This window comes from Lithobates pipiens, unplaced genomic scaffold, assembly GCF_037356315.1.
Source record: "Lithobates pipiens isolate NorthernLeopardFrog02 unplaced genomic scaffold, aLitPip1_a1.2 Scaffold_27, whole genome shotgun sequence".
In the NCBI taxonomy this organism is placed as follows: Eukaryota; Metazoa; Chordata; class Amphibia; order Anura; family Ranidae; genus Lithobates; species Lithobates pipiens.
The window spans coordinates 177,544,642-177,804,085 of record NW_027507788.1 but is presented as its reverse complement, the minus strand read 5'-3'; the positions used below and the strand labels follow the sequence as shown (position 1 = coordinate 177,804,085).

At 44.1% G+C, this 259,444-nt stretch overlaps 5 protein-coding genes and 1 pseudogene across 11 annotated transcripts in view; all 6 read left to right on the top strand.

Annotated features, from left to right (window-relative positions):
* The first annotated feature begins 40,050 nt into the window (after window positions 1-40,050).
* LOC143934379 (uncharacterized) lies at window positions 40,051-114,545 on the top strand. Of its 5 annotated transcripts, XM_077457946.1 has the most exons (12): window positions 40,051-40,198; window positions 53,594-53,713; window positions 61,223-61,349; window positions 68,295-68,402; window positions 70,207-70,308; window positions 73,273-73,383; window positions 79,925-80,002; window positions 82,007-82,090; window positions 98,911-98,948; window positions 103,680-103,760; window positions 109,168-109,520; window positions 114,247-114,545. In XM_077457946.1, the coding sequence occupies exons 2-12, from the start codon at window positions 53,702-53,704 to the stop codon at window positions 114,440-114,442; spliced, it is 1,290 nt and encodes a 429-aa protein (XP_077314072.1). In that variant the 5' UTR covers window positions 40,051-40,198; window positions 53,594-53,701; the 3' UTR covers window positions 114,443-114,545. The 5 variants fall into 5 exon arrangements, with proteins under 5 accessions (XP_077314072.1, XP_077314073.1, XP_077314074.1 ...); XM_077457947.1 differs by lacking the exon at window positions 79,925-80,002; XM_077457948.1 differs by lacking the exons at window positions 79,925-80,002; window positions 82,007-82,090.
* Window positions 114,546-127,688: 13,143 nt separating this feature from the next.
* Window positions 127,689-173,985, top strand: HACL2 (2-hydroxyacyl-CoA lyase 2). Of its 2 annotated transcripts, none has more exons than XM_077457943.1 (16): window positions 127,689-127,825; window positions 133,638-133,774; window positions 138,488-138,689; window positions 142,296-142,423; window positions 143,492-143,630; window positions 145,667-145,778; window positions 146,659-146,758; window positions 151,204-151,301; window positions 151,405-151,541; window positions 156,488-156,622; window positions 159,929-160,043; window positions 162,508-162,677; window positions 164,719-164,789; window positions 168,316-168,387; window positions 172,091-172,196; window positions 173,741-173,985. In XM_077457943.1, exons 2-16 carry the CDS (start codon window positions 133,658-133,660, stop codon window positions 173,917-173,919), a joined length of 1,881 nt encoding a protein of 626 aa, XP_077314069.1. In that variant the 5' UTR covers window positions 127,689-127,825; window positions 133,638-133,657; the 3' UTR covers window positions 173,920-173,985. The 2 variants fall into 2 exon arrangements, with proteins under 2 accessions (XP_077314069.1, XP_077314068.1); XM_077457942.1 differs by lacking the exon at window positions 127,689-127,825 and adding an exon at window positions 127,903-128,066.
* Window positions 173,986-204,697: 30,712 nt separating this feature from the next.
* Window positions 204,698-211,341, top strand: LOC143933273 (olfactory receptor 6N2-like). 2 transcript variants are annotated; one of them, XM_077456159.1, is made up of 2 exons: window positions 204,698-204,780; window positions 210,167-211,341. In XM_077456159.1, the coding sequence occupies exon 2, from the start codon at window positions 210,191-210,193 to the stop codon at window positions 210,959-210,961; it is 771 nt and encodes a 256-aa protein (XP_077312285.1). In that variant the 5' UTR covers window positions 204,698-204,780; window positions 210,167-210,190; the 3' UTR covers window positions 210,962-211,341. The 2 variants fall into 2 exon arrangements, with proteins under 2 accessions (XP_077312285.1, XP_077312284.1); XM_077456158.1 differs by having other exon boundaries at window positions 204,699-204,780; window positions 210,009-211,341.
* A 16,112-nt stretch (window positions 211,342-227,453) lies between these two features.
* LOC143934377 (olfactory receptor 6N2-like) lies at window positions 227,454-234,712 on the top strand. The gene has a single exon (XM_077457941.1). It carries the CDS (start codon window positions 229,768-229,770, stop codon window positions 230,692-230,694), a length of 927 nt encoding a protein of 308 aa, XP_077314067.1. The 5' UTR covers window positions 227,454-229,767; the 3' UTR covers window positions 230,695-234,712.
* Window positions 234,713-246,532: 11,820 nt separating this feature from the next.
* On the top strand, window positions 246,533-247,537 carry LOC143933002 (olfactory receptor 6N2-like; annotated as a pseudogene).
* A 10,565-nt stretch (window positions 247,538-258,102) lies between these two features.
* LOC143934376 (olfactory receptor 6N1-like) overlaps window positions 258,103-259,444 on the top strand; it is a 2,603-nt gene continuing 1,261 nt past the window's right edge. The window contains exon 1 of the mRNA XM_077457939.1: window positions 258,103-259,444. This exon is cut by the window's right edge and continues 1,261 nt beyond it. Coding sequence (XP_077314065.1) covers window positions 258,442-259,407 — 966 coding nt within the window. The 5' untranslated portion in view covers window positions 258,103-258,441 and the 3' untranslated portion in view covers window positions 259,408-259,444.

Here is a 259,444-nt window from a genome sequence, read left to right as displayed (position 1 = left end):
CGGCCATTCTATTCAAAAGCCGCGCCTCCGGCTCCGCCTTCGCCTGTGATAGGCGGAACACTGAATTTCCCAGCAGCCTGTGTTCCGCCTATCACGGACGTCGTATCATCCTCGTACTACGGACGAGGATGATACGACGTCTGTGATAGGCGGAACACAGGCTGCTGGGAAATTCAGTGTTCCGCCTATCACAGGCGAAGGCGGCGGCGCAGCTTTTGAACTTTACAATGGCCGCCGACGAAGAGGGCACGGGACGGCACGGCACGGGACGGGACGGGACGGGGGCAAGGCAAGGCACGACACGGGACGGATGCAAGGAGGCAAGGCACGGCACGGGACGGAGGCAAGGAGGCAAGGCACGGGACGGAGGCTCGGGACAAAGGTAGGCTGGACACACACACACACACACACACACACACACACACACACACACACACACACACACACACACACACATGGATGGAGACACACACAGGGATGGATGGATGGATGGATGGAGACACACACACACAGGGATGGATGGATGGATGGATGGATGGAGACACACACACACAGGGATGGATGGATGGATGGATGGAGACACACACACACAGGGATGGATGGATGGATGGACACACACACACACAGGGATGGATGGACGGACACACAGGGATGGACGGACACACAGGGATGGACGGACACACAGGGATGGACGGACACACAGGGATGGACGGACACACACACAGGGATGGACAGGCATGTCTCACCCTCGGCTTATACACGAGTCAATAAGTTTGCCAGTTTTTTTGGGGGTAAATTGGGGGCCTCGGCTTATATTCGGGTCGGCCTATACTCGAGTATATACGGTACATCATCGCTTCACTTGTTACTGTCACAGTGCCCGATATGCGCAGACTTCTCCCACCGCTCACTGCAGCTTGTCACGGCTGACTGCAACCAGTGGGAGACCCGTCCACTTATCTGGGAACACTGTCATTGTTCAGCTCGTCGTGTGGCTCCACCCTGGCGCGTTCCGTCATTCCAACATCATCTGAGGGTCAAGAGGTCTCAGATGATGTCGGAATGACGACATTGTTTGCTATGCTAGTGGCATGCACAGGCATTTGGAAGATCCCAGAGTTGGCCTCCATATATAGGCAGGGCCTGGTGTGGACCCCTCTACAGTTATGGAGACAGGTGCATGGTCAGACCACGTGATGTCATGTATGGTGGAGGTGGACACTGCCTGTAAAAGAAGTTTATCAACAAGTATTAAGTCAATTCTAGAATACAAATTATGCCTAGAGGAGTGGAAAGTTTGTTTGCATGTTGGCACCTCCATACATCATATACATCTTCTGTGTTTAGGAAGGGTTGTAGAATGGGTGGTGGGCATTTAGCCTTGGATGTAGTATCAATCGAGTAGTCTGGCGACAGATTGTGATCACCACATATCACCAGAGACCCCCACTGAATGGAAGTGATTATGCGGTTAAAAAAAAAAAAATAGTTGGATACGTGCAAATTTCTCTGGGAGATGCTGCTTACATAGTGTGTTGTGTTGGCTAAGAGAGAGAGATAGACAGAGAGACAGTGTCTGAATTTCCTTTGAAGCTGTTGCAATTACAGTCGGTGTATTGTGCCACCTGCACAGTGTACACCTAAAGCTACCCCAATTGCTGGTGTTCTTCTGATCCTATACCACAGGCAGCTGCTGCATCAATTACAGTCGGTGTATTGTGCCACCTGCACAGTGTACACCTAAAGCTACCCCAATTGCTGGTGTTCTTTTGATCCTATACCACAGGCAGCTGCTGCAGCAATTGCAGTCAGTGTATTGTGCCACCTGCACAGTGTACACCTAAAGCTACCCCAATTGCTGGTGTTCTTCTGGTCCTATACCACAAGCAGCTGCTGCAGCAATTACAGTCGGTGCATTGTGCCACCTGTGCAGTGTACACCTAAAGCTACCCCAATTTCTGGTGTTCTGGTCCTATACCACAGGCAGCTGTAGCAAATACAGTTGGTGTATTGTGTCATCTGCACAGTGTGCACCTAAAGCCATCCCAATTTCTGGTGTTCTTCAGATCCTATACCACAGGCAGGCAGCAGTAATTACAGTCGGTGTATTGTGTCATCTGCACAGTGTGCACCTAAAGCTACCCCAATTGCTGGTGTTCTTCTGGTCCTATACCACAAGCAGCTGCTGCAGCAATTACAGTCGGTGTATTGTGCCACGTGCACAGTGTACACCTAAAGTTACCCCAATTGCTGGTGTTCTGCTGTTCCTATACCTCAGGCAGCTGCAGCAATTAGACTGGGTGTACTGTGTCATCTGCACAGTTTGCACCTAAAACGACCCCAATTGCTGGTGTTCTGCTGATCCTATACTGCAGGCAGCTCCAGTAATTACAGTTGGTGTATTGTGTCATCTGTACAGTGTGCATCTAAAGCTACCCCAATTGCTGGTGTTCTTCAGATTCTATACCACAGGCAGGCAGCTGCAGTAATTACAGTCGGTGTATTGTGTCATCTGCACAGTGTGCACCTAAAGCTACCACAATTGCTGGTGTTCTGCTGATCCTATACCGCAGGCAGCTCCAGTAATTCCAGTTGGTGTATTGTGTCATCTGCACAGTGTGCACCTAAATCTACCCCAATTGCTAGTGTTCTTCAGATCCTAAACCACAGGCAGGCAGTTGCAGTAATTACAGTTGGTGTATTGTGTCATCTGCACAGTGTGCACCTAAAGCTACCCCAATTGCTGGTGTTCTGCTGATTCTATCCACAGGCAGCTGTAGCAATTACAGTCGGTGTACTGTGTCATCTGCACAGTTTGCACCTAAAGCTATCCCAATTGCTGGTGTTCTGCCTATCCTATACCGCAGGCAGCTCCAGTAATTCCAGTTGGTGTATTGTGTCATCTGCAGTGTGCACCTAAAGCTACCCCAATTGCTGGTGTTCTTCAGATCCTTTACCACATGCAGGCAGCTGCAGTAATTACAGTCGGTGTATTGTGTCATATGCAGTGGTCACCTAAAGCTACCCCAATTGCTGGTGTTCTTCAGATCCTATACCACAAGCAGGCAGCTGCAGTAATTAGAGTCAGTGTATTGTGTCATCTGCACAGTGTACTCCTAAAGCTACCCCAATTGCTGGTGTTCTGCTGGTCCTATACCACAGGCAGGCAGCTGCAGTAATTACAGTCGGTGTACTGTGTCATCTGCACAGTGTGCACTTAAGCTACCCCAATTTCTGGTGTTTTGCTGATCCTATACTGCAGGCAGCTGCAGTAATTACAGTTGGTGTATTGTGTCATCTGAACAGTGTGCACTTAAAGCTACCCCAATTTCTGTTGTTCTCATAGTAATAATACTGCAGGCAGGCAGTTGATTCTGCTAGCTGCAGTATAATCAGTATATAAGTCAAAGATTTCTGCCGCTACATCTCCATGCAGGCCATTATTATGTCTGGAAGGTCAACAAGGAGAGGCAGACAGTCAAGAGCCAATAAAAGAGGGCAAGCAGGCTCTGTGTCTAGAGGCAACAGTGCTGGTTGTGGACACGGTGCATCCTCATCAGCACGTGGCCATGGGACGCGCTTGTCCTTTTTTTGGCAGCTGGTCGTATTAAGCCGCAACATGCCAAAGACTTGGTAGAGTGGATGACAAAGCCATTCTCATCCTCCTCATCCTCTTTCACCCAGGTTCAGGGTACTGGCAAAGCAGCTGCCAACGAGGCCTCTTCCCTTGTCTCAATGGCATCAGTCACTCCTTCCCTAGCCCCACCATGTCCTCCTGAGGATTCCCCCCGAACTGTTTGAGCACAGTGTTGGGTACATGTTCCAGGAGGATGCCCAGCGTTTTAAAGGCTCTGATGATGATACCCAGCTAGAGGAAGGCAAGTAACGTGAGCCCAGAGAGAGGGGATGCCCGAGAAGGACAGCAATCTGGCAGTCATGTTCCCCCAGCTGCAGCATACTGCCAGATTTACTCCAGTGATGAGGAGGGAGGGGATGATGAGGTCACTGACTCCACGTGGGTGCCTGATAGGAGAGAGAAGGAGGAGGAGGCACATCTCCAATGAGGTAGGATGCCCTCCAGGGGCCAGCTTAAGGGCAGCACACCGACTGAAACACACCGCAGAGCTCCGCCTGTGCAGGGCGCTGCCTCTGCACGTTATTCCAAAAGTTCTTTGGTGTGGGCTTTTTTTGAGACTAATGCATCAGATCGCACCGCTGCTATTTGCAACATATGTCTCAAGCGTATCTCACATGGCCAAAACATCAGTCTCTTGGGCACCACATGCTTGACCAGACATAAGTCAACCTGCCATGCAGTTCGTTGGCATGCGTGCCTAAAAGACCCACACCAAAGAACAAAGCAGACCTCTCCTTGCTCCTCATCAGCTGGGATCTCCAATCCCACTATACCTTCAATCGCCTCTGAAACCTGCACTGAGAGGAATGAAGGTGTAGAATTAGGTGTGTCACAGCCAAGTACTTGCGGGCAATGTGCTAGTGGTATACAGGCATCCAATTGTACCAGGCAAATTTCCCTGCCCCAACTGCTGCACCGTCAAAAGAAGTTCACTCCCAGCCATCCACATGCCCAGCAGTTGAATGCTAGCTTGGCTAAATTGCTAGCACTTCAACTTCTGCCTTTTCAGTTGGTTCCTCAGTGGCAGGTTCCCAAACGCCACTTTTTCTCACGAAAGGCAATTCCGGCTCTCTACCGGAATGTGGAAGGCAGTGTCCATGCCTCGCTGAACAGGGCGGTCAGCAGTAAGGTGCATATTACCGCTGACTCATGGTCCAGCAAGCATAGACAGGGAAGTTACCTATCTTTCATGGCACATTGGGTGACTCTTCTAGCAGCTGGGAAGGATGCAGGACAAGGTGCAGTAGTGCTGGAGGTTGTCCCGCCACCACATCTCCAAAATCCTGCTACTGATGATTGTGACACACCTCTCTCCTCCACCCCCTCCTAATCTTCTTCCTCCATGGCCTCTTCCTCAAGGGGCTACGCAAATACGCAGGCACAAAGATGCCATGCCGTGCTTGTGCTGGTGAGCTTGGGGGACAGGAGCCACACTGGGGCAGAGATTCTGTCAACTCTGCAGGAGCAAGGCTGAGAGGTGGTTGACACCATGCCAGCTTAAGCCAGGAATGGTGGTTTACGACAATGGCACCAACCTCCTCTCCGCCCCTTCAACAGGGACAACTGACCCATGTGCCCTGTCTGGCTCACATCCTTAACTTGGTGGTGCAGTGGTTCTTGGGCAGGTACCCAGGCTTACAGGATGTCCTGAGGCAGGCCAGGAAAGTCTGTGTGCATTTCCACTGGTCATATAATGCCAGTGCTCGGCTGGCTGACCTCCAAAAGGAATTGAACCTGCCCAAGAACCACCTAATCTGTGACATGCCCACCAGGTGGAACTCAACATTGGCCATGCTGCAGCAGCTACACATGCAGCAGAGGGCCATCAATAAGTACCTGTGCAACTACAGCACCAGGACAGGGTCAGGGGAGCTCGGTTTGATCAGGAATGCATGCACTGTCCTGTCATCATTTGAGGAGGCCAAAAGAATAGTGAGCAGTGACAGTGCATGCATCAGTGACACTGTCCCTGTTGTCCATCTGTTGGAGCACACGCTGCCTGGAATAATGAACAGGGCACTTGAGGCAGAACAGGGGCAGGAAGAGGAGGACTTTCTTGCCTCTCAAGGCCCCCCTTTATCTAGACAGTATTCCTGCTGGCCCGCCGATCACACCGGAAGAGGACGAGGAGGAGGAGGATTGTGTCAGCATGGAGGTGGAGCCTGGCACCCAGCATCAGCAGCAGTCTTTTAGGGATCATTTACAGTACCAAGAAACCCGTGGACTTGTACGTGGCTGGGAGGAGGTGGCTGCAGATCATGTCGTCCTTAGTGACCCAGAGGACTCCAGACTGAAGCTAACCTACGATGCATGGCATCCCTGATCCTGCAAAGCCTGCGGAAGGATCCTCTTATTCATTGGATCAATGAGAGGGATCATTATTGGCTGGCAACTCTCCACGGTACAAGGGTAAGGTTGCGGACCTTATCTTGCCGTCGCAGAGGGAGCAGAGGATGAGACATCTTCGGGGTGCCTTGCAGAAAGGTCTGTGCAACGCATTCCCTGAACAACGTGTTTCTGAGGCTACAGTCAGTCACAGAAGGAGCGGTGGAGAAGGTGGCCGTCTGATCGAAGCGTTCAGACAATTTTTTAGTCCGCAGCCCCAAGGTATGGTCAGTTCCAGCAACCATCGCCAACATCTGATTTACATGCAGGAATACCGAGGGGCAAGATCAGACTTGGACACCTCTCCCACCAAAAATCCTCTGGGTTACTGGGTCTTGAGAATGGATCACTGACCAGAGCTTGCACAATATGCAGTTGAGCTACTGGCCTGTCCTGCATCCAGCGTTCTTTCGGAACTCACATTCAGTGCTGCTGGAGGATTTGTAACCGATCACGGGGTGCGCCTGTCCACTGACTCGGTTGATCCACTGACCTTCATAAAAATGAATTTTTTTTCTGAAATGTCAGATCCCTTCAAGACTGCCTATGCTGATGCTGAGTGACTATCCTGTATGCTGACTGACTGTTCTCTTCCTCCTCAATGATCCTGCTGATAGCTTGGAAGAACATTTTTGGTTCTAGCTGCCGCCAGCAGTGCCTAAACCCCAATTTTTCAGCCCCTGTTTAACAGGGTGTGTAATTAAAATTTTTGATGCAATACTTTGCAGCAGGGCTCATTCCTGCGCACCAACTAGAGATCTGATGCAGGTCTTTGGGGTCTTGTATGGGCTGCTCGGGGCGGGATATATATATATATTTTTAAGGATAGTGGGCAGGGTAAGGGTAGGGAATAGGGGGATCGTTATAATTTTTGGGGATATATATTTTTTTGTAATATGATTTTTTGAACATATCACTTTCAATAGTATGATATATCGCTATTATAGCACCATTCATATTTATATATAATTCCTCATGGAACATATAACTTTTTATATACATTTTTTTTGAGATATTAATAATTTATGAATTAATTCACATCACATGATTTTATTATTAATTTACATGTATTTTGATTTTCGATTTTTTATTTTTTATTCGTTTATTTTTTATTTGTTATTATTATTTTTCTTAATTCATTTATAAGAAATAATAATATAAAAGAGGCATAATAGTTCATGGTTTATTTGCCAATATGAAGAGCACAATTTTTGTTCACGGAGAATTTTATATTATGAATTATAAATAGGGAACAGTAAGGCCGCGTACACACGGGCGGACTGTTCGCCCAACTTTGTCCGCTGAACAGTGTTTCAGCGGACAGTCCGCTCGTGTGTGGGCTTCAGCGGACAGTTTCAGCGGACAGTCTGACGAACAAAGTTTTTCGGAATTCCCGTAAGACAGTCCGCTGAAACTTGGTTTGAGTGGACAGTCCGCTCGTGTGTAGGCTTGTTCGACAAACTAAGTTTCGCGCATGCTCAGAAAGGATTTACACGGCGAAGGTTGCATTGCAGTGTATTGGACGTCGTATTTTTCGTCCCGTCATACGTGCCGTTCACGTCATCGCGCACGCTTTCAGCGGACTGTTCGTTCATCGTGTGTGGTCAAGTCCGTTCATGCAAATTTTGAGTGGACTGTTTGTTGGATTGTTTGACGAACAAAGTTGGGCGAACAGTCCGCCCGTGTGTACGCGCCTAAGGTTTTTTTAGTCAATATATATGCATCGGCATAGATTGATATATGGCTAATGATGTAAGGGGTTAATGTATATTATATTGATAGAAATAGGTTTTTCAGCCTCTAGGTCCCTTTAATGTTTTAATTTTTTATTTACACTTTAGAAAATGTTTACCAGTAAAAGATTGATTTAGTCCATTATAAGACGCTTTTCTTTGCCCTTAGAGTATGCTATACAAAATAGGGATTCTGCCCATATCTAATGGCGCGTACACACGAGCGGACTGTATGGCATACTTAGTTCGTCATACAATCCGACGGACAGTCCGTCGTACTTTCCACTGAACGGACTTGACCACACACGGATGCACAAACAGTCCGTCGAAAGCTTGCGAGATGACGTGTACAGCACGTACGACGGGACTAGAAATAGGAAGTCCAAGACACAGCAAAGCACCCTTCCGCCGTGTAAATCTTGTCTGGGCATGCGCCATTCTTAGTCCGTCGTACTGTCCGCTGAAACCAAAGTACGGCGGACAGAATTTCGAAAAAACCGAAATACTTAGTACGCCGGACTGCACGCTGAAAAAGTCCGCTGAAGCCCACACACGAGCGGATTGTCCGCTGAAATGTGTTTCGACGGACTAAGTACGCCATACAGTCCGCTCGTGTGTACGCGGCATAAGATGGCGGTTTTGGCCGGACCTCTATGTCTCAGAACGAGGTCTGGCTCTATATATTGATGGTGCGCTGCACTGTGACGTCACCATGCTGAATGAGAGGAGGACAGGCTCCCGAGTTTGCCGGCCGGCTTGTATCTATACAATTGAATATTTATTTTCTATGTAAGTGTAATTAAAGAATTATTAATGGTTTTACACTATGGGAATCTTCTCTATTTTTCCTGAACATAGTATTGTGTGAGAATGGGAGTGTGGAACACCGTAGTGGTCCTCAGCACATGAAAGGTCGCCCCTGGGATAGCAAGACACCTGGTACTGGCGAGGGGTTGCAATTGGCTTATACCATAACGCTCCTTGCACTTTTAGCATCTGGTAAGTGCATTCTGTCGGTGGCTGGGCACATTATCGATAAGTGTGTGGAATCACTGTGGTGCAACCTTCCCTATGAATCTTTTATATTATGGACTGTTATTAATTTAATTTAATTGGTTCAATTGTGAATGTAGTGCTGTTCTTTTCTCATAAGGGTAACAGCTATTTTTATGTATTGGTGCAGCTTTTTTCCTTTTTTGTAGAGTATCTGTGAGAGGTTGCAGTGTCGTGGCACCATCACCAGTGCCTAAGGCCCAATTTTTCAGCCCCTGCTTAACAGGGACATGTAATTACAATTTTCAATCCAATACTTTGCAACAGGGCTCATTCCTGCTCTCCAACTAGAGTTTCTGTGAGGTGTTGCAGTGTTGTGGCACCAGTGCCTAAAGCCCAATTTTTCTGCCCCTGTTCAACAGGTGCATGTGATTACAATTCTTGATATAATATTTCACAGCAGGGCCCGTTCCAGCTCCCACCGAGAGTAACTGTGAGGACTTACAGTGTTATGGCACCAGCACCACCACCACCAAAGGCCCAATTTTTCTACCACTGTTCAACAATGGCATGTAATCACAATTCTTGATATAATAGTTTACAGCAGGGCATTTCAGCGCCCACCAAGAGGGCTTACAGTGTTGTGGCAACACCAACACCTTAGGCCCAAATTTCTGTAGAGCATATAAGGCAGGCCCCTACTTTCAAACATCCAACTTACAAACGTCTCCTACTTGCAAACGGAAGGAGACAACAGGAAGAGAGAGGCACGGAATTAAGCCAGAGGCTGGGTGGAGGGCCGGACATGACAAAGGCTGAGGGAAGAGCGTAGGGGGTTAATGTGAGGAGGAGAGGTAAGGAGGTGGAGTGTAGAGGGAAAAGAATGAACGGGGCTGAGCATAATAAAAAGGAAGGGGAGGAGCGTAGAGGGCAGCGTGACTCAGTGTGGAAAAGAGTTGACAGCGTGAGGACCTGCTCCGTGTGATCATTGTGCAGGGCGGTAGGCGCGGCAGGGGCGGCGGGGGTTTTCCACGTGGCAGGACTGTCCGGGATTCGGTGTGGGGGATCCGGAGCGGCGGGTGGGTTTTGCACAGTCTCAGCGAGGGTATTCATCATGGCGGGCCTGGACGCTCTGTTTGACCGGCTGCGGGCCGCGACGGCGTCACGAGGGACAGACTGGCTGCAGAGTCATGTGGCGGCCATTACGGATGCGGCGGAGGGGGGGCCGGTAGCGGGGGGGAGCCTACTCCACGCGCTCGGCGGTCCTGGCCGCCGGAACGTTTTTCCCCTGGCCCCTCCACCAGAGCCCAGCGCCACCCTAGGAGCCCAGTGACGGACCCGCTGGCCCCCCCGGCGAAACGTTTGGGCGCCACAGTGCCAGGGGGGTCCGGGCGGAATCCTCTTCATTGGCGGGGCTCGGGGAGTGGGGCTGGAGGTTCGGAAGTGGCCAGCTCCCTGCCGGCGAGGGAAGTGCAGGAGGGGACGGCGGTCACCCGTGGAAGCGTGGCGTCTTCGCTGCAGGGGGGACTCGGCATAGGAGGAGCAGTGTCACGCCTGTGCGCCAGCAACCAGACGCTGCGGGCAGGTCCGGACGGTCGGATGGGAGAAGATTGGCGGCAGAAGAGAGAGGGAGAGCTGGGGGGCCGGTGAGGAGACAGATGGCGGCGGTCACGCGGAGCGGAGCCGGGGGGCGAGACGACGGCGTGCGGGCTACTACGAGCAGTTGTCGATCTACGGCCGCTGGGGTGGAGCCGCCCGGTGGGCTGAACGCGCCTCTGCTACCTACGGCAGGTGAGCGGTCGGAAGGTGAGCTGTCGGGCTCGGAGGAGGAGATCCGGGACGGCGTCGCGGCGGCTGGAGCATCCGGGGAGGCGGCTGACGGGAGCAGACTCAGGCAGCCAGGTAAGGCTTTCAATCTCTCGCCTATTGATGTTAATGCTGCTTTGTGTGGGATTGCTGGGGGGGATGTGCGGGCTGCTGGGAGTGGTGTTGGGCCTGCAACAGTGGGCCCGTTGGAGGCGGGCTGTCGGCCCGCCGCCGGCGGGTCACAGGATCTGTTACAATCCTTATTGGGGGGACTACAGGTGCTGATTCACCGGTTTGCGGCCGGGGCCGTGGGGGTCCACCCGGGGGCGGCTCCTTGGGTTGGGGGCCCGGGGGGGGCACCTGGGGCTGGGGTCACAGGCGCCGGGGGGCGGTTTTGGGAGTCCCGTGCAGAGTGGGGTGCTGGGGACCCAGCAGGTCTTGGAGGCACCGGTGGGGGCGAGTGCGCGGCAGGAGGTGCCGCAGGCGGCGGGCACTCCGCTGGAGGAGGGCTTTACGCCTGTAGCAACGGCTCCGCCGGTGGTGGTGCCGATGGCGGGTTCGACGACGGGGGACGCTGCTGTAAGTACTTCGGGGGTGGAAAAGAAGGGGGAGGCGGCTGCGGCGCCCAGAGTTGATGTGGTCAGGATAGCGGACGCTGCGAAGTGCGAGGTATATGTGTGCTATGAGGGGCCACTGGGCACACATCTGAAGCAGGAAGTGCGGGATAAGATCGCCAAGGGTGAGTATGTGGAGATATTTTCCTTGCTGCCCCTGGAAAAATTTAATCTGGATAGGGTCAAGCCGGATGACTCCAAGAAGGACGACGAGGAGAAGAGGCGGTATAGGCTTATACCTTGGACGTTCGCGAACTGGCTGCAGGCGTTCGCCATCATGGCCAGCGTGATAGGTGAGAAATCTCCGGAACACTGCTCAGCTCTCTTTTGCTATATGGACGCCATTGGGGAGGCGCATAGGGTCTATGGGGGCTCGGCGTGGCTGCGGTACGACGAGCAATTTAGGCAGAGGAGGGCGGTTCGGCCGGATATCAGGTGGGATCACAAGGATATCAGCCTTTGGATGCGGTTGATGTCGTCGGCGCGGGCTCCATCGCAGTTTTTTCAGGGGGGGGGGGCAGGGGAACCCCCGCCTCGGGACTGCAAGCCGGTAAGAAATTGGGGGTGTGCTGGCAATTTAACGAAGGGTCTTGCAAATTTGGAGGGTCCTGTCGTTTCCGGCATGAGTGTTCCGGATGTGGGGGGAGCCACGCCCTGTCCCGTTGCTTCAAAAGGGGTAAGCGCGGCGCTGACACTGCGTTTAAGAGGGACAACGCCGGTGAGGGTGGAAAGGATGCGACCTTTCCTAAATAGGTACCCGAATAGGGAGGCGGCGAGAGTTTTGGGGGAGGGTTTTGCAGTGGGTTTCAAGATTCCGTGTTCCATGGCTGGGGTTCCGCCGATGGCTCGGAACTTGCGATCCGCGCTGTTACATCCGGGGGTGGTTTCTGAGAAATTGGCCAAAGAGGTTGCACTGGGGAGGATGAGTGGCCCTTTCTCGGATCGACCATTGCCGGATCTGGTGGTGTCCCCGTTGGGGGTGGTGCCTAAGAAGGAACCCAACAAGTTTCGGCTTATTCACCACCTTTCGTTTCCAAGAGGGGGTTCCGTGAATGACGCGATTGACCCAGAGGCCTGCACGGTGTCTTATACTTCTTTTGATGTGGCGGTGGGTTGTGTGCGTCATTTTGGGAGGGGAGCACTCATGGCCAAATCGGACATTGAGTCGGCATTTCGGTTGCTGCCGGTACGCCCGGAAAGTTTCCGTTTGCTGGGGTGCTGTTGGCAGGATCGTTTTTATGTGGATAGATGCTTGCCCATGGGCTGCTCCATCTCCTGTGCCCTGGTTGAGCTCTTTAGCTCTTTCCTGGAATGGGTAGTGCGCGATTTGTCCGGCTGGGGTTCAGTTATCCATTATTTGGATGACTTCCTGGTGGTGGGCCTCCCGGCTTCCAATGTGTGTGCGATCCTTTTGGCCACGTTGCAGCATATTGCGGAGAAGTTCGGGGTCCCTCTAGCGCCGGACAAAACGGAAGGGCAGGTGGAGGTGTTGAGTTGTTTGGGCATCGAGCTGGACACGGTCGCCATGGAGTGCTGGCTACCGAGAGACAAGGTGGAGGGACTCCGGAAGGAGATTAGAGAGATGCTGGGGATGCGGAAGGTGCAGCTCAGGAAGCTGCAGTCGGTTTTGGGTAAGCTCAACTTTGCTTGCCGCATCATCCCCATGGGGAGGGTGTTTTGCCGACGGCTGTCGGCGGCCACGGCGGGAGTCTCAGTTCCGACTCATTTCGTGCGATTGACGGGGGAACATAGGGAAGATTTGCGGGTTTGTCACACGTTTTTGGAGGACTACAATGGACGTTCCGTGTGGATGGATGGGCCGGTGAGTAACTTCGACCTGGAGCTGGTGACGGATGCGGCAGGGTCGACAGGCTACGGGGTGTATTTTCAGGGTCAGTGGAGTGCGGAGGCCTGGCCACAGACTTGGGTTGAGGAAGGGTTGACTAAGAACCTGGTGCTGCTGGAACTGTTTCCGGTGGTAGTGGCGTTGGAATTGTGGGGTGCGTCAGGTCGGGACCTTAAGATTAGGTTGAATTGCGATAATATGGGAGTCGTGCAGGTGGTTAACCGGATGTCGGGTTCTTCCCCTCCGGTGATCAGGCTGCTGCGCCATCTGTTGCTGCGGTGCCTGCAGATGAACATATTTTTGTATGCCGTACACATTCCAGGGGTGGAGAATAACCTGGCCGATGCCTTGTCTCGCTTTCAGTGGCAGAGGTTTCGGGACTTAGCGCCAGGAGCGGCGAGAGAGGGGATCCCCTGCCCGGAGCGGCTTTGGACCATTGCTTTGGGATCGCCGCAGGATGGATCAAGAGGTCGGTGAGCGAATCGACTTGGTCGGCATATAGTCGAATTTGGGGGGAGTGGCTGGAATTTTTACGGCTGGCGGATGCCGAGCTGGGGGACAAGAGGGCGGACAGTGGTTTGTTGGTTTTGTACTTTGTGGTTAGACAGATGGAAGGGTTGGGGTCAGTTTCTGGGATCGAACGGAAGCTGGCGGCACTGGCTTTCTGGTTTAAGTTGCGGGGCGAACTGGATACGACGAAAGGTTTTTGGGTGCGTCAAGCGCTGAAGGGGTACCGGAAGGGTAATCAGAAGAAGGACGGGAGGCGGCCGGTGACTTTTGCGATTTTAGGGGTGATTTGCCGGCAGTTGGGGGGTCTGTGTGCGTCAGGTTATGAAGCGCACCTGTTTCGCACAGCCTTTTCCTTGCCTTTTTTTGGGGCCTTCCGGGTGGGTGAGTTAGTCAGTCCGGCAAAGAACGTTGGGGGGGGGGTTTGTTGGGGCAGGATGTTACCTTGGGGGAGGGTTACGTGTGTTTGAAACTGCACAGGTCTAAAACAGACCAGACGGGGAAGGGTGTGGACGTCTGGTTATATGCATTGCCGGGTTTGGAGATCTGTCCAGTGATGGCGGTGACGGAGTTCGTGAGGCTGCGACCACGAGGGGAGGGCCCTCTGCTGATGCATCGGGATGGGAGTTTCCTGTCCAAATTCCAATTTATAGCAGTGTTTCGAAAATGTTTGAAGGCGGGGGGGTTCGACGGGGCGCAGTTTGCTTCGCACTCCTTCCGCATCGGGGCAGCCACAGAGGCTGCCAGATGCGGGTTGGACGAGGCTGCGGTAAATTGGATAGGGCGATGGGAGTCCAGGCGTTTCAGGTCCTATGTTCGGCCGCACTTGGTGTAGACTGTTTTTTCTGGGTCGGGGGGTGCTTCGGGCTGGTGTGATGGGTGTTGATTTTTGTCTGTGTCATTTCAGATGGAGGTTTACCACGCCTCGTCTGGATTCTCGGACACTCCTATGTTTTTTGGGGTGCCAGGCGCACAGATGTCAGACCGGAAGGAAGGCAGCTGGGGATCCCACGTAGAGAGGCTTGCATCAGGTGGTTGGGTATCCCGGGGATGAAGTGGGTTAGGGTCATTCCTGAAGTTCATCGGTACGCCAGACTGGATAGGCCCCCTGATGTCCTGGTTCTCCATGTTGGGGGGAATGACCTGGGGCTTAGGTCTACTCGGGATATAATTGCGGATGTGAAATGCGATTTTCTGATGCTTCGGAGGGACTTCCCGGATATAGTCATAGTCTGGTCGGACATTGTAGCACGTACGGCATGGCGGATGGCACGGTCTGTAGTCAGACTCAATAAAGCCAGAATTAAGGATAACAAGGTTTTGGGGAGGTTTGTAAAACGGAATGGAGGTTTAGTGGCGCGCCACATGGAGTTGGAGGTTAATGTTGGTATGTACCTTCGAGGGGATGGGGTCCATCTGACGGCAGTGGGCATTGACCTTTGGGCATTGGGATTGCAAGATGGGATTGAACGGGCCCTGCGGGTGTGGAGGGGCCCTTAAGGATAAGGGGGGTCATCCTTGCGGGCTGTGGCGCTGTCTTTTGGTCTTTGATGGGGCAAAAGGAAACAGATGATGGAAATGTGGGGGGGAGCTCATATGCATATGGGCCCTCCCCTTTTGGTGTATCCCAGCGGAAGGGTAGGCTGGAATACGGGATTTGGTGGCATTGCGGGAAGGTGGTTGTCTCCAGGCTTATAAACGGCCGGAGGCCTGGTATGGTAAAAGGTGGTCCCGCAGTGTAATGGTGAAAAAGGTTATGTTTAAAAAGGTGGAACGTGGTACCGTCAAAGACCAACTGACTGGGAGTTCTTTAAAATTGGCGTTACCAAAAAGTTGTTATATAGATATATATATATATATATATATATATATATATATATATATTTAATAAAGTTATTTAAGTTATTGGTTTGAAGAGTGTTAATAAAAGGCTGCTATGGCCATTTATACTCCAAACTCCTGTGTGGCATGTTTATTGGGTTGGAGGGTTAAATGTATAGAGTAACGGTATTAGGATTATATAAAAGTAAAAGGAGGGTAATTACCAGGGTTAGAAAGTACGGAGAGGTATGTCCCTAATGCATTGGTCATGACAGGGCCAGATTAACGTAGGGGCTATTGGAGCTGCAGCTCCAGGCCCCTACCTTGATATAGGCCCAGCAGGGACGGACTGACTATTTGGATACTGCACTGCATGAGACGCTCCTTGCACCTCCTGCAGCAAGAGGAATCTGAAAGTCGGGGGTGATCGGTGCGGCGGGCAATCACAAGCACCATCACCACGACACCATCACCACTCCCTCTATGACTCTCCACGAAGCAGCTGAAAGCCACTCCACCTCCTCTAGAGGGAGATCGGTGCTTGTAATTGAGCCCCCCCGTACTGATCACCCATGACTGTCCATTAGATTCCCCCTGCTCTGGGCCCCACCGTGTGCAGTACTGACACCTTCCACTGCTCCATTCTCCCAAAAAAGTATTGTGAAAAAAATTAAAAAAATATAAAAAAAACTCCAACAAATAATAATAAATGAAGAAAATAATTCAAAAATTTAATGAATAACTAAAATAATTAAGGGCTCATTCACATGGGTTCTCTTGCGCATACAGCGTGAATTTTTCATTTTATTTATTTCCATAAAAAGGCACATCAAAATCCTCAGCACCAGGCCCATGATACTCTTAATCTGGCCCTGGGTCATGAGATGAAATCTACACCTAGGAAGGGAAATTCTCTCCTGTAAGAGTTGATATGGGAAAAATGTGTCTCCCCCCCCCACTGATGCTTTATCCCAATCCTTGTTTTACTAAAAAACCCACATTTTCAAAAAACATTGGTCATTGGGACAGAAAGTGAGGTGAAATCTTCTGAAGAGGTGCACAGACAGCAAAAAAAATGTTACAGGGGTGATAAGCCTTCCCTATGTTTTCCAAAAAGCTTAAAAATTGATTTTTTGACTGGAGCCAGAGGCGTTCTAAGTAGGGGGCGGGGGGTGCAGGCCACCCTGGGTACTACACACTGGGGGGGTCAGGCCGGCACCCCCCTTCGCGATTGAAGCGGTGGCAGCGATGCGGGATTAGGCAGCAGCACAGTGACAGGCACAGGTGCTGCGGGATTAGGCAGCAGCGCAGTGACAGGCACAGGCAGGGAGAGGAGAGGCGAGCTATCGTTGTAATGAAAGGGGGGGGGGGTACGCAGGGGGTTCAGGGTGACACCGATGCACCTTCCATCCCCTCCTCTCGCGGCCGCGGACTGTCTGTCTGTGCGATCACGGATGTCACGCAAGCACAGCCGAGTGGCTGCCTTCCCCTAGACTGAAGAGGGGGGCTAGACTGAAGAGGGAGGATACACTGAAGAGGGGGGCTACACTGAAGAGGGGGGCTAGACTGAAGAGGGGGACTGCACTGAACGGGGGGGCTACACTGAAGGGGAGCTGCACTGAAGGGGAGCTGCACTGAAGAGGGGGGCTGCACTGAAGGGAGTCTGCACTGAACGGGTGCTACACTAAAGAGGGAGTCTGCACTGAATGGGGGCTACACTGAATGGGGGGGTCTGCACTGAAGGGGGGGTCTGTGTAACATGCTGGGGGTTCAGAGCTGCAGGGTGTTGTGTAATGTAAAGGGGTCCAGAGGATCAGGGTGTTGTGTAATGTAAAGGGGCCCAGAGGCACAGGGGGCTGTGTAATGTAAAGGGGTCCAGAGGCGCAGGGTGTTGTGTAAAGTAAAGGGGTCCAGAGGTGCAGGGTGCTGTGTAATGTAAAGGGGCCAAGAGGCGCAGGGGGCTATGTAATGTAAAGGGGCCCAGAAGTGCAGGGGGCTGTGTAACGTAAAGGGGACCAGAGATGCAAGGTGTTGTGTAATGTAAAGTGGTCCAGATGTGTAGGGTCTTGTGTAATGTAAAGGGGTCCAGAGGTGCAGGGTGTTGTTTAATGTAAAGGGGTGCAGGGTGCTGTGTAATGTAAAGGGGTCAGAGCTGCAGGGTGCTGTGTAATGTAAAGGGGTCCAGGGTTGAAGGGTGTTGTGTAATGTAAAGGGGTGCAGGGTGCTGTGTAATGTAAAGGGGTCCAGAGGTGCAGGGTGCTTTGTAATGTAAAGGAGTCCAGAGGTGCGGGGTGTTATGTAATGTAAAGGGGTCCAGAGGTGCAGGGTGCTGTGTAATGCAAAGGGGTCCAGAGGTGTAGGGGGCTGTGTAATGTAAAGGGGTCCAGAGGTTCAGGGGGCTATGTAATGTAAAGGGGTCCAGAGGTGCAGGGTGCTGTGTAATGTAAAGGGGTCCAGAGGTGCAGGGTGTTGTGTAATGTAAAGGGGTCCAGGGGTGCATGGTGCTGTGTAATGTAAAGGGGTCCAGAGCTGAAGGATGATGTGTAATGTAAAGGGGCCCAGAAGTGCAGGGTGCTGTGTAATGTAAAGGGGTCCAGAGGTGCAGGGTGTTGTGTAATGTAAAGGGGTGCAGAGGTGCAGGGTGTTGTGTAATGTAAAGGGGTCCAGAGGTACAGGGTGTTGTGTAATGTAAAGGGGCCCAGAGGTGCCGGTGTTGTGTAATGTAAAGGGGCCCAGAGATTCAGGGTGCTGTGTAATGTAAAGGGGTGCAGGGTGCTGTGTAATGTAAAGGGGTCCAGAGGTGTAGGGGGCTGTGTAATGTAAAGGGGCCCAGAGATGCAGGGTGCTGTGTAATGTAAAGGGGTGCAGGGTGCTGTGTAATGCAAAGGGGTCCAGAGGTTCAGGGGGCTATGTAATGTAAAGGGGCCCAGAGGTGCAGGGTGTGTGTAATGTAAAGGGGCCCAGAGGTGCAGGAGGATGTGTAATGTAAAGGGGCCCAGAGATGCAGGGTGCTGTGTAATGTAAAGGGGTCCAGAGGTGCAGTTGTGGAGAGGGGATACACAGTAGTGACAAAGATATAAAAATGCACTGATTACTGTAGAAATGTCACTGGCAGGGAAGGGCTTAACACTAGGGGCTATCAAAGGGTTAACTGTATTCCCTGTGTGTGTTTCTAACTGTAGGGGGAGGGAACTAACTAGAGGAAATGACAAATCATGGTTCCTAGCTATTAGGAATACACAATCTGTCATTTCTCACAAAACAGGGATGTGTGTGTTTACATACACACATCCCTGTTCTGTCTCTCGTGCCCACGATCGCTCGTGGCCGGTGGTCATCGCGACCTTCTGCCATGAGCATCGGCACTCCTGCAGTGCAGCGGGCACGCACGCGTGTGCCTACTATCCTGATCCCACAAGCCGACGTATAGCTATGAAGGCTCACAGGATTGTGCTGACTTGCAGCAGTAAAATGACGGCGGCTGGTCGGCAAGTGGTTAATAGCTACAGTTTTATAAAGAAGGACAATAGTAGGTTCTTCATTTACTAAAGAACATAAGATAGATAAAGTGAGGGTAGCTCCATTAGCTTCAGGCACAAACTGCATAGCAGCTGATTACAACATTTTCTGAGCAGGATATTTGAAGTCACATGAATGGAGCCATGTAAAGTAAATCATAATACTTCAAAAAAAAAAAAAACTTTTCGATGTTTTCTTCGCAAAGTAGAATTTACAGGGTTATGTTAGAGAATAAAAAATCACACCACATGGTCTGAACTAGATGGTTTTGTGTATTTTTTTCGACATTATAAACTGTAATACATAATTACATATGTAACTAGGAACACAAATTAAGGTGAATACAAGGTGCAATAGGCCAGGCCTGGACATATCTGTAACTATTTGCCAATGCTGTGTCTTAGGCCAATGGAATTGTAAAAACGAATTATCATAGTATTCTCTATCTCAGCCATTCTCAACTAGGGTTCCTTCAAAGTTAGCTAGCCTTGAGCTGTGGCTGATTTACCTCCTGTTTGATGGTGCCTACATAGTTTTGAGCCAATGCCACTTGAAGGAGCCAGTGGTATGACACCAATGATCTTTGTAGCTCTCTGTAAGGGGCCATTCTTACCAGCATTGTAAAAAAGGGCATTCTTCTCACTAAACACCAAAGTAAGGGGCATTGTTATCACTGACACCCAATGAATGGGTTTTATCAGGGGTTCCCCGAGACCTGAAAATTATTTTAAGGGTTCCCTTGGGGTAAAAAGGTTGAGAAAGGCTGCTCTATCTCATGGAGTTGGTCATGTCTGAGGTACTGCACTCAGCAGCATCTTAAAAGACAGCACTGAAATTAAAAGCTACAGTCTTCGTTTTCTATAACCTATGGCGATGCACAGGAGGATAAAAAGGCCAGCTAGGAAATGCAACACAAATCCAACAGTGTGGCCAAAGGAGCCTTGAGGAAAGAAGCTGATCCTGTTGTAGCCTTTTCATATATTGTGAACTAGCTCACAGCGACCTACCCACCCCTTGTCCCTGCTGCACTTATGGGTTGTGGGAACCTTCTCCCGCAGCCCACAGCAGGTGGTGTAACAGCCCAACAACAAAAAATGTCTGCACACAGCCTCAGAGGCTGTGTACCATTACAATTCATACAATGGAGAGACATCATTGGTCAAAACCTTTCCTACCCTGGTGGGAGGGTCACCTGGATGAAAAAAAGATGATGGAAACACCCTCTCTGTTTCTTGGCCCTACTACAGATAAGAAGAACAAATCAGTAGGGATGAGCCCGATGTTCGAGTTGACGAGTTCGAGTCAACATCCGGTGTCGCCTGTTCGCCAAACAGCAAATATTATGCAGTGTTTGCGGCAAATTCAAAACCCTGTTAAAGTTTATGGGACACGAACATGAAAAAACAAAAATTTGAAAGACTTATATGCACGTTATTGCCATTAAAAAAAGTGTTTGGGGACCCGGGTCCTGCCCCAGGGGGCATGTATCAGTGCAAAAAAAGTTGTAAACACGTCCGTTTTTTCTGGAGCAGTGATTTTAATAATGCTTAAAGTGAAACAATAAAAATAAATATTCCTTTAAATATCGTACCTGGGGGGTCTCCTTGGTATGCCTGTAAAGTGGCGCATTTTTCCCATGTTTACCACAGCAAAATTACATTTCTAAAGGAAAAAAGTAATTAAAACTGATTGCGGCTGTATTGAATTGTCAGATCCCAGCAATATAAATAAAACTCATTGAAAAAAAACGGCATGCCCCCCCCCCCCAGTCCATTACTAGGCCCTATGGGTCTGGTATGAATATTAAGGGGAACCCCACACCAACATTAAAAAATAAATGCATGGGGGTCCCCCCAAAATCCATATCAGGCCATTCAGGTATAGAATGGAGTGCCCGGTGGTTGTGGAGGTCTGCAGGCGTTGGTTTATTGGAAACACCCTTTAACAAGGGGCCCCCAGATCCCCCCCCATGTGAATGGGTATCGGGTACATTGTACCCCTACCAAGTCAACAAAAATTTGTCAAAAAATAGGAAAATGACAGGAGACACTTTGGGACAAGTCCTTATTTAAAAAATAAAAATGTCCCACGTTGTAAATCCATCTTCAATGACAGCACCCAACGGACCGAAAAAAGAAAAAAAAAGAAGCCTGCACACTGCATCTGACCCATGTTAAGGGCATGTGGCATGGTATGGTTCAGGAGGGGGGGCTCTCTCTCGCCCCCCCTCTTTACCTGCAGCCTGCCAGGTTGCGTGCTCGGATAAGGGTATGGTATGGTATGGATTTTGAGGGGGACCCATACGCCATTTTTTTTCAATTTTGTCACAGGGTTCCCCTTCAAATCAGGTCTGGGATGGATTTTGGGGGGGACCCATATGTCATTTTATGTTAATTTTGGCACAGGGTTCCCCTTAAAATCCCTACCAGACCCAAAGGGCCTGGCAATGGACTGGGAGATGGGGACCCATGCTGTTTTTTTCAATGAGTTTTATGTATATTGCCAAAATCCGACAATTCATTACAGCCATCAGTTTTAAATTACTTTTTTTCCTTTTCGAAATGTAATTTTGCTGTGGTATTGTTCTAAACACGGGGGAAATGCGTTACTTTACAGGCAGACTAAGGGGACCCCCAGGCATGATATTTAAAAGAATATTTAATTCTTATTGTTTCACTTTAAGCATTATTAAAATCACTGCTCCCGAAAAAATTACCATTTTTAGTGTTGAAAATATTTTTATTAAGACATGTCAAGTAAAAACAATAAACAGTAACCGTCATGAGGCATATACAGACAGGAACAGTAACAGAGATACAATTACAGGAGATCGGCTAACGACAATCAGCCACAGCCGGTCTCTGACAGGAAGCTTGGAGGGTAGAAAAGACGGCCTGTGCTCTGGTCCCTAAGGTCACAGTAGGGAGAAGCACCCATGGGTTACTACATGACGCAGTTTTTAGAAAAGAACATAAAAAAGAAAAGATAGAAAGGAAGAGAGAAGAGAAAAGAGCAAAGTAAAGAGGAGCAAGGCAGTATAGGGGAAAGCTAAATAGCAAGAGGAGAGGAAGGGAAAGAGGGAGGAAGGGGGAAGGAATTGGATAGGGGGGGTAGGGTAAGGGAGAGCCCACAGCGGCCTCATGCGTTTAAGATTTGGTTCATTAAAGTGTCAGAAGAAGAGAAGCGGAGCCAGATCGACCACTGAGAAACAAATTTGTCATTGTCCAGTGCCAACATCTCCTCCATTCTCACGGTGTCATTCATAATCGATACCCACCGTGACAATGGGGGGGTGGTCGTCGTCTTCCAATAATCAGGTATCAGTTGCTTAGCGGAGGACATAAAAAAGCGGAGCAACCTTTGTTTCTGCGATTTAATAGACCCTGGCAGAATAGAGAGTAATTCAATTTTTGGAGAGATAGGAACCGGGGTATCAGCCAAGAGATTATAGCATTCAAAAACCTGTGTCCAGAAGGGGCGGATCCTCTTACAGTCCCACCAGACATGCATGTAAGTTCCGACTGAAGCTTCACAGCGCCAGCAGGTGGCCGGGGTAGACGGGAAAATCCTGTGTAAAGTAGCAGGGTCCCTGTACCACCTGGACAATAGCTTGTAGTTCTTTTCTTGGGAGTAGCAGGAGATTGTTGACTTATGTGTGAAATGAAAAGAGGTATTCCATTCCGGCACAGAGATGTCCTCACCCAAATCCGCAGACCACAGCCTGGTGTAATGTGGGAGTTGAGCATGTGCTAAAGTCTGTAGCAGGTTATATAAGGAGGATAGTAAGTGTTTGGGAGTTTCTGGAAGCGAACACAGTTCCTCGAAATTGGTAAGCTTGCGATGTATCTGAGAGGAGGAGTGTAGTCGTTTGGCAAATGCAGACACATGTAGGGCCGTGAGCCAATCTCCAGAGTCTGTCACGGAGACCGGGGTCCCCTGAGAGGGGTGCACAAAGGTACGGGCCTGCGGCCAATCTGTGCGTTTAAAAGGTCCTAGGAAGGTTGCCCCTGCAAATCAAAGAGGGACGTCAAGGGGCCCGGGTCCGAGGAGAGAGTGGAGTTTAGTCCCGTCCTGTACCACATCATCAGGGAAGCCAAAGTCAGAGGGGACAAGGAGGTCATACGAGAGTAGGCCAGGTTATAACCCCATGGAAGGGCTCGGAGATCTACGGGAGAAAGGTCCTGTTCAACAGACACCGAGGCCTTGCAGGAAGGGCGAGAGAACCACTCAATGATGCGAGTCAAATGAGCGGCCTTATGGTAAGTCTCAAAGTCAGGGAGGCCTGTGCCTCCCAGAGTCTTCGGGATCGTTAGTAGTTTAAATTTAACCCTGGGGAGGCCCCGGTTCCACAAGAATCTGATTGCCAGCGAGCGTAGGGAGACAAAAAACGATTTGGGGACGTGGATGGGTATTGTTTGAGATAAATATAGGAACTTGGGTAGAGTGTCCATCTTCAGAATATTAATCCGTCCGAACCAGGGCAAGGAAAATCCCCCCCACTCCTCGAGGTCCTTCCGTATACGGTTAAGCAAAGGGATATAATTCAGAGAAAACAAATCAGCTAGGTTGGAGGGGATAATAATCCCCAGGTACGAGATCCCCTTAGCCTGCCATTTAAATGAAAAGTTGGATTGCAGAAGGGACAGCGTGGAGGGGGCAAGGGATATGTTAAGGGCTTCCGTCTTAGAGATGTTGAGCTTAAAGTTACTGTAGATACCAAAGCGTTGAAATTCACTAAGTAGGGATGGTATGGAAATGTGTGGATTCTGAATATACACTAGGAGGTCATCAGCATACAAGGAAAGTTTGTGATGGGCAGACGGAGTTTGAATACCAAGAATGGAGGGGTTTTGTCGTATGGCACAAGCCAAATGCTCAATGATGATGACAAAGAGGAGGGGGGACAGGGGGCAGCCCTGCCGAGTACCGTTGGCAATATCAAAGGGAGCCGACGTTGTACCGTTAACCAGGACCGCAGCTGAAGGTCGGGAGTATAGGGACATTACTTTTGATATGAAGGAAGCTCCGAGGCCAAGTTGTTCCAGAGAGAGCTGTAGAAACCTCCAGCTGACCCTATCGAAGGCCTTTTCGGCGTCGAAGGATAAGAGGCAAGCTCTCAGACCTTTACGTTGGATCAGGGATATAAGATGTATCGTCTTGGTGGTGTTGTCCCTTGCCTCCCTGCCAGGGACAAAAATTACCATTTTTAAAACTTTTATTTTGTATTGATACATGTCCCCTGGGCCAGGACCCCAGTCCCCTTACACTTGCAATAACTTGCATATAAGCAAAAATGAGCACTTTTGATTTTTAATTTTCGTGTCCCATAGACTTTAACGATGTTCGCACGTTCGTACAAATCTTTTTCCTGTTCGCAAGTTCTGGTGCGAACCAAACCGGGGGGGGGGGGTGTTGGACTCATCCCTACAAATCAGACACACATATTTAGCATCGCTGCTATCGCTAGGAGAAGGAGAATATATTTAGGTAGGTCATGGAAATAGCATAAAAATATGAAGCTACATTTTAAAAAAAATATGTCAAGCTCTCTCGTCTCCTCCTCCCATGCTCGTCTCCAGGATTTCTCCAGAGCCTCTCCCATCCTCTGGGACTCGCTACCTCCACTGGTCCAGCTATCCCCTACTCTTGCTACCTTTAGGCGATCCCTGAAAACTCATCTCTTCAGGAGAGCCTATCACATCTCCAACTAATCTTCTACCACTTCCATCAGCTCATTCTCCACAGTTACAACCTTTTGTACCACCTGCCCCTCCCTATTAGATTGTAAGCTCTTCTAAGCAGTGCTCTCTTAAACCTGTTATATTTTATTGTATTATAACTGTATTGTCTCCTTTTTATGTTGTAAAGCACTGCTTAAACTGTTGGCGCTATATAAATCCTGTTTAATAATAATGTCTTTACTCTTTTGGGACAGTTTTCCTTTCATAATAAAAAAAATCAGCAAATATCCATTAACACTTCACACCAAATCCCAAGCTGTCCTGAAAAAAAACTAAGTTTAGTCCACCAAGATATACGTAGTTATGATTACAGTTTTACTAACACATGTCAAACTTGCAAAAATTAGGTTTGGGCATTAAAGTTTATTTTGACCCTGGTCATGAAGGGGTTACACAAAGAAAACGCATCAGTATCACATGCTTACCAACAAACTCAGAAAACGTTGAAGAGATGGCAGTGTACAAATATCAAGTTGACATAATAGGCTTCAGTATAGTCACATGCGCATGCCCTGGGCAAAACAAATGATACCTTTAAATATGTAATGCGGATAGATATTTACCTGCATCTTACTTGTGTTTTTGAATGTTATTACTGAAACATAATGTATAAACGCAACATGGGCAACATAAGACCAGAGAGAGCATTTTCAAAAAAACAGAACAGGTCAAGGATGTCAGACCCCAGTAAAAAAATTCAAGCAATTTTCATAAAGGGCACAAAGAGGAACTTTTTTTGGCTAATAGAAATTACAGCAGGCATTCTGTGGGGTCTGCTTTTTAGATAGGACTTTTAGAGCAAAAGTTGTATCACAAGATTGTATTATGCCTAGAGCTGGCCATACACCTATAGATTATCTGCAGATTTTCTATGGTTAGATGGAAAAAGTGGGAGATTCCTCCAGCCACACAGTTTAACGAACATGGAGAAATCTGTTGCACTTTTTCCATCCAACCATAGAAAATCTGCAGATAATCTATAGCTGTATGGCCAGCTTAGGTTCACATATATGCGGCACGGGAAACGCAGCGATCCCTGTGGGTTTTTCAGCACCACATTGCAACCGTACGGTGTTTGTTATCCGCTACTGGTATCAATACAAAGTTAACCACTTTAGGACCGAGCCTCTTTTTGAGATTTGGTATTTACAAGTTAAAAAAATGTTTTTTTCGGGGGTTATTTTGCTAGAAAATTACATTTTTTTTCTAACACCTTAGAGAATAAAATGGCAGTCGTTACAATACTTTCTTTCGTACATTTGCAGTCTTACAAGCGTACTTTTTTGGGAAAAAATACACTTTTTTGAATTAAAAAATAAGACAACAGTAAAGTTAGCCCAATATTTTTTTATATTATAAAAGATAATGTTACGCCGAGTAAATTGATACCCAACATGTCACGCTTCAAAATTGCGCCCGCTCATGGAATGAACAAACTTTTACCCTTAAAAATCTCCATAGGCGACGTCCCCCCACAGTTAGCAATACGCCCCTAGGACACACTTAACCCCTACACTGCCACCTAGTGGTTAACCCCTTCACTGCCAGTGTAATTTACGCAGGAATCAGTGAATTTGTATAGCACTGATTGCTGTATAAATGATAATGGTCCCAAAAATTTGTCAAAAATGTCCGATGTGTCCGCCATAATGTCACAGTCACAATAAAAAAAAATCGCTGATTGCCAGCCATTTAAAAAATATATATATTAATAAAAATGGCATAAAACTATCCCCTATTTTGTAAACGCTATAACTTTTGCACAAACCAATCAATAATCGCGTATTGCAATTTTTTTACCAAAAATAATTAGAAGAATACGTATCAGCCTAAACTGAGGAATCAAATAATGCCTTTTTTTCAAAATTGTCACTCTTTTTTTGTTTATAGCACAAAAAATAAAAACCGCAGGGGTGATCAAATACCACCAAAAGAAAGCTCTATTTGTGGGAAAAAAAGGATGTAAAATTTGTTTGGGTACAGCATTGCACGCCTGCGCAATTGTCAGCTAAAGCGACTCAGTGCCGAATCGCAAAAAGTGCTCTGGTCAGGAAGGGGGTAAATTCTTCCAGGGATGAAGTGGTTAAAAAAAATTGTGTCACTTTTATTCCTATTACAAGGAGTGTAAACAACATCCCTTGTAATAGAAAAAAGCATGACAGGACCTCTTAAATATGAGATCTGGGGTCAAAAAGACCTCAGATCTCATATTTACCCTAAAATGCAATAAAAAAAAAAAATTAAAAAAAATGGCCCTTTAAGAGCTATGGGCGAAAGTGACATTTTGACAACGCTTCCAGCTTGCAATGATATGGAGACAGGTGGGGGCTATCTTCTCTTCACTCGTCTCCATGTCACACAAGGACACTGGAGAGCGGCGGTAGGGGTTTGCCCTCTCCCGCCGCCAGAAAAAAATTATCTTGCGCGTAGAGACCACTATCATCGGAAACCGGACCGCCGGCCAAAGAAGAGGATACCGGGATTATGGTAGCTAGCTGCTGCCATAACAACGATATTCCTCTTCGAAGTTAGGACATATATCGGCGTACGGCGGTCCAGAAGTGGTTAAAGAAACCAAAAATGGATAGCAAACTCAGTACGGTTTGCCTGCACTGGATTGCATGGTACAAAACGAGCTGTCGCCTTCCAAAAAGGTGCGATGAGTTGCAATTTGAGCCCATTCAAAATTCCCCCGAACTCGTGCCTATTTTCACATTAATTGTCATTTATATGGGCTTTTGAGGCCTTTTACGTTTTGATTATGTGTTTTTTTTAACAATAAGAAAATCAGATATAAATAAAATGCTGATGTAACGCCGGCACCTGAACTGCAGTTTGGTTTGGGTACAATTGTTTAAATTTCAACCTCAGAATCAGTGTGACTATGAGATGTTCAGCCTGGCCATAGGAGGCACGGTCTCTTCTGACAGGCATGGAACTACAGTCTGGTTGGATGCTTTAAGATTACTCTCTCTTGGAGCCCGCCCACTGGGAGTGGCGCTTTTGCTGTGCTTTCTGGGAGAGGGTACTTAAGATGTGGATGTCACATGGTTCGGGGGTTCCGGTCCAGAAGGATGTACTGACTTGATAGTCCCCCAGGAAGGCTATGGCCTGAGGTGCGGATCCACCCGAATTGATGTCTCTGGGCTGGCTAGCCCAAAGGCAAGGAAACTAAAGGAGGATTCTGAGGTGTTTGGGTGCCGTTTCTGGTTTGGGAGAGACCCATTAACTTCAAGCTATCCGGAGGTGGACTCGTCAGAAGAAGGCCACGTACGGGTTGGTTTCTTAGCAAGAGCATGGAGGAGCTGAAGTGCCTAAGAGATCGAGAGCACTGACACCAGCACCAAGATGGAGAGCACTGACAGCAGCACTGATACCAGCAACTTGCTGCTGGGCACCAAAAATATGACACCGCTCAACCTTTTAAAACAGGAGGGTACGGGCATATAGTATGGAGTGCTTTTTTTGTACAAGGAAGTGAGCCAAAGGTAGAAAAAAGGTCTGTGTGCTAGATTAAATAAATCGTTTATAGAGATATACATGGTCTACTGGTCACATGTGTTGAATTCCTCCGAGATCCATGCCTCATTCATTATTAGAAATGTGAGGTAGTCAACACTGTCGTGAGCTAGGCAAGCTTATCGATTACGATCCTCCCTGCTGCGCTGAACGTCCTTTCGGACAGGACACTGGATGGAGGGGCAAGCCAACAGTTCCATTGCAAATTGGGCAAGCTCTGGCCAGAGGTCAAGCCTGCCCACCCAGTAGTCCAGGGGTTCATCACTTCTCAGAGCGTCCACATCGGCCGTTAACCTGATGTAGTCAAACACCTGTCGGTCTAGGCGTTGCCTGATGCTGGATCCGGATGACACCTGTCGATGGGTCGGCTGAAAGAATGACCTCATATCATAAGTCACCAACACATCTTCAAACCACCCTCTTCTTGCAGGCGCTGTTGGATTGGTACCCACAACTCTTTCTCTGGGAGTGGGAATTGCTCCTCTGCCAGCGCACGCAAAAGCAGAATGCAGCATTTCTCGAAGCAAGGCCTGGAAGTGCTCTATTCTGACAGCCCTCTGGTGACGGTGGTAACATTTCCGCCATTTTGTGTTTGTACCAGGGGTCTAAGTACGTTGCCACCCAGTACTGGTCCTTAACCCTTATGCTTTTTATACGGGGACCCCTGTTAAAACACTGGAGCATGAAGGCCCCTATTTGCACTAAATTGGCCTGGCTCCTGCTCATCATTTAGGATAATGTCGTCCTCCTCATTCTCCTCTCCCCATCCACGCACAACAACAGGGATCCCAGAAAGGTTTAAAGCATGCTCTTCTTGCTCCTCCTCATTCGCCCCGGCACCATCCTCCTCTGACTCCTCATCAGACTCCTGTTGTTGACTTGTATCAGATAGAGAAGCCCTCCCCTGGGAATTCATCCAGCATTGCGACTTCCTCATCTTCCCACTCCTGTTCCTCCACGGCTTGATCAATGACACAACGCAATGCACGCTCCATAAAGAAGACATAAGGTAAGATGTCACTGATGGTGCCATGGCTGCGACTGACCAGTTTGGTGATCTCCTCAAATGGCCGCAGAAGTCTGCATGCTTCGCGCATGAGCAGCCACTGGCACAGTGAAAAAAAAAAACAAGCTTCCAGAACCTGTTCTGCCGCAGAGTTCGTACAGGTAGACGTTAACTGCACGTTTCTGCTGGAGCAGCCTATCAAGCATATAGAAGGAGTTCCATCGCGTCGGGCAATCGCAAATAAGATGTATGACCGGCAGATTTTGTCACCGATGAATGTCAGCAAGGCGAGCCATAGCCGTGTAAGATCTTCTGAAATGGACCGAGATTTTTCTTGCCTGCCGCAAGATTTCCTGGACCCCAGGGTATTTGACAATGAATCGCTGCACGACCAAGTTTAAGACGTGTGCCATGCATGGCACGTGCGTAATTTTGCCCTGTTTCAATGCACTAAGCAGATTGCCACCATTGTCACACACCACTTTACCAACTACCAAATTGAGCGGTGTTAGCCACTGATCTGCCTGTGAACGCAAAGCTGAAAGGAGTGCAGGGCCAGTGTGGCTCTTGGCTTCCAGGCACAACAGACTCAGCACAGCATGGCAACGTCTCACCTAGCATGTGGAATAGGTTCTGGGGAACTTGGGCGGTGCAGCGGAAGAGAGGCTAGCAGCGGAAGAGACGCTAGCAGCGGAAAAGGAGAAGTCAGCCGAGGAGGAGAGGGAGGAGGATGGAGTAGGAGAAGGAGAAGAAGAGCCAGGCCTGCATGCAATCTGTGGCGGTAAAACCAAATCTACATGGGTGCCACGGGTTACATGCTTGACGGCTGTCAGAAGGTTCACCCAGTGGGCAGTAAAAGTGATATACCTTCCCTGCCAATGTTTGCTAGACCAAGTGTCTGTGGTCAGATGCATCTTGGCACTGACACTGTGTGCCAGAGATACATTCACTTGCCGTTGAACATGGCCATATAGCTCTGGGATGCCCTTCTGTGAGAAATACTTCCTTCCTGGGACCTTCCATTGTGGTGTTTCAATGGCCACAAATTTTCGAAAGGCCTCCGAGTTCACCAGTTTATATGGCAGTAGTTGGCGGGCTATCAGTTCTGACAAGCCAGCCGTCAACCGCTGGGCAAGAGGGTAATCCGGCATCATCATTTTTTTACGCTCAAACATTTGGCCCACGGAAGCCTGCCTTTTTCCAGAAAAACGTGAGGATGGCAAGATGGAAGGTGGAGTAGAGGACAATTGTGAGGAGAGAGGAGAAGGAGAAGTAGAAGACGAGGCTGGACGGTGAGAGCCTGGAGTGTGGCTTTGTGTGTTCCGTTGCTCCCACTGGGCTCGGTGATGGCAGCTCATGTGCCTTCTTAAGGCGGTCGTCCCTAGGTGAGTGTTGGGCTTACAGCGACTTATGCGTTGACTGCAAAGATTGCAGATGGCAACACTATTGTCAGCAGCCGACATTTAAAAAAAAACACACTGTGAAGCCATGTGCCGGTGTCCTGGGAGCGCCAGATGTGACTGTACATGGTTGATGCCTCGCTCCTGATACATTCGCAGTCTGCTTTGTCCCTCCTGTGCAATGTAAGTTCTTCCTGCTTCTCCTCCCTATCTGCTGGTCCATATCTCCCTCTGAACTCCCCTCGTCTTCCTCTCTTGTGGGCACCCACGTGACATCACTAGACACGTCATCATCAATGTCACCTTCCCCACCGCTATAATTAGAGATCTCAGAGTAGGCAGCAACAGCGGGGACCAACCTCCTCCTTGGGCTGATCTGGGAACTGTCATCAGACTGCTGAGTGGCGGTTGTTGCTACTTCCTGATCCAATGCCAAGAGTGGCTGCGCATCATAAATGTCTTGATATGGATCGGAAAATAATTCCTGTGACTCAAGCGGAAGGTATATGGTGGTGTTGGTGGTAGTGTCTTTGGGGGTGCACATAGCAGAGAGTGAAGAAGAGGGTGCAGATTGAGAGGATGAGGAGGGTGCAGAAGAGTAAGGCTGAGTGAGCTCAAGTCTGGTGCATCCTTTGACGTAATCGCACGCACCTTCTGCAATTTGCCACTTTGGCTCAAGCCTCTTGCTCCTGCCCTACCCCTACCACCCCTGCAGAAGGGCCTGCCTCTTCCTCTGTCTGACATTTTTTAAATGACCCTGTGACAAAAGTCTCTAGAGAAGTGCAGTATGTATGTGGAAGAAGGTATATAACACCCCGTTTCAATCTGTCGTTTTTGGGGGCCACTGGTCTATCACACCAGTTATAATACTTTTTTTTTTATTGCGTTTGTCACTCTTTGTAGTATCGCTGCAGAACCGCTCATCAGTCACAATGCTGCACAGTGGAAATACACTTTACTATACTTTCTACATGTGCAAGTATTTTATACATGTATTACACACCTATATACTGTACACCAAATAGTACACCTATACCAGTCCTTAAAAGGACCTTTGTGGACCTAGTAGCTAGTGATTTGCAGACTGTCCCTCAGTCCCTAAACTGATAAAAGACTGCTACAGAAACAAGCAGTAATCTGCAGCACAGCAGTGCACCACAAACCTATATATTGTACACCTATACCAGTCCTTAAAAGGACCTTTGTGGGCCTAGTAGCTATTGATTTGCAGACTGTCCCTAAGTCCCTACACTGATAAAAGACTGCTGCAGAAATGAACAGTAATCTGCAGAACAGCAGTGCAGTAGCGCCCTATATACTGTACACCTATACCAGTCCTTAAAAAGGACCTTTGTGGTCCTAGTAGTAATAGCTAGCTAGTGATTAAACTGACTGTCCCTGCTCCACATAGCATTCTGTCCCTACACTGACAAAAGACAGCTGCAATCACCAGCACAGCAGTGCACTGAACCCTATATACTGTACTACACCTATACCAGTCCTTAAAATGACTTTTGTGGACCTAATAGCTAGTGATTTGTGTCACTACAGTCTCTCCCTGCTCCACACAGCATCCTGTCCCTACACTGACATAAGACAGAATGTAAAATGGCTGCCAGATCAGGTCTATTTATAAGGTAGGGGGAATGTCCAATTGTCCATGTGCTGAAATGTCTCAATTGGCTGTCCTGTACCCCATGATGGATGTGTCATCATGGGTCAAAGTTCTTTCACACCGTAAACACATATGTCCGCCGGGCGAACAGCGGCAATAGTCCGCCGGTTTGGCGAATCGCCAACACGCAAAATTCACTGCGAAACCGACCGCCGGGGCGAACCACGAGGCCATCCCTATTCAGAAGCTGTGTTTAGAGGCATTTCAAACGCCAAAGGCAGATAAACTTGGCTACACGCGGTAACTCATGTTTAGCCACATTTCGTTTGCAGGTGTTTTTCATTTTTGGCTATTTTGAAAAAAATAAAAGTGTTTTCAAATGCTTCTAGGCACAAACATGACTAAACGTGGCTAAATGGCTATTTTTAGACGCTGGTTTCTAGTTAAATCATTCAGGAGATGTTGAACAATGTCTCGTGTACATGAAGCCTAAAGCTCCATACACACTATCAGATCTGATTTTTGTCTTCAGATTTACCAAAACCATGTAGTGTAAGGGTCTGCCTGATTGCATACAAATTGAAACTCCTAAGGTTTGACCTCATATTATATGGTTTTGGTGAATCTGAAGAAAAAAAATCTGCAGAAAATATAGTGTAGCGCACTACTCCCTTGGGAGCTGCTGATGTAGTTCATTACAGTACTGCTGGTTTAACCCCCGTTTCTTCCACCCCACTTGAGTAACAACAGAAACAGTTCAACAGTTGAACAAGGAACTTTTATTTCTTCTTTTGTGGCACGTTGTATTGGTGATGCAAGAAAGTATGAGCTGCCTCTAATTCTTGTTCCATGTGAGTAGCTAGAACCCTTTCCCTTGGCGAACTGGCCAATGCCCCTCTGAAAGACATTTTGGTAACATTGGAATGCTGGAAGTCCCAGGCCTCACCTGCCTCTCTTGCCTCCTGCGATTCCTCCCCAGACCAGTTCAGGAAAGTCCAGGTGCCCCTGGTCTACTCTGTCCGCTTGGCAGCTACTTCCCAGTCAGCATGCAATGATCCATCCCAGCCGGGATGCCTGGTTGCTTTTCCCAGGGTTTCCGATGTAGATTGTGGGATTGTACCTTCCAGCTCTGAGGTCTCTGAACCCTCAGGCCTTCCGGTTAAGTTCCTGCTCTCCAGCACTGGGGCCTCCGACACCCCAGGCATTTGAGCCTGCTCCTGATGGTCACATTGCAAAAGCCTCTCTCCACCTAGACTCTTCTTCCCATCTCTCCCCAGGAAGCATGTGACCCCAGAATATATGTCTGTCCCGCCCTTGCCCATACAAATTAATGATTGGGCCAGAGCCATATACACTGCTTGCTCTTCAGTCTCTGCCCCGCCTTCTTTCCAGAACATTACCCTGGACAAGCAAGGGAGGTCTTCCAGGTGGTCACACCCCCCTCTATTCTATTGCTCCTCCCAAACCCAGATCAAACCTACCAGGCCTAAACAAGAAACAGTAAGGCACTGTTAATTTATCCTGACTAGGGATGAGCCGAACACCCCCCGGTTCGGTTCGCACCAGAACTTTCGAACGGACTCCGCGTTCGTAACGAACGTTAGAACCCCATTGAAGTCTATGGGACTCGAACGTTCGAAATGGAAAGTGCTAATTTTAACGGCTGATATGCAAGATACTGTCCTAAAAAGGGTTTGGGGACCTGACTCCTGCCTCAGGGGACATGGGTCAATGCAAAAAAAGTTTTAAAAACGGCCGTTTTGGCGGGAGCACTGATTTTAATGACGATTAAAGTGAAAAAAAAAAAAAATAATGAAATATTCCTTTAAATATGGTGCCTGGGGGGTGTCTGTAGTATGCCTGTGAAGTGCCACGTGTTTCCCGTGTTTAGAACAGTCCCTGCACAAAATGACATTAAACGGAAAGAACACCATTTAAAACTGCTTGCGGTTTTAATCTTATATCTGGTTCCTGCAATATGGTTGAAAATCATTCAGAAAAATGGCATGGGTAGCCCTCCCTGCCCATTACCAGCCTATTTGGGTCTTGTACGCATATTAAGGGGAACCCCGTACCCATATTAAAAAAAGGAAATGCGTGTGGCCCCCAGGCCTTATATACTCAGAACAGCAGTATACAGGCGGTGCAAAGAAGACAGGGACTGTGTAGGTTTGTTGTGTTAAGTTGAATCTGTTTGTAATTTTCAACTGGTACATTTTTAAAATGTAGCTCCAGTCAAAAAAACTATTTTTAAGCTTTTTGGAAAACATAGGGAAGGGTTATCACCCCTGTATAATTTGTTTTGTCGTACATCTTTTTTCATCTCACTTGCTGTTGTCTCCTTCCGTTTGCAAGTAGGAGATGTTTGTAAATTGGATGTTTGAAAGTAGGGGCCTGCCCTATATGCTCTGCAGAAATGGCGGAACAAGGTGTTGGTTTTGCCACAACATTGTAAGCCCTGACAGTGACTCTTGGTGGGCGCTGGAGCGCCCTGCTGTGAACGATTATATCAAGAATTGTAATTACATGCCATTGTTGCACAGTGGTAGAAAAATTGACCTTTGGTGGTTGTGGTGCTGGTGCCACAACACTAAGTCCTCACCGTTACTCTGGGTGGGCACAGGAAGGGGCCCTCCTGTGAAATATTATATCAAGAATTGTAATTACATGTCCCTGTTAAACAGGGGCAGAAAAATTGGGCCTTAGGCACTGGTGCCATCACACTGCAACCTCTGCCATATACTCTATTTTTATTGCAGGAATTAGCCCTGCTGCAAAGCATTGCATCAAAAATTGTACTTAAACGCCCCTGTTAAACAGGGGCAGAAAAATTGGGCTGCTGGCATCACCCAGAACCAAAAATGTTCTTCCAACATATCAGCGGAGGAGGAAGAGGATAGACAATCAACATAACAGGACAGTCACTCAGCATCAGTCTTGAAGGGATGTGGTATTTCAAAAAAATTTATTCGGTTACATCAGCTTCAGGTGCTTGGTAGCTGTGGGTGATCCAAGACTCATTCATCTTGATGAAGGTCAGTCGATCAACTGATTCGGTGGACATGCGCACCCTGTGATCGGTAACAAAGCCACCAGCAGCACTGAAGGTGCGTTCCGAAAGAACGCTGGATGCAGGACAGGCCAGTAGCTCAATTGCATACTGTGCAAGCTCTGGCCAGTGATCCATCCTCAAGACCCAGTAAGCCAGAGGATTTTCAGTGGGAAAGGTGTCCAAGTCTGACCTTGCCCCTAAGTATTCCTGCACCATGTAAATTAGACGCTGGCGATGGGTGCTGGAACCAATCATACCTTGGGGCTGCGGACTAAAAAACTGTCTGAAAGCATCAGACGGCCACCTTCTCCACCGCTCCTTCTGACTGATGCCTCAGCAACACGTTGTCCAGGACCAGGAGTTTGTGACCTCCCAGTCTCTGGGAACGCGTTGCAGAGAGCTTTCTGCAAGGCCTCCCGGAGATGTCTCATCCTCTGCTCCCTCTGCGATGGCAAGATAAGGTCGGCAACCTTACCCTTGTACCGTGGATCAAGGAGAGTGGCCAGCCAGTAATGGTCCCTCTCCTTGATCCGAAGAATACGAGGATCCTTCCGCAGGCTTTGAAGGATCAGGGAGGCCATGCAGCGTAGGTTAGCTGAGGCATTCGGTCCGGAGTCCTCTGGGTCACTAAGGACAACATGATCCGCAGCTACCTCCTCCCAGCCACGTACAAGTCCACGTGTTTCTTGGGACTGTAAATCATCCCTATAAGACTGCTGCTGCTGATGCTGATGCTGATGCTGAGTGCCAGCCTCCACCTCCATGCTGACACAATCATCCTCCTCCTCCTCTTCCTCCTCCTCCTCCTCCTCACCCTCTTCCTGTGTGATGGGTGGCACAGCAGGAACACTGTCTGGATAAAGGGGGCCTTGAGAGGCAAGGAAGTCCTCCTCTTCCTGCCTCAAGTGCCCTGTCCATTATTCCACGCAGCGTATGCTCCAAGAGGTGGACAAGAGGTACAGTGTCACTGATGCATGCACTGTCACTGCTCACCATCCTTGTGGCCTCCTCAAACGGTGACAGGACAGTGCATGCATCCCTGATCATGCCCCACTGGCGTGGTGAGAAAAAAAACCAAGCTCCCCTGACCCTGTCCTGGTGCCGTAGTCGCACAGGTACTCATTGATGGCCCTCTGCTGCGTGTGCAGCCGCTGCAGCATGGCCAATGTTGAGTTCCATCTGGTGGGCATGTCACATATAAGGCGGTTCTTGGGCAGGTTCAACTCCTTTTGGAGCTCAGCCAGCCGAGCACAGGCATTAAATGATCGGCGGAAATGCACACAGACTCTCCTGGCCTGCTTCAGGACATCCTGTAAGCCGGGGTACCTGCCCAAGAACCGCTGCACCACCAGGTTAAGGACGTGAGCTACACAGGGCACATGGGTCAGTTGTCCCTGTCGGAGGGCGGAGAGGAGGTTGGTGCCATTGTCGCAAACCACCATTCCTGGCTTAAGCTGGCGTGGCGTCAACCACCTCTCGGCCTGCCCCTGCAGAGCTGACAAAACATCCGCCCCAGTGTGGCTCCTGTCCCCCAAACAAACCAGCGCAAGCACGGCATGGCATCGTTTTGCCTGCGTACTTGCGTAGCCCCTGCAACGCCTACGGAGCACCGCTGGTTCTGAGGACAGAGCACTGGAAGAGGCCATGGAGGAAGAAGAAGAGGAGGGGGTGGAGGAGAGAGGTGTGTCACAACCAATAGTAGCATTTTGGAGGCGTGGTGGCGGAACAACCTCCAACACTATTGCACCTTGTCCTGCATCCTTCCCAGCAGCCAGAAGAGTGACCCAATGGGCCGTGAAAGACAGGTAACATCCCTGTCCATGCCTGCTGGACCATGAGTCAGCGGTAATATGCACCTTACCGCTGACCGCCCTGTCCAGCGAGGCAAGGACATTGCCTTCCACATGCCGGTAGAGAGCCGGAATCGCCTTCCGTGAGAAAAAGTGGCGTTTGGGGACCTGCCACTGAGGAACCGCACATTGTACAAACTCACGGAAGGGGGCCGAGTCTACCAACTGAAAAGGCAGCAGTTGAAGTGCTAGCAATTTAGCCAAGCTAGCATTCAACCGCTGGGCATGTGGATGGCTGGGAGTATATTTCTTCCACCGGTCCAGCAGCTGGGGCAGGGACATTTGCCTGCTATAATCGGATGTGGATGTACCACTAGCAGAGTTCCCGGAAGCACTTGGCTGTGACACACCTAATTCTACACCTTCATTCCTCTCAGAGCAGGTTTCAGAGAGGACTGAAGGTCTAGTGGGGTTGGAGATGCCAGCTGATGAGGAGCAAGGAGAGGTCCGCTTTGTTCTTTGGTGTGGGTCTTTCAGGTACGCTTGCCAACGAGCTGCATGGCAGGTCAACATATGTCTGGTCAAGCATGTGGTGCCCAAGCGGCTGATGTTTTGGCCACGTGAGATACGCTTGAGACATATGTTGCAAATAGCAGCGGTGCGATCTGATGCACTCGTCTCAAAAAAGGCCCACACCAAAGAACTTTTAGAATAACGCGCAGAGGAAGCGCTCTGCACAGGCGGAGCTCTGCGGTGTGATTCCGTCGGTGTGCTGCCCCTAAGCTGGCCCCCGGAGGGCATCCTGCCTCGTTGGACATGTGCCTCCTCCTCCTCCTCCTCCCTCCTTCCAGGCACCCACGTGGAGTCAGTGCCCTCATCATCCCCTCCCTCTTCATCGCTGTAGCAAACCTGGCAGTATGCTGCAGCTTGTGGAACATGACTGCCAGATTGCTGTGCTTCTTGAGCATCCTCTCTCTCTGCGCTCACGCTACTGCCTTCCTCTAGCTGAGTGTCATCAGAGCCCACCAAACACTGGGCATCCTCCTGGAGCATGTACCCAACACTGTGCTCAAAGAGTTCAGGAGACTCCTCAGGAGGACGTGGTGGGTCTAGGGAAGGAGTCACTGATGATGACATTGAGAGGAGGGACGACGATGTGTTGGCAGCTGCTTTGCTACTACCCTGAGACTGGGTGAGAGAGGATGAGGAGGATGAAGAGGGCTTGGTCATCCACTCTACCAAGTCGTTGGCATGTTGCGGTTCAACATGTCCAGCTGCAGAAAAGAAGGACAAGCATGTCCCATGGCCACGTGCTGATGACAATGCACCTCGTCCACGACCAGCACTGTTGTCTCTAGACACAGAGCCTGCTTGCCCTCTTTTATCGGCTCGCGCCTGTCTGCCTCTCCTTGCTGGCCTTCCAGACATGGTAATGGCCTGAAGGGAGTTGGGTAAAACAGTAGTTGGGTAGTTTATATTGTGCTGGAGGCACACAACACCCACTAACTCCTGCAGATGCCTTTTTTATAGAACAGCAGAGTTAAAGGGGTATATACAGGTGTATACTGTACTGTGCTGTGCTGGAAGCACACACACAACTTCCAATAACTCCTGCAGATGACAATTGGGCCCAAATAGAGAACAGCTATGTAGGTGGATTATAGCGGTATGCACTGTGTACAGAACACGCAGACAGCACGCACTATCTCCTGAGTGACACTACTGACTGCAAGCGCTATTGTTAAAGATGGACCACTAGCTATATAGGTGAGGTGAATATCACGGTGTATACTGCGGTCAGGGCACGCAGACAATAACCAGAAACCAGCAGAGTTAAAGGGGTATATACAGGTGTATACTGTACTGTGCTGTGCTGGAAGCACACACAACTTCCAATAACTCCTGCAGATGACAATTGGGCTCAAATAGAGAACAGCTATGTAGGTGGATATAGTGGTATGTACTGGGTACAGAGCACGCAGACAGCACGCACTAACACTACTGACTGCAAGCTCTATTATTAAAGCTAGATCACTAGCTATATAAGTGAGGTGAATATAGTGGTGTATACTGCGGTCAGGGCACAGACAGTAACCACTACACAAGAGCAAGATAGTAAATCAGCCAAAAACGATTGGTGTGTAACTGTGTTGAAGGTACACAGAACACCCACTGCTTCAGACGCCAACACACTACACGAGGCCGCCGCTATGGCGGCCTTATATAGTGTGGGGCGTGCACTACACAGCCTGAGCTATGATTGGCCACAGGCAGGATGCCTGTGGCCAATCATGGCTCTCCTCGCTGCTGGCGCTGCGATTGGCCAAGCATGCGGGGTCACAGTGCATGCTTGGCCAATCGTGAGGCAGCAATGCACTGCGCCACCGCAGTGCATTGTGGTCCGCGCGCGCGCCACTCGAATTTTGGCGCGAACGGCCAAAACGTTCGGAATTCGGCGAACGCACGAACGACCGATGTTCGAGTCGAACTTACGTTCGACTCGAACACGAAGCTCATCCCTAATCCTGACATTAACCTGTTGGCACTCACCTAATGGTGGTGGGCGCTACAATAGTGTGCATGGGGCTTAAGTCTAATAAGTTATTTTGTGCGAGCTAAAACTGAGGCGCAGAACAGGAAAAAGTGTTGTCATGAAACAAATCCCCCACAGGATCAGGATTAGTCACTGGTAAGGTGTACTGCAGGTAGGGAGGCTTGGGTGGGTGTAAAAAAGATGTCCGCTTGGCGACTTCAGACTGTGGGCTTAGTGTGGACGAGTGCAGGGTGTACCAAGTTGGCCATGACAGAAATCTGAAGGGTTGCCTAATTTGATGGAACATGAGGCTTGAATCTCAGAAAGTATATATTTCCAGAGCGAGGCTTGGATATCAGGAAGTGAATATTTCCAGAACGAGGCTTGGCTATCAGGAAGTGAATATTTCCAGAACGAGGCTTGGCTATCAGGAAGTGAATATTTCCAGAACGAGGCTTGGCTATCAGGAAGTGAATATTTCCAGAACAAGGCTTGGATATCAGGAAGTGTATATTTCCAGAACGAGGCTTGGATTTCAGGAAGTGTTTATTTCAGAATGAGGTTTGGATATCAGGAGATATAATTCTCCAGAATGAGGCCTTTGAGTAGGCAATGAGCCCCCCCCATGGAGTGTTTTGCAGTTGCAGTGACTGCAGGAAAGGAACTTGGCGACCTTTGGAGGTACTGTGAATTTTTTTTTATTGATATTACAGAGATCTGACTCCAGAGGCTGTTTGTGTTTTGTGAGGTTAGCACTGGTGAGGTGGAGTGGCATGAGACTGGGGCAGCAATGTAATGACTAATTCACACTGGTGTGATGCGGGAGCCCTGCGAATCCACTGTGGGTTCCCACATTGCACCCGACTCGCAAGGCAGTCCACACTTATGCGAACTGCTGGGAGTGTCAATACAATGTTAATGACACCCCCAATTTTAGCTTGCATATCGCACTGCGAACTGACAGATTGAACATGAGTCGGATTGCATGGATGTGAACACTAATGCGATCCGATTCTGGTGTGGACTAAAAAAAAAAAAAACCCTAGTTAGACTTACCGGTAACGGTATTTCTACGAGTCTTTCAGGACAGCACCTGGAGAGAGAGCGCAGCTCCACCCACTTTCCCAGGAAACACTGCAGATCACTTTAAAGACCGGACACTTCCACCATGGCCTCAGTTGTTCATAGAGTACCTCCGCCATGCTGAAATTAAATAAGCAGAAACATAGCAATAACACCACATTTATCAAACACAATATAGGGTGGGTCATCGGCGCTGTCCTGAAAGACCCGTAGAAATACCGTTACCGGTAAGTCTAACTAGGGTTTTTCTCCCTTCGTCTTTCAGGACAGCACCTGGAGATGATAAGAGAGTACTTACTCTAGGGAGGGACCACCGCCTGCAGAACCTTTCTGCCAAACGCCTGGTCTGAAGCTGAGAGCAGGTCCAACCTGTAGTGGTGGGTGAAGGTGGTGAAGCTTGTCCACATAGCCGCTTTACAGATTCGGTTCGGAGAGGCCCCTGCTCTTTCCGCCCAGGAAGTTGCTACTGCCCGAGTAGAATGGGCGACAACCCCTGCGGGGGGGGGGGGGGTTCAACCCTGGATGCACTATAGGCCTCCCTAATAGCCATTCATAGCCACCTAGCTATAGTATTTTTGGACGCACTATAGCCCTTCCGTGGTCCTGAGAATGCTATGAAAAGGGAGTTTGACTTCCTAAACTCACTTGTGATCTCTAGATAGTGTAATAGACACCTTCTAACATCTAGGGTATGGAAAGATTTCACTTTAGCGTTTGCAGGTGAAGGACAAAAAGATGGGCAGAACTATTTCTTGCGTCCTATGGAAGGCTGTTGAGACCTTTGGAAGGAAGCCCGGGTCAGTTTTAAGAACAACCCTGTCCGGGAATATGCAACAGAAAGGCTCCACTATTGATAAGGCCTGTAATTCACTTACTCTTCTAGCAGATGTAATGGCCACTAAAAGGACTAACTTAAGCGAGTGAGAGTCGCTGCTACTGGGGGTTCAAAAGGTTCCCTTGTCAATGCCTGTAGAACCAAGGACAGGTCCCATTTAGGGAAAAACTTAAATGGTACGGGCCTAGCTCTGGCCAGAGCTTTAAAAAAAATCAAATAAGCGGTTCTTGAGATAATCGTCTCTCAAGGAAAACCGATAAAGCAGCCACCTGTGTCTTTAGGGTACTGGCTGCCAACCCTAGTTCCATGCCCTCATGGAGAAATTCAAGAACTGAAAAAATCTCCTGGGGAGGGAATTCTTTTGATAGGCACCAGGAGTTAAAACGTTTCCACGTTTTAAAATAAATTGCCCTAGTAGTATCTTTTCTACTTCCTAGGAGGGTTGTGACTAGCTTATCAGATAACCCTTTTCTCTTTAAAATTTGCTCCTCAGTAACCACCCGCTCAAATTGAGTTGCCCGATGTTCGGATGCTGAAGAGGTCCCTGGGTTAGGAGATCCCTTCGAAGTGGAAGAACCCAGTGGGGTCCCACCGCCATCCTCTGTATGGTAGCAAACCATGACCTTTTGGGCCAGAAGGGGGCCACTAAGATTAGACTCGTGGATTCCCCCTGCAATTTCTTTAGAACCAGAGGGATCAATTGAAAGGGGGGGGGGGGGAAGCGTAGCACAGGCGGAAATCCCACGGGTGTGCTAGGGCATCGAGTCCGCTTGCCTGATCTTGTCTGTTTAAAGAGAAGAAGGCCCTCACCTTGGTGTTGCTTCGTGACGCAAATAGGTCTGAGGCAGACCCCATCTCACTGTCAGATCTTGAAAAACTTCGTGGTTCAGACTCCATTCTGATTCCCGAACTTTTTCCCTGCTCAGAAAATCCGCTACCACATTCAGGTCCCCTTTGAGGTGTACTGCTGATATGGACCTCAGGTTGCCCTCTGCCCATGACAGAATCTGGCTGGCCAAGGATAGCAGCACCCTGCTCCTTGTGCCCCCCTGCCTTGTTATATAGGATACAGCTGTGGCGTTGTCGGAAAGGATCTGGACATTGAGTCCTTGAACCACTCCCTCGAAGGCCCATAGCCCGAGCAGAATGGCCCTGAGTTCCCTCCAGTTGGAGGATCTCCTGGACTCCCTGACTGTCCAGCTCCCCTGGGCCATCTGCCCTTGCAGGTGGGCACCCCACCCCCAGGAGCTTGCGTCTGTAGTCAGCCTCAGGTCTACCGGAAAACACCAAAGTAGACCCTTGTCCAGATTTGAGTGATCCCTCCACCACCAGAGCTTTCTGTGGACCTGAGGGGGCATCCTGAATTGTTTCTCCAGGGAGTCCCCGTAGGACCAATTCGTCAAAATTGCCTGTTGGAGCTCCCTTGCATGCAAGCGTGCCCACTGTACTGCGGGAATGGATGATGTGAGGAGGCCCAACACAGACATGGCTGCCCTGACAGAGATAGGCAGGTTTGTCTGGGTCCTCTTCACAGCACTCTGGACCTTTTCTATCTTCTCTACTGGTAGAAAAATCCTTTCCTGCCTGGAGTCGATGGTGTACCCCAGGAACTTTATCGACTGGGATGCAACCATGCTTGATTTTTCCCTGTTTATCTGCCATCCGAGGCCCTCTAAGTGTCTTACTGTTCTCCCCAGGTCCTTCTCCAATAGATGTTTTGTATTGGCAAAGATTAGAAGGTCGTCCAAGTATGGAACGATTGATATACCTTCTACCCTGAGGGGGGCTAGGGCCTCTGCTACGATCTTGGTAAATATCCTTGGTGATGAGGATAGACCGAACGGGAGAGCTCTGAACTGGAGATGTATCACAGAGCCTCCCGTCCTGAGTGCAAACCTCAGATACTTCTGTGAAGCTATGGCCATGGGCACATGGAGATATGCATCTCTTAAATCTATGGACGCCATAAAACAGTTTGGCATCAAAAGACTCTTTACTGAGAAGATTGTGTCCATCCTGAATCTTTTGTATTTGATTGACTTGTTTAAAATCTTCAGATTCAGGATCAATCTGAATTTGCCCGATTGTTTTCTTACAAGAAAAATGTGTGAGTAACAGCCCAACCCTATCTCCTCGGGGGGAACGTACATGATCACTTTTTGCTGCATCAGTTCCCCCAGAATAGAGATCATGGCTACAGACTTCTCTGAGTCCTGAGGAGCCTGGGTTACGTAAAACCGTGCGGGAGGGGAGTGATCGAATTCCAGTCTGTAACCCCTTTCTATTATACTGAGGATAAACAGACTGTCCATCACTGACTTCCACTGCGGAAGGAAGGCCTGTAACCTCCCTCCCACAGCTGGAAGACTGTCACTGTTTTTTTTGGGTTCGGGGTAGGGGGGCAGAATAACACTCCCGACTTGCCCCTTCCCCTCTGAGGCTTCCAGGGCCTCCTATATCCTGTCTCTTTGGTCTCAGAGGCTTTTCGAAAAGCACGAAAAAAAATTTGTGCTCTGGGGAATCGCCTTCTTTTTAAGAGGAAAACCTTTCTTCTTGTCAGCCGTTCTATCCAGAATGGCTTCGAGGTCAGGGCCGAACACCAAGTCTCCCTCGAACGGAAGACCACATAACTTGGCTTTTGAGGCAGTATCTCCTGCCCATGTCTTAACCCATAAGGCCCTACGGGCTGAGATTATAAGGGCTGAGGACCTGGCTGACATTTTAATTGACTCCGCCGAGGCATCCGCCATATACCCTACTGCCTTTAAGAGAACAGGCAAAGTATCGAGCAGGTCCTTTCTAGGTGTTCCTGCCTCAATATGATCCTTTAGCTGTTCTAGCCAGTGCTCCAAATTTCTGGCTACTACAGTTGAAGCCATTGCTGGCTTGAGGTTTGCTAATGTTGAGTCCCAGGCCTTCCTTAGCAGGGAATCAGCTCTTTTGTCCATGGGATCCTTGAGGATACCCATGTCCTCGAACGCAAGATCCGTATTCCTTGAGACCTGGGAAAAAGCTGCGTCGAGCTTAGGTTTCTTGTTCCACACCTGTGAGCTATCCTCCTCAAAGGGGAACCTGCGTTTGAGAGACCTAGAAAAGAAAGGAGGCCTCTCAGGGTCTCTCCATTCCTTTTTGACAGTTTCGGATAGAAACTTATGCACAGGGAAAACTCTGCGTTTCACCTCGCCAAAACCCTGAAACATCTTGTCATGTAGTGACAGTTGGGCCTTATCCTCTGTGATATTTAGAGTCGTGTGGATATTTTTCAGTAAGTCATCCACCTCCTCCAAGGATAACTTATACTGGGATGAAGAAGCGGAAGCCTCCTTTGCTTCCTCTGCCTCCACCTCTGAGACAGAGGACGTAGCGTGTTCCTCCTCCTCCGAGTCACTGCCCCCCCTGGATGCAGATGCTGAGGAGTGAGAACGGGGCGCTGAGCTACCGCCCGCAGCTGGGCGTCTGTCTAAATAAGACCGGAAAGATTCAAAGGTGTCTGATAATTCTTTCCTGAAAGAACTTAGTAGCTCTCCCTGCTGAGACGCAGGGGTACTGGAGGCTGCTTCTTCTTTGACCAAGTCGCTTATGCAGGACCTGCATAACACCTTAGTCCAAGAATCTTTTAGAACATTTCTACATGATGGGCACCTTCTCTTGCTAGGAGGGGACACATGTTTGGTCTTTCTTTTCTTTTGCTTTCTGAAATATACCAAGAAAAAGGACGCCAAACCTGAGTTACAAAACACAAAGTAGACACGGGAAGATATGCTGCCAAATAGAACAGATGTTAACAGATTTCACATTCTATTTGCTCTTCAGCCAGTGAATCCCCCCACAGACTCACTAAACAAACATTGAAAGCATTATTCCTACATAACATTTCTAGGAAAACAATGCTGCAGGCTTCCCCAAGTCAGGAAGGGAGAAAAAACAAACAAAGCTCTAACAGTAATGACAGAGACCACTGTCTCTGCTTACCTGAGCCTGGCTGATAATTGTGGCTCCTGCTCCTGCCACAGCCGATTGATCCTCCTCCATCGTCAACAAGGATCGAATGGCGTCTGGGCGCTTTATCTGTTTGAATTCCGCGCCTCCCGGAAGTGATGTCAGCCGAGGAGACCACCCCCTCTCCCTGCGTTCCAGCGGCCGGAACCGGAAGCCGCGTCGAAAGTTCCGCCCCCGGCCGGAAATGACGCACTCGCCATCCGGACCCGGAAGGCATGAGCCTGACGAACGGCGCGAGATATGAATCTCGGCCGCGTACCAGACCCAGCTGCCGGTCTAAAGGAAGGAGGAACCCCCACGGCCTGACCCCCCTGGGTATGAAGGAGAGCGGGCACCAAAGCGACCCCCGCGCGTGAAGGGAGGAAGCTGGGCCAGGTCTGTACAAACCGCGAAACAGTGGCATGCCTCCAACCCTCCCCACCTGGAGAGAGCGCAGCACCCCTTGGTTCCCTGCAGCGCTTCCACCATGGCCGGAGGAAACACTACAACTGAGGCCATGGTGGAAGTGTCCGGTCTTTAAAGTGATCTGCAGTGTTTCTTGGGAAAGTGGGTGGAGCTGCGCTCTCTCTAGGTGCTGTCCTGAAAGACGAAGGGAGAAAAGGGTCCTGTGTGAGTTTGATCCGAATACAGCCATTCTATTTGCATGGCTGACATTGCATTGCTGAGACATCGCATGCGATTTGCACTGCCTAGTGGAATATGGCTGCTTTCTCCCAATCAACGTGTGTGTGTGTGTTTTTTTATTTATTTTTTTGTTTGCTTTGTTCGTTAACCCCTTCTGGACCGCACATAAACTGCACATTGTGCATTAGACGTAGCAGTGAAAAGAGGCAGAACGGGGATTTGCCAATATAAAACAAGAGGGGAGGAGAGAGAAAGATCAGCTGTTCCTAGTGATCAGGAATAGGGATGAGCTCAGGTGTGCTCGCAAGCCGCACGCGCAGAGCCCACCAGGAAGTCGCGCTGCGCTAATCACAGGCAGTGAGACATTTCCCGATCTCTCTACCCGCGCATCGGAGACAATGTCTCACTGCCTGTGATTAGCGCAGCGCGACTTCCTGGCGGGCTCTGCGCGTGCGGCTTGCGAACACGCCTGGGCTTATCCTCAATCGGGAACAGCTCTCGCTGTCCGTCTGTTCCCATAACAGTTAGAAAACCCTCCCTAGGGAAGACAGTTAACCCCTTCTTTGCCAGTGCCATTTATGCAGTGATCAGTGCATTTTTATAGCATTGGTCATTTAAAAAAAAAAAAAAAAAAAAAATGTCACTTGGGTTCAGATTTGTCTACCGCAACGTCGCAGTCCCACTAAAAATCTCAGATCACCGCCATTACCAGTAAAAACAATTTAAAAAAGTAACAGTCCCTAAATCTTTCCCCTGTTTTGTAGATGCTATAACTTTTGTGCAAACCACAAACCAATCAACATACGCTTTGTGAGATGTAGCAGAATACATATTGGCCTAAACGAATTCATTAATTTGAATTACGTTTTTAATTATTATCATATTTTATATATAATTTTTTGTTGTTGTTGGTATCTCAGAAGGTATGTATGTATGTATGTATGTATGTATGCATGTATGCATGTATGCATGTATGTGTAAATATTTAAAATAAGAAAGTTCTTCAGAACTGTGAGCAAATCGTGATCTTTATTCTAAGCAAAAAACTGTAAAAGATTCTCATTTTGATACTGGAAAAGAACACACGGCCACAAAGGGCGCTGCTCACCCCACACGAATGGGGGAAAAAAAAAAAAGGAACAAGTTCCCCCACAATCTGGGTTTTTAGGCAGCAGAAAACAATAATAAATGCATATCAGGGTAACATGAGAAATGTTTTAATATTTATTACCATGAAAAAATAGCAACATGGCACAGAGGTAAAAACATAAGCTCCACCTGAACAGTTAAAAAGGGACTCCTATATAAAGAGTACAATAATAATAACAATGGATGTGCACAAGCAGACACAACTATAAATGACACTGTACAATATAACAACAGTAGAGGTATAGTCCTAACGCGTTTCAGCCCAATCAAGGGGTCTTCTTCAGAGAAATGGTCTGTTATAAAACAAAGATGCAATAAATAAATACATCAAATGTTAATTATACTGGGAATACCTTATATTTTTTAGTATAATTTACCCAATACTGCACATCCAAGGAGATAAAATAAAATGCTTTTAGTGGAGTTCCCCCTCGGGGTGGTGCCTCGATTTCCCTTCACGTATCAAGAGTGTTACCAAATCCAAGAATATCACCAAATGCCAGGAGGGAAAGGTCAAAGGTCCAGAGGCATGGCTCACGGGAGGTCACAGATACCTCACCACCCATGGGTATAGGGAGTGGGTGCGGACGTTGGCAGCCGGACAATATGGTGAGTCACACCTGCGATAGAATCCCAATGTATAAATAAAATGAGGGACATACATTTTTAAACGTATGAACACAAGGTGTATATACGGCATGAAACTATTGTCATACCTATAATCTATGTATATAGAGGATAACCACACCTAGATGTTTAGGTATATCTATATGATAATTTGAGAAGGAAGAAGGAAAACAACGCTCACAGACTGATAATGATAAATAAATGAATCAAAGAAGAAAAGAAAAGAGAAAACGACAAAAACAAAAACAGCAAAAATAGGTGAGAAAAAGGATCGCTGAAAAAGAGTGCCAGTGAGGAAGTGACTAATGTGTGTATGAAGCAACAAAGCTGTATGTATACTAAGGTGAATGAAAGTGCAGAGTATGTAAGTAATGTGAAAGACAAAAAGTGACAAGGTGCCTAAAAGGAACCAGGTGTGTGTTGGTAAACGTGATGCTAACTTATGCATAAAAATTGCATAAGAGAAAGAACGGTGCTGGAGTGGTGAGAAAGTAAAACAAAACCCAAAGGTGAACATGCTAACCTAATTAGGTGAACAAACTCCATAGTAAAAATCAAGGCTATTACCTGAATGAATAAGATTGGTAAAGGGGTTCCCAAATGGGGAAGGGGGGGGGACTGTGACCAGAAACCTAGCCCGGGAAAGGTAACAGACGCAGTCATTGACTCAATTATATGGAGTCGCCCAATCTATAATTTGATAAATAAATAAATCAAAATATTATTCTACAGGAATTTCAAAGTGTTACATAAATATAGTAAATAGATAAATGCAGATCAGGAGGGAAAATAGCCAAGCATACCATGAGGTTCCTGAGTCCTTCCTCATGTGATAATAGACAATGAGTGTTCACTTCCTGTTATGGAGGGATACTTATATTAAACCCTGGGATTCCTCACAGGTGTGGGCCACCTGTCTAATGGTCGGTACTTGCCTCATTCCACATGGTTGCCTAATCAGGCAAGCCGTGTGTGGCTGCCCTGGCGTCCCGGAAGGTCGCAAAGCAGCCCCGAAATGACGTCACTTCCGTCGCAACTGCATGACGTCAGTACGTCGCATACGTCCGCGCGGTACGCGTCCGGAAGTGTCCAAGGGTGGCGCCGGCAAGGTAATAAGTGTCCTCCCCTGACTGGCGGGACATAAACGGTAAGTCAAAGCGTAACACCACATTAACGCACATTTGTTTCACCAATCGTATTGTATACATTTCAAATTGATTCACATGTATATTATGCATTTACTGGCATGCGGATGCATGCATCAGCTAGAGCACGACCACAATGAATCAATAGCAACAAAATAAATAGTATTTGTAGAAAATTAACCATATAAGGTACACTCTCTAAGAATAAGCCATATAGGGTACAATATTTAGGACCTAAATGTGATAACAATAGCTAAGGTGTTTCTGATAATTTAAAGAAACATAGCCAGGAAATATCACTGAGGAATTACTTAAGAAGTAGGAGAGAAGAAGGCTATATCTATTCGATCACTCTTCTCAAACTCTATTTCATAACCTAGCATCAAAGCATCCCAGTCATTGCCCTGAAACATATTCATATTCATTGTGAACATATTACATAAAAGTATACAAGAAAAACACAGTTCCTCAGTAAAACTTTACTAGGCCAAGCTCATGTTTAAACCCTCCTGTGTTCAGAGATGGGGGGAAAAAAAGAGAAAAAAGGGGGGGGGGGGGGGGAGAGGGAGGGGAAAAAAGAGAGGAAAAGGGTGTTTACCCACCCGATATTATTGATACTGGAAAAGAACACACGGCCACAAAGGGCTTGGAGGGCGCTGCTCACCTCACACGAATGAAAAAAATGGAACAAGTTCCCCCACAATCGGGGTTTTTAGGCAGCAGAAAACAATAATAAATGCATATCAGGGTAACATGAGAAATGTTTTAATATTTATTACCATGAAAAAATAGCAACATGGCACAGAGGTAAAAACATAAGCTCCACCTGAACAGTTAAAAGAGACTCCTATATAAAGAGTACAATAATAATAACAATGGATGTGCACAAGCAAACACAACTATAAATGACACTGTACAATATAACAACAGTAGAGGTATAGTCTTCTCCCTTTTCTTCCTTCTCAAATTATCATATAGATATACCTAAACATCTAGGTGTGGTTATCCTCTATATACATAGATTATAGGTATGACAATAGTTTCATGCCATATACCGTATATACTCGAGTATAGGCCGACCCGAGTATAAGCCGAGGCCCCCAATTTACCCCCAAAAAACTGGAAAACTTATTGACTCGTGTATAAGCCGAGGGTGAGACATGGCTGTCCATCCCTGTGTGTCCGTCCATCCCTGTGTGTGTGTCCGTCCATCCATCCCTGTGTGTGTGTCCATCCATCCATCCATCCCTGTGTGTGTATCCATCCATCCATCCATCCCTGTGTGTGTGTGTGTGTGTGTGTATCCATCCATCCATCCATCCATCCCTGTGTGTGTGTGTGTGTGTGTGTATCCATCCATCCATCCATCCATCCCTGTGTGTGTGTGTGTGTGTGTGTGTGTATCCATCCATCCATCCATCCATCCCTGTGTGTGTGTGTGTGTGTGTGTGTGTGTGTGTGTATCCATCCATCCATCCATCCATCCCTGTGTGTGTGTGTGTGTGTGTGTGTGTGTGTGTGTCCGTGCAGCCTTGTGTGTGTGTCCAGCCTACCTGTGTCCCAAGCCTCCGTCCCGAGCCGCCGTCGTCCCGAGCCTCCTTCGTCCCGTGCCGTGCCTCCTCCGTCCCGTGCCGTGCCTCCCCCGTGCCGTGCCTCCTCCGTCCCGTGTCTCCTCCGTCCCGTGCCGTGCCGTGCCTCCTCCGTCCCGTGCCGATGGATCGCCGCTCTTCTCGGCGGCCATTCTACAATTCAAAATTCCGCCTCCGACTGTGATAGGCGGAACACTCAATTTCCCAGCAGCCTGTGTTCCGCCTATCACAGACATCCTCTCATACTCGTCCGTAGTATGAGAATGAGCGGATGTCCGTGATAGGCGGAACACTGACTGCTGGGAAATTCAGTGTTCCGCCTATCACAGGCGGAGGCGGAGAAGGAGGCGCGGCTTTTGAAAATTAATGTCCGCCGTCTGTCTGCTCGATACGCTGATCGAGCAGTCAGACAGCGGCGACTCGAGTATAAGCCGAGGGGGCACTTTCAGCCTCAAAAAAGAGGCTGAAAATCTCGGCTTATACTCGAGTATATACGGTATACACCTTGTGTTCATACGTTTAAAAATGTATGTCCCTCATTTTATTTATACATTGGGATTCTATCGCAGGTGTGACTCACCATATTGTCCGGCTGCCAACGTCCGCACCCACTCCCTATACCCATGGGTGGTGAGGTATCTGTGGTATCTGTGACCTCCCGTGAGCCATGCCTCTGGACCTTTGACCTTTCCCTCCTGGCATTTGGTGATATTCTTGGATTTGGTAACACTCTTGATACGTGAAGGGAAATCGAGGCACCACCCCGAGGGGGAACTCCACTAAAAGCACTTTATTTATTTTATCGTTTATTTATTTATTTTTAGCGTTGTAGCGCCTGCAAAGCGCCCCAGTGTGAAAGGGGTCAAATAATCACATTGTGTAACTGTGTATTGACTATACCTGGCAGATACCCCTGGAAGCTGGAAATCTCTGTAGTAGACATCACTAGGGCTGAAACGATTAATCGACATTATCGATAATAATCGATAATAAAAATCGTTGTCACCGATTTTCATTATCGATTAGTTGGTCCACACCATGCGATCATGCGACCATGGAAAGGCCGCAGCTTCGGCCTAGCTCCGGAGCTGGCGGCCATCTTGGAACACGTGGCGGCGGTGTTGTAAATTTTTCTGCGACCCATGAAAAAAACTAACCCCGTCACTTCATGTGCGGCTCCGTCACTGAAACAGCTGATGGCGGCCCTTTACCGCGCATGCGCCACTTCAATGCTATTAACAGCGCATGCGCAGGATATTTCTTTAGCTGTGGAGAAAAATGATGTACTCAAGTGGGCGAATTGCGGGCGGGCGGAGCTGGACAGATGGTTAGAACATCAGCAGCAGCCCACTAACATGCCCCCGAATCACGCATGCGCAGGATATTTGTTTACTGGTCAAGAAAAATTATGGACGCAAACTGCTATTAACAGCGCATGCGCGGGATATCTGTTTAGCGATCGAGAAAAATGATGGACTCAAGCGGACGGAGACTTGCTGGGAGGGAGAGATAGAGCGGAGCAGTTTGCGTCCATAATTTCTCGACCAGTAAATGAATATCCCGCGCATGCGCGATTCGGGCTCATGTTAGTGGGGTGGGCGGGGCTGCTGCTGATGTTTTAACCATCTGTCCAGCTCCGCCCACCCACAAGTCTCCGCCTGCTTGAGTCCATAATTTTTCTCCACCGCTAAAGAAATATCCTGCGCATGCGCTGTTAATAGCATTGAAGTGGTGCATGCGTGGTAAAGGCCCGCCGTCAGCTGTTTCAGTGACGGAGCCGCACCGGAAGTGACGGGGTTGTTTTTTTTTTTCATGGGTCACAGAAAAATGTACAACACCTGCCCTCATTCAAAACTTCTTTTTAAGTAGATACCACTACATATATTAGCTAATCTAACCTACTACTATCTATTAGTAGTTAGTTATTATCTAATCCTATCTATCTAAGCCTTTCCACTTGTCTGGCACAGCCACATTGTTTATTTAAATAAAAGGTATAACACTATCTCCCCCCAATAAAATGCAGCTTATTACAAGCATATCACTGATGATTTGCGCCAATAGTGTTTGGAGGAACTTTGATCGGTGGTGAGCTTGGCGCAAATCGTCAGTGAAATGCTGACTATGTTTTTATGCTTGTAATAATAAGCTGCATTTTATTGGGGGGGGGGGGGGGGGGGGATAGTGTTACTCCATCATTGGTGTTTTATTCTGCAGTTTGAGTGTAACACTCAGTTTTTTCAATAAATGGGGAAAAATGGCATATTACTTTTTTTTTTTTTTTTTTTTTTTATATGATTTTATCCGATTAATTGAAAAAATAATCGGCCGATTAATCGATTATGAAAATAATCGTTAGTTGCAGCCCTAGACATCACTACTACAATGATCTCCAGTTCCTTCCGGGTCCTGTGCTGGGTGGCTGCATTGTAAACACAGGAGGTCGAACGCTCAGCATGGCTACCATTCAGAGAATGCGTTGCAAATTGTGTCCATTCTCTGATTGGATGAAGTGGAGCAGTGAGCCCTCGTTCACCGCAGTGCGATTTGTCATGCAATTTGACAGTTTCAAATCGCATTACACAAGTCATTGTGGGCAATATAATCCTTCAAATTGCTGCGACTCAGAAAAGGGTTCCTGTGTGTTTTTTTTTCTTTTATATATATTTCACTGCGATTTCCATAGACTTAAACCAAAAGTATTGGGACACCGGCCTTTACACACACACACAAACTTTAATGGCATCTCAGTCTAAGACCCCATACACACTATTAGAGTTTTTCAGCTTGTATGCAATCAGGCAGGCCCTTGTACTACATGGTTTTGATAAATCGGAAGACAATCTTATAGTGCGTATGGGGTCTTAGTCCGTAGGGTCCAATATTGAGTTGGCCCACCCTTTGCAGCCAAGAAGTGCCAAGAACCTGGTAAGAAAAAAAAGTGCTCTGCAATAATTCACATGTAACATAAATAACTTGTCAATTCTTTAATAAAATTTATTTGGAGGTCTGACTTGTCTTGCAGAATTGAAACCCTTGATCCTGGGAAGAGCTCCATGTGGACTTTCATGTGACCTGTAAATCTAGTCCTCCCAGTTCAAGTTTTTACTTACTGAGGACTTTTAAAGAAGAAATGACCAGTCAGGTAAATTCATCATCCCCCTTTCTTTTTTTTTTTTTTTTTTTCTCCCAGTAATGATATTTTAAGTGTCATGGTGGTGATGTACAAAGCAAGACCGGAAAATATCTGTTTTTGGCTGGGTTCACACCGCTGCGGCAGCAAGAACCGGATGTGATTTGCACCGCACTGCAGTGCAAATCACATCCGATCTTTGTGCGATGCGAGTTCAGCCATACAGATAGTATGGCTGAATTCGCATCGCACCCGCCGCAAACTCGCATGGGACCCTTTTTTTGGTCCGCAGCAGAATCGGATCGCATGGGTGTTCACACCATGCGATCCGATTCCTGTCTGAGTTTGCAGATCGCACTGCGATATGCGAACTGATCTGGGGGTGTCATTAACATTTCACTGACACTCCCAGCAGTCCGCATAGGGCAGTGTGAACTGCCGACGGGAGGCATGCGATGCGGGAAAACGCCTCAGATTTGCGGCGTTCCCACATCGCTCCATTGTGAACCCAGCCTTAATGTCTAGTGGTGCTTCGAGATGAAAATTCTGAACCAGAATTTGTTCAGTATGTATATATATACATACATTTACAAAAGTGAGTACACCCCTCACATTTTTGTAAATATTTTATTCTATCTTTTCATGTGACAATATTGAAGAAATGGCACTTTGCTACAATGTAAAGTAGTGAGCGTACAGCTTGTATAACAGTGTCAATTTGCTGTCCTCTCAAAATAACTCAACACACAGCCATTAATGTCTGAACCACTGGCAAAAGTGAGTACACCCTGAAGTATAAAAATGGGCCATCTTTATGTAACCCAACAATTTTTGCCATGTTAACCAGTATGAGAGAGGGAGAGCGATAACAACACCAAATTTAACACACCTGCTCCCTATTCACTCCGGAGACCTTGTAACACTAACGAGTCACATCACACCGGGGATGGAAAATTGGCTAATTTATTTAAATTTTTTTATTATTTTAATTTATTATTATTGAATTTTTTTTCACAAGGTGAACTTTGGCCTTTTAACTTTTACTGAAGTCTTCTTTACCAGATAACTTCATCTTTAGTAAAGCCGTGCTTGTGTAAGCCTCCAGGAGTCCCTCTGCGTACTTATCCATAGCAGGTCTGTCTTAATGCATGAGTACCCTTGGGCACTGCCCATGGCCCCCTGGTCCCATGATAATCTTGCATTACATCATACTTGCCTACTGTCCCCAGATATTCTTGAATAGGCACTTTTTTTTTTTTTGCTAAGCTTTCCTGAGTTGGCCAGCGTCCCAGAACTTGTCCTTTGCCCTCCTGGTCCCAATATCCCCCCCCCCTCATAACTAGCATAATGTGCTAGTGTGAAATAATTGCCTTAGAACAAAGCCCTCCAAGGGTGTGCTGTAGAGCTGCACGATTCTGGCTAAAACGAGAATCGCAATTTTTTTTGCTTAGAAGATAGATCACGATTCTCGTGGCGTAACATCATCTTTCAAATTAAAACAAAAAAAAATTGGGCTAATTTTTGGGCCTCATGCACACGAGATGCTGTTAAACGCGTGTTCAGAGGCAGTTGGACACTTTTTCAACTGCTCCTGAACTCATTCAATGTTCTCCTATGTGTCCATTTACACAGTCTCGTTTTTTGCCGTTTTTATGCAGTTGCGTTTAACCTCGTTTTTCCAGAAGCAAAAAAATGGGTTCAGACGCAAAACGTGGCAAAACGCCGCTACCACGCTTTGCTGCGTTTTCGTTTATAAGCGTTTTTAAAGGTGACCTATTTTTTTTTACATTAAAAATCTCAAAAATTATTGCAAATGATGAAAAACCATTAGAAAAATATTTTAAACAATTGCAATTGCAAGTGGACAATCCACAACTTGTGGCAAGTGACATGGCAGGTGGCAAGTAATGTGGCAAGTGGACAATCCACAACTTGTGGCAAGTGATGTGGCAAGTGGACACTCCACAACTTTTGGCAGGTGACGTGGACAATCCACAACACGTGGCAGGTGACGTGGCAAATGGACAATCCACAACTTGTGGCAGGTGATTTGGCTGGTGACGTGGCAGGTGGCATGGCAGGTGACGTGGAAAGTGGACAATCCACATCTTATGGCAAGTGACGTGGCAGGTGATATGGCAAGTGGACAATCCACAACTTGTGGCAGGTGATGTGGCAGGTGATGTGGCAAGTGACGTGGCAGGTGATGTGGCAAGTGGACAAACCAAAACTTGTGGCAGGTAACGTGGCAAGTGGACAATCCACAACTTGTGGCAGGTGATGTGGCAAGTGACCTGGCAAGTGGACAATTCACTTGTGGCAAGTGACCTGGCAAGTGGACAATCCACAACTTGTGGCAAGTGGACAATCCACAACTTGTGGCAGGTGACGTGGCAAGTGGACAATCCACAACTTGTGGCAGGTGACGTGGCAAGTGGACAATTCACAACTTGTGGCAAGTGGACAATCCAAAACTTGTGGCAGGTGACGTGGCAAGTGGACAATCCACAACTTGTGGCAGGTGATGTGGCAAGTGGACAATCCACAACTTGTGGCAGGTGCCGTGGCAAGTGACACGCTAAATACAAGTACACTGCAGCTCTCACAGCTGCTGCTATTCACTCTGGTCTCACAAAATTGCTGAAATAGTTAATAATACTGTTTTTTGAGCTGGGAAGGGTCTATGACAGGCATCACTAAATGGCGGACCGCGGGCCGAATCCGGACCCAGTAGCAGCCATATCCGGCCCGCAGCCTCACAAATAGTTGCCTGCATGTTTTCTCCCCTCTGCCGGATTGCCACTGCCAGCCTGTCGCTGCCGCTAAAATCCTTGATTTACATGGAGTGGTGTTTACATGGGAGGCGTGGCAAGTCTCTCCCTTTCATCATCGCATCACTCCACCCTTCTCCCCCTCCCCACACTGCCCTACCTTATTCACCCAAGCCTGGAAGCGCTGCAGGTCCGGACAAAGGGCGGGACTTATCACGTTACGAAGTGGGTGATTGATTGCTAGGCAGTGGGGCAGTCCCAGCAACCAATCACCTCCCTTTAACTTGAAAAGTCCCGCCCTTTGTCCGGACCTGCCATGCGTGCTTCCCGGCTTGTGTGAACTGTGAATAAGGTAGGGCAGTGTGGGGAGGGGGAGATAAGGGGGAATGCTGCGATGATGAAAGGGACAGTCTGACTCTGTAATGTTGAGGGAGGACTGTAATGGAGGGAGTCTGTATCGGGGGTCCTGTGATGGAGTGGGGGTCCTGTGATGGAGTGGGGGTCCTGTGATGGAGTGGGGGTCCTGTGATGGAGTGGGGGTCCTGTGATGGAGTGGGGTCTGTATTAGGGGGAGATATGTGATGGAGTGAGGATCTGTGATGGAGGGATCTGTGATGGAGTGGGGTCTGTAATGGGGGGATCTGTGATGGAGTGGGGTCTGTAATGGGGGGATATGTGATGGAGTGAGGATCTGTGATGGAGTGGGGTCGGTAATGGGGGGGATATGTGATGGAGTGAGGATCTGTGCTGGAGGGGGGTCTGTGGTGAAGAGGATCTGTAATGTAAAAGGGAGGGATGTGAAGGGGGACTGAGGGCACTGATGTAAGGGCTTGTTTTTCTGCCCTAGAAAAACCCAGGTATCTACAATGGCAATAGAAAACAATTGTGACGTGCACGGGAGGCTGTAATGTGAAGGATCTGAGTCATGACCAATATGACATTCGGACCTCCGCGCAAATTTTTTTTTACTGACCGGACCCCCGTGAATTTTAATTCAGTACCCCTGGTCTATGATGTTAGCTTAACTAAACGCTTGTAAACGCAAACGCGGTAAAACGCCGCTAAATCTTGGCAAAACGCGCGTTTCTAAACGCCGGTTTCAGCTTTTAAAAACATGTGTCCAGCAGAGTTTGCATCTGCGTCTCGTGTGCATATAGCCTTACTGTTTCCGTTTTTTTTTTTTTTTTTTTTTTTGTTTTTGTTTTTTTTTGTTTTTTTTATTCATTGAAGTGAATTTTTTTCCTTAAAAAAATTGCATTTGAAAGACCGCTGGGCAAATACAGTGTGACATAAAATATTGCAGCAATTGCCATTTTATTCCCTAGGGTCTCTGCTAAAATATATGTATGTATGTGCTTTGCGAAAGTATTCGACCCCCTTGAACTTTTCAACCTTTTGCCACATTTCAGGCTTCAAACATAAAGATATAACATTTTTTTTATTTTTTGTGAAGAATCACCAACATGTGGGACACAATTGTGAAGTGGAATGAAATCTATTGGATATTTTAAACTTTTTTTAGCAAATAAAAAACTGAAAAGTGGTGCGTGCAAAATTTTTCGGCCCCTTTACTTTCAGTGCAGCAAACTCACTCCAGGAGTTCGGCGAGGATCTCTGAATGATCCAATGTTGTCCTAAATGACTGATGGTGATAAATAGAATCCACCTGTGTGTAATCAAGTCTCTGTATAAATGCACCTGCTCTGTGATAGTCTCAGGGTTCTGTTGAAAGCGCAGAGAGCATCATGAAGACCAAGGAACACACCAGGCAGGTTTAATGCCAGATTTGGATACAAAAAGATTTCCCAAGCTTTAAACATCCCAAGGAGCACTGTACAAGCCATAATTTTGAAATGGAAGGAGTATCAGACCACTGCAAATCTACCAAGACCTGGCCGTCCCTCTAAAATTTCAGCTTAGACAAGGATAAGACTGATCAGAGATGCAGCCAAGAGGCCCAGGATCACTCTGGATGAACTGCAGAGAACTACAGGTCTGCAGGCTGAGGTGGGAGAGTCTGTCCATAGGACAACAATCAGTCGTACACTGCACAAATCTGGCCTTTATGGAAGAGTGGCAAGAAGAAAGCCATTTCTCAAAGATATCCATAAAAAGTCTTGTCTAAAGTTTGCCACAAGCCACCTGGGAGACACACCAAACATGTGGAAGAAGGGGCTCTGGTCAGATGAAACCAAAATCGAACTTATTGCCCACAATGCAAAACGATATGTTTGGCGTAAAAGCAACACAGCTCATCACCCTCAACACACCATCCCCACTGTCAAACATGGTGGTGGCAGCATCATGGTTTGGGCCTGCTTTTCTTCAGCAGGGACAGGGAAGATGGTTAAAATTGAGGGGAAGATGGATGCAGCCAAATACAGGACCATTCTGGATGAAAACCTGTTGGAGTCTGCAAAAGACCTGAAACTGGGACGGAGATTTATCTTCCAATAAGACAATGATCCCAAACATATAGCAAAATCTACAAAGGAATGGTTCACAAATAAACGTATCCAAGTGTTAGAATGGCCAAGTCAAAGTCCAGACCTGAATCCAATCGAGAATCTGTGGAAAGAGCTGAAAACTGCTGTTCACAAACGCTCTCCATCCAACCTCACTGAGCTCGAGCTGTTTTGCAAGGAAGAATGGGCAAGAATTTCAGTCTCTCGATGTGCAAAACTGATAGAGACATACCCCAAGCGACTTGCAGCTGTAATCAATCGCAGCAAAAGGTGGCTCTACAAAGTATTAACGCAAGGGAGATGAATAATTTTGCACGCCCCACTTTTCATTTTTTTAATAGTTCAAAAAGTTTCAAAAATCCAATAGATTTCGTTCCACTTCACGATTGTGTCCCACTTGTTGGTGATTCTTCACAAAAAAAAAAAAATTATATCTTTATGTTTGAAGTCTGAAATGTGGCAAAAGGTTGAAAAGTTCAAGGGGGCCGAATACTTTCGCAAGGCACTGTATACTGCTGTTCAGAGTATATAGTGCCTGGGGCCCGGGGGGAACCCCACGCTATTTGCTGAAAAAAATTGGGTACAGGGTTCTGCTTAATATCCATACCAGACCTGAAGTGCCTGGTATGGATTTTGGGGGTGATGTCCACACCATTTTTTTTTTTATCTATATTGCCAAGATCCGACAATACCTTGTTCGTCAGACAGTCCGCTGAAAAAGTCCGCTGAAGCCCACACACGAGCGGATTGTCCGCTGAAACACGGTTCAGCGGACTAAGTTGGACAGACAATCCGCCCGTGTGTACGCGGCCTTAGACATGTGCAAAAGGAAAAAATGTGTTTAGTTTCGTTTCGTTTTAATTCGTTAATTCATTAATTTCATTTAGTTATATTCATTTAACTTCCTTAAATTCGTTTTTGGATTTCGTTTAGTTTTCTACCGAATTCGAAAAATCGGCCACATTTGAAAATATTTCAACCAAATTCAAAAATATTTCTACCAGATTCGAAATGAGTTCAACATGATTCGACATTATTTCAACCACATTCGAAAATATTTTGTGACCCGACTTTAGGGCCATGTATCTCGGGGTCACTTGGTGCTAGAAACTCCAAATTTGGATATGTTGCAGTGCTAGTACTATTGTGTTTGCATACCAAATTTGGGGTTTCTAGCCAAAAGTGACCCCGAGATATGTGGCCCCAAAATCGGGTCGCAAAATGTTATTAGTTATTAGAGCAGAAAATGACATTTTGCGACCCGATTTTGGGGCCACATATCTCGGGGTTACTTATAGCTAGAAACCCCAAATTTGGTATGCAAACACAATAATACTAGCACTTGAAGTGTCTAGCACCAAGTGACCCCGAGATACATGGCCCTAAAGTCGGGTCACAAAATATTTTCGAATGTGGTTGAAATAATTTTGAATGCAGTTGAAATAATTTTGAATACAGTTGAAATCATTTCGAATGCGGTTGAAATAATTTTGAATCATGTCGAGTTCATTCGTTATATTTCTTTCGTATTCGTTGTAATTTGTTATTTTTTTATTCAGACATTCGGATGCATCCGAATGTCCGAAAGATGCAAAATTCGGCCAAATTTCGATTTGTTACGAAACGAATTGCACAAGCCTAATAAGTCTCTCCACTTGTTTATATGAAAGAACCACTGACAGGGCTTCTATGTTCACCCGGTCTTCCTTCCGGGTTCATGTCCAAATGTGTGAGTGGCCGGTAGGGTTGCCATATCATCCCTTTAATCCAGGACACACATTAATTACACAGGTTCTGTGGCTGATTAAGGTGGAAATTAAACTCACTTGGTGCCTTATCTGCATTAAATCAGCCTCAGAACCCGTGTAGTTACTATGTGTCCTGGATTAAAAGGATGATGTGGCAACCCTACTGGCCGGGACTGCAATGACGTCGCTCCTGCTAATATATGCAGGAGCCATTGGCTTCTGCACGGAACACTGAAGCTACAGCTTGGTATGCCGGACCTTCAGAGCATGTGTGTCGGTGACCTCGCCAGCTGAATCCACTGTGAATATCTCCTAAACGGTGCACATTTAGGAGATATTCACTGAACCTACAGGTAAGCCTTTATTTATAGGCTTACAACACAAGTTTACTACTGCTTTAAGGAACCCCGCTGAATTTTGGCTGTTTAGAGTCTTTAATAAGCCTGAATCTGTTGGATCGGCTTTGGATTTTCGTAACGGTTCTTGAGTTACATTGTTTAACATTCTCTCTCCTAAAGTTGTTTTATATGTTTCTAGGGTCCCATCACCTTCCATGATGTTGTTGCCTCCTTTAGTGAGGAGCAGTGGATGTGCCTGGATAACAGTCAGAAAGAGGTTTACAGAAATGTGATGAAAGACATTCATGGAACATTATTGGCACGGGGTGAGTTTGAATCAATCTGAAGCTGAATTCCAGGCAAATGGATAGTGCACAGAGAAGATTTTTCTTTCTTCTGTCACTATAGGGAAAGGTTGCTGTGTGGAGTAGGGAGAGATAAATCGCTAGCTATTTGGTACACAAAAGTTCTTTTCAGGACTGGTATAGGTGTTAGGTGTATATATAGGTTTGCTGTGCTACTTATTCTTGCAGCAGCCTGAGTGTCTTTTGTCAGTTTAGAGAAAGGGAAAGGACGGTGTGTGCTACAGGGAGAGTCAGTTTAGTCGTCATCATCATCATCATCATCATCATCATTAGCTGTTACTATCAGGTCCACAAAAGAGCTATTCCAGTAACCACTAATCGTTCCAGGCTCCTCTTTTTTGCCACTTTGTATAGGGACAGGAAGGAAGCAGTGTGTCAGGCAGTGAGGGTCAGTTTAAAGACTTGCTGTTACTATTAGTTCCACAAAGGTTCTTTTCAGGACTGGTATCAGTGGTACGGTAATAGGCTTGTACACGTATAATATTCTTTCTTCCAAATATAGAAAGAATATTATACTTGACTGCTGCCCTTCTGCTGCAGTCTGCTAATCATTCACAACTCACTTGTTCCACAAAGCTCTTTATCAGGACTGGTAACTTGGTCTGTGTAGGGTGCTACAGTACATAGGGTTGAGTGAGGTACAGTCTGCTGTTCTGTAAGGACCGCTATCGGTCCACAATAGATAGGGTTGAGGTGCACCACTGCTGACCGCTGCCCTATACTGCAGCAGTCCTTCATTGGTATAGGGACTGAAGTACAGTCTGCTAATCACTAACACACAACCTGCTTGGTCCACAAAAGTTCCTATAAGGACTGGTAACTTGGTCTAGGGTGCTACAGTACATAGGGTTGAGTGCGGTACAGTCTGCTATTCTATAAGGACTGTTATCGGTCCACAATACATAGGGTTGAGGTGCACCACTGCTGACCGCTGCCCTATACTGCAGCAGTCCTTCAGCGGTATAGGGACTAAGAGTTTTGTCACGGGGTCATTTAAAAAATGACAGGCAGAGGAAGAGGCAGGCCCTTCCGCAGGGGTGGTAGGGGTAGGGCAGGAGCAACAGCCTTGAGCCAAAGTGGGAAGTTGCAGAAGGTGCGTTCAATTACTTTAAAGGACGCACAAGACTTGGTTGAGTGGCTCACTCAGCCTTACTCTTCTGCACCCTCCTCATCCTCTCGATCTGCACCCTCTTCTTCACTCTCTGCTATGTGCACCCCCAAAGACACTACCACCAACACCACCACCCCCACCACCACCACATACCTTCCGCTTGAGTCACAGGAATTATTTTCCGATCCATATCAAGAGGACATTTCTGATGCGCAGTCACTCTTGGTATTGGATCAGGAAGAGGAGGTAGCAACAACCGCTACTCAGCAGTCTGACGACAGTACCCAGATCAGCCCAAGGAGGAGGTTGGTCCCCAGTGTTGCTGTCTACTCCGAGATCTCTACTTATAGCGGTGGGGAAGGTGACGTTGATGATGACGTGTCTAGTGATGTCACGTGGGTGCCCACAAGAGAGGAAGAGGAGAGGAGTTCAGAGGGAGATATGGACCAGCAGATAGGGAGGAGAAGCAGGACTAACTTACATTGCACAGGAGGGACAAAGCAGACTGCAAATGTATCAGGAGCGAGTCATCGACCATGTACGGTCATATCTGGCGCTCCCAGGACACCGGCACATGGCTCCGCAGTGTGGGCTTTTTTTAACGTGTCCGCTGCTGACAATAGCGTTGCCATCTGCAATCTTTGCAGTCAACGCATTAGTCGCGGTAAGCCCAACACTCACCTAGGGACGACCGCCTTAAGAAGGCACATGAGCAGCCATCACCGAGCCGAGTGGGAGCAACGGAACACTCAAAGCCACACTGCAGGCTCTCACCATCCAGCCTCGTCTTCTACTTCTCCTCTCTCCTCACAATTGTCCTCCACTCCACCTTCCATCACGCCAAGCTCACGTTTTTCTGCAAAAAGGCAGGCTTCCGTGGGCCTAATGTTCGAGCGTAAAAAAATGATGACGCCGGATAACCCTCTTGCCCAACGGTTGACGGCTGGCTTGTCAGAACTGATAGCCCGCCAACTACTGCCATATAAACTGGTAGACTCGGAGGCCTTTCGCAAATTTTGTGGCCATTGGAATACCACAATGGAAGGTCCCAGGAAGGAAGTATTTCTCACAGAAGGGCATCCCAGAGCTATATGGCCATGTTTAGCGGCAAGTGAATGTATCTCTGGCACACAGTGTCGGTGCCAAGATACATCTGACCAGACACGTGGTCTAGCAAACACGGGCAGGGAAGGTATATCAGTTTTACTGCCCACTGGGTGAACCTTCTGACGGCCGTCAAGCATGTAACCCGTGGCACCCGTGTAGATTTGGTTTTACCGCCACGGATTGCATGCAGGCCTGACTCTTCTTCTCCTCCTCCTCCTACTCCATCCTCCTCCCTCTCCTCCTCAGCTGGCTCCTCCTTTTCCGCTGCTAGCGTCTCTTCCGCTGCACCGCACAAGCTCCCCAGAACCTATTCCACATGCCAGGTGAGACGTTGCCATGCCGTGCTGCGTCTGTTGTGCCTGGAAGCCAAGAGCCACACTGGCCCAGCACTCTTTTCAGCTTTGCGTTCACAGGCAGATCAGTGGCTAACACCGCTCAATTTGACAGTTGGTAAAGTGGTGTGTGACAACGGTGCCAATCTGCTTAGCGCATTGAAACAGGGCAAAATCACGCACGTGCCATGCATGGCACACGTCTTAAACTTGGTCGTGCAGCGATTCCTTGTCAAAAACCCTGGGGTCCAGGACATCTTGCGGCAGGCAAGGAAAATCTCGGCCCATTTCAGAAGATCTTACACGGCCATGGCTCGCCTTGCTGACATTCAGCGGCGACACCATCTGCCGGTCAGACGTCTTATTTGCGATTGCCCGACACGATGGAACTCAACCTTCTATATGCTTGATAGGCTGCTCCAGCAGAAACGTGCAGTTAACGTCTACCTGTATGAACTCTGCGAAAGAAACGGTTCTGGGGAGCTGGGGGTTTTTTCACCGCGCTAGTGGCTGCTCATGCGCGACGCATGCAGACTTCTGCGGCCATTTGAGGAGATCACCAAACTGGTCAGTCGCAGCCATGGCACCATCAGTGACATGGTACCTTATGCCTTCTTTATGGAGCGTGCATTACGTCGTGTCATTGATCAAGCTGTGGAGGAGCAGGAGCGGGAAGATGAGGAAGTCGCAATGCTGGATGAATTCCCAGGGGGGGGCTACTCTATCTGAGACAAGTCAACAACAGGAGTCTGAAGAGGAGTCAGAGGAGGATGGTGCCGGGGCGGATGAGGAGGAGCAAGAAGAGCGTGCTTTAAACCTTTCTGGGATCCCTGTTGTGCGTGGATGGTGAGAGGAGAATGAAGAGGACGACATTATCCTGGATGATGAGCAGGAGCCAGGCCACCACACCGCTTCCTCTTTAGTGCAAATGGGGGCCTTCATGCTCCAGTGTTTTACTAGGGACCCCCGTATAAAAAGCATAAGGGTCAAGGACCAGTACTGGGTGGCAACGTACTTAGACCCCCGGTACAAACACAAAATGGCGGAAATGTTACCGCCGTCGCAGAGGGCTGTCGGAATGCAGCACTTCCAGGCCTTGCTTCGAGAAATGCTGCATTCTGCTTTTGCGTGCGCTGGCAGAGGAGCAATTCCCACTCCCAGAGAAGGAGTTGCGAGTACCAATCCAACAGCGCCTGCAAGAAGAGGCCGGTTTGAAGATGTGTTGGTGACTTCGGATATGAGGTCATTCTTTCAGCCGACCCATCGGCAGGTGTCATCCGGATCCAGCATCAGGGAACGCCTAGACCGTCAGGTGTCCGACTACATTGGGTTAACGGCCGATGTGGAAGCTCTGAGGAGTGATGAACCCCTGGACTACTGGGTGGGCAGGCTTGACCTCTGGCCAGAGCTTGCCCAATTTGCAATCGAACTGTTGGCTTGCCCCTCATCCAGTGTCCTGTCCGAAAGGACGTTCAGCGCAGCAGGGGGGATCGAGACCGATAAGCGTACTCGCCTAGCTCACGACAGTGTTAACTACCTCACATTTCTAAAAATGAATGAGGCATGGATCTCGGAGGAATTCAACACATGTGACCAGTAGACCATGTATATGTCTATAAACTATTTTTTTTAATCAAGCACACAGACCTTCTTTCTTCATTTGGCTCACTTCCTTGTCCCAAAAAAGCACACCGTACTATATGCCCCTACCCTCCTCTTTGAAGAGGTTGAGCGGTGTCATATTTCTACTGGGGCTGCTTATGAGGGGATCACACCATCCCTGTGCTGTGCTGACTTCCTCCTGGGGGTTCTTATTATGAGGGGATCACACCATCCCTGTGCTGTGCTGACTTCCTCCTGGGGGTTCTTATTATGAGGGGCTCCCACCATCCCTGTGCTGTGCTGACTTCCTCCTGGGGCTGCTTACGGTGCTGCTGTCAGTGCTGTATATCACGGTGCTGCTGTCAGTGCTGTATATCACGGTGCTGATGTCAGTGCTGTATGTCACGCTTCTGATGTCAGTGCTCTCTATCACGGTGTTGCTGTCAATGCTGTATGTCACGGTACTGGTGTTTAATGCTTTATGTCACGCTGCTGATGTCAGTGCCCTCTATCACGGTGCTGTTGTCAGATGCCTCTATCACGGTGCATGTGTCATTGCTGTATGTCACGCTGCTGGTGATCATCTCCTGCACCCTCTTCTCTGCCTACCCTGGTCCCTGACCTTCCCTCTCCTCCATTGCCTTCATGCGCTCCACAGTCCTGAATTGTCAGAACAATTTTCCATATAAAAAAAGAATGCTTGTAGTTATCAATCCCAAATTCACCCCATACATGTGTTATGTCATTGGCCATGTGGTGGGACTATGTTTGCCCACCTAATAATTATCCTGTGGCAGCAAATTCGACCTAAAGGTTTGAAACGTTCACCTCCCATTGAAGTCAATGGGGCCCGCCGCGAACGTTCGGTTTCGCGAACGGTCGGCCCCGTTCGCGGTCTGCGTTCGCGAAACGTCCCGTCGGAAGTTCGTCCATCACTAGTCCCTACTGGACAACTTAGCCAGATCTAGGATCTTGGCTAAAGCAGGATCTGGACATACCATTAAAGTGGTCGTAAAGGCAGAAGGTTTTTTTTTATCTTAATGTATCCTAATGGATTATGATAAAAAGCCCTTTGTGTGCAGAAGCCTCCCCTGCACCCCCTACTACTTACCTGAGATCCCGCTCTGTCCAGCGATGTCCACAAGTGTCTCAGCCGTCCGAGATTCTCCCTCCTGCTTGGCTGAGACACAGCAATGGTGCCATTGCCTACTGCTGCTGTCAGTCAGCTAGCCAATCAGGGAAGAGAGGGGGCGAAGCCTGGTTGGGGTTCCCTGTCTGAATGAACACACGGAGCTGTGACTCGGCTCGGGTCCCCCGTAGCAAGCTACTTGCTGTGGGGACACTGAACAGGAAGGAGGGGCCAGAATCTCAGAAGAGGGACCTGCGAAGAGGAGGATCCGCTCTGTGCAAATCCACTGCAACAGAGGAGGGAAGTATAACATGTTTGTTATTTTTATAGAAATGAAAATGCATCTTTTACAATCCCTTTTTAAATTGGCTGTGTTACTCTGATCAAGCAAAGCTGTGTTTTTTTTTTTTTTTTTTTTTTGAAGCTCCCTGCACTCTCCTGATCAGTGGTGGCTTGTGGATGTGTGTTTTGTGTTTTTTTTTTCTTCTGGGCGGGGGGGGGGGGGGGAGGGAGCCGAAACTACAAACCATAATCGCCATCCTGAAAGGGGCCGGACGCAATAGAGGGAGGCCACGGCAGCCATGGATAGATTCATGCATACCATGAATCTATCTATAAATCATAGAGGGAGTGGCACCCATGTGCCCTTAATGGATGGGCCGGCCCTGCTCCTGACTCTTCATATATTCCTATCACTGTCACGGTGGTTGAGTATGCGTCTGCAATTTTTATTTTATTTTTATCTTAAAGCTGAACTCCGGCAATTTCTTATTTATTTTTTTTCCTCTATGCTGTGGGGCTGTGCCCGCACTGCGTGGATTAATTGCTAATTTTTGTCGAGTGGTGAGAAGAGCAGAGATACTCGCCTAATCCTCTGATCCTCCCGGCACAAGACCAGTACCTGCCGAACCTGCCCCCCCCCCCCCCGCCTTGTGTAGTGATCTTGTGTGATGGACTGTTCCTGACATCATCACACCCATAGACCCACTCTGGAGGTGAAGCCCCCTGGAACAGGCTGCCGCTGGATCAAGGGGGAGCGCTGTTTGGCAATGGAGTGGAGGATCAGGTGAGTATACAGCTTTCTGGGCACCTCTGGACAAAACGAATAGTTAATCCATGCAGTGCGCACACAGCCTCACTGAATGGGGAAAAGAAAATTGCCCAGATTTCAGCTTTAACTGCATTAATTGGTGTATTTATTATCGGACTGAAAGACAATGGGGGTTATTTACGAAAGGCAAATCCACTTTGCACTGAAAGTGCACTTGGAAGTTCAGTCGCTCTAAATCTAAGGGGTAGATCTGAAATGAGTGGAAGCTCTGCTGCTTTTGTCATCCAATCATGTGCAAGCTAAAATGCTGTGTTTGTTTTTTTTTTTGTTTTTTTTTTTTTTTTTTTCCTTGCATGTCCCCCTTGGATCTACAGCAACTTTACTTTCAAGTGCCCTTGCAGTGCAAAGTGGATTTTCCTTTAGTAAATAAACCCCATTATCTCTGAATGACTAATAAATACGTTATATGTGTGAGTTTTTTTTTTTTTTTTTTTTTTTTTTTTTTTTTTTTTATATTATTTTTTTTTTTCCCCAGTTTTATCTCCCACTATTATTATCTTTTCTATTCTGGTAGGTTATACTATTCTGAACCCAAGCACTGCTTTCCATATAAAAGGACGGAATGAATCCTTTGTCCGTGTAGACAGTCACTGTGCCGAAATGGAAAGTTCTGTAGATGGAGGTAGGTGATATACTGTATACAAGAAATGATGAGCCACATCGGAATGTTGATGGTGGTTGGGTGTTAGCCTACGATCCAGACTTATCACTGACCTGTTCATATTGATGGCACATTCCTATCGTGTGTGTGTATTGGAGATATGTCTCCAGGTGGCTAGTGGCTTAAATATGTTAGACCTGCAATGCCATGATCTGCAAATGCCACGATATTTGTAGCAGGGCCATTTGTTGAAGTCTGTTATACCCCGTAGACCAGCGTAGGCAACCTTGGCAGTCCATCTGTAGCTGGACTACAAATCCCATCATGCCTCTGAAAGTCAGTCTTGCAGTGCCTTAATGGGATTTGTAGTTTCACTATAGCTGGAGTGCTGAGGCTGCCTACCTCTGCCATAGACTGATACCCCATTAATGATTTGATGGTCATGTGATCCTAATGATATTGCAGCTCTTGAGTATTGCTGGGAACATTGAATGGTTCAATGAAGCAGTGATGTAGCTCATAACAAGAATCAGAATTCATGTTTAGGGGCTGATTGTTGTAAAATAAAATGGTTGCTAAAGGTCACTGCGCTTTGATATTCAGTTTTATAGTTTACTCTCTGATTGAATAATTGCTTGTCTTTCCCCTAAAACTTTATTCTGTTATAAATACTTTTTAAACATAACTACCTGGCCTATATTGTGGAATGCAATTGTGCACTTTGTACCATGTTACATGAAATACAAAATGCCTGTGTGTGGTATCCGACTGTGTGTGGTATGCATCGGACTGATTCCGTCGGAATATCCGTCAGAACCAATTTTCCAACTTGTTGGAAATATTTTCTGACAAACTGGTCTGATCGGACATACTCCGATCATGTGTAGACAATTCCGATCGGACAAAGTACCACGCATGCTCAGATCAAATTCCTACACCAAAGCTATTGGCTACTATCCTGAACGTAGTCCATCGTAACGAAATAACGTCATCACGTTCTGAACGATCGGATTTTCGGACAACTTGGTCCGACCGTGTGTATGCAACAGTTTCGGACAAAATCCAACGGATTTGGTTGGCAGAATGTCCGACCGTGTGTACAGGAGCTGAGACATTTCAGTATTCAGTGTACTCAGATTATTGCAAAATCGTGTTCGTGGTGCAGCCATTTGCAAAGTTCCACTTGCCTATTTTTGTATTCAAGTGATTGTAAATGAGGAAGTAAATGATCGCCTTGTAAAACAACCCATTCAGTTTAAGATGGAAGTGAAACGCGAAATATTTGTGTATGATATATAAAAAAAAAAACATTATAAATGTGCTCTGAATCTCAGCTTGTTACCTGAATAGAAGACACCTGGGAGCCAGAAATCTTGCTGATGGGGGATCAAATACTTATTTACCTCATTAAAATGCAAATCAATTTCTAACTTTTTTGAAATTTCTTTTTGTTTTTCTGGCTATTTTTGTAGGTTTTTCTGTCTCATCGTTTAAAAAAATTGGACATTAAAATTACAGGCCGATCATTTTTGTCAGTGGGCAAATTTACAAAACCGTCAGGGGATCAAATACCCCCCTCCTGTGTGTGTGTGTGTGTGTGTGTGTGTGTGTGTTTTTGTTTTTGTTTTGTTTTTTGTTTTTTTTCATGCTTATATTTCTAGATTTAGTACAGTTATAATTGTATTCTTCTGTAGAAATCAATGGGTACAATCTTTACAAGTCAATGCAGTTTCACCCCAACCATAAGGAAAGCTAGTAAATGAGATTCATAAGATTATATTTGAAATGCTCCAGGGTTTTTCTTCTTTTTTTCTCCTCATTGTAGACTTCCCTGATATTTTAATGAAGATAAAGGAAGAACCCATTGTTGGAGAGACTCAAATAAGTCAGGGGGATCATTGTGTCATATACAATCCACCTTCCACATGTAAGTAGAGACCGTACAATATACATTTCAGAGTGTGTGGGGTTATGTTTTTGGTGGTGTGTTTTTATTTATTTATTTATTTTTTTTTGATGCCGCAATCTATCATTTTATTTCTGTATTCTATCAGCAGCTTCTGGTCCAGCTTTTTCCTTAAATATCAAGAAGGAGAAAATGACATATGGACCTGTCAGTTTGAGCACCAAATCTTAGTTTTTCTGTACGTCTCGTATAATGGTTATACATGATTTATATAGTATCAACAGTTTGCACAGCTCTTTTCAAAATAAAGGGAGGCAGTACAGTCAGAATACATCTCGCTACAGGAGGTTTAGCAGAGACCTGCTCTTGAGAGCTTACAATCTAAAGGGAGGGGCAAGGCATTAAGGGTTGATGGAGAAAGTAAAAGGTGTGTGTGTGTGTTTTAGAGCTACAACTAACGATTAGTTTGTCTGTCGACTAATCTATCGATTAATTTTTCGATTAGTCATCGACTATAACGATTATTATCATTTTATTTTTTTTACTTAATCTAGTGTGTTATTTTTTTGTAAAGTTATCCAAAGGATTAATTATCTAATCACAAAAAGAAGTAAAACTTATAATGTAATATTACAACTTTTATTAAATTTTTTCCCAAAATTTTTACAGTATAAAAAAGTGCCAAAAATAAAATGTAAGCAACACTTTAGCATCAGGCACGAATAATGGCATTGCCATTAATTCAGAGCCAGAAGCATTAAAAAATGTCATATAAAAATGCAACAAAAGCACTGCTGCACAACACTGTGTACAAAAACACATGAAAGACCTATACAAAAATAAAGTGCCAAAAAATAAAAGGTAACACTTTAGGGCATGAGGCATGAAAATGCCATATAAATTCTGCCTAACACTTTGCAAAAGATGCATTCAGAAGGCATTATGTAGTAACCTCACTACTCGACCACACATAATGCCTGCAGAATGTATCTTTTGCAAAGTGTTAGGCAGAATTTATATGGCATTATGCCTCTTGACCTAAAGTGTTGTTGTTTACAAAGTAACACCACAAAAAAAGGTGGTCAACATACAATAACACTATGTAATTGTAATCATTACATAGTGTTATTGTAGAGTGTTAATTGAGCAGCATTTTTGTGGTGTGTTACTTGTAATTGTAATGTAAAACAAAACATACCTGTAAGGCAGGGGTGCCCAACCTTTTTAAGAGCGAGGGTCACTTGAGCAACTTGGTAACCAGTCGCGGGCCACAATGAGCGGAGCGGGTGGATGACAGGTCATGGCTACTCTATACGTCCTCTGATCAGTTCCACCCAGATGGAAGGGGATGAATTCCCTTCTATTTTTTTTAATCAGATTTTTAGGATCAGATTGGAGGCAGGCGGGCGTAAACTGACAAGAGTCTGTATACATTTGCCGCTCTGTAGAGGTGAATCGAGGGTCCGGTTGGGTAGGGGGCGATTGTGTGAAAAGAGCCTAAACTGCTTTCACACTGATGTGCTGCGGTTTACCTACACCATGGGTGCAGCGTAGTGCACCTGTGTATATCCTGCGGGTTAACCTAACTGTGCTATAGACTCTGCCTGTGGCAAAAGCCGGCGTTGTACAGGAAGTGGCTCTGCAGCCACTTTCTTCCTCTACCACCAGCTTCATTCACAACACTGATGCTGTGGTATGACGATCTTGCTAACCTGCCATTCCAGAGCAGGAGGTCACGGGCCACATCAGAAGGCTCCGCGGGCCACTGGTTGGCCACCCCTGCTGTAAGGTAACAGTTTTCAAGGAAGGAACCAAGCCCAACAAAAACACTGCTCAAAACTGTGCAAAAATAATGCCCAATACACTGAAGGCAGACATCTCAACATATATACAGCCCAACAAGAAAAGTGCATGAATGCAAAAGGTTGGGGGCCTGTGTTACTTCCTCCATTGCTATATTAGCATATTGACATGCTCCGTTAGTAGTTCTTCTCCTTCTCCTTCTCCTTCTCCTTCTCCTTCTCCTTCTCCTTCTCCTTCTCCTTCTCCTTCTCCTTCTCCTTCTCCTTCATGTGTATCTCATTCCTCACAACTTCACTGTGGGATTCTTGATCTTGGATGTGATCAGTCATGTCATCCTCACCATTACTGTGGTGGTCATCTGAATCTGAAGAACCGAGCAAAGTGTCTAACAGAAAATGTCATGACTGCACTGGCTGACTGTTCCTCACATCGATGTTGCGTGGCTCTTCCTCATATCATCTTTTCACTTCAAGAGCAAGAGGTCACTTATTGTTGCTTTCATATTAACCATTTAGCCACCACCCTACAGTCGTTTTACTGCTATAGGGCCGCAGCTGTGCACAGGGTCCTGTGTGTGTGTGTGTGTGTGTGTGTGTGTGTGTGTGTGTATACACGTGAGCCTTCACTTCCTGGTTCGGGGCGCGAATGCCAGCTCGCTTCCGCTGTGATTACACACAGAAGGAGCTGATCGCCAGGTACCATGGACTCTATGTCTGGCAGCACCCACCAATCATCAGCCAGAGAGACAGAACTGCCAAAGCAGATTGCTGTTTTGACAGGAGGGGAGGAATGGATCCTGTGTTCCTGCTAAACTGGGATTAGGATCCATGTCTTACCCTAGTAAAAGCGCCTCTTACAGTTTAGTGACACGCAGTTGACCCTTTTTAACCCCTTCCCAGCCAGTGTCACAATATCCACCGCAGTATCACAGTCCCACTTTTACAATCGGCACTACTTCTACATAATCTCTTCACAGTCCCACTACAAGTCACTGATCGCTGCCAATACTAGTAAAACAAAGAAACACATCCCATAGTTTGTAGACCCTATAACCAATCGATAGACACTTGGGATTTTTTTTTTCTCATATTGATAGAATACATATTGGCCTAAATTGGTGGGAAAAAAAAAATTTAACTTTTTTTTTTTTTTTTTTCTTTGTGCACATCTTGTATTTTGCAGTTTTACCACCTAAATCATCTAATACAGCTCTTATTAAAGAAGAGGAGGAGGGGTTTTCCATAGATGATTATAACCGTGCTGGAGAAGAAGGTACTTCCAGCAACAGTGCGGGTAAGTGTGTGTGTGTGTGTGTGTGTGTGTGTGTGTGTGTGTGTGTGTGTGTGTGTGGTTGTTTGTTTTTTGTTTTGTTTTTATAAAAAATAAAAAAAAACGTATGTGATGTAGATCTATATTCTATCAGGTAAAATAAAGTATTTGAGCACATCACCATTTTTCTAGGTAAATATATTTCTAAAGGTGCTATTAACATGATATTTTCACCACATGTCGGTAACAACCCATGTAATCCATACATACAAATTAACCAAAACATATAACAGAAATGAAGTTCTGTGTAATAAAGTGGAATGGCACAGGAAAAGTTTTGGACACGTTAACTGAAATATATTTAATACTTGGTAAAAAAAAAAAAAAATTATTTGTTGGTAATGACAGATTCAAGACGCCTCCTGTATGGAGAAACTAGTCACCTGCATTGCTCAGGTGTGATTTTTGGCCCATTCTTCCACACAAACAGTCTTCAAATCTTAAAGGTTTTCATGGGCCTCTTCTACGAACTCTGATATTTTTAGTTCTTTCCATAGATTTTCTATTGGATTCAAGTCGGGTTGAAAGTTTCCTTGGCTTTGTGTTTTGGGATCATTGTCTTGCTGAAATGTCCACCCTCGTTTCATCTTCCTGGTTGACAGTAGCAGATTTTTTTTTTTTATCAAGAATGTCAAGAAAGGTAAATTTTTTTTCCATTCATCCTTCCTTCAATGTAATGAAGTTTGCCAGTACCATACGCTGAAAAACGGCTCCACACCATGATGTTCCCACCTCCAATCTTCACTGTTGGAATAGGGATTTTTTTGGGGTGATGTGCATTTGACCTCCAAACATGGTGTGTATTATAAAATCCAAAGAGTTCAATTTTGGTCTCATCTGACCAGACTATATTCTCCCAGTATTTCACAGGCTTGTCTAAATGTTGTGCAGCAAACTTTTTAAACGAGCTTCAACATACTTTTTCTTCAGCAATGGAATCTTCCGTGGTGAGCATGCATACAGGCCATGACGGTTGAGTGCATTACTTAATGTGGTGGTGGTGGTGGGGTGTGTGTGTTTTGTTTTTTTTTGTTTTTTTTTCCCCCCCCACTGCCGGAGTATGGCCCCAACTGTGCTCACTGGACCATTTGGAAATCCTTCTGTAACCAATGCCATAAGTATGTTTTTCAAAAATAAGGTTGGGAAGCTCTTGAGAGAGCTCTTTGCTTTTACCCATCATGTTTCTTGTGTGACACATTGGTAAAGAGACATCTTTTTATAGACCATCAGTTTATACTGAACCAGCTTATATTAATTTGCACTGACAAGAGGCAAAATTACTTTATAATTCCTGATAGATTTCAGCTGGTTCCTTGACTTTTCATGCTGCCTTTTGCACCTCCCTTTCTTCATGTGTTCAATACCTTTTTTTTTTTTTCCCCTGTTATTCCATTTTATTACACAAAATGTAATTTCTGAACTTCTTTGTTTTTGGTTTCTTTGGATGTAGGGAGTGCATGGGTTGTTACCGACATGGTGAATATTCCATAGAAATGGCACCTTTTTAGAAATCTATATTTACCTAGAAAAATGGTAACATGTTCAATACTTATTGCCAAGAATTTCATGGCCAGGTGTGGGCAGGCAAGCAGGTAAAAGGTCCGAGTTACTTCTAAGTGTGGTTTTGGAATCCTATTGCTGTGAACCTACATCATGCGTTCAAAAGAGCTGTCCATGCAAATGAAACAGGCCATTGTAAGGCTTCAAAAACAAAACGAATCCATCAGATAGCAACAACATTAGGAGTGGCCAAATCAACAGTTTGGTACATTCTGAGGAAAGAAGAACGCACTTGTGAGGTCAACAACATAAAAAGACCTGGACATCCATGGAAGACAACAGTGGTGGATGATCACAGGATCCTCTCTATGGTAAAGAAAAAACCCAATAACTACATCCAGACAAGTGAAGGACACTCTCTCCAGGAAGTGGACGTATCATTGTCAGTCTACAATGAAGAGAAGACTTCATGAGGGCAAATACAGAGGGTTCACCACAAGGTGCAAACTATTCATAAGCCTGAAGAATAGAAAAGCTAGGTTAGATTTTGCCAAAAAAATAAATAAATCCAGACCAGTTCTGGAAAAGTATTCTTTGGATGGTTAAAACCAAAATTAATCTGTACCAGAATGATGGGAAGAAAAAAGTGTGGAGAAGGCTTGGAACAGCTCATGATCTAAATTGCACAACGTCATCTGTAAAACATGGAGGCAGTGTGATGACATGGGCATGCATGGCTTCCAGTGGCACTGGGTCATTGGTGTTTATTAATGATAAGACAGAAGCAGCCGGATGAATTCTGCAGTGCTTAGAGATATACTGTCAGCCCAGATTCAGCCAAATGCAGCAATTTGATTGGATGGTGCTTCACAGTACAGATGGATAATGATCCAAAACACAATGCAAAAGCAACCCAGGAGCTTTTGAAGGAAAAGAAGCAGAATATTCTGCAATGGCTGAGTCAATCACCTTATCTCAACCCAATTGAGCAAGCATTTCACTTGCTAAAAGGCAAAACTAAAGGCAGAAAGACCCACACACGAACAACTGAAGACAGCTGAGGTTAGAGCCTGGCAAAGCATCAGAAAGGAGGAAACACAGTCTTTGGTAATGTCCTTGGGTTCCAAACTTCAGGCAGTCATTACCAGTAAAGGATTTGTAACAAAATATTAAAAATGAACATTTTATTTATGATTTATATTCATTTTTCCAATTACATTTGAGCCCCTGAAAAGGGCTGCAGTTCCATTCAGAACAGCATATTGTCAGTGGGACTTTGATGCTGGTGGTTTACTAGTTCAGGTCAACTAACGGCACTGGCAATTCACTGCCCTCTACCACTGTCCCAGTGCAATTCAAAAGGACACCCACTACTCCTCCAATTCTCATAGATGGATCCCCAGAGCTGTAGGCTCTCCATGGGCCATCTTTGAGAGCCCATTCGTGCTTGGTGTAAGACGTTGGCTCCTTCCATCACACGTATTCAAGGGGATAAGGCACAATGACAGGTTCTGCTCAGAAACCATCCTCTGACTCCTTTCATCTTCCTGCGCTGAATCGTAGAGAGCTCTCCACCACTGTCTCTTGAGGGGTGGATGAAATCCAGGTGTTAACATAGGAACCCAGAAAGTTGCCAAAACCACTGGGATACTGTTTGGGCAGAACCCTTATCGCTAGTTTGTTAGCTGTCCCTGTCCTTGCAGTGTAGCTCACAGACTGAACCGTGAGTATTCGTAGTTCAATATACAGTAGATTCCAAGTGGAGGTAAAGAGATGCAACATTATGTGAGATTAAAGGGATATTAAAGAAAAATAAGTCCTGCTCGATCCCTTCTGACTGACCACTTTTGCAGGTATAGATAAGTAAAACATTACAAATAAGTGTCTATACTGTTACTAAATCCAGTAATACGCTGTCTCGTGCTGCTCTGCAAATGCTCAGTTGCTCTCAATTTTTCAACACTGGCAAGAGACCAATCTGAGGGCCTTAAAGTGGATGTAAACCCACTCTCATCTGTTCTAAACTACTGCCATAGTGGTTATCTATAAGGATATACATGCCTCTGTCTGTTATCGGACCCGAAAAAACTGCAATCTTCTGTGGGTAGGTCTGTTGTCTGGAGCTCAGTGGGTGGAGTTGTGATGTCAGTAGATTCCCCGCCCACCTCTACACCCCCCTTGTCAACATGCATTTTCTCTTGTGTATTTCTTACACTAAACTTCTGCTATGATCACCAAACATCCAGTGAAAACCCAGAAAAGTCACCACATGACTTCAGCATGCCCGATCATGCTGAGGTGTGAAGCAGCCAATCCTGGGAGAACCGGAGAAGAAAGGAGGGGGGATCTGAAGTACACAGAATGTCTCTCAGGCTCCTGCATGAGATATGTAAATCACCTGTCACTCACAGCAAGGGGGAAGAACTGACTACTATTTCTGTCTGTCGGTTTTTATTGCACTAAAATCCTGGGTTTACATCCACTTTAAACAGAATTGAACCGTCCTATACTTTACAGTCAAGGAAGCTGCTCCTGTTTGGTCTGCAACTGCCATGGTGCTGCACATGTGATCATTTATGACACCAGACATTTGATGGTTTGACAGTTTGGTCGAGGACACAACACAAGCAAATGTGACAGTTACATTCCTGGAATGCAGGGATTGCTAACTGTTTTTTTGAAACTGTTAAAATTGTATGGATTTAGCTCTGCTTATGTTTTACTGCTATTCAGTGGCTCTGGGTATCAGCAAAAATGGCAGCCTCTGGCAAAAAGAACCCGGAGCAAAGCTGCAGATACACACTAATGTTGGTAGCATAATTGTTAAAGTTCATTGTTAATGTGAAATGTCCTCCTCCTCTAATTCAGCCCAAAGGTGTTCTATCGGGTTGAGGTCAGGACTCTGGTCAGGCCAGTCAAATTCCTCCACCCCAAACTCTCTCATCCATGTCTTTTATGGACCTTGCTTTGTACACTGGTCCGCAGTCATGTTGAAAAGGGAAGGGGCCATCCCCAAACTGTTTCCACAAAGTTGGGAGCGTGAAATTGTTCAAAATTTCGTGGAATGCTGACGCCTTAAGAGTTCCCTTCACTGGAGCTAAGGGGCCAAGCCCAACCCCTGAAATACAACCCCACACCATAATTTCCCCTTCCACCAAATGATTTGGACCAGTGCACAAAGCAAGGTCCATAAAGACATGGGTGAGGGAGTTTAGGGTGAAGGAACTTGCCTGGCCTGCCCTCAATATGACAGAACATGATTGGAATGAATTTGAGCACTGACAGCTAGGTCTTCTGGTCCAACATCAGTGCTGACCTCACAAATGTGCTTCTGGAAGAATGGTCAAGCATTCCCATAGACACACTCCTAAACCTTGTGGACAGCCTTCCCAGAAGAGTTGAAGCTGTTATAGCTGCAAAGGGTAGGCCAACTCAATATTGAATCCTACGGTCTAAGACTGGGATGCCATTAAAGTTCATGTGTGTGTAAATAACTGAAGGTTGTTTGTTTTTTCTTGACATCCTGCTAGTTTTGCTTATGGCTCCTGATCTCATACGTGGATTGGCAAGCATGCCTAGAGGTATATCAGAGATACCCTTTTGCACACAATCCATTTGCCACATACTGCTCTCCCTCATTCACACCGGAGCACTGTTGCCTGATGCCTAAAGTACATGGACCTCTCTTTGGGGAACGTGGTGCTGTATGACCCTGTAGACTTTATTGGGAGCACCTGGGAAAACACATTTGCGTGAGTTTTTTTAGGCACTCCCATAAAACAAGAAAAAAAAAAGGGGGGAACAAACTGCGCTACGGAGTGCCCAAAATACAGATTTTATCGGAAGCTGCAACTCTAATGTACACCAAAAATACAAAAATCAAGATAAGAAAAAAAAAACTATATAAACAAAGATTGGTGTGAACCCCAAAAAGAGATATAGAGATTATATATATATATATATATATATATATACTGTATATATAATGTACCAATCCAGAAGTGAAAACAACTTTCAGTTTGTCTAAGGGTACAATGGCTACCTGACATCAAGAAGCCTTTATCTTTTATGTGGTATTGCGCTGAGTGGAGAGTGGTGTATGGAGAGACGGCAGAGACTGTGTTAGCTCCATCTTGTGGAAGATTTGTGATCGGACAAGCAGCACATTAATCCTGAATGCCCATTCAATCTATTGTCGCCTGCTGAGACCCTCTGTAACGGGGGGTCATTGTGAGTCGGTAAGGAGCCAACTTATATGTATGGTGGTGGCAAAGAGCAGATTCGCACTTTGGAAAGTTTTGACTGGAATTCAGTCATCCACTGTAAATCTATCACGGGTGGACGGTTAACCACAAGGACATTATGCATTATTAATAATTTTTATTCTAATTATATGGACACTATACAGTGTTAATATTGATTTAACTCGTTTATTTGCTTTTTCATTTGTTCATCACATTATTTGTTTATTTAGTTTTGCACCTTGTTTTGAGCTTCAGTTTATCAATCATGCTTTGCAATTTTTTTTATCTAATTTAATACACAGTGGCTTTTCTCCTTGATGCGAACACTGGAGATACATAGTTGTATCTCATTTGTGTTGGCTAGTGTTGCACATGTATACACATGCACAATTTGTTGAATTGATTTACCCCTCAGGTGTAACAACTTGAGTTTTCAGTTGTTTTCACTTCTGGATTGGTACATATATATATATATATATATATATATATATATATATATATATATATATATATATATAGAGATATATATATATATATATATATATATATCTCTATCTCTTTTTGGACTCCCATAAAACAGTCCTATAGGGCCAAAAATACATGATTGCTCCGTACTACAAGTGATAAAACGCAGGGGGAAAAAAGCCTCTAGAATTGCCTGCCTCATGTGAATGGGGCCTTCTAAGACTTTCCTTCATTTTAGAGGCTCTAGGACACCTCCCCTTTCCTACTATGACATCATTTTTGTGTGCCTGTGGCAGGGGTTCCTGGCATTTTTAAGCAAGAACCTGATGATGGTAAAGCGGGGGAAGCGGAAAATGAGGATCATGAAAATATAAGTAAGTAATGTATATTCCCTTTCTGTCAAATGGTTACAAAGTGTTAAAGTGATTTGTAAAGGGGTGTGTGTGTGTGTGTGTGTGTGTGTGTGTGTGTGTGTGTGTGTGTGTGTGTGTTTTCTTATTTTTATAGGGGGGGAAAAAAACCTACTTGCCTGCACAGCAAGCGGTTTTCTAGGGGGGCATCCGAGCCAAGTCACATTCAGACACGGAGCCCCGGCCCCGCCCCTCTTTCCCCTGATTGGCTAGCTGACTTTGACAGCAGCGGGAGCCAATGTGAAAAAATGCACTTTAATGAAACATACTATATAATACATATTTGTTAAAATATTAAAGATGATGTTATGCCGAGTAAATTGGTTCCAAACATGGCACACTCTAAAATTGCGTCCGCCCATGGAACGGCGGCAAACTAGAAAAGTCTCTATGGGTGATGCTTTAAAAGCCTTTAAGCCCTTGTACACACGGTCAGAGATTCCGACAACCAAATCCGTTGGATTTTGGCCGATGGATTTTGGCCGAAACTGTTGCATACACACGCTCGGACAAAGTTGTCGGAAAATCCGACGTGATGACGTAATTTCGTTACGATGGGACTACGTTCAGGCTAGTAGCTAATAGCTTTGGTGTAGGAATTTGATCTGAGCATGCGTGGCACTTTGTCCGATCGGAATTCTCTATACATGATCGGAGTATGTCCAATCGGAGCATTTTGTCACAAAATTTTACCAACAAGTTGGAAAACTTGGTCCGTCGGATACTCCGACGGAAACAGTCCGATGTAGAACACACAGTCGGAATATCTGACAAAACGCTCCAATCCGACACATTCCATCGGAATCTCCGACCGTGTGTACAAGGGCTAACTGGTTTCCAGTTTGGAGTTTGAGGAGATCTGGCGCTAGAATTCTTTCTCTTGCTCTGACGTTCTTGACAATACCGCGTGTGTGTGTGTGTGACCTACATGTTGTTTGAATCCAACCTAAAGGTTAATTCTGCCTAAAATTGAAAATTTCTGGGAACATTGCTGTGCAAATGGGTGTGCAGATTATTTATTTATTTTATTTATTATTATTATTATTATTATGATGATGATGAACACAAGGCCCGGTTCACACTGATGGTCAAGTCACGCAACTTCGGCCGGACTTCCATGTAAATTTGCGCGAGACTTTAATCAATGGGATCTGATTTTGAGATGAGTGTGACCTTTTGACCAATCAAAACAATTCCTTTTGGTTCTGGTATAGATAAAACCTCACCGCAAATGGGGGGGGGGGGGGCGGGGTTTACACTCTGATGTGCTTAAAGTGATTGTAAAGTCTGTTATTGGAAATAAAACATGTTCTACTTACCTGCTCTGTGCTGCGGATTTGCACAAGGCAGCCCAGGTATTCCTCTTCTTAGGTCCCTGGCTGGAGCTCCTGCCCCCACAGCAAGCAGCTTGCTATGGGGGCACCCTAGCCAAGCTGCAGCACCTTGTATCCATTCAGACACAGAGTTTCCGTATGGCCCCACCCCTTCTCTCTCCTGATTGGCTAACTTAGTTTGACAGCAGCGGGAGCCAATGGTGCCTCTACTGTGATTTAGCCGATCAGGAGGGAGGATCTTGGACGATCAAGGTACTCATGGACATCGCTGGATAGAGCGGGGCCTCAGGTAAGTATTTGGGGAGGGGGCAGATTGATTAAAGCCCCATACACACTATCAGATTTTCTGCTGATTTTTTTTTTTTTGTCTTCAGATTTACCAAAACCATGTAGTAGATGGGCCTGCCTGATTGCATACACATTGAAACTCCTAAGGTTTGATCTCATTATATGGTTTTGGTAAATCTGAAGGAAAAAATCAGCAGAAAATCTGATAGTGTGTATGAGGCTTTAGAAGGCTCACAATGACAAAACTTAGTATTGTCATAATAGAAAATCCACTCTTTGGAGCCCCAATGTCTGGACAATAAATGGAGATTTGGGTCCTAATCATGGTATTGTGTTTATCCCATAGTCCCTGTGATTGTGAAACAAGAAGAGCCTGAGCCAGGTAGAAATTATCACAATGAAGAAACACAACCTGCTCACCTAAGTGCAAGTAATTGTTGCTTTTTAACCTATTAATTAAAATCTATGTGTGAAATGGGTTATCCTTTTTTAGGACGCAAACACATGAGCATAATAAAATGCTGCTGTCTAAACAGGACCTTGCGTAAAATGCACATAATGGTCTGTGAAGTGCTTCAGAAGAGACTTGTAGAAAAGTCCGTAAAACGTTCACATCCGTAAAACTTTTCTTCCATTCCACTAGCTCAGTTTTCAATCCCAGAATGCATTTTTATTTAATTTTTTTTTGCCACTTTTTTTCTTTTTCTTTCCTTTTTATACAGTGTGTAGATTTGGCACTTTTTATTTTCAAGAGCACCCTGCTCCTGACAGGTGTGCACACTGGCTTTATTCTGAGTATCTTGCTTTGGCAGGTTCTGGAGACCCCATTGACAGTCTGATTGATGCTGCTATTTTGCTGGTGGTGTTGAGGAGAAGAAGAAGGTTGAGGGAGTTGGAGGAGAAAAGATCCAGGCGTCGCTATCAGACGCATCCTTTGACATCGCAGCGGCTGACAAATACTTTATTTGCCACGATATACAGAGACCTTCGCAAATATCCAAAGAGGTTTTTTAACTTCACTCAGATGTCTGTCTCCACTTTTGATGCACTGCTTGAGATCCTGCGACCACGACTTTCCCCTTCGAGTACCAACATGTGGAGGAGCGTGTCTGCTGAGGAGCGACTATTGGTCACACTCAGGTATTTTCTGGTCATAGCGTGTATGTAAATGGAACTTGTATGTATCCCTCATGTGTTGATGATGGCATGTAGTGCACTATATGTACAGTATACTGTATTGTGAATTCTATCATAGTGTGTGTGTGTGTGTGTGTGTAAACCAGGAATCTTCAAATTACGGCTCTCCGGCTGTTGTGGAACTACACATCCCATGAGGCATTGTAATACTCTGACATTCACAGACATGACTGGGCATGATGGGAATTGTAGTTCCCGAACAATCGGAGGGCCGTAGTTTGAAGACCCCTGGTGTAAACAGACAGATCGGCCATAATGTTATAACCACCCACCATAACCTGTCAGGGCATGGATGCCACTAGACTTCTGAAGGTATGTTGAGGTATCTGAAACCAAGCCAACAGTAGCAGATCCTTTTTAATAAGGCATGAAAGTTACAAGGTGAGGCTTCCATTGATTTGACTTGGTTTTTCCAGCACATACCACAGATACTTGATTGGATTGAGGTCTGAGGAATTTGGAGGCCAAGTCAACACCAGTAACGTGCTGTGTTCTTCAAACCTTTCTTGAATTCATCAGACAAGGCCAACTTCTTCTATTGCTCTGTGGTCCAGTTTTGATGTTCATGTGCCAATTGGCACATTTTGGCTGTGGGCAACATTCGCATCCAGACCGGTTCACAGCTACACAGCCCCATACACAACAAACTGCGATGCACTATATGTTCTGACACCTTTCTATCAGAACCAGCATGAACTCTCTCACCAATTTGGACTAAAATGGCTCTTCTGTTGGATTAGACTACTCAGGCCAGCCTTAGCTCCCCATGTGCATTAACGGGCCACTCATGACTTTGTTGCCAGTTTTCTTTCCTTGGACCACTTTTGGTTGGTCCTGACTGCTGCAGACCGGGAACATCCCACAAGAGCTTCAGTTTGGGAGATGCTCTGACCCAGTTGTCCAGCCATTACAATTTAGCCCAAGTCGCTCAAATCCTTACACTTGCCTCTTCCTTCCTTCCACACATAAACTTCAACAAGAACATGTTCACTTGCTGCCCAATCTATCCCACCCACTTTCCAGATCACATTGTAATAAGATAATCATCGTTATTTACGTTACCTGTCAGTGGTCGTAATGTTATGGCTGATGTATGTATAAAAGTCAGGTTCTGACTGGTTGTTTGGGCTATAGGCAAATTGAACAGTAATTTTCCTCTCTATACAGTGAGGGGAAAAAAAGTATTTGATCCCCTGCTGATTTTGTACATTTGCCCACTGACAAATTTTAATAAGTGTTTGTTTTTTGTTTTTTTCTTTTAACAGTGAGACACAGAACAACAACAAAAATTTCCAGAAAAACACACTTCAAAAGTTCTAAGTTGATTTGCATTTTAATGAGTGAAATAAGTATTGGATTCCTGCGCAAAACATGACTTAGTACTTGGTGGCAAAACCCTTGATGGCAATCGCAGAGGTAAGACGTTTCTTGTAGCTGGACAAAAGGTTTTCACACCTCAGGAGGGATTTTGTCCCACTCCTCTTCGCAGATCCTCTCCAAGTCATTAGGGTTTTGAGGATGATGTTTGGTAACCGGAACCTCCAGCTCCCTCCACATACTTTCTATGGCCACTCCAGGACCTTAATGTGCTTCTTCTTGATCCACTCCTTTGTTGCCTTTGGCCGTGTGTTTTGGGTCATTTTGTCATGCTGGAATACCCATCCACGACCCATTTTCAATGTCCTGGCTGAGGAAAGGAGGTTCTCAACCAAGTTTTTAAGATCCGTGGCCCCGTCCATTGTCCCTTTTTGATGTGGTGAAGTTGTCCTGTCCCCTTAGCAGAGTTGATGCCAAAGAGCTCCATTTTTGGTCTCCCTTTCACACAGTTCTCCTCTGAATCATAGAAAAATGTTCATTAGCAAACTGCAGATGGGCCTGTACATGTGCTTTCTTGAGCAGGGGGACCTTGCGGGTGCTGCAGGATTTCAGTCCTTCACGGCATAGTGTGTTATCAATTGTTTTTTAGGTGACTATGATCCCAGCTGCCTTGAGTTTATTGACCAGATTCTCCCATGTAGTTTTAGGCTGATTCCTGAATGTTCTCATGATCATTGTAACTCCACGAGGTGAGATTTTACATGGAGCCCCAGACCGCGGAAAATGTTGTGTTTTTTTTTTCCTCCATTTGTAAATATTTGCACCAACTGATGTCGCCCTCTCGCTAAGCTGCTTTTAGCACATTCCAGCCTTGTGTAGGTCTACAATGTCTTGTCCCTGACATCCTTGGACAGCTTTTTGGTCTTGACCATGGTGGAGAGATTAGAATCTGATTGATTCTGTGGACAAGTGTCTTTTAAACAGGTAACAAGCTGAGATTAAAGAGGAAGTAAACCCTTCCAAACAACTTGGACCTATAGGTAAGCCTAGATTAAGGCTTACCTATAGGTCCAAGCAATATCTCCTAAACCTATATGGTTTAGGAGATATTTGCCCGAAAATGGGCACCGCTGTCTACGGCGCATGCGCCGTAGACAGCGGCGCGCATGCGCACTAAATGCGGCAAATCCAAGAATGGATTTGCCAAATTTGTCGACTCCCGTGCGCATGCGCGGGAGTGACGTCATCGCGGCCTCGCCGTATGACAGCGGCGGAGCTGCGAGGCGCGACTCCCGTGCGCATGCACGGGAGTGACGTCATCGCGGCTTCGCCGCTGTCATTGGTCAGAGCTGCGAGACGCCACCAGCAAGATGGACGCGGCGGACTACAGGGATCAGCGGCGACTTCGCTGGCTCCTGTGTCAGGTAAGTGACACATAATGAGCTACTATGCGATGCATAGTAGTCCATTATGCTTTACCTTTGCAGGGAAAAAAAGAGGAAGTAAACCCATCAGGGTTTACTTCCTCTTTAAGAGCACTCCCATTTAAGAGAGTGCTCCTAATCTCAGCTTGTTATCTGTATAGAAGACACCTGGGAGTCAGAAATGTTGCTGATTGATAGGGGTTCAAATACTTATTTCACTCATTAAAATGCAAATCGATTTTATACCTTTTTTTGTTTTGAATTGCGTTTTTCTGGATAGTTAACTAAAACAAAGCAAGATTGTCAAAGGATTAGAGTTGCCCAGAGCAGCTATTCACCTTCTGGATTTCCTTTTCACAAACTTGCTAAATATAGGAAACCACCTCAGAAATGTCCTCCTTTGGGATTCAGCTGGTGTGTAGGTGTATGTGTCTGTATGTATCTATCTATCGCTATTTAAGTCTGGTTTTTGTATTGCATTTGATGTTTCAGATTTCTGGCAACAGGACAGTCGTTTGCGTCGCTCCACCACTATTTTCAGCTGGGTGTGAGCACAGTGGCCAAGGTGACCCATGAAACTTGCCAGGCACTGTGGGAGGAGCTACATCAGGTTGTGATGCCAAAGCCTAAAAAGCAGCTGTGGAAAGACGTGGAAGATGAGTTCTGGATGTTGAAGGATTTTCCTAACTGTATCGGAGCCCTCGGTTGCAGACATGTTAGACTGAAGATGCCCCCAAACGTGGGGTCAAAGCATTCAAAAAATTTACCAATTGTTGTCCTGGGTTTGGTGGATGCCTACTATCGTTTTATTGGCATTGATGTTGGGGCTTATGGGACTGCAGACAATTCCAATCTATTCAGGGAGTCCACAATGGGACGTAGCCTGTATGAAGGACAACTAAAGATCCCACCTAAGAAGCCTCTGCCTTGTACAACAGAGCCAAATCTCCCACATGTAATTGTGGCAGATGAGACCTTTGGACTGACAGAGAACCTGATGTGCCCCTACAGTGGGCATGAACTTGCCCCTAAAGAAAGGACGTTTAACTACCGTCTGAGCCAAGCCCGTCAGGTGGTGGACTGCGCCTTTGAAGTCTGCACCTCTAAATGGCGTATTCTCTGGTCTGAAATGCAGCTGGATGTGGAGAATGCCATGAAAGTAGTGCGAGCTTGCTGTGTGCTGTACAATTTTGTCCTGGAACGGGAGAGAAGATCTTCATACCCTGTGCCAAGAAACACTGCTCAAGATGTGCCGGTCATGGACTTGCAGCCCACTAACTATGCCATAAATGTTAGAAATGCCTTTGCAAATTTTTTTGTGTCCCCAGAGGGGAAAGGTCTCTTTGCAGGATGAATATACTGTATATTGTTTGCATTTCCGCACCTAATAAAAAACCTTCTGTTTAATTCCCCCCCCCCCATTTGTTGTGGTCCCTGCAGTTCTTCAGCATACAGTGGGAACAGACAGTTAAGCCTATCTCTGTTGTGTGCTGAATATCAGATGTGACATATTCCCTGTCACTAACAGACAGAACATTTTAGGAAAACTGTAAAAAAAACAACCTACCATCCTTTTAAAAGGAAAATGATATGCTCACGATAAAAGATAACAGAATTTTTATAAGCCCTCCAACATGTCCACCTATTACTGTATGCATTTTTTTCAGGATCATTACCATCTGCAGCCACTGAGGTCTCCATTGCCATTGAGCATCTGGGCCTTTTCTAAAATATGTGGCAAGGTTGTTTTCCCTAATGTTGGGAGATGGCCACACTTGTTGCCATAAGGCAAGATCTCCTTTTACCCTTCTTGGCTTTAGAAATGGACCCAGAAATTTACTCAGAGAAGAGGTTAATTCCTATGTGATTCAGGGGTCTCCAAACTTTCTAAACAAGGGTCAGTTTACTGTCCTCCAGACTTTAGTGGGGCTGGACTGTGGCCAGTGGGAGTAGATAATGCCTTCAGGCTTGGTAGTCAGTAGGTGCAAAAAAATGACACAGCACCCTTGTGGTTAGCAGTAGGAATAGGTAGAAGGGGGAGGAATAGTGCCCAATGTTGTCAGTGGGCGCAATAGTGCCCCATCTTTGGTGTTAGTGGAAGGAATAGTGCCCCATGAAGGGTGTAAAAGGAAGGATGTGTTTTTTTTTTTTTTTTTTGCTCCATTATTGGGGTCAATGGGAGAAATAATACTCTATAGTTGGTGTCAGATGGAGGAATAGTGTCCCAAAGGCCACATAAAGGCAAGCAAAGGGCTGCATCCATCCTGTGTGCCAACTGGTGTAGCCCTATATGGGACATACAGGGCTCTCTGCCCCTGTGATAATTTTTTTTTTTTTTTCTTAGACTTTTGACACCATACTAGACCTGGGCTTCTTTCCTTGCATCCCCCTTTTTGTTTGCGTTCCCTCCTTTGGGGGTTTTGCAACAATTTGATCCTGTTTGGTGTCAATTGAATTACTTCTGTTTATAGGTTATGATGTTAAATGTTATTAATGTTGATACTTCACTTCACTTCATGTTTGTTTTGCTGAAAATTTTAAATAAAAGATATTTGAACTATACATATCTTTTTATTATGCTTCAAAAAAATAAAAATACATTTTATATTAACAAAGTACTGGTGTCAGGCTGTAATAAATGAATTTGGCCCTGTACCATGCAATCATTGTAACCAATTACAGTGATCACACTTGTAAACAAAGGCTGTACATTGCTATCTCTGCTCCGTTTCCTCTTACAGTGATGGACACTGCAGGAAACACTCAGTGTGTGGGAGAAAAGAGCAGTGCAGTGCATTGTACATTGAAAAAAATCTGCATTTTACAATAGCTTATGGCAGAAAAAAATGTAAATCTTCAAAAGACTCATCATACCTCTTAATACCTCTGGTGTGTCTGCTTTCCAAAATTGTGGGAATGTTTTCAGTGTTTCTATTGTCCTGGTATCCCATGACCTCCAAACACATGATGGGCTTGGTAGTCAGGAAATTTAGATGCCTAATTTATGCCCCTTGAAGGCTTGAAAGGGCTCCTTGAATTTTGGGCCCCTCTATGTATCTAGGCTGAAAAGTGCCCATACTCAAAAGGAGTAGCAAAATGTGTTTTGGGGTGTAATTCGAAGTGGGGTGTGTGTGGGAGAGCAATCTTACTGACAGCTGTATGTACAAAAAAAAAAAAACAATACATTTTTCACTTTTCTGAACACGTACGCAAAAAATTTGATTTTCAAAAGACTCCTCATGCCTCCAATACTTTTAGAGGGTCTACTTTGCAAAAATTGAGTCTTTTTTTGGGTGTTTCTCCTGTCCTGGTACTTCAGGGCCCCAAGAAATCGAATACAAAATTCATACCCCTTGAAAGCCTGAAAGTGATTTTTGGAATTTTCGATGCATCTCAGCAGTGAAAGTCTCACATGTGGTATCCTAATACGTGGGAGACGTAGAAGAATGTGTTCTTGGGTGTAATTGTAAGTATGCTCTTGCTGTGTGTGTGTGTGTAAAATGACAACTTTGTGAAAATACTACAGGTACTTTTTCCATTGAATGTTGGTGCTAAAAAAAAAAAAACTGTGCCTCCTTACTAAATACCTTGGACTGTATACTTTCCAAAAAATTGTCATTTTGGAGGGAATTGTGCTATACTGGCATTTTTAGGGCCCCAAGAAATGAGAGAGGCCGTCCGTATATCATGACTGTTACTGATTTCAAATATATACTCGGACATAGTTTGTAGATTATAACTTTCACACAGGCTAAACATTATACCAGCCTTTCCCAACCTTTTCAACACAGAGGAACCCTTGAAATAGTTCTCTGGTCTTGGGGAACCCCTGCTAGAAATCTACAACTCATGATACATTAGTGTGATGGTCAGTGGGAAGAATGGTCCTTACACTTGTGGTCATTGGGAAGAATTACCTCTTTACAGATAGCTAAAAAGATCAATGGTGTGAGTGGGAACTTATCAGAGAAGCAGAAATTTCCCAACCTCTGGAGGAACCCTGGTTGAGAATCACTGCATTATACCCTAATTTGGGTTCGTTTTATGTAGTTAATCACATTTAGGTCTTGTGTATTTTTAAGTACCACCAAAAAAGTTTTTTTGGTCTCCAAAAAATTATATAAAATTTGGGTACAGCCTTACATGCCTGAGTAATTGTTATGCCGCGTACACACGATCGGACTATCGGGCGGACAAACCACCAGACTTTGCAGCGGAGGTCCGCTGGACTTTCCGAACGAGCGGACCTGCCCACACACGACCGGACTTTTCCAGCAGACAATCCGTCTGACTATGGCAGGAGTCCGTCGGACTTTTGAAATAAACGGACTTGCCCACACCGGAGAAAAGTCTGTTCATTTTGAACGTTGCTCCAGGTAGCAGGGAGTAGCGAAGGAAGTCAATGTTGCTGTCTCCATCGGCGAGATTGACACCTCGCAAGCCCTGTCACCTGGTATGGACTTAAAGGGGAACCCCTACGCTGAAAAAAATGGTGTGGGAGGGTCCCCCCAAAGTCCATAGCAGTCCCTTATCCAAGCACGCAGCCCGACTGGTCAGGAAAGGGGGTGGGGACGAGCGAGTGCCCCCACCTCCTGAGTCGTACCAGGCCGCGTGCCCTCAACATGGGGGGTGCTTTGGGGAAGGGGGGGCCCCTACGGCCCCCCCCACCCCAAAGCACCTTGTCCCCATGTTGATGAGGACAAGGGCCTCTTCCAGACAACCCTGGCCATTGATTGTCATGGTCCGCTGGCGGGGGGCTTACCAGAATTCGGGAGCCCCCTTTTAATAAGGGGGCCCCCAGGTACCGGCCCCCTACCCTATATGATTGAGTATGGGGTACAATGTACCCCTACTCATTTACCTGGTGAAAAAAAGTGTAAATAAAAAAACACAAATTTTTAAAATAATTTATTAGACTGCTTCGGTGGTCTTCTTCCGTCTTGGGGGGATGGGGGATAGCCGGACTCCTCCGCTATCTTCTGCTCTTTTACTAGGGGAGGAGCCCGGCTTTCTTCTTCGCTGTGACCGCCACCATCCGGGGGTCTCCTCCCTCCTCCATATCTTTTCATGTGACAAGACTGAATATATGACACTTGTCTACAATGTAAAGTAGTGAGTGTACAGCTTGTATAACAGTGTAAATTTGCTGTCCCCTCAAAATAGCTCACACACCCATTAACCACTTGCCAATGGCTGGCCATCATATGGCGTCCTGGGCTTTGTGGGGGGGATATCTGAATGATGCCTGAAGCTACAGTGCCCTGCCAAACTCCACTAGTAAGTCACACTTACATCCATTGTATCGTGTCAACATCGCAAGGAAGAAGAAAAGAAGGCGGCGACGGCGACAGAAGACTGGGCCAACGCTAGTAAAAGAGCTATAAGAAGATAGCGGCAGCCCAACAAGAAGAACTGAAGAGGGGGACAAGACCCTGAAGTCGGAAGAAGACCCCCGGATGGCGGCAATGGTGAAGAAGAAAGCCGGGCTCCTCCGATAGCAAAAGAGCACAAGATAGCGCAGGAGTCCGGCGAGAAGACCCCCGGAGCTGTCTAATAAATTATTTTAAAAACTTGTGTTGTGTTTTTTTATTTACACTTTTTTTCACCAGGTGAATGGGTAGGGGTACATCATACGCATTACTCTTGCACATAGGGTGGGGGACTGGTATCTGGGGGCTCCCGGATTCTGATAAGCCCCCCGCCCACAGACCCCGACAACCAACGGCCAGGGTTGTTGGGAAGAGGCCCTTGTCCTCATCAACATAGGAACAAGGTGCTTTGGGGTGGGGGGGCACAGGGCCACCCTTCCCCAAAGCACCCACCCCCCCATGTTGAGGGCACACGGCCTGGGCCTGGTACGGCTCAGGAGGGGGGGTGGTCGCTTGTGCCCACACCCTTTCCTGACCAGCCGGGCTGCGTGCTCGGATAAGGGTCTGCTATGGACTTTGGGGGGAACCCCACGCCGTTTTTTTGGCGTAGGGGTTCCCCTTTAAGTCCATACCAGGTGACAGGGCTAGCGATGTGTCAATCTCACCGTTGGAGGTGGCGTAATTGACTTTCTTCGCAAGTCCCGTCTACCTGGAGTCACGTTCAAAATGAACGAACCTTTCCCCATGTGTGGGCAAGTCCGTTCATTTCAAGAGTCTGGCGGACTAGCACACCGACGGGTGGATTTTGGGACAAAACTTCTTTCTAAGTCCGCCGGACTTTTGGGAACACAGGCGGATTGTCCAATCGTGTGTATGCGGCATAAGTCAAAGTATCACAGTGCTGAAAACTCTGGACAGGAAGGCGGTTTTACATGATGGTCTTGAAGGATATGATGGTGGAACTCTAAGCTCCAGAATGAAAATAGGCTGACAGGCAGGATATTTAAGCTACTTGCCTGCCTGTCTACCCCTATAAAGTAAGCTGCGCAATGCCAAATCTAAAAGAAATCCTGCACATGCATGGGAGTGACGTCCAGTGACACCGGCCCCACAAAGAGGGTCAGCGGGGCATTCCGGGAATGGTGCATTGTTGCATTCAAGGCAAGTATAGGTCTGCTTTAAATTGAGCAGAAATACTGATCGTAGCTACAGATTTTTCAGTTTTGATTTTATGCAGCTGAACACAGCCCAAGATAACTGAGCACAATGCTGCTGTGTGCATGGATCTATAAAATGCAATGCTGCTGAATGCAGAATATTGTTTCTGCCCATATGCATGAGCCCTTATGTGTTGAATGCCACTATATATTTTAAGGGTTACACTTTATTATTTGTTTAATAACAGGTTATTCATCTTAAACTTTTAGATAGCTGACAGTGGTGCAATAATTCAAAAACTAACAAGCAAAAAAAAATTTCATATATAACACTTTGCAAAAGTTTTATGCAGATGTTAAAAAAAGCTGTAAATGAAAAATGCTTCAAAAATATAAAAAAAAATAAAGTGTTAAGACCGCCTACAGCAGTGATGGCGAACCTTGGCACCCCAGATGTTTTGGAACTACATTTCCCATGATGCTCTGACACTCTGTAGTGTACTGGAGCATCATGGCAAATGTAGTTCCAAAACATCTGGGGTGCCAAGGTTCGCCATCACTGGCCTACAGCATAGGAACTGGGTGCGAAAAAAATGGCAGTAGGTGCACTGAACTGATGAGGCCAAATTTAGCTGTAGCAGGCAGCAGTTTGTTGATGAAGGTATGGAGACCAATGCAATAAATGAGTGTCTGCAGGCAACAGTGAAAGATGGTGGAGGTTCCTTGAAAGTTTGGGGCTTAATTTCTGCGAATGGAGATTTGGTTAGGACCAATGGTGTCCTCAATGCTGAGAAATACAGGCAGATATTTACCCATCATATCATACCATCAGGGAGGTGTGTGATTGGCCCCAAATTTATTCTGCAGCGGGACAGTGACCCCAAACATACAGCTAATGTCATTACGTACTATCAGTGTAGGAATAAACCGTACTGGAAGTGATGGTTTGGCTCACACAGAGCCCTGATCTCAAGATCATGGAGTCTGTATAGAATTACATGAGGAGACAAAAGAATTTGAGGCAGCCTGCATCCACAGAAGATCTGTGGTTAGTTCTCCAAGATGTTTGGAACAACCTACCTGTTGATTTCCTTCAAGAACTTTGCGCAAGTGTACCTAGAAGAACTGATGCTGGTTGGAAGGCAAAGGGTGGTCACATCAAATATTGATTTTGATTTCTCTTCTGTTGATTTACTTTACATTTTTTTCCATTCACTAATAAAAAATAAACGATTAACACTTCTATTTCTCGTTCAAAAGTTTTTATTTTATGTTAAAATAAATTACATGTACAGAATATAAGACAAATTATGTGATACCAGGAATAAAAAGTAGACCTATTGAAGTACGAATGATACAAAGCAAAGAAGAATTTCAAGATATTCTCGTGAGAATGACAATAAATGGCCTTATATATTTTAGAATTTGAAAACATTCTGATAGCTGAGTTTTAAACATTTTAATCCCAAGAAAATATAAATATGTCTAAAAGAAAATATATGATTTTGAAGTTTTGACCATAACTTCTAAAGTATGTTTATAGTAAGTATTATATAGTAAGGGAGAACATAAAAGGTATATAGGAGGGGAAGGGGAGGGAATAATTCTCCGGAGGAGGTTTTATATATCAGCTAATGTTGTAATTCTATAAAAAATCTTAATCACCATAACAATAAAACTTGGTTATCAATATTATCTGACGTATAATATTTAATCCAGGGTTTCCATATGATATCAAACTTTGTCATCTGGTTTTTATCTATAGCGTCCATTTTAGCATGGATGAAAGATTGATTCATTCTACGTTTGGTTTCTGCAATATTCACCACATCTGTTTTCCACGCATTGGCTATAGTCTGCTTTGTGGCTATCAGGAGTGTAAGAACTAATTTTAATTGTTTCTGATTCAGAAAGGCTGGTTTTAAATTAAGGAGAGCTATAATTGAGTCTGGAAAAATTGGACGATCAAAAAATGTTGTAATTATCAGAAAGATCTTTTTCCAAAATGATTGTACAACTGAGCAATGCCACCAGGTATGTATATAGGTACCTTTTTCTGGACGGCCACGAAAGCAGAGGCCAGTGTTGTCTGTTGAGAATTTGGCGATTCTCGCAGGAACCAAATACCAGCGTGTGAGAACTTTATATGATGATTCAGACGCCAATATATTTATAGAGGAAGATTTTGTGAAAGACCATATTTTGGACCAAGACCTAGAATCGATCGTACAATCCAAATCTTTTTCCCACTTGGCCACATATTTAGGTATAACAGTATTAGAATTAGATATCAATTGTGTATACAATGATGTAATATGACCTTTAGCATGTGGTTCCTTGAGACAAAATCTTTCAAATTGAGAAATATTATGTAAGTTTACATTTAAATTGAGAAGAGGAGTATAAAAAATTTTGATTTGGAGATATCTGAATATTTCTGATTGTGGAAGCTTATATAATTCACATAGATCTGTAAAAGATTTTATTGATGTAGTTGAAGTTAAATTATATAGACAAGTGATACCGGCCTTAGACCAAGCTTTAAAGGTTTTGGGATATTTCCAGGCTGGGTAAAAAGTCGGATTCTTGTGGAAAGATAATAGCGGATTTTGTGGAGATTGCAGACCATGTGAATTTCTATACCTATCCCATATAGATAGAGAGTGCTTAAAAATTGGGTTATTTATTTATTTATTTACGATCCGCAGGTTGTAACCATAATATATTGTTTATAGGAAGAGGATCACAGTCTACAGCTTCAATGAGGACCCATAAAGGAATCTCTGTAGAAGAGTGATATTTTGTTAATTGAGATTATTGAGCTGCCTTATAATATATGTTAAAGTCTGGGAATCCCAAACCACCCAAAGCTTTGGGGAGAACAAGTGTTTTTTGTGAAGTCTGGGTTTTATTTCCCCCCCCCCCCAGTAAATTTCGTTACTTTTTGTTGAATCAGCCTAAGAAAATATGCAGGAATATGAATCGGGAGAGTTCTGAATAAATATAAAAATTTCGGAAGAACAGACATTTTTATGATATTGATTTTCCCAAACCATGATATCGGCATTGATGACCAATTAGATAACGACCTTGTAATATTTTTTAATAGAGCTGGGTAATTAGCTGCAAATAAATCGGAGGGGTTAGGAGTAAACTGCACACCCAGATATGGGAGGCTATGATCTACCCACTTAAAGGGTAGTGAATTTTGTAAAGATTGTTTATCTTTCTCGACAAGTGAAATGTTTAATACTGAAGATTTTTGAATATTGACCTTAAGGCCCGAAATAAATGAGAATTCTTGTAGTACAACCATAAGATTTGGGGCCGAAACATGTGGAGAAAATAGAAAAAAGGAGAATATCGTCTGCGAATAAATAGAGCTTATTATGAAAGCCACCCATTTCAATACCTGTTATAGTGGGTTCCATCCTAATTCTTTGTGCTAAAGGTTCAATGAGTAAAGCAAATAATAATGGCGAAAGTGGACATCCTTGACGAGTCCCCCTCAGTATATTAAACTCGTCCGATTTGTACCCTGCATATCTGATATAAGCTTTGGAATCTTGATACAAATTAGAGATCCATCGTAAAAAATGAGGGCCGAATGCCCATTTGGAAAGGGTATAGTTCATATATGACCATGATACTGTGTCAAAAGCTTTCATAATATCTAAAGAAAGAAAACAAGTGGGAATACGTCTTTTTTTAGCGGCATGTGACAGGAGTGTTGCACGTCTAATATTATCTCCTGCTGGAATGAAGCCCACTTGATCACGATGTATAAGATTGCCTATAATAGTATTTAATCTGTTAGCTAGAATTTTGGCTAAAATTTTTATGTACAAATTTAGTAACGAAATAGGGCGATAATTAGACCATATTGAATCGTCTGTGTGAGGTTTAGGGAGCATACAGATAATTGCAGTTAGGGTTTCTCTTCTAAAAGAATGACCTTCCAAAATGGAATTAAAAGTGTTTGTCAAGACTGGAGATAGGGTGTCTACAAACACTTTGTAATACAGCGCAGAAAAACCATCAGGACCTGGCCTTTTATTTAGTTTCAGATTTTTGATAACTTCAGATACCTCTATAATTGACACTGGTTCCTCCATCATTTCAATTTGTGTTTTAGATAGTGTCGGTAGAGATATATGAGAGAAAAAATCATTTGCTCTAGAAGGGTCCAACTCATTATTAGAAGAGTATACATTTTTTAATTGTGTTTTGAATTTTTGTAATATTTTTAAAGGATTATTTGTGTATACCCCCCCTAGAGATTTTCAGACGTATCGGTTTCGTTGGGTTCTGGCAGGATTTTAATGCCCTAGCTAATAGTGAACGCTTCTATTTCTCAAAGCGTTCTTTATTTACGTAAAGAGCTGTGCAAACTGGTGCTATACTTTAACAACATTTTTTTTTACACCTGCCTAAGACTTTTGCACAGTACTGTGTGTGTAATACTATAAATACAATAAAAAATGATATATATATAGTAATAATCACTAACCACTTATATAATTTTAATTTTTTTGAGATTTTACACTCTGCATTTTAAAGATCATGCTCCCTCCCTTATCTGCGGTCTACTGGTCCAAGAATAGGATTTTATACTGGCACTGGATTTTAATTAAAGCCATACTCCAGGCAACCTAAAATACACTATATTGTCAAAAGTATTGGGAAGCCCACCTGTACACCAGGGGTAGGCAACCTCTGGCTCTCCAGCTGTTTTGAAACTACAAGACCCTGACAATCACAGACATGACTCCTGGAGGCAGAGGCATGATGGGATTTGTAGTTTCACCACAGCTGGAGGGCTGAGGTTGCCAACCCCTGCTGTACACACATGTGGACGCAGTCATGTTGGAACAGGAAGGGGCCACCCCCAAACTGTTCCCACAAAGTTGGGAGCATGAGATTGTCCAAAATGTTTTAGTATGCTGACTCCTTAAAGCGGATGTAAACCCATTAATTTACCAGTTTCATTTCCGGCACGTGCTGGAAATGTAACACTCCCATTGGTTGTGCTCTCAACCAAGCTCTCAAACCATCCAATGCCTGGTGCCATAACTGATCAAATATGCAGCATGATGGCAGTTGTAGATTAAACAGAGGCAAAGATGGCAGCTTCCTTGGCTGAAAACGATAGGGGGATTTACTTACACTTTAAGAGTTCCCTTCACTGGAACTAAGGGGCCAAGCCCAACCCCTGAAAAACAACTCCACACCATAATCCCCCGTTCACCAAATGATTTGGACCAGTGCACAAAGCAAGGTCCATAAAGACATAGATGAGCAAGTTTGGGGTGGAGGAACTTGACTGGCCTGCACAGAATTCTGACCTCAACCTGACAGAACACCTTTGGGATGAATTTGAGTGAAGACTGCGAGCCAGGTCTTCTCATCCACATCAGTGCCTGACCTCACAAATTTGCTTCTGAAACATTCCCATAGACACACTTCTAAACCTTGTGGACAGCCTTCCCAGAAGAGTTGAAGCTGTTCTTGCTGCAAAGGGTGGGCCAACCCGATATTGAACCCTACGGACTAAGACTGGGATGCCATTAAATTTCATGTGCGTGTAAAGGCAGGTGTCCCCATACTTTTGGTAATGTAGTGTATCTCCCTTGCAGTGGTGCTGCATCTGCACTACTGTCTATCAGCACAGAGGGGTCTTCAGATGCAGGGGATCGGCTAAGTAAAGATGCTTTACCAAATCACCTAGACAGAAACAAGCAATAAAACCTTGTGGATGTACCCTTACCAGGGCCGGCTCAAGCAATAGGCAGCTTATACCTGAGGGCACCAGGAGGGGAGGGTGGTAAAATCCAATCCCCAGGAGCTGAACTTGGTAGCCCAGTGTCAAAACAAGTCCTGGCACTGGGATCCAGTGACTTTCCTGGCAGGGGCTCGCTGGTGTGGGCACCAGTGACATCTGTCTTGTGGCTGGTCCAGGTGTCTCAGTTCCCACATGGCAGCCAGCATCTTCCACCCCCCACTGCCTCACACTAGCACATACAGTAATTACACTGTGCAGAGCAGACTAAAGCCCCCCCCCCCCCCCCTTTCAGCTCTGTTGTTCTTCTATACCATATACACAGACAGGAGGAGGGGGGAGGTAAATGGACACAGCTCTGCATGCCCCACACTGATCTGAGGTCTGTACTCATTGCAATATAGAGGAGACTTGCAGGGGAGGGGGGGGGGCAAGTTTGCAAAGAAAATAATGCTTGCAGTGATTTGGGGGGAATACTGTATGTGCTAGGGGGTACTTTGGGGGGGGGGCGAGGGAGGGGAAAGGATGGGAGGAGGGGGGGCAGATTTTATGTCCAACCCTTCTCTCCCCTCTCCTCCCAAAGTACCCCCTAGCAAATACAGTATGCTCTTACCTCCCCACCAAATAACTGCAAGTGTTCTTTGCAAACTTGCCCCCCCATCTTCAAAGAGATGCTGGCTGCTAAAGAGGGGACAATCATGGTGTCTGGGATACCGGGCACCTCACTACATATTCGGGGGAACCAAAATGCACCTTCTAAGTAGACAAAAAATCCTCGCACCGGCCCTGACCCTCGCTCCATGGTCACATTTTTAGGTTTCCTGGAGTTTTAGCTTTAGTGAAAATATGTTTTTTTTCTCTGACTGCACCATAAGTGTATCTAACTAGTTTTAAGGAAACTAAAATTGGTCTTTAATAGAAAGTCCAGGAGAGATTTTAATCAATCAATCATGATATGACTTCCAAGTTGTGTAGTTTGTCCTATTTAACATAATCTTCTGTTTCAGATGGTGGAGGCAAACATAAAACTGAAAAGACGGGACCAGTAAGTAGCTCTAGTTCTGTACCTGTTTCTTCATTCAGTTATTATTATTATACAGGATTTATATAGCGCCGCCGCCAACTGTTTACGCAGCGCTTTACAATATAAAAGGAGACAATACAGTTACAATACAATAAAATACAAGGGGATTAAGAGGGCCCTGCTCAGAAGAGCTCACAATCTAAAAAGAAATCTCAGCACATTGTTGGATGAATCCCTGTCGTTAGTAGGGGGGTTAAAGTATAATTAAAGGCAAAACGTTTTTAGTTTTGGATAGAGTGGAGAGGAACTGAAACCCCTGTCAGTTTTTATTGCTGTCTGTGGCCCCACCCAACCCCCCCCCGTTAAGGAGATTTACCCTCTCTGTTTGTCCTGTTTGCCGTTCTCATTGAAAGTGTAGTGCCCTGCTCCTGATGAGCTGACGCTATTGTTTTTTTTTTTTTATTTAATTATCTGAAGCTGTAGTTTGGCTCAAAATTATTTCTCTAAAAGTTCTGGTCTCTGTACCAGTCCAGTTGGGTTGCACTGATTCCCACCTGACCGTAGGTGTCACTGTCAGTGGGTGTGGAACAGCAGCAGGCTGGATGCATTGAATATCGTCTCTTGCTCGAGAAATGTTTCAGTGGGTGTGGTTTCCCTGCTGTGCATTCTGGGAGAGGGTATTTAAGGTACCGACTCCATTTTTCTGGGTTAATTTTTCGGGGTCCGGGATCCCAACCCCAGGGCCCTCCTGGCCTGGGTTATGTGTTGCATGGTCTTGCGCCTCTGGGCTGGCTGGCCCGAGGCTTCACAGCTGTGAGTGCAGGCGCAGGAATGTCTTGGGGCCTGCTGATCCAGGGGTGGTCCTGTGCTGTCTCGCCTGTGGGGAGAAGCCAAGGAAAGCTGAAGGATCCAGGGGAGGATTTTTCCAGTGGAGGACCGAGCGCAAGGCTGGTGTCTCTGAAGGAGCCTGGAAAATCAGTTTGAGGACGCAACCCGCATCAATATCTTTACAGTATCGCCGGGTCGGCTGAAAGAATCTGGTACTGTATGGTACTTCTTCCTAAAAACTCTCAAGAATCTCTAAGTTTCATTAACAAGTCTGTAGTAGAGACTTTGGCATTTCATCGGCTGCTAGGTCAAGTGAGAGGGGCCTATCCGGTGACTGCTGGTTCCAGTCTGTGGAGCTGTCTGTCCTCTGGATCTGACTAATACCTCTAACCCGCAATTACCAGGTGCCTGAACTCCCCTTATCCTCTAACCCTCTATTGAAGGACTGTGTCTTGTGTCTTTCTTTGATATTACCCCTAAATAAATCATCAAAAAGGACCATGTGTCTGATATATCTTCATTTGGGCTACTTTCCACGGGACCCCCCTAAGAGGAAGAGGCAAGTAGAAGAGGTAACGTTAAGCCCGAATAAAACCAGCAGCTCCTTCGGGGGTTAGTGCTACAAAAGTAAAAGAAAATACCAAATTTTGGGTTGTTTCCGGAAAAGTGGGGAAATCTGAAATCTTCCAATGGGGACACTAGTTCTGGTGACCCCCGGGGGGTCCCCAAGGAATTGCCCTGATTTGCAGGGATCTCCTCTCACTTCCTGTTTGGGTATTGGACAGGAAGTAAAGGGTAATCTCCTCAATGGGACACAGATGGCAAAATGAAAAAAAAATCTGACAGGGTTTTTAATCCTCCCTTACTCGATACAAAATGAAATAAAAAAAAAAAGGTTTGCTTTATAGTTCATCTTCAAAGTTGTAATGCAGTAAGGCCATCAAAGCCAAAATGCAAGTGGCTTTGTATAATTAAGGTAATATACTGACAATGACATGATTTTAATGTTCAGATAAAAGAAAGGGGTTTGCTGCGCTATGGACTAAATAACAACTGAATTAAATTATCATTAGAATGACAAGCTGCTTCCCCCACCAAGACCAACTGCCAGGGCAGATGTCAATAATAAAAAGAAAAGGGATTAAAGAGTAGTTATGGCACTGTGAATGAGTAAATTATATAGAGCAAAAATAAAAATAGGCATAAATTCACATCAGGTGTGCAAAAATATAATATGTGCATATATACCTTCCAACATCAAGTACATTTCCTAAAAAATTGTGCAAATAAGCAAAAAAAAAAAAAACTGTGCAAATGAATCGGTATGAACTGAACATACCATATAGTAAATTATTACAGTGCTCACAATTCTCATGTATATGTATATATATATATATATATATATATATATATATATATATATATCATACATGAAATTAATAAAGTCCACTGGTGAAAATCCATGAATAAAAAAGTGAAAAAAATAAATAAATAATATTATAAAAATAATAAAATATATATATATATATCTAAAGTCTATGAATCTGATGAGTAAACAGAGTAAACAAAGGTGCTACTGTAAAATCTTCAAATCTGATGCTGCAAATTCCACACAGGCAAGCGGTGTTCGTTTGTCACTCATTCCCCCCCCCCCCCCCCCCCATGTGATTACACTCACCAGCTGGATCTTCCCACTCAAGGGGCAGTGCGCATTCACAAAAGGTATGTGGATCTCCCAGCGGTTGCCTTGGTCACAGCGGTACCATGTAGGGACAATAAGAAGTCTCCATAGCGCAATAACGTAAACTGTTTGATTTAAAATAAATATTTCACTTACAACGGCTAAAAAACATCAAGCATAAAAAACGGAAAGTCCAGAGCTCGCTGCGCTCCACAGACCCAAACGAGATGTGAAGTAATGACGCTCCTAGCTCCGCCTTATGTGTTTCGTCAAGACGTCAGTAGAGTGGCTTCTGATGACGTCTTGATTCCTGTGTGGAATTTGCAGCACCTTTTTTTTTACTCATCAGATTCAAAGACTTTACATAAATATATTTATTTTTAATCTCGTTTTTTATTAACGGATTTTCACCAGTGGACTTTATTAATTTCATGTTTATTTATGTATGTTTTTTTTATATATGAATTGTGAGCACTGTGAAATCATTTACTATATACTATATGGTATGTTCAGTTCATAGCGGTTCATTTGCACTGCACTGCATTTTCTTTTGCTTATTTGCACAATTTGAGGAAATGTACTTGATGCTAGAGGTATATGCACATATTGTATTTTTGCACATCTGATGTCATTTATGCCTATTTTTATTTTTGCTCAATATTATTTATCCATTAGCAGCACCATAACCACATAACCACTCTTTAATCCCATTTCTCTTTATGATTTTAATGTTACTTGAGTTGCCACATTTCCTTAGACTGTTTAATATATATTGTGCTATTCAAGTAAATTTATTTTTCTTTGTATGTTACACCCGGAATCATCAGCCATCCGCTAGTAAAAGTAATCTTCAGTGCTCTCAAAACAAGCAAACAAAAACAGCTTTATTCAGCAAAAGTAAAGGCAAACAGTCCATAATTGTGGTATAATTTAAGACCACATAAAGGCTCACCGCCAGAATACAAGTCCCACACGTGGGTTTAGGGTTCACATCTGTTTCTGGACACCACAAAGCCCGCAGGAGCTCAGCAAATAAGTGTCTCAGTCACCAGACAGTCCACACTTGATCATATCTGGGAATTAATTCACTCAACCTCATCAACAAATGCAAACTCCTTCCTGCTCTTTTACAGGCCTCCCCTGCAGATGAATAACCCCTTTTGGGACCAGGAACGCTGTAGTCAGAATTTGGAAGCTTTTTCCCACCCAAAGTCTCTCTGCGAGTCTCTGAATTCTGGGTCACAAATTAGGACTTGCCAATCCCAGAGACTACTGTAAATCAGTCCTCTGTTCTCTGATCGGACTACCCTGGAACCCCTCACCCTGCATGGGTGAGAACCCCTGAGTACTCAAAATGTGTTCCCATCATCCACATAAAAGTAACACAACCCAAATAGCAGGGATACATATCTCCCGTCAAGGACCCCTCCCTGGTATCCTGTACAATTTAATACTTCTTAGGTGTTCATTTGTGTTTATTTATTTTTATCTGTCTCAGATGCTTTCTAGCTCATGGCTTTTAAATTGTATATCCAGCTAAAAAACATTTTTTTCTGTTTTGTACAGCATTCAGTTAAAGACTTTGTAATTGACCACCTAGTGAGCTGTCAGTTACAGCCAACGGCAGCGAAGCACTGTATTTGTAGGTAGCAGGAGCCCACCAGAGGTTCCCTTTGGCCAATCCGAGCATGCGCACGTGACACATGTCAGTCTTCTGGGTGCCACTGAAATTGATATTGCATGTTCTTCCGCATGCCTTATGCTGCGTACACATGGCCGGAATTTCCGATGGAAACAGTCCGATGGGAGCTTCTCATCAGATTTTCTGACCGTGTGTATGCCCATCGGTCTTTTTCTGTCAACATTTCCGACGGTCTTTAGATTGAGAGCCTGTTCTTAATTTTTCAGACGGAAACGTTTTCTATTGCATTTTAGATCGTGTGCAATTCCGACACGCAAAATTCCGACGCATGCTCGGAAACAATTTGACGCATGCTCGGAAGCATTAAACTTCCCTTTTATAGTGCCGTTGAATGTGTTGTATGTCGCGGTGTTATTGACCATCAGAATTTGGTGTAACCGTGTGTAGGCAAGACAGTTTGAGCGAAATACTGTCAGAATTCCGACGGGAAAACCATCAGCACTTTTTCCGACGAACATTCTGATCGTGTGTGCGCGGCATTAGTTTGCCTATAGGTAGTTTACAGCGATATAAACGTTTGATGTTTTTTTCTGCCTTTTAGCTGTCAGTAGAAGCTAAGAAGAGACGAAGTGGTCCTCAGGTCCATGGGGATATCCTGAGCTTGGAAGAAAGGGAAGCAAGGGTAGGTGCATTTGGAAGGTCACACAAAGTATTAAACCATTTTTACCAACTCTGACTGTGACTGGATTTGACTTACTAAAACTGGAGCGTGCAAAATCTGGTGCAGCTGTGCATGGTCAGCTTCTAACTTCAGCTTGTTCAATTATGTTTTGACAATAAAACCTGCAAGCTGATTGGTTTCTATGCAGAGCTGCACCAGATTTTGCATACTCCAGTTTTAGTAAATCAGCCCCACTGTGTATCCACTATATTACCATAAGTATTGGGACACCTGCCTTTACACGCACATGAACTTTAATGGCATCCCAGTCTTCGTCCGTAGGGTTCAATATTGAGTTGGCCAACCCTTGCTTTGTGCACTGGTCCAAATCATTTGGTGGAGGGGGGGATTATGGTGTGGGGTTGTTTTTCAGGGGTTGGACTTGGCCTCTTAATTCCAGTGAAGGGAACTCTAAGGCTGATTTCACATTATGGCACTTTACAGGTGCTATAGTGCTAAAAATAGCGCCTGTAAAGAGCCTCTCCTCTCACTCCAGTGTGAGTCCGAGTGCTTTCACACTGGGGCGGTGCGCTTGCAGGATGGTTTAAAAAAAAGTCCTGCAAGCAGGGCCTTTGCAGCGCTGTAGGAGTGGTATATACGCCATAAAGTGCCCCTGCCCATTGAAATCAATTGGCAGCGCCACCAAAGTGCCAATGCAGCAGCGCTTTGCAAACGGTTTTAACCCTATTTTGTCCACTTGCGGGGGTTAAAAGCTAGCAGCGAATAGCACCGATAAAATGACGATAAAGCGCAGCTAAAAACCTCACAAATGTGCTTCTGGAAGAATGGTCAAACATCCCCATAGACACACTCCTAAACCTTGGGGACAGACTTCACAGAAGAGCTAAGCCTGTTATAGCTGCAAAGGGTGGGCCAACTTAATATTAAACCCTACGGACTAAGACTGGGATGCCATTAAAGTTCATGTGCGTGTAAACGCAGGCATCCCAATACTTTTGGTAATATAGTGTATGTTTGTTATTAAAGTGAAAATATATAATGCTGCGCACCCTACTAATCCACAATAGCTATATACACATTAAAGCGGAGGTCCACCCTAAAGTGGACCTTCCGCTCATTGGAATCCTCCCCCCCCTCCGGCGCCACAATTGGCACCTTTCAGGGGGGAGGGGGGTGCAGGTACCTGTACAGTACAGGTATCTGCACCCACTTCCTGGATAGCTCTCTGCGGAAAGGGGCGTAGATTACGCCCCTTTCCGAAAGTCCCCCGCTGCCTGCTGGGAAACACACAGATCCCAGAGGCAGTGGGTCCATCCTCATTGCGCAGCGCGACTCCCGCATGCGCAGTAGGGAACCGGGAAATGAAGCCGAAAGGCTCCACTTCCTGATTCCCATACCCAAGATGGCGGCGGCAGCACCCGAGAGACGATCGAGAGATCGGCTTCAGGTGCCGACATCGCGGGCGCGCTGGACAGGTAAGTGTCACTATTTTAAAAGTCAGCAGCTGCAGTATTTGTAGCTGCTGGCTTTAAAAAAAAAAAAAAAAAAAACGCGCACTCCCGGCGGACTCCCGCTTTAAATTGCATAATAGAGGTGATGGTGTGGATTAGTAGGGAGCGCAACAAAGTTTTCAACTTTAGTCGTGGAGGCGTGGGAACATGTCAATTCTAGCAGCAACCCATTCATTTGGTTCATTTATTTTCAGGTTTTGCAAGTTGCTTACTTTTTTGTGGTTGCACGGTAGTTATCAGATTTTGAAGTTTATATGTTCATTATTGCAGAGAGCAGTAAATCACTACACTTATAAATCAGCTTGCAGAAGCTTTGTCTGTATGCCATCTGACTTTATTTTTGATTTTTTTTGCTGTTTTTTTTATTTCAAAATGGAACTTTACAAAAAAACTAAAAATGTGCGAACAGGCAGGCTCTTTATTTCAGAAGAGACTTACTGTGCCTTGTCTGCAATAAAGGATTCGCATCTGCCTGCTTGTTAAATCAGCCCGACACAGCCGGTCCAGGTGGCTGAAGTTTCCGAACTCGGAATATCGGAAAAAGGTGACTGCGCCAACGAGGGAGCTCACAGACATTGCATTCCTGGAGGGAAGATGAGTGTAGTTCCACTTCAACCACTTGCCGCAAGCTGTACTTTGGTACTTTGACATAGAATATCGGAGTTATGGCTGCAGATAGCTGCCGTAACCCTGGTATTTTCTACAACAGCGGGTGGTCCTCTTTAACCACTTCAACTTCCTTGACTTTGTGAGGGAATATCTGAATGATGCCTGCAGCCATTCTTTGCAGCCAGCGAGTCTGTGCACGATAAGAATGATCATAGCGGCAATTCTGCCGCTTGATAGTCCTTATAGGCGACGGGATCCGGTGCTTCTCCGAGCTCTCCCCTGCCATCGGAGGCTGGAGAGAAAAAATCGGCCAGCGCCAGATGATGACGATAGAGATTTCCAGTGGCCAGGTGGTCACCAGTTGTCTCTTTGACCATCGGTGGCCCGGGCATGACGTTATGACGTCATGTGCAGGTTCCCGAAAGTAAACAAAGCCACGGTCGCGGCTGTCAGCATGAGATCAGTGAACTTTTTTTCTCGTTCTCATGCTTTTCAGCCTGGAGGAGAGATGTGGGGTCTTATTGACCCAGCATCTCTCTATAAAGAGGACCTGTCACACTATATTCCTATTACAAGGGATGTTTACATTCCTTGTAATAGGAATAAAAGTGATCAAAAAAAGTGTAAAAAATAAAAAATTAAGTAAAAAAAAAACAAATTAAGTAAAAAAAAAAAAAAGTCAAATGCCCCTGTCCCCGGTAGCTTCAGAAGTGAATGCACATGTAAGTCACCCCACATATGTAAACACCATTTAAACCACACATGTAAGGTATTTGCGTTAGAGCATGTGCAGCAATTCTAGCACTAGACCTCCCCTGTAACTTTAAACTGGTAACCTGTAAAAAATTTCAAAACGTCACCTATGGAGGTTTTTAAGTACCAAAGTTTGGCGCCATTCCATGAGTGCAATTTTAAAGCATGACATGTTAGGTGTCTATTTACTCGGCGTAACATCATCTTTCACATTATACAAAAAAATTGGGCTAACTTTATTGTTTCTTTATTTTTTAATTCATGAAATCATATTTTTTTTCAACAGCCGCCATTTTATTCCCTAGGGCAGTGATGGCGAACCTTGGCACCCCAGATGTTTTGGAACTACATTTCCCATGATGCTCAACTACAATGCAGAGTGCATGAGCATCATGGGAAATGTAGTTCCAAAACATCTGGGGTGCCAAGGTTCGCCATCACTGCCCTAGAGTGTCTGCTAAAAAAACATATATAATGTTTGGGGGTTCTGAGTAATTTTCTAGCAAAAAAAATTATGATTTTTACATGTAGGAGAGAAGTGCCAGAATAGGCCCGGTATTAAAGTGGTTAATGTAAAAGTGGTCACTGCGGTGGATTCGCCGCAAGATCACTTTGCCCCCCTCCCGCCGCGCTCTGGTCGGAGCTGTTGGTAGCAGCGGAGACGATCCGATGCTGTCTCCTCAGTGGTATGGAGCCGAGTGAGGGAAAGATGGCCCCCACTCGGCTCTAAAACATTGGATGACGTCAAACGTCACTTCCGCCCAATGGTCTTAAAGGGGAAATTTTTTTTGTTTAAGACACTTATTTATTTATTTTTTATTGAATTTAAGTGTAAATATCTTATGGGACCTTGAGGAAATCTTGCCCCTCAAATGAGAAGAATCTTTCGAAATCATCCGAAATAAAATCGTTATTACACTATCATCTGCCTATCTTGGCTCATTGGTGGAGCCATCTTTGTAGAGCCTGTGATTGGGAAAGGAGATAGAAGATTGAAAGGATTAAGTTTGGTTTATCGTTTGAGGATCAAGATTTACACATATCCATGCTTGATGGTCACTTGCTGGCCCAATGTTTCTGGTGGGCGCAATAGATTCTCTCACTTTGGGTGGAGCACTGTGTTTCTTTGAATATTGGAGCATCATATTTGACAGACACAACAGTGTTGGAGTTTAACTATTGGACTACTCAACACAGAACTTTAACATTTTAAATTTTTCTATTTTTTTTCATTTTTTTTTTTTATCACAATAACAGAATATTAATCTTTTGGTTTCACTAGATATTTTAATAATTTTTTTTTATTTAATATTTTTTTAATGATAATGTGTTTTATATTTATGGTTTCATAATATTTAGGTATGTCAACAGTTTTGTGATGTTGACAAGGTAGAGCCCTTTTTCTCACATGTTCATAAAAATGTATGTGTCCATGCACTCATAGGCTTTTACAAGAGTTTAGAAGCTGCTGCGGTTAGGGGAGGTTCAACCTCCTTCTCCCAAACGCAGAAGAATCGTATTCACGATAGGAATGTTTTGACTTCCCGCCGCAAAACGCGCTTGCATTTAACACTTGCCGAACATCGCATGACGATGTACGTCAGCACAATGGCACAGCTGGGCAAATGGGCATACATGTACATCCCCTTTAAATCATGGAATTGTGGGCGCGTGCCCGCCACATACTCCGTGACCATGCGATTGTGTCACGGAGTGGCAGAACGGGGAGATGCCTATATAAACAAGGCATTTCCTTGTTTTGTCTAGCAACATGACAGAGATCACTGCTCCCTGCCATCAGGAGCAGTGATCTCTGTCATGTTGTAGTGAGCTCATCCCCCCCATACAGTTAGAATCACTCCCTAGGACACACTTAACCCCTTGATCGCTCCCTAGTGTTTAACCCCTTCCCTGCCAGTGTCATTTCCTTAGTAATCAGTGCATTTTTATAGCACTGATCGCTGTATAAATGCCAATGGTCCCAAAATAGTGTCAAAAGTGTCCGATGTGTCTGCCATAATGACGCAGTCATGATAAAAATCGCAGATCGCCACCATTACTAATAAAAAAAAAATAATAAAAATGCCATAAATCTATCCCCTATTTTGTAGATGCTATAACTTTTGCACAAATCAATTAATATACGCTTATTTTATTTTTTTTTAACCAAAAATATGTAGAAGAATATATATTTTTGGGGGATATTTATTATAGTAAAAAATATTTTTTTCAAAATTGTCGCTCTTTTTTTTGTTCATAGCACAAAAAATAAAAACCGCAGAGATGATCAAATACCACTAAAAGAAAGCTCTATTTGTAGGGAAAAAGGGACAATTTGGGGTACAACGTCGCACGACCGTGCAATTGTCAGTTAAAGAGACACATTGCCGAATCGTAAAAAGTGCTCTGGTCAGGAAGGGGGTAAATCCTTCCAGGGCTGAAGTGGTTAACCGCAGTCAGCGGTCAACGTAGTTTGTGTAAATGAGCCCTATTGCTTCCTCGCAAACTAAAGCGGTTTGTTTTCCTTCTCACAGCGGCTCAGAGTTCTGGAGGGCAACATAAAACCATTCCTACAACAAACCAGTTTTACATTTGAACCTATAAGGACTGCTTCAGATATAAAAGTAGAAAGTGCAGATGTGCCTGGGATAAAGAAAGATATTCAGACCACAGACTGGTGTAAATGTGGTCACTGTTGTCAGATGTCCACAGTGGAAGAGTCTGTGTGCTGCCATGAGATTTCCGGGATGGACTACCCGCTGAACGATGATTGTATCACCCTGCACCCGGACTTCCAGAAATTGTGTCTGGAGAAGGATCGCCTGGACTTCCTGTACCGCTTTCTGGGTCGGGTGAAGAGAAGAAATGACATTCCATGCTATCTCCAGTAAGTATGATATGTATACTGTAGATGGTATCTAGACTTGTTGATTTGAAACATTATAATTGCCTGCCCCCCCCCCCCCCAAAGGGCTGGTGCAGGCATTTTTGATACCCTAGGCAAAACTTGTACCCCCCCCGGCTCCACCCCTGACTCCAACCCCTTTGCCCTGCTCATGTATAACGCACCTTTTTAATGAAGCACCCATCAAATGCAGTCCACCAGTGCCCATCAAATGCAGCCGTACCAGTGCCCATCAAATGCAGCCCACTAGCACCCATCAAATGCAGCCTCACCAACGCTTATCAAATGCAGCCTCACCAATGCTTATCAAATGCAGCCCACCAGCGCCCATCAAATGCAGCCTCACCAGCGCCCATCAAATGCAGCCTCACCAGCACCCATCAAATGCAGCCCACCAGCGCCCATCAGATGCATCCCACTAGCACCCATCAAATGCAGCCTCACCAACGCTTATCAAATGCAGCCTCACCAATGCTTATCAAATGCAGCCCACCAGCGCCCATCAAATGCAGCCTCACCAGCGCCCATCAAATGCAGCCTCACCAGCGCCCATCAGATGCAGCCCACCAGCGCCCATCAAATGCAGCCTCACCAGCGCCCATCAAATGCAGCCTCACCAGCGCCCATCAAATGCAGCACACCAGCGCCCATGAAATGCAGCCCACCATCACTCATCAGATGCAGCCTACCAGCACCCATCAATAAATGTTTGCTTGCTTCCATTCATTCGGGAGTCGGGACACAAACACAGTCCGTCGTCGCCTCTACTCCTCTGACACTATGTACGAACTGAGCAGCAGCTGTCTGCTGATGCTGAGACTTAGTTGTTTGCTGCAGAGAGAAGAGAGTAGAAACACCAGTGGCTGGTCACCCTAGGCAGCAGTGCACCCTAGACAGCTGCCTAGTTTGCCTAGTGGTAGCACCAGCCCTGGTCCCCCCACCGAGAACAAAAAGAGAGAGGGCGCACCAGCCTAGTGCATTATACTTTAGTATATTTATTCAAAAAACATAGTTAAACTACTCACAAAAGTAGAAACAGAATCACGCCTATAGTAATCATATGGCAGTCTGATGATATAGTCCATATGATTACTATAAGCGTGATTCTGTTTCTACTTTTGTGAGTAGTTTTTAACTATGTTTTTTGAATAAATATACTAAAGGCTCATGCACTAGGCTGGTGCGCCTTCTCTCTTTTTGTTCTCTGTTTGACTACTAGGATTTTCCTATCCTGGAGGGCAGCAAGGCCGAAATGTATCGTCCATTCTGAACCTTTGGATCATCTAGTTAACACACCCGTGCGCAAGAGTATTTGTTTTTGTTGTACTGGTCCCCCCACTACATGATGAAGTCTTACCCACGGGCTTTTGCATCACTAGTGTCCTTTACAGCTCTGAAGAGATTAGTGACATAATGGCTAGCTATTGGAACCATAGTGAGAAGGCGCAGTCATCTGAAACACCCAGAAGTGAGTTGAGTTTGAGTGAGAAGTGGTGGAACTGGTATTAATATACTCAGATCAGCGATACCGTTATGACCACCCACCTAATATTGAATAGGATCCCCTTGTTACTAGCAAAACAGCCCTAACCTGTTGGGGCGTGGACTGCACTAGACCTCTGAAGGTATGCTGTGGTATCTGGCTCCAATCCGTCAGTAACAGATCTTTGCCTTCTTCCTATAGTGCATCCTGGTGCCATCTCTTCTCCAGATAAGCGATGCACACACACCCAGCCATCCACATGATGTGAAAGAAAAACATCAGACCAGGCCACAATCTTCCATTGTTCTGAGGTCAACTTTTGATGCTCATTGCCCAGTGTCGTCCTTGGGAGGGGGGGCGGGGGGTGCACCCGGGTGTCACCCCTTGCCGTGGGTGGCGACACCGCCCTACACTGATCTGCGCCTCACTGGTCTCACGGCTGTGTTTCTCAGCGAAGTGGACCAAAGATGCCTCCCCCTCCTCTCTGTTTACATCCCTACAGAAGGAGGAGGAGCCCGAGAGACGCACACCGCTGTGTATATCCGTCTGCGCTGTTCTGAGGTCTGTACACTTTACTCTATGTAGATGGACATGTGCAGGAGTTGGCACTATGGGATGGGAGAGCGGGGTCTGCACTGATGGGAGGGTCAGCACTGAGAGGGGTCTATACTGATGGGGGAATCTCTACTCAGGAAGGGCCTGCACTGAGGGGTAGGTGTCTATACTGATGGGGGGTCTGCACTGAGGGGGCATCTATAATGATGGGGGTCTATATTGAGGGAGGGGGTGTCTATACTGATAGGGGGGGTCTGCACTGAGGGGGGGTGTCTATATTGATAGGGGGTCTGCACTGAGAAGGGTGTTTAGGTTGATAGGGGGTTCTGCACCGAGGGGTGGGTGTCTATACGGAGGGGGGTCTGCACTGAGGGGCATCTATAATAATGGGGGGTCTGTACTGAGGGAGGGGGCATCTACACTGAGGGGGGTCTATATTGATAGGGGGGTCTGCACTGAGGGGGGTGTCTATAATGATAGGGGGGTGACTATAATGATGGGGGCGTCTATAATGATAGGGGTCTGTACTGAGGGAGGGGGGCATCGGCACTGAGGGGACACCTATACTGATAGGGGGTCTGCACTAAGGGGGGGGTGTCTATATTGATAAGGGTGTCTGCACTGAGGGGAGAATCTATACTAATAGGATCTATACTGATGGGTCTATACTGATGGGGGTCTGCACTAAGGGGGGGTCTATACTGTTGGGGGTGGTCTACACTGAGGGGGGGTCTGCACTGTACTGCACTATACTGATGGGGGTGTCTGTATTGAGGGAGGGGGTGTCTGCTTAGTGAAGGGGGATCTGTACTGATGGGGGGGTCTATACTGATGGAGGGGGTCTGTACTTAGTGGTGGAAGGTCTGTACTGAGGAGGGACTATAGTTGGTGGAGGGGGTGAAACTAATTTTCTCCACATTGGGTGACACCAACCCTAGTGACGCCACTGTCAGTGCCCATTGTAGGCACCTTTGGCTGTGGAAATGGATCAGCATGGGCACCTGACCGGTCTACAGCTACACAGCCTCATATACAACAAACTGCCATGCCCTGTGTGTTCTGACACCTTTCTATCGGAACCAGCATGAACTTTTTCAACAATCTGAGCTCCAGTAGCTCTTCTGTTGGATTGGACTACATGGGCCAACCTTTGCCACCCATGTGCACCAATGAGCCTTGGCCACCCATGACCCTGTCGCTTGTTCACTGGCTTTCCTTCCTTGGACCACTTTTGGTTGGCCCTGACCACTGTAGACTGGGAACATCCCACAAGAACTACAGTTTTAGATGACTGAGTCGTCCAGCCATAATATGTTGGCCCTTATCAAAGTGGCTTAAATCCTTACGCTTGCCCATTTTTTTCTGCTTTCAACACATCAGCTTCAGGGTCAACATGTTCACCTGCTGCCTAAGTTATTCCACTGACTTTAAGATGCCATTGTAACAAGATAATTATTCACTTTACCTGTCAGTGGTCATAATGTTATGGCTGTTATGTGCAGACATTGTATGCAGACATTTCTCTGACTATTAATAAATACGGAAAGAGGAGCCAAGTTTCCAGTGCAGCTGATATACTTTTTCGCTGATGGAGAGTGGAGACAGGCTACAGCAGCCATCGTCTGGGTTGTCCATACAGTCCATACATGATAAGTGGAGCAAGTCTTGAAGGACGCTTTCAGTTCAAGTTTGGACACGATTGAACACAAGAGGGAAAAAGAAACCTAATTATAAATAAAGATAATTTTGTAAGGGAAAAAGCAAAATCTCACACAGTGGTGGGGATACACTTTAAATGGTACTCATTAGCCCTTGTACACACGGTCGGACATTCCAACAACAAAATACGTTGGATTTTGTCTGAAACTTGTGTTGCATACACACGGTCGGACAAAGTTGTCGGAAAATCAGATTGTACGTAACATGATGACGTTATTTCGTTACGACGGGACTATGTTCAGGCTAGTAGCCAATAGCTTTGGTCTAGGAATTTGATCTGAGCATGCGTGGCACTTTGTCCAGTCGGAATTCTCTACACACAATCGGACAAAGTCCGATCGGATCATGTTGTCGAAAAGTTTTATAGCCCAGCTCTAAAACTTTGTCCGTCGGATATTCCGATGGAAACAGTCCGATGGAGCCCACACACGGTCGGATTATCTGACAACACAGACCGATTGGACATTTTCCGTCGGAATGTCCGACCGTGTGTACAAGGGCTTAGAAAAGTGGGGTAAAGGGTAAATGACCTACATCTTGTATTATATATATATTATATTATTTTATTATGTTATTATAATATTGTATTGTATTATATTGTATTGTATCTTGTATAGACCCGGTTCACACTGAGGCGGCATGACTTGCAGCGTGACTGCCTTAGGCGACCGGGATCCGACTTTAGCGGCATCTTGCAAAATGACTTCTGTATAGAAGTCAATGCAAGTCGCCCCAAAAGTCGTACAGGAACCTTTTCTAAGTCGGAGCGACTTGAGTCGCTCCGATTAGAACGGGTCCATTGCACAGAGCGGGACTCGACTTGTCAGGCGGCTAAGTCGCCTGACAAGTCGCCCCTGTGTGAACCGCCTCTTATAGTTTTTTTTTTTTACTTTTGTTATTACATTTTATTACTCTTAAGCTGATCTAATGCTTTTACCTTTTTTTTTCCAGCAAGCTACGCCGTATGTCATACAGGGCCTTTGTAGTGTGGGCTCATGGTTTCCTGGACAAGCGTGACTGCAAACCTGTCCCAGCTTGTGTGGTGAAAGTCGTACAAGACCTTCTACCCTATCCGGAGGAGCTAAATGTCGGATATATAAAGATATACGATTACCCAGCAGCCATAATGGCTTTGGATCATATTTGATATGTATTGGTAGTTTTATAAGTGTTATACATACATATATATGTATATATTATGTTTTATTTCATTAAATACCTTGCTTCTGTCTGGTAAAAGACCCTTTAAAGGACATTTGTTTGCTTGAACTTAAATAACATGGGCTTGATTGACTAAAACTGGAGAGTGCAAAATCTAGCGCAAGTCTGCACAGAAACCAACCAGCTTTCATTTTTATTTTTTTTGTGAAAGTTTAACCACTTCAGCCCCGGAAGAATTTACCCCCTTCCTGACCAGAGCACTTTTTGCGATTCGGCACTGCGTCGATTTAACTGACAATTGCCCGGTCGTGCGACGTTGCACCCAAACTTTTTTTCCCACAAATAGAGCTTTCTTTTGGTGGTATTTCATTATCTGTGCGGTTTTTATTTTTTGCGCTACAAACAAAAAAAGAGTGAAATTTAAAAAAAAAAACACAATATTTTGTACTTTTTGCTATAATAAATATCCCCATTTAAAAAAAAAAGCTATTTTTTTTTTTAGTTTAGGCCAATTATGTATTCTTCTACATATTTTTGGTAAAGGAAATCGCAACCAGCATCTATTGATTGGTTTGTGCAAAAGTTATAGCATCTACAAAATAGGGGATAGATTTATAGCATTTTTTTTTAACTAGTAATGGTGGTGATCTGCGATTTTTTTATCGTGACTGCGACATTTCTGGTGGGCACATCGAACAATTTTGACAAATTTTTGGGACCATTGGCATTAATACAGTGATCAGTGCTATAAAAATGCATTGATTACTCTAACAAATTTCACTGGCAGTGAAGGGTTTAACTGTGTTCCCTGGGAGGTGATTCTAACTGAAGGGGGAGGTGACTGACCTAGAGAAAGTGACAGATCGTGGTTCCTAGCTAATAGGAACACACAATCTGTCATTCCTCTCAGAACAGAACAGGGATGTGCGTGTGTTTACACACACACACACACACGTCCCTGTTCTGTCCCTCGTGCTTGCGATCGCTCGTGGCCGGCGGTCATCACGACCGTCGCCCACGAGCATCTGCACCACCCGCTGTGCAGCGCGTGTGCGCCTGATGTCAACGAAATCTTAAAGTGGAACTTTAGTCACAAAATGAAGTCCTGCTAGATCACTTCAGACCCCTTTTGTAGGTATAGCTATGTAAAACATAAAAAAATAATTGCCTATACTGTTTATAATCCAGTAATACACTGTCTCACACTGCTCTGCACATGCTCAGTTGCTCTCTATTTTTAGGCATTGCTGAGTTTGTTGAGGCCGATCTGCTGACAACCTTAAAGTAGAATTGAACCCACCTATCTTTTTACAGCCAAAGAAGCTGCTTCTGTTTGATCTACAACTGCCATGATGCTATACATGTGATCAGTTCTGTCAGCAGCCAGTTGATGGTTTAACAGTTTGAGGACACTCAACTGATGTGACAGTTGGCAATCCCGGCATTCCAGGACTGTGACTGTTTTTTTTTAAACCGTTAAATTGAAGAGTATAGTTCAGCTTTATGATTTACTGCTGCTCATGTGCTCTGGGCTTCAGCAAAATGGCAGCCTCCAGCAAGAAGAAATGGTAGCAATGTTGGAGGCAATTTACAGCACACACTCATTTCTGTAACACGATTATGAATGCGGATTGTATGTTCTTGTAAAGAACATCATTTTTTTATTGTTGTTATGAGTAAAGTTCCTCTTTAATCTAACTGCTTGCAAATGAATCAGATGAGGCAGAATTTTGCTAGTTAAAGAGCTACCGTTTGTTTTAGCTGTTTCACCAGCATAATTCTGCCCCATCTGATTCCTTTTGCAAGCAGTAGGTTTAGGATTTCTCTGGCATCTACTTTTCTGAGTCCATTTAAACCCTTAATATACATACGTATACATACGTACCTGACTTGAGCCCCTTTCACACAGTCGGTCCGATCAGGTCCACCTGTTTATTTTTTCAGGCGGACCTGATTGGACCCTCCATTCACCCCTATGGAGCGGCGGATGTCAGCCGACACATGTCCGCTGACGTTCACCGATATCTGATCTGATCCGATCCTGTCTGCCAAATCCAGACGTATGCTGGTCCTATTTTCCATCCGTCTGGCAGATCGGATCGGATGAGAACAGAGAGGCAGTCCATTTTCATCTGATCTCTCCATAGAGGAGAGCAGGACTCTGATACAGTAGGTGACTGAGATATTGTGTCAATCTCGGCGCTTTTATCGACGAGATTGACACCCTGCGAGGCCCGTCACGGAAGCCAGCGCCGAGCCGACTCGCATCGGGAAAGGAAAAATTTTTCTTTTCCTTTCCCAATGAGCGACAAGCATTGCTGACATTGAGGCCGGGTTCACACTGGTGCAGGGATCCAACTTGGATTCCCGCCAATACCAGATGCCCCCCTTCCCCAAAGCACCACCCCCCATGTTGAGGGCATGCGGCCTGGTATGGCTCGGGGGGGGGGGGGGTGCTCGCTCGTTCCCACCCCCTTTCCTGACCAGCCGGGCTGCTCGGATAGGGGTCTGGTATGGATTTTGGGGGGACCCCCACGCAGTTTTTTCAGCGTAGGTGGGTTCCCCTTAAAATCCAGACCTAAGGGCATGGTATACCCCTGGAGGGGAAGCTATGCCGGCTCTATTAGAGAGGCGACATTGTCGCTTCTCTCTGGTGCTCGCTGCAATAGGAAAATGTGACATTTTCTTATTTTAGCCAGAGCGAGGTGTACAGCGCCCTGTCCCCAAGAACCAGCGCGATGAGATTGCGCTGGTAACACAATCTCGCGGTCAGGTACTGTAGGACCTTTTCTGCACAGTGACCAGATACGGACCTGTCATCCGCCTGCTCAGTAGGGATCAACGGAGCAATCCCCCGCTGAGCAAAGTGAAGTCCATCAAAACAGATCCAGCCCGTGTGAAATGGGCCTTAGATGGACTAGAGACCCCCATGAAGAGTGAGTGTTTTTTCATGCTAACGCATTGTGTTATTAATTTAAGTGGTGTTGAGGGGATTTCTTTCGCAACAAGTTTAGTCTGCAACTAAGGTTCACATATGTATAACATGCTGTAGAGGTCCAGGGATCACATGGGTCAAAGTCCTCTTAGCATTAATGACAGAGCAAGACAACAAACACATTATATTACTCTATATGATAATGTGAGTGCAGATAAGGACAAAATATGAGCTAGATGCACCCATAAACTGGAGACAACAGATCAGGCAAAAATGCTATATCCATTAGAGGCCTTTGACCTAGCTGATGTTGGTGGCATCCACCTCCATTTTTTATCTGTTCTTCCTCCCCTTTTTCCTTCACTTTCTCCGCCTCCACCCCTCCTCCATCTCACCTCTTCCCCTATGTGATTATAGCATATGGACAAGCATCGGGGATCTGTTTTTTTCCCACCTTGGCAGTGGTCCATCATCCAGGATGTCTACAAATGTTGTCTCCTTTTGAAGATGTGATGAAAATGGTGAGCCATGATGGAGCTGATATTAGTAGCCCAATGTTGCTCTTAGAGCACACAAAGCTTGGCCTAATAATCATGAATAAAAAACATTCACTGCAACATCACCCATATTTAACATAAAGTTCATGATTCTAGTGGTCCCACGGTGATATATTCCTACTTGCCATCAGTATTTCATTTCATTATATAGGCCTTGGTCATGTGGGTGTATTTGAAAGTGTGGGTTTAGGTTAAAAAAAAAAAAAAATGATACTCACCTAGGTGGATACAGTATGGTTCAAATGCTGCATCTGTCTCCCACTGGCTCTGAGAACTGAGCGATCAAACACATCTGATCGCTCAGTTTTCAGGCTGTGGAGAGCTGGTGATTGTCTTTTAGTTAGAGGCTCTCTGCTCTGCCCCCCCCCGCGCGCACTCACTGGAGTGCTGGGCTGTGAAGGGGCAGGAGCAGCTGGCTCAGGCTCAGGCTTGGGTCATCTTTTCAGAGCCTGGACCGGCTCTGTGCTGTCAGCTAACAGTGGGCTTCAGCCTGCTGGTGTCGCCTGAAAATGGGTCCCGGGAGCGCAGAATGAACTGCACTCCTGTGATCCATAGGAGAAGTACAGCCAAAAAATCTTTAGTTATACTTCTCCTTTAACCTCTTGGCGCCAGCCACACACAAATATGCAGCCTCTCGGAGTCGAGCGGCCATATATTTGCATGCATTAGTTCAAATACAGTTGTGCCGAGAGCATGCGCACTGTTACCGTTACCAAACATGGGCAGGGACAGCAATGCAAACTATAAAAATCCAAAGCTAGGGGTCGTTCTGCTTCTGGCAGGTTGCAGAGGAATCTGTCCACTGAAGTCTCTTGTATATGATAAACTGTTGGGCAACTGGCATAATACGCTAGGTAAGCAAAGCAAATAGCACATAATACAGTAGTAGGAGGCGCTCGTGCCCCTGAATCCTATCTGGAGAAGAACTGTGGCAGAAAGTCTATCACAAAGGTTTTGATGTGATCACCCAAGAAAACATTCAGTCCAGCTCCTCCATATTTCCAGCCATCTTGGGCTGCCATGCTTGGAGTTTTATTGTTCACCCGCCTCTTGAGGATTGACCCCAAGTTCTCAATGAGATTGAGGTCTGGGGAGTTTCCTGACCATGGACCCAAAATGTTGATGTTTTGTTCCCCAAGCCATGTAGTTATCACCTTGCCTTATGCCAAGGTGCTCCATCATGATTGGATAGGGATTGTTTGTCACCAAACTGTTCTTGGATGGTTGGGAGAAGTTGCTCTCGGAGGATGTTTTTTTTTGTATGATTCTTTATTTATGGCCATGTTCTTAGGCAAAATTTTGAGTGAGACCACTCCCTTGGCTGAGAAGCAACCCCACACATGAAGGATCCCAGGATGCTTTACTGTTGACATGACACAGGACCGATGGTAGTGCCCACTTTTTTTTCTCCAGACAAGGTTTTTTATGGATGTCTCAAACAATCGGAAAGGGGATTCATCAGAGAAAATGACTTAACCCCAGTCCTCAGCAGACCAATCCTTGTACCTTTTGCAGAATATCAGTCTGTCCCTGATGATTTTACTGAAGAGAAGAGGCTTCTTTGCTGCCCTTCTTGACACCAGGCCATCCTCCAAAAGTCTTCTCCTCACTGTGCGTGCCGATGTACTCACACCGGTCTGTTGCCATTCCTGAGAAAGCTCTGCACTGGTGGTGCCCCGCTCCGCAGCTGAACCAACTGTAGGAGACGGTCCTGGCACTTGCTGGACTTTCTTGGCCGCCCTGAAGCTTTTTTCACAAATGCAGTGGAAATGTTTTTTTATGGGATTACGTTAATTTTTATGGCAAAGAAAGACTGCAATTAATTGCAATTCATCTGATCACTCTTCAAAACATTCTGGAGTATATACAAATTGTCATCATAAAAACTGAGGCAGCAGACATTGTGAAAATGTATATTTTTGTCATTCTGTGCTGTACAAAATATTTATATTTTTAACCACTTGCTGCAAATGACGGCTGGGTGGTGCGGCTCTTGTTCTGGATGGTCTTTAACTATGTGATCGGCTGTATCCATCACAGCTGGTCACATGTAAACACGGAGATGCCAGTAATCGGTGCTCCTCACTTCAAACTGACAGAGTGTGAGGAGAGGAGAGCCAATCAGTGGCATCTTCTCACAGGGGACAGCTAGGGAAGTAATCAGGGCACTGATCATCAGTGCCCTGATTACAATTAAGTGCCCACCAGTGCCAGCAATGATTGCCCACCACTGCCAGCAATCAGTGCCAACTAGTGCCCACAATTGCCACCAATCTGTACCCACAAGTGCCAGCAATCAGTGGCCATCAGTGATGCCAGTCAGTGCTGGCTATCAGTGCTGCCCATCAATGCTCATCACTGCTGCCCATCAATACCACCAATCAGTGCTGCCTATCCATGCTGCCTATCTGTGCCCATCAGTGCCACCTATCTGTGTCCCGTGCCACATATCAGTGCTTATAATTGCGGAATATTTGTGCCTCCTCATCAGTGCCCATAAGTGCCGCCTCATCAGCGTCCATCGGTGAAGAAGAAAAATTACTTATTTACAAAATTTACTGACAGAAACTAAAAAGAAACCTTTTTTTTTTAAATTTTGGCTTTTTTTTTTAGGAAAAAATATGTATAGTTTATATACTATTAAAAAGATGCTGTGCGCCACTAAAGTGTTCGGGTTTGACTTGATGAAAAGGTGGCAGCCCTAGGTAGCTAACCGCCCCCCCCCCCCCTGCCCCCCAAAAAAAAAAATTATATATATATATATATATATATATATATATTCCAAATGTGGCAGAGGATGAAGAGCAGAACTTCCCGTTTTGGGTGAAGTTCCACTTTAAAGTGAAGACTTGAAACTCAAAATAGTATTTGAGTGCCAGGCTGAGGCTACCCTAAAGCCTGGTACACATTGTAAGTTATTTTTCATTCAACCTGATGGGCTGAACAAAAACAATAAAAACTGAAGAGCGCGGGAGGAGCCGCTCTACTGCCAATCCAATGTTAGTACAGCGATCTCCCCCCGCTGAGCTATTGTGTTCTGACAGGGGGGGGGGCTGCTAGAACACTCCAATCAGCACTCTCAGACAATGGCTGAGAGTTATGAATGGGAGCCAGTCGGCAGTCCTTTTTTGGTCATGTCCCTTCCACAGAAGCCCGGCCAAATGGCTGTCTTCTGAGGGACTGGCTGCTGCATACAGGGGCCGAATGTCAGACTGTTTCTATTCAACCAGCCGATGTTTGGCCCATGTGTGCAGCCCTCTACCTCAGTTGTTGGAGCCAAGGTCACCAATAGGGGTGAACTTTGAGTTCAAGTCGAATGTAGGTTTGACTCGAACATCAGGTGTTCGCCCGTTCGCCAAACAAAAAATTTTATGGGGCGTTAGCAGCAAATTTGAATGCCCCATAATGCACTGCAAGACCGCAGTGCATTGCTGTATCATGATTGGCCAAAGCATACATCTGACCTGCATGCTTTGACCAATCATGGCACGCTCCTCAGCAAGAGCCATAATTGGCCAAAGGCAAGGTACCTTTGGTCAATCATGACTCAGGGGGATTAAGTCCACACCCAACACTATATAAGGCGGCCTAGACAGGCAGGTTAGTTAGTGGCAGTATATTTGATAAATATATATACAGTTAGACTAGTGTGTGTGTAAGTGTATATATATATATATATATATATATATATATATATATATATATATATATATATATATATATTCTGCATTCAGTGTAGCCTATATATACAGTATAAACGCTATATTCAGTCAGTACAGGCAGTGTATTTGATATATATATGTATGTGTGTATGTATGTATGTTTATATATATATATATATATATATATATATATATATATATATATATACACACTCTACGATACTTTGCATGCGGCGGTGTACAGTTTCAAATAAACTTAAATACAGTGTAGTGCAGTGTTAAAAAAAAAATACCCATCATGTCCGAGAGGCCTCCAAGGAGAGGCAGATGCTCACAGGCCACTAAAAGAGGGCAAGCAGCCTCTGAAATAATATTTAACAGCAGGGACCGTTCCTGCGCCCAACAAGAGTAACTGTGAGGGGTTACAGTGTTGTGCCACCACCAACACCTAAGGCCCAATGTTTCTGCCTTAGGTGTTGGTGGTGGCACAACACTGTAACCCCTCACAGTTACTCTTAATGGGGCATGTAATTAAAATTTTTCAAATAATATTTAACAGCAGGGACCGTTCCTGTGCCCAACAAGAGGAACTGTGAGGGGTTACCGTATTCTGCCACCACCAACACCTACGACTCAATTTTTCAGCAGAGTATATAGTGCAGTCCGTATAGTATATATACTGCAGTTCAGAGTAAATAGTGCACTCCGTGTAGTATATATAATACAGTGCAGGGTATATAGTGCAGTGTGCAATATATAATACAGTGTATTGAAGTGGTTAAGGGGAGCCCTATGACAGAATTAAGAAAATAAAAGGCATGGTTCCCCCCGTCCAGACTCCATACCAGGCCCTTTGGGTCTGTTATAGATTTTGGGGGGGGGGACCCCTACGCCATTTAAAAAAAAAAATCGGCATGGAGTTCACCTTAATATCCATACCAGACCCGAATTGCCTGGGATGGATGGGGGGGGGGCCCACATTGTTTTTTAAAAAGATTTTTTATGTATATTGCCGCAAGCAATTTTGAATTACATTTTTTCCTTTGGAAATTTCATTTTGCTGCGGTACTTTTCTAAACATGGAGAAAATGCACTACTTTACAGGCAGACTAAGGGGACCCCCCAGGCACGATATTTAAAGAAATATTTCATTTTTATTGTTTCACTTTAAACATTCTTAAAATCACTGCTCCTGAAAAAACTGCAGTTTTAAAAACTTTTTTATGCGGGGGGGGGGGGGGGGGGGGAATTTGTTACTGAAAAGCCAATTTTTTTAATCAAAATTAGTCAGGCCAGGATCACAGAGGGCTATCAAACATCCACTACAGATGGTAATGATACATTCAAACCGGAGGTTGCCATCCAATGTGTAAAAATGCAACATCTGCATTTTTCCACACTACACCACACATCACACCAAACAATTGTTTATCTGTGTGTGCTTACAGTGACTGGTGATGAAGAAGATGCAGAAAAACATCAATAAGTGCACTTGGTGGGAATGGGTCCTTATTGTTTCCAATTATAGTCCTAATAGGAAAAAATATTTCCTGGAAAGAGTCCAGAGCAGTGTTTCTCAACTCCAGTCCTCAAGGTTCCCCAACAGGTCATGTTTTCAGGATTTCCCTCAAATGAAACGGCTGTGGTAATTACTAAGGCAGTGAAACTGATCAAATCACCTGTGCAAATCAATGGAAATCCTGAAAACATGACCTGTTGGGGTGCCTTGAGGACTGGAGTTGAGAAACATTGGTCCAGAGGATGGCAACAAAGCTGATAAGAGGGCTGGAGAATATCAGTTACAAAGAGTATATGATAGTGATATACAAATATCTCAATGGGGATTCCAACATTGAGAGGAGACTATTCAACCTCGGGTCACTCATGAAGACACATGGCAACTCAGTGAAGTTGGAGGAGAAAAGGTTCAACCTTATCAGGACCATCTTTAACTTTTTCAGCAATTTGACCTACAGAAGCTCTTCTATTGGATCGGATTCCATGGACCAGCCTTTGCTCCATATGTTCATCAATGAGCCTTGGCCACCTACGACATACCTCCAAACTTTTTGAGATGGGAACGAGGGATACATATTAGCAAACGCATGTAGACATAGGATACACCTACTGCCACGCCCCCTTTAAAGGAGAATTCTACAAAAAAAGATTAGTTGAACCCACAGGACTTTTTTTTACCACTAATATTCCTTTATATTGGTTTTTAAAATTTGCAAATGCAGCAATTTAGAAACTGAATGAAGGGTTTAGCACTGGGAAACGCTTTTTGAAATATAAAAAGTGCATATATGTATACATAGCTCCCAACTATCCCTGATTTGGAACAAAGTCCCTCTGTCCCTCTTCGCTCCTCACTTGACCCTCATTTTGGTCTGATCTATATAGTTGTATACAAAATGCACTACTTATCTTTCATAAAGTGTCTCTCAGTGCTAAGCCTTTCATCCAATTTCTAAATTGCTGCATTTGTAAACTTCAAAAGACAATATAAAGGAAAAGTAGTGGGAAGAAAAAGTGACCCCGATCCGTGATCAGCTGTGTCCAATCACAGCCGGTCACATGGAAACACGGAGATGCCGGTAATCAGCGCTCCTTGCCTCACCGATAGAGCATGAGGAGAGGAGAGCAGATCAGCAGCATCTCCTCACAGGGGACTGATCATCAGTGCCCTGATTACAATTAAGTGCCCACCAGTGCCAGCAATGATAGCTACCACTGCCAGCAATCAGTGCTCACAAGTGCCAGCAATCCGTGCCCATAAGTGCCAGCAACCAGTGGGCATTAGTGATGCCAGTCAGAGCTGGCTATCAATGCCACCCATCAATGCCCATCATTGCCACCTATCCGTGCCACCTATCTGTGCCCACCAGTGCCGCATATCTGTGCCCACCAGTGCCACATCAGTGCCGCCTATCAGTGCTCATAAGTGCAGCATATTCGTGCAACATCATCAGTGCCACCTAATCAGTGCCCATCAATGAAGGAGAAAAAATATTTATTTACTAAATTTACTGACAGAAACTAAGAAAAACTTTTTTTTTATTATTATTATTGTTTGTTTGTTTTTAGGAAAAAAAAATCCAGGAGTGATTAAATGCCACCAAAAGAAAGCTCTATTTGTGTGAAGAAAATTATAAAAATTTCACATAGTTAAAATGTAGCATGACCGCACAATTGTCATTCAAAGTGTGACAGCGCTGAAAGCTGAAAAATGGCCTGGGCAGGAAGGGGGTATAAGTGCCCAGTATTGAGGTGGTTAAGGTGTGGCAGGGGGGTGTCCTATGCCCACATACTTTGGCTAAAAGGTGTCCCTTGTTCCCATCTCGAAAAGTTGGGAGGTGTGCTATATAGATCAGATCAAAATGAAGGACAAAAGGGACCTTGTTCCAAATCAGGGACAATCCCTCAAAATCAGGGACAGTTGAGAGCTATGCGCCCCCCCACCCAAAAAAAAAAAGACATGCCAAAAAAGCGGAAGTTCCATTTTTGGGTGGAACTTCGCTTTAAGTGGTTAAAGTGGAGGTCCGCCCAAAAAAAATTAATTAATTAAAAGCCAGCAGCTATACTGCAGCTGCTGGCTTTTAATAATAGGACACTTACCTGTCCTGAGTCAAGCAATGTCGGCACCGCAGCTTGATGTTTCCATCAGCTGTCGGGTGCTGCCACCGCCATTGTGGTTAAGGGAACTCGGCAGTGTAGCCTTGCGGTATAGTTGCCAACTGTCCCGAATTTCCCGTGACATTCCTGGGATTAGAACATTTGTCCTGATTTAATTTTGTCCCGGGAAATTCCTCTAGCGGCCGGTGGCAAAAAGTGGAACAAACCGAATTTCCCGGGACAAAATTAAATTGGGACAAATGTCTCCACATTTTACCTTTTTCTATGCCACACCTATAACCGCATGCCCGCCCCTAATTATAACACAACTCCGCCTACTGCCAAATGTTACAATGTTGGCAACTATGCCTTACGGCTTCACACCAGGGAACCCTACTGCGCATTGAGGAGGCCCCACTCCTCTATCCTTCTGGCCCGGCGACAGGGAGAGGAGGAGGAGGAGGAGGGAGCCCAGCGGACTCCCGGAAGTGGGAACAGGATACCTGCATACCTCCCAACATTTATTTTTGAAAATTATTTTTATTTTGTTTTATACAATACATATTATAACAAGCCACGCAACGTGGGCTGCAACAGGCCACAAACTTGCCGGTACACTACAGAAACATACCTCCCAACATTTTGAGATGGGAATGAGGGACACCTACTAACAAATGTATGTAGGCATAGGGCACGCCCCTTGCCACACCCCCTTAAAGGAGAATTAACCCCAAAAAAGGTTAATTAAAGCGGGGTTCCACCCTAAAGTGGAACTTCCGCTGATCGGAACCCTCCCCCCCTCCGGTGTCACAATTGGCACCTTTCAGGGGGGAGGGGGGTGGAGATACCTGTCAAAGACAGGTATTTGCACCCACTTCCGGGCATAGACTCCCGTGGGAGTCTATGCCTCTTCCTGTCCTGCTGCACTGTCTGCTGGGACACACGGGTCCCAGAGACAGCGCGGACAATTCCTATTGCGCTGCGCCGCGCATGCGCAGTAGGGAACCGGGAAGTGAAGCCAATTCGCTTCACTTCCTGATTCCCTCACCTAGAATGGTGGCAGCAGCAGCCGAGAGCCGAGCGATCAATCGGCCTCGGCTGCCGGCATCGCTGGACCCCGGGACAGGTGAGTGTCCATTTATTAAAAGTCAGCAGCTGTAGTATTTATAGCTGCTGGCTTTTAATATTTTTTTCCCCAGTACAGTCCCGCTTTAAATCCACAAGGGCTTTTTTTTTTTACCACTACTATTCCTTTATATTGGCTTTTAAAATGTACAAATGCAACGATTTAGAAATCAGATGAAAGGTTTAGCACTGGGAAACACTTTTTAAAAGATAAAAAGTGCATTTTATATACGACAATATAGATCAGACCAAAATGAGGGACAAATGAGGAGGAATGAGGGACAGAGGGACATTGCAGGTATTCTGCCCCCCCCCCCGAAAGGTGCCAATTGTGACACCGTAGGGGGAGAAGAGACAAATGAGCGGAAGTTCCACTTTTGGGTGGAACTCCGCTTTAAAGATCACATGTGTGTAAAGGCAGGTATCCCAATACTTTTGACAATATAGTGTAGATCAGACCAAAATGAGGGACAAATAAGGAGGAAAGAGGGACAGAGGGACAAACAGGGACAGTCCCTCAAAATCAGGGACAGTTGGGAGCTATGCTTTTTGAACTATAAAAAGTGCATTTTATATTCAACTATATAGACCAGACAAAAATGAGGGACAAATGAGGAAAGAGGGACAGAGGGACATTGTTTCCAATCAGGGACAGTCCCTCGAAATCAGGGACAGTTGGGAGTTATGTAACTGTCAAAGACACACAGGTATCCTGCCTGCATCCCCTCCTGAAAGGTGCCAATTGTGACACCGGAAAGGGAAGAGGAGACAAATGAGAGGAAGTTTCACTTTTGGGTGGGCTTTAAAGATTATGTGCATGTAAAGGCAGGTGTCCCAATACTTTTGACAATATCGTGTAGATCAGACCAAAATGAGGGACACATCAGGAGGAAAGAGGGACTTTGTTCCAAATCTAGGACAGTCCCTCGAAATCAGGGGCAGTCCCTCGAAATGAGGGACAGCCCCTGGAAATCAAGGACAGTCCCTGGAAATCAGGGACAGAACCTGGAAATCAGGTACAGTCCCTCGAAATCAGGGACAGCACCTCGAAATCAGGGACAGAACCTGGAAATCAGGTACAGTCCCTCGAAATCAGGGACAGTCCCTGGAAATCAGGGACAGTCCTTCTAAATCAGGGACAGTCGGGAGCTATGTGGATTTAGTCCCATTTACACAGCAGTGATATGGGGAAATCTGCACATGGTTGTGTGTTTATTTGTGTATTCAGGATGATTTGTTGTTTAGCTCTGCACTTTATATACTGTTTATCTGGTGACATTTCACACAATGACAATCCAGTCCTCTCCTCCTCCTCAGTGATGACAATACAAGGCTGTGTCAGGGTGACAGCTATAGGGTCATGTGACCAGGCAGGCAGAGAGGATCTCTGGGTAATGATGAGGGGGGGAGGGGGTGTTTGGGACTCCTCCATGCAGGAAGCAGCAGCAGAGATCTGACTCCTGCTCTCAGGCAGTGTAAGTTGCATGTGTTTCCTCTTGTCTATGTGTGTCCATCCATCCATCTCTATACTCTTCTCTATAGGATTGCAGAGTTGTGTCCTGTGAGCTGCTGGATACCCTCCATAGATGTGCTGTGTCTGTGATCCTCCTCGGTGCACAAGCTGCTTTGCTGGGACTTTGGACCTGTCCTCCTCCTCTCTGGGCTCTGTTCTTTCACATATCAGGGAGGTGGCGGTGGAAACTTTCTTTCATTCTGGTAACGTTTGTCTGATCTGAATATGCGATCGTTAGTGTAACTTTAGACTTGCATTTAAACTGCTGCAACTCTGAAAAGTGATCTGTGCTCGTATCACTTTTCAGGCAGCGAAGAGGCGATAAGACGCCTCCTCCCCCGCCGGTTTTAACCATGTAAGTGCCGCGTTGTCACACACATGTGCGTTTACAGTTGCCAGTCGATTGATAATAGGAGCAATCTGCTGCATTTGCCTAGGTTCACACTATGAATCACACTGGAAACACACCAGATTCCTGTGTAATTCACATGCGACTCAGTGTGGTGTGAGCCCCTTCGTTTTAAAGGGGCTCAAATGACGCTGGAATAGTGCGTGCATCGATTTTGAGAAACACACTACTATCAGATCGCACGGTCGTTTGGGACCATGCGATCCGGTGCAGGCAAATGCACTGCGTTCGTGACTTGCGTTTTGGGGTTTCGTTAAGGGCAATTTGAACGCGGTACGATAAATGTGCGTGCATTGCGGGTTTCCCACACTGCGTTCTAGTGTGCATGGGGGCTAAGAACCATGCTGCTGGTAACCTTCGATCCATGCCCATTTCTTGCACCACGTGTGCAAATAGATTCCTAATGACACCCCATACGCAGATTGCATGGTTGCAATCATGTGATCTGGTTGCAGTGCATTTTTAAAAGTAGCGCATGCATTACTTTTGGTGTGATCCAGTGCGATTTTTTTTTTTTTTTTTTTTTTTTTTTCCCCTGCTCACATCACACTAAATTGCACAGGAATCGTGCGATTCTTGGTTTAAACTGGCACTACAAAAGCACCGTTTGCTCAGCATCAGTGTTGGGTGGTTTAACCTGGCCACAGCTTACTATTTTTACTGCCCCCCTCCCCCTGGCCACAAGGCTTGATTCACATCTATGCAGGTTGCTTTTGAGCATTTCTGCAGTGCCTTTTGCTGCGCTTTCTGCATTTTTGTAACCAAGTTTTTGCCGCAATTTGTGTCCTTCTTTTTTTTTTTTTTTTACATTCACTGTGTATATATGTGTGTGTGTGTGTGTGTGTGTGTGTGTGTGTGTGTGTATATATAATATATTTATATCACTGGATGAGTCAGCTGTCAAGCGGGCTTCCCTGCTGACAGCTGAATGTGAAAAATAAAAAAAAACGCCGGCTAAAAAAAATTCACAAAAGAAAAGTGTGGGGTCCATACCAGGCCCCTCAGTTTGGTATGGTTTTAGAGGGTTCCCCCTCCCTCCAAAATCCATACCAGACCCTTATCGAAGCATGCAGGGGAAAGGGAGAGGACAAGCGGGTGCCCCCCCTCCTGAACCATGCAAGCCTGCATGCCCTCAACACCCCAAAGCACCTTGCCTCCATGTCGATGGGGACAAGGGCCTCTTCCCGACAACCCTGTCCGGTGGTTGTGAGAGTCTGCAGGTGGGGGGCGTATCAGAATCTGCCTACATCTCGCCCACCCCCCTATGTGAATGGGTTCCAGGTCTTTTCCTGCCGCTGTCTCTCGGAGCTGTCTTCTCCCACGCCACTTTCTTCTTCTTCTTCTTCATTGCCGCCGGTTACCCGCTAACAAAAGTTTGCTCTTGTCCTGATGCTGTCTTTCTCTTCTGTTGTGACGTCTTTTCCCTCTTCCTTTCCTTCCTCGTCGTCTTTTCCCACTTCCTTTCCTTCCTCGTCGTCTTTTCCCTCTTCCTTTCCTTCCTAGTCATCTTTTCCCTCTTCCTTTCCTTCCTCGTCGTCTTTTCCCTCTTCCTTTCCTTCCTCGTCGTCTTTTCCCTCTTCCTTTCCTTCCTCGTCGTCTTTTCCCACTTCCTTTCCTTCCTCGTCGTCTTTTCCCTCTTCCTTTCCTTCCTAGTCATCTTTTCCCTCTTCCTTTCCTTCCTCGTCGTCTTTTCCCTCTTCCTTTCCTTCCTCGTCGTCTTTTCCCTCTTCCTTTTCCTTCCTCGTCGTCTTTTCCCTCTTCCTTTTCCTTCCTCGTCGTCTTTTCCCTCTTCCTTTTCCTTCCTCGTCGTCTTTTCCCTCTTCCTTTTCCTTCCTCGTCGTCTTTTCCCTCTTCCTTTTCCTTCCTCGTCGTCTTTTCCCTCTTCCTTTTCCTTCCTCGTCGTCTTTTCCCTCTTCCTTTTCCTTCCTCGTCGTCTTTTCCCTCTTCCTTTTCCTTCCTCGTCGTCTTTTCCCTCTTCCTTTTCCTTCCTCGTCGTCTTTTCCCTCTTCCTTTTCCTTCCTCGTCGTCTTTTCCCTCTTCCTTTTCCTTCCTCGTCGTCTTTTCCCTCTTCCTTTTCCTTCCTCGTCGTCTTTTCCCTCTTCCTTTTCCTTCCTCGTCGTCTTTTCCCTCTTCCTTTTCCTTCCTCGTCGTCTTTTCCCTCTTCCTTTTCCTTCCTCGTCGTCTTTTCCCTCTTCCTTTTCCTTCCTCGTCGTCTTTTCCCTCTTCCTTTTCCTTCCTCGTCGTCTTTTCCCTCTTCCTTTTCCTTCCTCGTCGTCTTTTCCCTCTTCCTTTCCTTCCTCGTCGTCTTTTCCCTCTTCCTTTCCTTCCTCGTCGTCTTTTCCCTCTTCCTTTCCTTCCTCGTCGTCTTTTCCCTCTTCCTTTCCTTCCTCGTCGTCTTTTCCCTCTTCCTTTCCTCTGCTTTTTTTCGGTGAATGGGTACAGAGGGTACGGGGTGAGGATCACTGTACCCTCTGTACCCATTCACCGAAAAAAGCAGAGGAAAGGAGGGAGGAAGGAAAGTAAGGAAGGAAGGAAGGGTTATAACCCTCCCTTACTCTATCCAAAATGGGGGGGGGGGGGGGAAGGTTTTGCCTTTAGTTCTACTTTTAGTTCTACTTCTGCTTTAAAGATTCAGACTATATCTAAACTTTTATCACTTTGGTCACACTAGGGAAGGATTTATCAGTTTAAAAAAAATAAAAATAAAACTTGATTTGAATCATAATTTTTAAAGAGCTACTGTAATTTCTGTCCCACAGCGGCTCCTCCTCTGACCCGCTGTTGACTCCCCGGCAGTCCCGTTCACTTTAACCACTTGCCGACCGGCTCACACCGATATACATTGACAAAGTGGCACGGGTGCGCAAAACAATGTACCCATACGTTGCTGTGTCATCGCCGACTAGCAAGAGGGCGCACACGCCCGCGGGTTCTGTGGACTCCAGGTCTGCCGGTGGCCCGCGATCGTGGCACAGAGAGGCAGAACGGGGTGATGCCTATGTAAACAAGGCATTTCCCTGTTCTGCCTAGCAACATGACAGAGATCTACTGCCCCCAGTGATTGGGAGCAGTGATCTCTGTCATGTTCTAGTGAGCCCATCTCCCCTCACAGTTAGAACATGCTGAGGGAACACGGTTAACCCCTTGATCGCCCCCCTAGTGTTTAACCCCTTCCCTGACAGTTTTTACAGTAATCTGCATTTTTATAGCACCGATCGCTGTACAAACATCACTGGTCCCAAAATAGTGTCAAAAGTGTCCAATCTGTCCGCTGCAATGTCGCAGTCACGATAAAAATCGCAGATTGCTGCCATTACTAATAAAAAATACCATAAATCTATCACCTATTTTGTAGACGCGACAACTTTTGCGCAAACTAATCAATTCAATATACGCTTATTTACCAAAAATACTACGGCCTAAACTGTGGAAGAATTTTGTTTTTTTTTATATATTTTTGAGAGATATTTATTATCGCAAAAAATATTGCTTTTTTTTTCAAAATTGTCACTCTTTTTTTTGTTTATAGCGCAAAAAATAAAAACCACAGAGGTGATCAAATACCACCAAAAGAACGCTCTATTTGTGGGGAAAAAAAGGACGTCAATTTTGTTTGGGTACAACGTCGCACGACCATGCAGTTGTCAGTTAAAGAGACGCAGTGCCGAATCGCAAAAAAGGGCCTGGTCAGGAAGGGAGTAAATCCTTCTGTGGTTAATGGGATTGCTGGTGATGCGGCAGGGACACAACAAGGGGAGGGACGTGGTGGCAGCAGGTGAGTGGATGCCTGCTAACAGGCGCTGCCATGATGGATCTGAAATGACAGGTGCCCTTTAAATGTAAGGATTTATTCTTGCTGCTAGTTAATCTTAAATATTTGCAAACGCAATGAAGGTTTTTTTTATTTTTTAACCACTTCCGTACCAGGCACTTTCCCCCTTCCTGCCCAGATCAAGTTTCAGCTTTCATCGTTCTCACATTTTGAATGACAATAGTGCGGTCATACAACACTGTACCAAAACTAAATTTTTATAAATTTTTTTCCCCACAAATAGAGCTTTCTTTTGTTGGTATTTGATCACCTCTGTGATTTTTATTTTTTGCGCTGCAAATAAAAAAAGACTGAAAATTTTGAAAACAAATGTTTTTTTCTTTGTTTCTGTTACAAAATGTTGTAAATACATTTTCTCCTTCACTGATGGGCACTGATGAGGTGGCACTCATAGTGGCACTGACAGGTATTACTGATGGGCACTGATTGGCATCCCTGGCGGGTTCTAGTGGGCATTCCTGGTGGCCATGGGTGGCATCCCTGGTGGGCATCCTCAGGGGGGCTTCACTGATAATCAATCAACGCAGACGCCTCCCGCCCGGAGAGAGCGATCGGCTTTCCTTTACTAGCGGCTGTCAGTGCAAGTAAAGGAAAAGCCAATACACTGTGATTGGACAGCTGATCACATGGTAAAGAGCTTACATCAGAGGCTCTCTACCTCCATGGGACTGACACACCACACCACCAATCCTTGTGCTGCATGCCCCTGCGGGCAGGGGATCGTGGCTTATCCTGCTGGACGTCATATGACGTCCACTCAGGATAACGGAACCACTTTCCGGCTATTCCGGCTGTCAATTTGCTATATGGTGGGTGGAAAGTGGTTAATATTTGCAAACAAAATTAAGCTTTTCCTATTTAGAATAATAAGCTGTCAGGTTAGTAAAACAGCGATAACCGAATTCAATCAATCATACAGTTTGTAGTGTACATAGATTTGCAAAACAATGGGATAAAGGAATATTCCTGAACTTTGTTTTATCTCCTGGTTACTGTGAAATTGTGTGAATGCATCAATGCAGTGCATGTTATCTCAGCTTGCAGAGCTTGGACTCATTGAATGAGTTTACCAAAAATGTAAATATTGCAGAATGTACAACTTCACGCTACATAACTAAGCTCCATTTCATGCTGAATAAACTAAATTATTAAAGTATCTGAATAGAAAACGATCTTAGATAGATTTTTTACTCCAAAGGCATTTTTTTTTTTATAAATTTGATAAAAATAAAACAAAAATCAGATTTTTGTTTTTAAATCATAGATTTTTATCCACCCTTTCTGACAGTGGTTCTAACCCCTTACCACTCCGAAGGCTCGTTTGCACCAGTTTCAGTTGAACATTTTATATAACTGCAGCTTCCTAGCAGATTCGCTTAGGTGGGTTTAAACTCGTATCGGAGTTCATCCTTAATGGCAATAAACACCTGACAGAGCTTCTCTGCCCCAGTGTCTCCTCTATATTTGTAATCATTAGAACAATCCTTCATATTCTATTATATTATCCTGTGTTCTCTTCTCTGTGTATTGCAGGACACTCTGAAGAGGTTTCAATGGACTCGGGTTGTTGCTGTGTGCATTCTGCAGGCGCTGTCCTCGGAACTTTGGTGACCTTCGTACTGCTGTGGTTGGGATATCGCCTGGGTGTCATCTACCAGCTCTTCCACAAGGTGACATTTAAGCTTTGTATACACGGGCGAGGAGTGTACACAATTAATGAGCATCTTATTTATGTGGCTGGAGCTATGTGCTGGCAGCCTGTGTCTCTCTATGGGGATGCAGTAGCTGTAAGGACACAGCCGCTCGTCCTAATGTGACAGGAGGGGAGTGGTGGTTAAGTGACACTGAATGCTCACTGTCTGCATCCGGGGTCACTCACCATCCCCTCCCTTAGGCCAATATATATTCTTCTACATATTTTTTGGGTAAAAAAAAAGAAAAAGCAATAAGCGTATATTGATTGGTTTGTGCAGTTATAGCATCTACAAACTATGGAAAAGATTTATGCCATTTTTATTATTATTATTGTTATTGTTTTTTTTTTTTTTTTTTTTTTTTTTTTTACTAGTAATGACAGCGATCTGCAATATTTTTTTTTTTTTTTTGTTTTGCAGTGTTGCGGACACTTTTGATACATTTTTAGGACCATTGAAATTTTATACAATGATAAGTGCTATAAAAATGCACTGATTATTGTGTAAATTACACTGGTAGGGAAGGGGTTAACACTAGGGGGCGATCAAGCGGTTAAATGTTTCCCCTCAGTGTGTGTTCTAACTGTGTGGGGATGGGACTGAGTAGGAGAGGAGACATATCGTGTTTTCTACGTACTAGGAACAAAGGACATGTCTCCTCTCCTCTGACAGGACAGGGATGCAAATCCCTGTGCTGGAGCTCGTGATTGCGGCCGCCGGCCACGTGCATCTGGTCCTAGAACTAGACCTCCTCTGTAACTCTAAGGCTGCTTTCACACCTGAGCGTTTTCAGCTCATAAAACGCTCATAAAGTGCCCAACAAGCAAAATCCCATTCATTTCAATGGCACCTGTACACATCTGAGCGTTTTGTCACCTGAAGCAAAATGCCTGAAAAACGCTCCTAAGCTCAAAAAAGATCATGAGCTTTTTTTGGGGCAGATTACAGGCATTTTTCTGCCTTTTACATTGGTGACCTGAACAAAATCACGGTAGAGCACGTGCGACTTTGAAACGCTCAGGTGTGAATGCAGCCTAAACAGGTATCCTGTAAAAATTCTTAAAGCATCACCTATGGAGATTTTTAAGTACCGCAGTTTGTCACTATTCCACAAGTGGACACAGTTTTAAAGTGTGACATGTTAGGTATCTATTTACTCGGCGTAACATCATCTTTCACATTATACATAAAAATTGGGCTAACTTTTAGTGTTTTTAATTTATTTTTTTGTATTCATTAAAGTGTATTTAAAAAAAAAGAAAATTGTGTTTGTAAGTACGCTGCGCAAATACAGTGTGACATAAAATATTGCAACGATCTCCATTTTATTCTCTGGGGTCTCTGCTAAAAAAAAAAAAAAAAAAATGTATGTGTGTATATATATATATATATATATATATATATATATATATATATATATATATATATATATATATATATATATATATATACAGAGAATAAAATGGAGATCGTTGCAATGTTTTATGTCACACTGTATTCGCGCAGCGTTCTTACAAACATATATATATATATATATATATATATATATATATATATATATATATATATATATATATATATAATAACTTGGGGGTTCTATGTAACTTTATAGCAAACAATACAGATTTTTATTTGTAATAAAAAATAAATAAAACAATAAAAAATGAGTGAATGTATGTATATATATATATATATATATATATATATATATATATATATATATATATATATATATATATATATATTCAAAAAAAAAATTTTTTTTATTAATGTTTTACTTGTTCTTACAAGTAAAAATCTGTATTTTTTGCTATAAAATTACTTGGAACCCCTTAGAACAGATTTTTACTTGTAAAGAACAAATGTCAGAAAAAGGCCTTCCTGACCAGGCCAGCACCTCCCTGACTCTATTACTGAATCGCGTTGGCTCCTCCTGCATCTCATATATGTGAACTGGGACATGAAAAGAAAAGATTCGCCATTTAGTTACACTTTTAATGAATCATACTGAACCTTGCACACAGTAGTTCAAAGTGAAGGGGAAGTGGAGATCATGTGAGAGGACATCCAGGACAACCGGTGACAATCCAAGTCAGTAAATTGAGGTCAAGCTCAGAATGAAGCATTGTCTTGGAGCCGACCTCCGGCCTTCCCTTCAGTCTTGCACAGTTGTACCGGCTCCTCTCCTGTACTGGAATTGCTTACTCTAATTTCACTGCACACTGTGAGCTTTTCCCAATGTGCATTAAGCAAAGAGGGGCACACAGGCTCTGGTGCAAAACCTTTTATTAACCACTTCCCTACCGGTCCTATTCTGGCACTCCCCTCTTACATGTAAAAATCAAAATCGACATTATTTTTTATTATTTTTTGCTATAAAATTACTCAAAACCCGCAAACATTTTATATGTATGTATGTTTAGTAGAGACCCTAGGGAAAAAAATGGCAGTCGTTGGAACTTTTTATGTCATACGGTATTTGCATAACAATTTTTCAAATGCGTTTTTGTTTTTTTGGAGAAAAAACTGTTTTCATGAATTAAAAAAAATAACAAAACAGTAAATTCAGCCCATTTTTTATTTTTTTTTGTATAATGTGAAAGATGATGTTACACCGAGTAAATGGATACCCAACATGTCACGCTTTAAAATTGCGCACACTTGTGGAATGGTGCCAAATGTTGGTACTTAAAAATATCCATAGGCTACCAGTTTTTAGAGTTACAGAAGAGACCTAGTGCTAGAATTGTTTCTCTCACTCTAACGCACGCGGCGATAACTTACATGTGTGATTTGAATGCTGTTTACATATGCAGGCGTGACTTGCGTGTGTGTTCGCTTCTATGCGCGAGCACACGAGGGCGCTTTAATATTTATTTATTTATTTTGCTTTCTCTTTAAATTTTTTTTTTTTTTTTTACCTATAGCGCGGCTCTCCTGTTCTGGAAGGGTGCTTATGAACATTCTTTCAGAACCACGCCCCCCCCCCCCGGGCGTGCATCAGGCTGTGTCCTTTGGGCACAGCTGATCACAGATGGGGTAAAGGGTTAATCACAGCGCCCCTTTACCATGTGATAATCCAAGTCCAATCGCAGCTGATCAGACTTGCCGGTAATTGGCATTCCTTTCCTCGCATGCTGTCACTGTGTGAGGAAAGGAAAGCCGATAACCGACAAGGCTGACAGCGCATTGTTTACACTGATTATCAGTGCAGCCTCTTTAGTGCAGATTAGTGCAGCTTTTTTAACGGTAGATAAAAAGTAGCGATATCCAATGAAATGCAGATTAGAAGGGGAATTTATGATTGTTTTATTGAAAGTAGTGACAGGTGAACGTGTTTCAGGGGAGCAAAGACTCCCACCTTCCTCAGGGCTATAATAGAAAAAATAGGGCGTACAGAAACAAATATATAGTATAATGTAAATATGTAGAAATGGAGGTTAAAAGATAAAAGTCACTTGCATATCTTTTAACCTTCATTTCTAGATTTACATTCTACTATATATTTGTTTCTGTACACTTGTGTTTTTCTATGCTAGCCCTGAGGAAGGGGGAGACTCTGCCCCCCCCCCGAAACGCGTTTGCTTGATCACCTGCTGCTAATTTCAATAAAATAATCATAAAATCAAACTTCCAGTCTGCATTTTATTGGATATCAGGTGCTCCTTTTTACCTACCTTTATAAATACAAGTGGAAACAACCTTGGGGCCATACCCAGAGGCAGCAGCCCAAGCCCCCAAAAAGGGCTTACCGCCACCTTTCTTTTAAGTCGGGTAGGACTCATCGGGAGAGAACTCTTCCAACCCGTCCTCGCCAATACCCAACCATAGACCCACAACTGAGGGAGTCAGTCCAGAGCAGTCTCTAACCCTAAAGAGCCATCAGTGCAGCTTGTCAGTGCCCATCAATGCCTATCAGTGCAGTTTCTTTAGTGCCCATTGGTGCAGCCTCATTAGTGCTCTTTAGTGCCCATCAGTGAACCCTCATTGGTGCCCATCAGTTCAGCCTCATTAGTGCTCTTTAGTGCCCATCGGTGCAGCCTCATTAGTGCCCATCGGTGCAGCCTCATTAGTGCCCATCGGTGCAGCCTCATTAGTGCCCATCGGTGCAGCCTCATTAGTGCCCATCGGTGCAGCCTCATTAGTGCCCATCGGTGCAGCCTCTTTAGTGCCCATCAGTGCAGCATCCAGTGTAGCTTGTCAGTGCCCATCAGCGAAGAAGTAAAAATTGTGATCTTATTACGGGAACTAAGAAAAACGATTTTCTTAAAAAAAATGTGATCTTTTTTTCATTTGTTTAGCAAAAGCCCAGTGGTAATTATATATCGCCAAAAGAAAGCTGTCTCCAAAAAGTGTGACTGCTCTGAAAGCTGGCCTAAGCAGAATACGGGTGCCCGGTATTTAAGTGTTTTTTTTTTTTTTTATTATTTTTTTTTGGCCAAGTAGAAAAATGACTTAGTCCGGTTCTGTGTTTTGTTTTGTTTTTCCTGCTGAGATTAATTGCTCAGTCTTCTGGATTTCCAAATGCGGTCATTTCAAACAAGCAACATGATTTTGGGATCTTCAGATACCTGAAGAATATAATAAAATCTTACTTTCTAATAAAGTTTCTGCCCCTTGTGGTAGAAATGTTTGGACCAGTACCGCCCCGTATGTTACATTGCTTGTCTGCTCTGTTGTCTTTTGCAGGTAGAAACTCAGAGTCCTCGCCATGGAGGAGAGGTGGTCGCTAAAGTCTTACAATCCCACGGAGTGCGATTTGTGTTCACACTGGTTGGCGGCCATATCTCGCCCATCCTGGTGGCCTGTGAAAAGCTGGGAATAAAAGTGGTGGACACGAGGCAGGAAGCCACTGCGGTCTTTGCAGCCGATGCAGTGGCCAGACTCTCAGGTAACTTACTCTCCATTATTTAAAGTCCAACTCCAGCCAAAGTGTTTTCTTTAGATTAACCACTTTCAGACCGGACCAATTTGCTGGTCAAAGACCAGACCACTTTTTGCGATTCGGCACTGCGTCGCTTTAACTGACAATTGCGCGGTCGTGCGACGTGGCTCCCAAACAAAATTAACGTCCTTTTTTTCCCACAAATAGAGCTTTCTTTTGGTGGTATTTGATCACCCCTGCGGTTTTTATTTTTTGCGCTATAAACAAAAATAGAGCGACAATTTTGAAAAAAACGCATTATTTTTTACTTTTTGTAATAATAAATATCCCCCAAAAATATATAAAAAAAACATTTTTTTCCCTCAGTTTAGGCCGATACGTATTCTTCTACATATTTTTGGTAAAAAAAATCGCAATAAGCGATTTATTGATTGGTTTGCGCAAAAGTTATAGCGTTTACAAAATAGGTATAGTTTTATAGCATTTTTATTAATAATTTTTTATTATTTTTTTTTTTTTACTAGTAATGGCGGCGATCTGCGATTTTTATTGTGACTGCGACATTGTGGGGGACCCATCGGACATTTTTGACACATTTTTGGGACCATTGTCATTTATACAGTAATCACTGCTATATAAATGCAGTGATTCCTGTGTAAATGACACTGGCAGTGAAAGGGTTAACCAGTGGGTGGCAGTGTAGGGGTTAAGTGTTCCTAGGGGTGTGTTACTAACTGTGGGGGGGTTGGGCTTTCATTTAGTGAACACTGATCTCTGCTCCAATCACATGGAGCAGAGATCAGCGTCACTAGTTGCTAGGCAGAATGGAAAAATGTTGTTTATACAGCATTTCCTCCATTCGGCCGCTCCGTGAGACGATCGCGGGGATGCCCGCGGCGATCGAGTCCGCGGGTCCCGCGACCGGACTCACGGGGGTCCCGACCAGCGCGGGAGCGCGCCGCCGGCGGCGCGCTCCCGATGGCACGGCAGCAACGAATAATGGACGTACATGTACGCCAATATGCCTGCCCGTGCCATTCTGTCGACGTACATCGTCGTGCGCTGGTCGGGAAGTGGTTAAGGGAAGTATAGCGCTGGGAAGAGTTGGCTCCTCCTGTTTTTATTGCCATCTGTGCCCCTACTGGGGAGATTTCTCTTCACTTTCTGTCAAAACGGGAAGTATAGAAAACCCCCCCCCCCCCCCCCCCAATAGGACCGCAAATAAAAACCAATTTTTAGCAGAGTAGAGGAGGGTTAGAGTCTCTGATAATGCTTTTATTGATGTCTTTGGAACAACTAGCTATTCCTTGCATTACAAGTAAAGACAGGAAGTGAGGGAAAATCTCCCCAATGACTTCATGGAATTTTAACATTTTCCTAATGGACAGGGCTACCCCCAGCCAGACACTGCTCCCGCTAACGTGTTTTGTCAACTAATGGGCTTAATCGTAAGGAAGGCTACCCTTGTGATTAAGCATTTACCCACTTCCTGCCAGGAGAGGGGGTACATGGACGTCTTCCCATTTCAGTGGTTATACCGGGATGATGCCTGCACCTACAGGCATCAACTTGGTATCGTTCTCTTCAGCCAGTGATTCCCTGCACTGTAAGAACAATCGTAGTGGCAGTTCAGCCACATGATTGTTCTTACAGGCAGTGGGAGGGGACACCCCACCACCACCCTTCAGTGCTTCTATCGGCTCGCCTGTGCAATACGCGAGTCGGCGAAGGAACCCACCGGTACTGGAAGTTGACCATAGAGATTTCCGGGGAACAGATGGTCCCCAGTCATCTCCATGACTCTAGGAGGCCCAGGAGCGATGTTATGATGTCACTGCCAGGCTGGGGCAGTTGGAAATACTGCCATATACTCGGCTGGAAAGTTGAGATCGTCCTGGTTTTTAATTTTTTTATTTTAGGCTTTCGAGCCTGGAGGAGCGATGTGAGGTCTTATTGACCCCAGATCGCTCCATAAAGAGGACCTGTCACGCACTATTCCTATTACAAGGGATGTTTACATTCCTTGTAATAGCAATAAAAAGGAACAACATTTTTATTTATTTTTTTAAAGGGAAAGTGTAAAAATGAAAATAAAAATAATCATTTTAAAGCTCCCCTGTCCACGCAAGCTCGCACACCGAAGCGAACACATACGTAAACGGCATTCAGTTCACACATGTGAGGTATCGCTGCAATCGTTGAAGTGAGATAAATAATTCTATACCAGGACCTCTTCTGTAACTCTAAACATGTCACCTGTAATGCCGTGTACACGCGACCGGACTTTTTGATGGACTTAGTCCGGCGGACAATCCGACGGACTTTGCGGCTAAGGTCCGCCGGACTTTCAAACAAACAGACTTGGCCACACACGATCACTCCAAAATTCAGATGGATTTGAGCGTGATGACATAGAATAAAGAAGTTCATAGACAGGAGCCAATAGCTGCCCTAACGTCGGTTTTAGTCCGTCGGACTAGCACACAGACAACCGTTTTTTCGACCGGACTCGAGTCCGTCGGAAATATTAGAAGTTTTATTTCTAGGTTCGTCTGACTTTTGGGAGGAAAAAGTCCGCTGGAGCCCACACATGATCGAATTGTGTGACGGATTCCAGTCGCCGGACCAAGTCTGTCAAAAAGTCCGGTCACGTGTACGCAGCATTAAAGTTTTTAAAGCGTTGCCTATGGAGATTTTTGAATACCGAAGTTTGGCTCCATTCCACGAGCGCCTGCAATTTTCAAGCATGACATGTTGGGTATCTATTTACTCGGTGTAACATTATTTTTCACATTATACAACAAAAATTGGGCTAACTTTAATATGTTTTTTTTTTTTATTCATGAAATTGTAAAAAAAAAAAAACGCGTTTGAAAAATTGCGCAAATACCATGTGACATTTTATTCACTAGGGCAGTCGTGACGAACCTTGGCACCCCAGATGTTTTGGAACTACATTTCCCATGATGCTTATGGACTCTCCATGGGAAATGTAGTTCCAAAACATCTGGGGTGCCACGGGTCGCCATCACTGCCCTGGGGTCTTTGCTAAAAAAAAAAACCCCTATATAATGTTTGGGGGTTCTGAGTAATTTTCTGCCCAAAAAAAAATTTATGATTTTTACATGTAGGTGCGAAATGCCAGAATTGGCCCGGATGGGTGGAGTGGTTGAGAAGGGTTAGACCTTAAGCCAGACTTTCCATTTGTGGAATTAGAAAGGTGTATGAAGGAGTTGATACTGGTGTGCGGCTCATGATTTCTACTGCCATGGATCTTGAGCACAGATGGGCTCTTGTGCCAACACCCGGAGTCTCTGTAGTGGAGAGGAGGTGCAGGTCAGGAGCGGTGCCGCTCATCTTGGATGTGTTAACAATAATTTAAAGGTACCATGCAAGACCGCATCTTCTAGAAATTTTTCTTGTGAACAGTTTTATTTTGTTTAGTGGATTTTGCAAGCAGGAGATGGGCTTTCCTGATCTCCTAAGCAGCCTTTTTGGTTCCTTGTAGGGAACCATTAGTATAGGATGTCCTCTGCAATGTTTCTTCCAGAAGTGTCAGTAGATTTCAAAATTCTTTGATTTTACTTTTATAAAGTTTTTTTGTGACACAAGGTACTGTCGGTGTGGCCGCAGTGACGGCTGGTCCGGGGTTAACCAATACCGTAACCGCCATTAAGAATGCTCAGATGGCCGAATCCCCGCTATTGCTGATTGGCGGAGCAGCTGCCACTCTATTGCAAGTAAGTAGATTCAACAATTCTTTTCTGTGATATTGGGGTAGTGCATTATATTTCAACATTAGTCTGATTTAGACCAGGGGTCTCCAAACTTTCTAAACAAACAGATTTTAGGGGGGGCAAAATGTAGCCAGTGAGAGTGAAAAATGCCTTGGCATCATTGGGGGTAGACCGTGTCTCTGACTTGGTTGGTCAGTGGGAGTAAAAATTACATGGCACCTGTGGTTAGTTGGAGGAGGAATGGTGTCCCGTCATTGGTAATAGTGGAAGGAATAGTGCCTCATTGTTGGTGTCAGTGGAAGGAATAGTGCCCCATCATCTGCGTCAATGGGAGCAATAGTGCCCCATCTTCTGCGTCAATGGGAGCAATAGTGCCCCATCTTCTGCGTCAATGGGAGCAATAGTGCCCCATCTTCTGCGTCAATGGGAGCAATAGTGCCCCATCTTCTGCGTCAATGGGAGCAATAGTGCCCCATCTTCTGCGTCAATGGGAGCAATAGTGCCCCATCTTCTGCGTCAATGGGAGCAATAGTGCCCCATCTTCTGCGTCAATGGGAGCAATAGTGCCCCATCTTCTGCGTCAATGGGAGCAATAGTGCCCCATCTTCTGTGTCAATGGGAGCAATAGTGCCCCATCATCTGTATCTGCATCACCAACAGAAAACTCTATTTCTGTAAAAAAAAAAATGTCTTTTGGATACAGTGTTACATGACTGCGCAATTGGCAGCTAAAATAGCGTAGTGTTGAATAGCAAAAAATGACCTGGTCACGAAGGGGGGTAAAACCTTCCGGGGGTGCAAATGGTTAAACTTTTACTGCTACTGCTGCTGCAAAAAAGAGAGAGAGACGTGAAGCTTCATAGAGGTGGTGAGTAATCCCAGGATTTGTTGGATGTAATGCCAGGATCCCCAATAAGGGGTTTCATCACGGGGGCCAATATAAGAGAAGTGTGAGATTTTCCCAGCAGTGTCTGTGGTAGCAGTTGTGTAGAATTTAAACTTTCATACACATGTCATGTATGTATCATGTAATACATGTGGTCATGTTCTGTTTTGTTCTTTGTTCACCAGGGGAGAGGAGCTCTGCAGGATATAGATCAGATGTCGCTCTTCAAACCTATATGTAAATTTTGTGCTTCTGTCCGCACCATACGAGACATAGCGCCTATTTTGCGCAGAGCGCTGGCTGAGGCCCAGTCTGGAACACCGGGTGAGGAGTGCTGTTCGTGTTACATTGATATTATTATTTTGGTACCTGTCCCATAAATTTTTTTAACCACTTGACCTCTGGAAGATTTACCCCCCCTTCACAACCAGGCCATTTATTGCGATAAGGCACTGCGTTACTTTAACCACTTAAGGACCAGGACTATTCTTCAAACTTGTTTACAAGTTAAAATCTTTTTTTTTTTTTTTTTATTAGAAAATTACTTAGAACTCCCATACATTTTATTTATTTTATTTATATATATATAATGTTTGGGAATTCTAAGTAATTCTCCATTTTTTTTTTTTTTTTTCCATTTTGAAAAATTACATACATACATACATACATACATACATACATACATACATACATACATACATACATACATACATACATATACATATATATATATATATATATAATATATATATATATATATATATATATATATATATATATACTTGGTTTTTTTTTTTTTTTTTTTTTTAGAAACCCTAGAGAATAAAATGCTGGTCGTTGCAATACTTTGTCACACCGTATTTGTGCAGCGGACTTACAAACACATTTGTTGGGGAAAAAATACACTTTTTTTAAATTAAAAAAATAAGAAAGCAGTAAAGATAGCCCAATTTATTTTTTAATTGTGAAAGATAATGTTACGGCAAGTAAATTGATACCCAACATGTCCCGCCTTAAAATTGCGCCCGCTCGTTGAATGGCGACAAACTTTGACACTTTAAAATTTCCATAGACGACGTTTAAAACATGTCTACAGGTTACCATTTTTAAGTTACAGAGGAGGTCTAGGGCTAGAATTATTGTTTTGTGCGCATATTGATCATGTTGATACCTCACATGTGTGGTCTGAACACCATTTACATATGCGAGCGCGACTTGCATATGCTTCTGCACATGAGCTCAGCGGGACGGGGTGCTTTCGATTTTTTTTCTTGTTTTTCCTTTTTGCACTGTCCCTTTTTAAAAAAATAAAATAAAAAATTGGGATCACTTTTATGGGGCGTGGCACCTCTCCCGCCACCAGTAAAAGTGATTTTTGCGGCGCTGAGACCACTTTTATCTTAAAGCAGCCTGCCCGTGATTTAAGAAAATACCAGGGTCATGGCAGCCATTTTTACCGTCAAAGTACCGACGTATGGCGACGGGCGTTCCGGGAGTGGTTAGCTGACAATTGCACAGTCCCCAAGTAAAATTGATATTTTTTTTCACAAATAGAGCTTTCTTTTGGTCACCTCTGCATGTGTGTGTTTTTTTTTTTTTTGGGGGGGGTTTTTTTGTGCTATAAACAAAAAAAAATGACTGACCATTTTGAACAAAAAAAAATATATTTTTTTACTTTCTGCTATAAAACACATCCACTAAACAAAAATTCAAGAATCTAATTTCTTTATAAATTTAGGGCAATATATATTCTGCTACATATTTTTGGTTAAAAAATCCCAATAAGTGTATATTGATTGGTTTGCACAAAAGTTATAGCGTCTACAAAATATAAGATATATTTATGTCATTTATTTATTTTTCTACTACTAATGGCGGCAATCTGTGACTTTATGGGGGGGGATGGTGCTGTAGTGGTTAGCACTCTCACCTAGCAGTAAGAAGGGTCGCTGGTTAAAATCCCCACCATGACACTACCTGCCTGGAGTTTGCATGTTCTCCCTGTGCCTGCGTGGGTTTCCTCCGGGTACTCCGGTTTCCTCCCACACTCCAAAGACATGTATGTAGGTTAATTGGCTTCTGTCCAAAATTGGCCCTAGTATATGAATGGGGACCTTGGATTGTGGGCTCCTTGAGGGTAAGGACCGATGTGAATGTGCAATGTACAGGGATAGGGACAATTGTAGACACTCGCTCAGGTTGAACTGGATGGACTGGTGTCTTTATTCAACCTTACTAACTATGTAACTATATAGCGGGACTGCGATATTGTGGCGGACATTCTGACACTAATACAGCAATCGGTGCTAAAAATATGCACTGTCACTGTATTGATGACGGCATCTAATCTTGTTTTGCAGGCCCTGTGTTTGTGGAATTTCCTATTGATATTTTGTATCCGTACCATTTGATCCAGAAAGAATTGGCACCCAAAGGTGCCCCTAAAGGAGTTGTTGGGAAAATCATTAATTGGTAAGTGTGTTGTTCCTAAGGTTAAAGGACAGTTGCAGAGAGTGGAGGAATGGTGTGCACTGTGTCTTCAACCCTCCCAATCCGCTGCCTAAAATTCCTGGGCCTGATTCATCTCTGGATTCCTGTGGTCGGCCCCTCTGCTCACTTTCAGCTTACTGAAGTCCTACATCCATGTGTTTTATTTTTTTTTATTTTTTTAGAAGATGGAGAACTGAGCGATCACATGATCACTGATCACTCGGTTCTCTGTCTTCTTGTGGAGTGGAGAGCTGTGGCTGTCATTTGCCGCAAATTCTAAATTCAAAAAAAAAAAATAGAAATGAAAGGCAAAATGTTTGTTTATAGATAAAAACATTATAAATACCTTCATTTTTTTTTCTTCAGTCCCTCCATTCTCAGCTGCATCAAAGCTGGGGGAGGAGAGAGAACATCACATTGGTCTTCCCAGTGAATGCCTGCGAGTGGGGGGGGGTGGGGTGGTGTCAAGACAAGTCTGATCATTGGAGGAGAGCAGGTGTAATTCCCAGCACAGCTAGAGAACTGACCATGCTATGCTCTCTTGCCTAGTGTGGTCAGTTTTTGATAGGAAAGCAGAGGGACTGGCAGGAACACCAGGGATTTCACGTAAAGGAAGCAATACAAAGAGAACAGGAGACTTATGAGTAGATGGTACAGCAGGCACATATCAGGAATATGAAGTGTCGAGTAAGGCAAAGATTAGAACATAGAGTGTAGTAACTTTAGGCAGCAAATCGTAGTTCATCTTTTAGTAACAGTAGGTCTGATTAGTTGGTTGGGATTGCTATACTTTCCTCAGCTACACTGCTCTGTGGACAGCTCACAGATGTGACTATAATTCTCTTATTGTTTTTTGTTTTAGGTACTTGCAGAATCACCTGAATAATTTATTTGCGGGAGCCTGGGAGCCACGGGACACCTCGCCCCTTCCTGTCTCCATCCCTCTTGCCACCCCGGATCAGGTCTGCTGATACTATTACAATTTTTATCCTGTAAACCCTTTACCAGGAAGATATGAAAGTCACCATCTGTCGATATTTATTTATTTATTTATTTTTCCTTCTGAAAAAATGCTTGTTTAAAGGCAACTATGCAGCATTAGTGGTTTTAGAACTTGGCGTCATGACTTAAAGTGATACTATACAGAAGTATTACTTGCCCTAATTCATTCACATAAATTATTTATATCGAGCCTCTGGCTTGCACAGATAAGAAAAAGGTAGAAATGAAGAGCTTAGAAGGGAACTGAAACTGGAGCATGCTCAGTAGATGACAACAGCTAGTGTACACAATCTCGGGCTGTAATGGGGACACAGAGAAGATGGGAAGGACAGCCGAAGGCAGGATCAGCCAGATATATTTCACTCTACCAAAACAAATGCTTTAGTGTCATTGTATGAACACTGTTATATACAGTGAGGGGGGAAAAAAGAATTTGATCCCCTGCTGATTTTATACGTTTTCCCATTGACAAAGAAATGATCAGTCTATAATTTTAATGGTCGGTTTATTTTAACAGTGAGAGACAGAATAACAAAAATATCCAGAAAAAACACATTTCAAAAAAGTTATAAATTGATTTTCATTTTAATGAGTGAAATAAATATTTGACCCCTTCACAAAACATGACTTGGTACTTGGTGGCAAAACCCTTGTTACCAATCACAGAGGTCAGATGTTTCTTGTAGTTGGCCACCAGGTTTGCACATCTCAGGAGGGATTTTGTCCCACTCCTCTTTGTAGATCCTCTCCAAGTCATTAAGGTTTTGAGTCTGACGTTTGGTAACTAGAAACTTCAGCTTCCCTTCACATATTTTCTATTGGATTAAGGTCTGGAGGCTGGCTAGGCCACTCCAAGACCTTAAATGTGCTTCTTCTTGAGCTACTCCTTTGTTGCCTTGGCCGTGTGTTTTAGGTCATTGCTGGAATACCCATCCACCACCAATTTTTAATGCCCTGGGAGGGAAGGAGGTTCTTACCCAAGACTTGACAGTACATGGCCCCATCCATCGTCCCTTTGATGAGGTGAAGTTGTCCTCTCCCCTTAGCAGAAACCCCCCCCCCAAAGCATCATGTTTCCACCTCCATGTTTGACGGGGGGGATGGTGTTCTAGGGGCCGTAGGCAGCATTCCTCCTCCTCCAAACACGGCGCGTTGAGCTGATGCCAAACAGCTTGATTTTGTTCTCATCTGACCACAACACTTTCACCCAGTTCTCCTCTGAATCATTTAGATGTTCATTAGCAAACTTCAGATGGGCTGTACATGTGCTTTCTTCAGCAGGGGGACCCTGCAGGTGCTGCAGGACTTCAGTCCTTCACGGCGTAGTGTGTTACCAATTGTTTTCTTGGTGACTATGGTCCCATCTGCCTTGAGATCATTGACAAGATTCTCCCGTGTAGTTCTGGGCGGATTCCTCACCGTTCTCATGATCACTGAAACTCTGAGGTGACATCTTGTAGGAGCCCAAGACTGAGGGAGATTGACAGTTATTTTGGGTTTCTTCCATTTGCAAATAATCACCAACTGTTGTCACCCTCTCACCAAGATATCTTTGATCTTGTCCATGGTGGAGAGATTGGAATACAGATTGCTTCTGTAGTCGTTTATACAGGTAACAAGCTGAGATTAGGAGCCTCCCGTTCATTTCATTGGGACTTTTCACACTGGGGCGGTGCACTTGCAGGAGGTTCTGGAAAGTCCTGCAAGGTTGAGTTGGGAGCGCTGTATTTAGCTCTCCCAAAATGCCCTGGCCATTGGAATGAATGGGCAGTGCTTCTGAAGTGCCTGAAAAGCGTTTCAGAAGCACCGCAATGCCAGAATTTTTAACCCCTTTTTTTCGGTAAAATGCGCCGCTTAACCACTTAAGCCCCGGACCAATTTGCAGCCAAAGGACCCCTTTTTGCGATTCGGCACTGCGTCACTTTAACTGACAATTGTCGTGCGATGTGGCTCCCAAACAAAATTGGCATCCTTTTTTTCCCACAAATAGAGCTTTCTTTTGGTGGTATTTGATCACCCCTGCGGTTTTTATTTTTTTGCGCTATAAACAAAAATAGAGCGACAATTTTGAAAAAAATGCATTATTTTTTACTTTTTGCTATAATAAATTTCCCCCCAAAATATATAAAAGAACATATTTTTTTCCTCAGTTTAGGCCGATACATATTCTTCTACATATTTTTGGTAAAAAAAAAACACAATTAGCAATTATTGATTGGTTTGTGCAAAAGTTATAGCGTTTACAACATAGGGGATAGTTTTATAGCATTTTTATTAATTTTTTTTTTTTTTACTAGTAATGGCGGCGATCAGCGATTTTTATTGTGACTGTGACATTATGGCGGACACATCGGACATTTTTGACACATTTTTGGGACCATTGTCATTTATACAGCAATCACTGCTATTTAAATGCACTGATTCCTGTGTAAATGACACTGGCAGTGAAGGAGTTAACCACTAGGGGGCAGTGTAGGGGTTATGTGTGACATGGTTTTTTTTTTTTTTTATTTATTATTGTAGGGGGGCGTGGCCTGGCATTTGACGTCACTGATCGTCTTTCCAACAGACGATCGGTGACACCCACACTAGGAAGCACGGGGAGAGGTTTGTTTACACAGACCTCTCCTCGTTATTCAGCTCTGTGACCCGATCGCGGGACACCTGCGGCAATCAGGTCCGCTGGTCCCGCAGCCAAGGTCACGGAGCTCAGGACCGGGTTGGGAGCGCGCTGGCGGCGGCCTGCTCCCGACCCACAGCTGGCCACTTAAAGAGCCACGTACAGGTACGTGATTGTGCCCAGCCGTACCATTCTGCCGAGGTATATCGGCTTGAGGCGGTCCTTAAGTGGTTAAACGGCGCTAACACAAGCGGCGCTTTATCGCTAACGCAGCTGCGGCCCCAGTGTGAAAGGAGTATAAGAGAGTGCTCCTAATCTCAGCTTGATGCCTGTATAGAAGACACCTGGGAGCCAGAAATGTTGCTGATTGATAGGGGATCAAATACTTATTTCACTCATTAAAATGCAAATAAATTTATAATTTTTTTTGAAATGCGTTTTTTTTTTTTTTTGTTGCTCTTCTGTCTATCACTGTTAAAATTACAGACTGATCATTTTTGTCAGTGTGCAAACATACAAAATCAGCAGGGGATCAAATACTTATTTTCCTCACTGTAGCATGTAATGATTTATTTTTTTTTATTTTTTTTTTAAATTGTCTGGGTTTAATGACACTTTAAAGCGTAACTTCACTCTTTCAATCAACCTTAACTCTTTTTAATCCTCATGTTGTTAAAATTAGTAAATAGATAGGAAAGTATATCATATTTACTTGTTTTAGGTTGGGTTCACACCTCTGACGGATGCAGCTCGCAGCAGGGGTCCAATGCGTCAATGTTCTCCATTTTTAGGGATGAATCGGGGCCGAATTTTTTTCCGAATTCTTCCCTGAAATGGAGCCAAAGACGCACAGCACTCTTGTGCAAGCCGCTCCAGAGCCACAACAGAGATATGTGGACCGGCCCCGTAGTGAGCCTGTCACAATCTCCTGTCATGCGAATTGGAAACCCCGCATCCAATTCGCATAGGTGTGAACCCAGCCTTAAAGCGGAGTTCCACCCAAAAATGTAACTTCCGCTTTAAGGGAAGGTGACCCCCTGACATGCCGCATTTGGCATGTCATTTTTTTTATTTATTTATTTTTTTTGGGGGTGGAGTGGAAACCCTCTAAAAAGAGGGTTCCAGCTCCCACTTCCTCCCGGTGCTCCACGAAGCTGGAAGTCAGCTCATCTCTCCCCCCCCCCCTCTCGGCAATCATCTGGGACAGGTCACAGGTCCCAGATGATTTCCCAGCCAGTCGCAGCGCGGCTCGTGCATGCGCAGTGCGTGCCCGCCTGTGAAGCCACAGCCAGGAGCCTACAGTGACAATGCCGGCACCACCGAGAGGAGGGGGAGTCGAGCGGAGCTTGGTTTCCCCGCATTGCTGGAGCCTGCCTCCGTTTTTAACTTTATTTTTTTTTTTTTATTTATTTTTTTTTTTTACATTTCTTTAGTTGCTTCCTGGTTTATTGCCTAGGCAAATTATGTCATCCCAGGAGTCTTCTTAGCTTTCTTAGCTAAGCACATCATCTCCTGCTTGCATGCCTGAGCAGATGAATGCTACATGAACATGAATCTGCCCTTACTCAAGATGGTTGCACCCAGGAACGCTAGAGGGAGACCCAGTGCATATTGTAATTTTGGTAATGCTGAAATCCACCGATGAACGGTGAGGTCAGATATTGCGCCCCCCCAACCCGCCCACTACTGTCCCACGCCCCTTTATAATCTGGCACAGATTTCCTGTATAGATGACTTATCCCACTATTGCTAAGCTATTTCTATGCGGTTTCTTTGTGTATACAGATCCAGCAGTGTGTGGAGTTGGTGAGTCGAGCGAAGAAGCCTGTATTCATCCTGGGCAGTCAGGTGACCCTCCCTCCCACACCTGTGGACAAGCTCAGGTAAGGGGTACTTGGCCTGACCTATCAGGGAGGCCAGGGGTAGACAGGTCTTGGGGAGCCAACATAACGGATTCCCAGTATGACATTGTTTTTGTTCTTTCAGAAAGGCTCTGGAATCCCTGGGTGTTCCATGTTTCCTGGGAGGAATGGCCAGAGGCATGCTGGGAAGGAATAGCCCCATTCATATTCGACAGAATCGTAGGGAAGCGCTTAAGGAAGCAGATGTCGTTATACTGGCAGGTAAGATTGATAAAAACAAAAATGAGTGTAGCACTTCTATTAAGTGAATGTGTTGTCCCATAAGGAAGATCCGAATGTGATCACACAAAAAAATCAAAATCAATCGGTAATCACATGGGAATATCGATAATCACATGGGAAAGTCCACATATAATCACAAATAAAGTCCTCTGTAATGTGACTGGTGCACAAAGAGAGTGATGAAAATTCTTCAGAAAAGATAGGCGTTTCTCTAGTCAGGTACAACCCAATATGTCAGCTTGTCTGGAGATAACAGGAGTGGATAAAATACTCTTACCGAATATGATGGACTCACACGGTCTTAAGACGGTTGAGTCGGAAACGCTTGGGGTCCAGACCTAGGACCAGGTGGTAGATTGTTGGGGGTCCGGTCAGATGTTGAGAAGATTCCAAACGACTGAAGGCCGTGGGGGATGTCTCACGGGGAGTTCTCCGGAACGTTCCTCGGGAAGTCCAGTTCGAATGTGACTCACATGGAATTGCTACCCCAAACGAGGGGTGGAGAATTTGTAAGATTTAGAGCAAAAAAGAAAGCTCCACATGGTGCGGGTCAAAAATATTAACCGTCAGGTTTTATTAAAAAGTCATATAATTAAAAATTATGACTGGTGATCACAAATCATAATTTTTATTTAATTATATGACTTTTTAATAAAACCTGACGGTTAATATTTTTGACCCGCACCATGTGGAGCTTTCTTTTTTCTTTTTTGCTCTAAATCTTACAAATTCCCCACCCCTCGTTTGGGATCGCAATTCCATGTGAGTCACATTCGAACTGGACTTCCCGAGGAACGTTCCGGAGAACTCCCAGTGAGACATCCCCCACGGCCTTCAGTCGTTTGGAATCTTCTCAACATCTGACCGGACCCCAACAATCTACCACCTGGTCCTAGGTCTGGACCCCAAGCGTTTCCGACTCAACCGTCGTAAGACCGTGTGAGTCCATCATATTTGGTAAGAGTATTTTATCCACTCCTGTTATCTCCAGACAAGCTGACATATTGGGTTGTACCTGACTAGCGAAACGCCTATCTTTTCTGAAGAATTTTCATCACTCTCTTTGTGCACCAGTCACATTACAGAGGACTTTATTTGTGATTATATGTGGACTTTCCTATGTGATTACCGATTGATTTTGATTTTTTTGTGTGATCACATTCGGATCTTCCTTATGGGACCACACATTCACTTAATAGAAGCGCTACACTAATTTTTGTTTTAATTGTTTAACTTTGTTTGAAGTGTTGGCAGCTGTTTTTTCACTTTGTTCACGTGTTTTTTGGTTAATTCGATATAGCGCAGTGTTTTCCCCCTATTTTTGCTTTTCAGGTAAGATTGATAGACCTAATAATCTTAAAGTGGAGTTCTAACTATATAACATATTTTTTTTTTTTTTTTTTTGGATGAATATCGTTTTTTAAATACTACTATTGACTCACAGTTTGGGGATCGATCGCCGCTCGATTGCTGATTTTCGATCATATGATTTCTTATATTCTTCTATCCCTGGCATGTTCCATGTTGCTTGTGAGCATGTGAAGCCAACAAGCACTATCTTCCGGGTTATGGTGCAGCTGAGCGACCAGCATGCACCGCTCCTTTCTCACGCATGTGCAGTATGTACGGCTCACAACGCCCTACACTTTTGACGTTGCCATCACAACGGGTGGTGTCGTCAGAAGTGACCGGCCCGTTGTGATGGCAATGAAGATAAATAAAAACACATTTAGAATGGAGATTGAGGAAACTCCTTTAACTGGCGCCATCGCGTCAGTGTGACTGGCGCCATCGCGTCGCTTCCGGTTTCGGAATATAATGAGTGGCGGCCATCCACACTGACTCCTGGGGATTATGACACATAGGTGACGCCAGGAGCGTATATTGGTTTGCGCAAACGTTATAGTGTCCACAAAATAGGGGATAGTTTTTATTATTTTATTTATTTATTTTTTACTAGTAATGGCGGCGATCTGCGTTTTTTTTTTTTTTTTTTTTTTTTTTTTAATTTTTTTATTGTAACTGCAATATTACTGCGGACACATCGGACACTTATGACACTATTTTGGGACCATTCATACAGCGATTAGTGCTATAAAAATGCACCAATTACTGTATAAATGTCACTGGCAGGGAAGGGGTTAACACTAGGGGGTGATCAAGGGGTTAAATGTTACCTAGGGAGTGATTCTAACTGTAGGGGGAGGGGACTCACAAGGGGAGGAGAACGATCGGTGTTCCTCTGTACTAGGATCACATGATCGGTCTCTTCTCACCTGACAGGACGTGGATCTGTGCGTTTACACACACAGATCCACGGTCCTGCTCTGTCATCAGGCAATCACGGGAGCCCGGTGGACATCGCGGCCGCAGGGCATGCGCATTGGCTCCTGATCGACTCAGCCAGATGACCGGGAAGTCCAGGATGTCCTATGACGCCCGTACAGAATGGGAGATCCCTCCTTCGGACGTCCTATTACTATGGGCGGGGTGTCAAGTGGTTAATCACCGCTGGGTTTATTTTTTTCTGCGCTATAAATGAAAAAAGACAGAAAATTTAGGGGAAAAAATGCATTATAACATTTTACAACTTAGTAATTTTTCTTCATAAATTTTGGCCTAAATTTATGCTGCTACATATCTTTGGTAAAAATAACCCAGATTAGTGGATATTATTTGGTCTTTGTGAAAGTTAGAGAGTCTACACAAGCTATGGTGCCAATCACTGAAAATTGATCACACCTGATGTACTGGTGGCCTATCTCGATTCTTGAGACCAGGAAAGTACAAATACCCCCCAAATGACCCCTTTTTGGACAGTAGACATTCCAGGGTATTTAGTAAGAGGCATGGTGAGTTTTTTGAAGTTGTAATTTTTTTCCCACAATTCTTTCCAAAAAAGATTTTTTTATTTTTTTAAACAAAATTGTCATATTAGCAACTTATTTCTCACACACAGCATATGCATACCACAAATTACAACCCAAAACACATTCTACTATGCCTCCTGAGTACGGTGATACATGTGTGAGACTTTTACACAGCCTGGCAACATACAGAGGCCCAACATACAAGGAGCACCTTCAGACTTTCTTGGAGCATAAATTACACATATCATTTCTTCACTACCTCTTACTTTTTTGAAGGCCCTGGAGCACCAGGAAAATGGAAACGCCCCAAAAATTACCCCACTTTGGAAAGAAAACACCCCAACGTATAATATATTAGGCGTCATGAGTCTTTTGAACATGTGATTATTTTTTCTACAAGTTTTTGGAAAATGTGGAAAGAAAATGAAAAATGATTTAAAAAAATTTTTTTTTACACAAAATTGTCCATTTATACAATATTTCTAAAACATAACATGTACATAACAAAAATTGCACCCCAAAATTGATTCTCTTGCTCCTGTGTATAACGATACTGCATGTGGGAGACTTTTCCACAGTCTGGCCACATAGAGAGGCCCAACATGCAGGGAGCAACAGCAGCTGTTTTAGGGGCATACATTTAAAATCTAATTTGACTACCTATTACACTTTTGTGAGACACTGTAGTGTCATGGATGAGCCTTGGATGGGGATGGCTGAGTATGGATGGGATGACTGAGCATGAATGAGTATGGATGAGATGGCTGGGTATGGCTTGGTATGGATGGGATGGATGAGTTCTGCAATGAGCATAGATCAGCGCCGTGAGCACTACAGATCCAGCCCACAGCGCTGCTGCCCCCAATCTCTTTGCTCACGGTACCGATCGGTACAGAGAGAGGAACCGGACATGGCGCTGGCTTGTTTACGAGTGATCACTCCGTCATCTGACGGCTGCTGTCAGCAGCCATTTACCGTAATCCGTGATGCGCCGAGTCCGGTTATTCCCGGGTGTGTGGGATTCTGATCGTAATCTAAGGTACTACTGTACCTATCATTTAATAGTTCGTTATAGCCAAGAAGTTATTTGTTAGTTATTATTTCAGATTTTCATGTTTGCGGAATGAAGAATTTTTGAGTTTCGGACTTTTTGAGTTTCGGACTTTTTGAGTTTCGGACTTTTTGAGTTTCGGACTTTTTGAGTTTCGGACTTTTTGAGTTTCGGACTTTTTGAGTTTCGGACTTTTTGAGTTTCGGACTTTTTGAGTTTCGGACTTTTTGAGTTTCGGACTTTTTGAGTTTCGGACTTTTTGAGTTTCGGACTTTTTGAGTTTCGGACTTTTTGAGTTTCGGACTTTTTGAGTTTCGGACTTTTTGAGTTTCGGACTTTTTGAGTTTCGGACTTTTTGAGTTTCGGACTTTTTGAGTTTCGGACTTTTTGAGTTTCGGACTTTTTGAGTTTCGGACTTTTTGAGTTTCGGACTTTTTGAGTTTCGGACTTCTTGAGTTTCGGACTTTGAGTTTCGGACTTTTTGAATATAGGAATATTCAAATTGACCAATATTCTGAAACATTTGTTAAACGAGTTTTCATCAATTCGGATATTTCTGAATTAACAGATTTTGTCTAAATTTCGTCAAATGAAACTAATTGCACATCTACCAATCACATGCAAGGAAAATATATAAAAACCGCATTTTTGCCTGCAAATGATTGGATGATGGAAGTCAGCAGATCTCCCCCTTATTTACTAAGCTTGGAGCACATTCCCCTTCAGAGAGTGACTGCTCCTGCAACCTGCACAGGCTATTTGCCTTTAGTCCACCCCCCCCCCCCCCCCCCCCCACCCCGACACCCTGTCTGGTCTGCCCATAGAAGAATGCTGCCAGTTTGAGACTCTGGCCTAGACTGGGAGCTGACATAGAACAATGGGCGCACTTCGCAGTACCCGTCATACGTATTTATTATCCATGTAGGAAGAATGCTTTTCTTTATCTGCTTCCCAAAATCTCTTTTCACAAAATAACTTCCCTTCGATGTTTGTTCTTCTTCCAGGCACTGTGTGTGATTTCCGCCTTTCGTACGGTCGCGTTCTGAACAGACGCAGTAAAATCATCGCTGTGAATAGGGACAAGTCTCAGCTTTTGAAGAACTCTGATATGTTTTGGAAGCCGGCTGTTGCTATTCAGGGTAATTTCTTGATTGCCACATATGAGAAACCTGATAAATGTCACTAACATACAGAATGGATTTCAGTCCATTTATTACCCTTCCGTACACTATGGAGTCATTAAAGAGGAACTGCACTCTGGTCACATAATTTGTAATAAAAACATCTTTGCCATTCCGAAGCTTCCCTCCAACCACTTTTCATATTATTTTATATACACTGTGATTCTGTACTTGCCAAATACGCTGCAGAAATCTCCCTCCACTGAAACTGGCTGCAGCCATTTTAACTGTGGGCAGCTGAAGCTGCTGTCTGTTCACTTCCTGGATTTACAGACACACACACACACAGCTCTGCAGCTCTCATTGGTCCTCTTATGACTCATCCACTCTCCCTTCCTGGCAAACTCTCGCAAGAGAGAGCTGTGCATGATGTCATCAGCCTAGGCTAATGACCAGACAAGAAACAAGAAATGTGCTGTATAAGGGATTTACTGGCAGAAAAAAAATGTTTTGCTATCCAAAGTTTTTAAACCCTGTCCTTCTTACGTCGGATTTTTAAGGCAATCAAAAATGATATTAATTATAAAATCATTTATTGCAAAAAATTGTTTTTGTCATTTAAAAATGGTAAAGAAAGAGATATAGTACAATCTTAACATAGACTTGGTTCAACATTTTAAAATTGTATATAGTGTGAAAAGTGGTACCCCCCCCCCCCCCCGCCCCCCTCTCTGGGAATCGGCATTCCACCCTGTTGGTTGTGGATGGATGAGTCCAGTGAAGCAAAGGCAGAAGATATAATAGATGGAAAGATTAAAAAAAATCACTGAAGTTCCGCTTTAAGTTGCATTTACAGGTCTTGCCCCTCCCCCAGTCTGTTATTGGACAGAAGCGGCACATCTCGCTCTCGCGCTCTCTCTCTCTCTCTCTCGCTCTCGCGCTCTCTCTCTCTCGCTCTCGCGCTCTCTCTCTCTCGCTCTCGCGCTCTCTCTCTCGCTCTCGCGCTCTCTCTCGCTCTCGCGCTCTCGCTCTCTCTCGCGCTCTCGCTCTCTCTCTCTCGCTCTCGTTTGCGCTCGCTCTCGCGCTCGCTCTCGCTCTCTCGCGCTCTCTCTCGCGCTCTCTCTCGCGCTCTCTCTCGCGCTCTCTCTCGCGCTCTCTCTCGCGCTCTCTCTCGCGCGCTCTCTCGCGCGCTCTCTCGCGCGCTCTCTCGCGCTCTCTCTCGCGCTCTCTCTCGCGCTCTCTCTCGCGCTCTCTCTCGCGCTCTCTCTCGCGCTCTCTCTCTCTCTCTCTCTCTCTCTCTCGCGCTCTCTCGCGCTCTCTCTCGCGCTCTCTCTCGCGCTCTCTCTCGCGCTCTCTCTCTCGCGCTCTCTCTCTCTCGCGCTCTCTCTCGCGCTCTCTCTCGCGCTCTCTCTCTCGCGCTCTCTCTCTCTCGCTCTCTCTCTCTCGCTCTCTCTCGCGCTCTCTCTCTCTCGCTCTCTCTCGCGCTCTCTCTCTCTCGCTCTCTCTCGCGCTCTCTCTCTCGCGCTCTCTCTCGCGCTCTCTCTCTCTCGCTCTCTCTCGCGCTCTCTCGCGCTCTCTCTCGCGCGCTCTCTCGCGCTCTCTCTCGCGCTCTCTCTCGCGCTCTCTCTCTCTCTCTCTCTCTCTCGCGCTCTCCCCCCCCCCCATCAGAATGTTTCTTGTTGGCATATGAACACCAAGATCATTCCTGATTTGCTATTTGTGCTGCTCCCAGTCTGAGCTCTTCTGTACAGTGGATTACAAGAAGAGAAAAAAAAGCCTAAAAAAAATACAAATTTAACCACCAAATCCAACGATTTGAAAGCTGCAATATATTATTTTTTGGGTTAAAGTGGAACTTCAGTCATTTTTTTCATCTTTCCATCTATTCTATCTTGTGCCCTTGTTTTAACATTGGATAGTATTTTTTTTTCTGCCAGTAAATACCTTATACAGCCCACTTTCTGTTTCTTGTCTGGTCATTAGTCTAGGCTCATGACATCATGCAGAGCTCTCTCTCTAACTCTCCTGAGAGTTTGCCAGCAAGGGAGGGGGGTGAGTCATAAGAGGGCCAATGAGAGCTGCAGAGCTGGAGGTGTACCTCTGTGTGTCTGTGTAAATCCAGCAAGTGAACGGGCGGCAGTTTCAGCTGCCCACAGTTAAAATGGCTGCAGCCAGACTCAGTGGAGGGAAATTTGTGCAGCATATTTGGCAAGTACAGAATCACATTATATATAAAATAATATGCAAAGTGGTTGGAGGGAAGCTTCAGAATGGCAAAGATGTTATTACAATTTATGTGAGCAGACTAGGCAGGGCTGTGCTGTGGGCAGAGCTTTGTAAATATCCGGTTTGGATGGACAGGAATACAAATCTAAAATTGACAAAATCTAAGGCGGCTCCCATGTATGTGTTTCGTGTTTTTGCATTTAGCGGTGTTCCTGGAGTTTAGCTATGAGGCTGACCTATAGTCACATTATGAATTTAAAAGACGCATTCAAAACAAGATTGAAAGTGGACCGCCTCGCGCCTGCCAGCCATCAAATGACAGCTAGGCAGGTGTCATATGACGTCCTCCCAGAACGACTGCTCTTGAGCACCGATCGGAGGTCAGTCTGATACACCGATCATAGTAAAGAGCCTCTGACGGAGGCTCTTTACCATGTGATCAGCTGTGTCCAATCACAGCTGATCACGATGTAAACAGGAAGAGCCGTTGATTAGCTTTTCTTCACTCACGTCTGACAGACGCAAGTAGAGGAGAGCCAATCGGCTGCTCTCCTGGCAGGGGAGGGGTCTGTGCTGATTGTTTATCAGTGCAGCCCCCCCACGGATGCCCACCCAGGACCACCAGGGAAATATGCCTATCAGTGCAAATGCCTGCAAGTGCAATCAGTGATGCCTACCAATGCCCATTATGTCAACACCCCCAAAAGGGGTCAACACCCAGGGTAAGGCGGTAAACAGATCCCTATGAATGAATGACGCAGTTGTGTACGATGATTTAAAATGCGACAGCGGCTGCAGTGGAGAGGATCTCCTGCCCACTGTCACAGGGAGGGCACTCGGGTGAGGGTAGGGGGCTGGAACACCTTCCACTCGAAATACGAGTGTGACCTGTTCTAAAAAGTGGACTTCGGCTTTACCTTCTGATATAAGCACAGGAGCACAGTCTACTGCTGAAAACGTTAGTATCTTATCCACACATGGATGTAGTTATCTGTACTCCAGTGGCCTGTTGTGATTTCCTTTAGTCACCATTTAATGTATTTCTTTAGTTGTAATCCTCCGATATACTTACTATATTCTGGTCTTCTTCATTTCCAGGAGACGCCGGTTCTTTCATCGCCCAACTCGCGGAAGGACTGAAAGGATACACCTGTCCCAAGGACTGGCCAGAGGGCCTGAAGTCAGGAGATGAAACCAAAGAGAAAGCCAACCAGTAATGCGTCCATAGTTGACCTTTGGCCAGTTTCATTTAGGTTTCCAATCCTCAGAATATCTCGGTGGACCAGCCACATAGTGTTCTGATGTCCTTTTATACATCCTCTTTCATCGGGTTTATCGCAGGCTGTCACGTTTTCTAATTTGCACAACACGGGCAAAAGGTTTTTGGCAACCTGACCATCACACCTATATCAGCTTGCTGAGCATCCTATTCCGGAGTGGAAGAGATCAGTTGCCTAAAATGGCTTTATATGCTGCAGTATTTAATAGTGGCCATCACTAGAAACGCCTGAATTTAACCGCTTGAGCCCCAGAAGATTTTACCCCCTTCCTGACCAGAATACTTTTTGCGCTTCGGCACTGTGTCGCATTAACTGACAATTGATTGCTCGGTCGTGCGACATTGTACCCAAACAAAATTGCCGTCCTTTTTTTACACAAATAGAACTTTCTTTTGGTGGTATTTGATCACCTCTGCGGTTTTTATTTTTTGCGCTGTAAACAAAAAAAAGAGCGTCAATGTTGAAAAAAAACAATATTTTTTACTTTTTGCTATAATAAAGATCCCCCCAAAAAAATATATATAAAAAAATAATTTTCCTCAGTTTAGGCCGATATGTATTCTTGTATATATTTTTGTTAAAAAAAAAATCGCAATAAGCGTATATTGATTGGTTTGCACAAAAGTTATAGCGTCTACAAAATAGGGGATAGTTTTATGGATTTTTATTATTAATTTTTTTTTTATTAGTAATGGCGGCGATCTGCCATTTTTATCGGGACTGTGACATTATGGCGGACATTTCGGACATTTTTGACACTGTTTTGGGACCATTAACATTTATACAGCAATCAGTGCTATAAAAATCTGAATGATTACTGTGTAAATGACACTGGTAGGAAAGGGGTTAACCACTAGGGGGCGATGAAGGGGTTAAGTATGTCCTAGGGAGTGATTCTGACTGTGGGTGGGATGGACTTCAAGTCACATGACAGTGATCACTGCTCCCGATGACAGGATCTCTGTCATGACACAAGGCAGAACGGGGAAATGCCCTGTTTACATTTTTCCGTTCTGCCGCTCCATGACACGATCGCCAAGAGACCAGCAGACGTTGAGTTCACCGGTCCCTCGGGCACGGGCACGCTGTACGTGGCGGGTGCACGCCTGCTATCCCCGCCTAAAGGGGACATACAGGTATGTCCACCGCTGCCATTGTACTGATGTATATAGGCGTGCAGCAGTCGGCAAGTGGTAAAAGTAATAAAGTTTTTCCATTTTTTAAATTAAAATAACAAGCATGTTATACCTGCCTGCTCTGTGCAGTGGATTTGCAGAGTAGCCCCGATCCTCCTCTTCTTGGGTCCCCTTATACATTAAGATAAAAAGCCTTTTGTGTCGGCAGCCTAATACTTACCCGAGCCCCATCTCTATCCAGCGATGCCCACGAGTCCCTCAGCCGTCTGGGACTCTCCCTCCTGATTGGCTGAGACACTGCAGTGGTGCTATTGGCTCCCACTGCCGTCAATCAAAGTAAGTTAGCCAATCAAAACTGTCTGGAAACACGGAGCTGCAGCTTGGCTCGGGTGCCCCAATAGCAAGCTGCTTGCTGTGGGGGCATTCGACAGGAGGGAGGGGCCAGGAGAACCTACGAGGCACCTGAAAAGAGGAGGATCCGGGCTGCTCTGTGCAAAACCACTGCATAAGGCAGATAAGTATAACCTCTTTGTTATTTAAAAAAAATAAAAGACTTTACAATCTACTTTATTCCAGAGAATGCATTAAGGTAAAAAAAAACCTTAAGGCCCCTTTCACACAGGCACCTTCATTTGGCTGACTCCGCTAGCTCAGTGGGGGAACGCTCCTCTGATCCCCACTGAGCAGGCCGCATAACAGGTCCATCTGCGCTCACTGTGCGGAGCAGAAACCGACCCAGTCCCACTTTCCTCTTATGAGGAAATCACATAGAAATGGACCTCCTGTCCGTGTTCATCCAATCCGATCAGCCAAATGGATGGAAAATACAACCACCATCCATGTCAGCAGACGTGTTACCGCTGACATCCGCCGCTCTATAGGGGTGAATGGAGGATTCGATCAGGTCCACTTGAAAAACAGACAGGTGGACCTGATTGGACAGCACTAAGGCATTAGAACCATTTTAATAATTTGGAGGAGGTGTCCTCATTCTTTATACATGTAGTAGGGGTGATGGTCAGGTGTCCACAGACTGTTGGGCATATAGTGGACCTACTTCCCTTATGTGAATGTATAGTTGCCTGGCTGTCTCTGGCTTTGGGAGTCATTGATCCAGAATAGGTGTGCAAAGTTTTGGTCACACAGTGTGTATATAGGAAATGTCAAGAGATTAAGTCAGTTGTTTAACCATTTACATTTTAGTAAGTTTTGTGAACCAGACCGTTTTTTTCCACAATAAAGAGTTGCCTTTTCACCCCAGGGGAAAATCTGAAGAGAAGACGGAGAGACACCTGAATCCCTTGAAAGTGCTCCATGTGGTGGATGAAGCGATGGCGGAGGACAGCATCATTGTTGCAGATGGAGGAGATTTTGTAGGGAGTGCGGCCTACATCCTTCGACCAAGAGGACCTTTGTGCTGGCTGGATCCAGGTAACTGCTACTTATTGTGAAGTACATGTGAGCCCAACAATGGAAGGTGTCTACAAGATAACCTGCCCATGTTGTTGCACATTACAGATTCTACCATTCATGTTTTTAATACAGTTTTAGAAGAATGAGCAAATGAATGTATTGGGTTATCGTTGGCATTAACCGCTTGCTGACCAGTGTACGGCGATATACATTGGCACAATGGCACGGGTGCACCTGTACGTCCCCTTTAAGATGTGGCATTGTGGGCACTTGCGCGCAGCATACTCCTTGATCATGCCCGTAGGTCCCGCGGACTTGATGTATGCCCGTGTCACGGCAGAACGGGCATCTCCCTGTTCTGCCTAGTGACATGACAGATCTACTGCTCCCCGTCATCGGGAGCAGTGATCGCTGTCGTGTCAGTGGTAGCCCATCCCCCCACAGTTAGAATCACTCCCTTAGGACACACTTAAGCCCTTGATTATCCCCTTGTGTTTAACCTCTTCCCTGGCAGTGTCATTTACACAGTAATTAGTGCATACAATCCGCCCCCCTCCCCCCTTTTTTCGTTGAAATTTTAAATGTTCCCCATGTGCGGGTGGCCTTCGGGTCCCACAGACCCAACACCGGGGGGGGGGGGGAGAGAGGCAGAGCCCAAAGACCCCTGGCAGGAGAGTAAAACTTCTGGAGCCAAAACCAGGACCTCCGCCTCTGAGAGAAATGCAGGATGGCAGATCTCTTACCTGCAAGAGGAATCCCCACTGTGCAAGCTGCTGCTGCCACACATGGACTGACACTGAGCTTAAGTGAAGACAACAGCTTAAGGTATGTGCATATACTCCCTCTAGTGGAGGATTTAAGGCATGACAACATTTTTTCCCTAAGGAAGAAAAATCATAGGTGGACTTTTTCAGTTCCTATGCTTCTTCCCTTACCTTATCCTCGCCGCAGGATACTGCTGTAACAGACAGATGCAAACTTCAACCATCACGGAGGGCTGCTTTAGTAAACCTTCAAGGACTGGGTCCCTTTTTATCGAGGTTCCACACCCTTGGACCTGTATTAGCACCCCGCCAGGAGAAACTTTAGGTAATGTAAACATGACCAAAGCCCTGGATCCCAGGGTAAAGCCCTACAAAGGGAGGCGTTACAGGCAAAACCTCGCTCTTCGTATACGAGGTCCAGGTACCATCCACTTTGGCCTCAGTGGCACTTTGGATGGATCTGGTCTTGTGGAGGCTATTTAAATCGAGGATCCCTCCTGGTGTTCCTCAGAGCACATCTTCACTCGCGACCAACATCTTAGACACTGGCGAAAAAACTGAGCTGCTCCCTGTATGGGAGGGGTTATATAGGGAGGCAACTTCCTGTTTAGGGTGTGCCAGTGTCCATCACCTGAAGGTGGCTTATAACCCACATAGTAATTACTATGGCTCTGTGTCCCATGATGAACCTAAAAGAAAATAATTTTACAGGTAAGCTGTTTGTTTTTAAATAATAAACATGTTATACTTACCTGATTCTGCAGTGGTTTTGCACAAAACAGCCCAGATCCTCCTCCTCTTCTCAGGTCCCCTGCCAGCGCTTCTGGCCCCTCCCTCCTGCTGAGTCGGATCATGTCTGGTAGCCCATTCCTGTTGCATTATTTAAAATTAAAGTATGATACTAGGGTCACTGGTTTGAATCCCAACCACGGCACTACCTACCTGGAGTTTGTATGTTCTCCCTTCGCCTGCGTGGGTTTCCTCCGGGTGCTCCGGTTTCCTCCCACACTCCAAAGACATGCTGGGAGGTAAATTGTCTCCTGTCTAAATTGGCCCTAGTATGTGTATGTATGAATGTGAGTTAGAGACCTTAGATTGTAAGCTCCTTGAGGGACTGAGATGAATGTACAATATATATGTAAATTGTCAGCGCTATACAAGTACCTGTAATAAATCATTATGATAAAAAAAAAAATTCTTATAATTCACACTGATAGATGAACAGTCTATATTTCTTTACCAAGATCAGTATATGTAAGAACCAATAAGATTCACATTAAACGTGTTGATTGTAGGTGCTTTCGGTACTCTTGGTGTTGGAGGAGGATTTGCTTTGGGAGCTAAACTTTGTCGTCCAGAATCTGAGGTATTGATATGCTAAACCTTTAATGTTTATGAACCTAATTTAAATTTTTTTTTTTTTTGCTTGTCTGGGCTTTAGTTAGAGATTATGATAGAACAGGTGCAGATCAATTTATTTTTTGTATTGACTCCTCCGCATTTGGAAACAAATGTGGAACTTGGGTATGAAACAACATAGAGGAGCTGGGTGAATACTATTGCCATTGCACTTTATAAAAATTATATTGACCTGGCTGCTATGCTGATTTATTGTAGGGGAATTTTTTCTATGCTGATTTATTGATTTTAATGCATTTTGAGTCACTGTCCCAAAACAACAAACTGCTCAAAAAATAGCAAAAATAAATAAATATCAGAAGCCCTTATGCCCCGTACACACGATCGGACTTTCCGACAACCAAACTCTGGAATTTTGTTCGTAGGTTATTGGTTCCAACTTGTCTTGCATACACACGGTCACACAAATGTTGGCCAACAATTACAAACATAGTGACGTACAAGAGGTACAGCGAGCCGATAAAAAGGAAGTTCAATAGTCATGTGCTATCTCCATTACGAACACTAGTTTTACAAGACCAAGCGCTTCCGGCTTGTACTTGATTCCTAGCATGTGTAGACTTTTGTGCGATGAAGCATACACACGGTCAGATTTTCCGCCAGTAAGCTCACATCCCACATTTGTTGCTGGAAAATGCGATCACGTGTACAGGGCATGACTGTATCTATGATTAATTATACTTCAGTTTCCATTGGCCTCGTTGAATTCTTCAGTTGATTACTTCCACGCCTTACTCCCAGCTGTTTTCAATCTTCCGTCATTAAAGCCATCATGTTTTTATTGCTTGCAGTCCTGTGGGCATTCTGATGTTGTAGGTCCATCTTCTTCTCCTCTGGTGGTAGGCAGTCCTTACGCCTGGCCAGCACAGCACTTTCTTAAAGAATTTTGACTGCCACACTTCCCAGGAGTACAGTGAGCGCAGGTCAGCATGATGACACCACCTTAGTGGGTGTGTCCATGACAGCCTGGGCTCACAGAACGTGGATCCAATGACGCTGGGTGTCATTCAACCAGGAAGACAAGAATGCCCTCCAGGAATGGCAAAAAAAGTGAAGTTTTTACAAGATCTATGTTTTTCATACTTCAGTTTCTATTGGTCTTGTTGGTTATTAAAGTCCAATCCAGCTTTTTTTTTTTTTTTTTCCAGTACCTCTTCTTTAAAGTCCCCCATCAATTTTTATTTTTTTCTTTCAAAAGGCATAGTTATACAAAAAGAAGCCTATTGGGCATACCAAGGCTTCTACAAACACAATATAACCTTACAAAATAAATTGACACAAAACACACTTGGTATGTCAACCAATGCCCTAGAGCAAATACATTTGCTCCACTGAAGGCACAATAAATAACATACAAAGAGAATTGCTCCTACAGAGCTCTGACGCTCGGAATTAGCCATAACCACTACCACGGAAATAATACCAGAAGTGCTAGGGGGACATGGGGACAGAAACCACCGTCTCCTTGGATATGATCCAAACATCCCAGACGTTGGAAACATTTTTTAGCGCATCCTCTAGACTCGTATGTATATTTATACAATGGTACCATTTTATTAACTATGGACTTCCAGAAATCAGATGTAGAGCCTGAGGGGATTTCCATGTAAGCAGAATAGACTTACGAGCGTAGAATAGTAACAGTCCCAGCATAGTTCTCATTGCTCTGGACATGGCCAGGGAATGAACAAGACCCTGTATATAGATATCAGTTGATAAGGGTACCGAAACAGTTGTGACAAAACAAATATACTTAGACATCTGCCCAAAAGGGCCTAATGACTGGACATTCCCAAAATATGTAGAAATGTGGCTGGATCCATTGGACAACACCAACTTTTCCATGATAATTCTGTGCAGTCTTTGGGGGATAAAATATACCCTTTGGAGAGACCAATTATTGCATGAGGTATTCCCAAGGTATTCCCAAATGTCCCCCCAGTCCTCAGAACCTCCCCATGCTAACACTCTATAGGTTTGTCAATGCCCTCATGTATATGATGAAGGACTTTGTATATGGTAGATTGAGCTTACACCAGAGAGTTATCTCACAACAGAGACTCAATCTCCGAAAACATAAAGGGGCAGGTTGAGTAGAGAATTGCAAATGAAATGCATTTTGCCCTCATCAATTTCTTAATGCCTTTTTCCTGCAGTCTTGTGGATTCATCTTCTTCTCCTCAGTCCTTACTCCTGGACTGCACAGCACATTCTGATGTCGCGTACACACGATCGGACTAAGTCCGCCGGACAATCCGCCCGTGTGTGGGCTCCTGTGGACTTTTTCTTTCCAAAAGTCCGGCGGACTTAGAAGTTTTGACTCAAAATTGTCCGCCGGATTCGGCAGTCTGGCAGACAATCTGCCTGTCTGTGTGCTAGTCTGCCAGACTTTTGAAATGAACGGACTTGCCCACACACTGGAGTAAAGTCTGTTCATTTTGAACATGGCTCCAGGTAGATGGGACTAGCGAAGGAAGTGAATGTCGCAGATTCCATCGGCGAGATTGACGCCTCGCTAGCCCCGTTGCCTATGGCTGTATCGTATGGATTTAAAGGGGAAGCCCTACGCGGAAAAAACGGCGTGGGGGTCCCCCCAAAGTCCATAGCAGACCCTTATCCTAGCATGCAGCCCGGCCGGTCAGGAAAGGGGATGGGGATGAGCTAGCGCCCCCCCTCTTGAACCGTACCAGGCCGCGTGCCCTCAACATGGGGGGTGCTTTGGGGAAAGGGGGGGCCCAGCGGCCCCCCACCCCAAAGCACCTTGTCCCCATGTTGATGAGGACAAGGGCCTCTTCCTGACAACCCTGGCCGTTGGTTGTCGGGGGTCTGCGGGCGGGGGGGCTTATCGGAATCCAAGAGCCCCCTTTAATAATGGGGCCCCCAGATACCGGCCCCCCACCCTGTGTTAATGAGTATGGGGTACATTGTAGGTCTGCTCGTTCAGATAGTCCGACGGACCTCAGCTGCAAAGTCTGGTGGTTTGTCCACCAGATTAAGTCCGCCGGATAGTCCGATCGTGTGTACGCGGCATAAATGAACTCTGGGTGCCGCACTTCTCAGAAGTAAAGTGACCTCAGGCCAGCTTGATGACCCCACCTCGGTGGGCATGTCCATGACCGCCTGGGCTCGCAGGAAGTGGATCCAATGACACTGGAAGGGATTGAGACACTAAAACTGGAGAATTAGAAGCTGATTGGTTATAGTGCACAGCTACACCAGACCTTGCAATAAATGAATCCCTGGGTATCGTTCAGCCTGGAAGACAAGCGGCACTGGACCTCAGAGAGGACTTTCTGAACTGACAGCACCAAAGATATGGTGAGTATTGCAGAGCTCCATTTTTATTTTAATACCTGCTGGGCCCTTCTTTTTTTGGAAGGATGGATTTAGGCTTTAGGCCCCTGGACCTTATTGCTTGTGATGTTTAATCTGGGTAATTGAATGCAGGATAATGTTTGTTTGTTTTGTTTTAGGTGTGGATTATATTTGGTGATGGCTCTTTGGGTTACAGTATTGTAGAGTTTGATACATACACACGCCATAAGGTAACTTTTAATTTTATCAATTGTTTTTAGAAAATTAAATCTTTTAGTGTTTACACACAAATGCTGTATGGCGGCCAATGTATGAGCATTGTAGTCTGTCAGATTGTCAGTGTTCCCCTGCTATGTGCTGTCAGTAATACTCCAGTCCCTGTTCTACCTTTTTGGCATAAATGAGAGAAAGACAAGCCATTGTTGACCACGTTTTGAAAATGCTCTCTCTGGCATCAATTCTTTCTGAGTTACTGGTCTAGGGCAGTGGTCCATAAACTGCGGCCCAGCAGCCAGTTGTGGCCCTTTTGCTTGCTTTTATCTCGCCCTTGGGGCGCTATGCCCCCCACTGACACCAATAATGGTGCACTATTTCACCCACTGATGCCAATGATTGAGTGCTATTTCACCCACTGACACCAATGCTGGGGGCTATTTCACCCACTGACATCAATGATGGGGGGGGTTATTTTGCCTACTACCACCAATAATGGGGGAACTATTTCACCCACTGACGCAAATGATGGGGCGCTATTTCACCCACCGACGCCAATGATGGGGCGCTATTTCACCCACCGACGCCAATGATGGGGCGCTATTTCACCCACCGACGCCAATGATGGGGCGCTATTTCACCCACCGACGCCAATGATGGGGCGCTATTTCACCCACCAACGCCAATGATGGGGCGCCATTTCACCCACCGTCACCAGTGATGGGGCACTATGCCCCCCACTGAATTTTCTACTCCCACTGGTCATGGTCCGGCCCCTCTAAAGTTTTAAGGACAGTAAAGTGGCCCTTTGTTTAGAACGTTTGGAAACCCCTGGTCTAGGGCATCTAGGTGCAGAGACAGAAGCTTGAGAAGAAGCCTTTACTTGAATCATTGGTTTATGCATCAGAACGTATTGAGCCAAGAGGGTGAGTCTGACAGCCAGGCAACTAGCATTTATACCTAGTTATCAGTATTACTGTGAGAGGAGAGTGTGTTGCGTGTCCCATACATACACAATTTACATTTTGCTAACATTTTTAGATGGAGAAATTAATAATGACAGTACTAATATTTTTCTTAGTTTAGATCGGTGGTCTCCAAACTCTCCAGACTGCCGCCCTTTGCTTGACTTTATCCGGCCCTTCGGGCATTATTCCTTCCACTGACACCAACAATGGGGCACCATTCTTCCCACTTATACCAATGATGATTGGTTACTTCCATTGATACTGGGGCATTTTCTACTCACACTGGTCACAGTCCCCCCCCCCCCCCCATATCAAAGTACAGGAAATGGGCCCTTTGATTAAAAAGCTCAGAGACCTCTGCTTTAGAAAAAATGCCATCTATTTTCATATGAGTGCCAAATCGATTGTAGAACCCAAAGTTAGTGTGTGTGCGTGCATGTGTGTGTATGTACGTATATAGCTGTAAGCACCAGTCAGTACAAATAACAGCACCCATTAGGATTTTATAAGTTTGTACATAGATATGTTACATAGTCCGGTGGAAAAAAGACACAAGACCATCCAGTCCAACCAATAAAAAGGATAAAAAAATTATACAATCCTATATACACAATCCAAAACCTGCAGTTGATCCAGAGGAAGGCAAAAAAAAACAGCATGATCCAATTTGCTCCAGCAGGGGAAAAAACTCCTTCCTGATCCGATTTTCCCTGGATTAACTTTACCTATAAATGTTAGTACCCAGTTATATGTATATTTAGGAAAGAATCTAGGCCTTTATTAAAGCAATTTACTGAGCTGGCCAGAACCACCTCTGGAGGGAGTATTACTGTGAAGAAACCTTTCCGGATTTGGAGATGAAATCTCTTTTCCTCCAGATGTAAAGAGTGCTCCCTTGTCCTCTGTGATGATCTTAAGGTGAATAATTCACCACCAAGATCACTATATGGACCACTTATGTATATGTTGATCATATCCCCCCTTAATGTATGTAGTACCCAAAGATGATACGCTCAATGTATTCAGTGGACCTCTCTCCATTCACAGCTATGGATTAATTTAATAACCCTCAAATGAGTTCTAAAAGGGACCCTCTTTAGTTACTGTTTTAGAGATTACAATCTAAATAAACTTTTAAAATCTTCTTGTGTTAAAGCAGATTGTGATCCTTTCTTATGTGAAGTAAGATGTAAGACATTAGGGGGATATTTAAAAATGAACGGTATGGCTACAATGTAAAACAAAAAAAAAAGTAAAACGTTTTGCACAATTATAAAGCAATGCACTTTACTAATATGTGATGTGGTCTGCCAGCTTTGGGAGTCTGAAGCAAGGGAGGCTCAATAGAGAGAGTGACCAAAGAAAAAAGTCATATGACCAACTTTGCGCCAATCACAAAGCTCTTTGGTGCAATAAGCAGTTAGTAAGGGCACTGCTAGCTGAACATTGCATGGATGGACCATAAATTGCAGGTTATGGAGTCTAACAGGGTGTATAGAGTTATTTGCTACCTGAATCTATCCCTTAATTTGAGAAAGCGTTGAGTGAACAAGACTATGCTTGCTTTTTTTTTTTTTTTTTTATGAATAATGAATGTTTTTACCTTTTTTGAATCCTTTGTTGTATCTGAGAGCTGCCTAACACCTTCCTTTACTTAGCAGCCATTTCCAGTTTACATGCACCTATTCCACCAATGGCTACATGTATTATTATTTTTTTAGAGAGGGTTTCCGGATGATGGCAACAGTGAGCCATGCCTGCATAAAGCCCAACTCTGAGCAGTTAAAATATTATTCCTTGCAGTTGGCCCGTGTCCACACAGGAATTATTAATAGCGCATTAGGTCTAGAGGTGAGGAGAAACCATTTTTACCTACCTGATCCTGGTGAACCGTCCTTCAGTGTCATTCCATCCAGAGCAAGGCAATGAACCCCGCTCTGGTCCTGATTACATCTAGATCCTAGACCACTAGGCCACAGGGGGGGTGCAGAAGCTGCAGGAGCCGGTCTAGCTGCAGGAAGGAGTGTAGGATCAGGTACGTACTGTATATCTCTCTCTTTTGTTCCCCTAGACCTAACTGAGCAATTAAGCCTTTCAGTGAGGGCACATGCCCACTGCAAGGGATAATTATTTATTTACCTGAAGTTGGGCTTTAACATGGGTTAAAACCATCACTTGTAGTCTCCATCAGAAGCTACATGAGCTCACTATATATGTTTTGGAATAAAACCCTCTATTTTGGTTTTTTACATTTTTGTGTGGAGCTCCAAATTTTTGATCCAACCTTTTATACTGGTTGCTTGAGGTTTTCCAAGGAGGTCTGTCGACGTATGGAATCGGCCTACACATTATCCAGATGTCCCATCAGGACAATAGTAGTAGAGTATTGTGCCAATTATACTGTAGGTACCCAGGAAAATCCACCTAGGGTCCCAGCGCCATTCAATCTACTATCCTCTTAAGTTCATTCCACTGAAGTTGAAGGCAGGGGGAGAGAGTTTTGTCACCCTACAACAGGAACAAGGAATTTCATGGCAGGGTCACCATAGATTATCTTTAATGAAAAGCAGCGGATTTAATGAGATCAAAAATGACTTAACATGTTAAAGCTTATTTGAGGTTTTTTCGTGATTTGAGTTTGCATATTCCTTGACTTTAGTCGGGAAGTAGTGGCAGAGTAGCAGAGAAACGTCAGAACAGTAAATAGTAGCTGAGGAAAGTATATGTGATCTTTATGATTGACCTCTTTCAGACCCCTGTCCTTGCCCTTGTTGGAAATGATGCTTGTTGGAGCCAGATTTCTAGAGAACAAGTTCCTCTACTTGGAAGCAATGTTGCCTGCAGTCTGGCGTACAATGGTGAGTCTTCTCCCATACATGATTTAGTAGTAAACCTAGTAGATATATGCTGCGATATGTTGTACATATTTTGCTATGGATGAATCTTAGTTCACTGTGTGCCTTGAATACAGAGTCACTGTGCATGCGCTGGTGACGTCATCAGCTACAGCTGATGTGCATATCTTCTAAATGGCGCAAGTTTTAAAGATATGCACACCTTACCTGTAGGTATAAGTTTATAATAAGAATTTACTACCGCTTTAAGTAAATACCCAGGCAAACCGCAAACTACACAATTGATAGCAAGTAGATGAATTCCAAAGCTGTTTATTTTTTTGTATGCAGTTCTTTAAACTGGTGAAACATGTACTATTTAACACCTCAAAGGAGTAGTACAGTCAAAGCTCATTTGGCTGTACTTCCCCTGTGGATCACATGGGTGAAGATGGTTCTGCACTCCTGTGACCTGGTTTCAGCAGACAGCAAGCTAAAGCCCTCTGTCAGCTGATGTCACAGAGCAGGTTCAGGCTCAGGACAGATCGCGATCATATGGTCAGGATCTGCCCACATGCCTGGACCAGCCCCTGGCTCAGCCTCCCACTGAGCCGCTGAGAGCCTGAGCTGGCTTCTCCCACTACTTACACTGGTCAGCGCTCCAGTGAAGTGAGGAGGGGGCAAAGCAGAGAGTCTGTGACTCTGTCACCAGCTCTCTGCTCAGGGAGCTCTGAGAACCGAGCGATCTGTGGTGTTAGATCACTCAGTTCTCAGTGTTAGAGCTAGCGGGGGACAGATGCTGCATCGGACTGATGCTGCACCCACCTAGGTAAATATGATTCAAGAAAAAAAAAATTCCCATATTTCTCTTTTAAGGTTTATTCTTCCTGTAAAACTTTGATCTTCTAATAAAAAAATGTTTTATTGATAAAACATCAAACATTTCCTTCATGTATGTATGTGTATATGTATGTGTGTATATATATAATTTTCAAAGGACTTATTATTCTGTACAGTTTTATGATTTGTTCACATTTCTATTTTGTAAAGCGCTGCACAAACGGTTGACACTAGATAAATCCTGCCCTTCAATTAGCTGAAGAGCTGTTGTGTTCCTTCCTTCAGTTGGTCATTGGGGCCACCTTGACTCCTGTAAATTACTTCTGCAGATCTGATTGGCAGGCTATCCTTTCTAATATGTGAAAACACAATTCCCCAAAGGCTGTTGGGTACTTCCTGATCAGTATCCTAGAAAGATTTTTGTTTCTTATAACTATTGGTAACCATTTATATTTTTTGCATTTGGAACCACCTTCAATCCTTTGTTGTAGCATTTTACTGATTGGCTAGAATTTGATCTAGTCACTTGACTATAGTCATGGCAACCCATGTAGCTGGTTCTATTTTTATTTTTTTAATTTACCAGTTCACTCCATTTTATATTGTTAGTATGCAAGGATATTGGTCTCAAGCCCTATAGTCATGGCACTGCTGTTTTTTGCATTGTTGCCTCTCTTTGTTGTAAGACTGTATCAAAAAAGCCCATTATTGTGTGTTTTTTTCTTCAGATTACCATGTGGTGGCAGAAGGGTTTGGTGGAAAGGGTTTCTTGGTCACGCGGCAAGATGAAGACCGAATAGAGGACATCATCAAAGAAGCACAGGAGGCCACTAGGAAAGGGAAAGCCACACTCCTCAATGTACTAATAGGCAAGACCAATTTTCGGGATGGGTCCATCTCTGTGTAGAGGCTTTTTTTTCTTTTGTTTATGTTGAGGATTGTGAAATGAAAAAATATATTTTTAATAGCTCAACTTCTCTCATTTCTGAGTCTTCTCATTTGATCTTTTTTAAGGTTGTCAGTCTCAGATTTAGAAGAGTCTTAAAAATGATTAGAAAGACACTAGATTTTTATAAATTACATTTTTCAACTTTTAATGGGTACATTTATGTCGCTCACTGCTTGTTTGGGAAATCGGAGCGCTTCTGATTAATATGTATTGTATAATTGTAATGTGAAATGGTAAACATTTATTTAACTACATGCTGCAAATAAGGGGAGGAAAGAAGATAGACCTTTATGCTTGACGTTTTCAGTTATGAAAACTTTTGTTTGCAACAGACAATTTTCCATGCAGCTGCATTGAAGAAAGGTAACTGAACAGTTGACTTTTGTTGAGCCTGGTTGTGCCAACATGGGCACATTGAAGCTGCGTATGGCAGAACTATCTCTCCCAATCTAAAGGACTACCACTGCTGATAAAACAGTAATTTGTGTCTTTAAAATAAGTCTTTACTGTCCCCAAAGCACTTTAGGCCAGTGCTAAAAACACAGTCTGCTTTGTGTAACCTCTAATTTATCTTAATTCTTAAAATGTTAACAATTCCTTTATACCAGTGGAAGAGAACTATGACGGTATTATGTCTCAAGCTTTGAGGAAGTTGTTAAACACAATTTTGGCCACGTGCCAGGAGGTCTGTCACTGACCACATAGGAAAAAACTGAAGAAACAAGAATATTGACAAGACTTTATCCTAAAAAGAACTAGCAACATTAAATCTGTAAACCTGTGAGCAGGCACCATTAGATGCCAGAACATAGCTAGTAATAATTAGTAACACTCATTTAGACTCGTTCTGTAATGTGCTGAAGATGTTTGGCTACTTATCCAAGTAGTTTCCTTGATTCTGGTGAGTGTCAGGAACATACCCCAGGTTTTAATCTATATGACTAAATGTTAGTGGACACCTAGCCATAACCCCTATAAGAGCTTGCTGGACATCCCTTTCTCAAACCATGGCGATAAAAATGAAATTTGCTCCCCTTTGTGACTTCCACTCTTGTGGGAAGGCTTCCACAAGATTTTTCAGTGTGTCTGTGGGAATTTGTGCCCATAACGCTTAAAAAAATAAATAAAATTGGTGAGGTTAGGTACTGCTGTTGCATGAGAAGACCTGGCTCTCAATCACGTTCCAGTTAATCCCAAAGGTGTTCAGTAGGGTGGAGGTCAGGGCTGTGTGCAGACCATTTGGGTTCCTTCACACCAAACTCATCAATCCATGTCTTTCTGGACCTGGTTTTGTATGCGGGAACGGTCATGCTATAAGAGAAACAGGTCTTTCCCAAACTGTTGCCACAAGGTTGGAAGCCTACAATTTAACAATACCCTTAACTGTAGACAGAAATCTCAATAATTTGGAGAGGTATCCACATAATTTTTGGGAATAAAGTAGGTGTGATCGTTAGGTGACCACAAACATTTGCATATAGTGTAGGTGTATGGATGAGTAGCAGAATGTCTTTACCGGACAACCTCATCTGAATGTGGCTAACTACTACTAGCTACACCATGACCTGGACTAATGAGCACCTTCAAAGACACATTTCTTCTTGTCCACCCATCTCCCAACTTAACTAGTCCAATTGACCAAGTGACTTTTTGAAAGCATCGCATAACTGTTCATTTCAAACATTTAAACCTTCAAAGAAACAGAAGTATAGATCTATCTTTCACTTCCCTCCCTGTTGTTTTATAGGGGAAGTCCACCTTAAGCCTCTCTATGGGCTCTTTTTTCTGGTGGCTTTTTTTTAAAATCAAAACTGAAGGTGGTGCTCACATTTTTGCCTGTTATCTTTCTAATGCAAATGCTGCAATCTTATAGCTGTAACCAATACCCATCATAATGCAACAGCTACATACATATGGGCATCTTTTATCTTTTGTTCCTAATGCTAAACATACGCTAGACTAGTTTTGGCACCACTTGAAGAAACACTTGGATGGATCAAAGCATCCAACCACCAACAGTTGAGAATATTTCACAGTTTTGATAAAAAATCTGTCAGTAGTTTTGATCTGATAACACCCTTTTTTAATTTGTAGCAAAATGCCTAAGTATGTGACCAGCACTGGAGTTCAGAGGAGAGTGCTGAACCATGCATCATACAAAGATGTATGTTCACATCCTTTGCTTTGTCTTGGTCTAAGTTGCCTGGCTGTTTATGGTGACCTTCTGGCTTAAGTACTCCCTAAATCTCTGACGTTGAAAAAGTACCAAGATCATAAGAGTAATGTCCAAATGTCTTGCCTGCATACATGTTGAGTGTCGGTAAAAGTGTCCAGGCCATTGTGACAGTACGGCAGCTAGATTTTTCAGAAGAAGTCCACAATGGCTGTCAATATCTTTTATTCATGGCAGGTAATCATTAAAGCTACAGCACTGTGCAGTTTTGATATTGCTTATTCTAAAAGTCAATATTTTTTTCATTCTAGTTTTAATATTTTTTTTATGTTGTGAAACAATATATTGTGCAATAAGACCAGTTGCACCCTATAATGAAATACAGGATTAAAACCTATTGCAGAATGCATTCGGAATGAACCTTATTTAAAAAAAAAAAAGGATTCTATCGACTGTTAATTGCTTTTTTCCTTTCTGTTTTTATGTTTAATGTAAAACAACAAACTAACCTATGTGCACATACTGCATCCTTTCAGCCAGTTTGATAGGCTGCAGTATGAATTGGCAGATAAAACAGTGGCAGCTTCTGCTGAGGTAGCGAATTTCCTTTCTCAGGGAAACATGACTTGCGAGTAAAATACCAAACATTTTTGAATGTCATTGGTATAATAGTCTTTTAATTATATTAAGTGAATTCTCTTAACTGTTCTAAATTATTATAATTAAGAATATATATAATTATTTTAGCTGTCCTATTAGAATATAATTAAATTTTAGTAAAATTATAGAAGAATCCTAAAATGGACTGAATTTGTATTTGTAACTATGTGATAATTAACATAGATTTAAGCAAATTGGATCTGCATTACCGTTGGGGTAGCCATTCGAAGTCCAGCAGGGAAAGTTCATAATTATAGCACTAAAAGCAAGATCGAAACCACACTATTTCTAAAGCTCCAGAGTAATTTTATTGAGGTCATCTGGTACACATTTCACATTGTTAGGGGCTTAGTCAGATTCTAAAAGTAAGAGGATGAGGTGGACTACCCTTGTACCAGATAACATCAGTAAACTTACTTTGGACTTTTAGGAGGAGAGTAGCTTCACTCTCGCTTTTAGCAGTGAGTGGGTCACGGACCTTTTTGGAGCCAGACCCTTCAGCTGGTGGAGCGGAGGTGGGAGGCTTGGAGCTGAGTGGTTGGGATTGTCTACAGGGAAAGTTAATGGTTTCTAAAAATCTCTTTTGCATGGATATGTCCCTAATGTCGACATGTAAGTAACTTAACAAGCCTGGGTGAATTAATTCCTAACATGATACAGTATATACCTCCAGCCAAGAGATCTCCTCAGTCTCTTCCCTCCCAGTGATCACGAACTTAAGACAGCCATTGATGGAGCGTTTTTCTTTCTCTCAATTCCCCCACACAGTCTGTGTTGATGGGGGAATGCCTCACATGGAGCCATTGTGTTGAACACAGTGATTAATGCAAGCAGCTATAATAGAACATGTAAGTAGTAAATGTAAAACTAGACAGGCTGGTTGTACTCAAGTTGAGCGATTCGTATTTGGATCCATTCAGCCAGAATAACGTGTGCGGTAAGGTACTAATGTTGAAAGAAAAGACCTGCTTCTCAGTTGTGTTCCAGTTCATCCCAAATGTGTTCATTAGAATTGAGGTCAGGGCTCTCTGCAGGCCACTCGAGTTCCTTCAAATCAAACTCATTCAGCCTACCCATACATAGTTTAAACCGGACGAAATTCAAACCATCTATGCCCAGATTAAGACTCTTGAAACAATGTAAATTTCTGAGGTTCCCAAGGTGGGAGACAGGAAAAGCGGGCTGATTTGTGTTAGGGGCACTTAACCCAGGATATAATCTACTGTTCATATACCCATTTAAGCTTGTTGGACAACCCATTCCAAAAGCATGAGCATTAATATAAATTTAGACCCACCTATGCTGCTATTCCCACTTTGGCTCATCTGGGAAGGCATTCCACAAGATTTTGGAATGTGTGTGGGGACTTTGGTCCATTCAGCCAAAATAACATTTGTGAGTTCAGGTACTGATGTTGAAAGAGAAGACCTGCCTGTCAGTTGTGTTCCATCTCATCCCAAATGTGTTCAGTAGGATAGAGGCCAGGGCTCTGTGCAGCCACTCGAGTTCTTGCATAACAAACTCATTAAACCATGTCTTTATGGAGCTGACTTTGTGCACAGATATGTTGGAAAATGAAGGGACCTTCCCTAGACCTATATTTGCTTGCTTATGTTTGTCTGTGAAGACTCCATGGCCACGTGCTTGATTTTATGTACTTGGATTTGGAATGGGATGTCCAACAAGCCCAGAGAGGTATGTTGGTCAGGTGCCCACAGACTTGTGGCCATAGAGTATACTTAACCTGCCTACAGGTAATATGAAAAACATCTTTGATGCTGTGGCTAGTTTGAGTAAGATTAGGAGGAATTTTCAAGTTTAAAAGTTAGGAGTTCTGCTTGGGGCAAACATTTTTAAAGTTAGCAGCTACAAATACTGTAGCTGCTGACTTTTAATATATGGACACTTAGGGAACTAAGGGAAACCGGCAGTTAAGCCTTTCGGCTTTACTGCCCGTGCCCTACTACGCATGCGGAAAGCACGCTGTGCTTTCTAATTGGCACGGCGGCAGAGGAAGAAGGCTGAACTTCCGACGCCCGGAAGTGGGGATGGGAACCTGTCAAAAACAGGTTCCCCATTCCCCCCTCCCCCATGAAAGGTGCCAAATGTGGCCCCGGATGGAGGGAGGAAGCAAATAAGCGGAGGTTTCACATTTGGGTGGAACTCTGCTTTAAACCTCTATTTTCATGAGACTACCTCATGATAGTAACACGGTGCAGCTGTAACCTTCCAGAGTCTCCTTGCAACCTCGACCTTCCGTTGCAGTGCTTACCAGACTGATATCTGACTGTACAGTGTTCTCCACTGAGAAACAATGCATTGAATGTAAGTGTAATCTCCATTTTACAGCTTTTAATAACTTTTCAAGGTAGATACATTTTTACCATTTACCAGTTACCATTTTTGATTATTTTAAAAGGTACATGTTTCAAGGTAGCTATCGTTGTCTTCGTTTCTACTTAGTCGGTCACTAAGCTGGAACATGCTGCTGATTCCCTTTATTTTCTGTAAAAGCACAGTTTTCTAAAGCTGTGAGATTTCAGAATGTTCATATGCAATTCACATCTATTTTTAATATTTTTTAACTCAACCTTTTTATTACTGTAAAACCTCTTCTGTAAATCTATGTAAAATATTTAATTTAAAAGGATTTCTAATAAAAAAAATTAAAAAATGCATTTTAATGTTTCTTGGTTGCTTTTTTTCCTAGAAGGTGTATTGTTTTTCTTCATCTATGGCCCCGGACAGTGGCCGATTGAGGGAATATAGTTATCACCATTTGACATTGTAGGTTACATTTAAAGTAGTTGTAAAGGCAGAATTTTTTTTTATCTTAATGCATAAAGATTAAAAACCTGTGTGCATCAACCGCCCCAGCACCCGCCAATACTTACCTGAGACCCATCTCTGCCCTGCGATGTCCACAAGCCCTCGGCCATCTGGGACTCTCCCAGGCTGAGACACAACGACAGCGTCATTGGCTCCCGCTGCTGTCCATCAAGTTCAGCTAGCCAATCGGGAAAGAGGAGATGGGGCCGAATGGCAGCTCTGTGTCTGAATGAACACGCGGTGCCCCTATAGCAAGCTGCTTGCTGTGGAGGACAGTTGACAGGATGGAGGGGCCAGTAGCAGCGAAGAGGGACCCGAGAAGAGGAGGATTGAGGCTGCCCTGTTCAAATCCACTGCACAGAGCAGGTAAGTATAGCATGTTTGTAAAGTCTCTATTTAAAAATAAAAATCACTTTAAATTGTAACTGCAGCCAAATGTTATATTAAAAATGTAATAGTTGTTAGCAATAAAACCCCGTTTTAATCCTTATCTGGTGCTCTTCACGTGTAAACTAAATGGCTCAATCAGCATATATATGCACTGCATCTCTTTATATCGTATGATTAATATATAGAGGAGGAACTGGTGACTTTTTTTATGCACTTCGTTTACAACAAAAACTTGATGATTGAAGCTTTCACATTCTTTATTTGTACATACAGTATATATAAACATAAAAATATTAACAAAAAAATAAAAATCCGTGTGAAACGACCCTTTTCTAGATCGGGCATAACCAATCATTTTATTTATGAAGCAAAGCCGCACAATTGTCTCCAGTACAATACGCAATACAGTATTAATACAGTACAGCATTAGGTAGACTTCAACTCAAAGTTTTTTCTCAGAAATCCAATTTTCGCTTCATCAGGGTATGTGGGATCAAGACAGGAAGTTGTAATTAGAAGTCCTATCACTCAAGCCCACACAGGGGAGATCCAAAAGCAGACAGAGTGTCCATTTGGAGATAAATAGACTACAGGGCCCACCAGGGGTGGAGTAAATGTTGTGGTTGACAGAGCTGGGCAGCCAGGAGACTCAAAGACTTGGTTTGCAGGAACCTGCATGGTGGACATTAGGTGGATATTGTCCTGATGAAGCAGTATAAAGTTTGCGAAACATGTTGAAAACAATAATATCCGTGAATACCCACCATAGTGTGATCCTCCCTCCTAGGGGACCATAAAAATGAAGACCAATAATATATCAAGCTTATTTCTATAGAGGCTACAACCTTTTCAATCAGTTTAACAAATGTGCCACATATATTAACCAGTACAATGTTATTAGTTTAACTTTCACATACAGCTTTAAAAAGTTTTGTCAGCTAACACTGTGTATGAATTCTGTTTACCGCTCATTAAAGTAATTGCAGAGCAGTATCACTATTGCTGGCGTAGATGATTGTTCTCAGTCCGTTACTTGCTTCTAGTTAAATTTGATAATCTCATTAAAATAATTGGCTACTATTAAAAAAAAATGAGACGAATGTGCATATATCTGTAGAGAATTGGTTGGATCATTAGTACAAAATGTATGACAAACATGAGACTGTCTGCAGAGACCTGCTCTCATGGGACAATACAGATACAAACACAAGATCATTTAATTAAACTGAGAATTGTGTTTATTTTACATTCATTAACTAGCAGTAATAACTTTTTTTAAGAAAGTCAAATAGAAGTGTTACATCACAGTTCGTGTTTGTTAACGCTTAAATCATCCAATACCTTTGCCATTTACTGCATGTAAAAAATATTAACTGCCATGTTTGTCAAACAGAAAGCAAGAAGTACAAAAGTAAAATTAAAAAATCACTTTAAAAAAACAACCATAAAAATCTAACTAAAAAGTAGCTCTCTGGGGGAAAAAAACACAAAAAACAATAAAAATAATGTGTGTGTGTGTGTGTGTGTGTGTGTGTGTGTGTTTGTTTATATATGGTCGTGGCCCTATGACGGAGAGATGTGAATCACATAAACACGCGACAAGACTTGCCACACAAATAGACCTGAAGTGTGTCTTAGTGGTCTGGTCGGTATGCCAAGAAAAGGGCGCATAGCCAAAGTAAGTAATGGGTAGTTTATGAAAAAGGATGTGCTGGGAAGGGCATTACGCACTGGAACCGACAGAGCATGGGCGAGTGGGCTGCTTAAATACCTTCTGGGTTCCTCCCATAAATCCAGGCCACCATACTAGTCGTCTTATTTATGGTTGTGGCCCTATGACCGAGAGAGATGTGGATCACATAAACATGCGACAAGACTTACAACATAAATAGACCTGAAGTGTGCCTTGGTGGTCTAGTCAGTATGTCAAGAAAAGGAGGCAAAAGACTCAGATGGGGAATAACTCTTTATTTATTCTTGTGGTTATTTAGCCAGCTTGGTGAAGACTTGTGCCATTTCTTCCTCCTTCCATTTCTTCATTTGGCATGTATGTGGCAAAACAAGTGGCCTTCCATCGGCCTAGTTTCTTGATTTTGTGGTCGGGTACTCCATGTTGAGAGGCAGCTGAGGCTGCTCCAATTTGAAAGCAATGTCCAGGGAACTGACTGGGGTTGAAGACCAAGTTGCTTAGGAGGATCCTGACATGTTTGATGAACTGGCTGCCACTCAGGGGGCTGGTTAGAAAGGGTAGCAATGGGCTACCATCGGATTGGCTGGGTAGATGGGACAGTAGTCAGTCGAGCACCATCACTTGGCACCAGGCATTGTTAGTCTTAAACAGGTTGATGTCAATCCTGGGGCTGGTTTGTTGCATTTTGCAGACTGTGAGATGAAGGGTGTAATAGTTCGGAAAGTGAGTCAGGTGGCTTTGTCTTGACCTGCAAATAGCCTTGGCCAAAAATGATCGGTGGTAGTCATAAAAGGCATATCCATCATACTTGTACCCTATGCCTGTGACTGAATGGAGATATAGATCCAGCTCAGCAGAAAACATTCCTAAACCTCCCGAATGCCAAAACGAATTTGGTGACTGTTCGTTTGGGGCTGAGCCTGGGGTCTTTCTACTTGATGACCACCAAGACATCCCCCCCCCCCAGGCAAATGCTCTGTTGTTGGCCACATCGTGCACCGAAATCAGCAGAGATGCAAAATGTATGTCCTTGCCCTCCAAGATGTCCTTCCTGAGGCTGGTAGGGCCATGGCTGGGTCAGGGAGAGTCGTGGGAGGGCGAACCTCTAGGGCTGCCTCTCTGGTCCGCACGTTGGTAACTGTTGCGGACAGGGAGGAGACCATGGAGTGCAGCTGAGAGATGGCCCCCCGCTATGGACTTCAGGGATGCCTGATAGGCGCTGGGTCCTGTAGTAGCTGCCGGCGGGAAGAGTAGCCTGCAAAGCTCTGCCTTCTTGGCCGTTGCAGAGTAGGGGATGCCCTTGTGTCTAAGCACAGCTACAAGCTTCGGAATGGTCCATGTGTGGAGGGAAGGCACACTGCCACTCTCTGAGCCCATGGAGGCTGCAACATGACTCCGACTGTAAGAAAACAAGGGGGTGCAAATGTTACGAAGAGATGTAGTATTGGATAACAAACATGTGGAGCACAGAGATGAGGTTTTAAGAGAGAGATCCATGAACTACACACCTGAGTGACGCCCTAGTAGCAAGGTCCTGGCACAGATCGAGGCTGGGTTGATATACAATTTTTTTACCTGGGGAGAAATTACCAACCTGGTGTAGGGTGAAAAACCTGAATGCGACTGACCTGAGGAAAAGACGGAGAGGATGCTGAGTAGCTGGTACCCCACTGTAGGTAAATGTACAACTGGATGTTGCTATGTGTATGCGATGCTGATTGTGTGCCCCTGAAGTTTGTTTGTTCCCCTGAATGTTTAACGCTACTGGAGATGAGATGACAACGTGTAGTTGCGAAGGTCACTATGAGTGTTTAGACTGCTAAGATGACATTGTGTGGTCGCAAGGGTCTCAGTCTGGTTTGCTGTTTTACGCTTCTATTCAGGAGTCTTGGGCCGCCAATCCTCGCATGCCACACATGCCACCCATGGCATCAGGATGACGGGAGGATGCCTAACTGTGGGGCCGCCGCCATCACGGAAACACGCAATGTACGGTCGGCACCGCATTAGGTATACTACCACGTGTGCAGAGAAAGTGCAAGTGTGTAAAAGTGAGGCTAGGGAAGAGCGAGCAAAGCAAGGAAAGAGTAATACAAGAGCAGAACAAAGATAAGAGGGCATGAGATAAACAGAAGAAATTACAAAAATGGTCAAACATTTCCATAGATACACACTCCTAAACGTTGTGGACAGCCTTCCCAGAAGAGTTGAAGTTGTTATAGCTGCAAAGGGTGGGCCAACTTAATATTAAACCCTACAGACTAAGACTGGAATGCCATTAAAGTTCATGTGTGTGTAAATGCAGGGTCCCAATACTTTTGACAATATAGTGTATGTGCAGTGACAGGCATTTACTGCATTGTACATTGCACTGCTGTACATTGTCGTGAATGAAAGGAGTTATTTACGAAAGGCAAATCCACTTTGCACTGCAAGTGCAGTTGGAAGTGCAGTCGCTCTAAATCTAAGGTGTAGATCTGAATGAGGGGAAGCTCTGCTGATTTTTATCATCCAATCACGTACAAGCTAAAATGCTGTTTTTTATTTTCCTTGCATGTCCCCTTGGATCTACAGCGACTCTACTTCCAAGTGCACTTTCAGTGAAAAGTGGATTTTCCTTTAGTAAATGACCTCCGAAGTGTACACTTTGTACACTTCAAATAAAGTTTTCACAAAAAAAGGGAACGTGTGATGCGCTGATATACGCACCCCTATCGCAGCAGGGAATGACAGTTAATGTGTAAATCCAGCCTCAGAGTGAGAAGTTACAATATATTGCATTATAAATATTTATTCTGTCCCAAATGGATATGTTATTTCTCTTATATTCACCGACCGACACAGCTCCTCTCTGTAACAAATGGGTTGTTAGCCTTATCACTAGGAGAATACTAGGCATAGTTGTAACACAACACTCAGAACTCTTAGTTCTGCCCGGGGGGGGGGCCTGCAAAGCAGCCTCAGTTTTGTTTTGCCTAGTAAAGGAGAAGGACCTAGGAACCCTGCGGGCCCATCGGTCTGTGCTTTTTTTATGCAGAAGCTTGGCTTTTTGCGCAAGATGAATGATCCTATGATCAACTATCAACAGCCAGCTGGGTGACAGGCTGGATACCCTTATCCTTGTAGTCTCCCCAGTCTGGCCATCGAGCGTGTGCAGGTCGCAGCTTCAACTTGGCAGGCCATCATGAAACCTCAGCTCCAGAGGTGGTCGGTGAGCTTTTATGCTCCGGGCGTACATATGACCGGGCTACTGATGTCTGCGTCACAGTATGCCGGGCCAACAGCCACCCTGTACTGATCAGTGTTTGGGTCTGTGATGGAATGTCTCCCAGCTCTTCAGGACTGGTAAGTACGGCTCTCCCTGTCACGGCAGGCTGAGCAGCTGGGCATTTCCTGGGAGGTCGATTCGGGGGTCCCTAACCTCCCTCTCTTTTTTCTCCCCTGTACCTATCTTCACTCTTCCCCCTCCAGGGGGGACGCTGCATGTGGTTCTGAGCGATGTATGTGTACAGATCCCTGGGGGCTCTCACCTGGGATAGGGAGCTGGCTGGCTGGTGGTGTCCTGGATCCTGTATGTTAAGCTTCCGGGAGGTGCCTGTGAGGGTCTGGCTGTGTTTTCGGTGCAGCGCTGTGTCTCTGTCACATTTATGTCTCTGTCCCTCATGGAAGCTGTCCGGTGGCCATTTTAGGTGTGGGCAAGGGCAGCATGTCTTCTGGGCTTCAAGCTGCCATTTTCCCTGTGATTTCCTATTCAGGACACTGGCAGCCATTTTCTAGAAGCCCGAGCACATTTTCAGTGTTCTCCAGCAGCAGCTATGTGTGCTCTCAGTTTCCTGTCTGTTTACTGGATGCTGGGCGGCCATTTCATTATAGCCTGAGCACGTTTTTCAGATCGTTTGGCGATCATTCTGACGGACTGCCACCGACACAGGTTTTGTTTACTCTGCACCTGGGAGCACTCAGGGTCTACAGGCAGTACTTGTGAACAGCACAGAACTCCTCAGGGTGGTAAGTCCGGCAGGTTAGAGCCCCTCAGTCGGCGGCAGCAAGGAGGGTGGGACTGTCACTGTCCTATGTCCCCTTTGGGTGGCAGACAGGGTAGGTTCAGCATGGCTTCAGAAACTGGTGTTTCTTCCCCCGAAATCCAGGCAATTGCAACCGGGTCACTTCTGCAGTTCCCATGGACACTCTGACGGCGGTCCTCAATTCGTTCGTTGCCAAGATGAAGGCGGTGCGTTGGAAGAAAGGTGCTAAAAAGCGGCCCCTGCCCCCCCCCCATCCTCTGGGGAGGGCTCTGACGCAGACTTGGGTCCTGCTGGGGCTGGTGACCCCTGCTCTCTCTAGTCAGACGACGCTGACCAGGACCATTCGGATAGTGAGGATGAGTCCCCATCCGGGTCTGGGTGCGACAAATCGCTCGTTGGAGCACTTATCACAGCTGTGCGTGATACCTTGAAGATTTAGCAGCCAGGGGATCCCTCTGCTGGTGTACCTGTCCCTTTTGGGTCCCGCAAGCCAGCACGTTCACCTAAGGTGTTCCCGTATCTGACTTATTTTGACAAGTTCATTTACAAGGAATGGGGTCACCCGCAACAGACCTTTTCGGTCCCCAACTACGTGGCAGTTCGTTACCACGATCCCGGTTGAGGGGACTCCTGCATTCAAGGATCTCACGAACAGGGAGGCCGAGGCAGTGGCTCGTTCCTTGTTTACGGTTGTGGGGTCAGCTGTGCGACCTGTACTGGCATCCGCACTTGTGTCGCAGACACTGACTGAGTGGGCAAAACTTTTGCACCACGAATTGGGAGAGCAACAGGCTTCCCCTGTCTGCGTGGAACTAGCAGACCAACTAGTGCAAGGCCTTAAGTACGTCTATGATGCGACCTTGGATACTCTCCCTCTGTTATACAGGGCTTCAGCGTCAGCTGTGGTGCTGAGGTGCCTAATTTGGCTAAAACGCTGGTCTGCTGACCAGGCATCCAAAAAAGCCCTGACGGTTCTTCCCTTTATTGGCGACCGGCTCTTTTGAGCCTCATTAGATGATTATTAAAAATGCCACCGGTGATAAGAGTACCCTACTCCCACAGGCCAGGAAAGCCAAGGAGCCACACTGTAGGCAAGGGCCCTCTTTTTCCATTCACAAACGGCTTTTTCCTCTGCTTGGAGCTTCGACAAAACGTCCCCAGCCCGACAGGACGCCCACGGACGGTCAAAAACGTCCCTCGAACCGCAAGCCTAACAAGCCTGCGAATAAAAGTGCTGCCGCATGAAGGTTTGCCCCCACCCATGTCTCGGGTGGGGGGGTCACCTTCGGGAATTTGCATCCCAGTGGTCCTCCCGGTTATCCGACCAATGGGTCTGCGATCTGATTTCCACAGGCTACAAGATAGTTTCTCTCTTTGCCGTCAAACAGATTCTTCCCCTCCAGCATACCCGTATCCCCCGTTCGCCGGGAGGCCCTGTTGGGGACGGCAAGGGGATTCTACTCAAATCTGTTTGAGCTTCCCAAGAAGGAAGGGGTATGTCCGATCTTGGACCTAAAAGCCCTCAATCACTTTGTGAAAGTGCAGAGGTTCAGAATGGAATCAGTTCGCTCAGTGGCTTCCTTAGACATCCAGGATGCATACCTGCACATACCCATTTGCCTTCGGCATCAAAAGTTTCTGCAATTTACAGTCGGGTAAGCCCACTACCAGTTTGTGGCTCTTCCTTTTGGTCTGGCATCAGCCCCCGAGTCTTTACCAAGGTACTAGCTCCAGTTTTGGCGTTGCTGCGACAACGTGGGATCGCAATCGTGGGATACCTAGACGATCTCCTCCTGAGGGCATCTTCCGCCTTAGAATTAGGGGAGGATGTGGCGATCACCATGCAGACCCTGCTAGAATTTGGGTGGCTGTTGAACCTCAAAAAGTCGGTGATTGTGCCGACCCAGCATCTGAAGTACCTAGGCTTGCTTTTGCCAGGGAAGTGAGAGTTTTCTCCCTTCAGACAAACTGGAGACTCTCAGATCCGCGGTAAAACTGCTGGTGAACCGCAAGTGGTCGTCGCTCTGCTTTTGCATGCGAGTACTGGGGCTCATCGTAGCCTCCTTCGAGGCAGTACCTTATGTCCTGCAGAAAGAGATTTTCACAAAATGGGACAAATCTCAGTTGTCCCTGGATCGACAGAAACTCACTGATTTGGTGGTTGAGATCCCCGGTGATTCAGTCCGGAAAAAAGTTCCTTCCTCTGAAATGGACGGTGTCTATCTGGCTGGGGTGGAGTGATGGGGGTTCAGTCGGCTCAGGGCTTCTGGTCGACTGAAGAATCTGAGTTGCCGATCAATCTGCTTGAATTGAGAGCGATCAGGCTGTGCCTCTACACATGGTCGTGGAGAAGGCAAGGGCGTCCGATCAGGATACAGTCAGACAACGCCACGGCTGTGGCATATGTCAATCACCAAGGGGGAACAAGCAGCTCAGCCGCTGCACGGGAGGTCGCTCACATACTTCGGTGGGCAGAGCGGCATGTACCGGCCCTGTCGGGCCATTTACATCCCGGGAGTGGAGAACTGGCAGGCGGACTATTTGAGTCGACAGATGCTGGACCCAGGAGAATGGGCATTGCATCCGGAAATATTTAGGTTGCTGTGCCTGAAGTGGGGGCACACCAGATCTACTGGCCTCCCGTCTCAAATGGAAGGTGCCAAGATTCGTGCCCAGGACAAGAGATCCATGGGCCGACGTGTCAGACGCGTTGGTGGATCGGTGGGATCAGTACCAGCTGATCTACGCCTTTCCTCCACTGAAACTGTTGCCACGTCTGCTTCTCAGAGTGGAAGCCGAAGGGATCCCAGTAATACTAGTTGCCCCAGACTGGCCTCAGCGTCCTTTGTACGCAGACCTGGTGCGTCTGGTGGCAGACACTCCCTGGCAACTGCCGTTTCGAGAGGACCTTCTGTCTCAAGGTCCAATTCTCGGAGGGCTCGATCGCTGTTGGACACCCACGATTGCGGGCACGAGAATCAGAACGAGGATTTGTGTGTGTAAACCCATAAATCCCTGTTCTGTCAAGCGAGAGGAGACAGATTGTTTGCTCCTAGTAAGTAGAAACAGCGATATGTCTCCTCCCCCAGTCAGTCCCATCCCTCCACAGTAAGAAACACTAATTAGGGAACACATTTAACCCCTTGATTGCCCCTAGTGTTAACCCCTTCCCTGCCAGTGACATTTACACCGTAATCTGTGCATTTTTATAGCACCAATCGCTGTATAAATGTCAATGGTCGCATAAATGTGTCAAGTGTCCGATGTGTCCCCCGCAATGTCGCAGTACCGCTAAAAATCGCAGATCACTGCCATTACTAGTAAAAAAAATAGAAATGCCATAAATCTTTCCCATAGTTTGTAAATGCTATAAATTTTGTGCAAACCAATCAGTTCACGCTTCTGGGATTTTTTTTTTTTTTTGGGGGGGGATTTTTACCAAAAATATGTAGAAGAATATGTATTGGCCTAAACTGATGAAGAAATTAGTTTAACTAGTTGCTGACCAGCCGCCACAGTTCTAATGCAGCAGGTTGGCACGGCTGCGTGAATCGACCGTCATGGTACATCGTCATTTACATAATTATAAATAAAAGATAATATCAAACAATCCCATATACCCAATCCTTTACCCACAGTTGATCCAGAGGAAGGTGAAAAACCCCAGCAAAACATGATCCAATTTGTTACAGCAGGGGAAAAATGTCCTTCCTGACCCTCCAAGAGGCAATTGCATTTTCCCTGGATCAACTTTACCTATTAATGTCAGTACCCAGTTATATTATGTACATTTAGGAAAGAATCCAGGCCTTTCTTAAAGCAATCTACCAAGCTGGCCAGAACTCACTGTGAAGAAACCTTTCCGTATTTGAAGATGAAATCTCTTTTCCTCTAGGCGTAAAGATTGCCGTCTTGTCCTCTGTGTTGCCCGTAAAGTGAGTAACTCAACACCACGTTCACTATATGGACCCCTTATATATTTGTACATGGTGATCATATCCCCCTTAATCTCCTTTTCTCAAGAGAGAATAAATCCAGTATGTATGATGCATGCATATTCTGAGCCCCCAAGTGCATAACTTTACATTTATAAACATTAAACATCATCTGCCACATAGTTGCCCAATTAGACAGTGCATTGAAGTCAGCTTGTAAATTGGAGACATCCTGTAAGGACGTTATTCCACTGCATAGTTTGGTATCGTCTGCAAAGACTGAAATGGTACTTTTAATCCCAGTCCCAATATCATTTATAAAGATAATAAAAAGTAAGGGTCCCAACACTGAACCTTGGGGCACACCACTGATAACCTTAGACCATTCACAGTAATGCCACGTACGCACATTCTGACAACAAAATCCATGGGATTTTTTCGACAGATGTTTGCTCAAACTTGTCTTGCATACACAAGGTCACACAATGTTGTCGGAAATTTCGAACGTCAAGAAAGCGGTGACGTATGACGAGCTAAGAAAATTGAAGATCAATTGCCAGTGCAGCTATTCTGCTTTGGTTTCCCGAGCAACGGATTCTTTTGTTGGAAAATTTGAGATCCAGTTTGTCGGAAATTCAGATGGAAAATGTCTGATGGAGCCTACACATGGTCAGAATTTCCGACAACAAACTCCCATTTCCCATTGGAAAATCCGACAATGTTTATGCGGCATAGGAATCATTAACCACTACTCTCTGAATTCTGTCTTTTAGAGAGTTTTCTATCCATTTGAAAACTGATATTTCCAAGCCTGTAGATTTTACCTTAAACATTAGCCGTGTGTAGGAAACTGTGTCAAATGCTTTTGCAAAGTCCAGGTGTACCACGTCCATAGCCACTCCTCTGTCTAAGGTTTTACTTACCTCCTCATAAAAAGAAATCAGATTTGTTTGACAACTCCTGTCTTTCATGAACCCATGCTGTCTGTTGCTTAAAATATTTTTTCCAGCAAGAACTCATCTATGTGGTCTTTTACTAAACTCTCCAGTATCGTCCCAAATATAGAAGTTAAAGCGGGGTTCCACCCTAAAGTGGAACTTCCGCTGATCGGAACCCTCCCCCCCCCCCTCCGGTGTCACAATTGGCACCTTACAGGGGGGAGGGGGGTGGAGATACCTGTCAAAGACAGGTATTTACACCCACTTCCGGGAATTCCTGTCCTGCCGCGCTGTCTGCTGGGGGACACACGGGTCCCAGTGACAGCGCGGAAAATTCCTATTGCGCTGCGCGACTCGCGCATGCGCTGTAGGGAACCGGGAAGTAAAGCCGATTTGCTTCACTTCCTGATTCCCTCACCTAGAATGGTGACGGCAGCAGCCGAGAGCCGAGCGATCGATCGGCCTCGGCTGCCTGCATCGCTGGAACCCGGGACAGGTGAGTGTCCATTTATTAAAAGTCAGCAGCTGTAGTATTTATAGCTGCTGGCTTTTAATGTTTTTTTTTAGGTGGAATCCCTCTTTAACCACTTGCTTACTGGGCACTTAAACCCCCCTCAGTCCCAGACCAATTTTCAGCTTTCAGCGCTGATGCACTTTGAGTGACAATTACGCGGTCATACAACACTGTACCCAAATGAATTTTTTATCATTTTTTTCCCACAAATAGAGCTTTCTTTTGGTGGTATTTAGTTACAGCTCGGAGTTTTATTTTTTGCTTAACAAACAAAAAAAGATGCAAAAAAAAAAAAAAAAAAAATCATGTTTTAATAGTTTGTTATAAAATTTTGCAAACGGGTCATTTTTCTCCTTCATTGAAGTGCGCTGATTAGGCGGCACTGATAGGCTGCATTGGTGGGCACTGATGGGCTGCATTGGTGGGCACTGATGGGCTGCATTGGTGGGCACTGATAGGCTGCACTGGTGGGCACTGATAGGCATAGTTAAGGCGGCACTAATAGGCACAGATAAGGCGGCACTGATGGGCAAAGATGGGCACAGATAAGATGGCACGGATAAGTGGCACGGATGGGTGGCACGGATGGGCACTGATAGGTACCACAGATAGATGGGACTGATGGGCACTGATAGGTGGCACTGATAGGTGGCTCTGATAGGTGGCACTGCTGGGCACTGATGGGCGGCACTGCTGGGCACTGATGGGCGGCACTGGGGTGCAGCACCTGAGGCAGATTTTGGGTGGCACTGTGGGTGGCACTGCTGGGTGGCACTGTGGGTGGCACTGTGGGCACTGCTGGGTGGCACTGTGGGCACTGCTGAGTGGCACTGTGGGCACTGCTGGGTGGCACTGACAGGGGGGCACTTACTTTATTTCAGGATGGCACTGCGGGTGGCAGGTGGGCACTGGCAGGGGGCAGGTGTCCTTTTAAATTGCTGGCCGTGATCGGGACTGATGTCCCGAACACGGCCGCCGGCGATCGGCTTTTTTTTTTTCTCCTCGCGCTGTCAGCGCGAGGAGGAATACTAGCCGATTACCGGCTCCGTTTTATCACATGATCAGCTGTCATTGGCTGACAGCTGATCACGTGATAAGGGGTCGGGATCGACCCCTTACACGGATCGGTGATCAGGCGAGTCTCACGGACTCGCCGATCACAGAGCGCGCCGCGCGCGCCCCTCAGGGGGCGCGCAGGCCGCTCGTAACCGGGACTACGTCAATAGACGTAGTCCCGAAAATGTGGGTCCGCGCTATTGCCGTCATTTTGCAATAGCGCGGATCCCAAGTGGTTAAACTAACAGGTCTATAGTTACTTGGTAAAGACTTTGTTCCCTTTTTAAATATAGGCACCACATTGGCCCTAAGCCTATCCAGTGGTACTACTCCCTTCATTAATGAGTCCCTAAAAATTAGTTTTATTTTGAGCCTTTTAAATTTCTTGCCCATGGGAATATACTGTCGGGTCACCTTGAGGCCAGGTGACAGTAGGGATCAGGAGTGCACCGCAAGGTTGTGGACCCATTGTATCTAATGACAGAGCTCAAATGTTTTAGGATCCGTGGGTGGATGCCATCTGATCCAGGTGCTTTATTGACCTTTATTCTGTCTACATATTTCTGGACCATATAACTTTTGAGCCATTGTGGATCATTTGGGGCTGTGTCAATACCATCTCCATTATGGACTTGAGGTTCCCCATGCTCTTTTGTATACACAGAACTGAAGAATGTATTTAATAAATTTGCCTTCTCTTTGTCCCTAGTCACCCACTCCAGATTATTTTGTAAAGGGCCTACATACTCAGACCTGAAATTTTTTATTATTAACATATTTGAAGAATTTTTGGGGGTTTGTCCTATTATTTTGCAATCTGTCGTTCGTTTTGAATTTTTGCATCCTTGATTTCTTTTTTACATATTCTGTTATATTATTTGTAACATTTAAACAACAATAGTGTTCCTTCATTTTAATATTTTTAAAAGTTCTTTTCTTATTGTTTATAGCTTCTTTTTACTTTGGCCGTGAGCCACATAGGTTTTATTTTGAGCCTTTTAAATTTCTTGCCCATGGGAATATACTGTTAGGTCACCTTGAGGCCAGGTGACAGATGCACACCGTAGGGATCAGGAGTGCACCGCAAGGTTGTGGACCCTACGGCTGACTGCTGCAGATGGGGGTCAAGGTGATAAGGAAGGCAGGGTCGCCAGAACACCAAGACGGATCCCACCTGGGTTAGAGCGTAAGATTCCCTGGGGCGCGGAGTCTAAGAGCCAGCAGGTGTTCACCAGAGCCTCTAGTGGTGAGGATGGACTTGGCTGCAACTGGCTCCAGGTCGCGACCCCCAGGGTCCCCCGGCTCACACACACAGTAGGCAACAGGAGGATAGGGATAGTGAGGGATAAAGCCAAGGTCGGGGCCACAAGCAGACAGGAATAGTCAGGGACACGCCAAAGGGTCAGGATCACAGGCAAACAGGGATAGTCAAGGACACACCAAAGTCGGTAACGGAACAACAGAAGAGCACACGGCAGGTAACATGAAGCTAACACACAAAGGTTGATCAGCAGGGTTGGCCTGCAGTGCACAGGTTAATATTGAGTTCTCTGATAGGAGCTAGGGTGGAGCCATGCCAGTGGATGGATTACAAAAGCAGTCAGGTGAGGGTCGGCTGGTCTCTAGAGATGAGCACATGGAGACAGGTAAGCAGACAAACTCTATTGCATAACCATGACATATACTTTGCAGTGAGTTCACAAACAGTCTTTTTAAAGTTTTGTTCTGCGTTCATCAATGCTAAAACTCCCTCCCAGTCTTAGCCCTTGTACACATGGTCGGAAATTCTGACGGATAATGTGCGATTGGACCGTGTTGTCGGATAATCCAACTGTGTGTGGGCTCCATCAGACTTTTTCCATTGGAATGTCCGACCAACAAAGTTTGAAAGCTGGATATAAAATTTTCCAACAACATGATCCGATGCGTGTCAATTCCGATTGTGTGTAGCCTAGTCCGACGGACAAAGTGCTACGCATGCTCAGAATAAATTCTGAGAAGGAAGGGCTCGGTCAGGTAAAACTACCATTCGTAATCGATATAGCACATTCGTCACGTTGCAATGTTAAAAATTGTTTTAATGAAGCGCAGTCTCTTTTTCTTTATAATGCTACAAGAATGAAGTTGTTTTGCTGCTCATATTCACACGCACTTCTCCCAAACTTATTTCTTTATTATTTTTCCTGATTTCATGAATACAATATTTTAATTTGTGAGATCTCCCCAATAATTTTTGATTTTTTTTTTCTGTAAATTTTGTGGTTGGTTTTTTTAATCAAGATCTCCTTTTTTGACATTTTTCTCATCTTCGTAATTTTTTTGGTGTGTTTTGTATGTCAACTTACCACAACACCATTATTATCTATTTATTTTATTGTTTTCTTTTTTAATCTCTAGGAGGTTGTTTGGTGTTGGTGCCCCTTGTTATTAATTTGACTTTGTATTTTTGAAATGTACCTGCCTACTCACAAACTGTCCTTTTTGAAGTAAAACACATAGGCAAGTATTTCTTGAACCAAAAAAAAACTTTATTTAGGTGTCATAAAGAAATAAAGAGGGAGGCAGTGCTAGAGAAACTGGGAAAATTTGCAAAGCTTTTGGCCCCCAGGGCACACATCAACTATTTAAACGCAAAAATTGGTGACCTGAGGAGTACATATCTGAGGGAGAACAGTCTGATCCAGAAGTCCAAGAAACCCAGGGCATGCAGCAGATGACATCTATGTCCCCAGGCTGTGGTCATGCAAGAGCCTGCATCTTCTGCCACACCAGACTGAACCCAGGTCATCACTCTCTGGTCTTCCTTCCACGCTTCCTTCCAGGCTGTGGCTGTGGTGCTGGAGGTGTGGCAGAAGGAGGAGGAGCATGGTCCAAGTCACACAAGTGTGTTGTTTGTGTCATTTGGCCCTTCAACCCCTTATTCAGTGTTTGTATAAATAGCTCCTCGCACATGAGGTTTTTCCCCTCCTCCATTTGCTGCAGTTTGCACACAGCCAAGGCGGCAAAGGCCTCTTGATATGTGGGGATGGCTTTGAGGGCCGCAGAAGCCTCCCCAATTAGCTTGAGCGCTGACTGGAAGGCGGAGGGGAGGAAATTGTGATTGAGTCAGGCTCCTAGGCCTGCCCACCTCTTGGCTGCCACTTACCCCTGCCTCCTGGCTGCCACATTCCACACCCTCCTCCTGGCTGAGGTCTTCCTGTAGCAGACCCACAGCATAATAATATTATCTAAAGAAGAGACTGTCACCTCATCTCGCACAGAAATTTGGTTTGCACTGTTGTAGAAAAAGGCCCAGTAAAAACACAAAAAAAAAATCTAGGAGACACCTAAAACAAAGCCAATCAGTAAATGAAAACAAAGATTATTGAGGTTTGAAAGAAAAATGTATTTAAAAAAATGCCTCTGACATTGTCTGGCATATCAATGGCCCCCCTACCCACAAAGTACTCCATATATCTTGTTCTGATCTCGTGGGCGCTTTGGGGGGGCAAGCCAGGACGGCCGGCTTCAAGGGCCGTCAGGTTGGCATGTCCAGGCAAATCTGCATCAGGCCCAACTGAGGCCACATAGTTTGCTGAGTGTTTCTTCAAAAAAATGTGCAGAATGCAGCACGAAAGCACAATATGATTGTGTTTATATTCTGCCATGTGGATTGGAGTAAACAATAGGCGGAACCGGCTGGCCATTATCCCAAAAGTGTTCTCCACTACTCTTCTGGCTCTGTCCAGCTGAAAATTAAAGATCCTCTGGTCCGGGGTGAGGGTCCTCATCGGGAAAGGCCGCATCAGATGGTTTGCCAGAGCAAACGCCTCATCCACAACGAAAACGAAGGGGAGTCTTTCCACATTCTCCTCTGGAGGAGACTGCCACTCTGGAGACACCAGTAGAACTCTGTGCGAACACTCCGACATCCGCCCATTTTTCCCCATGTCCACATACAGGAAGTCATATGTCGCTGACACCACCTCGAATATCACAATACTTTTATACCCCTTGTAATTATAATAGTAGGACCCCGAGTTGGGACGTGGGGGTGGGACGATGCGGATGTGTTTCCCGTCAATTGCACCTCCACAATTGGGAAAGTCCCAATGGGTGGCAAAGTGGGAGGCCACAGTTTGCCATTCCTGTGGCGTTGAAGGAAACTGTGGAGTCAAATAAGAAAAAAAAATTGTCATTTTGCACATCAACATTGCAAACAGATTAGACACAAACATTATAATTTATCAGTATAATATTTTTGGAAATGAATAAATGAATATTTAAAGCCAAAAGTATAAGGTCCCCTTATCAGATTCCTCCCCCCCCCCCCATTCGATGGCCCATTGCAAATTAGGGGGGGGGATGTTTTGGACAGGTAACCCTCTCCACTTCATGAATGCATAAATAATGTGTGATACTTTGGCCAACCCCTCCTTACACTATTGGCAGCCCACTGGACAGGTAAGAAGTGCCATAATACAAAAAAAATTATAATTAACAAATGGAAGCACATTTTTACATTCTGCTATTTACCTATCAAGATAATAATAGGAGAAGAAAACTTTAAACAGTAGCATTTGAAAGTATTGAGGCAGGCCCTTGCACTACATGTTTTGGTGAATTCATCCATAAATCTGACCACAAAAGAGGTAGGTATAGTGTGTATTGGGTTTGGCAAAGTCAGCAGATAGAGGATTGCTATCAGCTGACCTAGCAGTTGGGGGGAGGGGGGTTCCTAATGAGTTTGGCCCACCAAAAAAAAAACTCTGACACTCTGCATGAATTTAAGCACACACATAAAATGTGTACACATTTTAATGGGTGTTTAGGGGAAAGCAATACTATGGAACTGACAAAATACATTGCTAAGTGACTTAGGCTATAGGTGTTTATGGGCCCAGAAGAGCATGCTGGGGAAGTTAGTGAAGGCAAATATGCATGAAGGACAAAAAAGGAACTTTAAAAGCTTCCAGCATGCATGAGGACAGTGGGGCACAGCATATCAATTACAGAATATTGCAATCATGGTAATTAGGGAATGAGGAAAGAAATACAATACATTAGCAAACATTAAATACAAAGAATGTGATGTTAAATGAGAAAACTTACCTTAATATAGTCCTTCTGCAGGACCTGTATGATGGCAGAACAGGTCTCTGGAATAATGATTCCCAGAGCCTGAGGGGAGATGCCTGTCTTAAACTTGAGGTCCTCAAGACTTCTCCCTGTTGCCAAGTAGCGCAACGTGGCGATGAGCCTCTGCTCCGGAGTGATGGTTTGCTGCATGCAGGTATCCTGCCTGCTGATATAAGGGGACAGCAAAACCAGCAGACGGTGAAAAATGGGGTCCGTCATCCAGAGATAATTCCTGAAATCATCAGGATTATTCTCCCGGATCTCACGAAGCAAAGGCATGTGCGAGAATTGGTCACGCTGGAGCAACCAATTCTTGCTCCATGAACTCTTCCTCGCCCTGTTCATGGACTGGGCTTGTGTCAAAGCTAAAAGCCCAACACCAAGTCCCTGCACAGCATGAACTCTAGGACGAGTACGTACATGAAACATGGCTTCAAAACGGTCGGCTGGTCAGAACGGACAGCAGAAAGCACCGATAAACAGCAAGGCCTGAAAGAACAAACTGAAAACCAGAAACGAGCGGACAATAAGCACGGGAGATCAAAGTGTACTATACCAACATATAGTCCGCAATGACCAACAAATGCGAACTGACTACATGCATTGATAAGCAGATACGCACCCACAAGCACAAACTGAAGAGCAGTAACGATCTGAAGCACAAATCTGAAAAGCAGAAATCGTCTCTAACCAAACTTCTACTAACGCGATAAACACGAGATCAGCAGAAGGAGCCCACGTGGTGCTGAACTTCCCTTTTCTAGTCCCGTCGTACGCGGCTTACGTTACAGCATTCTTGTCGACCGGAAATTCTAATTTTGTCCGACCGTGTGTATGCAACACCAGTTCCGAACTAAATCCGTCGGAAATTACCCAACGGATTTGGTGATTGGAATGTCCGACAATGTGTACAAGGGCTAAGTCCTGGAGAGCAGCCCTCATCCTTGGAAAATTTGCTCTCTTAAAGTTAAGTGTTTTTATCTTTCGCGTATGTGTTTTTTGCTTACAGATAACATCAAATAAAATCATATTATGGTCACTGCTACCCAGATGTTCCTTTATATGAACATTAGTAATAAGCTCTGCATGGTATGAGATTACCAGGTCCAACAGAGCATCATTCCTAGTTGGGGCCTCAATAAACTGGACCATAAAATTGTCCTGTAATAGGTTTATAAATCCTCAATAACATTAGGTGGTTTGTAACAAATTCCAATGATTAAAGAGGAAGTTAACCCTGATGGGTTTACTTCCTCTTTGTCTCCCTGCAAAGGTAAATCATAACGGGCTACTATGCATCGAAGGACGAAGCGTCCATCTTCTTCCGGGTATCGCTGCTCCAGCCACTCACAGCGCCATAGCATCGATGACGTCACTCCCGCGCATGTGCACGTTAGCTGCCAGTAAAGGCATATCACAGTTAGCAGCGGCAGACTCGTTGCGCCTGCACGCCGCTGTCTACTTTTTGCAAATATCTCCTATACTGTGTAGGTTTAGGAGATATTTCATGGACCTACAGGTAAGCCTTAATCTAGGCTTACCTGTAGGTCAAAGTAGTCTGTAAGGGTTTACATCCACTTTGACTTTGAACTACGCACATCTATATGCAGTTACACCCATAATGTTTCAGCCACATCACACTCTCCATCAATTGGGTCCTCTTTCACACTCGCTTTGAGATCATTTCTCAGATAGAGACAGACAGACCCCACCACTTTTCCTTTTTACCCTGTGTCTCCCAAAGAGTGCATAGCCTCTTCAAAGCGCTATAGCAGTCGCGAGAGCCAGAACCGGGATTCCTGCTCTGGCATTCCTGCTCCTGACAGGGGAGGAGAAATAGATTGTCTGTTCCTACTAAGTAGGAACAACGATCTCTCTCCTCCTCTAGTCACTCCCATCCCCCCATAGTTAGAAACACATCTAGGGAACACATTTAACCCCTTGATCACCCCTAGTGTTAACCCCTTCCCTGCCAGTGACATTTACACAGTAATCAGTGGCTATTTATAGCACTGATCGCTGTATAAATGTCACTATCCCAAAAAAGTGTCCAACATGTCCGCCACAATGTCGCCGTCCTGCTAAAAATCACAGGTCGTCGCCATTAGCAGTAAAAAATAAATAAATAATAAAAATGCCATAAATCTATTCCCTATTTTGTAGACACTATAACGTTTGTGAAAACAAATAAATGTACGCTTATTCTGATTTAGTTTTTTTTAAATCAAATTTCTTTTTTTTTAAATTGTCCGTATTGTTTGGTTTATAGCGCAAAAAATAAAAAACGAAATGATCAAATACCACCAAAAGAAAGCTCTATTTGTGGGAAAAAAGGACAATTTTGTTTGGGTACAACGTTGCACGACAATTGTTTCGCAAAATATAGGCTGGTCATTAAGCAGGAAAATCTTCTGGCCTGTAAGTGGTTAATATTCTAACTATGATCTGTTTTATGTAGAAACATTTTTATATGAATATACATTCAGCTCCTGAGGAAGTGGACTATGTCCAGGAAACGCATTGAGCCGTATAACATTGAAAATGGATCATTGAATGTATGATGTAGCTTTTCTGTCATTATCACAACTACATTAAGTCTGTTTTATAAGAAAAAGTGTTTGTCATTTTTGCAACTAAGATGAATATTATGAATAAATAATATGTTTTAGACAAAAAGTTATTGTTATGCCTCATACTTAATGTGATTGTAGCCGTATTAGTGCAATTGTGACAGAGAAAATTGAGTACTGTCCGTGATACTTTTTTTATTTGCACTAACATACAATTTTTCAGGACAAGCTTTCGGGTATGTCCCCTTCTTCAAGATCCCAGCAGTACTGATTTACAAATTTTTAAGCAGAATGTAAAACCAAAAAAAAAAAAAAAAAAACACCTCTGAGGGAAAGAAGAGAAAAAAAAAAACAACAAAAAAAACACATACAAATCAATGGCAATAAAGATAAGAGAAGAGTTAGTGAGATAAGACAGAGGGAGAGCTATGGAATGGAGGGGGGGTTGCTAGTCACAGAGGGGGTTGTAAAACTTTAGTATAATGAGTAAGGAAACCTATATCTAAATTCAGGCCATTATTTTTTGTGTCAAAAAGAATTATCATTCTTAGTTCAAAGGTTTTCCTTTCCTGGATAGTTCTGAAATTCCCTTTAAGAACTAAAACATTGAGGTCTTCTATAGTGTGGTCCGGTTGTGAGAAGTGATGTCCCACAGGTGTACATAAACTGTCTTCTTTATGTTCCTTGATGGTATGTCTGTGTAAATTCATCCTCGTTTGCAACTTCTGTCCTGTTTCACCAACATAAGATCCTTTGCTGCACCTTTTGCATTGGATGAGGTACACAACATTGCTGGAGGTACAGTTGTAAGATCCTATGATATTGAAGGTCCCGTTTGTGTGTGTGACACTTTTGGATAGATTGATCTGGTTGCATAGTTTGCAGCGCTTTTTATTGCAGGGTTTGCTTCCATTATTTGTGTCATCATAATCGGAGTGAAGTTTCCTGCTGATTAGTTTATGTGTGAGGTTCAGTAGCTATCTTCACAGTTCCAGTTTTCACCCGCAACACACTAAACGGGCCATCATACACAGCCAGGCCATCAGATACCACCGAATTTGTTCAGACCCAGAAGACAGAGATAAACATCTCAGAACACTGGCAGACTCCTTCCACAAGAAAGGTTACAAAGAGAAAACCATCAACAACAGCATAAACACAGCCTTGAAAACCCAAAGAGAAAATCTCCTTCAATACACAGAGAAAAAAACAAATAACCATGTACCTCTAGTCACCACATACAACCCAACACTAGAAGGGATCAAAAAGATAATCAAAGATTTACAACCCATTATAACAGAGGATGACACTCTGAAAGGAATATTCCAACAACCCCCATTATTGGCTTTCAGACAACCACCCAACCTCAGACACAAACTAATCAGCAGGAAACTTCACTCCGATTATGATGACACAAATAATGGAAGCAAACCCTGCAATAAAAAGCGCTGCAAACTATGCAACCAGATCAATCTATCCAAAAGTGTCACACACACAAACGGGACCTTCAATATCATGGGATCTTACAACTGTACCTCCAGCAATGTTGTGTACCTCATCCAATGCAAAAGGTGCAGCAAAGGATCTTATGTTGGTGAAACAGGACAGAAGTTGCAATCGAGGATGAATTTACACAGACATACCATCAAGGAACATAAAGAAGACAGTTTATGTACACCTGTGGGACATCACTTCTCACAACCGGACCACACTATAGAAGACCTCAATGTTTTAGTTCTTAAAGGGAATTTCAGAACTATCCAGGAAAGGAAAACCTTTGAACTAAGAATGATAATTCTTTTTGACACAAAAAATAATGGCCTGAATTTAGATATAGGTTTCCTTACTCATTATACTAAAGTTTTACAACCCCCTCTGTGACTAGCAACCCCCCTCCATTCCATAGCTCTCCCTCTGTCTTATCTCACTAACTCTTCTCTTATCTTTATTGCCATTGATTTGTATGTGTTTTTTTTTTGTTGTTTTTTTTTTCTCTTCTTTCCCTCAGAGGTGTTTTTTTTTTGGTTTTACATTCTGCTTAAAAATTTGTAAATCAGTACTGCTTGGACCTTGAAGAAGGGGACATACCCGAAAGCTTGTCCTGAAAAATTGTATGTTAGTGCAAATAAAAAAAGTATCACGGAGAGTACTCAATTTTCTTTGTTATGCCTCAAAAATCCAATTTCTGATATATTCATGTTGTATTGTAAGACTTTAGGGATGCTGTAATTATATTCTAAATTCAGAATACCATATGAATTGTAGTATGAAGGTGCCTGTGTTTCTTCTTTGACTCATTTGGCTTTCTGTGTGTTCTGAATGGCAGATCAAAGTCATAACATAGTAGTAAAATATTAAGGAACACAGGCTGCAAATAGTAAATATGTATTATATATATATATATATATATATATATATATATATATATATATATATATATATATATATATATATATATATATATTTTTTTTTTTTTTTTTTTACCAATACTGAAAATACAGAAATATGACTTGTTCTAGGACCTAAAAATAAATAAGAGAGGGAGAACATGCAAAACGTATGCAGTATATACAGAAGTCCGAAGAACATCAGGTGAAAACGACTGGGCAGTCATTACAATATGCACTCTCTGTCTCTGCTGCCCTGCAGTGCTAAACTGGTTAACAGCTATATCAGTAAGAGGAGGGAGCTGCTCAGTGGGAAGGGTTCAATAGACTGAGTCAGGCAGAACTGCACTGTGGGAACTGTAGTCCAGAGGAGAGAGGCTCTACTATAATAAAGAGATTTTGAACTCCATTTCCCACAGGAATATTGTCAGCAGAAAGGTTAAGAGCTTCATTTTCTCAAGCTACACAGGACAGTGAGAGCACATGCTGTCTTGTGTGCACCACCACTGCTGCATAGTGGCAGCCTGACCAGGATCCAGAGTTCTGAGTCCAGGTGTGCTGACAGAGCAGAGAGCGGAATAATTGCTGTGCATGACCGAATGGTGAGCTGTATTATCAGTGGGACTGGTGCGCTGCTGATATGGCATTTATTATCTGATGCTAGAGAGACTGAACCCTTTAGGAACTGCCCATACACCTATTTAGTAGTTCTATTGCTGTTTGAAGGCTTGACTGGGTCTATTCAAATGTGCACCAACGGTACAACTGGGCCCCAACGCTAGTCGTCCAAAGAGTTAGGAATAAAGATTGTCCCTTTACAGCTGTTACACAGAGACCTTCACCTGTTGCTTATGCTAAGAGGTACCTGTCAGGGGACATTACACCATATCCTAGTCATTCTTCTTTTTTTTTTACCTTGTGCATTGTATGCATTAAGTTAAACAAAAAATAAAATAAAATAAAAAAATCAGTGTTCTTGTGCTCCCCCTTCCCCATTTGAAGGGGAAGAGAGGGGACAAGAGATCAGCGCTGTGCACGGCTACATCTTTTCTCCCCTCTTTTCCTCTTTACACAGCATTCGAGCAGCAGCAAGAGCCATTGGCTTTTGCTGTTGTCAATTGATGCAATGAAGAGGAAGTGGGGGCGGGCCTTAGTCCTGCTGTGTAAGTCTATGGAGCATGGCTCCATAGATACAGAGGTCAGGAGCACGCATACTACACTCTCCCCATAGCCAGCGGCTGGCTACGGTAGTTCCCTAAAAGAAGAGGAGGAGCTACGATCGCCACCATGGACCCTAGAGGAGGGAGGGCCTCTCTGAGAATTACCACTGCACAGAGGAAGTATAACATGTTTGTTATTTTAATGAAAAAAAAATATTGACTTTAGTAACACTTTAATGCCTATATGCACTGTTTTTTGCTGACTTTGCTGATTCATGAATGAATCCCAGTCTGGTGGTACAGAACTTTATTCTACATCAAGTTACCTTGGCACAGTGATTATACCATCTAGCTGACTGTGTCTGAACCTACTTTGTATGTGTTAATTTATGCTCAAATCACCATTTATTCTAACCCGTACTAATACATTGCGTTTGTTTACCACTAAACTGTTGTATGTCTATTTCCTGGTGCTAATTCACAACCAAGTTTAAGGTATCTACACCTTGTTCCGTGTTCCCATAAGTGCTTGCTATAACTTTCCCTCAAACGGGTGTGTCAGAGAGGCTGAGCTTGTTCTTGGAGTCAAGGCGCAGAACAGACAACCCAACTTACCAAGTGACTCCTTCAGGGGGTAGCTCTACACATCTATGGCTAGCTTAAAGTGGTTGTATGTCCTGTACAACCACTTTTACCTACAAGTAAGCCTATATTAAGGCTTACCTGTAGGTGCTTGAAATATCTCCTAAACCTCCACGGTTTAGGAGATATTTACAAAAAAGCCGAGTATCGATGTCCATGGCGCATGCACATTTTAGAACGGGCGCATCATGGCGCTTCTAATAGGGGTCATGTTGTGACTGGTGGCTCCCGCGCATGTGTGGGAGTGACGCCCTGAGACTCTGGCCAGTCACAGAGATAAGAGACATTGATAAAGTACACAGCAAGCCAAAAACACTGCTTCTAACTGTGAGGCAGAAGCTTAATGTTGTCAGCCTGCAAATGGAAGAGCTATTCCTGGCCAGATCTCCCGGTACGAATCTTTGCAGCAGAGTCACAAAAAATTTATTTAATTTATTTAACAGTGAGGATTTCTCCAACTGTGAAGTCAAAATTGGTGGCAGAGGAAATGAGAAAACAGATTTTAGTAATTGTTTAGCCTGTATACACTAATAACATCATAATAAGCTGGGGATTTCAGATTTTCCCACAGGAATACTGTGGAAATAATTCCTAACAGATTTCTGCAGTCTATATAAAATCAAGGTGTAATCTAATGAGCTGGTGTCCAGGTATAGAATGACATTCTATATGTCCAGGAGCCTTTAAGACACATACAAACCTATTTGAGTTGGGACCTTATGATAATTTAAGGTGAGTTTTTTCCAAGTTGGAATAGGGCAGAAAAATAATTTAATCGTATTATTACAAATAAGTATCACTCAAAACTAAGTTCATTTTGAAATTCATTTACATGATACATGAAGACATTTTGAAGCATTTCTTTGTAATTATTTTGTCTGAATTTCACACTTTTTATGTTTTCCTACATTATTATTATTATTAATAATTATATATATATATATATATATATATATATATATATATATATTTTTTAAATTATAACATCAGTTCTATAGCTTAATTAATAGTATCAGTACTAACATGTAGTCTAATGCCCCGTACACGCGATCGGAAATTCCGCCAGCAAAAGTCTGATATGAGCTTTTGGTCAGAAATTCCGACCGTGTGTATGCTCTATAGGATTTTTGCTGGCGGAATTCTCGGCAGCAAAAGATTGAGAGCAGGTTCTCAATTTTTTGGATATTCCCATCGTCTGTACGAATTCCGACATGCAAAATTCCTACGCATGCTCTTCATTTTCTCGGGTCGTCATAGTGTTGTATATCACTGCGTTCTTGACAGTCGAAAGTTCAGAGAACTTTTGTGTGACCGTGTGTATGCAAGCCAAGCTTGAGCGGAATTCTGTCGGAAAAACCATCCAAGATTTTTACGACGGAAATTCTGCTCCTTTGTACAGGACATTAGACACATACACAGACTCATACATGAAAAAAAGACATGTTCATTGAGTTTAACAAATAAAAATGTATATAATCTTTAAATGTACTGCACTTTACTGGTACCTAGGTGGAACTGCTTATCCCTGCAAGGTTTTAGTATAACCAAAGACCATATGGCAGAACATAAGAATAGGACCATACAAGGGTGAACCGGACAGTTAAAACACCTTTTAAACGTGAAAGTAATACAGTTGCACTTACAAACCAATGGTCTGATCGGGGCAGATAACCAAGAAAAACCCCTCCCAAGGTAGCATCTGCTGCTGCTGGACACACTATTACTAGGCAGCCAGCAGCAAAAGGTGTAATAGAACTTTTGGAGCAGACACTAAACTGAACCATGAAAGAAGAAACTACAACTCTAAGCCCTTGTACACATGATCGGGGAATCCGTCGGAATGTGTCCTATCGGACCGTGTTGTCAGATAATCCGACTGTGTGTGGTATGCATCGGACTGATTCCGTCGGAATATCCGTCGGACCCAATTTTGCAACTTGTTGGAAATATTTTCCAACCAACTGGGCCGATCGGACATACTCCAATCATGTGTAGAGAATTTTGATCGGACCAAGTGCCACGCATGCTCAGATCAAATTCCTACATCAAAGCTATTGGCTACTAGCCTGAATATAGTCCCATCGTAATTAAATTACGTCATCACGCTCTGAAAGATCGGATTTTTCGACAACTTTGTCCGACTGTGTGTATGCAACAGTTTCGGACAAGATCCGATGGATAAAATCCGACGGATTTGGTTGTCGAAATCTCCGACCGTGTGTACAGGGGCTTAGCCCTGGTACACGCGGTCGGACATTCTGACAACCAAATCCGTTTAATTTTGTCTGACGGATTTTGTCCGAAACTGTTGTATACACACGGTCGGATAAAGTTGTCGGAAAATCCGATTGTACATAACGTGATGATGTTATTTAGTTACAACGGGACTACGTTCAGGCTAGTAGCCATTAGCTTTGGTCTAGGAATTTGATCTGAGCATGCGTGGCACTTTGTCCGTCGGAGTAGGCTACACATGATCAGAGTATGTCCGATCGGATCATGTTGTCAGAAAATTTTCCGGACAAGTTGGAAAACTTGGTCCGTCGGATACTCAGACGGAAACAGTCCGATGGAGACCACACACAGTCGGATTATCCGCCAAAACGGTCCGATAGGACACATTCCGTCGGAATCTCCGACCGTGTGTACAAGGGCTAAAACTGCCGCTGTAAATGGGGACTAAGATTACATTCTGGGCATGAAAGAGTACTTCAATATTTATTTATTTTTTTAGTCTTTTTTCCTCTGTTTTCAATTTTGGGGGGAGCAATAAATGTATTACAAATTTGAATACAGCATATACAGAATAACAGCACTTTAATCACCCCTGTCAGTGGCAAATGGATTGTGCCATTTATGTAAACTGATTCTCCTGGAGGCTGGGTTCACACCACAGCGATGCGGGAACGCCGCGAATCCGCGGCGTTTTCCCGCATCGCATGACTCCCGCCGGCAGTTCACACTGCCCTATGCGAACGGCTGGGAGTGTCAATGAAATGTTAATGACACCCCCAGATCCATCCGCATATCGCAGTGCGATCTGCAGACTCGCACAGGAATCGGATCGCATGGTGTGAACACCCATGCGATCCGATTCTGCTGCGGACCAAAAAAAGGGTCCCGTGCGAGTTTGCTGCGGGAGCGATGCGAATTCAGCCATACTATCTGTATGGCTGAACTCGCATCGCTACGGAGATTGGATGTGATTTGCACTGCAGTGCGGTGCGAATCACATCCGGATCTCCCCCCGCAGCAGTGTGAACCCGGCCGGAGGGCTTGAACTTCTGAAAAATAATAGACTTGCTGGCTGACTCACCAGATGAAAACTAGTGCATCTATCACACCTAAGAATTGGTAAGCTGCAATACATTAAATGTTTGCTTTTGGGTTTAATACCACTTTAAAATATACAGTGCTGTGAAAAAGTATTCATACCCCTTGCATTTTTCCACATTTTGTCATGCTACACCCAAAAAACGTAAATGTATTTTATTGGTACATAATTGTGAAGTGGAAGGAAAATGATAAATGGGTTTCCAATATTCTTACAAGTAAATATGTGAAAAGTGTGGCGTGCATTTGTATTCAATCCCCTTTGCTCTGATACACCTAACTAAAATTTAGGGGAACATTGTCTTCAGAAATCACCTAATTAGTAAATAGAGCCCACCTGTGTGTAATTTAATCACAGTATAAATACACTGTTCCGTGAAGCCCTCAGAGGTTTGTTAGAGAGCCTTAGTGAACAAACTGTATCATGAAGGCCAAGGAACACACCAGACAGGTCAGGGATAAAGTTGTGGAGAAGTTAAAAGCAGAGATCCACAGCTCAAGTGGGAGAATCTGTCCACAGGACAACTATGAGTCGTGCTCTCCACAAATCCTTTATGGAAAAGTGGCATGAAGAAAGCCATTGTTAAAAGAAAGCCATAATAAAGGCCCATTTGCAGAAGCCATGTGGGTGACACAGCAAACATGTGAAAGAAGGTGCTCTGGTCAGATGAGACCAAAAAAAGCAAAACGCTATGTGTGCCCGGAAAACTAACACTCCACATCACCTTGAACACACCATCCCCACTGTGAAACATGGTGGTAGCTGCATCATGTTGTTGGAATACTTCTTCAGCAGGGACTGGGAAGTTGGTCAGAGTTGATGGGAAGATGGATGGAGCCAAATACAGGGCAATCTTAGAAAAAAACCTGTTAGAGTCTGCAAAGACTTGAGACTGGGGCGGAGGTTCACCTTCCAGCAGGACAACGACCCTAAACATACAGCCAGAGCTACAATGGAATAAATAGACACGGGATATCTAGCATATATAAGATGTTGTTTTCCCTACCTGATCCCGGGTCATCAGGCTTTGGGGAGAGTTGGGAATGTGAATATAAAATGAAACAGTGTAGAAACATGCTAAATCACATCACAGGGTAGAGCTGATGTGTTTTGGAGGTGCACCCCCTTCCTCCGCTTAGCTCTGAGGAAGGGGGTGAGCCCTCGAAAACACGTCAGCTCTACCCTGTGATGTGATTTAGCTCATGTTTCTACACTGTTTAATTTTATGGCTCATAAGAGTTTCTGTTTGTGAGTACCCAGTTTTTATGAATTTTATCATCTATTAAATGCCATTGGTAATGCACTAGGTGTGCGTGCCTTCCCTTTTTGTCTTTTCAGTAACACATTCTTTACTAGGGTGACACTAAGGCCTGGTTCACACTAGGGTAATTTCAGATGTGACTCGAGTCACACAGAATCGCATGACAAGGGAAATCATATCTATGGTGTCCATTCACATCAATGTGACTTGGGGCAGAGTGATTTTGGAAATCCCATTGTTTTCTATGGTATCTATTCACATCAATATGACTTGGGACAGAGTGATTTTAGAACAAGTTCTTAAACCACTTTGGTGCAATTCCAGTGCAGTTTTGGCCCCATAGAATATGCAGAATTTATCCAAGTAGTACTACATAATCTCACTGAAATTCTAAGTCGGTGTTGTGAACCTAACCTCACTGTAACACATTGTTTCTCAACCAAGAGGCCCCCAGGGGTTCCACCATGATCTTGTTCATCACAAGCAGATGAACGTTGGATCACATCCCCACATAGCTGACAGGCTGTCGAGTGCAGAGATAAACAACTTGCATCACTGCCATGCATGGATCCCATTGGCCCTCCCCTTCTGTCCATCCTAGGTACCTATGTGTGACGTCACACATACAAGGTATAATTCAGCAGCTTCCCTGAGTTACTTTGCATAAGAAAGCCAGTACAAATCCCAGTATTGTGCCCTCCAGTTTCCTCCTGACCCTCCTGTGCTATACTGTTCCCCCCTGGCCCCCTAGCCTGTTTCACCCTGGATCCCCTAAACTATTACCTCCTGCTCTGCCTATACTGTGCTCTACTGCCCCCCTGCCAATGGCTGAGAGCACTGACCAGTGTGCTCTAGCGGGGAGTAGTCCCCCTGTCAGAACACAATAGCTCAGCGGGGAGATTGTTGTACTATCGTTGGATAGTTACAGCGGCTTCTCTCAAGCCCCTCAGTTTTTTGGTTCAACCCACTCGGTTGAACGGAAAAAAAAACTGCTAGTGTATACTAGGCTTAAAGTACCCTCCCAGCAGCCATCATCCGGTTGAAACTGATTACTGAGACCTGCTGCCTGATGGGAGACACCCGCTGGTGGACAATGGAACTACAACTCTTCACTCTGGGAAGCACAGTGCCAGCAGCAGGTGAAACATGTCCTGATAGGAATTCTCCTGAATCCTCCTGATAGGAATTTACTCTAACCAGGTCAAACAGAGTGGGGGGAAACTACAAAGACATCAATAAAAACATGAGTCCACTCTATCCAAACCTAAAAAAAAGGTTTTGGCTTTACATACACTTCCATGTAACTAATTGCATTTTTGAGTCTCTAAAAAATATCAACCTTCTATGAAGTTTTTACCTTTGCAGATTAAATGATGGAACCCTGGAATAAAAGTAGTGTCTCTGAGTTCATTCTTGTTGGGTTTCCAACTCTGCATAGATATGGTCCATACCTTTTTGTATGTCTTCTTCTCATTTACCTTCTTACAATTGCTGGAAATGTGATTATTTTCTCCATTGTACAGCTGGAATCACAGCTCCATAGCCCAATGTTCTTCTTCATTAGCGTGCTGTCTTTCCTGGAGATTTGGTACACTGCAGTTACAATTCCAAAGATGTTGATTAATCTTCTAATGCCAAGAAAAAGCATATCTTTTAAGGGCTGCCTATTACAGACTTATTTTTTCCATTCTCTTGGAGCCAGCGAGTGCTATCTTCTGACTACTATGGCCTATGATAGATACTTAGCTATTTGCCAACCACTGCATTATGCTTCTATCATGACTTCCGAGTTGACTGTAAAGTTAGTAGCCCTCTGTTTTACTATTGGGTTTTTATGTCCAATCACTGAAGTAATCCTAATATCTAAGCTTCCTTTTTGTGGGAGCAATGAAATTCAACATATCTTCTGTGACTTTCCACCACTGCTCAGCTTGGCTTGCACAGACACCTCTATCAATGTCCTGGCTGATTTCATAATCAATAGTTTTATTATCCTGGTGACATTCCTCTTCATAATGATTTCATATATTAGGATCATTTTTGCGGTCTTCAAAATCAAGACATTGGTTGGACGAGTGAAGGCTTTCTCCACCTGTATATCTCATCTGACTGTAGTATTGTTATTTTTTACCTGTATTGTGTTTATGTATGTGCGGCTTACCACAAGTTACTCTTTGTACTATGATCGGGTATTGGCAGTCATTTATTCTGTGCTAACCCCTATCCTGAACCCTATTATATACAGCCTACGGAACAAAGAGATCAGAGTGGCTTTCAAACGTAAACTGTGCTTCAGAAGAGACGATAGCTCCAAATAAAGAACAGATTGGTTCATTGGTTAATTTTAGCTACTTCTGCAAAAAAAAAAAAAAAAAAATCACTCTGCGGACTGTTAAATTGCAGGCTAATAGCTAAATTCCATTTTGAAATGCATATATGGGAACTGTGATACCCATTAAAAGATTTACAATTTGTTTTCTGATCCAGATACCTCTATTAGACACCATAGACAGTTTGACAATTGCACTTTTCTCAAATGGACATTTGCATACTGGACACTTTTACCCCCTTCCTGCCCAGGCCAATTTTAAGCTTTCAGCGCTTTCGCATTTTGAAGGACAATTGCACCGTCATGCAACACTGTACCCGTATGAAATGTTATCATTTTCTATTTTTTTTACGCAAATAGAGCTTTCGTTTGGTGGTATTTGATCACCACTGGGTTTTTTATTTTTTGCTAAACAAATGAAAAAAGACCAAAAAAAAAAAAAAACGATTTTTCTGTTATAAAATTTAGCAAATAGGTAATTTGTCTCCTTTACTGGTGTATGCTGATGATGTTGCACTAATGGGGACTAATAGCCAGCACTGATAGGTTGCACTGATGGGCACTGATGAGGCAGCATTGATGGGCACTAATGAGGAGGCACTGGTAAGCACAGATGAAGAGGCACAGATGAGGCTGCACTGATATGTGTCAATAATGGGCACAGATAGGCGGCACTGATTGGCAGCACTGCTGGGCACTGATTAGGAGAAATGATGAGCACTGGTTGGCACTGATAGACAGCACTGGAATGTCCCCTTTTACACTAGCCAGTTGCCGTCTCTCTCGTCTCCTCATGCTGTGACAGCGTGAAGAAAGGAATGCTGTTAACCGGTGAGTGTGTTTACATCGTGATCAGCTGTGATTGGACACAGCTGATCATGTGGTAAAGAGCCGCTGTCATTGGCTTTTTACCCTGATCGTTAATGGGAGTAATAGGGAAACAGCTGACCACTGAGCGCCACACAGCGCTCCGAGGGGCACACATGCCTGGCAAGAATGGGAGGACATTATACAGTTGTGCTCATAAGTTTACATTCTAATAGTCTAAGCCCTTGTACACACGATCTGAGATTCCGACGGAATGTGTCTGATCGGAGCGTTTTGTCGGATATTCCGACTGTGTGTGGTCTGCATCGGACTGTTTCCGTCGGAATATCCGTCGGACCAAATTTTCCAACTTGCCGGAAATATTTCCTGACAAAATGCTCCGATCGGACATACTCCGATCATGTGTAGAGAATTCCGATCGACAAAGTGCCACGCATGCTCAGATCAAATTCCTACATCAAAGCTATTGGCTACTAGCCTGAACGTAGCGGCTAGTAATGAAATTACATCATAACGTTCTGAAAGATCGGATTTTCCGACAACTTTGTCCGACCGTGTGTATGCAACAGTTTTGGACAAGATCTGTCGGACAAAATCCGACGGATTTGGTTGTCGGAATCTCCGACCGTGTGTACAAGGGCTAACAGTGGAAGTTAGAAGCATTGAGGAGAGAGAAATATGAACAAAGTCATAACTTTAGGGTAAAAAAAGCTGTTGGATGGGACCACTCTAGCTCTGGGTGGACATCATACAATTGTGCTCATAAGTTTACAAACCCTGGCAGAATTTATGATTTCTTGGCCATTTTTCAAAGAATATGAATGATAACACAAAAACTTTTCTTTCACTCATGGTTAGTGTTTGGCTGAAGCCATTTATTATCAGTCATCTGTGTTTACTCTTTTTAAGTCATAATGACAACAGAAACTACCCAAATGACCCTGATCAAAGTTTACATACTCTGGTGATTTTGGCCTGAGAACATGCACACAAGTTGACACAAAGGGGTTTGAGTGGCTATTAAAGGTAACCATCCTCACCTGCAATCTGTTTGCTTGTAATTAGTGTGTGTGTATAAAAGTTCAATGAGTTTCTGGACTCCTAACAGACCCTTGCATCTTTCATCCAGTGCTGCACTGACATTTCTGGATTCTGAGTCATGGGGAAAGCAAAAAAATCATCAAAGGATCTGGGGGAAAAGCTAGTTGAACTGTATAAAACAGGAAAGGGATATAAAAAGATATCCAAGGAATTGAGAATGCCAATCAGCAGCGTTCAAACTCTAATCAAGAAGTGGAATATGAGGGGTTCTGTTGAAATCAAACCACGGTCAGGTAGACCAACTAAAATTTCAGCCACAGCTGCCAGAAAATTGTTCAGGATGCAGAGAAAAACCCACAAATAACTTCAGGTGAAATACAGGACTCTCTGAAAACATGTGGTGTGGCTGTTTCAAGATACACAATATGAAAGATGGGCTGCATGGTCGAGTCACCAGAAGATAGCCATTACTACGTAAATGCCACAAAGTATCCCACTTACAATACACCAAATAGCACAGAGCACAGGGCCTCAAATCTTCTGGCACAAAGCCATTTGGAGTGATGAGACCAAAATTGAGCTTTTTTGGCCACAACCATAAACGCTACATTTGGAGAGGAGTCAACAAGGCCTATGATGAAAGGTCCACCATTCCTACTGTGAAACACGCAGGTGGATTACTTATGTTTTGTGGGTGTGTGAGCTACAAAGGCACAGTAAATTTGGTCAAAATTGTTGGCAAGATGAATGCAGTATGTTATCAAAAAATACTGGAGGAACATTTGCATTCATCAGCCAGGAAGCCGCACATAGAACACACTTGGACATTCCAACAATAAACCAAAACACAAGGCCAAGTCCTGTCATTGGCTACAGCAGAATAAAGTGAAGGTTCTGGAGTGGCCATCTCAGTTTCCCAACCCCAATATCATTGAGCCACTCTGGGGAGATCTCATTGATGTTAAAGGGGGCAATACACAGTATTAAGAACTGGGGTATATAAACTTTTGATCAGGTTTATTTGGGTAGTTTCTGTTGCCATTATGATTTAAAAAGAGTAAACACAGTTCATTGATAATAAATGGCTCCAGCCAAACTCTAACCATGAGTGAAAGAAAAGTTTTTGTGTTGTCATTCATGTTCTTTGGAAAAATTACCAAGAAATCATAAATTCTGCCAGGGTATGTAAACTTATGAGCACAACTGTATGATGTCCACCCAGAGCTAGAATGGTCCAATCCAACAGCTTTTTTTTACCCTAAAGTTATGACTTTGTTCATATTTCTCTCTCCTTAATGCTTCTAACTTCCACTGTTAGACTGACAACACTTTGCAATCAAGAGCTGTCTCTACATCTCTCAAGCCCCATAAACACTATAATATTTTCTGCAGATGTTTTCCTTCAGATTTACCAAAACCATATAATATGAGGTCAAACCTTAGGAGTTTCAATGTGTATGCAATCATGTAGGCCCTTGTACTACATGGTTTTGGTAAATCTGAAGACAAAAATCAGCAGAAAATCTGATAGTGTGTATGGGGCTTAAGTCTAATGCCGCGTACATACAAGCGGAATGTCTGACAGAAAAAGTCAGATGGGAGCTTTTCATCGCATATTCCGATTGTGTGTATGCCCCATTGGACTTTTTCCATAGAAAATTCTGACGGACCTAGAAATAGAACATATAAATATTTTCGGGAAAACCGGTCGTCTGCATGCTGTTCCGACGCACCAAAACCAATGCACGCTCTGAAGCAAGTACGAGACGGAAGCTTTTGGCTACTGGCTGTTGAACTTCCTTTTTCTAGTCTCATCGTACGTGTTGTACGTCACTGCGTTCTTGATGGTCGGACTTTGGTGTGATCAGGTGTACGCACTTTGAAGTGTAGAAGAACGGTACAAAACAGGAACTCCTCAGCAGGAATACAGTCCTAAACATATAAAAAGGAAATCTCGCCGATAAGAGGCCAAAGAAAGTCTCTAGGTCCAGAAGGCTAGTACTCACTGTTTGCTGAATACTGTGTAGCTGCCTGCTGTGTCAGTCAGTTCTTGTACTTGGATTGCCTTTATCCTGGATCCTTAGAAGAGCTCTCACCAATCATCAGGGGGCTAGGACAGAGGTCTCCCAGCCAAAGCAAAAGCTGGGACCCCATAAAGGATTCTTTGAGCTGCAGATGAACTCCCATGGATGCCACAGCCTTCAGGCTGGGTCTTACTCCACTAGGAACATGATACTCCTGCTCTGGGTCTGAACACATTTATATCCCTCTCATCCCCCTGTTGGTCACTCACCATACTGACCAGGGATTGGCTGAAGAAACATTATTTTGCAGGCCAGGGTCTGTATTCTTCCATGCACCCTATGCAATCTGAAAAAATAGGGAAAAGGAATCAAGTCCTATACCAACAGAACCCAGAACTGACTTCACCAAATGATAAATGCTCTCCCTGGCCACAGAGAGGCCAGAAACTAGATTTAAAACCTAGTAGTCTATTGGGGCGCTACATAAGTATCCATAGCTTAAAATAGTACTTTGACACTTCATGCCGTTTCCTAGTAGCCTTTTCAGTGCACTTTGATGCAAGAGGCGGCGTTTCTTCTTTATCATATGTCACCACTGTGATTCGCTATTATAGTGGTCATATGATTGAGATCCTGTCCCACTGGCTCCTGATCAGAAACTGTGCCCAAGAACTGTCAGAGATAAGACCGTAAAAAGGCAGGGGTGATAAAAGAGGTTGGGAGGAGCAGTCTGAGCACAAACCTTAAGAGATCACTGTGAACTACAGGGAAGCTCTGTGATTGAATAACATCATGGCTGGAGGATGAGAGACCCCATCTTTGGTCTCATGCATCTCATGGATCTCATGGTTCTATAAATACATTTTTATATTTTTAATTATATGTAATAAATATAGAGATAAGATTCCCTATATATGTAAAAAAAAAGGTTCAACCTATGTTACAGTTTACTTTATCAACTATATATACAGTATCTCACAAAAGTGAGTACACCCCTCACATTTTTGTAAATATTTTATTATATCTTTTCATGTGACAACACTGAAGAATGACTTTTCTATAATGTAAAGTAGTGAGTGTGCAGCTTGTATAACAGTGTACATTTGCTGTCCCCTCAAAAATAACTCAACACACAGCCATTCATGTCTGAACTGCTGGCAAAAAAAGTGAGTGCACATCTAAATGAAAAAAATTTTCCAAATCGGGTCCAAATTAGATATTTTCCCTCCCCAGTGTCATGTGACTCGTTGGTGGTAAAGGTCACAGATACTGTATATATAGAAAAACAATATCTAATTTGCTGAGGATATAGATCTTAGATACTGTTTTTCTCTACACATGTAATTATTTTTGCAACAAGTTTTTCCGGAACAGTGTCCACTTTATCAAGAATTTGTGTTTATTTATATATGGTATATCTTGCATACGTAGAGGTAAGCTTGGGTGTCCTCTGAACTAATCTCTGTCCCAACATAAAAATCATGCTGGGTCATTCACGACCCTGCAGCACATGTAGTAGACAAACGGGCAGAATGCTGGCAATGTTAGTGCCCTTAAATGAACACATGCCCTTTTTTAGATAATGACAATGTATCTATTTGAAGGAACTGACATCACCAGTTTTGCGCCCCTTTACGTGTGTTGAGTGACCTGGTTTGCAGCTGATTGGACTCAAAAAAAGTGTGACTTTCATGTTCAAATAGAGATGAGTTCGGAGCATGCCTGAGCTCATCTCTAGTCAAAATGTGCTTATGTTTGTTTAGTTGATCTTTTGGGTGTTTTGTGTACTTTAGGAGTATTTTTCAGGTCTGATGGAATCTGACATGTGATAAAGTAGGGGTGTAGTTTAGGTAGATCCCGATTGCTCTCACCACATCCAGGAAGGGTGACATCCTCCTAAACAAAAAGCAAAGCCCTTCCTCCTCTGCCTCCCTTTCATCCTCCTATCACCAATCCACCTACTGTTATAATGTTAGGAACCTTTAGAAGCCTCTTGTATCTGTGTCCCTTGATGACACTGCTCAATCCAGTAGCATCTTAGGGCAACTGCCATATCAGTAGCAACCAGTGAAGTCACCTGGCTAGATTTATTTACTTGCCGGGAATCCTCGGCCATGTAAACTATGTGGTAGAGATAGGCCGCGTACACACGCGCGGACTGTTGGCCCAACTTTGTCCGTCCAACAGTTTGAGCGAACAGTCCGCTCAAACTTAGCATGGACGGACATGGCCACACACGACGGACGAACAGTTTGCTGAAACCGTGCGCGATGACGTGAACGGCACGTACGACGGGACGAAAAATACGACGTCCTATACACTGCAATGCAACCTTCCGACGTGGAAATCCTTTCTGAGCATGCGCGAGACTTAGTTGGCCGAACAAGCCTACACACGAGCGAACAGTCCGCTGAAACCTTGTTTCAGCGGACAGTTTTTCGGAATTTCCGTAAGACCTTGTTCGGCCAACTGTCCGCTGAAACTGTCCGCTGAAGCCCCACACACGAGCGGACTGTCCGCCCAAACACTGTTCAGCGGACAAGGTTGGGCGAACAGTCCGCGCGTGTGTACGCGGCCATAGAGTTGACATCACTGACCAGTTATGGCCACGTTGCCATATTTGTTTTATGACATCACCTGAAAGACCCACTCCTTTGTCTACATTCAGCAGCAAGGACCAGGAAATGTCACTGGCACCGAGTGAAGTGACGGGTTCAGAGGTGTCCATTAGTCAGTGGGTTTTTTCTTGTGGCTGTTAGATAGATGATGGATTTAAGTCATGGGACATTTTGTTTTTATTTAAAAAAGGACTTATCAGAACTCGTGCGTCTGTGGGCTTTTTTTCTCAGAGAATAGGTGCAGGTACTCCCTCCTTCTGAATCACCCCTTTTTTCTGCTACCTACACACCTCTGAACAATGCCCCCTGGTTCCACCTCCTACCCACCTCCTAGTTCCTCCCCTTTTAGAGAATATAGAACCAAGTATCATTTTGTGGTGATAAGTCATATGTATGGAATTTGTTAATGATAACAAGAAAAGTAGTTCAATAGATCCCCTGCAGCCAGCAACTATAAACCCCTCCAGCAGCAATAGGTCACAATAGGAACATTAGACCCTCCCCCAGTAACAATAGATCCAACCCAGCAACAATAGACCCCTACCAATAACAATACACCCACCCAGCAATGATAGATCCACCCTAGCAACAATGGACCCCACCAGTAAAAATTGACCCCTGTCAGTAACAATAGACCACCACCAGCAACAATATATCTCCCAGTGGCCAGCATCAATAGGCCCTTTAGCAGCCAGCAACAGCAGACCCCCTCCCTGAACAGTAGATTCCTCCCAGCAACAACTGACCCCCAGCAAAAAATAGCTCATCCTTGATGGCAATAGATCCCTTAGCGGCCATCATTAATAGACCCTCCAGCACATCCCAACAACACTGGCCATTACACACATTCAGTGTTAGAGGTGCCGTTCCACCGCGTTCCCACTGAAAAAAAGCTCTGACTATCATAATATGATACATTACTTTAAATATTACAAGATACTAGCAAATTACATACATACAGTGTCTTGAAAAAGTATTCATACCCCTTGAAAATTTCCACATTTTGTCATGTTAAAAAAGTAAATGTATTTTATATTTTTTATTGGGATTTATGTGATATACCAATACAAAGTGGCACTTAACTGTGAAGTGAAAGGAAAATGATAAATGGCTTTCAAAACTTTTTTACAAATATGTGAAAAGTGTGACGTGCATTTGTATTCAGCCCCTCTGAGTCAATACTTTGTAGAAAGTCTTTGTAGTCTTTTTGGGGATGTTTCTACCATCTTTGAACATGTAGAGCAGGGATCTCAAACTGGTGGCCCTCCAGCTGTTGCGAAACTACAAGTCCCATCATGCCTCTGCCTGTAGGAGTCATGCTTGTAACTGTCAACCTTGCAATGCCTCATGGGACTTGTAGTTTTGTAACAGCTGGAGGGCCACCAGTTTGAGACCCCTGATGTAGAGAGTGAAATTTTTGCCCATTCTTCTTTGCAAAAAAGCTGAAACTCTGTCAGATTGGGTGGAAAGCGTCTGTGAACAGCAATTTTCAAGTCTTGCCACAGATTCTCAATTGGATTTAGGTCTGGACTTTGACTGGGCCATTCTAACACATGAATATGCTTTGATCTGAACCATTCCATTGTAGCTCTGGCTGTATGTTTAAGGTCGTTGTCCTGCTGGAAGGGAAACCTCCACCCAATCTCAAGTCTTTTGCAGACTCTAACAGGTTTTCTTCTAAGATTGCCCTGTATTTGGCTCCATCCATCTTCCCATCAACTCTGACCAGCTTCCCTGTCCCTGATGAAGGAAAGCATCCCTACAACATGATGCTGCCACCACCATGTTTCACGGTGGGGATGTTGTGTTTATGTGCAGTGTTAGTTTTTCCTTACTCATAGTGTTTTGCTTTTAGGCCAAAAAGTTCAATATTGATCTCATCTGATCAGAGCACCTTCTTCCACATGTTTGTTGTGTCCTCCACATGGCTTCTCGTAAACTGGACTTTTTATGGCTTTCTTTCAAAAATGGCTTTCTTCTTGCCACTCTTCCATAAAGTCTAGATTTATGGAGTGCACCACTAATAGTTGTCCTGTGGACAGATTCTTGCACCTGAGCTGTGGATCTCTGCAGCTCCTTCAGACTTACCATGGGCCTCTTGGCTGCTTCTCTAATCAATGCTCTCCTTGCCCAGCCTGTCAGTTTATGTGGATGGCCATGTCTTGGTAAGTTTGCAGTTGTGCCATACTTTTTCCATTTTCGGTTGATGGATTAAACAGTTCTCCATGAGATGTGCAAAGCTTGGGATATTTTTTTATAACTGAACCCTGCTTTAAACTTCTCCACAACTTTATCCCTTACCTGTCTGCTGTGTTCCTTGGCCTTCACGATGCTGTTAGTCCACTAAGGTTCTCTAAAAAAACCTCTGAGGGCTTCACAGAACAGCTCTATTTCTACAGAGATTAAATTACACACTATATTTACTAATTAGGTTACTTCTGAAGGCAATTGGTCCCACTAGATTTTAGTTAGAGTTATCAGAGTAAAGGGGGCTGAATACAAATGAATGCCACACTTTTCAGATATTTATTTGGAAAAAAAAATTGAAAACCATTTATCATTTTCCTTTCACTTCACAATGATGTGCCACTTTGTGTTGGTCTATCATATAAAATACAAATAAAATACAGTTACATTTTTGGTTGTTACATGACAATATGTGGAAAATGTCAAGGGGTTTGAATACTTTTTCAAGGCACTGTATACTTATACAAATGATTGCAGGTGAATCATACAATAATTGTTATTCCCATTTGAATTTTTCTCTTTGGCATAAATCATATCATGGGAATTACATTGCACAAGTATTGTCATTAAAATTTATACCAGAGGAAGTCAATTCCCAGCACTGTTCAGTCTATTTAAAGGAATAAAAATACATTTGACACGGCCTGAATAAACGGAGCAACAAGATACCACATGACATCTGAGACTTCCACTTTAGCATACAGTCCCATTACATACATTTTCGTTTTTTCTTTTTATACATTTTTCAAAAAAATCTTTTTTTTTTTTTTTATTCTAGCAAATGTACAGATTTTTTCTTAGCAACACAACAGTCCTGGTTTACAAAACTGGCCTTACAATAGCGGATTTTCAAACTTAAATATTTGTATGAACATTCATTCCAAAATTCTCTGTACATTTTTTATTTTTATCTAATCTTTATTTGGTTTTTATACATAGAAAACAAAACAAAAAAAACGTATAGCAAGAACAAGCGCTAAGTTCTATTAAGTAGAGATCAATCAGCCCCACAAAAGTGCTATGTGCTAAACAGAAGTAAAAAATATTAAAATATTCTGCAAGTGTACAATTATAAATGATAAATTAAATTTCTGCAGCTGCTGAACACTCTCAGCGTATCACTTCACCATCTAAAGTATATATTATATAAATAGTGCAGCTCATTTGTGAGTTGTTCATACAACAGGCTGGAGCAGGAGATCTGATATTGAAGTGGAGAGAAAGGAGGGAGCTTCCATTCCGAGCTTTTGTGGCTCTGTGTCGAGGTGAGCAGGCATAACAGCTGGTGGAGGTATGCACAGCTTATGCCGTGTACACACGAACTGACTTTTCGACAGACTAGGCCTGACGGACTTTCCGAATGAACGGACTTGACCACACACAATCCCACCAAAGTCCGATGGATTTGAACGTAATGACGTATGACCAAACTAGAATAAGGAAGTTCATAGCCAGTAGCCAATAGCTGCCCTAGCGTCGGTTTTTGTCCGTCGGACTAGCATACACACGAGCCAATTTCTCGATAGGAACTGGGTCCGGCGGAGTTTCGGCAAAAAAATTTGAAACATGTTCTACTTCTAAAGTCCTTCAGATTTTTGGACAGCAAAGGTCCGATGGAGCCCACACACGATCAAATTGTCCGACGTATTTGTTCAGTCGGACCTTTGCTGTCGAAAAGTCTGCTCATATGTACGCAGCATTAGAATACCTGAGAAGTGTGGTGGAAGCACAACGGTGGAATATTTGTCCATGGCAATCAAGAAATTATAGAAGTTGTGATATATTTGAACTTTTTTTAATTTATAAATTTCTTATGGACATTTGATGTTATATTTTTCACTGTGTTTAGATTTATTGATTTCATTAAATGACATGAGATGCTAAGTTCTGCCAGCCATAACATATTTCACAACAAATTGCCAGGGTTTCGTCTGAAGGACTTAAACGGTAGCTTATAAAAACATACAATTTTGGTACATTTGATGCTTTGATTTGCTTTGTGTTGTTCGGAAGTACTTTGAAATTTAATTTGCTTTTAACATTTGATTTTGGAATAAAGGGACTTTACCAAACAAAATCCACAGACACTGTTAGAAATTCTTTAGTTGGGGGCAATTGACCCCACTGATGATTTGAAAATCAAATAGACATTCTTAAACCCAAAAATTTCAAACAAATTGCTACTAGTGTATGGACAGTTTTAGGCTGCACTCACACCTCTCTATTGTTTTGGGTGAATTAAAAAAAAGCCTACTGTATAATTAAGGTGGTTCTCAACAAATTTCACCTTTGACGGGTATGACTAATACTGTGGGTAAGTCTCCATTCACATTAGCATGTCTTTACATGTTGGTTACATGTCAGTTACATATAGTTAAATAGTTGCTAAGGTTGAATAAGGACAACAATCCATCCAGCTCAACCTGTGTAGAGATGTGTGTGTGTGTGTGTGTGTGTGTGTGTGTGTGTGTGTGTGTGTAAAATAATTTCCCATATCACTGTATATTGATTTCGCTAAGATGCACATCCAAGAGTCTTTTAAATCTACCCATACTTCCTGCCGACACCACTGAATGTGGAAGAGAGTTCCACATCCTTAAGCCCCATGCACACTATCAGATTATCTGCTGATTTTTTCCTTCAGATTTACCAAAACCATATAATATGAGGTCAAACCTTAGGAGTTTCAATTTTTAGTCAATCAGGCAGACCCTGGCACTACATGGTTTGGTAAATATGAAGACAAAAATCAGCAGAAAAACTGATAGTGTGTATGGGGCTTTACTACTCTGACAGTGAAAAACTGTTAGAGCAGTAAGGACTTTTGGTGAGATTTTGATTCAATTTCATATTCTATGGATCAAATTTGTATCAAATGTCTCACTAAAATAGTGTAGACACCTTTTTCCTTTTTTTTTTAATCCAACAAAGACTTTTATTGACGATACATCATCATACATTGCCAATCATACAAATAAGTATAAAGCCCATAGAAGACACCCCCCTCTCTGAGGTCCATGCTGACAAATCATTAAACCTGGTAATACAGTGGTGTGAAAAAGTGTTTGCCCCCTTCCTCATTTCCTGTTCCTTTGCATGTTTGTCACACTTAAGTGTTTCGGAACATCAAACCAATTTAAACAATAGTCAAGTACAACACAAGTAAACACAAAATGCAATTTGTAAATGATTAGTGTTTATTATTAAAGGTGAAAAAAAATCCAAACCATCATGGCCCTGTGTGAAAAAGTGATTGCCCCCCTTGTTAAAACATACTATAACTGTGGTTGTCCACACCTGAGTTCAATTTCTCTAGCCACACCCAGGCCTGATTATTGCCACACCTGTTCACAATCAAGGCATCACTTAAATAGGAGCTGCTTGACACAGTAAGGTCCACCAGAATATCCTTAAAAGCTACACATCATGCCGAGACCCAAAGAAATTCAGGAACAATTGAGAAAGAAAGTAATTGAGATCTATCAGTCTGGAAAGGGTTATAAAGCCATTTCCAAAGCTTTGGGAATCCAGCGAACCACAGTGAGAGCCATTATCCACAAATGGCGAAGACATGGAACAGTGGTGAACCTTCCCAGGAGTGGCCGGCCGCCCAAAATTACCCCAAGAGCGCAGCGACGACTCATCCAAGAGGTCACAAAAGACCCCACAACAACGTCCAAGGAACTGCAGGCCTCACTTGCCTCAGTTAAGGTCAGCGTTCATGCCTCCACCATCAGGAAAAGACTGGGCAAAAATGGCCTGCATGGCAGAGTTCCAAGGAGAAAACCACTGCTGAGCAAAAAGAACATCAAAGCTCGTCTCAATTTCTCCACAACACATCTTGATGATCCCCAAGACTTTTGGGACAACATTCTGTGGACCGATGAGACAAAAGTGGAACTCTTTGGAAGGTGTGTGTCCAAGTATATCTGGCGTAGAAGGAACACTGCATTTCATAAAAAGAACATTATACCAACAGTAAAATATGGTGGTGGTAGTGTGATGGTCTGGGGCTGTTTTGCTGCTTCAGGACCTGAAAGACTTGCCGTGATAAAAGGAACTATGAATTCTGCTGTCTACCAAGAGATCCTGAAGGAGAATGTCCGATCATCTGTTCATGTACTCAAGCTGAAACGAACTTGGGTTCTGCAGCAGGACAATGATCCTAAACACACCAGCAAGTCCACCACCGAATGGCTGAAGAAAAACAAAATGAAGACTTTGGAGTGGCCTAGCCAAAGTCCTGACCTGAATCCTATTGAGATGTTGTGGTATGACCTTAAAAAGGCCGTTCATGCTCGAAAACCCTCTAATGTAACTGAATTAGGACAATTCTGCAAAGATGAGTGGGCCAAAATTCCTCCAGGACGCTGTAAAAGCCTCATTGCACGTTATCGCAAACGCTTGGTTGCAGTTGTTGCTGCTAAGGGTGGCCCAACCAGTTATTAGGTTTAGGGGGCAATCACTTTTTCACACAGGGCCATGATGGTTTGGATTTTTTTTCACCTTTAATAATAAACACCTTCATTTACAAATTGCATTTTGTGTTTACTTGTGTTGTCCTTGACTATTGTTTAAATTGGTTTGATGTTCCGAAACACTTAAGTGTGACAAACATGCAAAGGAACAGGAAATGAGGAAGGGGGCAAACACTTTTTCACACCACTGTACATTAAACAATGCAAGATGCCAAACTAGAGTATCCAAAGTGCAATAAGTTGTATATCCTACGAAAAGACAAGATATCCCCTTTTGAGCATTCTAACAATATACCATGCGGAAACACTCCTAATTAGCCAACAATGAGCCAAAGTAGCCTATCCATAGTCAAATCCACTGGAGCTAGCCCCAGAACATCCAGCCACAGTGCCCATAGCCTCTCGAATTTATGCTCGCTTCCCATATATTGGTATATAACATTTTCCATTCTTAACAGTTCACCGATATTTTTAACCCACTCCCTCACAGTAGGTGGAGCCTCTGACTTCCAGTGTACCATAATTAGTTTGTGTGCCTGGAACAAAACTCTGAGAAAGGCCTGCCTAGTGCTCACATCCCAATCATACTCTTCCAATACACCCAGTAAGCAGGCTTTTGGGTCTATGGGAAGGTCTACCTAAAACACAGAACTGATCCTGTGTACCACCCCTGCCCAGTAGGTATGTCATTTCGCACAATGCCACATAAGGTGTATTAGGTCACCATGGTCCCTCTTACACCTCGTGCAAGTGGAATCGGATCTCAGGCCTATCAAGTGGAGACTGTGAGGAGTATAGTGTAGGCACCTTTTCAAAGTTGCTGCGACTTTAGGTTGCACTGATTTGAATGTGTTCCACTGAAAAGAATGGGGGGGGGGGGGGCAAATGGAGCCTAAAACAAATGCAAATAGTTTACAAAGCCCTGCACTTTAAAGCTGAACTCCACCCCTATGCCTTGTACACACGATTGGACTTTCTGACAACAACACCGCAAAATTTTGTCCGAAGGGTGTTGGCTCAAATTTGTCTTGCATACACACAGTCATACAAATGTTGGCCAACCATTACAAACGTAGTGAGGTACTAGACGTGTTACATGTTTTTTCAGCTCTTTAGCGCCACCCTTTGGTCTCCTTCTGCTAATTTTGTGTTAGTAAAAATATGGTAAGTGTTGATTCGTGCTTTTCTTTTCGGGTTTTTCCTTTACCGCTTTTCAGTTTGTGCTTTTTAGTTTCTGAACGGCTGTTCGTCTACCAGCCATGTTGCAGAATCGGAGGAGATTTTTTTGGTTAAATAATGATTTGATTTGGTATATTTTTTATATTTTTGGATGCATAGAATGCACTTTTTGCTTAAGTTCTATTGGCAGATAGCATTTCAAATTTTTTTTATTTTTATTTTTTTATGCACAATAAAAAAAATTGTGTAGAATAAGACTTGGCTATGTGTTTTACTTCAAATGACAGTTTGGGAGTAGGCAGTTACATTTTAAAAATACAATGTAAAATTGACAAGGGACATCAACATAGTTGTATCTTTGATCTTAAAAACTATGGGATAATGGCGTTGTGGTAACTTGCCCAAATATTAAAAAAATAATAATAATATTATTCTTGATATCACTAGAAAAAAAAAAACTTTGAAAATTTGTCTGCAAACCAGTATCACCAGCAAAGCAGCTTCATTATTATCCCATTAAAGAAGAAGAGAATGTGCTCTGCATTTGGAGATTTCATAATTTGCCACATCACGAATGTTAATTTTACATTACGTTTGTACTTTGGACTTTTGTCTGACGGACTTGTATACACACGATCGGAAAATCCGACAACACACATTTGTTGCCGGAAAATTTGAATACATGCTAGCCAACATTTGTTGGTGGAAAGTCTGACAACAATTGTCCAATGGCGCATACACACGGTCCAATTTTCTGCCAACAGCCCGACATCCAACATTTCCTGTCAGAAAATCAGATTGTGTGTACGGGGCTTTAGGACTCATTTACACTACATGTGGCCTGCTTTTTTTCCACACTGTTCCCCATTCACACCACAATGCAGATGTCATGTGTGGTGCTGTGCAGAGTGGAAAAATGCAGCATATCTGAATTTTTCTGCAGTGGACGGCACCGCTTGTCACTGCTCTGCTGCACAATGCACCACACTTCAAATAAAAAATATCAAATAAAAATCAAGGAAAAAAAGAGTGGTGCAATGCTCCCTGCAAAAGCTCACACTGACAGTGCCCACACGTAAAATGCTTTGCTTTACCATAAGGGGCTAGTGTGTACCCTGATTTTACTGCACACTATAAGGCAAGGCAGGATGTTTTTTTTAGCCATGTACAGCACCCTGCTAGCCTTCTTTGCCAGCATTTCATTGAACAGCACACAGAGCTAATGAAGACAGCATAAGGTATGTAAAAATGGAAAAGTTATATTTATTTATTAATTTAATTAGCACACTGATAAGAGGGGAAAGGAGGAACAAGCATTCGTTTGCCGTCTATTAATGAGCTGAGTTCACACAAGACGCATGCTCGGTCCAAACTCAAATATCATCCCTATTGCACATTACTACACAGTGAAAGGTGGTTCTACAAAGTATTGACTCAGGGGGGCTGAATACAAATGCCCCTCACACTTTTCACATATTTATTTGTATAAAAATGTAAAAAACATTTATCATTTTCCTTCCACTTCACAATTATGTGAAACTTTGTGTTGGTCTATCACATAACCCCCCCCCCCCCCAAAAAAAAATACGCTTTTGATTGTAAGGCCGCGTACACACGCGGGGACTGTTCGCCCAACTTTGTCCGTCAAACAGTTTCAGCAAACAGTCCGCTCAAAATTAGCATGGACGGACATGGCCACACACGACGAACGAACAGTTTGCTGAAACCGTGCGCGATGACGTGAACGGCACGTACGACGGGACGAAAAATACGACGTCCTATACACTGCATTATAACTTTCGGCACGTAAATCCTTTCTGAGCATGCGCGGAACTTAGTTTGACAAACAAGCCTACACACGAGGGGACTGTTCGCTGAAACAAAGTTTCAGCGGACAGTTTTTTGGAATTTCCGAAAAACCTTGTTCAGCGGACTGTTCGCTGAAACTGTCCGCTGAAAGCCCACACACGGGCGGACTGTCCGCCGAAACACTGTTCAGCGGACAAAGTTGGGCGAACAGTCCCCGCGTGTGTACGCGGCCTAACATAACAAAATGTGGTAAATTTCAAGGGGTATGAATACTTTTTTCAAGGCGCTGTAGGAGAAAATGTTTTGAAACACATAAGGCTGTATTCACACCTCAGTTTTCAGGTATTTTAATTTTTTTTAATTCTCTTTATTGATTTTTGATAGATTTACAAAAACAGAGCCTTGGGGCATTCCCCAGCTTAAAAAGTACCACGTAAATCAGGTACCTAACAACAGGTTATCTGCCTAAACCAGTGATTCTTAACCAGGGTTCCGTGGAACCCTATGGTTAGTCCAGAGGTTTCTAGGGGTTCCTTCAGCATTGGGCAATTACTGCCTCTCAGATAAGTTCCCACTCACACCAGTGATCTTTTTAGCTATCTGTAAGGAGGTGATTCTTCCCAATGACCACAAGTGTAAGCACCATTCTTTCCACTGACCAGCACACTAAGGCCGCATACACACGGGCGGATTGTCTGTCCAACTTAGTCCGCTGAACCGTGTTTCAGCGGACAATCCGCTCGTGTGTGGGCTTCAGCGGACTTTTTCAGCGGACTGACTGACGAACAAAGTCTTACGGAATTTCCGTAATTTTGTCCGTTCAAACTTGGTTTTGTCCGTCCAAACTTGGTTTCAGCGGACAGTCCGCTCGTGTGTAGGCAAGTTGGACGGACTAAGTATGGCGCATGCTCAGAAAGGATTTACACGGCCGAAGGTTGCATTGCAGTGTATAGGACGTCGTTTTTCTAGTCCCGTCGTACGTGCTGTACACGTCATCGCGCACGCTTTCAGCGGACTGTCTGCTCATCGTGTGTGGTCAAGTCCGTTCATTCAAAATTTGGATGGACTGTCTGTCGGATTGTCTGACGAACTTAGTTGGCCAGACAATCCGCCCGTGTGTACGCGGCCCAAGGCAGTGTTTCTCAACTCCAGTCCTCAAGGCACCCAACAGGTCATGTTTTCAGAATTTCCATTATTTTGCACATGTGATTTGATCTATTTCACTGCCTTAGTAATTACCACAGCCATTTCATCTGAGGGAAATCCTGAAAACTTGGGGCGTCTGAGGACTAGAGTTGAGAAACACTGCACTAATGTATCATGAGTTGTAGATTTCTCATTTTTAGCAGGGGTTCCCTGAGACCAGAGAACTATTTCAAGGGTTCCTCTGTGTTGAAAACATTGAGAAAGGCTGGCCTAAACAGTGCTGTAAGCGACAGAAAAACAAAAAAACAAAAAGAAACAAAGATACAAACAATAAAACATCACTGCTCAGCCACTCCATTTGGAGAAATTATGAAAGGAGGATGTGCTACTCATCTACGATAGAGGTGAGGTTTCCCAAGAGGGAATTCTGGTACTAGACCTAGAATACTAAGGGTTAGTTTTGAGTGCATTTAGAAGTGTATTACAAGCATTTTACAGCTTCTGGTGTTTTTACTTAGTCAATAGAAAACACTATGGTGAAGAGAGGTGGAGGAGGTTAGGGGGTGGAAAGCTGCTGTTTTGAGCAGAAAATGTGCTACAAACCACTCGTAAAACATTTGCATGTTCTCAGGTGTTCCCATTGAAGTCTATGGGGCCAACTCTGCCTCCAATCTGCCAAAAATAAGTTTATGTACTTTTTTGAGTGACAGGTATTTTGCTACAGGTGACAGAATGCTCAGATGTGAACAGGGACATGGAAATGAATGGGATTTCCCTTGCCAAGTATTTTAGAGCTTCAGGTGTGAATGGGGCCTAAACGGGAAGTTATTTTTACAGGAGGAGGTGATTGATTTACTAAATAAGTATAGCCTGTTCAGTTTGCAAAGAATACCCAATCATGCAGAAGAGAAAATAAAAATGCTCGATTTTTGCTTGCATGTGATTGGATAAAGCCTTCTCATTCCAAAAGCTAATTGAATTTTGACTTTGAAAAACGAACATGCTCTTCTCCTTTTGAAAATTAGCTCCAGTGTAGAAAGCATATAAAGCATATACAGTGCACAAAGCATATAAAGAAGCTAAGTTTGAATTTTTTTGGACAGTTTTATAAAATCTTTAGAGCTGAGTTGGACAAGTAACTTATATTAAAACTAAGCTACAAAAAAAAGATCTGTAGCAATGTTATATCAATTTATTTTTAACAAAATTGAATTCCAAGTTGTATATTTTGCTATATGTCTCACTGTGTTATTTGCTAATGCACATCTTTTTCTACAGTTTGCGGTAAAAAAAAAATACATATATTATTATACATTTATTTCATATTGTTCGTGGTCTTTCATTAACCATTGTAATCCTTTACTCCTTTCCCTTGTTTCTTGGCTTATTCTAAAAGAAACTTTGTGACATATAAAGAAAAAAGCTATGCAGTTCCCCAATCACAGTAAGGTTAATGAGATTATGTTAGTTGGATTCCCAGGCCTACAACGATATAGCGTTTTATTATTCATAGTTCTTCTTTTCATCTACATATTTATCATTGCTGGAAATGTTCTCATCTTCTTTGTAATCCGAAGAGAGCCATGCCTTCACTTTCCCATGTACATTTTTATTGGGGCATTATCCTTTGCAGAGATTTGGTATACTGCTATCTTGATTCCAAAAATATTGACTGACCTCCTTGATGACGAGAAGAAGATTTCCCTCACTGGGTGTCTCCTACAAGCCTATTTTGCACATGTACTAGGAGCATCTGAATCTTACATACTCACTGTAATGGCCTTTGATCGATATCTGGCCATCTGTAAACCGTTACACTACTTGACTATTATGAATATCAAGTTGTATGTTAGTTTGATTGCTGGATCCTTTATTCTTGGCTTTTTATTGCCCATTATTGAAGTTGTGTTAATTTCTCATCTCCCCTTTTGTGGTCCAAACCATATTGAAAACGTCTTGTGTGACTTCCCTCCCTTGATCGCTATAGCATGTACAGATCCCACATTCTATGTTTTGGTTGAGTTTTTCGTCAGCCTTGTTATAATTTCCACAACTTTCCCTTTGGTCCTACTTTCTTATATCAGGATAGTTTATGTTATTTTGAAAATTAAATCCAAAGAAGGGCGTCGCAAGGCTTTCTCCACTTGTGGAGCCCATCTCATTGTTGTCATTCTCTTTTTTAGTAGTGCTTCGTTTATGTACATACGAGTTTCAAAAAGTTCTTCTGTAAACTATGACAGGGCTGTTGATCTCACCTATGTTATCTTTACACCCCTAGTTAACCCTATTATATATGGTTTGAAAAATCATGAAATAAAAAAGTCAATACACAAATATTTATGCCCGTGCTAGTTGTAAATTTTAAAGTATAACTTATTATTATTATTATACAGGATTTATATAGCGCCAACAATATACGCAGCACTTTACAATATAAAAGGAGACAATACATTTACAATACAATAAAATACAAGAGGATTAAGAGGGCCCTGCTCAGAAGAGCTTACAATCTAATAGAGAGGGGCAGGTGGTTTCAAAAGGTTATAACTGTGGGGAATGAGCTGATGGCAGTGGTAGGAGATTAGCTGGAGACACGATAGGCTTCCCTGAAGAGATGAGTTTTCAGGGATCGCCTGAAGGTAGCAAGAGTAGGGGATAGCCGGACCAGTGGAGGTAGCGAGTTCTAGAGGATGGGAGAGGCTCTGGGGAAATCCTGGAGAGGAGCATGGGAGGAGGAGACAAGAGAGCTTCAGAGTAGGAGGTCTTGAGAAGAGCGGAGGGGACGATTTGGGTGATATTTGGCGACAAGATTGGTGATGTAGCCCGGGGCAGAGCTGTGAATGGCTTTGTATGTTGTGGTTAACTGAAGACAAATACAGTATATACATATATATATATATGGTCACCGCTAAAATTACTCTGAAATGTAATATGTAGCTGTGACAGACCTAGCTGGGACAGAGGCTTTTTGAGGGGACTGAATGCGGGCCTCTTGCCCACCGATTATGGGCCCTGGCATTTGGGGGAATGGTGCTCTTTGTGAGCTGTATGCCTGGGGACCCCTGAGATGGTGTTACTTGGATTCAGGTCCATGCCCCCCCCCCCCCCCAAGACACACAGACTCTGGATATGTATATGCCATGTTAGCAATAGACTGAATCACACTGTTGAGACACAAACTCTTAGATGCTAATATCATCAACTCCAGCCACCTGTCTGTTGTCTTGTATAATGTAAATGAGTCTAGTCTGGCTTGACACAGATTCTAAAGAGTATTTCACCTATTGTTTTGTTGTTTGTGCTAAGTGGTGATTAGATAATTAGTTCATGCCAATTAGGTTAGGTTTTAGTCATCCTGCTGTATATATTTGTGTAAGATCTCAAATAAAGGAGTATTCCTGATGTACTCCAAGACTGGTGTTGTCTAGTTCTTGGGGGTTCCTATAGCCAGATCCATTAGCATTGTGTTCCAGGACTTAGGAAGCGGTATACTGACGGAAACACTCAAGCGGAGTGTGGGGGATAGGTTCCGTCACATTGTTGGCAAGCAGGGGGATGCTTCCTGCAGTCTGGGTCATCCAAACCTCCATCTGGATCCAAGGTCCGGATAGCAGGAGAGGAGGAGAGGTACAGATACCAGCAGCCATGGAAGAGGAATTCAGAAGGAGGTTGCGAGAGATGCAGCTACAGCACAAAGGACAAGTATCAGAGCAGGTCCTGCTGGGATGGTTTGATTCTATTCGCTGCAAACTCTGAAAGGAAGCGCTAGCCCGTGGGAAAAGTTCTCCCCTCCAACCAGGAAAGGTACTGGTCGCAGTATGGATTGTGGGTTCTGTTTTTAGGAGAAAAACCGCACAAGGAGCAGACAGCTGAATTAAGCAAGCTGGTCTGGGCAGAGATGAAGCTGGATGAGAGTTACAGAGCCCTCCGGTGGCATGTATCCCAAGCATGTCCTTGGATAGCGGATGACAGCCCAACGGAAGGCTTAAGCTACGGTGGCCTGGGACTGTTGTATGTGAAGCTGACAGGGGACTCTAACTTTGGGAGTGATTTGGAGCGGCAGTTGGATGAAATCATGGATTTCAGAGAAGGGCTACTGAATGTCTTGGAAGTGCACTGGGCACTGGAAGATATAGAGTTTCTGGCCATTCAGGAATGGGAGCTGGAGATTGCCTACAGACGGCTGCTAGAATCTGCTCAGTGCCAGGGCTGCCTTTGCCTGGGACTATCAGGAAATACCTGTTGACAACTCTGAAATCCTGTCTGAAGATTCGGCAATGTGGCAGAGTAACAGTGTGCTTTGCCAACCTGCCCCCGTAGCTTTGGACGCGGAGGTTTTATGGCGGATGCAGCAAGTGCTTACTGACCTTGATGATCCTGTTTCTGCATGGGATGATCTTGGATGGAGGAATGTGCCTATCCAGCAGCATGGCAGAGAATCGGCAGTGGAAAATCTGGAGATTGCCATCCCCAAAGCTGAAGTGCGGAACAACAGGGCAGAGCTCTGCTAACCTCTGCTCAGCACCGATAGCATCTTCTGGGTTCCACGGACAGGAGATGGTGAAACTCTATCCCCAGACACCAGTTGCAGAGACAGGGGATTTGATAGACTTTTCTGCTGAGGAAAAACAATCTGTTGAGCCCCCAGCAGAAGAGCTGGTATTAGGGCCAATCTTCACTGTGCTCTGCCAAGCACCAACAGCAGTATCTGTGGAATTACAAGGAACTTACCCAGCTGAAGCACTGGTCACCGGACAGAGGGTCCAAGACCTCTGCCCACACCTGTGGCAGTTCCGGAGGCTCAGGGTGAGAAGGTGGCGATCACTTCCCAGCAGCAGATACAGGGGGAGAAGGGAGAGGAGGTGTTTGTTGTCCCTCCTCAACAATCGGCCAGGGTGGTGAAAGCGGTCTTTCCTCCCCAGCAAAGATCCATGCACCTGGGAGACAGTACCATAGACATGTCATCCCAGCAGCCAGATGAGGGAATGGAAAGGGAAGCAGCCAACTCACCTCTCCAATGGCAGCTACACAGTTTGGGAGTGGAGGAATCCAGCCACCTGCCCCAACAGTTCGCCGAAGCGGATGATGTGGAGTCCCCAGTAGAAGTGCTGGCAACAGGGCAGAGTGCTATCAAACTCTGCCCAGCACCGGCAGCAACTGTGGAGTTCCATTGAGCTGGGACAGTTAGCTCATATTTCCAGCCACAGATTACAGAATGTATGGACTTAATGGACTGTTCATTAGAGAATGTCATAGATTACGCATCACCTGCTCAAGTACCTGCAGCAGGACAGAGTACTGCAGACCCCTGTTCCACACCCATGGCAGTTTTGGAGGCACAAGGTGAGAAGGTGATGGTCTCTCTCTCCCAGTGGATTTCAGAGATGCAGGGAGGAGAAGCAGACACTTTCCCTCCCCAACAAGGGTTCATGCGCCTGGGAGACAATACCAGTGAAAGGGAGTTCCAACAGCAGCCAAAGAATGATGACACCAACCAAGCTGAAGCACTTGCAACCGGGCAGAGTGCTACCAACCTCTGCCCAGCACTGGTAATGGCTGCAGAGTTCCAGGGAGCCGGGGCAGTCGGCCTCACTTCCCAAAATCAGCTGGAGTGGATGATGTGGGGTCCTCAGCTGAAGTGCTTTTAAGGACAGAATGCTACTGGCCCCTACACAGAACTGCAGCTTGAGCTGATATTGGTGGATGGAACTTCATTCTCCACTGGTATACCCCAGGGATGCTGGGCGGTCGGCCCAGATCCCCAACAGCTTGATGGAGTGAGCCCAGTCACGCTGTCTTCTCTCCAGTGACTGAAAAGACTCCAGGGAGAAAGGCCAATCCAGGCAATTTGTTTGGGGTACTGTGTGGATACCAGCATTAGAGGACTGAAACCCCTGACTAACTTCAGAGTCAACCCATCTGGGGTCCTTTGTTATGTGACAGACCTAGCCAGGACAGAGGCTTTTTGAGGGGACTGAATGCGAGCCTCTTGCCCACCGATTATGGGCCCTGGCATTGGGGGGAACAGTGCTCTTTGTGAGCTGTATGCATGGGGACCCCTGAGGTGGTGCTACCTGGATTCAGGTTCATGCCCCCCCCCCAAGACACACAGACTCTGGATATGTATATGCCATCTTAGCAATAGACTGAATCACACTGTTGAGACACAAACTCTTAGATGCTAATATCATCAACGCCAGCCACCTGTCTGTTGTCTTGTATAATGTAAATGAGTCTAGTCTGGCTTGACACAGATTGTAAAGAGTATTTATAAATTATTATCACACAAATAAATGACAATCCAACAAAAAATAAAAATAGGTGATAGTCTATCCAAAAGGAATCTTCTATGCGTAAATCGGCATATAAATATATTTGGAGAGACAGCAGCGACTGTTTCAGGGCGCTTTGCAGGTGCTATTTTTAGCACTGTAGCGCCTGCAAATCGTCCCAATGTGAAAGGGGCCTTAGGCACGTTTACATGAGATTCTGGTGCATTCAGATTTTTGTCCCTAAATACCCCTGCCTCCAAATGCCTGTAAATACCTAAACTTAAACCTAAACACCTGTGTATGGACACATAGGCTAACATAAAGGGCCATTTAGGGGCAGTAAAAAAACATCAAAACCTGTAAAACAGGCATTTGACGGCTGTGGTGTACATGAGGCCTAAGTTCATTAAACAATTTTACTTGTCTGACTTTGCTGAAGCTTATCTATATCCAAATCACATTTGTATTTTGGCACATGTAAAGAATGAGTAAAACCTTTCTATTTTGCTGTTTGTTCCGTTGGGGAGATGTTCCATCACTATATACAGTACTGTGCAAAAAATGTTAGTCTGGTGTAAAAAATAAAAATAAATGCTGTAAATAAGGAACGCTTTGAAAAATAGTGGTAATAGTTTATTTTTAGCAATTAACACAATGAAAAGTAAATGGACAGAAGAGAAATCCAAATCAAATCAATATTTGTGACCACCCTTTGCCTTCAAAATAGTATCAGTTCTTCTAGGTAGACTTGCACACAGTTTTTGAAGGAACTCTGCAGGTAGGTTGTTCCAATCATCTTGGTTTTTGTGCATTGGACATGGAAACAAAGCTAAAAGACTCAACTATGCATGAAAACATAGGAACTTGGGTGCAGAAAAATGGCAGCAGGTTCTCTGGACTGATGAATAAAAATGTTAAATATTTGGCTACAGCAAGGGGTAGTTTGCTCACCGAAGGCTGGAGAGCGGTACAATAATGAGTGTTTGCAGGCAACAGTAAAGCACGGTGGAGGTTCCTTGAAAGGTTGGGGCTGCATTTCTGCAAATGGAGTTGGAGTTTTGGTCAGGATCAATGGTGTCCTCAGTGTGAAGATATACAGGCAGATACTTATCCATCATGCCATACCATCAAGAAGGTGATTGGCCCTACATTTGTTCTGCAGCAGGACAATGACCCCCAAACATACAGCCAAGCCAATGTCATTAAAAACTATCTTCAGTGTAAAGAGGAACAAGGAGTCTTGGAAGTGATGGTTTGACCCCCACAGAGCCCTGATCTCAACCTCAAGGCGTCTGTCTGGGATTTCCTGAAGAGATAGAAGGATTTGAGGCAGCCAACATCCACAGAAGATCAAAAATAGTGTGCAAGTTTATCTAGAAGTAATGCTGTTTTGAAGGCAAATGGTGGCCACATCAAACATTGATTTGATTTGGATTTCTCTTCTGTTCATTTACTTTCAGTTTTTTTCATTGATAAAAAGAAACTATTAACACTTCTATTTCTGAACAGATTTTTTTCACACCTGCCTAAAACGATTCCACAGAAGTGTGTATATATACACTATATTACCAAAAGTATTGGGATGCTCATCCATATCTTTATGGACTTTACTTTGTGCACTGGTCCAAATAATTTTTTGTCGGAAGAGGGGTTAATGGTGTGGGGTTGTTTTTCAAGGGGTTGGGCTTGGACCCTTAGTTCCAGTGAACATCAGCATTTGAAGACATTTTGGACAATTTCATGCTCCCAACTTTGTGGGAACAGTTTGGGGATGGCCTCTTCCTGTTCCAACATGGCTGTGCACCAGTGCACAAAGCAAGGTTGATAAAGACATGGATGAGCGAGTTTGGGGTGGAGGAGCTTGACTGGCCTGCAACCTGATAGAACACCTTTGGGATGAATTAGAGTGAAGATTGCTAGCCAGGTCTTCTCATTCACATCAGTTCATGACCTCACAAATGCACTTCTGGAAGAATGGTCAAACATTCCCTTAGACACATGCCTAAACCTTGTGGACAGCCTTCCCAGAAGAGTTGAAGCTGTTATAGCTGCAAAGGGTGGGCCAACTCAATATTGAACTAATGCCCCATACACACGGTCAGACCTTCCAACCACACAATCCGTTGTTTTTTTTCTGACGGATTTTGGCTAAAACTTGTCTTGCATACACATGGTCGCACAAAGTTGTCCGAAAATCCGATCGTTCGGAACGAGGTGATGTACAAAACGTACGACGGGACCACGTAGAGGCCAGTAGCCAATAGCTTTCGTCTCCAAATTTTTTCTGAGCATGCGTGGCACTTTGTGCGTCGGAATTCTCTACACACGATTGGAAAAAGTCAGATCAGATTTTGTTGTCTGAAAACTTTAGATCCAGCTCTCAAACATTTTACGTTGGAAATACTGACAGAAAAAGTCTGATAGAGCCCACACATGATCGGATTTTCCAACAACATAATTCGATCGTACTTTTTCCGTCTAAATTTCTGACCGTGTGTATGGGGCATAAGACTGGGATGCCATTAAAGCTCATGTGTGTGTAAAGGAATTTGTCCCAAAACTTTTGGTAATATAGTGTATATATTTATATTTTTTCTTTACAGTCTAATGAGTTTCATTTAATTTTAGTAATTCCTCTAACAATTTTATCTTCAGTAATCTCATTTGAACTATATTGCACAGATATTATATTACAGTTGACAATAAATTCAGAGTACAGTAAAACCTATTTAAGCAATGAAAACACAGCACACATATTCTGGAGAAACAGACAGAGAAACCATATTACCTTTTCTTCTGACTTTTACTATCACATATAACAATATGCATTATGATGATAATCAGTAAAAAAGGTAATAATTGGAATTGAAAATGTAATTTAATGTTTATTTTTTAAAGTAACTATGTTACTTTGATTAGTCTCCATCTATCAACAAAATTTATTGAAAAACAAATGCACCCCACATGTAACACAACAGGTCTAATTTACTAAGGGAGTTATTTTGTACAATGGCTTAGGTTCTTTTTATGCAAATTCAGGTTGAAAGAATTTTTTTTTTTAATTTCTCTAAATGATATTAAGTGTTTGAAATGAACACAGTTTGCTATAAAAATGTCCCTTTTGTGTATCAGTCATGTTTTTAAAAACATCAAAAAATAAATGTCTTACGTGATCATAATGAATTAGGATATTTTAAATAAATCTGTACCCAAAAATGCAGTTTAGTTTTTACAGTATATAGTACAGTATGTGGTTCAGTTCTATTTCTTGCATATACATATTGTAGGTTAACATGTTGACAGGTAAAACTGGTTGACAGAAAACTATTTGCATAGCTTTTTTTGTCTGCTACATCATCTTCATGCATTTTCATATTGTACTTTATATTTTGTAAGCAAAGATTCTGAGAATTAGAATTTACATTTTAAAATATTATTTTAATTAGAAATTTCTTTAGAAATTTAATTATTGGATATTTTGGATCTGTCTATGAAATTCAAATGAACCAAACATGTCTTTGAGACACAACTAGCTAAATTTACTAAAGGAGTCATTTTTATTCTAGTATCTTCGTTCATTTATATAGCCATTCAGGTTTGAGAACAGTTTTCAAAAATGTTCCTGAATCTAACTGGATATCTAAAAAGAACACAGTCTGGTGGAAAATTAACATCGGCAAATATATTTCTCACTTGATAAACTTGATTGCAGTGAATCCAGGGCTACCTACCTTACCACACTGGGAATGAGTTTGAGAGTAAATTCTCTAAGCATTTTACGTAGTTTCCAAAAATGAAAGTGCATCTCTACCCAGAACTTTTTTTGGTTTTGGATAGAGTACGAAAACACGATCGGATTGTTGGCCAACAAAACAATGGACTTTTGTTTGAAGGGTGTTGGCCTAAACTTGTCTTGCATACAAACGTCAACAAATATGAACGTAGTGATGTACTATGTTGTTTTTTAGCTCTTTAGCGCCACCCTTTAGGCTCCTTCTGATAATTTCGTGTTAGTAGAAGTTTTTGTGAGTGTTGATTAGTGCTTTTCATTTCGTACTTTTCATTTCAGGCTTTTCATTTTGTGCTTTTCAGTTCATTTCTGAACAGCCGTTCATCAACCAGACATGTTGCAGAAACGGAGGAGATAACCTGTTATTTATTATTGGCCTTATTGGAGTTATTGCTTTGACATTATTTTTTCAGTTGAATAATGATTTAATTTGTTATTATTTCTATATTTTGGATGCATAGAATGCACTTTTTGGTTAAGTTCTATTGGCAGATAGCATGTCTAATTTTGTATGTGTTTTCTTTTTTTTAATGCACAATAAAAAAAAATTGTGTAGAATAATACTGTGTTTTACTTCAAATGACAGTTTGGGAGTAGACAGTTACATTTAAATAATACAATGTAAAATTGACAAGGGAAACCGTCATAGTTGTATCTTTGATCTAAAAAACGACAGGATAATGATGTTGCAGTAACTGCCCAAATAAAAAAAAAAAAGCATAATTATATTATTCTTGATATCACTAGAAAAAAAAGCCTTTGAAAATTTGTTTGCAATAACTCCATCAGTATCACCAGCAAAGCAGCTTCATTATTATACCATTAAAGAAGAATAGAATTGTGCGCTGCATTTCGAGATTTCATAATTTGCCGTGACACGAATGTTAATTCTCCATTACGAACATTAGTTTACAAGACCAACTGCTTCTGGCTCATCCTTGCTTCTGAGCAAGCGTGTTTGTACTTTGGAATTTTGTCTGACGGACTTGTGTACACACGCTTGGAAAATCCGCCAACACACATTTGTTCGCGGAAAATTTTAAAAGCCTGCTATCCAACATTTGACTGCAGAAAATCCAACAACAATTGTCTGATGAAGCGTGCAAACGGTAGAATTTTCCACCAACAGCCTGTCATCACACAATTCCCATCTGAAAATTCGATCGTGTGTACGAGGCTTAAATAAGGATTTGAACTATGGCCAGTTTTTATCGCTATACGCATCCCCAGTTAGAAATATTAAATGTGTATTAAGACAACAAATGGCGAACATGCAAACTACTAGTGCATTACCAAATTAATATTTTATTCAGAGACAATAAAACCAATAGAATGCACATTGCATACTCACAAAAGTGCGGTGTAAAACAACATGTAAGCCGTAAGATGCCATATGGTGCAAGGTTCAAATAATCCAACAACCTCCCGTGTACCAGCGCTGAAGCTTGCTAGTACAAGGGAGGTTGTTGGAGCATTTGAACCTTCTCCATTTGTTGTCTTCGTAGTTTCACATTGGATTCCCCTATCTGTGGTGGGCTGCATTTACCAAGTATTGGGCCATGTATGGATGTGTCACCTGTGTAGCCATTTCTCTCTCTGGAGGAACTCTGAGCGCTGGGAGCAGGGCCGGACTTACCATTGGGCTTGACTGGGCTCAATAGGGCCACGCCGAGATACATAGCCGAGTGTACTCAGCTCCGCTACGCTCACAGTCACGCCCAGTCCCACCAAATGATGGACATAACACAGGGACTGGGCATGACTGTGAGCCAAGCCGAGTACACTTGGCTACTCTTGGCTCCGCTCGGGACTGCGGGAAAACCAGAGAGCTGCCGAGAGGACTCTGTATCTCGGTGGCGCCATTTTTAAACTTCAAGACTGCAATGATAAGGCTGCAAATGACACTGGGCCAAGGCTGCAAATGACAAGGCTAGACTGACAAGGCTGCAATGACACTGGACAAGGCTGCAGATGGATGGGCAAAGCTGCAGATGGACACTGATAAGTTCTTGTCCCTAAACTAGACCTGGAATGCATGTCGCAATTGAAGATGTCTAAAATATTGCGAGTTGGGAAGGTCATGTCTGTGTTTGAGCTGGTCAAAAGTTAATAATTCCCCATCTCTTGTGATGTCTTTGAGCAATTTGACTCCCCTAGTCACCCATCCCATGGGATCATCAAAGGAATAAAAGTGTGGTAATTTGGGATTCATCCACAAAAGGGTTGAGGTTGAACAGCCCTGGTAACTGGGGCATACCAGCCTAACTGCCTCCTCCCAAGCTTTGAGGGGAAGATCCAGCTTAGTACCTATATGAATGGCCAATCTTAGGGATTCATACAATCCCAGGTGAGCCGCCTCTCGGACCGTGGCCGAGTCTCCATCGTCTGAAACCAGCCAGCGGTGAGCAAACACCAATTGGCTAGCTGTATAGTTCTTTCTCCAGTCAAGCAATGTTAAACCTCCCTGACCCCATGGTTCTTGAAGGACCCTTAGCCCTATCCTGGGTGGTTTAAGGGACCATAAAAAAGAGCTTTTGATGCCATCTAACTTTTTGAAGAAGAATTTAGGGATCCATATGAGAGCATTCCTTAAAAAAATTAAAATAACAGGGAGAATTTTCATCTTTAATAGGTTAATTCTCCATATTAGTGATAAGGTTTTTTTTTGCCACACCTGAACTTTCTGTTTAAAGAAGGTCAAAATGGGTGTCAGGTTAAGGGGCATGTAATCAGCTACATCCGTTGTGACCTTGATACCAAAATATGTGATCTGGGAGACCCACCACAGTGGTAAGTCTGGGTCTGCAATCTCCTTGGCACCAGAGTCAAGAGGTAAAATGGATGACTTGAGAGCACAGAGGAGGCTGGAGAGCTTGGGAGGAGGCAGAGAGCACAAGGGGGCAAAGAGTATGAGTGGGGTTGGGGGCACGGGGTGGGGGCAGCAGAAAGAAACAGGATAGGAGGAGCAGTGGGGGCCGCTGCATATAGAAGAATCATTCTCTCCATCTTCCTCCTGCAGTCTCTAAATGCCTGCTTCTCCTCTCCCTCTCCTCCCTCTTGCAGGCATTCAGAGACTGTAGGAGGAAGATGGAGATAATGATTCTTCTATATGCAGCCGCCCCCGCTGGAAGTTACCACAGGATTCCATACACATATCTCATTGTTTTATGGGATATCAATCATTCCCCGCAGAACAGAGACAGAACGGGGATCTGCTGAAGTAAACAAGACAGATCTCCGTTCTGACAGGGAATGACACAGGAGACTTATCAGTGTGTTGTCCCAGGCTCTCCATCCCCCCATACAGTTACACACTGAGGGAACACAGTTAACACTTTGATCCCCCCTGATGTTAACCCCTTCCTTGCCAGTGTCAGTAAAATGGCAGTGCATATTTTTAGCACTGATCACTGTAATAATGTCACTGGTTCCTAAGAAAGTGTCAAAAATGTCATCTAGGTGTCCGATCTGTCTGCAGCAATGTCACAGTCCTGCTGAAAATCACTGATCACTGCCATTACTAGTAAAAGAAAATTGAATAATAAAAATTTAAAAATGCCATAAATATATCCCCTATTTTGTAGACGCTAGAACTTTTGCGAAAACCAATCAATATACGCTTTTTTTTACCAAAAATATGTAGCAGAATACATATTGGCCTAAATTTATGAAGAAATTAGATTTTTACATTTTTTTGTTGGGTATGTTCTAAAGCAGATAATAAAAAATATAGTTTTTTTTTCAAAATTGAAAGTTTTTTTTTGTTTTAGCGAAAAAAAACAAAAACGCAGAAGTGATCAAATACCACCAAAAGAAAGCTGGGGGAAAAAAAGGACATACATCTTGTTTGGATACAGCATCAAATGACCGCGCAATTGTCAGTTAACCCCCGTTAAGTATTCCCGAGTCTGGCTTGGGGTGAAAATTCAGTGCCATTAGTGGTAACCCCGAGCCAGACTCAGGATCGCATCGCTGGATCCAGGATGAGTTTACTTACCTTATCCCCTGGATCCAGCGATGTCTCCTCGCAGTGTGATTGGCTCGTCCTCCGCTCGATTCATCACAGAGCCAAGCTCTGTTCCCTGCGAGCGTTGCGACGGTGAACGGCTCCAAATTCAAAAAGTAAAGCACACACATTACATTCAGCATAATGTAATATTACAGATTACATTGCTGTATGTAATTATTTCACATCCCCTTTGTCCCTAGTGGTCTGCCCAGTGCCCTGCATGTAGTTTTATATTATAAAAACTGTTCTTTCTGCCTGGAAACTGGAGATATTCCATAGCAACCAAAACCTTCTCTTTACAGCAAAAGAGGTTTTAGACCAGCTAGAAACAGCGATAATAAATTAGAATCACTTGCAAAATTGAGCGATAGGGATTTGTGGGGAGATCCGTCATCAAATACTGAAAAGTAATGACAGTGACAATTCTGCAACTGAGCAAATTTCCGTGTTTTTGATTTGATTACATTATTGAATAATTGTTATTATTATTATATTATTATTTGGTATAATTATTTATAGTTATTTAGTATATTATAATTTATGATTTTATCTTTCAAACTTTATCATACCCGGGATGTCTACTAGACTCAGATTTAAGTGAGTTTTTCTAAGAATTACAGGACTACAATATAAAACGCCAAATTTTCATGCAAAATAATTGTACTGCTTTCAGCACCTAAAATCTGAAATAATCTGAAATAATCATATCGCCAGGGAGGTTAAAGTAACGCAGTGCCTTATTGCAAAAATGGCCTGGTCAGGAAGTGAGTAAATCCTTCTGGTCCTTAAGTGGCTAATAAAACAGTTTTACACAATGGAGCTGCTCTCTGATTTTTATTTTGGCCTTCCATCTGGTAACATCTGAGAGTGTATAAAAAAAATGGGGATATGTGTATTAAATCCTATGGAGGTTCGAAGCAAGCTGTGATTGTACTTGATGGACTTGTGTCTTTTTTCAACCTGACTAACTATGTAACTATATGCAACTATGATCTTGGGTCATAGTATTATATCAGAGCCACCTTTATCATTTACTCTAGTAAGTTGCTAGCATGCATTGGTGGTGGTTGTAGAGGGTGAGAGCATATGGCACTTCATATTTTTATATTTTAACACTTTATTAATTTGATTATTAAACATGGACAATTCATTTTTGAGGGCACAGTACATTTTGTGTGACATGTCCACCAGTCTTCTCACGTCATCGCATACCAGAAGTGAGCCGGAAATACTACCCAGTTACCAGATGGGTGACTCTTTTTACAATGCTCATAGTTTGTGTATAGATGTAAGTGTGTTTTTAATTGAATACATCCATTTTGTAACTCATTAGGAGCATATATATATATATATATATATATATATATATATACATGCATTTTGTAACTCATTAGGAGCGTATATATACTGTATGTGTGTATATATGTGTATATATATATATATATATATATATATATATATATATATATATATATATTTATATATATTTATTCCTACATAAAATTGAGCTGTAAGAGATTTGGAGGAGTACATTTGGGGTTGGGTCCAGATGTCTTCCCTGGTGTCCTTTGAGGAGAAGTGCCTTTGATGTGTATGAATAGCATTTGAGCTTGGGTTGACCACTCTGAATAAGGTGCACTGTGGTCTTGTAAGCCCATACCTTTATAATTTTTTGGTGTTGGTGGATGATGCTGCCACATCTTTGGAATAATGAAGAACTTGAATTAACGCACACATAAACAGGACTTTCTTTGGTTTTAGAGCTTTTGATTTACTTTTGCATGGGCACTTTATTTACATTTAGATAACAGTATTTAGTATCTGCACTTTATAATTATTTTAATATTTATATGTATGATGAATTACGTTTTTTTTGTACTTTAGCGCAACATATTTATTTTACAGAAGAGTTTTTAGCCATTTCAGACAGTCACACAAAACCAGTGTGAGGCTAGGTGAAATTAAGGGACTCGATCTGCTCTCATGCCGCCTAATATATGACATGCCTACAAGGGGAAACTCTACCATGCTGCAGCAGGTGCAAATACAGTACATAAGTGGCCCATAAATTATTATCTGTGTGAGTATGGCACAAGGGTAGGCAAAAGGGAGCTGGGGTTCTTTCTTACAGGACGTATGCCGCATATTGTTAAAAGAGAGTGGTGAGCTGTGACAATATCTGCATTAGCACCCCAATTCCTGTGGTCTTCCTGCTGGAGCAGACACTGCATGATGTTATAAACAGGTTACTGGAGACACAACAGCAGAAGTAAGAGGAGGACTACCTGGTGTCCCAAGGCCTGCTTTATCCAGACACTATCCCTATGAGACTTCCGCTGCTGCAGGAAGAGCATGAGAAGGAGTATGGTGCTGTGACAGCATTCATGTGGGGGAGAAGGACATTTGGCAGGATTCAATGGTGAATTTCATCGCTTGCAGATCGCAGAAGTGGTACATGGCTGGGGAAATGTAAATGAGGACTTGGGTTCCTCTGCCTCTGGTAACTTGTGGTGGATGGGCTTGTTCATGCCTGCGAATAAACCTAGGATTTGTTGCATCAAGGAGAGGGGCTATTACTGGTTAGGAGCTTTTCTGAATCCATGATACAAAGGTAAAGTCAAAGAGTACCACTTGTCCTCAAAGAGGGAGCAAAAGATAAAACACTTGGAGGCTATGCTGTGGAGGAACCTGTTGAGGAACCTGTTGAACTCCTTTCCACAAGCTGACAGTATACTGTCTCTTGAACAACGTGGCTCAGAGCCTTCTATAATTGAAAGGAGAAGCAGTGGTGGGGTGGTTACCTAAGTGAGACATGCAAATTATTTTTCTCTAGACAGCGCCCAGTGCTGTCCACTGCCAGCATCATATGGCCATATGGCAGGGAAGTAAATGAGGTCAAGGGCAGATGTTGAAACCCTTCCAACCAAAATCCCCTTAATTACTGGGTAATGAGGAAGGACCACTGGTGAGAGCTTGTCTAAAATGCAGCTGAATAACTGGGCTGCCCTGCAGCTATCGTCCTCTCTGAACATACATATATTACTAAGGGAGGCTTTGTGACATAGAAAAGAGTCCATCTGACTGTAGAGATAGTTGACTGGCTAACATTTGTTAAAACAAACCAGTCCTGTATCAGAGACAGCTTCCTAGCACCTGCTGCAGATGATGCAGATTAAATTTTTGGGGGCTTCTGCTATCCAAAGTATATATATTTCTTACAGCCTAAGCCCCAGTCATCAGCTGCTGCCCTGAGCCACTCCCCGCCCAAAATGAAAACAAACAGGCCTAGCAACCAGCTAGGCCTGCCTAAATTTATTTACACTGCCACAGAAAAAAAAACTCACTCTTGTACCTCACTACCTAGAGGATGCTACACTAAAAAAGGAAAGTGCATATGCCACCTCTGTTTTATGATTGTACCTTCCTTACTTGCTTGTTAGGCGAGAGCAGAGAGATCAGAGATCCTGTAACCATTCTGATGCTTTAGGTCATAAAAGGGAGCTCATTAGAAAAAGGCATTTTATTCATGGCAGGCAAGTAGTCATTTTGTGCATTATTGATTCATGTGAAAAGTTAATTTCAATTATATCCACATAAAATCAATAATCCAATCCATTTGTTATTAATAGAAAATAAAAATTACCTTTCTAGTACAGTCTGTAGACAGCCCTGATGCACAATGTGCATAGAAATGAAAACTTGGCTGTCTTCTTTGTACAGTTGCAATACAGAACTTCCCCAAAATTGCCATTTCCTACTCCTGCGGCTGGTTCCCAGTAGATTGTTTCTTATTAATACATGGGGAATGATCACATGATAAGAGCAGGAAGACTGTCTTACTCAGTACTCAGAATGTGGGAAGTAACTTCAGGAAGTAGGAAGAAAGTGGAATCCAAGGCTGGGCCTAACTAGAAATGGCAGCAGCTAAAACTCTACGATGAAGTTTGGTAATATACTGTATGTAATTGACCAGGGGAGTATTGTTCTTTTTTTCAGCAAAACCTTAAGAATTTAAATACTTTATTCATAATTTTACTTTCAGATTCACTTGCTAAATTTTGCTTATTGTAGCAGAAAATGAATGACCAATTTGGTAAAATTCTGCACCTTGGAAGAGATATGAAGTTTTCTAACAGCAATAACATTTATGAAATTCTTCTAGCTGGTTTCTCGAACTTGGGACAATCCTGAATTTTACTCCTCATGGCATTTCTCTGTATCTATCTATTCTTTATTGCTGACAATGGTCTCATCGTCTTTGTAAACCAGCGACAGTCCTCACTACATACTCCTATGAACTTCTTTATTGCAGCTTTATCATTTGCAGAGGTTTGTTATAGATCTGTCACCATCCCTAAAATGTTGGCCGATCTTCTAGACAAAGAGAAGAAAATTCCTTTAATGGGATGCATCTTACAAGCTTACACGATTCATTCATTGGGAACTTCTGAGTGTTACATCCTTTCGATTTTTCAGTATTTGGCTGAAAGTAAATCATTACAGTACTCATCTTTTATGACTTCCAAGCTGTATATTCTTTTGGTCATTTGCTGTTTTGTTGTAGGATTTTTAATCCCGCTTATTTGCTTTGATATCTCCACTTCCATTTTGTGATTCAACCATATTGAAAATATGAAGACATATTGAAAATGTCTTCTGTGACTTCATGCCCTTGGTTTTCTTAGCATGTGTAGATCCCATGTTCTATATACTGTAATGGTTGAATTTTTATTGGTTTTTTCATACTTTTTTGTAATGTCACTTCCAATAATCCTTCTCTCTTACATCAGGATTTTCTATGTTTTTCTGAAGATGAAATCCAAAGCTGGGCATCAGAAGACTACATGTGGTGCTCAACTGATTGTGGTTACTCTGTTTTATGCCAGTGCTGCTTCTGTTTCGAAAATGTCCTCTGCAAATTTTGACCGGACTGTTTGCCTCATCTACTCTGTATTTACGCCTCTAGCCAACCCCATCATATATGGTTTAAGAAATCAGGGTATTAAAAATGATATATATACTTATATTATATATAAAGTACTTTTGCTTTGCATCATTTGTCTCTCCATAGTACAGGGATTGTTGAAACATTTTAAGTTTACCATTAGGTTCAGGCTAGGCTGAGAAAAAATGGCCAGTCGAAGTGGATGGGGACAAAGAGGGAACAGGGAAGCTTTGGTCTGGGGTCAACCACAATCCCTTTCATAGTAGGGACAGATTTCTGTTGGCCTCCAGAAGATTTACCACACAAAGTGCATTATGAAGCCTCAGTAATCGGTTAGCACAGGGAATGATAAATGTGCCTAACACTTGGTTCACACAGACTGCAGGAATTAAATTGTGCGAGTTCAGCTGAACTCTCAAAATTTAATTCCTGCATGTCAGTCCTGACTTTGGGGGCGATTTCTGAGACATCTGTGTGGGTTTCTGCACAGATATCAATAGAAATCGCCAAAAGTATTACAGAGACTACTTTTGGGAATCGATGCAGCATCGCACTGATTCGGACACTGCGATTGCCGCCAATTGCCACCGATTTGGCATGTGATTTAACGTGTCAAAACATGTCAAATCGCATCAGTGTGAACCAGGACTCAAGGACATGGTTTATTGTCACACACCTTTTCACATCTTCCTGTATTAGTTTCCTTTGCCACTGTTGGAGTTGGTGCTGGAGGACTTCTCTCTAGTAGATCATGTGAACAATGTGCAGGTATCTATACAATGCCCACAATGTCCAGCATGTGTCACTTACTCTGGGTTCCACTCTGACTGAAAGTCCAAGAACCTCTTGGATGCTTTTTATTTATTTTTTCCACTGAAAACAGAGCATATCAGCTTCCATCTGCAGATTCTCATATTGATATTTTTGTGACCTTTAACCGCTTGCTGACACATATGTCACACACAGATGTACGTCAGCACAATGGCACAGGCAGGCAAATGGGTGTACAGGTACTTCCCTATAAATTCGCTGCCCTTAGGGCATGCGCACCCACCGCTAACCGCAGGGTCCCAGGAATTCGATGTTCTCTGGTGGCCCGCGATTGTGGTGTGGAGAGGTAGAACGGGGAAGTGCCTATGTAAACAAGGCATTTCCCCGTTCTGCCTTGTGTCATGACAGAGATCCACTACTCCCTGTCATCAGGAGCAGTGATCGCTGTCATGTTCTAGGTAGCCCCTCCCCCCCACAGTTAGAATCACTCCCTAGGACACACTTAACCCCTTCATTGCCACCTAGTGGTTAACCCCTTCCCTGCCAATGTCATTTACACAGTGCATCAGTGCATTTTATAGCACTGATCGCTGTTTAAATGACAATGGTTACAAAATAGTGTCAAAAGTGTGCGATGTGTCCACCATAATGTTGCAGTCATGATAAAAATAGCAGATCACCATTACTAATAAAAAAAATAACAATAAAAATGACATAACACTATCCCTATTTTGTACGTGCTATAACTTTTGTGCAAACCAGTCAATATACACTTATTGCATTTTTATTTTATTTATTTTTTACCAAAAAAAGGTAGAAGAATACATATCGGCCTAAACTGAGGAAAACATTTTTTTTTGATTTTTTTGGGGGGATATTTATTATAGAAAAAGTAAAATATTTTGAGGTTTTTTTCTAAATTGTTGCTCTTTTTTTGTTTATAGCGCAAAAAATAAAAACCGCAGGGGTGATCAAATACCACCAAAAGAAAGCTCTATTTATGGGGAAAAAGGTCATCAATTTTGTTTGGGTACAGCGTTGCACGCGCAATTGTCAGTTAAAGCAATGCAGTGCCGAATCGCAAAAAGTGATCTGCTCAGGAAGGGGGTAAAATATTCCGGGGCTGAAGTGGTTAAACGTACTTTTATATAATTTTTGTTGGAACACAAATGAAAATGTTCATAACTGTCTGCAACTAACTTTGTGATACCACAGGGATATGAATTAAGTTGTGTATGCAGCTATAAATTGGTAATGATGATTCTATTTATTCCCATCTGAAGAGCATTTATTTTTGTGCTTCATCTTTTGGTTTGTTATTTATACTTCAGAGGATAAATCCCATGAATAGCCAAAATTGTTTAAAAAGAAAAGAGATGGTCTTACAAAAACTGAAAGCACAGCACAGTGAGGTATTATTTCATATTACATTATGTTCATTCTCTCCCATGTTTTGATTGAACCATCCTTATATCGCTCCCCCTTTTCCTAATTTTTCACTAATCTCTCTTTTAGTTCTGCTGTATTAAACTGGGGCTACACCGGAGATTATAGCCCAGCTCCAGCCAAAGCTTTTCTCTTAGATAGATTGGGGTAGGACTACAAGTTATCTTATGCCGCGTACACACGATCGAATTGTATGACGTACTTAGTCCGTCATACAATCCGGCGGACTTTCTACCGAACGGACTTGGCCACACACAGATACACAAAAAGTCAGACGAAAGCTTGCACGATGATGTACAGCACGTACGACGGGACTAGAAATAGGAAGTCCAAGACACAGCAAAGCACCCTTTGGGCTCCTTCTGCTGACTTTGCGTTAGTGGAAGTTTGGTTAGACGATTCGCGCTTTTCAGACTTCAGCTTAATTCGTCCATTATTTAATTTTTTTATTTATTCTCGAATTGGAATATTAATCATAAGATGAGGATGAATAAAGACATTTGTGATAACTCTGTGTGAATATAAGCAGCAAAGCAACTTCACTTTTCTCGCATTATGAAGAAGAAAAGAATGTGCTATATTAAAAGATCACAAAATTAGCAGCATGACGAATATGCTAGCTTCAATACGAACACTAGTTTTACAAGACAGAGCGCTTCCGCCCTGTAAATCCTTTCTGGGCATGCGCCATTCTTAGTCCGTCGGACTAGCATACTGACGAACGTATTGTCCGCTGAAACCAAAGTACGACGGGAAGATTGGTGTGCAAACCGGCCTTCTTAGTACTCCGGACTTCATGCTGAAAAAGTCCGCTGAAGCCCACACACGATCGGATTGTCCATTGAAATGCGTTTCAACGGACTAAGTATGTCATACAATTCGATCGTGTGTACGCGGCATTAGGTTTTTACTGCATAATTGTCTCTCTTTCTGTTATATTTTAAAGGTAACCGATCATTAAAGAAATACGGTTTCTATCATTGCTGATCTTATAAAAACAATTGCTGCCCGGCTGTGTCTTCTGAACTTTTGAGTCACAGACCCAGAACATGACTTCCCCTTTCTTCATCTCCATGGCATAAGGAAGAGGTGTTCTGTAATCCAGCAGTGGAGAGCAGGCCCGGGGTTGACAACACTGCTTTGGGTTTCAGCAGCAGAGGGTCTGTGTTCAGCTCAAACAGGAAGTTATGAGCCTACTTGATTTTTTGGCTAATCCACAAGTATTTTTCTGTATTTGAATTATTTTAAGAGAAAAAAAATGGAGAAATGTGCATGTATTGAAGAACTGTACTGCATATTTTATTGATTTGGGCAAGATATACACTTTGAAGGGACATTCATCCAATATTTCACCAAATATAAAATCGGTAATTATGAGACAATTTCAGGCCCATCATATTTTTTACATTTTCAGTCTGCCTTGATGTGATGAAAAAGTCTGTTTTTCAAAGAGCTCTGTAGCTCAAGATGCAGTTTACACACATATGAATGGCTCACCACAGTGACTCAATCCTAATTTTTGAGGATGCAGTCAGAAAAAGTCAGATGAAAGGCCGGAAGCTACTGCTGCAAGATCTTGTTTGCTAACCCGTAGAATCCTTTTGTCTTGTTCAACAAAAAAAAATATAAGCTGGACCTCAGTGTCATGTACCTGGGTGTATTTGAACTGGATGTTCCTGGTACCACAGCTGCAGTCTTACTTGTTGTGCCACAGTTTGATGCATTACCTTGGACTCAATAGCCCCACCTGCTGCCAGCCATGGACAATCTACAATCAAAGCAGCCCATAAATAGCAGCACTTCCTAATTCTCAGTGCCCATTTGTTTGGACTAGCTTCCTGGGTGTTTTGACTGTTTTGTGACTCTGAATACCGTATTTGTACTTCTGCCTGAATTCTTGACTACTCTCTAGCCTGCTGATTATGCACTTTGCCGTCAGCTCGTGTATGACCTTTGCCTGCCTGACCAATCTCTGGATTTCGATCGTGTACCGATTTGCCTGATCTGTTGCCATCCTGATCTGCCTGACTAAGTTTTCACCTGAATCCTCAGCACACAAGCTCCACTTTGGACACTACCTATCACAGGTACCTTACGCTCAGGTTTGGTTGCTTGATGAAGCATTTAAGGTTATTTTTCAGAGGGAAGGGTGTACGCACATACAATTAGACAGATTACATACCCTCAGCATTATTGTTGTTATACAGGATTTCTATAGCACCAACTGTTTGTGCAGCACTTTACAATATGAGGGCAAATATTACAGTTACAGGCTTTTCCTGTTTACACTGAGATCAGCCGTGATTGGAGTCAGAGGCTCTTTACCGAGATCGGTGATGCGGTGTGTCAGACTGACACACTGCACCACTGATAGCCACGCTGTGCGCTCCCCATGGGTGCCAGATCATGACTTATCCTGCTGGACATCATATGACGTCCAGTTAGTATAACTGAACCACTGCTCAGCCATCATTTTGCTATAAGCCAGGCGGGAAGCGGTTAAGGTGAAAAACCTTCTGGGCTGCAGCTGCCACCCAGAGCCCACTTTTTACTTATAATTCCAGCCCCAAGCACGAGCCTAGTGGCTCTAGCTACTGTCTCCATCCTTATTGGATAGATTGATTGCAGTGGGAGCCATTGGCTCTGGCTGCTGTTAATAAATTCCAGTTGCATGGGAGCCGGGGGAGGGGGCTAAGTCCTACTCGTGAGCACGCCTGCATGAGTTCCCCCAGGGATTGCAGGTCTTCGTGGGGGCACCCTATGAAGAGGAGGAGCCAGAAGCACTAATGGGGCACCCCAGAAGAAGAGGAGGTAATTCGAACACATTTGTTATTTAAAAAAACAAAAAAAAAAAAAAACACAAACCTTTACAATCACTTTAAAGGGGTTGTAAATCCTCTGCGTTTTTAACCTTAATGCATTCTATGCATTAAGGTGAAAAACCTCCTTTAGTGTAGCAGCCCCCTAGAGCCCTCACTTTACTTACCTGAACCCTGTTATTCCAGCGCCAAGAACAAGCACACCCGCTCTCGGCGGTGTCTCGGGTCCTTAGTGGATAGATTGATAGCAGCACAGCCATTGGCTCTCGGTGTTGTCAATCAAATACAATGATGTGGGGGCGGGGCTTAGTTCCGCTGTCTGTGTCAATGGACGTGGCAGCAGGACTCAGGAGCGTGCCCACATGGGGGTCCCCAGGAAAGCTCTTCCCGCAGCGGGTACTTGATGCGGGGAGGAGTCAGAAGCACCACTGAGGGACCCCAGAAGAGGAAGATCAGGGGCCACTCTGTGCAAAATATTGGATGAAAATTAAGAACGTAGTGACGTACTAGACATACGTGAAATTTTCATTATGACCGCTAGCTTTACAAAACCGAACACTTCGTAATTGGAGAATTCGTAATGAAGAATTAACATTTGTGACGTGCCAGATAATGAAATATCGAAATGCAGTGCACAATTCTCTTCTTCTTTAATGGGATAACAATGAAGCTGTTTTGCTGGTGATACTGATGGAGCTATTGCAAACAAATTTTCAAAGGCTTTTTTTTTTTTTTTTGTAATATCAAGAATAATATTACCATGCTTTTTTTTTTTTTTTTTTTGGGCGAGTTACCACAAAACCATTATCTCTTAGTTTTTAAGATCAAATATATAACTATGTTGGTGTCCCTTGTCAATTTTGCATTGTATTTTTTTTTTAATGTAACTGCCTACTCCTAAACTGTAATTTGAAGTAAAACACATAGCCAAGTATTCTACACAATTTTGTTATTGTGTATTTAAAAAAAAGAAAACAAATAGAATTAGACATGCTATCTGCCAATGGAACTTAACCGAAAAGTGCATTCTATGCATCCAAAAATATAGAAAATATAACAAATCAAATTATTATTATTTAACCAAAAAATAAAATAAAATAAAAGACTCATGCATGTTTCCTGCTTCTTAATATAAGGGGTCTACATTAACCACTACAATACAGGGCACTTTCACCCCCTTCCTTCCCAGCCCAATTTTCAGCTTTCATCGCTCTAGCGCTTTCAGTGACAATTGCGCGGTCATGCTACACTGTACCCAAATGAAATTGTTATCATTTTGTTCGCACAAATAGAGCTTTATTTTGGTGTTATTTATTCACGACTCCGTTTTTTTTTTTTGCGATATAAGCGCAAAAATAGCGGAAATTTGGAAAAAAAACAATATTTTCTTTTTTCTATTTGAAAAGAAATCCAATAAAATCAAATTTTGTCATAAATTTAAGCCAAAATGTATTCTGCTACATGTTTTTGGTAAAAAAAATTCCGTTAAGTGTATAATAATTGGTTTGTGTGATCACGGACATATGTACACAAATGATCATGTACATATGTGTGCAGGTGATCACGTACATATGTGTGCAGATAATCATTGGGACATGTGATTTTAGTGGGACATATGTGGGGGACATGTTTTTATTATTAGGGACATGTTTTTATTATTTGGGGACATGTATGTTTTGGGGACATGTGTGTTTTGGGGACATATGTGGGGACTGTGTTTGTACTGTGTGGTGTGTTGTGTGTTTACACTACACTGATGATCAGTGAGTAAAAAGCTGTAAAAAGCAGCCCATACTCACTGATCATCAGCCGGCTGCAGCGTTCTGCTCTCCTCTCCTCAGCGGTGACTTCCGTGTGAGGAGAGGAGAGCCGATTGCCTAGCAACCGGCTGTTTGTTTACATCACATGACGGCCATAATTGGATACGGCCGTCATGTGATCAGGAGGGCCAATCACAGAGCCCTCCTGCCGATCTGAGATGTGCCGTGTCCGGGTGACACGAGCACATCGGGATCGTGCCGCTGCGCGCGCGCGCGATCCCGCTACTCCTGAATGACGTTCCTGAACGTCCTATCAGGAGTAGACGGCTCCCACCCGGCCGTATATATGCATTGGCCGGGTAGGAAGTGGTTAACAAGAGTTGGTGGAAGTAGGGGTCCATCATCCGGAGATAATTCCAAAAATCATCTGGATTATTCTCCTGGAGCTCCCGCAGCATATGACATAATTGGTTACGATTAATAAAGCAACCAATTTTTAGTCCAAGAACTCCTCCGTCTCCTGTTCTTGGACTGGACTTGGGTCAAAGCAATAAATCCAAGGCCAATAATAACTAACACGTTAATCTCCTCCGATTCCGCAACATGTCTGGTTGACAAAGGCCGTTCAGAAACAAACTGAAAAGCACGAAATGAAAAGCACGAACTGAAAAACATGAAATGAAAAGTGCAAACTCTAAAGCACTAAATGAAAAGTGCAAAATGAAAAGTGCCAAACAACACTCAAACTTCTACTAACACAAAATTAGCAGAAGGAGCCCAAAGGGTGGCACTAAAGAGCTGAAAAACCACGTAGTACATCACTATGTTCGTGTTTGTTGGACAACAATTCCTTGCCGTTTGTATGCAAGACAAAATCCAGGCACACGCCTTTGGACAAAATTGTGAGGTTATGTCTGTGGAAAATGCAACCATGTGCACAAAGCTTTACAGTAAAAAACATCTGTGTGCTCCCAGCTGAGACTAGTAACCTGCATGCACACCCTCCAGTGTTGTGAGCTGAAGAAGGGATCACCAGAAACATTGGTACTATGAGGCATGCATGCGCTTGTTCTAAACGTACAAAGCATCATGGGATTTGCATGTATACAGCAATAGCTAGCTCTTTGATTGTCGGCAATTGCTGGTGAATTGCGCATTTGCACCCAGCCCATTAAGTTGCTGGAATTGGAAGGGAGGCCCCCTATTACTTAAAGTGTGAAACAGACAAAATTAAAACCCGACGAGAGGTTACATCCCCTTTCCTCCCATCCCCAATCCACCATCGAAAAACGCATTTTTGACTGAAGATGGTCTGCACTTTGTCCCTATTATGTTAAACGGCATAGTTGTGTAGTTGTGTATCCAATACAAATGGTTCATTCGGTGTTTCCTTCAGGCAAGCAATAGATGATGTGATTTTTCTTCTCATCCCATAGTTGCAGGAAAGAAAAGCGCCTGATTTCCCTCCATCAACACAGTCGATATTCATGGGGGAATCCGTCCCACAGTGATATTGTGTTCTTCTAGCGAAGAGCCTTCCCTGTCATCTATAGCCGCCAGCAGTAATCACTTGCTAAAATCTGGCAGGCTGAGCAGCCTCCCCATAGATGAATCAAATCTCGGCCGATACTTGATGAACTGACTGAGATTTGATCCATATATGGATGGTCTAAAACATCCAATCAGACTCTAACTTTATTCTCCTATGCATATGAAGGCTCTACTTAGCTGCAGCACGGATCGTTGGAGACAATACCCCCCCCCCCCCCCCGACACTTGGATAAATAAGGCCCAGCCTAACAGGTTTTGTCTACTAAGGAATATTCCAGCATTGGACATAAGTCCTCCTTGCTCGGTTATCTGTCCCTGGCAGAACGTGTTGGTGTATGCAGTGTGTATTTCTGGTCCGCCGTCAGAACTCCACATGACCCCCAGAAGATTTCATTAAGGTTTTACCAGCAGGGCATCTGTGTCAGGATAGATTTAATTTCCAGCTGTAAACAGGTTGCTGAATTAACTCCTTTTAGACAACTGCTGACTTTGTCATTGTCTACTCTCCTCTTACTCTAAAGTACAATAAATCTGCAGTGCATAGGGAGCCATTGCTGAGTATTAATGGGACAGTGTCCTTCACAAGAGTTAATGCTTTCTTAGGACATAACTAAGACGAGCATTTTACTGTACTGACTGGCTTGTAGGTGGCACTGTCCCCAGCCAAAAACTGGTACACGGGGCAAGAAGCAGATATCTAAAGTCAAAACTTTTTTTTTCTTAGTTTTGAATAGAGTACAAATGTTTTTACATGTATAACTTTTTTGGGGGAGATCTCTCTTCAGTTTCTGCAGAGGCATAACAGCAAGTGAGGAACCTTCTTTCCAAATCAGTTGTCCCTAGGACTTGATGTTTAAATTCCTATTGTAAATTGGCTCCTTTCCCCCTCCTAACACCTATGCTGACTAGCCTGTTACTGTTACTGACTAGCCTAGTCTGTTAAACAGATGTGTATACTTGCCTATGTTTCCCATGATATAGTCACGTAATCCCCTGTGTAAGCTGCAGGGGAGAGGAGAGATTGCTTGACAACAACTGATAAGGCCTGGAATGGTGGGAATGGTGAGGTCACCCATAACCGTTCATCTGTGTGCTGGTCCGGCCCCTTACAAATATGATCAGCTGTCAGCCAATGACAGCTGATCATGTGATGTAAACAGAGGATCGGTAATCATTTGTTTTTTTTATGCTCATGCTGACAGCAGTGAGCAGAAAAAAAGCTGATCACCAGGGCCATGAATCAGTGCCCACCAATCAGTGCCCATAGTACATGAGTGCCACCTATCAATGCGCACAAGTGCAACCTATCAATGCCCACCAGTGGTGCCAATCAGTGCTACCAAGCCGTGCTGTCTATCAGTGTCACCTACCAATGCAAATCAGTGCACTCATCAGTACCACCTATCAGTGCCACCTATCAGTGTCACCTATTAGTGCCACCTATCAGCATCCACCAGTGCCACCTACCAGTGCTGCCTTATCAGTGCCCAGCCTATCGAAGCCCATCAGTGCAGCCTATGAGTGGCCATCAGTGTAGCCTTATCAACATACATCAATGAAGGAGAAAAATTACCTGTTTGCAAAATGTATTAACAAAATATAAAACAGTTTTGTATTTTTTATTTTTTTTAACAAAAAATGAAGAACACAGAGGTGATCAAATACCACCAAAAGAAAGCTCTATTTGTGGGGGAAAAAAATTATAAAAATTTCATTTGAGTACAGTGTTGTATGACCACGCAATTATCATTCAAAGAGTGACAGCGCTAAAAGCTGAAAATTGGTCTGGGCAGGAGGGGGGTTTAGGTGCCAAGTAAGCAAGTGGTTAAATGCAAATAATCTTGCCACCATTTGCTAAGAAGAATCCATGTTCATATGAATATTTTGTACCATATATGTCCATAGTGGCTTCCATATTTGCTAATTATGTATGCAGTCTGTGCATCCCAGTTGTGATAATATTCTTATATTGAAGTAGTGAATCTCTAGCGCTTGCCTAGTGTTGATGACTAAAGTGAAGCTAAAATCTAAATGAATAAATAATAAATAATATATAAATATAAATAAATAAAGGCTGAGATCACAGCGAAAACCTTAGATGCAAAATCATTTTGTGCCAAATACTCAATAAATGGGACGTAAAAAAAAGGTAAAGAGATGGGCGTATCTCAATGAATACCCGGATAAGACAGATCCAGCCGGGGAAGTGCTTGAAGGTCAAACTGGTTCAACCCTTGTTCAATTGATACCCAATGTTTAGTGTCTGAGTGATGGAACCAATTCACTAGTCTAGTAAGGACTGCTGCAATATAATAGTAATAAAGATCCGGTGCACCTGCTCCTCCTTTTGTTTTAGGTAATGTTAACGTTTTCCAATTTAATCTAGCTCTCTTATATGTCAATATTTTGAGCTTTTTTCACATTTATTTCCTTGGATCATCCATCATCACGTGATTTATTCATCACTTGCATTTATCATCATTTACTGGTATTGTTGTTAGTGATCATCGCGTCCTTTTGACGTTGCTATTACGTTGCTTTACTGAAAACAGACTGCCTGGAGTTCCTAATGATGTACAATGCTGCTGACAGACATGTGCTTTTGCCCATGCTTTAGGGCACGGGAGCTCAGGATCAGAACTTTTGACAATTTTTCTCAAAATAATAATGGGATTTGATTTCTCTGAAATATGCTCTCCTTTCCACCAATCATAAATAAGAGCTTGTTAATTTGATATGGTTGATTGTGAAATACTACATCCTCCAAGACAGATGAACTTTTCAAATAGCAGTAACATTTATGAAATAGTTTTAGTTGGATTCCCATACTTGCAGCAATTCAGCATTTTTCTCTTCATGACACTCCTTTGTATCTACTTGTTCATCATTGCTGCCAATATTATTATCTTCTTTGTAATCCAGCGACAGCCCTCACTACACAATCCCATGAACTTCTTCATTGCGACGTTATCATGCTTGGAGATTTTTTATACGTCTGTAACCATTCCAAAAATGTTGGCTGATCTTCTGGATGAAGAGAAGAAGATCTCCTTCCCTGGATGCATCCTACAGGCTTACATTTTACATTCATTAGGAGTTTCTGAGTGTTACATCCTCACAATTATGGGCTATGATCGGTATTTGGCCATCTGTAAACCGTTACAATACTCATCTATCATAACTACCAGGATTTGTATTTATTTGGTTGTTGGTTGTTTTGTTGGAGGATTTTTAATCCCATTAATTGAAGTTGTTTTAATATCTCCTCTTCCATTTTGTGGTCCAAACCGTATTGAAAATGTCTTTTGTGACTTCCTTCCTTTGCTCTCTTTAGCATGCACAGATACAAAGTTCTATACAATGGTTGAATTTTGCATCGGCCTCTTCACACTGTTGACAATGTCACTCCCTTTAATCCTTTTTTCTTACATCAGAATAATCCATGTTATTCTAAAGATGAAGTCCAAAATTGGGCGCAGAAAGGCATTTTCCACCTGCGGAGCCCATCTTATGGTAGTTATACTGTTTTTTGGCAGTGCTGCTTTTGTTTATGTACGAGCTTCAGAAAGTTCCTTTGTAGACTTTGATAGGACTGTTGGCCTCACCTATGCTGTATTCACTCCATTAGCCAACCCTGTCATATATGGTTTAAGAAATCAAGAAATTAAAAAATCTATTCAAAAATATATATGTTTTCCTTAACCGTGCAAAATAACATCAACATTAAAATAACATCAAG

Coding starts and splice junctions, on each gene's coding strand:
- LOC143934379 (XM_077457944.1), top strand. Junction 70,309..73,272: donor ATACAATCCACCTTCCACAT/GTAAGTAGAGAC, acceptor TGTATTTTGCAG/TTTTACCACCTAAATCATCT. Junction 73,384..79,924: donor TACTTCCAGCAACAGTGCGG/GTAAGTGTGTGT, acceptor TGCCTGTGGCAG/GGGTTCCTGGCATTTTTAAG.
- HACL2 (XM_077457942.1), top strand. CDS start 127,937: ATGTGCTGTGTCTGTGATCCTCCTCGGTGCACAAGCTGCTTTGCTGGG. Junction 128,067..133,637: donor GGAAACTTTCTTTCATTCTG/GTAACGTTTGTC, acceptor TGTGTATTGCAG/GACACTCTGAAGAGGTTTCA. Junction 138,690..142,295: donor TGCAGTGGCCAGACTCTCAG/GTAACTTACTCT, acceptor TTGTGACACAAG/GTACTGTCGGTGTGGCCGCA.
- LOC143933273 (XM_077456158.1), top strand. CDS start 210,014: ATGATGGAACCCTGGAATAAAAGTAGTGTCTCTGAGTTCATTCTTGTT.
- LOC143934377 (XM_077457941.1), top strand. CDS start 229,768: ATGCAGTTCCCCAATCACAGTAAGGTTAATGAGATTATGTTAGTTGGA.